At 49.7% G+C, this 288,358-nt stretch overlaps 2 protein-coding genes across 6 annotated transcripts in view; one reads left to right on the top strand and one right to left on the bottom strand.

Moving 5' to 3' along the window:
• The window catches only part of URB1 (URB1 ribosome biogenesis factor), a 311,203-nt gene extending 268,961 nt beyond the window's left edge, over nt 1-42,242 (bottom strand). For all 3 annotated transcript variants that reach the window (XM_075335040.1, XM_075335039.1, XM_075335038.1), the window contains exons 1-6: nt 42,063-42,242; nt 40,692-40,831; nt 36,714-36,865; nt 36,470-36,602; nt 6,409-6,505; nt 6,131-6,216 (exon numbers count right to left, since the gene is read on the bottom strand). In XM_075335040.1, the coding sequence (XP_075191155.1) occupies nt 6,131-6,216; nt 6,409-6,505; nt 36,470-36,602; nt 36,714-36,865; nt 40,692-40,831; nt 42,063-42,201 (747 nt within the window). In that variant the 5' untranslated portion in view covers nt 42,202-42,242. The remainder of the gene's footprint in view (nt 1-6,130; nt 6,217-6,408; nt 6,506-36,469; nt 36,603-36,713; nt 36,866-40,691; nt 40,832-42,062) is intronic.
• Nucleotides 42,243-72,239: 29,997 nt separating this feature from the next.
• On the top strand, nt 72,240-220,105 carry EVA1C (eva-1 homolog C). Of its 3 annotated transcripts, none has more exons than XM_075335042.1 (8): nt 72,240-72,717; nt 175,108-175,313; nt 179,124-179,247; nt 187,553-187,705; nt 189,224-189,367; nt 195,584-195,664; nt 210,219-210,308; nt 215,796-220,105. In XM_075335042.1, exons 1-8 carry the CDS (start codon nt 72,600-72,602, stop codon nt 216,182-216,184), a joined length of 1,305 nt encoding a protein of 434 aa, XP_075191157.1. In that variant the 5' UTR covers nt 72,240-72,599; the 3' UTR covers nt 216,185-220,105. The 3 variants fall into 3 exon arrangements, with proteins under 3 accessions (XP_075191157.1, XP_075191159.1, XP_075191160.1); XM_075335044.1 differs by having other exon boundaries at nt 195,584-195,655; XM_075335045.1 differs by lacking the exon at nt 195,584-195,664.
• Nucleotides 220,106-288,358: the final 68,253 nt, after the last annotated feature.

Consider the following 288,358-nt stretch of genomic DNA (forward strand, 5'->3'; position numbering starts at 1 on the left):
ACTGAAACCAAGGAGTGACTGTGGTATACAATTAGAGGACAGTCAGAACACAAGCACTGTGGGACGGCTATAAAGGACCATCAGGGCAACCAGAGCAGCAGGTTTTTAAAGGAAAATCTCGGAAGAAGGGAATTTTGTTTACTTACCGTAAATTCCTTTTCTTCTAGCTCTAATTGGGAGACCCAGACAATTGGGTGTATAGCTACTGCCTCCGGAGGCCACACAAAGTATTACACTTAAAAGTGTAAGGCCCCTCCCCTTCTGCCTATACACCCCCCGTGGGATCACGGGCTCCTCAGTTTTAGTGCAAAAGCAAGAAGGAGGAAAGCCAATAAACTGGTTTACAGCAAATTCAATCCGAAGGAATATCGGAGAACTGAAACCATTCAACATGAACAACATGTGTATACAAGAAAACAGGGGCGGGTGCTGGGTCTCCCAATTAGAGCTAGAAGAAAAGGAATTTACGGTAAGTAAACAAAATTCCCTTCTTCTTTGTCGCTCTATTGGGAGACCCAGACAATTGGGATGTCCAAAAGCAATCCCTGGGTGGGTAAAATAATACCTCGTAATAGAGCCGTAAAACGGCCCCTTCCTACAGGTGGGCAACTGCCGCCTGAAGGACTCGTCTGCCTATGCTGGCATCCGCCGAAGCATAGGTATGCACCTGATAGTGTTTCGTGAAAGTGTGGAGGCTGGACCAGGTAGCCGCCTGACACACATGCTGAGCCGTAGCCTGGTGCCTCAAAGCCCAGGACGCACCCACGGCTCTGGTAGAATGGACCTTCAGCCCTGAGGGAACCGTAAGCCCAGCAGAACGATAAGCTCGAGAATTGGTTCCTTGATCCACCGAGCCAGGCTTGATTTGGAAGTCTGCGACCCTTTACGCTGGCTAGCGACAAGGACAAAGAGTGCATCCGAGCGGCGCAGGGGCGCCGTACGATAGATGTCGAGTCTGAGTGCTCTCACCAGATCTGATCAAGTGCAAATCCTTTTCACATTGGTGAACTGGATGAGGACAAACAGAGGGTACGTGGATACCCTGATTGAGATGAAAGGGGGGATACCACCTTAGAGAGAAATTCCGGAACCGGACGCAGAACCCCTTGACCTGGTGAGACACCGGGAAGGGGGCTTTGCACGACAATGCTGCCAGGACAGACACTCTCCGAAGTGAAGTGACTGCCACTAGGAAAACCACTTTCTGCGAAAGGCGTGAGAGAGAAAAATCCCTCAAAGGCTCGAATGATGGTTTCTGAAGAACCATCAGCACCCTGTTCAGATCACAGGGTTCTAACAGTCGTTTGTAAGGAGGGACTAAGCGGCAAACCTCCTGCAGGAACGTGCGTACCTGAGGAAGTCTTGCTAGGCGCTTCTGAAAAAATACAGAGAGCGCTGAGATTTGTCCCTTAAGGGAGCCGAGCGACAAACCTTTTTCCAAACCGGATTGCAGGAAGGAAAGAAAAGTAGGCAAGGCAAATGGCCAGGGAGAAACTCCCTGAGCAGAGCACCAAGATAAGAATATCTTCCACGTTCTGTGGTAGATCTTGGCAGATGTGGGTTTTCTGGCCTGTCTCATAGTGGTAATGACCTCTTGAGATAACCCTGCAGATGCTAGGATCCAGGACTCAATGGCCACACCGTCAGGTTGAGGGCCGCAGAATTCAGATGGAAAAACGGCCCTTGAGACAGCAAGTATGGTCGGTCTGTGCCCACGGTTGGCCTACCGTGAGATGCCACAGATCCGGGTACCACGACCTCGTTGGCCAGTCTGGAGCGACGAGTATGGCGCGGCGGCAGTCGGACCTGATCTTGCGTAACACTCTGGGCAACAGTGCCAGAGGTGGGAACACATAAGGGAGTTGAAACTGCGACCAATCCTGAACTAAGGCGTCTGCCGCCAGAGCTGATCGTGAGACCGTGCCATGAATGCCGGGACCTTGTTGTTGTGCTGAGACGCCATTAGGTCGACGTCCGGCATCCCCCAGCGGCAACAGATCTCCTGAAATACATCCGGGTGAAGGGACCATTCCCCTGCGTCCATGCCCTGGCGACTGAGAAAGTCTGCTTCCCAGTTTTCTACGCCCGGGATGTGGACTGCGGATATGGTGGAGGCCGTGGCTTCCACCCACGTCAAAATCCGCCGGACTTCCAGGAAGGCTTGCCGACTGCGTGTTCCTCCTTGGTGATTGATGTAAGCCACCGCTGTGGAGTTGTCCGACTGAATTCGGATCTGCTTGCCTTCCAGCCACTGCTGGAAAGCTTTTAGGGCAAGATACACTGCCCTGATCTCCAGAACATTGATCTGAAGGGAGGACTCTTGCTGAGTCCACGTACCCTGAGCTCTGTGGTGGAGAAAAAACTGCTCCCCACCCTGACAGACTCGCGTCCGTCGTGACCACCGCCCAGGATGGGGGTAGGAAGGATTTCCCCTTCGACAATGAAGTGGGAAGAAGCCACCACCGAAGAGAATCTTTGGCTGCCTGAGAGAGGGAGACGTTTCTGTCGAGAGACGTCGACTTCCTGTCCCATTTGCGAAGGATGTCCCATTGAAGAGGACGCAGGTGAAACTGCGCGAAAGGGACTGCCTCCATTGCTGCCACCATCTTCCCCAGGAAGTGCATGAGGCGCCTCAGGGGGTGTGACTGACCTTGAAGAAGAGATTGCAACCCTGTCTGCAGTGACCGCTGTTTGTCCAGCGGAAGTATCACCATCGCCGAGAGGGTATGAAATTCCATGCCCAGATATGTCAGCGATTGTGCCGGTGTCAGATTTGACTTTGGAAAAATGATGATCCACCCGAAGCTCTGGAGAATCTGTAGAGTAGCGTTGAGGCTGTGTTGGCATGCCTCTTGAGAGGGTGCCTTGACAAGCAGATCGTCTAGGTAAGGAATCACCGAGTGTCCCTGAGAGTGGAGGACCGCTACTACTGTTGCCATGACCTTGGTGAAAACCCGTGGGGCTGTCGCCAGGCCGAAAGGCAGTGCCGCGAACTGAAGGTGTTCGTCTCCTATGGCGAAACGCAGGAAGCGCTGATGCTCCGGAGCGATCGGCACGTGGAGATAAGCATCCTTGATATCGATCGATGCAAGGAAATCTCCTTGGGACATTGAGGCGATGACGGAGCGGAGGGATTCCATCCGGAACCGCCTGGTTTTTACGTGTCTGTTGAGCAGTTTTAGGTCCAGGCCCGGACGGAAAGACCCGTCATTTTTTGGGACCACAAACAAGTTGGAGTAAAAACCGTGACCCTGTTGCTGAAAAGGAACCGGGACCACCACTGCTTCTGCCTTCAGAGTGCACACCGCCTGCCTGAGAGCCTCGGCTCTCTCGGGAGGCGGAGATGTTCTGAAGAATCGAGTCGGAGGACGAGAGGAGAACTCTATCCTGTAACCGTGAGACAGAATGTCTCTCACCCAACGGTCTTTTACCTGTGGCAGCCAGGTGTCGCAAAAGCGGGAGAGCCTGCCACCGACCGAGGATGCGGCGTGCGGAGGTCGAAAGTCATGAGGAAGCCGCCTTGGCGGCGGTACCTCCGGCGGCCTTTTTGACGTGATTTAGGCCGCCATGAATCGGAATTCCTCTGATCCTACTGAGGCCTTTTGGACGAGGAGAATTGGACCTGTCCGCGCCCCGAAAGGACCGAAACCTCGACTGTCCCCTCCTCTGTTGGGGTATGTTCGGTTTAGCCTGAGGAAAGGATGTATCCTTTCCCTTGGATTGTTTGATGATTTCATCCAGTTGCTCACCAAACAAGCGGTCGCCAGAGATTGGCAAACTGTTTAAGCACTTTTTGGAAGCAGAATCTGCCTTCCATTCCCGCAACCCCAATTCTCTGCTTATTACCACTGAATTGTCGGACGCAACCGCCGCCCGGCTCGCCGAGTCCAGGACAGCATTAATGGCGTATGACACAAACGCTGGCGTTTGAGATGTTAAAGACGCAACTTGCGGTGCAGACGTATGTGTGACTGCCTCAATTTGCGCTTGAGCCGCTGAGACCGCTTGGAGCGCCCAGACGGCTGCGAAAGCTGGAGCAAAAGACGCGCCAATAGCTTCATAGATGGATTTCAACCAGAGCTCCATCTGTCTGTCAGTGGCATCTTTGAGTGAAGCCATATCTTCCACTGCAACTAAGGATTTAGCCGCTGGGGATAGGAGGGTCCACATTGGGACACTGAACCCAGCCCTTGACAACGTCAGAAGGGAAGGGATAACGTGTATCCTTAAGGCGCTTGGAAAAAACGCTTATCTGGACAAGCCCGGTGGTTCTGGACAGCCTCCCTGAAGTCAGAGTGATCAAGAAACGTACTCAATGTACGCTTGGAACCTGAAACGGAACTTCTCCTGCTGAGAAGCTGACTCCTCAGGCGTAGGAGCTGAGGGAGAAATATCCAACATTTGATTGATGGACGCCATAAGATCATTCACTACGGTGTCACCATCAGGTGTATCCAGGTTGAGAACGTTCTCAGGATCAGAATCCTGATCAGATACCTCCGCCTCATCATAGAGAGAGTCCCCATGCTGAGACCCTGAATATGAGACACTCCAGGAGCACCTTGTTGTACCAACTGGGGGGGACCAGGGGGCAATGAATCAACAGTGCCCATGGTCTGAGAGACCGGTCTGGACTGCAAGGCTTCTAGTATCTTAGCCATAGTCTCAGAAAGTCTGTCAGTAAATACTGCAAACTCCGTCCCCATCACCTGGACCGTGTTAACAGGTGGGTCTCCCTGGGCTACCATTAGCAGAGACTCCGGCTGAATAAGTGCCACAGGGGCCGAGCATTGCATACAATGAGGGTCCGTGGAACCTGCCGGCCGTATAGCCGTACATGCTGTACAGGCTGCATAGTAAACCTGTGCTTCTGCACCCTTGTTTTTCACAGACGATATGCTGTTATCTCCCCCGAACAATCAAGGAGGGTATATAGCCAAAATACAATAGTGCGACCGAACAGTGCAATGTATAGCGTACAAGCATATATCTATATGTGCACTTCGGCACTAGTGGGGTCAGCACCACAGGTGCTGCTTACCGCCCGCTCACAGCGGTTGTGTGACCACCAGAATCCCTGCCAGGGTCTTCCCAAACTTGTCTCTTTTCTCAGCCACAGAAAAAACTGACATGAATGGCTGCCGGCGTCCTGTGTAGAGGAGGAGGCCGTGGGCGTGCCCCAGAAAGTGCGGGAATCCGGTTTTACACTGTGCACAGTGAGAGGGGTGGAGTATGCAAAGCATGCTCCAGCTCTCAGCGCTGCCGTGCTGTGCAGCGTCACGCCCTTACCCTGACTGGCAGGCCTGTGGGCGGTAACGAAGTGAGACTAGGCCGCAAAAGCCGGGGACTAAAGTGATAAGCGCGGCCGGCATATAAGCTCTGGTCGGCGCGCAAGTCCCCGGCGCACCACAAGTCATAGCCGCGCCTGAGATAAAAATGGCAGCGGCGGTTAGCGCGGCAGTCCCCCAATACACCAACACACCCAGCTACGCTGTAGTGTGCGATGGCACCAGTGCGGGCAGCGCCGCCGTCCCTGGCGCACTAACACACCCAGCAGTGCTGCCGTGTGTCTGTGCGCGGTCCCCACGGGGACACAGAGTACCTCAACGTAGCAGGGCCATGTCCCTGATGATACTCAGCTCCATGTCCAGCAGATTCCCAGGGGCTGTGGATGGAGCACGGCCTCTGTGCCTGGAGACCGATAGGATCCCACTTCACCCAGAGCCCTAAGGGGATGGGGAAGGAAAGCAGCATGTGGGCTCCAGCCTCCGTACCCGCAATGGGTACCTCAACCTTAACAAACACCGCCGACAAGAGTGGGGTGAGAAGGGAGCATGCTGGGGGCCCTAGTATGGGCCCTCTTTTCTTCCATCCGACATAGTCAGCAGCTGCTGCTGACTAAACAGTGGAGCTATGCGTGGATGTCTGACCTCCTTCGCACAAAGCATGAAAACTGAGGAGCCCGTGATCCCACGGGGGGTGTATAGGCAGAAGGGGAGGGGCCTTACACTTTTAAGTGTAATACTTTGTGTGGCCTCCGGAGGCAGTAGCTATACACCCAATTGTCTGGGTCTCCCAATAGAGCGACAAAGAAAACCCTTTTAAATCAATGATCACACACGGCCATCACCTTGGTTTGCAGCAAAGAAAGCAGCAGGTTTATGGTAGATATTCGGTCTTCTTTTACTCCAGTGCTGAAAATCTCTACAAAAAAATCTAAAAAAAAAAAAAGAATGAAACATAATATAAGAAAATAGGCACAATAACAACATCTATCACAACTTTGTGTATTGCCCAACGCAGAAGTGCCCCCTACAGGCCGCTGCTATACATTACACCGGATATCATCGTACATTGAATGGCTACACTTCTCCATACATTTCTATACTCATCTTCAGAATTACACACCTTTGAGCTCCAGAACCTGCACAATTGTGTTGTTGTCTCCAGAAATAAAGAAAGAAAGTGCAAACTGGATATAAGCCATTCGGACATCAGGTCTGCCCTGCGATGAAAGGAACAAATAAGATTAAACATATGAAAATGGATGGCGACTCCTTCCGTGATTTCTCCGTATTGTTAATTGTGGGAGCATCAGATTGGCTGCAGCGGTCACAATCCGTCCTGGCCAGAAGAAAACGCTAAGAGACTGCTTCTTATTGCTCAGACAGAACCGGACCAGTTCTGCTTCCCTCAAAGTAGAGCATATTGCTCTATCCGCTCCATGGACGCACATGCTCAACCGCCTTTCCATTCCCACTCCTCCTCACCTTGCAGTGGGGCTCCAGCCATCAGACACTCTTCTCCTGCCTTGTGAATAAGTGATAAAATGTCCAATGTGTTGGATACCCCTTTCGACTTTTAAAAAAAAGTGATCCCTAAATGATCAGAACTAGTAAATAAATAATAAAAATAGCTGATTAGCTGCAGCGGTGAGGTCACTGGTGATACCCAAATATGGAGAGGTGAGCAATCGCGAAAAGCCAGCGCTGGACCAGTTCTGGGTGTATATCGCTAACCCCTTATTACCAGTCCCTGTATACACTAGCATAGATAGAGAGATCTTTAGAAAGTTATTTCTAAAGATCTTTTACCGTATGCTAGTCCCCTGGGCGTTAGCTCCCCTGGCCAGTCGACCCTTATTAGCATGTTAGTACGCCCCTGTGGGTGCAGCATCAGAGGATGACCTCACTCACCTCTCGCTGCCATCGAGTCCGACACTGGGTTTCGGCTCAGTGAGCATGACCCCGGAGTTACGGTCATGCGCACTATGAAGCAGGATGTACACGTCCTGGGTTCAAACTGAAGTAATGCGCATGACCGAAACTCCGGGGTCATGCGCACCGAGCCAAAATCCAGCAATGGCGGCGGAGAGGTGAGGGAGATCATCCTCTGATGCTGCGAATTCATTAGCATGTTAGCACGTCCAGAGGGGTGTACTAACATACTAATGAGGGGCAACTGGCCGGGGAACTAACGCCCCGCGCTCATTAGCATACGGTAAAAGATAATTAGAAATACTTTTTCTAAAGCTCTCTTTATCTATGCTAGTGTATACAGGGACGGTTAGGCAGGAATTAACGATATGCACCCAGAACTGCTCGTGGTTCTGAGCGCATATTGCACCTGACAGGTTCCCTTTAAGTTGTGGCTTAAAGGGGGTTTCTATACAAATAGAAAAGAGAGAATTTTGTTACTTACCGTAAATTCTTTTTCTTATAGTTCCGTCATGGGAGACCCAGACCATGGGTGTATAGCTACTGCCCCCGGAGGACACACAAAGTTACTACACTCAAAACGTGTAGCTCCTCCCTCCTAGCATATACACCCCCTGCTAGCCAGTCCTAGCCAGTTTAGTGCAAAAGCTGAAGGAGGACATCCACCCACAAGAAGAGACAGAGTAAAATCCGGAAGAACCGGAACCTCTGTCTACAACAATAACAGCCGGTGAAGACACACGGAACAAGAAACCTGCCAACAGGCAATAGGGAGGGTGCTGGGTCTCCCATGACGGAACTATAAGAAAAAGAATTTACGGTAAGTAACAAAATTCTCTTTTTCTTTATCGTTCCTATGGGAGACCCAGACCATGGGACGTTCAAAAGCAGTCCATGGGTGGGAATAAACAGACAACTGAGAAGCAGGCAAACCTAACTTCACAAATGGGCGACAGACGCCGGAAAAATGCGTCTGCCCAAGCCCGCGTCTGCCAAAGCATGAGCATGCCTTGGGTAGTGCTTCGAAAAAGTATGCAGACTAATTCGAGCTGCAGTCTGACAGACCTACTGAGCCGTAACCTGGTGCCTGAAAGCCCAAAAAGGCGCCGACAGGTCTGATCAAATGTGCTCTGATCCCCGGCGGGGAAGGCACTTGAGTACACTTGTAGGTCTCGGAAATGGCCGACCTAAGCCAACGAACCAGGGTCGGCTTAGATGCCGAGAGACCGCTACGCTGACTAGCAGTCAGCACCAGAGAGAGGTGCACCGCCTAATAACGGCGGTGCGAGACACATAGATCCGGAGCGCCCGCACCAGATCCAGGATATGCAACGCTTCCTCAAGCGATGAACAGGAGCCGGACAAAAAGAAGGCAGGAAAATTGCCCCGGATAAGGTGGAAGCAGTAACCACCTTAGGGAAAAAAGTCCGGAGTCGGACGAAGACCACCTTGTCTTGATGCAAAAGACCAAAAAAGGGGGTGACTCCGAGAGAGTGCGGCCAGAACTCTCTGGCGGGAAATTATAGCCACTAGAAAGACTACTTTCTGTGAAAGATGAAACAAAGAAACCTCCCCAAGAGGCGCAAAGGGGGGTTTCCGGGAACCGGGAGGACCGGATTAAGGTCCCAGGGCTCCATAGGTTACCGGAAAGGCGGAATGATGTCAGATGCGCCCTTAAAGGAGCGCACCGGAGCCAGCCGGACGATACGCCGCTGGCACATACTGACAGAGCCGAGACCTGCCCCTTAATGAGGGATAGTCCTAGCTGTAGACCGGACTGTGGAAGGGACAGGAGGGTCGGCAAGGCCAAAAAGGTCAAAGGACACTTTGGAGCTCGAGTCATAGCGGAGATGACTTCAGGAAGGATATCAGAAGTCGCCAAGATCCAGGACTCAAGAGCTACGCCGTCAATCTGAGAATCCAGAATTCTGACGGAAAAAACGGACCTTTTGAGAAAAGGTCTGAACGGTCCGGAAGATGCCATGGCAACCCAACGGACAGAAGGAGCAGGTCAGAGTACCAAGCCTGCCTGGGTCAGTCTGGAGTATGAGAATGACCCGACGGCCCCCTTTACTGATCTTGCGCAGGACTCTGGACAAGAGGTAGAGGGTGAAATACGTAAAGAGACGAAGCTGGGATCAAACATGAACCAGTGTGTCTACCGCAAAACCTGAGGATTGTGGAGCACGGTTGGACAGCTGAAATAGTCTGCCTCGCAGTTTTCACATCTAGGATGTGGGCTGCGGATACGGTGGACTAGGAGTCCCTTGTCCACTGAAGAATGTTGAGCCGCCAAGATTGCCAGGCGGCTGAGTGTCCCGCCCTGGAAGCTGATGTAGGAAAACGCTGTCACGTTGTCCGACTGGACTCGAATGTGCCTAGCCGCCAACAGATGGTGAAGGCTTAGAGAGCTAGAAATACAGCTCTGATTTCCAGCACATTGATCCAGAGGGCTGATTCGGACAGAGTCCAAGCGCCCTGCGCTCCACGGTGGAGATATACTGCTCCCTAGGCGGATAGGCTAGCATCCTGGTGAGGATCACCCGGGACGGGGCCAGGAAGGAGCGCCCCTGAGACAGAGTGGCCGAAGCCACCACTGAAACGAGCCCCTGGTCAGTGGCGAAGCCACCACCCCGTGGGAGGAGGGAGTTCGCTTGTACAGCGGAAAACATCCAGTCTCAGAGGACGCAGGAGAAACTGGGCAAGGAATCGCTTCCATTGACGCCACCGTCTGACCAGCACCTGTATATGGTGTCTGATAGAACGACGTCGACCGCCAGCGGAGGGACTACTGATCGACTAAGAGCAGCTTCACAAGTGCCGACAGTCTCGAATTGCGTCCCTGAGAACCTCTGGTTCGAAGTCAGAGTGGACTTGGACAGAAAGACAAGCCACCCGAATAGGTTAGAGTGGCGAGAGTGAGCGAAGCACTCTGCTAAGAGTCAGCACTGGATGAAGCCCCGACAAGAAGGCCGTCCAGGGCAAAAGATCACTGCCAATCCCTAGGGGTGCAGGACCCTAATCACAGCTGCCCCAATGAGAATACTCGAGGGGCCGTGGCTAACCCCAAGGGAAGAGCCACGAATTGGACCACTCCGATTGTCAAAACGTAGTCAACGCTGGTGTGAAACTGCGATTGACTCCTGCAGATAGGCATCTCTGATGCCGATGGCTGCTAGGGAATCTCCTTGGGTTCTTGATTGATCCGGTGAAAAACACACGGAACAAAACCGAGACTCCATGTGAAAACGCCACACCTGACTATGCTTGAAAAGCTAAAGATCCAGGTCGGAAGGCACCGCCCTCTTCGGGGACTAGGAATAGATTTAAGCAAAAATCTCAGAACCGTTCCCAGTCGGGAACCGGTACAATTAAGGAGTTGACAGAAAAGAAGGGAATTTTGTTTACTTACCGTAAATTCCTTTTCTTCTAGCTCCAATTGGGAGACCCAGACAATTGGGTGTATAGCTACTGCCTCCGGAGGCCACACAAAGTACTACACTTAAAAGTGTAAGGCCCCTCCCCTTCTGGCTATACACCCCCCCGTGGGATCACGGGCTCCTCAGTTTTAGTGCAAAAGCAAGAAGGAGGAAAGCCAATAACTGTTTTAAATACAAATTCAACCCGAGAAACAACCTCGGAGAACTGAACTGTTCAACATGAACAACATGTGCACCCGAAAAAGAAGGGAATTTTGTTACTTACCGTAAATTCCTTTTCTTCTAGCTCCTATTGGGAGACCCAGACGATTGGGTGTATAGCACTGCCTCCGGAGGCCACACAAAGCAATTACACTAAAAAGTGTAAGGCCCCTCCCCTTCTGGCTATACACCCCCAGTGGGATCACTGGCTCACCAGTTTTAGTGCAAAAGCAAGAAGGAGGAAAGCCAATAACTGGTTTAAACAAATTCACTCCGAAGTAACGTCGGAGAACTGAAAACCGTTCAACATGAACAACATGTGTACCCGAAAAACAACCAAAAGTCCCGAAGGACAACAGGGCGGGTGCTGGGTCTCCCAATAGGAGCTAGAAGAAAAGGAATTTACGGTAAGTAACAAAATTCCCTTCTTCTTCGGCGCTCCATTGGGAGACCCAGACGATTGGGACGTCCAAAAGCTGTCCCTGGGTGGGTAAAGAAATACCTCATGTTAGAGCTGCGAAGACAGCCCTCCCCTACGGGGAGGCAACTGCCGCCTGCAGGACTCTTCTACCTAGGCTAGCGTCCGCCGAAGCATAGGTATGCACCTGATAATGTTTGGTGAAAGTGTGCAGACTCGACCAGGTAGCTGCCTGGCACACCTGTTGAGCCGTAGCCTGGTGTCGCAATGCCCAGGACGCACCCACGGCTCTGGTAGAATGGGCCTTCAGCCCTGATGGAACCGGAAGCCCAGCAGAACGGTAGGCTTCAAGAATTGGTTCTTTGATCCATCGAGCCAGGGTAGCCTTAGAAGCCTGCGACCCTTTGCGCTTACCAGCGACAAGGACAAAGAGTGCATCCGAACGGCGCAGGGGCGCCGTGCGGGAAATGTAGATTCTGAGTGCTCTCACCAGATCTAACAAATGTAAATCCTTCTCATACCGATGAACTGCATGAGGACAAAACGAAGGCAAAGAGATATCCTGATTAAGATGAAAAGAGGATACCACCTTCGGGAGAAACTCCTGAATGGGGCGCAGCACTACCTTGTCCTGGTGGAAGACCAGGAAGGGAGCCTTGGAAGACAGCGCTGCCAGCTCAGACACTCTCCGAAGAGATGTGATCGCTACCAGAAAAGCCACTTTCTGTGATAGTCTAGAAAGTGAAACCTCCCTCAGAGGCTCGAAGGGCGGCTTCTGGAGGGCAACTAGTACCCTGTTCAGATCCCATGGATCTAACGGCCGTTTGTACGGGGGAACGATATGGCAAACCCCCTGTAGGAACGTGCGCACCTTAGAAAGTCGTGCTAGACGCTTCTGAAAAAAGACGGATAGCGCCGAGACTTGTCCTTTAAGGGAGCCGAGCGACAAACCTTTTTCTAACCCAGATTGCAGGAAAGAAAGAAAGGTAGGCAATGCAAATGGCCAGGGAGACACTCCCTGAGCAGAGCACCAGGATAAGAATATCCTCCACGTTCTGTGGTAGATCTTAGCAGACGTGGGCTTCCTAGCCTGTCTCATGGTGGCAACGACCCCTTGGGATAAGCCTGAAGACGCTAGGATCCAGGACTCAATGGCCACACAGTCAGGTTCAGGGCCGCAGAATTCCGATGGAAAAAAGGCCCTTGGGACAGTAAGTCTGGTCGGTCTGGTAGTGCCCACGGATGGCCGACCGTGAGATGCCACAGATCCGGATACCACGCCCTCCTCGGCCAGTCTGGAGCGACGAGTATGACGCGGCTGCAGTCGGATCTGATCTTGCGTAGCACTCTGGGCAAGAGTGCCAGAGGTGGAAACACATAAGGGAGCCGGAACTGCGACCAATCTTGCACTAGGGCGTCTGCTGCTAGAGCTCTTTGATCGCGAGACCGTGCCATGAAGGTTGGGACCTTGTTGTTGTGCCGGGACGCCATTAGGTCGACGTCCGGCCTTCCCCCATCGGCGACAGATTTCCTGAAACACGTCCGGGTGAAGGGACCATTCCCCTGCGTCCATGCCCTGGCGACTGAGGAAGTCTGCCTCCCAGTTTTCTACGCCGGGGATGTGAACCGCGGATATGGTGGAGGCCGTGGCTTCCACCCACATCATAATCCGCCGGACTTCCTGGAAGGCTTGCCGACTGCGTGTCCCCCCTTGGTGATTGATGTATGCCACCGCTGTGGAGTTGTCCGATTGAATTCGGATCTGCTTTCCTTCCAGCCACTGCTGGAAGGCTAGAAGGGCAAGATACACTGCTCTGATTTCCAGAACATTGATCTGAAGGGTGGACTCCTGCTGAGTCCACGTACCCTGAGCCCTGTGGTGGAGAAACACTGCTCCCCACCCTGACAGACTCGCGTCTGTCGTGACCACCGCCCAGGACGGCGGTAGGAAGGATCTTCCCTGTGATAATGAGGTGGAAAGGAGCCACCACTGCAGAGAGTCCTTGGCCGTCTGGGAAAGGGAGACTTTCCTGTCCAGGGATGTTGACTTCCCGTCCCATTGGCGGAGAATGTCCCATTGAAGTGGACGCAGATGAAACTGCGCAAACGGAACCGCCTCTATTGCCGCCACCATCTTCCCGAGGAAGTGCATGAGGCGTCTTAAGGAGTGCGACTGACTTTGAAGGAGAGCCTGCAGCCCAGTCTGTAGAGACCGCTGCTTGTCCAGCGGAAGCTTCACTATCGCTGAGAGAGTATGAAACTCCATGCCAAGATACGTTAGTGATTGGGTCGGTGACAGATTTGACTTTGGGAAGTTGATGATCCACCCGAACGCCTGGAGAGTCTCCAGTGCAACATTCAGGCTGAGTTGGCATGCCTCTTGAGAGGGTGCCTTGACCAGTAGATCGTCCAAGTAAGGGATCACAGAGTGTCCGTGAGAGTGCAAGACTGCTACCACTGCCGCCATGATCTTGGTGAACACCCGAGGGGCTGTCGCCAGACCAAATGGCAGAGCTACGAACTGAAGATGGTCGTCTCCTATCACGAAGCGTAGAAAGCGTTGGTGCTCTGTAGCAATCGGCACGTGGAGATAAGCATCTTTGATGTCTATTGATGCTAGGAAATCTCCTTGAGACATTGAGGCAATGACTGAGCGGAGGGATTCCATCCGGAACCGCCTGGCGTTCACATGCTTGTTGAGCAGTTTTAGGTCCAGAACAGGACGGAAGGAGCCGTCCTTTTTTGGAACCACAAAGAGATTGGAGTAAAAACCTCGCCCCCGTTCCTGAGGGGGGACAGGGATCACGACTCCTTCTGCTCTTAGAGAGTCCACCGCCTGCAGCAGGGCATCTGCTCGGTTGGGGTGTGGGGAGGTTCTGAAGAACCGAAGTGGAGGCCGAGAACTGAACTCGATTCTGTACCCGCGAGACAAAATGTCTGTTACCCACCGGTCTTTGACCTGTGACAGCCAAATGTCGCAAAAGCGGGAGAGCCTGCCACCGACCGAGGATGCGGAGGGAGGAGGCCGAAAGTCATGAGGTAGCCGCTTTGGAAGCGGTTCCTCCATTTGCTTTCCTGGGGCGTGAGTGAGCCCGCCAGGAATCTGAGCTCCCTTGTTCTTTCTGAGTCCTTTTGGACGAGGAGAATTGGGCCTTGCCCGAGCCTCGAAAGGACCGAAACCTCGACTGCCACTTTTTCTGTTGAGGTTTACTTGCTCTGGGCTGTGGTAAGGAAGAGTCCTTACCCTTGGACTGTTTTATGATTTCAGCCAATGGCTCACCAAACAGTCTGTCTCTAGATAATGGCAAGCTGGTTAAGCATTTTTTGGAACCAGCATCTGCTTTCCAGTCCTTTAACCACAAGGCTCTGCGCAAAACCACAGAATTGGCGGACGCCATAGCGGTACGGCTCGTAGATTCTAGGACAGCATTGATAGCATAGGTCGCAAACGCAGACATTTGCGAAGTTAGGGACGCCACCTGCGGTACTGCTGGATGTATGATAGCATCCACCTGTGCTAAACCAGCTGAAATAGCTTGGAGTGCCCACACGGCCGCGAATGCTGGAGCAAACGACGCGCCGATAGCTTCATAGACAGATTTCAACCAAAGGTCCATCTGTCTGTCGTTGGCATCTTTAAGTGAAGCGCCATCCTCTACTGCGACTATGGATCTAGCCGCAAGCTTGGAAATTGGGGGATCCACCTTTGGACACTGGGTCCAGCATTTGGCCACCTCAGAGGGAAAAGGATAACGGGTATCCTTAGAACGTTTAGAAAAACGCTTGTCTGGATGAGCGTCGTGTTTCTGGATCGATTCTCTGAAGTCAGAGTGGTCCAAAAAAGCACTTAATTTACGCTTGGGATACAGGAAATGGAACTTCTCCTGCTGTGCAGCTGCCTCCTCTGCAGAAGGGGCTGGGGGAGAAATATCCAACAGTCTATTAATTGCCGATATAAGGTCATTAACCATGGCGTCACCATCAGGGGCATCCAGATTGAGAGGGGCCTCAGGATTAGAATCCTGATCACCGTCCTCAGTCTCATCACAGAGAGACTCTTCTTGCTGAGACCCTGAGCAGTGTGATGACGTGGAGGGTCTTTCCCAGCGAGCTCGCTTAGGCTGCCTGGGACTGTCATCTGAGTCAGAGACTTCAGCCTGTGATGCTTGAGACCCCCTTGAAGTACGGATTAGTTCCAACTGAGGGGGACCGGAGAGCATAGACACAGCAGTGTCCATGGCCTGAGTAACTGGCCTGGACTGCAAGGTCTCCAGGATTTTTGTCATAGTCACAGACATTTTATCAGCAAAAACTGCAAAGTCTGTCCCCGTCACCGGGGCAGGGTTCACAGGCGTCTCTGCCTGGGCCACTACCACCATAGGCTCTGGCTGACGAAGTGGCACAGGGACCGAACATTGCACACAATGTGAGTCATTGGAGCCTGCTGGTAGATTAGCCCCACATGCTGTACAAGCAGTGTACACAGCCTGTGCCTTGGCACCCTTGCGTTTTGCGGATGACATGTTGCTGCCTCCTCAGAGCAGTACAGGGTGTCCAGCCAAGAAGCGACCTTACAGTGCAACTATCTATATATATAATTGCCTTATTCTGTCTGTCTGTCTGTCATGCTTCAAAATTGTGTCCTTCCGGTGACATTGTGTCCTTACGGTGACACAAAGCTGATTGGCCGCTGGGCTCGCCATGGCCCCGCCCCCCCACACCGATTGGCCGCTCGCCCAGGCTGCGCCCCCACACGGATTGGCCAGCCGCTCGCCCAGGCTCCGCCCCCCCCCACAGATTGGCCTCTCGCCCCGGCACCCTGCAGGCATTGGCAACTCGGCCACGCCACGCCCCCCTCACGCAATGGACGTTAGCTCTGCCAACCCCCCCCCCCCCCGCGCGCATTCCCCGAACTGACACGGTCACGGCTCCCAGGTGAGTACTGTACAACCACCACCCCCCCCACGGGAGCCCACATCAGCGTACGCCGCCAACCCAGCCGACACTTACCCTCGCATTGCTGGCCTTGCCGCCGTATGCTGGTGTGGGCTCCCGTGCGAGTGGGGGACGTGATGCGCTGGTAACCATCCTAGCATAGTTACTAGCACATCAAGGTCCTGCAGCGGCGGAAGATCCACACGCACGCACATAACAGCACACACACACACACATCAGATCACACTCACTCTCACAAACACCTCACACACACCTCACACACACATCGCATCCACATACTCACAGCATCCGGCGATATCGCTTGCTTCTCGGCCTCGATACTGTGCTGTTGTGACCTTCCAGGACCTGACGGAGGATCACATGGCCAGAAGCATGTGGTATCTCCGGATGTTGTGAATGTGAGCGCGTATGTGCGATATCGTCAGTGTCTGTCTGTGTGTGTGAGTGTATGCGATCGGGTGTGTGTGAGTGTCGGGATCGGGTGTGTGTGAGTGTCGGGATCGGGTGTGTGTGAGTGTATGTGATCGGGTGTGTGTGAGTGTATGTGATCGTGTGTGTGAGTGTCGGCAGAGGAGCACGGCGTGCTGGAGGAGGCTGGGAGCAGAGAGGCTGATCTTGGGGAAGGCTGGGAGGGGGAGGCTGATGCTGGGGGAGACTGGGAGGGGAAGGCTGATGCTGGAGGAGGCTGGGAGGAAGGAGGCTGGGAGGAGAGAGGCTGATCCTGGGGAAGGCTGGGAAGGGGAGGCTGATGCTGAGGGAGGCTGGAAGGAGAGAGGCTGATGCTGGGGGAGGCTGGAAGGAGAGAGGCTGAGGCTGGGAGGAGAGAGGCTGATACTGAGGGAGGCTGGGAGGGGAAAGCTGATGCTGGGGAAGGCTGGGAGGAAGGAGGCTGGGAGGAAGGAGGCTGGGAGGAGAGAGGCTGATCCTGGGGAAGGCTGGGAGAGAGAGGCTGATGCTGAGGGAGGCTGGAAGGAGAGAGGCTGATGTTGCGGGAGGCTGGAAGGAGAGAGGCTGAGGCTGGGAGGAGAGAGGCTGATGCTGGGGAAGGCTGATGCTGAGGGAGGCTGGGAGGGGAAAGCTGATGCTGGGGAAGGCTGGGAGGAGAGAGGCTGATCCTGGGGAAGGCTGGGAGAGGGAGGCTGATGCTGGGGGAGGCTGGAAGGAGAGAGGCTGATGCTGGGGGAGGCTGGAAGAAGAGAGGCTGATGCTGGGGGAGGCTGATGCTGGGGGAGGCTGGGAGGAGAGAGGCTGATGCTAGGGAACGCTGGGAGGAGAGAGGCTGATGCTGGGGACAGAGAGGAGAGGCTGATGCTGGGAGGAGAGAGGCTGATGCTGGGAGGAGAGAGGCTGATGCTGGGAGGAGAGAGGCTGATGCTGGGGGAGGCTGGGAGGGGGAGGCTGATGCTGGGGGAGGCTGATGCTGGGGGAGGCTGGGACGAGGGAGGCTGATGCTTGGGGAGGCTGATGCTGGGGGAGGCTGGAAGGAGAGAGGCTGATGCTGGTGGAGGCTGATGCTTGGGGAGTCTGATGCTGGGGGAGACTGGGAGGGGAAGGCTGATGCTGAGGGAGGCTGGGAAGGGGAGGCTGGGAGGAAGGAGGCTGGGAGGAGAGAGGCTGATCCTGGGGAAGGCTGGGAAGGGGAGGCTGATGCTGAGGGAGGCTGGAAGGAGAGAGGCTGATGCTGGGGGAGGCTGGAAGGAGAGAGGCTGAGGCTGGGAGGAGAGAGGCTGATGCTGGGGAAGGCTGATGCTGAGGGAGGCTGGGAGGGGAAAGCTGATGCTGGGGGAAGGCTGGGAGGACGGAGGCTGGGAGGAGAGAGGCTGATCCTGGGGAAGGCTGGGAGAGGGAGGCTGATGCTGGGGGAGGCTGATGCTGGGAGGAGAGAGGCTGATGCTGGGAGGAGAGAGGCTGATGCTGGGAGGAGAGAGGCTGATGCTGAGGGCAGAGAGGCTGATGCTGGTGCAGCATGGAGGATGGTGCACGATGGGGGGTGCGCAGCATGGGGGATGGAGCACGATGAGGAGTGCGCAGCATGGCGGATGGAGCACGTTTGGGAGTGCGCAGCATGGCAGATGGAGCACGTTTGGGAGTGCGCAGCATGGCAGATGGAGCACGTTTGGGAGTGCGCAGCATGGGGGATGGAGCACGTTTGGGAGTGCGCAGCATGGCGGATGGAGCACGTTTGGGAGTGCGCAGCATGGCGGATGGAGCACGTTTGGGAGTGCGCAGCATGGCGGATGGAGCACGATGGGGGGTGCGCAGCATGGCGGATGGAGCACGATGGGAGGTGCACACCTCCCCCAACACACACAACACACCACACACACTGGGAACCACAAACACCGCCCTACACAGACACCCACACACACAGACAACGCTGCACACACACAACACCCAACACACAAACACCGCGCCATACATAAATATACGCACATATCATGCAACACACACATTGCACAAAACATACCTCCCCCCAAAACACACCACACCCACACAAACCGTGCAACACATACACACACAACGCTACACAAACAACGCAACACACGCAACACACACACAACACCGCTCTCACCCCCCGCCACACCCAGACAACACCCAGAACATGTACAGCTCCTACACAAACACTTGGTAACTACACACGACAACATCTATATATATATATATATAACAAAAATCATACATTAACTACACAATACGTAAATTCTAGAATACCCGATGCGTAGAATCGGGCCACCTTCTAGTATATATATATATATGGTACCAAGAAAAAAGTACACTAATATAACACTGAGGCACTAGTGGGGCCAGCACTAAAGTGCTGCTTACCGCCCGCTTAGGAGCGGGTGTGTGGTCGCCGAAATCCCTTTAGTCTGGGTCTCCCAGAGCCTGCTGCCTTTCCCCAGCCAGACTGCATGTGTAATGGCTGCCGGCGTCCTTGTGGAGAGGGGGGGCGGGCCCTGGGCGTATACAGACGAAGAGCGGGAAGCCTGCTTCCCACTGTGCCTAGTGAGAGGGCTGGAGCATGTAAATAAAGCTCCAGCCCTCGGCGCTGCCAATTGAGCAGCGTCTCTCCCCTACCCTGATTGACAGGGTGGGGGCGGGAACGAAGCGGCGCTAGGCCGCAGAAGCCGGGGGCTAAAGTTAGAAGCGCCGCCGCCGTAAAAGCGCGGTCGGCGCAAAGTCCCCGGCGCACCACAAGTCGCAGCTGCGCCGCCGCTCCAGGAGCGGTCGGCGCAGTAGTTCCCAACATGTAACGTCACTCAGCAAAGCTGCAGTGACCTAACCCCAGCGCACAGCGCTACTGTCCCCGGCGCACTATAACGCTCAGCAAGCCTTGAGAGTGTCCGTGCCTGCCGGGGACACAGAGTACCTGAAAGTTGCAGGGCCTTGTCCCTGAACGGCACTCCCGCTCCAAATCCAGCAGGTTCTCTGGGTCTGTGGATGGAGCCCGGCCCCAGGGCTTGGGGGCCGGCAAGATCCCACTTCCACAGAGCCCTCCAGGGGATGTGGAAGGAAAACAGCATGTGGGCTCCAGCCTCTGTACCAGCAATAGGTACCTCAACCTTACAAGCACCACCGCGGGTGAGAAGGGAGCATGCTGGGGGCCCCATATGGGCCCTCTTTTCTTCCATCCGATATAGCCAGCAGCTACTGCTGACTACAAACAGTGGAGCTATGCGTGGATGTCTGACCTCCTTCGCACAAAGCAGAAAACTGGTGAGCCAGTGATCCCACTGGGGGTGTATAGCCAGAAGGGGAGGGGCCTTACACTTTTTAGTGTAATTGCTTTGTGTGGCCTCCGGAGGCAGTGCTATACACCCAATCGTCTGGGTCTCCCAATGGAGCGCCGAAGAAAAACAAATTTCCTAAGAAAACAGGGCGGGTGCTGGGTCTCCCAATTGGAGCTAGAAGAAAAGGAATTTACGGTAAGTAAACAAAATTCCCTTCTTCTTTGTCGCTCCTAATTGGGAGACCCAGACAATTGGGACGTCCAAAAGCAGTACCTGGGTGGGTAAAAGAATACCTCGTGATAGGGCCGTCAAACAGCCCTTTCCTACAGGTGAGCCACCGCCGCCTGAAGGACTTGTCTACCTAGGCCGGCCTCCGCCGAAGCGTAGGTATGCACCTGATAATGCTTGGTAAAAGTGTGCAGACTCGACCAGGTAGCCGCCTGGCACACCTGCTGAGCCGTAGCCTGGTGCCGTAATGCCCAGGACGCACCCACGGCTCTGGTAGAATGGGCTTTCAGTCCTGATGGAATCGGAAGCCCAGCCGAACGGTAGGTGTGAAGAATTGGTTCCTTGATCCAACGCGCAAGGGTGGATTTGGAAGCTTGCGACCCTTTACGCTGACCAGCGACAAGGACAAAGAGTGCATCCGAGCGGCGCAGAGGCGCCGTGCGGGAAATGTAGATCCTGAGTGCTCTCACCAGATCCAATAAATGCAAACCTTTTTCAAATTGGTGAACTGGATGCGGACACAAAGACGGTAAAGTGATATCTTGATTGAGATGAAAGGAAGATACCACCTTGGGAAGAAATTCTGGAATTGGACGCAGAACTACCTTGTCCTGGTGAAACACCAGGAATGGAGATCTGCATGATAACGCCGCCAGCTCGGACACTCTCCGAAGAGACGTGACCGCCACTAGAAAGGCCACTTTCTGTGAAAGACGAGAAAGGGAAATCTCCTTCATAGGCTCGAAAGGCGGCTTTTGGAGAGCAATTAGAACCTTGTTCAGGTCCCAGGGCTCCAATGGCCGCTTGTAAGGGGGGACGATATGACAAACCCCTTGCAGAAACGTGCGTACCTGAGGAAGTCGCGCCAGGCGTTTCTGAAAAAATACGGATAGCGCGGAGACTTGACCCTTAAGGGAGCCAAGCGACAAACCTTTTTCCAACCCAGACTGCAGGAAGGAAAGAAAAGTAGGCAATGCAAAAGGCCAGGGAGAAACTCCCTGAGCAGAGCACCAAGATAGGAATATCCTCCACGTCCTGTGGTAGATCTTGGCGGAGGATGGCTTCCTAGCCTGTCTCATGGTGGCAACCACTTCATGAGATAAACCTGAGGCCGCTAGGATCCAGGATTCAATGGCCACACAGTCAGGTTCAGGGCCGCAGAATTCAGATGGAAAAACGGCCCTTGAGACAGCAAGTCTGGACGGTCTGGTAGTGCCCACGGATGGCCTACCGTGAGGTGCCACAGATCCGGGTACCACGACCTCCTTGGCCAGTCTGGAGCGACGAGAATGGCGCGGCGGCAGTCGGACCTGATTTTGCGGAGCACTCTGGGCAACAATGCCAGAGGTGGGAACACATACGGTAGCCGGAACTGCGACCAATCTTGAACTAAGGCGTCTGCCGCCAGAGCTCGGTGATCGTGAGACCGTGCCATGAAAACCGGGACCTTGTTGTTGTGCCGTGACGCCATCAGGTCGACGTCCGGCATCCCCCAGCGGCGACAGATCTCCTGAAACACGTCCGGGTGAAGAGACCATTCCCCTGCGTCCATGCCCTGGCGACTGAGAAAGTCTGCTTCCCAGTTTTCTACGCCTGGGATGTGAACGGCGGATATGGTGGATGCCGTGTCTTCCACCCACGTCAGAATCCGTCGGACTTCCTGGAAGGCTTGCCGACTGCGTGTTCCCCCTTGGTGGTTGATGTATGCCACCGCTGTGGAGTTGTCCGACTGAATTCGGATCTGCTTGCCTTCCAGCCACTGTTGGAAGGCTTGTAGGGCAAGATAGACTGCTCTGATCTCCAGAACATTGATCTGAAGGGTGGACTCTTTCCGAGTCCACGTACCCTGAGCCCTGTGGTGGAGAAACACTGCTCCCCACCCTGATAGACTCGCATCCGTCGTGACCACCGCCCAGGATGGGGGTAGGAACGACTTTCCTTTTGACAATGAGGTGGGAAGAAGCCACCACCGGAGAGATTCCTTGGCTGCCTGAGAGAGGGAGACCTCCCTGTCGAGGGACGTCGACTTCCCGTCCCATTGGCGGAGAATGTCCCATTGTAGTGGACGCAGATGAAACTGCGCAAAAGGAACTGCTTCCATTGCTGCTACCATCTTCCCTAGGAAGTGCATGAGGCGCCTCAAGGGGTGCGACTGGCCCTGAAGGAGAGATTGCACCCCTATCTGTAGCGAGCACTGTTTGTCCAGTGGAAGTTTCACTATCGCTGAGAGAGTATGAAACTCCATGCCAAGATATGTTAGTGATTGGGTCGGGGTTAGATTTGACTTTGAAAAGTTGATAATCCACCCGAAACTCTGGAGAGTCTTCAGTGCCACGTTCAGGCTGTGTTGGCATGCCTCTTGAGAGGGTGCCTTGATAAGTAGATCGTCCAAATACGGGATCACGGAGTGACCTTGCGAGTGCAGGACTGCTACTACTGCTGCCATGACCTTGGTGAAGACCCGAGGGGCTGTTGCCAGCCCGAAAGGTAGAGCTACGAACTGCAGGTGTTCGCTTCCTATAACGAAGCGTAGAAAACGCTGATGCTCTGGCGCAATTGGCACGTGGAGATAAGCATCCTTGATGTCTATTGATGCTAGGAAATCTCCTTGAGACATTGAGGCGATAACGGAGCGGAGAGATTCCATCCGGAACCTCCTGGTTTTTACGTGTTTGTTGAGCAGCTTTAGATCCAGGACGGGACGGAACGACCCGTCTTTCTTTGGCACCACAAACAAATTGGAGTAAAAACCGTGACCTTGATCCTGAAGAGGAACAGAAGTCACCACTCCTTCCGCCTTTAGAGCGGACACCGCTTGCAGCAGAGCATCGGCTCGGTCGGGCGGTGGGGAAGTTCTGAAGAAGCGAGTTGGAGGACGAGAGCAGAACTCTATCCTGTACCCGTGAGACAGAATGTCTCTCACCCAACGGTCTTTGACCTGTTACAACCAAATGTCGCCAAAGCGGGAGAGCCTGCCACCGACCGAGGATGCGGAGAGAGGAGGCTGAGAGTCATGAGGAAGCCGTCTTGGTAACGGTTCTTCCGGCTGGCTTTTTTGGGCGTGATTGAGTCCGCCAAGAATCTGAGCCCCTCTGATCCTTTTGGACGAGTAGAATTGGGATCTGCCTGAGCCTTGAAAGGACCGAAAACCAGACTGTCCCCTCCTCTGTTGAGGTTTGTTTTGTCTGGGCTGAGGTAAGGATGAATCCTTACCCTTGGAGTGTTTAATGATTTCATCCAAACGCTCACCAAACAATCGGTCACGAGAAAAAGGCAAACTGGTTAAGCACTTCTTGGAAGAAGAATCTGCCTTCCATTCTCTCAACCACAGGGCTCTGCGTAAAACCACAGAGTTGGCTGACGCCACCGCCGTACGGCTCGTAGAGTCTAGGACAGCATTAATCGCGTAAGACGCGAATGCAGACATTTGAGAGGTCAAGGGTGCCACCTGCGGAGCAGATGTACGTGTGACCGTGTCAATCTGTGTAAGACCAGCTGAAATAGCTTGGAGTGCCCATACGGCTGCGAAAGCTGGCGCCAACGACGCTCCAATAGCTTCATAGATGGATTTTAACCAGAGCTCCATCTGTCTGTCAGTGGCATCTTTAAGTGCCGCCCCATCTTCCACTGCAACTAGAGATCTGGCTGCAAGCCTGGAGATTGGAGGGTCCACCTTGGGACACTGTGTCCAGCCCTTGACCACGTCAGGGGGAAAAGGATAGCGTGTATCTTTAAGCCGTTTGGAAAAACGCTTATCTGGATAAGCGTGGTGTTTCTGGATTGCGTCTCTAAAATCAGAGTGATCCAGAAACGTGCTTAATTTACGCTTGGGATACCTGAAATGGAATTTCTCCTGCTGTGAAGCTGCCTCCTCCGCAAGAGGAGCTGGTGGAGAAATATCTAACATCCTATTGATGGACGCTATAAGATCATTCACTATGGCGTCACCATCCGGGGTATCTAGATTGAGAGCGGCCCCAGCATCAGACTCCTGATCAGTTACATCCGCCTCATCACACAGAGAGTCGTCCCGCTGGGACCCTGACCAGTGTGATGAAGTTGAGGGTCGCTCATAGCGAGCCCGCTTAGGTTGTCTGGGACTGTCGTCCAAGTCAGAGCCGTCACCCTGGGGTGCATGTGACACCCCCGGAGCTAGGAAGTGGTCCAGCTGAGGGGGACCAGGGGGCAATGGATCAACCGTGCCCATGGTCTGAGTTACTGGTCTAGACTGCAATGTTTCAAGAATTTTAGACATAGTCATAGACAATCTGTCAGCAAAAGCTGCAAACTCCGTCCCTGTCACCTGGACAGCATTTACAGGTGGTTCTCCCTGGGTCACCTCTAGCAGCGGCCCCGGCTGAGCAATTGCCACAGGGGCCGAGCACTGCACACAATGAGGGTCAGTGGAACCTGCCGGTAGAGTAGCCCCACATGCGGTACAAGCAGCATATAAAGTCCGTGCCTTGGCACTTTTGCTTTTTGCGGACGACATGCTGTTATCTCCTTGAGAAATCTAAGGAGGGTATATAGCAGAAAACCACCAGCGACTGTACAGTGCAAAGTATTGCCAGCACAAAATACAAAGTACACTATGGCACAAGTGGGGGAGAGCCCTTGAGGGCTGCTTACCGCCCGCTGAAAAGCGGGTGTGAGGTCGTAGAATCCCTTGTCTGGGTCTCCCAGCCTCCCCTCTGCAGCTCAGCGTGCAGGCAGGAATGGCTGCCGGCGTCCTGTGAAGGGGGGCGGACCGTGGGCGTCCCAAACAAAAGAGCGGGAAACTGCGTCCCCTTGTGCCAAGTGTGAGGGCTGGAGTATGTAAAACAGACTCCAGCTCTTAACGCTGCTTGACTGTACAGCGTCCCGCCCTCCTCCTGACTGGCAGGTCCGGGGGCGGGAACGATACGAACTAGGCCGCAAAAGCCGGGGACTGTAGTAATCTAGCGCGGCCGTCATATATGCACGGCCAGCGCGGAAGTCCCCGGCGCACCACAAATCCCAGCCGCGACCAGTAAACACTGACCCCAGCGGCCGGATCGGCCGATCGTACAAAGTCACCTCACTCAGCAGAGCTGTAGTGAGTAACGGCACCAGCGCAGCAGCGCTGTTTACCCCGGCGCACTAACACACCCAGCAATGCTGCGGTGTGCGTGCGATAAGCACGGGGACACGGAGTACCTTGATGGAGCAGGGTCCTGTCCCTGAGAAAACTCCGCTCCGTATCCAGCAGATCCTCCAGGGGCTGTGGATGGAGCACGGCCTCAGTGCCCGGAGACCGGTAAAGTCCCACTTCACCCAGAGCCCTAATGGGGATGGGGAAGGAATCAGCATGTGGGCTCCAGCCTCCGTACCCGCAATGGGTACCTCAACCTTAACAAACACCGCCGACAGAAAGTGGGGTGAGAAGGGAGCATGCTGGGGGCCCTAGTGTCACAAACCACCGGGGGGGTCACTCAGAAATCCCCCGCGCTGGCTACCAGTACGTCACAATCGGGGGGTAACAAGTGGGGGTCACCCCTCCTTTATACCTCCCGACCGACAGACAGAGCACGTGACGCGCTCTCTAGCGCCCCTCTTATAGTCAGGCCAATTATGGAATTGCCCGACAATAAGCAAGGAGGCCGCTATACTACTTATGCCGATTATTGAAGGGTCCCCGGTGAGAGTAAGGTATATATTCCCCCGACCTCCGCGGGCGGAATATATAAAATCTCCCCGAATCTCACTGGCCTCCCCACAATAATCCTTGGCACAATTCGCTGCCACCAACCGATTTACGGTAACTATTAGCCGAACACACAGACGTGGGATTCAAGATCGAGATAACAGAACAGCCCAAGATTAATAAAGCACACTAGAACTACAATATATACAATAGGGAATCTACAGAATATACATATGTCAGAGTACAGTTACAATCAAAAGCATGGGTTACAAACAGGCATACACAGTTCCAGCAGTTACCTTGTTGCGTCTGGCCACAGGGGGGCGCTGTACCCAGGTTTCTAGGATCCTTCCCACAGATGTTTCCTACACGTGCCCCCAGCGAAAAGAACACTGGAAAATGGCCGAAGTAGGGTTATCAACCTGGGCAGATCCAGGTCCCCTCCTACCTTAGTGACCTCACAGGGAGCACTGCTCCACCCCTGGCTTGAGTTATGGACAATATCCCAACATGGAATATGGGCCATAACTTTGCCTGGGAGCGTCGTAGGCGGACGCCAATGCTCTCATTGTGACAGTTATGAATTTAGCTACAGAACGAGGGGACTCATGACCTGTCTGCCAGTTCCCCATTGGCTGATATCACGCCTGGGGCATTTCCCAATGTCCTGCTCCCATAAAAAGGGTGTGCCGGCATCGTCCGCATGCAGAGACACCATTTTTATGGTTGCCATATTTATCGGAAATATGGCTTGCGAGATATGAACCATTTTTTACTGGAGTCGTTCTGTCTGCTAGTTCCATAGCCTTGCTAATGAGATACAACTCTTGTTACAGGGTGACGGCAGGGAGTCATCCTGTGTCCATTGTTCCCACACCACCTCATCTCCATATCACAGGACATGGCCATGGAGGTGTAAGTGGAACACTGAGAACAAGAAGGGAGGGGGCACTGCCAGGGAGTGATGAGGGATTATGACTGGAGTCATAATTCATCTTCATATCCCGGGATTTGCCTCACACCTCCCCCCTTTTGAGGGCGCTAGGGGGCAGCACACTCCGGTGTTCCCCCGTGCGCCCGTCCGCGACCTCTCCTTGTCGGGACAGCCCGTCTGCGTTACCGTGGTCACGGCCCCTTTTGTGGCGAATGGTGAAGTTGTATTGCTGGAGCGCAAGGCTCCATCGCAACAATCGCCCATTCGTCCCAGAGACGGTGTGCAACCAGCTGAGGGGATTGTGGTCCGTCTCCACGATGAAGTGGCGCCCGTATAGATAGGGTTGCAGACGCTGCAGGGCCCACACTATGGCCAGGCACTCCTTCTCCATCGTGGAATAGGCAACTTCCCTTGGTAACAGCTTCCTGCTCAGGTACAAGACTGGGTGCTCTTGGCTCGCAGAGTCCACCTGGCTGAGCACCGCACCGAGGCCGAAGTCACTGGCGTCGGTCTGTACTACAAACGGCCGCGTGAAGTCGGCTGCCTGTAGCACGGGCGGGCTGGACAGGGCGTCCTTTAGGGCCCGGAAGGCTGTCTCGCAGTCCATTGTCCAATCGACTGCAGAGGGCAGCTTCTTCTTGGTGAGGTCCGTCAAGGGCTTTGCCAGGCTACTATAGCATGGAACAAACCTCCTATAGTACCCAGCGGTCCCCAAGAAGGACATCACCTGCTTCTTGGTCCTGGGGGTGGGCCAGGATGCGATGGCTTCCACTTTCTCAGGCTCGGGCTTCAGTGTTCTCCCACCTACCCGGTGACCGAGGTACTGGACCTCGCTCATGGCCAGCTGACACTTTCCCGGCTTGATGGTCAAACCTGCCCGGTGGATCCGCCTGAGCACCTGTGCTAGATGCTCTAGGTGGTCCTCCCAGGTGGGACTGAAGACGGCAATGTCATCCAGGTACGCGGCCGCGTACCCTTCAAGTCCCTTGAGCAGGGTGTTGACCATCCGCTGGAAAGTGGCAGGGGCATTCCTCATCCCGAATGGCATCACCGTGGACTCGTACAGTCCAAATGGGGTAATAAAGGCAGAGCGTTCCCTGGCCTTGCGAGTCAGGGGGATCTGCCAATATCCCCGGCTCAGATCCATGATGGTCAGGTACTGAGCCCCGGCCAACTGATCGAGCAGGTCATCGATGCGTGGCATTGGGTACGCATCGGCGACCGTGACCGCATTGAGCCCCCTGTAGTCCACGCAGAACCGAGTGGTTCGGTCCTTCTTAGGGACGAGGACTACAGGCGAGGCCCAAGCGCTGTTGGATGCCTGGATCACCCCCAGCTTCAGCATCTCGTCAATCTCCTGGCGCATGTGTTGCTGCACCTCCAGGGAGACCCGATATGCTGAACGCCGGATCGGGGGATGATCCCCAGTGTCCACGTGATGGACAGCCAAGTCAGTCCTTCCGGGCTGGTTGGTAAACAACCCCCGGAAGGGGAGGAGGGTGGCCCACAGCTGGGACCGTTGGTCTTCCAAGAGCTGGTGGCCAACCTCCACATCCTCAATGGATCCGCCTGCCCTAACCTGGGCTAGCATATCCAAGAGGGTTTCCGCTTCTCCCTCCTCGGGCAGGTTGCACACGGGGAGCGCACATGCCTCCCGCTCATGATGTGCCTTCATCATGTTCACATGGAAGGGCTTCCGCCTTCCACGGGCAGGGTCCAGGGTGACCAGGTACGTTACAGGGTTGAGCTGCTGGTACACGAGGTATGGGCCTTCCCAGGCTGCCTGAAGCTTGTCCTGTGGTACGGGGACCAGTACCCACACCTTTTGACCCACTTGGTAGGTCCTCTCACAAGCGTTCTGGTCGTACCAACGCTTCTGATCGGCCTGGGCTTGAGCCATATTGTCGTGTACCAGTTGCGTCAAGGCCTGCATTTTGTCCCGGAAGCGCATGACATACTCGATAACCGACACTCCAGGGGTGGCCAAATCCCCTTCCCAAGCCTCTTTCACCAGAGCCAGGGGGCCCCGCACACGTCGCCCGTACAGGAGCTCAAACGGTGAGAATCCTGTTGAGGCCTGTGGAACCTCCCGGTAAGCAAATAACAGGTGTGGGAGATACCGCTCCCAGTCACGCCCATGGGAGTCGACCAACATCTTAAGCATCTGCTTTAAGGTGCCATTAAACCGCTCGCACAGGCCATTAGTCTGTGGATGGTACGGGCTGGCCACCAGATGTCGCACCTGGACTTGCTTACAGAGGGCCTCCATCAGCTGGGACATGAATTGGGTCCCCCGGTCAGTGAGCATTTCCTGGGGAAAACCCACTCGGGAGAAAATCTCCAGCAATGCGGTGGCCACCTTGTCAGCCCGAATGGACGACAAGGCCACTGCTTCTGGGTACCGGGTGGCATAGTCCACTACCGTCAGTATGAAGCGTTTCCCGGAGCTGCTGGGGATGGCCAGCGGGCCGACCAGATCCACAGCCACCCTCCTGAAAGGCTCATCGATGATTGGCAGAGATACCAGTGGGGCTTTGGGGCGTGGCCCCGCCTTCCCCACTCTCTGACAGGTTTCACACGAACGGCAGTAGGCAGCCACATCGGCCCCCATTTTTGGCCAGTAGAAATGCTGGTTTAACCTGGCCTTGGTCTTAGCGATCCCTAGGTGTCCGGCCATCGGAATCTCATGGGCGATCCGCAACAACTCCGTCCGGAACGGATAGGGTACCACCAACTGTCGGTCCCTGGGCCACGCCTCCGGTGAACCCTGCTGGACCGTGGCCCGGTACAGCCGTCCTTGGTCCCAGACCACTCGCTCCGGGTCCGAGTCCGAGGGAGGCTGTGCCGCCTGCTCCTTAAGAGCTTTCAGGCTGTCGTCAGCTTCTAACGCTGCCTGAAACCCCTGACTAGATGTGGCCAGAATCGACGAGACTGTCACATCTTCGGTCAGTACCCCGGGACCTGTGTCCTGGCCTCCACCTGACTCGGCTGCCACTTGGTCAGAAGGGGAAGAGCTATCGGACCTCCGGGAGGCCCCTTGGCTTCCAGCACTCCCACTGCGGGTGACAGCGGCCACAGCCGCTGCGACCGTGGGTCGTGCCTGCTCCTCCTCCGTTCCTGACCAAGTCGCCGGTTCAGGCAGACCTACCTGGCTTCCTGACACCCCGGTTGTGGGGGAACCATGCACCGAGATCTTACCTGGGAGCACTTCCGCTCCTGGACCGGCCCCAATCTCACCTGCCTGTTCCCCTCCTGCAGCAACAGAACCCCGCTGTGAAATCTCTGGGGACCCCACATTTGCTGTGGTAGCCCCCACCCCACACACTGGTCCTCCCCCTGCAGCACCCTGCTCTCTGCTTATCCCTGCAGAGGGCAACAGATCCCAGCTCACAGGCTGGTTACTTGTAGAGGCATTGTCACACCTTTCTCTGACCCCCTCCCCTGTCACAGCTGCAGCTGAGTGTGTGTCTATGGTGTCTATGCAAGCAGAAATATCAGAGTTCACTCCCTCCTCCCTTACATCATTCATAGATAACACATTAACATTGTCCGGAGGCATGTCAGTACTGGCTGAAGGTTCAGCCCTTGGTTGGGGCCCAAACTGGGAGGTTATCTGCCCCAAATCTGTCCCAAGTAGCACGTTTGCAGGGATCCGATCAGTTACCCCCACCTCCCTCACCCCTCGCCCTGCGCCCCAGTCCACATAAATGTCAGCAACAGGCAGCGCCGGGTCAATGCCTCCAATCCCGGAGACAGCGAGGGTTTTTCCAGGGATCAAGTCTTGGGGGGACACCATCTCAGGCCGCACCAGAGTCACCTCCGAGGCGCTGTCTCGCAGTCCTATGGTCACAGACCGGCCGACGGTGACAGGTTGGAAGCTGTCCAGGGACCTACCACCACCCCCACCCACACAATACACCTTGGGCGGCCCTTGGGACGGGGACGGAGCCGGGGCCTTGGGACGCTGAGGGCACATGGCCTTGAAGTGTCCAGGTAGGTTGCACTGGTGGCACCGTCTTGGTTCCGCCACGGGCCTGGAGAGGGGAGTTGAGGGGGACACCCCCTGCAGTCTAGGGGCAGGTGGGGCAGTCGCAGAATTCATCTTACCCCCTCTCCAGGTGCTGCTGGTGGCCGCTCTCCTGGCCTCGGGGGCCCGGTTGTTGGTGTAGTCATCGGCAAGGGCAGCTGTAGCCGTGGACCCCTTTGGCTTCTGGTCTCGGATGAACTGGCGGAGATCCTCAGGGCAGTTCCACAAGAGTTGCTCCGTGATGAACAAGTCCAGGATCTCCGGTCCGGTGGAAAGCTGCAGGCCTTGGGTCCAGTGGTCGGCAGCTCGGGCAAGTGCCCGCCGGTGGTCAGCCCAGGAGTCCTTTGGTCCCTTCTGTAGGCTCCGGAACTTCTTGCGGTAGGACTCTGGAGTGAGGTTGTACTGTTGGATCAGGGCCCGCTTGATGGTGTCGTAGCCCTGATCTGCCTCAGCAGGCAAGTCCCCAAGGATATCCAGGGCCTTACCCCTTAAACGGGGGGTCAGGTATTTGGCCCACTGGTCCTTGTCCAGATGGTGCTGCAAGCAAGTCCGTTCAAAAGCAGTCAAGAAAGAGTCCAAGTCTCCATCCTTCTCCAGCACTGGGAAGTCCTCAACACGGACCTTTGGAAGTTTGGTGTCTCGAAGGTCACGTGTGGCTGATGAGGGCCGGAGCTGAGCTAGCTGCAGCTGGTAGTCACGGTCTGCCTGTCGCTCTCGCTCTTCACGCGCTGCCTGCCGCTCTCGCTCCGCAGCCTCACGCTCTGCGTGCCGCTCTGCCCTGCGCTCTGCCAGGAGTTCCTTGTAGCCCTTCTGGTCTCCAGCCTGGAGAAGGGCCATAGCCATTTGAAGAAGGCTATCCGAGCCTCCCAGGCTCGGTGGAATGGCACGTGGTGATCTGCGGCACGCTGCGGAGCCTGGTGATTCACTGTCCCTTTCAGAGCGGAGGGCTGGCATCTGGCTCGTTGAGGACCCTTGGGTGAGCTGCTCCTCATCTTGTCCAGCAGTGCCAGGTTGTGCAATGTCCTCTGCAGAGCTGTTTTCTGGCGTCGAGCTCCTGGAGGACTCGTGGGCAACCTCCTCATTGCTGTCCACAGCACCGTCCTCCCTCTCTTCGGCTCCTGCCTTAGCATTGGCCAGTTGCATAGCTCTGCTCCTGGTGCCATCAGCCATTCTTGCAGACTTTTGGTCACTGACACAGAACTGACACCTGATGCCTCCACACACCTTACAGTATCTGCACTCTGACACTCTAGTGTTGAGCTAGTCTGAAGACCCCAGCAGCCACAGCTGCTGCAGGCAGTCTTTAGTGTCTGGGAGTATGGGTCTCACACTCACACACACTATTATCTCGATCCCACCGCTATGCCACCAATATGTCACAAACCACCGGGGGGGTCACTCAGAAATCCCCCGCGCTGGCTACCAGTACGTCACAATCGGGGGGTAACAAGTGGGGGTCACCCCTCCTTTATACCTCCCGACCGACAGACAGAGCACGTGACGCGCTCTCTAGCGCCCCTCTTATAGTCAGGCCAATTATGGAATTGCCCGACAATAAGCAAGGAGGCCGCTATACTACTTATGCCGATTATTGAAGGGTCCCCGGTGAGAGTAAGGTATATATTCCCCCGACCTCCGCGGGCGGAATATATAAAATCTCCCCGAATCTCACTGGCCTCCCCACAATAATCCTTGGCACAATTCGCTGCCACCAACCGATTTACGGTAACTATTAGCCGAACACACAGACGTGGGATTCAAGATCGAGATAACAGAACAGCCCAAGATTAATTATATAATTTAATCAGCCTAAAGCACACTAGAACTACAATATATACAATAGGGAATCTACAGAATATACATATGTCAGAGTACAGTTACAATCAAAAGCATGGGTTACAAACAGGCATACACAGTTCCAGCAGTTACCTTGTTGCGTCTGGCCACAGGGGGGCGCTGTACCCAGGTTTCTAGGATCCTTCCCACAGATGTTTCCTACACGTGCCCCCAGCGAAAAGAACACTGGAAAATGGCCGAAGTAGGGTTATCAACCTGGGCAGATCCAGGTCCCCTCCTACCTTAGTGACCTCACAGGGAGCACTGCTCCACCCCTGGCTTGAGTTATGGACAATATCCCAACATGGAATATGGGCCATAACTTTGCCTGGGAGCGTCGTAGGCGGACGCCAATGCTCTCATTGTGACAGTTATGAATTTAGCTACAGAACGAGGGGACTCATGACCTGTCTGCCAGTTCCCCATTGGCTGATATCACGCCTGGGGCATTTCCCAATGTCCTGCTCCCATAAAAAGGGTGTGCCGGCATCGTCCGCATGCAGAGACACCATTTTTATGGTTGCCATATTTATCGGAAATATGGCTTGCGAGATATGAACCATTTTTTACTGGAGTCGTTCTGTCTGCTAGTTCCATAGCCTTGCTAATGAGATACAACTCTTGTTACAGGGTGACGGCAGGGAGTCATCCTGTGTCCATTGTTCCCACACCACCTCATCTCCATATCACAGGACATGGCCATGGAGGTGTAAGTGGAACACTGAGAACAAGAAGGGAGGGGGCACTGCCAGGGAGTGATGAGGGATTATGACTGGAGTCATAATTCATCTTCATATCCCGGGATTTGCCTCACACCTAGTATGGGCCCTCTTTTCTTCCATCCGACATAGTCAGCAGCTGCTGCTGACTAAACAGTGGAGCTATGCGTGGATGTCTGGCCTCCTTCGCACAAAGCATAAAACTGAGGAGCCCGTGATCCCACGGGGGGGTGTATAGCCAGAAGGGGAGGGGCCTTACACTTTTTAGTGTAGTACTTTGTGTGGCCTCCGGAGGCAGTAGCTATACACCCAATTGTCTGGGTCTCCCAATTAGGAGCGACAAAGAAAATCTGTTTGGCGGGTGGACAGAATTCCATCCTGTAGCCACGGGAGATATAATCCCGCCCCCACTGAACGGAGACGTGTTAGAACCCTACGTCGCCAAGTGGAGAGAGCCTGCCACCGACCAAGGAGGTTGTTGGCGTGGCTAGATAGCTCGGAGGAAGCTGACTCAGTGGCAGCATCTCCTGCGGTCTTCTGAAGACGCAGCTTCGAGCCATTTGGTTCTATGAACCTAGGCCGAGCTAGAGGACGATCAGATGGAGGAACGGAAACCACCGAAACCTCAACTGATTCCTGCCCTGGACAGGTTCCCTGGTTTAGGTTTGTGGCAAGGAAGAACACTCCCCGCCAAGAGCTTCCTTAATTTCATCCAGTTGGTTCCGAGGAAACTGGACCCTTCCTCGGATAGCGAGGAAAGTAGCCAAGACCACCGCCGTGCGGTGTCCAGCATGGCAGACCTGGCATAGGATGAAAAGACTGAAGTCTGGAAGTTCAGGCAACCGTTTTGGGCATAGAGTCCCTGTGAGGGAATGCATCTCCTCCAGAGAAGCAGAGAAGGTACAAAAAAACCGCACTGCTGTAAAGCTGAGGAGAACGAAGCTCCTGCCGCCCCCATACCGACTTGGCCAAAAGGACAACCGGGCGGACCGCAAAACCTTAAGTGAGGAGCCATCAGCCACTGACATAACGGTCCGGGCTGAGCCACCTGAGGTGAATGAGCCCACTTCTTGACCACCATTGGTGGACAGGGGAAACACAGTCCTCAGAATCACGCTTCATGGGAAGCGACTGTCAGAGCGGACCCTGGGCTGGTCACAGGGGCCTGAAAACTGGAGTGGTTAAGGAAAAAACGTTGTGTTCACCTAGATAAGGTAACTCCGGCGGATTGAGGTCCAGTACAAAATTAATGTACCGTGGGATCCTTATAGAGGTGCCGTCAGCCACTGATACAACTATCCAGGCTGAAAGTCTAGACACCGGAGTGGCCACCCTTGGCGAATGAGTACACTCCTTGACCACCTCTGATGGGAGGGGGAGACAGGCAGCAGAACCCCGCTGTGGGGTCTGCAGGACAGGCTGTGGGCTTGGACGCAGCGGGCTGAAAACTGGAGTGGTTAAGGAACGCACTCCTCGTCCTGTTAAAGGTATACTGATGCCTTTCTGCCAGCGGGGAATACTCCCCTGATACAGGCGGATGGAGGTCCAGTACAAGGATAATGGACGCAATCCAATCATTCGCATCTGCGTCACCTACGGACGGATCAATGTACATAAAGTAGCGTCCGAGCCCCTGGTAGAGACATCCTCCTCGTCCAGTGAGTCAGCTCGTAATCGGAGCTGCGGGACGGGGAGGACAGGGGACCCTGCGTCTCCCTGTCAGGAGGACGGGGTCTGAGCCCAGAAGGAGAATCCCTTGTGAGCTTTGCTGAGCGAGCTGAAGCAGAAAACGCCCTGAGAAGGGGGCTGCATGCTCAGCAGATGCCGGGACAGCCGACCCCTGGAAATAAGATTCCCCCAGGGGTCAGCCACCGAAACCGGAGCAGCTGGAGGGACCATTAATGAGCCTCCAAGCTGAGGGGCCACAGTGGTTATGAGCTCGGTACAGCCGTACGAGACTACCTGCAGTGGATAATAAAAACAGCCTGCAGCCTCGCTCTGTGAGACCTGCTGCAGAGGTGGGGGCTCTGTCTAGAATGTCTAGAATACCCAAGACAGGGGTTCAGCCTGGGGAGACTCCAGGCTGAGGCACCACCACCTAAGAACCATTACAGTATGGGTCTGTGCCGGTTCAGGCAATATAAGCTTACATGCAGAACATGTAGTGTACAGCCTTGGAGCTTTGCTCCTAGAGTGAGACATGCTGCTGAGGAGGAGGTTCTATAATAAAGAATTAACTCCTTCAGAATGCCCTGAGAGTGTATAAAAGTGCACAGCCAGAGGTTGTGACTTATCAGGCCGCTATTATGAGTGCCCTCCGGATTCCAAGCCTGGACCCCCAGCTAGATATTCACTCCCTCTGCACTGCAGAGCAGCCAGCGCCGACCAGTGTACTAAGAACGCTGAGAAAATGGTGCCAGAGTGAGGGGGGGGGGGGGCGGGGGTTAACCCAGGAGCGGGAATCGGAGGGCTAAGGAGATGTACAGGGGAGGGAATCATCTCCTCAAACCGGCCGGAAACACAGTAAAAAGGAAAAAAAAAAAATCTATCTATACAACTCACCATGCGAGGGTTCAGTGCTGGCTCTCGGCCATTGCACATTTCTCCATATATAGGCATCCCCAGTGACATCACTGCTGCAGCTAATCACTGAGTCGGGTGACTCATGTCTACACTGGAAGAGGCGTTGAGTTCAGCAATTGGCTGCAGCAGGGTTGTGTGATGTGGAAGTGACCTCACTGATATGGTCCATACACAGACAGCAGAGATGACGCCGGACCAGGGGAGGGTGACTGCTACTTGTATTTTTTTTTTTTTCACAATCTTTACAGTTTTTTTTCTGATTGTATAGAAACCCCCTTTAAGCCACCACTTAGAGGAATTTACTGTTTCCCTTTTTATTGACCGTAGTAAAAGAACAGTATGTGATCTGCACAGCATGGACGAGTCCTGTAGAGGGAGCTCTCTGCCATAATTCTTCACTCTGTCTAATACAGGGGTGCATTGGGGAGCCTTTCTCTGATCCATCCATATAATCCGGATGAATGATAATCCAGCAGATTATCCGGATATCACAATACTCCGCTCTGCGGCCTCTCACCTGTTTATCTCTCTTTTTTAACAATCCTGGTAAAAACTTGTTAGTAAAGTCGAAATGGCTGAAGACGTCCCTGGCGCAGTCCGGCCCCTGTGTGACCATTGCGGACAGCAAATTGAGGCCAAGACGAGACATCCTGTGCAAGTGATAGAAGAAGGAAAGATCATCACTATCTGATCCCATTACATCTCGGTCAGTGGCGGAGGAGCCACGTTTCTCCCCTCGGGCTGTGTGTGCGGGGCTTCACCTGTGGGTCGATGAATAGACGGACGAATAGATCAATTTCATGTGTGAATTCAGCAAGTTCTTCACTATGTTGACCCCAGCGGCCCCCAGATGAGTCAGGTCACCGGCCGTCCGCAGCAAGATGGCTTCCAGGACTTGGAAAATCAACATCATCTAAAAAATAAGGGGAAAATTCAGAGAATCACATCCTGAATTCACAGAAATATACAAAACTACAAAGAAAACCAGGAGGAAAAATGATTTTCTTATCCATAAGATATAAGGTGTTTTCTAGGACCAAGCGAAGACAAGAAAACAATAAACAAGCACATCCAGAGATAAGTCCATATGTAACGCTGCCCTCCTCAATGCTTGAAAATGTAACCACAGACAGAAATGCCTCACCGTGCTTTCCTGATAAGGCACTGAAAAAAAGGCTACTAGTCTAAACAAGTAAATTATCTATGCACAGATAGTACTGTCTATCAGTCTCTCCATGGAAATTATGTAGGTATGGATAGTAAGGTCTCCCAGTCTCTCCATGGAAAATATATAGTACTGTCTCCCAGTCTCGTCATGGAAATTATGTAGGCATGGATAGTACTGTCTCCCAGTCTCGTCATGGAAATTATGTAGGCATGGATAGTACTGTCTCCCAGTCTCGTCATGGAAATTATGTAGGCATGGATAGTACTGTCTCCCAGTCTCGTCATGGAAATTATGTAGGCATGGATAGTACTGTCTCCCAGTCTCGTCATGGAAATTATATAGGCATGGATAGTACTGTCTCCCAGTCTCGTCATGGAAATTATATAGGCATGGATAGTACTGTCTCCCAGTCTCGTCATGGAAATTATATAGGCATGGATAGTACTGTCTCCCAGTCTCGTCATGGAAATTATATAGGCATGGATAGTACTGTCTCCCAGTCTCGTCATGGAAATTATATAGGCATGGATAGTACTGTCTCCCAGTCTCGTCATGGAAATTATATAGGCATGGATAGTACTGTCTCCCAGTCTCGTCATGGAAATTATATAGGCATGGATAGTACTGTCTCCCAGTCTCGTCATGGAAATTATATAGGCATGGATAGTACTGTCTCCCAGTCTCGTCATGGAAATTATATAGGCATGGATAGTACTGTCTCCCAGTCTCGTCATGGAAATTATATAGGCATGGATAGTACTGTCTCCCAGTCTCGTCATGGAAATTATATAGGCATGGATAGTACTGTCTCCCAGTCTCGTCATGGAAATTATATAGGCATGGATAGTACTGTCTCCCAGTCTCGTCATGGAAATTATATAGGCATGGATAGTACTGTCTCCCAGTCTCGTCATGGAAATTATATAGGCATGGATAGTACTGTCTCCCAGTCTCGTCATGGAAATTATATAGGCATGGATAGTACTGTCTCCCAGTCTCGTCATGGAAATTATATAGGCATGGATAGTACTGTCTCCCAGTCTCGTCATGGAAATTATATAGGCATGGATAGTACTGTCTCCCAGTCTCGTCATGGAAATTATATAGGCATGGATAGTACTGTCTCCCAGTCTCGTCATGGAAATTATATAGGCATGGATAGTACTGTCTCCCAGTCTCGTCATGGAAATTATATAGGCATGGATATTACTGTCTCCCAGTCTCGTCATGGAAATTATATAGGCATGGATAGTACTGTCTCCCAGTCTCGTCATGGAAATTATATAGGCATGGATAGTACTGTCTCCCAGTCTCGTCATGGAAATTATATAGGCATGGATAGTACTGTCTCCCAGTCTCGTCATGGAAATTATATAGGCATGGATAGTACTGTGTCAGATTCTCGTAAATTATGTAGGTATGTGTAGCACTGTGTCCCATCTCTCCATGGAAATTATATAGGCATGGATAGTACTGTCTCCCAGTCTCTCCATGGAAATTATATAGGCATGGATAGTACTGTGTCTAATTCTCGTAAATTATATAGGTATGGATAGTACTGTGTCCCATCTCTCCATGAAAATTATGTAGGTATGGATAGTATTGCCTTCCAGTAACTTCTTGCAAAACATATAGGCACAGACAGTCCTGCCTTTCAGCCTGTGCATATAAAACATCCGGACAGATACTGCTGCTTCCCCATCTTTTTCTGTAAAGTATGTAAATACAAATAGTACCGCTTTCTTGTTTTGTGAATGATAAGTAATGATGTTGCCACCTCTCGGTCTCTTCTCCTGTATATAATATAGACACAATTAGCTTTGCCTTCCTGTCTATTTGCAGTCCAGTCCCCGGCTGTCAGACAAATTCGAAGACCTTGAGAAGAAGACAGGAGTGGTTTATTACCACTTCTGTCTTTTCCTTCATTGGCAGCTATAGGGTAAGTTCACACAGTGCGTTTTTCGCGGCGTTTTTGCACGTTTTTCGGGTGCGTTTTTGGCCTCAAAACTGCATGACTTTGCTTCCCCAGCAAAGTCTATGAGTTATCATTTTTGCTGTCCGCGCACAACTTTTTTTTTAAGCTGCGTTTTTGAGCTTAAAAAAAAAAAAATGGACATGTCAATTCTTTCCTGCGTTTTTCTGCGTTTTCCCCCCATGCAATGCATTGGAAACACGCAGCAAAACGCAGCCAAAAACGCACCAAATCGCGGGAAAAACGCATGCGTTTTTTGCCGCGTTTTTTTGATGTGGATGCGTTTGTGCGTTTTTAACGGCCAAAAACGCACAAAACCGCAGCGTAAAAAAAAACGCAGTGTGTGCACATAGCCATATAATGTTTACTAAGTTCCATGCAGCGAACAGAAGCATCTGCAGTGCGGATATTTCTAAAGGACGTACCAGCACAGGATAGCTCTGCTAGTGACGCCCGATACAGCAGGATCATAGGGATGCCCCAATTCAACAAGTGCACTCAGATATAATAAATAAATATTGGGTTGCATGTGACCCAATGTCAGATCTGCGAGTTTTTCCTCAGCTCTAACCAGACAATGGGGTGGAACGACAAAAAAGTACATGCTGCAAATGTCAGCGAGTCTCAAATCATAAGCACCCATACAAGTCTGTAGGTGCGTGTGTGAAACATCAGACTGAACTGATGACATCCGAGTGCAGTCCGATATACCCAGAGACAGGCAATGGAGAAGATAGAGAAATTAATCTCTCCTTCTCCACACATGTGCTCTGATTCTTGAATGGGATAGAATCTGATCACAGTGAATGAAGCTTGGCTCACGCTCACAGCGGAGCCTTCCCTCCCTGATGAAGCGGTACCCACAGGGGTAGTATATGATTTGCGAAACGTACGTTGGAGATTAAGGGGGCTTATCTGTATGGGGGGTCCCCTCCTTGGGGACTTGAGGTCTATTGCATTCAGCACTTTACATCTGCTCTCTTTGTTATTAGCCATCATATCTGCATTTTACTGGTCCAATAGCTGGGATGTGACATCTACATTGTATTTCTAGCCTCTTTTAGATAACATCTATTCTCTATATTAACTGCACTTTGCACTTTATTGTTTACCTCTTTAGGCTGTTATATCTGTAATTTACCTGCTATAAATATCAGCTATACTTCATCTGCAGTATTTTGTAGTTCACATCCACTTTTTGATTCTACCTCAACTTGGATTTTTTCTATACTGTTATCCCCTCGTCACATCTTGGGGTCCTACTCTCGCCTCCCCCTATTGATGTTTTTATGGTGTCTTATTATGGCCATCTTTCCTTTTATGTGTCTTTGTCCATCTTGTATTTAAATAAACTTTGTGATTTCTTTTGCACTATTAATTACTCCAGGTTCTCCTGTTTTTATTGAGTGTCATTAGCGTATAGCATCAGATCCTCTGTGACGCCAGCCTTAACCCAATCTCTGCTGGTAAATTTTATTTTTTGAGAGGGCGAAAGGGGGGGGGGGGACATGACAGATTTCAGGCCTGGTCACTATTGGGTTGAATTAGACAACAATAAAGCAAGTCAGTATTTTTGGGCATCAGACATCGGTCACTCACTTCACTTTCTGGTCGTTTCTCTCCATCCAACAGTTTCAGGATTTCCAGGCACTCCACGGATATTTTAATATAACCCTCCACCACATCGTACAGCGCAGGATTCGGCAATTTCCTTGATAATTCAAGAAACTGCTGCAAACCTTGAAAAGGAGAAAAATCAGCATAAAAAAAAAAAACAATAGAAAGATAATAAAATCACGCTACTCTCTACTACAGTAATTTACTGTCTGCCTCAAGAACGTCATAAGTATCAGAGCGGTGTCCGGTCCCAGGTAATCAGTCATCTGTGTACAGCAAGTGGCTGGAGTACAGCGCAGCGCCACACATGGACAGTGCAGAGCGCCACAAGTGGTCAGCGCAGCGCCACACAGCGCAGCGCCACACGTGGTCAACACAGCGCCACATGTGGTCAGTGCCCTACAAGACAGCGCAGCGCCACACGCGGTCAACAGCGCCACACGCGGTCAACTCAGCGCTCTACAAGACAGCGCAGCACCACGCGGTCAGAGCAGCGCCACACACGGTCAGAGCAAAGCGCCCTACAGTACAGCACAGGGCTGTACAAGGTCAGGTAGCTGTTTTCTATAGTGCAGCTCAGCACCAGTTGAAGTGAATGGGATGTGTGTGGCAATATCTGAGAACAGCCACTACACGGTGTGCGGCGCTGTCTATATAGACTGTGTACATCCGGCCACTGTGGGAACTAAAGGCAGCGAATTATGGGATGGGGGGGGGGGGTCAAACCCCAAAGATCTAGTATTGAGGATGCCATCAATATCTAAGCCTAAACACCCCTGAAAAGCTGGGTACACCATGATAGCTTATAGGTTGTCACCCAACTTTCCCTAACCCTGAATGGAAACGTGTTTAGTTAAAGTGACAGGGGTACAATAATGGATCTCTGTACGACGGAGGCAGATTCGCTATACAGGACTGCAGGGGAACAGAGAGGAGCCGCAATCGCTGCCATATCTGTGGTCACCCAGCTTTCCCTAAGTCCTGAATGGAAACCTGTTTAGTTAAAGTGACAGGGGTGCAATGATGGATCTCTGTACGACGGAGGCAGATTTGCTGTACAGGACCGCAGGGGAACAGATGGAGGAGCCACAATCACTGCCATATCTGTGGTCACCCAGCTTTCCCTAAGCCCTGAATGGAAACCTGAGGGGTGCAAGGATGGATCTCTGTACAAAGAGGGAGGCAGAGCCACTATACAGGACTGCAGGGGAGTATGTGGAGGAGCCACAATGACTGCCATGTCCAGCTTTCCCAGACCCAGATAGTACAGCAGATCCTATGAGCATTTCCCTGGCTGTACGGTCTCCCACCACTGCCCCGGCTGCTGGTGCTGCGCGTGCAGACATCTCCCACCTCTCAGTGCACTCTGGGGGTCTTTTAATAAGGATTTGAAGACGGTCCCTGTGAATTCCACCTCCGGGGACTTGGGCTTCTTGGCCTGGGGTCCCGGGCTCTCCTCAGCGGCCCCCGAACTCTTCCTCTTCTTCCCCATGATCAGCTGCTGCCTCCTGCACTACCCCTACAGCAGCACAACACGTGGGAACAGCAGACAGGAAATAGTCCGCGCCGAACATGCTCCCCCGGAAACAAGAACCATTGTGAATAAGGTCCGGCGGAGACAAACTGCCCAAGACTACATATTATACATCGCTATAATGTCCGGACTATAACTGACAGCGGCAGGAGTTTCTATACATTATCAGCCTGACGCGGGGCTAGAATTCAGGGGAGTCCGTTATGTACAAGGTAAAAAATATTGGACACAAGACTCATCTGTAGACGGAGGAATTGTACCTGCAATACCAGATATTACCACAGAGTGGCAGTGTCAGGCAGGCCGGTTCACTCAGTAGCCGCCATATTGCTGCCATGTTGGTGCCACCAGTGAACCATTTGCACCTGAAGCTTTCCACACTCCACAGAGCTAGGACTTTTCTTGAATATATATATACAGTATATATAGAGAGAGTCAAGAAACGTCCTAGCTCTGTGGAAAGCTTCAGGTGCACATATTTGGTTCACGACACGTCATAGACTATGTTTTGAGGGGAGAGTACCCCAGGCTTTACAGTTATTCACCAAAAAACCTGCCTCCATTAAAGTCAATGGAGCTGGGAGGCACAATGCAGCCGGAACTTCAGAAGAATGTTGGCGTGTCACAATGCAGCCAGGGAAAGAGGCTGACAGACAGAGACAAACAGACAGAGACAGGGAAAGAGACAGACAGAGACAAGGACAGAGACAGGGAAAGAGACAGACAGAGACAGGGAAAGAGACAAGGAAAAACAGAGATAGGGAAAGAGACAAGGAAAGAGACAGACAGAGATAGGGAAAGAGACAGACAGACAGAGAAAGAGACAGACAGAGACAGGGAAAGAGACAAGGAAAGAGACAGACAGAGATAGGGAAAGAGACAAGGAAAGAGACAGAGATAGGGAAAGAGACAGAGACAGGAAAGAGACAGACAGAGACAAGGAAAGAGACAGAGATAGGGAAAGAGAGAGAGAGAGACAGGGAAAAATACAGACAGACAAAGAGACAGACAGACAAAGACAGAAAGACATAGCCAGACAAAGAGACAGACAAGGAAAGAGAGAGAAACTGTTACTATCCCGGGCAATGCCGGGTACTACAGCTAGTATATATATATACACACACACACACCTTATATGTTTGGTGGCACTGTATTAGAGACCCGGTACTGATGAATGATGCTGCCGGGTCCTTGTTATTGAATGATGAACACTATAAAATCAAAACCCAAAATACAATGGCGGAATTTACAGGAAATTACACAGTAGAGCGTCATTCCCAGCTACAACTCACCCCACATGGCAAAACCAAGCCCTAATACACCCCTAATACACTTGTGTAGATGGACAAATATAGTTCTGATTCTTGGAAGAAGGGGAGTTACAAAATAAGAAAGTATCAACCTAAATAATGAAAAATTCCCCAGATATGACGGGTATAATACATTTTTTTTTTATTTTAACAATTTTCTTATATTTTTGTCCTTCCTAAGGAAAGCAGTGGTTTCTGGAGGTGCCAAACAGCAGCGGCCGACCGAACAAGTGCCGCTTTCAACGTTTCACAGCAACTAAGTGGTTAATCCGCCGTGATCGGAGGTAGCTCTGCTACATACACCCACTGACATGTGACGTACATGTTTGCAACATGTCAGGAAGGGATTAATCAAGAAACAGGTAGAGATTTAGGCCCTGTGCACACATTGAGCATTTGGTGAGTTTTTTACCTCAGTACTTGTAGCCAAAACCAGGAGAGGAACAATCACAGGGAAGGCTGTGTTCACACAGTGCATCTCTTCCTAACCACAAAGATGCAGCGTTTTTGGCCCCAAAAAAACACAACCCGTGGCAAAAACGCATGCGTTTTTGACGCGTCTATTTTATGTGCTGTTACAGAGTTTTTTACTGCATTTTACTAACGCGTTTTTTAAGTGAAATCTAGTGACTGTGGAAGGGCTCAAAAATGCTGGAAAAAAGCAAAAAGAATTGACATGCTGCATCTTCAAAAACGCAGCCAACAAAAGAGGCCCAGTGTGGACAGCAACATAGAAATCTCATAGACTTTGCTGGGAGAAGGAAATGCATGCATGTAGGTGCATCTTTGTGACCTCAAAAATGCACCAAAACACAGTAAAAGATGCAGTGTGAACATAGCCTAACCCACAGTGCGTTTTTATCGCATCTTTTGGTGCATTTTTTTTAGTGCAGTTTTATCACATAAGCAAAGTCAATGAGAATCCTGAAGTTTTGTGTGCAGGGTGCTTTTTTTACCCTTTACAGATAATAAACTGCAGCATCTGTGCCGCCCCTGCAGCAGTCGAACCGCTCAGATCCGGGCGTTGCCGTGGCTCGAGGGTCACCGGACCCGGGGGTTCATGGCCACTTCAAATGTAAAGGGGGTATTTACAGGGGAGCGCTTTACACACAACGATATCGCTAGCGATGTGACATGCCCAGATGGTTGCTACGATTTGCCGAGATCGCTCATAGGTCGTTTTGTAGCGGTCACACGTACCCATCTCACAAACGACGCTACATCGTTCAGCGATATATTGTTTGACCAAGGCGGTCGTGTGGACACCGTCACACAGCATTCCTCCCAACGATTCCGGCAACGACAGAGGCGTATAATTGTGTCCGCCTTATCAACCATGCCTGCCAAATCAGAACACAGTTGGTACCACCAATCAGAGCGGAGGAGGCATGGAGCATTGCTCATAACGACATGCCCGCGTCGCTGATGACGGACGCACTAATGATGTTGTTCGTCGTTGGCAGGGTGTCAAACGTAGCAATATGTCTGCTGCGTTCGAAACGACGAACAATATTTTGAAACTGAACGACGTGTCAACGATCAACGATTAAGATTGTTCGGAGTCGCTCGTAGGTGTCACACGCAACGACATCGCTAACGACGACTGAAGTGCGTCACGAAAACCGTGACCCCGACGACATATCGTCAGATAAATCGTAGCGTGTAATGGGGCCTTTAGTGTTCGTGACGCAACACTTTCGCAGTAAGGGGAGTACCGCCGCTGCCGATGGGAGTACCCGGGGAGATGGAGTGGGGCAGCCAGATGACGTTCCCTCCACGGTAGAGGAGGCCCAAGGACTCTGGATGAGGAGGGTGCTGGGGAGGATTGCATACTCACTCAGGCAGTGTGGTGATGCTGCGACCGCAAGACAGACTCTAACACAAGTTGAACCAAGTCTCTGGGTGCCGCTGCCCTCTTGGGGGAGCCCGTCCAGGTGTCCGTCTCCTTTGATACTGCCGGGTGGTCCGGAGCCTGCCTCCATGCACAAATTTGGATTGTTCTGGTGGCCCGTTGGCTTAAAGCTGTCCGGGTCCAGCTCCCTACTATTTGGTAGTGGAGCTGTGCTCTGAGGGGCTCACGATTTTTGCAGGCTTCATGAATTGGAAGGCCCTATCCCCCTTGTTGTGCTAGTGCCCCCGATCTCTGAGCTTCTTGGAGACAGTACGTGAAGACACTATCCTCCACAGGCGAATTGCCTGAAGCTACTCCCCGACCTAGGGTCCTGTACCCCGCCGTGCTTTCGTTCCCGGTCCGGTTATTAGGCTTGCTATGCTGTCTGTCCTCCAAGACCGGGTCCAGGCACCCAGCCTCAATACCCTGCGACCGTGTCTCTGACTCCTCTGGGCCCAGACCACTGTCTGTGACCCAACTTTCTACCCACAGGGAGCCACTACTCCCCTGAGCCCCTCACTTCTCAAGGGCTAAGGCTCTGTGCGCACTAGGCGGATTTCCCACAGATTTGCTGCATGTTTCGCTGCAGAAAATGTTCATAACCTTTCTGCAGTGATTCACCAGCAAAACCTATGGGAAAAAAATATGCTGTGCGCACTATGCGGAATTTGACAGCTACAGGTTTTGCTGCAGGATTCCCGCAGCAAAAAGAATTGCATGTCACTTCTTTTCCTCAGGTTGCTGCGGCATTTCACTCCATTGACTGCAATGTAATTGTGAAATCCCGCAGGGAATAACGCAGGTAGCAAATTCTGTGCGTTTCATTGCGTTTTCCTGCGTTATTCCCTGCAGTATTTTGCATTTTCGGGACAATGTTCATCACTGCCTGCGTTTTGCAGGGAAGTGATGTCATTATGACAGGAAGAAGAAGCGGAGGAGAGAGTAAACACACACACACACACACATCACACAGACATAGAACATCACACTCACACACAGACATATAGAATACACATAGAATCAAACGTACATATTAAAAATAAAAAAAAACAAAACATGGGCTCTGCCGTATTTTTACCATCCAGCCGAGGTAAACACACAGCGGTGGCCCGGTATTCTTAGGCTGGGGAGGGCGAGGGCCAAGGTTAATGCCCCCCCCCCCCCCGCAGCCGAGAATATCAGCCCGCAGCTGCCCCGGGACTGTCGCATCCAGTATGTGACAGTCCCGGAGTGTCCCCGGCTCTTCCAGATTGCCGTGATGCGGTGGCAATCAAGGTAATAACGAGTTAATGGCAGCGCATCGCTGCCACTAAGTCTTAGCTTAATCATGGCAGCGTCTATGAAACAACTTACATGATTAACCCGTAAGTAAAGTGAAAAACACACACCGAAAAATCCTTTACATAATCCACGCAGGTCCCACGACGCTTATATCCAGCCGTGACTGACACATACTCAACGCAGCCTCCTAACGAGAGTGCAGAGGTAATTACAGGTCATTTCTCACGGTCGGCAATGTGAACACATTACCACTCGCGAGAACTGTAGTGTATCCTCACAGGAACTCTATTGATTGAGTGATCTGTCCTCTATCTATTGATTATCTATCTCTCTATCCATTATCTATCTATTTATTTATCTATCTATCTATCTATCTATCTCAGAAGGAAATGACCCTTTTTTTTTCAATGTGCTTTATTGTATTGAATGCATTAAAACACATGTACCAACCCACGGAAAAAAATGCACCAAATCCACAACAAAACGCATGCGGATTTCAGTGCGTTTTTTTGCGTTTTTTTTCCGCAGGTGTGGAAATCGTTCAGAGCCTGCGGAATTTTCTTAAGAAAATTCCATTTTCTAGTGCGCACAGGCCCTAAAGGGGGATTTACACGCAGAGATATTGCTAGCAATATCGCTGGTGAAAGCACCCGCCCCCGTAATTTGTGCGTCACAGGCAAATCGCTGCCCATTGCGCACAATATCGTTCGGAGCCGTCACATGGACTTACCTGCCTAGCGACGTCGCTGTTGCCGGCGAATCGCCTCCTTTCTAAGGGGGCGGTTTGTGCGGTGTCACAGCGGCGTCACTAAGCGGCCACCCAATAGAAGCGGAGGGGGGGAGATGAGCGGCCGTAACATCCTGCCCACCTCCTTCCTTCCCCATTGCCGGCGGTCGCAGGTAAGCTGTAGTTCGTCGTTCCCGAGGTGTCACACGTAGCGATGTGTGCTACCTAGGGAACGACGAACTACCTGCATCCTCAACAATCAACGATTTTTTGAAAATGAACGACGTGTCATTGATGGACGATTTGGTGAGTATTTTTGATTGTTAATGGCCATTCGTTGGTGTCACACGCAGCAACGTCGCTAACGAAGCTGGATGTGCGTCACGGAATCTGTGACCCCGGCGATATATCGTTAGATAAGTTGTTGCGTGTAACAGGGCCTTAACGCTCTACTCCCCTCACTTTGCTCCCCTGGAGCTGACTGCTCTGTCACCTCCCACCAACCTACCCAACCCCTAGTGTTATGATCCGGAACCATGGAAGACCACCACAATCATTGGCAAAAGGTGACAAGAGCATTGGCAACTAATCTGGCCGCAATCCCCTTACTAACCATCACAACTGGAAGTAGCCGAGGGGTGAACTAACATCCTGAGCACCGCGAACCCAGCCGGAGAACTAACTATCCTAAAGGTAGACAAGATGAATAACTCTCTGCCTCAGAAAATAGACAAGAATAGCTAGCCCCCCACTTTCAAAGACTGAGGTGATATAGGAAAAACACAATACACAGGTTGATGACAGGATTAGCAAAAGGTGAGGCCCCCGCTGACTAAAATAGGAAAGGACAGGAATGGGACTGATGGTGGCCAGAGAAAAACCCTGCAAAATACCAACTTCCTGATAGTACAAAAAGGCCCTCAGATCGCTCGATCTGAACTCCGTGCTATACCAGGTGCCCTTGTCATACCAATGAACAGAAAACAAGAATCATAACAAAGTCAACAAGCCACAAACACATGGACCCAAAGGAGCTATACTCCACACAGAACTGCAGGGAGTTCCCCAACAAGCCACTGAGGGGAAAAAATCCCTGCAAACGAATAAACTGAAAATAACCACAGCAAATGACAAACCCAGATAAACAAAAGAACCAGACAATAAATAAATAGCAAGCACTTATCTGGGGAAGATGTGGTGTAGAGCAGGATTAAGCAGGCTGGAGATACAAAGAACAACTGACATCCGGCAACAGCCTGCAATCAGACCAGGATTTAAATAAGCAGAGAGTTAGCAAATGAAACACCCACTGCACAACACACCTGGTCCAAGTCCAAACCATTCCTGGCCACCAGAGGGAGCCTCCCAGCAGCCAAAACATAACTAACATTCACAACACCCTAGGTGGGCGGCCCTATTTCAGCTAGGCAGCCCACTGGTGTGTGTGACAGGGTGTGGTCTGCGGTTTGGTTGGGATTTTGATGCAGATGGAGGCAGTACTGTGACGCCCTGGACTACCCAGGTAGTCACAGGTAGGCCCTTACACAAACACCTTCCCCTAAAAAGGTAACAGCAGCCAACTTTAAAACCCTGAGTCACCCCTCTCGGGATTTGACGTTCACACCCAGGGGGTGGAGCCAGGCGGTTGGCCACGCCCACCGAGGAGTTCGGAGAGCCTGAGGCGGGAAAAACAGAGAGTTCAGTGACAGGAGTGGAAGAGAGTGGTCACAAAGTGTAGACATCTGTCAGGGATCTGGGTCGGAGCCCGGATACCCTGTGGCCAGGAGGCAGACTGTGGTAGCCGCCTGCAGGAGCTGGGATTACAGCCGGTGGAACCGTAAGGGACCGGGACCGGGTAGTGGCCCGCCGGTACCAAACGGGGAACCGATTGGAAACTGGAGCACCAGGAGGGGGTACTCAGACCGAGTATGAGGCCCAGAAGCCACTGGACCGAGTCGAATTCACTGATTGGGGTCTGGACTTTAGGTCTTTTCCCACCCAAGACCCGACTGAAGACAACAGCCCAACCAGAGGGATAGAAAGCCACCGCCCAGGCATCGAGATCCCACGGGCCAGCGTCTGCGGGCAAACGGGCTCTGCCGGCACACACACAAAGCCGGGGAGCGGACTACCGTTGCTCAGGCATGGGAGTCACCATTCTTCTAAAAGTGAGGTGCAGGAGAAAAGCGGAAACCACCAACCTGACAAAGGGGAGAAGCGCAGCCCGCTGCGGACACTGTCCACCATCTTGTTTGGTTTACCAGAGACGCCAGTGTGTCTGTAATAGTGAGTACAACAGTGTCCTCGGGCCGTGCACCGCACCGCACCAACACTCCAGCACGCATCCCTCCTCCTCAGCACCCTCGGGCCCCCGGGACCATCACCCCCTACCCACGGAGGGGTCAACACCAAGCTGCGCAACACCTTCCCTGGGAGCCTAGTCAACGGCAGTGGTGGTGTCCATTCACCACAACCCGTGGGTGGCGTCACAAACGGTACACATCGACCTCTTCTGGCGTCACAAACAGGATTGAACCCATACACTTACTGGTGGAAGTGCACCTTGAAGTTACAGTCAGCGGTGTCCTGTTGAAAAATTGCAGAGTCCGCCATCTTTGGGTGCAAAGTTTCCAGCCAAAGCCATCTTCTCCAAGAAAAGAGCGGGAGAGTGAAGCCCCGCCCCCAGACAACAGAGCGGTGCAGAAAGAAAGCAGAGTGCCCCAAAAAGACCAAGGGGGGTGGGTGAAGACCCTGTTCCATATGACCAAGTGGATAAAGGACAGGGACTCCAGGACTCTGCCACCCGTTTGGTTCCTGGACCTCGAGAGTGCACCATGTCCGACCCGTCTGGAGAGCCAGAATTCCCGGAGCCCGCGGCCGGAACAGCGGCATGGCTGAAGGCTCAGATGATACTGCTGTGCTGCCGCAACTGAGCCCAAGTGCGTCTCCTGATGGAACAATGCACAGCTGAAATGGAGGAGCTGGCTGTGGTCGCACGGGCGCACGAAGTGGAGACCATCTTAACGGAGCCGGTAGGTGACCCATGCCCCTGTGTCCCTGAGGGACTGGCCGCTGCGGCTGAGGGTCCCGGCCTACCCCCGGCCCTTATATTGCCTCCCCCATCGCCCGTGCCAGCCGCCGCTGCTTCCCTGCTCAGCCTGCTGCCACCATTACCGGTAGCGGAATCCGCGGCACTGCCCCGTGAGGACTCAGATACGGGAGAGACCGCCGGCCAGCAGGAAGTTGCAGTTCCCATGTGGGCTGAAGGAGCGGTAGGCTCGGAGGTGCCGTTGGCGATCCCCCGTGCGACGGTCGGCGGTGACCCGCCTGCCGCAGAGAAGGTGTTGGCCCCGGCCACCCGCCCATCCAAGTCGGAGATAGAATCCGGTCCACAAGATCCCGCGCCAGCCGCATGGAGTAAGATGGTAGTGGCTCAGAGGCCGACACGGAGCCGGTCTAGGAAGATGAGGCCCCCGGTGTTGTCGACATGGAGGCCACATACATCCCGCGGTGTGGCGGGAATGGGTACCGGATGGCCCTCTCCCGCCCTGCCTGTTGTGTGCTGGAACTGTTCGAGGGCGAGGTAGAGTCTGCCTCAGAGGATGAAACCCCTCGCCCCAGACAAGAAGGAGATGATGAGTAGAGGGTAGCGGATCTCGGCTGCCAAGTTGGAAGTCCCCGTTGGGACCATACTGCCCGTCCCCGTTGGGACTTTGTTGATTTTCTGCTTTAAAAATGAACATGGCTGAGAACTTGCATGCCACCCAAAAACTTTTGGGCTTGTAAATAATTCTGGACCGGCCTGCCCCGTTTCACAGTCTCCAGAGAGGCAAGTTGGAGGATGGGCCTGCGGGAAAGTGATGGCCGAGGTCCCGCCACCAATGCAACCGGTGGTGATCCTCCGGGTCCAGGGGTCCCCTGGACGTGGGGCCCCTGAGAGACAGCCGCGTGTGGAACTCTTTTCCCCTTACCGTAAAGCAAAACCTGGGCCCGTTCCTGGACTGGGGAAGAGGGGTGCTGCCCGTTTCTTAGGGGCAAGGTTCAGGTTGCTTGGGTGGGCAAGCAGAAGGACCTGGTCCCGTTACCGTTAATAATAAAAATGTTTTTATGTTTGCAACGGTTAAAGAATGTGCCTCCCGTAAGGGAAGATTCAAAAATATGCTTAATTGTACAAAAGTTATTATATTTGTAAATATGTTTTAGCTTTTCCAGTTTAAAGCAACAAAATAAACCGGTGGTGGACGGGCAGCCCGCGGACGGTCTACATTAAACCAAGGGGGAATGTAACGCCCTGGACTAGCCAGGTAGTCACAGGTAGGCCCTTACACAAACACCTTCCCCTAAAAAGGTAACAGCAGCCAACCTTAAAACCCTGAGTCACCCCTCTCGGGATTTGACGTTCACACCCGGGCGGCGGAGCCAGGCGGTTGGCCACGCCCACCGAGGAGTTCGGAGAGCCTGAGGCGGGAAAAACAGAGAGTTCAGTGACAGGAGTGGAGGAGAGTGGTCACAAAGTGTAGACATCTGTCAGGGATCTGGGTCGGAGCCCGGATACCCTGTGGCCAGGAGGCAGACTGTGGTAGCCGCCTGCAGGAGCTGGGATTACAGCCGGTGGAACCGTAAGGGACCGGGACCGTGTAGTGGCCCGCCGGTACCTAACCGGGGAACCGATTGGAGACCGGAGCACCAGGAGGGGGTACTCAGACCCAGTATGAGGCCCAGAAGCCACTGGACCGAGTCAAATTCACTGATTGGGGTCTGGACTTTAGGTCCTTTCCCACCCTAGACCCGACTGAAGACAACAGCCCAACCAGAGGGATAGAAAACCACCGCCAAGGCATCAAGATCCCACGGGCCAGCGTCTGCGGGCAAACGGGCTCTGCCGGCACACACAAAGCCGGGGAGCGGACTACCGTTGCTCAGGCATAGGAGTCACCATTCTTCTAAAAGTGAGGTGCAGGAGTAAGGCGTAAACCACCAACCTGAAAAAGGGGAGAAGCGCAGCCGGCTGCGGGCACCGTCCACCATCTTGTTTGGTTTACCAGAGACTCCAGTGTGTCTTTAATAGTGAGTACAACAGTGCCCTCGCGCCACGCACCACACCAACACTCCAGCACGCATCCCCCCTCCTCAGCACCCTCGGGCCCCCGGGACCATCACCCCCTACCCATGGAGGGGTCAACACCAAGCTGCGCAACACCGTCCCTGGGAGCCTAGTCAACGGCAGTGGTGGTGTCCATCCATTCACCACAACCCATGGGGGCTGTCACGAACGTAACCCCCAAAAACAACCGCGGCCTCGGCCGTGGACCTCCCCACCGAACACCACCCCTCACGTAGCGCCAGCATCCCTTCAGAGCGACGTGACCCCCGGGTCTGGGAGGAGCTCGAACCACCCACCGACGAGCTCGGATCCGAGCGGCTCGGCAGCCGGCCGAGCCCCGGGGCGGTGCAGTACCATAGGTTGGGAACCCGGAACCATGAGGGTTCAGTCCTGCACCAAGAGGTAAAGAGGGTGCAATACCCTGTGACGCCCTGATTATTCCAGGGGCGACACAAATGTCGATTTTTTTCAGCATTTTTGCAGCGTTTTTCCACCCCAGATTTAATAAAAAACGCTAGGAAAAAAACACATGAAAAACGCACTGAAAAAAAAACCCGTTTTTTTTTCTGTCAAGACATGCAGATTTGGTGCAGAAATTTGTGCAACCAAATACTCATATGCGCACATAGTATAATAGAAACATGGACACTTCTGTATTTTTCCCCCACTCCTAGTATTGTCTTTCGAATACTGTGGTAAAAAACTCACCAAATAATCAACATGTGACCGTGACCTTAGGCTATGTGCCAACGGGACAACGTACCTGCGGACTTTGCCGAAGGTTTGTCCGCAGGTTTCACGCAGCTGCTCCCCGGAATTCTCAGCTACCCATTGCTGCGGGATTCGAGCATTTTTGTTGCAGTAAACCTGCGGGACGAGTGCGGAAATACCTGCGGATGTTCCGGCCTCTATCTCCATAGTGGAAAGGTGGGATATCCGCAGATATTTCAGCATGAATAATTGACTTGCTGTTACGTGCAGCTGCGGGACATACGCAGCATATTCCGCAGCCGCACATACTGCAGCATTGATACAGCACTCCCCAAATTCCATAGGGTAACATGGGCAGTGTCTGTACTTGCGTAAACCTGTGGATTTATCTGGAAAATCTAGATAAATCCGCGGGTTTTCGCGGCAAAATCCCCGAGTACATTGTCCTGTGGGCACATAGCCTTATCAAAGAATTTGGGAGAACATTCTGGTGTCAAAAAGTAAAATTTTGATGCACGTCATATTTCTACAAAATTTAGCAAATTTTACCCTCACCATTTTTTAACCCATTCATGATCAAGGACATACATATACATCGATATAATTAAAAACGTAAAAAATACGCCATCATTGATCTTTAGATCTTGAAAAATGAGAGCGCTACAGGTCTCGGAAAATGGCGACAAAAATGCAATTCTTTTTATTAACAAATTTTAGAATTTTTTTTTCACCACTTAGATAAAAGTAAAACTATATATACACCGTATTTTTCGCTTTATAAGACGCACTTTTCCTCCCAAAAGTTTGAGAGGAAAATGGGGGGTACGTCTTATAATCCGAAAATAGCGGTACCTGGGTGTCCTGTCTGTACGGCGATCAAGCGGCCAGGTGCCTGTGGCTGCGTGCAAGCGGCCGGGTACCTGTGCTTGCGTGCGGTGGCAGCCGGGTACCCGTGGCTGCGTGCGGGCGGCAGCCGGGTGCTGTGTGCGGGCGGCAGCCGGGTGCTGTGTGCGGGCGGCAGCTGGGTGCTGCATGCGGGCGGCAGCCGGGTGCTGCGTGCGGGCGGCAGCCGGGTGCTGTGTGCGGGTGGCAGCCGCACAGCCACCCGCATGCAAGCACAGGTACCCGGCCGCTTGCACGCAGGGTGGGCGGGCAGCTTGCTGGCTGCCACTCTGTGCGTGTGGGGCGGGCAGCTGTGCAGCAAGTTACCCAGTTTGTCCGCGGTCCCAGTTTCAAATGATGGCGCCGGGAGCGAGCGCGTGCGCAGATGGAGCTCTTGGATGAGAGCTCCATCTGCGCATGCGCCGGTCCAGGCGCCATTATTTGAACCGGGACCGTGGACACTGGGACACTCACTGCACCGGCCTGCTGCACGACTCACCTACTGCCGCCACCACCACGGACCCCGCGGCTCCTGCCACCACGGTGTCCCGCGGTTCCTGCCACCCCGGAGGCCACCGCACCTGCCACCACCGCACCTGCAACCACGGACGCCACCGCTTCACCACCACTGCTGCCCCCCTCCGGTACGAGAACACCGGAGTATAAGACGGACCCCATTTTTCTTTTTTTTACCTTTTTTATGTCTAAATTTGGTGTGCGTCTTATAATCCGGTGCGTCGTATAAAGTGAAAAATACGGTATATATTTGTTATCTATGAACTGGTACTGACCTGGGGAATTATAATGCCAGGTTAGTTTTACCATATAGTGAACATGGTAAACAAAAAAAAAAAAACAACATTGTGGAATTGCACTTTTCTTTGCACCGAAATTGGAATTTTTTTTCCATTTCTAGCATAATATGGGGCAGAATGAATGGTGTCAATCAAAAAGTACAACTCGTCCTGCAAAAACCAAGCCCTCATATGGCTATATTGAAGGAAAAATAAAAAAGTAATGGCTCTTGGAAGAAGGGGAGGAAAGAACGAACAATAGAAAATCACCTGGGCTGAAGGGGTTAAATATACCAGATACACAAAGAGCTGTAGAAACAAAATATTATATTTGAAGACTCAACAAATTTGCTGTAAAAGCCTTGAGCGAAACCTTAAAAAATTTTCCTCATGAAAATTTTTTGCTCCATAATCTGCATAATACACTGCGCAGAGCCAGTTTTTGACAAAGTGGGGTCTTGGGCAAAAGTTAAAAGTGGGGACCAACTGGTAACACATTGCACCATCACACGCAAACATTTAAGTTGCATTTACAGGAGCCAATCTCAGACCTTTAAACAAGCTCCATAGACTATAGTAGTGTTATCCGGCGCTGGTGTATAGGCCTACGCACACTGGCTGACAAAAAGCGATGGGGTTACAACGATTACTATTAGATCATTCTAGATCATCTTATCGGCAGCACTTAATAATTACTGGAGTAATATTCACCCAGTTCATTAAAAGGCGCATAACACTTGTATATACACACAGAAAATATTTATACTAATATATAGTACAGACCAAAAGTTTGGACACACCTTCTCATTCAAAGAGTTTTCTATATTTTCGTGACTCTGAAGATTGTAGATTCACATTGAAGGCATCAAAACTATGAATTAACACATGTGGAATAAAATACTTAACAAAAAAGTGTGAAACAACTGAAAATATGTCTTGATGAGCTTCAAGAGGTAGTCACCGGAAATGGTCTTCCAATAGTCTTGAAGGAGTTCCCAGAGATGCTTAGCACTTGTTGGCCCTTTTGCCTTCACTCTGCGGTCCAGCTCACCCCAAACCATCTCGATTGGGTTCAGGTCTGGTGACTGTGGAGGCCAGGTCATCTGGCGTAGCACCCCATCACTCTCCTTCTTAATCAAATAGCCCTTACACAGCCTGGAGGTGTGTTTGAGGTCATTTTCCTGTTGAAAAATAAATGATGGTCCAACTAAACGCAAACTGGATGGAATAGCAAGCCGCTGCAAGATGCTGTGGTAGCCATGCTGGTTCTGTATGCCTTCAATTTTGAATAAATCCCCAACAGTGTCACCAGCAAAGCACCCCCACACCATCACACATCCTCCTCCATGCTTCACGGTGGGAATCAGGCATGTAGAGTCCATCAGTTCACCTTTTCTGTGTCGCACAAAGACACGGTGGTTGGATCCAAAGATCTCAAATTTGAACTCATCAGACCAAAGCACAGATTTCCACTGGTCTAATGTCCATTCCTTGTGTTCTTTAGCCCAAATAAGTCTCTTCTGCTTGTTGCCTGTCCTTAGCAGTGGCTTCCTAGCAGCTATTTTACCATGAAGTCCTGCTGCACAAAGTCTCCTCTTAACAGTTGTTCTAGAGATTTGTCTGATGCTAGAACTCTGTGTGGCATTGACCTGGTCTCTATTCTGAGCTGCTGTTAACCTGCGATTTCTGAGGCTGGTGACTCGGATAAACTTATCCTCTGCAGCAGAGGTGACTTTTGGTCTTCCTTTCCTGGGGCGGTCCTCATGTGAGCCAGTTTCTTTGTAGCATTTGATGGTTTTTACCACTGCACTTGGGGACACTTTTGAAAGTTTTCCCACTTTTTTGGACTGACTGACCTTCATTTCTTAAAGCAATGATGGCCACTCATTTTTCTTTACTTAGCTGCTTTTTTCTTGCCACAATACAAATTCTAACAGTCTATTCAGTAGGACTATCAGCTGTGTATCCACCAGACTTCTGCACAACACAACTGATGGTCCCAACCCCATTTATAAGGCAAGAAATCCCACTTATTAAACCTGACAGGGCACACCTGTGAAGTGAAAACCATTTCCGGTGACTGCCTCTTGTAGCTCATCAAGAGAATGCCAAGAGTGTGCAAAGCAGTAATCAAAGCAAAAGGTGGCTACTTTGAAGAAAATAGAATATAAGACATATTTTCAGTTGTTTCACACTTTTTTGTTAAGTATTTCATTCCACTTGTGTTAATTCATAGTTTTGATGCCTTCAATGTGAATCTACAATTTTCAGAGTCATGAAAATATAGAAAACTCTTTAAATGAGAAGTTGTGTCCAAACTTTTGGTCTGTACTATATATATATATATATATATATATATCCCCCACACTCTGCCTCTTTCCATAATATCCCCCACACACTGCCCCGTCCCCATAATGTCTACCCCATACACTGCCTCTCTCCATAATATTTTATATATGGAGAGAGGCAGTGTGTTGGAGATATTATTGAGAGAGTCAGTGTATGAGAAAAAAAATGTTTCTCTCTCGCCTTATTCGGGGACACAGGACCAAGGGTAACAGCACCTCTCTACCACAACAGCACTCCAAGTGCGCACTTCGCAAGAGATTCCTCTGGCGTTTTCAGTCCTTTCGGAACTTTACCTCTCAGCCACCGGCACAGTCTGAGCGACTCTCACAGCGCAGCGAGCAAAAGCCTTGACTCTCTAAGACAAACACGGCCTGGCGCACCCCATCCTAGGCAGCCCAGGTCCGGTGGTTCCCGTTCTCACCATTCCTCCTCAGCATGACGCCAGGCCTCCCCTGACCACCGTAGGAAGTTGACTGCTACTCTTCCAGGACGTCTGGCTTTCCTACATAGGCGACGCCTGGGTTCGAGAACTGGTATCTGTACTCCATATATAAGGACTGAAACGGAGTCCTGTATATATGATCCCCTATCCTGGTACATGGCTGTCCATCTTGATAAATAGCCGCCCATCTTGGTACATGGCCCCCATCCTGGTACATGATTCTAGATCCTGGTATGTGGCCCCCCATCCTGGTACATGGGCCCCCATCACACCACACATCACACCACACACTAAAAAATAACTATTATACTCACCCTTCCGCCGATCCCCCGCAGTGCAGCATCCTCATCTCATGCAGTCAGCTGATCAGTGCTGTGGCTTTTCTAAAGATGACACTATGTTCCTGCACCTATATATTCCTGAGATTTAACCTCCTTTTCACTGAAATCTAGATTTTTTTTAGCCAACTGGGTGTGGTCTTCAGAGAAGAGTTGAGGACATCACCTACTGGATGAAAAAGATAATTGGGAAAGGAGTCATATCTCAGCAATAGAAAGGCATGGGAACAAAAGGAAAACTATGATGGATTCAGGAAAGCAGTGCCATTTACACTGTCACGTGTATGAGGACAGACTTGGGGTTAGCGTTCTCATTTACCATCACAGACCATGCACATTTAATCGTTGCTTTTTTCCTTTGAGCATTTAAGGGTTAATCCCTTCTCTGGTGCAGCAGCAGACTTGCTCAGGTGTCTTCAGTTGAGCACCTCTGTGCTGTATTTAATCCCTCTGCTTCCTGGAGAGGTTGCTGGTTATTCTATTCAGTTAGGAGCTAGCCAGGGAGCAGAGAGGACGTGTTCTTACTGCTACTATCATAATCTGTGATTGTTTTGAGTTATTCTACTACCTCCTTTCCTTTGTACTCTTACCCATACACCTGTAGTTATCCCCTTGTGCAGGTTTTTGGAGTGTATGAGTTTTGTTTTAACCCTGTTAGTTATTTCTTGTTGGTGGGTACTTGGGATCTCTGTCCCAGTCAGTCCCGTGAGTGGTGGAGACATAGTCCTCAGGGTCAGGATGGGAGACTGGGCCACGTTGGAGGCTCAACCTTGACTACCTTAAGTCTACCGTCGGGATAGGGACAGCACAGAGACCCCAGTCTTCGGGTTAGCTGAGGAGTTCCTGTACCTTCATCTCTCCATTACATACACCAGGTAAAAAAGATATGTTTTTGGCAAAGAACAGGTCCTCTTTAAGTATTAAAGTTCATGCTAAGGGAATTCCCGCTATAAAAACATTTCAAATCCTCCCTGCACTCTGTATGATCCTGACATGAGTGGGCAGCCATAGTTTCTAATGCAATTCTGAGCATTCTTTTAAAGATTGATGTCTCCTGTTCCAGATTTCTAATGAACATCGCTTCAAAAGAGGGAAATATATGGCTTTTGTGATGCTGCTATCAAAGGAATCAAATCATGAGGATGGAATGTGTGATAGACGGGCTTATATTACCAGCGGCAGGTTCTCAGGCTCCCTGATGCCCTGTGTTTGTCATGTTGTTTGAGTTTCCCTGCGTTTTGTTTGAGTTTTTGTGATAGGAGCAGCGGATTACATTTTTGGCAATAGTTCAATAGGAAAGTGTAGACTAGAAGATAAGTCTCTGCCTACACACAGGCTATATCACCTCAAGCTTTTAACATAACTACTTGAAGTCTATTTTTACGCCCAGTGTTAAGTGCTGAGCTGTCAATTTATTCTTCCATCAGGGATATGGGGATCATCATTTCTTTTTGTTTTTTTTTATTATTAGGGTTGAAAACATAAAATTGTATGAATTAATCCAACAAAGCCAAGGACATATGCACCACAGAGGCTGCTTACATTACTGCAATCAGTACCTGGAGAAATGGAGAACAGTCAATTATTTTGATCATACATGTCAACTTTTAGTTGGACATCTGGAAGGTTAGTGATTGAGGCACACTGTAGTGCAGATGTGACGCCCTGGCTGGGCCAGGTAGTCACAAATAGGCCCCTGCACTACACCTTTCCCTCACAGGTGACATCAGCCAACCTTCAAAACCCTAGTCACCCCCCTCAGGGCTAGATAGACACACCAGGGGATGGAACCAGGCAGTTGGAAGACGCCCACCAAGGAGTCTAGACAGCCCGGGGGCGGGAAAGTAAACAGTTGAAAGTAGTCAGTCGAGGGTTAGAGTTCAAGTTGGAGAGGACAGTGGGCTGTTGCTGGGTGCAGCTCCAGCAGAGGCGAATACCGCAAATTTAACGGCGCCAGGGTAGGAGCCCTGGTGCCAGTGGCTAGGAGGCAGATGGCGGTCTCCGTCTGCAGGAGCCGGGAAGACGGCTCGGTGGAACCGAGGTAGACCGGGGCAGGGTAGTGGCCCACGGGACCGACCCGGGGAACTGACTCAGAAAACCGGAGCACACAGGGGGGTACTCGGACCCTGAAGCAAGGACCAGAAGCGACTGGAACCGGTTAATTTATCGACTGAGGCCAGGACTAGAGGTCCTGTCTCACCCAAAGTCCCTATTAGAAGACAACAGGCCACCGAGGGGGATAGAAGGCCACCGCCAGGGCTCAGAGATCCCACGGGCCAGCGTCTGCAGGCAAGGGCTCCTTGGGTCACATCCAGCCGGGAGTGGACTCCTGAAGTTGCAAGCACAGGCAGTCCACCATCTTACAAATGTGCAGGAGAAAGACAGAGACCACCAGCTGGGTGGGGGACCAGAACGCAGCCGGCTTCGGGCACCGACCACCATCACCTTGGTTTACCAGAGACTCATGTGTTTCCTTCAATAGTGAGTACACCAGCACCCTGCAGTCTCCCATCTCCCTGCACCAAACCCCTACGGGTCCCGGGGCCACCATCCCTGCCCACGGAGGGGTTAACAACTTGCTGCATAACATCTCCCCCGGTTGCACCGTAACTGCAGCGGTAGTGTCCAACCTCACCACATACCGTGGGTGGCGTCACAGACTTAATACGGCTCAGCCCGTACACATACGTCCTACATCCACCACTATAACCCCCCCCTTTTTTTTTTAAACAACTTTTTTATTCAAATTTGTAAACATAACAAAAAAAAAATTAAACAGTCAGTTCCAGTCAAATAGTAAACATCAGCATACACGAGATTGATTTGTTCGTCAATGCAACTGTAAACCTTGTAAAGGAACAAAAAATAAAAGGTAGTATCACAAACAAAGAATAAGAATGTGAGTGTGAACCCCTCCACAATTATGTTCTTGCTATGGTGTCGACTACCATCTCCATATGGTACATGCTAAGTGTCTAACGATGGTCCCAAAACCCCCAACGTCCCTCCCAGGTCTTCCAGACAATACCATTCCGTATGGCGGAAAGGGATAATTATTTTCAGGATTTCCTGAGGACTATAATGAAAACCAATGAATTTTTTCCACAGCGGAAAAACTTTTCGTGCTGACTTTTCTTTACTCCTTTCTGCTTCTATCAGTTCCAGTCCAAATAGATGTTTCATTTGAGATATTATTGCTCCCATTGATGGAGTGTTTGGTTTAAGCCTCTCACTAACCAAAGCTCGAAGAGCCACCACTAAAAATGTGTGGATGTTTCTAGGAATCTTTACTTTGTGTACCATACTCTGAGATTCATATTCGGGGGGGGGGGGGGGCATAATTGGTGGAAGAGCAGAGTCTGTGGTGTTTGTGGAAGTTTCGTTCCCCAACATGCTTGAATCTGGTCCCTTACTTGCTTCCAATATGTTGTTACTTCTGTGCACTCTCACACCCCATGCCACAGATTCGTAAAGGGCACCCCACACTTAGGACACGCTGTAATCCGGCCAGGGCAGCTATGGGAAGGCGGGATGTTAAAGCCATACAACGCTGTGTGCATGAGCTTGAAATAAGTCTCCCTCCATCTCTCATACAAGATGGATTTTCTCACCCGTTCCCACCCTTGTAATATTGTCTTCGCTATCTCCTCATCTCCTGTCCACCTCTCCCATGTCCTGAACATTTTGCTCTGTTTTAATTTAACAAATTTGTGCCTCATGGTGCTGTACAATGAGGTGATACTCGCCATTTGGGTGCGTGGGCCTATACTGTCATCTAAGGCATGAGAGACAGATTCCCTCTCCAACTTTCTGAGTCTGGACTGACAAAAAGAATGAAGCTGCAGGACCTGTATGAAATGTTTCCCGTGTATCTTGAATTTGTCCATAATTTCTTGTGGAGACATCCACCGTTTTTCCTCCCGGCACATAATGGACCCCGTTGTCTGCAACTGATCACAGCTCTGATCAATGGCCCTCTTAATTTCAGCTCCCTGGGGGAACTCGGGGTGACCAAATATTGGCATATGTTTGGAAACCAGAAAGGGAAGCTGAAAGGCCTTCCTCACTATCTTCCAACATACTATGGTGCCCCTTAGTAAAAAGGAGGATCTCACTATCTGTGGCAGTTTAGCTTGTCCAATGTGGATAAGAGCGGTCAGATCCCAAGGAGCGTCTAACTGTCGTTCTAGATGGGTGTTTGAGTAGCAACTAGTGTCGTGTAACCAGTCCACTACATGTCTAAATAAAGAGGCGATATTATAAGCACGTATATTTGGAAAATTAACCCCACCTTCACTTCTCAGTAGCATCAGTTTTTCTAGTGCTATTCTGGGTCTTTTACCTGTCCAAATAAAATGTGTAAAGGCCTACTTCAGTCTATTTATGTCTAAATGTTTTAAAATCAAGGGCAGGGTTTGCAAGGGGCATAGAGCCTGGCAAAGCTAACCATTTTAACCAAGTGACATCTACCCAAAAGAGATATTGGTAAGTGATGCCACCGTTGTAGTTCCCCCAATATTTTACCTATAAGGGGGGTGTAGTTAAGTGAATAGAGTTGATCTGGTCTCCTCCCTATCTTTATTCCCAAATACGTTATGTATGACTTTGAGACACGTAGGTCCAGACCTAGCTTGACCCATTGCTCCTTAGGTATTTTGACTCCTAATTCTAGAAGTTCACTTTTGTTGATGTTAATCCTGTACCCCGAATATTCACTGAATTTCTGAATAAAGTCAAAGATCCTCCTCAGCTGCTCTAGTGGTCTGGACAAAAAAAGTATGACGTCATCCGCAAATAGAGCAATCTTAACTTGATCTTTGCCTACTCTGATTCCGTCAAATAGATCTGACTCCTCCATAAATCTAGCAAAGGGTTCCATAGCCAGGTTGAACAGCAATGGTGACCTTGGACATCCCTGTCTGGTCCCCTTGTGCAAGTGAAAAGAATCAGAGAGGAATCCTGGTGTGTGTACTCTAGCTGTAGGACTATTGTAGACCCCATTCAAAAATGTTCTAAATTTGCCTTTTAAATTGAACGACTCCAACGTCGCCCCCAGCCACTCCCAACTAACGTTATCAAATGCTTTCTCTGCATCAAGAGTTAGGAGGGCTGGTCTGTCTCCTAAATGCGGCTGTCGTCCTACCTCGTCCAGCACTGTCAAGACTTTTCTTATGTTTTTAACTGCAGCTCTTCCCTTAACAAATCCCACCTGAGCTGGCTTCACCAGTTGGGGAAGCACCATTGCTAAGCGGTCAGCCATTATTTTGGATATAATCTTTTGGTCTAAGTCAATAAGTGAAATAGGTCTATAGGAACCAGCCTACAAGGGGTCTTTGCCATGCTTTGGAATTACTTTGATTTACGTCTCCTTGGATCTACCTGGAATATCTCCTGTTGTCAAAATGTTGTTGTAGTAAGTAGTCAATACCGGGGAAACCTGTTCCTTGAGTGCTTTGTAAAATTCCCCACTATACCCATCAGGACCGGGTGCCTTTCCATTTTGAAGATGATTTAGAATTTGCTTCACCTCTTCTTCAGTTATGTCTGCATTAATTACATCCTGCTGCTCCTGCGTGAGTTTAGGGAGAGATAAGCTTTGGAGGAAGGCTCTACCCTCTGTCGTGTTTGTGTGTGAGAGTTTGTATAGATCTTTATAAAAGTTTTGTAGAGTTGAGTTTATTTTTTTGGGATCAGAGGTTATCTTTCCTTGACTATCTTTTATTCTGACTATGGGTGAGACTTGTAAACGTGCCTTTGCCAATTTCGCCAATAACCCCCCTTTTTGATCGAAGTGACCGCGAGACCCCCGGGTCCGGAGACCCTCGAGCCACCCACAGAAGGTCCGGATTCGAGCAGCTCGGCTGCTGAGAGCGGGGCGGTACACAGACATTTTTCATTGCCACGAACCCCTTCCTTCTTGCCACTCCCCCCCTCAAATAGACCAGGGCTCTATCATCCATAAGAAACCTGTTTTCTGGGAGGTTTCAACATCTTCCAGGAGGATTGCCACTTTTTCCGGTATAGTGTCGGTGTGCCTGCAGGAACGCCGACTCACTCACCCTATCAGCCGGGTTGCATCCTCCCCCACACTCTCACAGACAACCATATTTGCTTCCTCCTGCTCCTGGGGCCTTTGCGTGCAGAACTGGTCTCCCAGGAGTGTGCTTAGGGCACACGCGCACACACCTGCCATCCTCTTGAAGTACCTTAGTGATATTTAAGGCATCCTTCCACTAGGGGAGGTGCCTGTACAATGCCAGAAAAGGAGGGCCAGAAGTGTCAGTTGTAGTCAGAGAGTGTCAGTGAGCATTGACAGGAAGAGGTCACGCTGCGGAGCTGGGCTCCTGTACCCGTCCCAGGTGCCGGACGTTGGCCTGGCCTGGAAGAAGCTGGAACTCTGGTCGCAGGGGGTAGTGGCAAGGGGCACGGTACTGCCACGGAGGGAAGTTCGGCGGCCTTGTTCTACAACCGGGCAGGGGCCAGGGCACGAAGGGGTACGCGGACCCTTGGCTGGGAAGTAGCTTTATGCAGCCCAGTAATTCACCCGACAAGGGCGGAATCTTCATGAACCGCTCGCCATCCGCTCCAAAATTGGGGTACTAGCGCAACTAGAGGGATAGGACTACCAAAAACCGTCCAGAAAATCCCAAGCGTGAACCCTGAGAGCAAGCTCACCGTGCTAGCCATGCAGGTGAGCGGGACCCGAGTAGTTTTAGGCAAAAGGGATCCACCAAGTGTAAACACAGTGCCAAGGGACAAGGCTTCAGACCAACCAAACACGCCAAAAGGGCACGGACCCAGCGTGTTCGAACTAAAACTACATGGCATTCAAGACTTTGGTTTATCCGGTGTCAGTGTCTGCATCTCTGGACTGTGTGAGTACGTTGTGCCCCTTTGCCTCCAACGGGTCCCCACTCTACCATCACCGAGCCCCGGGACACCTTCTCCTACCCACGGAGGGTTTAACATCACCAGCTGCCATTCCATTGCTCCCGGGACCTCCCTCTCTCCCCCAAACGCAGCAGCGGTGGTATCCCGCTTTACCACGACCCGTGGGTGGCGTCACGAACACTATCCAATCCACCCATCATCCCCCCTTTTGTAAATACCTTTCTACCCACTTTTTCATTTCGACAGCCGCGCGATCCCGCCTCGGGTCCGGAGACCTTTTGAGCCACTGCGGATCCGGATCCAAGCAGCCCATCGGCTGTCGCGGGGGCGGCACATTTTCCATCTTGCTTGTTTTTACCCTGCCCTCTTCTTTGATTGACAGCTCTGGCTTCATATGGCTAAAGATAGATGGAAAACAAGTAGGTCAAAAGGGGCACTTTAATGTTTGACCACGCAGTTGTAGCACCCTCGGCGCAAAGGGTTAAATATACTTGTCGCCGGGCCGGTAATGTCGGATCTGGGATGTCTTGGGTAGCCCTGCCCGGTTTCGTGACCCCGTTTGTCTCGTGATGCCACCTATGGTATACGGCCAGGAATTAGCTGCCACTGCGGGTGATTTCCCCCGGGGCTGGTGATGTCGCAGCAAGGATGGTTCTGCTCCCCACAGATGGAGCGGGCCCCAGTGAGGATGATGAGGGACTGTTATGGCTGTTGATGTCGAAGCGCGGGGCGACGGCGTCGGCAATAAGAGGCTGAGTCAGCTGCTGCGGTTCCAGGTCTTTTTACTCACAGCTCATGTGCTGCCTTAGGGTACTGGTCTCTGCCGTGATGGACCCGAACCAATCCCAGATCCTTCGGAGGTCAGAACCAGTCCGGTAGTCTGTGGGCCCTTCCTTCTTGCACTTTTAAAGATTAATCCCCGTGGCCTGAAGCTACTTAGGGACGCCAGATCTGGTAGTTTTAGATCCCGTCTTGTGTGCAGGTGACGCGGGTCCGCGGTGGGGTCTGACTTTTGATCATGACTCCGGACCCTATGTGCCACTGTGCTCTGGGAACAGGTGGCGGCCAGAGGGACATACAATCCCCCTGTCCTGCAGATTCTCAAGATACAACGTAAAGTCTGTTCCACCCTAGGGCTCTGCACCCTGCACTGCGACGGTCCCGAAGGAGCAATGAAGCTCTCCCCTCGGCGACCATATTGTCTCCTCTGTCCCACAGGAGCTACCGAAAAACCCGTCCGCTCCTTTCCTCTCCTGATGGAGAACTCCTCACAGTTGTGTCAGCTCCTCACTCCCCCTGGTGGCTGCTCCTCCCCCGATTCCCTGTCACTAGTGAGTGGCAGCCCCCCATGTTTGGCCACCACCTTAAGACCCGACCCTAGCCCAGTCCCCAATGGGGAGGGCAACCTGACTGTATGTATACGTTGGTGTATTGTGGAACCAGTACTGACCTCCTCTGGACCCAGGAAGAGTACTGCAGTACCATGTGGCGACTGAAGCCTCAGGGGTGCCACACTTTGATGCACCAAACGCCTGTACTTGGATTGAACAGTCATTCTGTGCTGACAAAGTTCCTTTACCAATGGTAAGGAAATACATTGAATTATTGGTAATTATCAAACTGTGGGCCATAAAGCAGAGGTGTATCTAGGTAGCTAGGTTTTCTGGCACTCGGGGAAAGAATTCAGTTTGGCATCCCCTCAGCAGTATATGTAGTCATCATTTCTATCATTTCACCAATTTGCACACTTACGGTCACATGACAACTAGCTGCTCTTCCTAATTGTCTCAATATTCAGTGCAAAATTGAGACAACCAGGAAGAAAAGAAAGTTGCCACCTGACCAGAAGTATGAAAAAATGCATACGAGCACAGCTAAACTCTGACATTGAGTATATTATACGCTGTTAGGATTGGCATACTACAGGGCTTAATTTCATAACAGGCTTGTCCAGGTTTGTGAAAGTCTGCAGTCAATCTAGGTGACTACAGACTTCTAAATTCATACAGTGCGCGCATTGCACATTTTTAGGATTCTCCCTTGCTAGTGGCAAGAGTTAAGGTCCTGTCACACACACAGAAAAATCTTTGGCAGATCTGTGGTTGCAGTGAAATCATGGACATATTGTTCCATTTGTACACAGCCACAAACCTGGCACTGATTGTCCACAATTTCACTGCAACCACAGATCTGCCGCAGATTTATCTCTGTGTGTGACAGGGCCTTTAGTGGTCAAGTGAGCGCAAGTATGAAATTTGGATTCTTCTAGCCACATTCCAACTAGTTGTGTCTGGCCTCGCTCAATTCATTTTCATTGAGCAAGACCATGCATGTCTAGTCAGCACATGACCGCATGTGTGTAAATCACATACTTGCGATTTTGTGACTTATCACGCTCACCGCCGGTACCAAAGAATCCTCACAGTATGCAACACAGGTACTGCAAACTTTCATCACAAACTTGGTCAACTCTTCTTTTTCTAACAAAAATAAAAACATAGTAACCCTTATCTTGTTCGACAGCACAACATTTTATTAACATGGACATGTATTGCGTTATCTAAAGTTATGGATTGTAACATGGGTACAGGATCAGAACTAATAACAGCACAAGAATACATCATCAGAACCACCAACAGTACAGAAACACAGCATCACAATCCTCATTAGTACAGAAATACATCACTAGAACCACCAGCAGTACAGAAATTCAACATCAGAACCACCAGCAGTACAGAAATACATCCATAGAATCCCAATCAGTGCAGAAACACAGCATATAAATCTTCATCAGTACAGAAATACATCACAATAACAGTAATATCAGTCCATGGTACATAAACTGTAATGTCAGATCAGACACATATACCTTTGTATCGCATGAACCTACAATTTCCAGTATATCCTTAACTATGGTAAGGAGATACTGGGAGTTGTTGCTATCAGTCATCATCAGTCTGCAGACCATATAGGAACCATAGTAGTGATGAGAATTAGTCGGTATCGCAAATGATCATATCCAGGTATATGATAGATAACGTTATCTCTGATTGGAGTGATTATCTTTATTTTCTTCATCTTCTCCAGATGCCATGATGAATTTTCATATCCACAACTCGTCTCTGCAGACTTCCATGTTATCCGGTATTCTACATCCTGGCACAATTCTCTTAAAAATAGCAGTGTCATTATAATGCTCCTGAATAAAAATATCTGCCTTACACTGTGCACCTGAATAAATTATTGCCCCTCACTATGTTCCCTGCACAAAATACGACATGCACATTGTCCCTCTTATGGTACATGGCCTACACACTGCACTCTCCTTTCCATACTTGGGCCCCCTCTTCACACTGTGGTCTCACATTATGTCCCCACTATACTGCCCAGTCTCTATACTGTGCCCCCTCATCACACTTCCCCTCCCCAATATACTGTTCCCAAGTATCACACTTCCCCTTCCTGGGATACTGTTCTTTCCTTGCTATGGCCTCACACTGTCCTCCATGCTGCCACCTCTCCCCATCGCCCCTCCCACACAACCCAGTCTCTATTCTGTGCCCCTCACATTTTTTCATCCCATACTGTCTGTTCACTACCTCCACACTAATTCTCACTCATTCAATTGTACTCAAGTCTGAAATACGCGAGTATCTTGATCGCTGGGAGTCTGCGCACAACACTTCCTCTGAGCCAGCTCTCAGCTTGACAGCTGGCTTAGAGAACGGCCGGCTCCCACTACATAGGGGTGGAAAAATCCAATCGCTGGGGAGAGACGTCGGACCACTGAATCAGGTGGCTCAATGGCGCCCCCTACCACCTGTGCCGGGGGAAAATATCCCCCCAGATTCGCCGCCACATACAGGAACCACAGTGCTGATGAGACGTAGTAAGTGACATATTCCCTGATTAAAGTCTGACTTCTTGTCTCCTCGATTTGGCCCTGATTTTTCACATCCACAACTCATTTTCCTTATTAGTTATAACCATTACTCTGTCCCTATATTAAGTGTCCCCCACCATGCTGCCCCCTTTCCATATTGGGCACCCTCTTTACACTATCCCCTCACACTGCCAAGTCTCTTTACTGTGCTCTATCCTCACACTTCCCCCTCTGCATACTTTCCCCTCATTACTGTGCCCTCACACTATCTCCTCAAACTGCCTTCTCTCTATACTGCCCCTACACTAAACAGTATCCATACTGTGACCCCTCATACTTTCCCCATGCTGTCTCCTCACACTTCCTCCCATACTGTCCTCTCACATTTCCCCCATTCAGTCACCTAACACATTTCTCTCCATGCAGTCTTCTCAGACGATTCCACCCCATACTGTCACCTTATACTTCCCCCACATACTGTCCTCTCACACTTCTTCACCATACTCTTTACTCACAAATTTCTACCCATGCCTTCCCCTTACTCTTTTCTCTCACACTGTCCCCTCATACTGTCTCATCACACAGTTTCCCATACTGTTCTCTAGCTATCAAATTTCTTCCCCATACAGTCCTGTCACACTTTTCCCCCATAAGGTCCCTTCATACTTTCCCTCCCAATACTGTCCTCTTATACATTCTCCCATATTGTCTCCTCACAGTTTTGTCCTTAAGTACTGTCCTTTCACACTGTCCCCTTCCATACTCTTCCCTCACACTCTTCCCCTTCATACTGTCACCTCACACTGCCTTTTTAAATTGTCACCGCATACATTTCTCCCCAGTACTGTCCCCTCATACTTTTCTCACCCATACTGTCCCCTCACAATCCCCACCAATAATGTTTTCTCACACATTTCTCACCATACAGTTTCTTCACACTTTTCCCAATACTGTTTCCTCACACATTTCCTCCTCAATACTGTCCTTTCACACTTCTCCCACACATTTCCCCAATACTGTCCCATTACACCTCCCCATGCTCTTGCCTCACAAGATTATCTTTAATAAAACTCCGCTGTATCTAGAGCACCTTTGGTACACTTACTTTATCATCAACCGTCCTCCTCTACTGTGGCACAAAAGTGAGGTCAACAGCATGATTAGGTTACCTGATCTCGCTGCTAACGTCGTCCTAATCCCAGAAGTATAACCGTTCAGGGCTTCAGCTGTACTCACTCAAGTACAATTGAATGCAGGGATAGGGGCTTATACATTTTCTTGATTCCACATGTGACACCACAGACACCACAGACCACCGCATTAGGTGTCTCGATTGTCGATTGTCTCCACCCCTGGCTTAACCCAGGGCAAATGCCCCACTCCACCTCCCCCCTCCTTAGTTACACCTGAATAAACATTAATATGGAGTTCTAAAGCTACAACAGCTCCCACAATTCTGGTTTTATACAAGATTTTGAAGGTGTTTGGGAATTTTTGCTCATTCTTCAAGAAAACCATTTGTGAGGTCAGACATTGATGTTAGAGGAGACGGACGGCCTCCCAGTGGCCTTTGTAGCTCATCCCAGTTCATTTAGTTGGGTGGGATTGAGTTCAGGACTCAACCTAACTTCTAAAGTTCTTTTACACCAAACTCCTCCAGGCTATGCTTTTATGCTTACTTGCCCCCTTGTGCGCTAGAGAACAGTCATGGGGAGCAAAAAAAAGCCTTTCACAAACTGCTCTGCCATAATTGGAAGCTACAATTTTCAACAATGTCTTATTCTGAAGCAATAAAATTTCCCTTCACTGTAACTACGTGGCCGAGGCCGATCCCTGAAAAACAAGTCCATAGCATTATCCATCTTCCACCAAACTTTACAGTGGGCAAAATGCACATTCACCAAACCCAGACTCAGCCAAGAAACGCCTGATAGAGAACCGCAATTTGTCACTCGACAGAACACTGCCCCAGTGAATGTCACATATCCACTGAGTTCCAGTACCATTGTCATTGGTAAAGTATGACTACCCCGCGGTTTGGCCTTGGAAACTGATGCCATAAAGCTCCCAATGGAGGCACAGTTTTTGTTAATACCACAGAAGGTTTAGACTCTACAGTTATGGAGTCGGTGAAGCGTTTATTACTTTTCTGCCCTCTGCTCCTCAGCACTCGTCCCCCCGTTCTGTAACACCCCTGTTCCGTCTAGTGTCAGTGAATCTGCACTATACGTTAGTAAAGACAGACGGCAATGGGTCGGATGTTATATAAAGGGGTCGCAATGAGGCCAGATGACATACATCAGGGGCAATGGGGCAGGATATTATATAACAGGGGGCAATATGGCTGGGTGTTATATACCGGGGGTGAGGGTGCTGGATGTTATACACTGGGAGGCGACTGGGCCCAATGCTATACACCAGGGGGCAATGGTGCTGGATGTTCTACACCAGGGGGCAAGAGGCCAGATGTTATATATATCATGGGTGAGGATACTAGGGAGGCGACTGTCACGGTTGTCTCTATGTTGTATAGACTAGTGACAGGTGCTGGGCCAGAGTCTCTTTTCTTTGAGATTCTGCACATTAAATGTTACACCAGCGCTAGGACAGGAGTCAGGGTCACGCTGGCGACCCAGACCTCGCTACCATCTAGCATACCTCTGAGCTGAGGGACAGCGCAGGGTTCCCCAGTCTGAGGGTCAGCTTAGGTGTCCCGGTCCTGTCATCCGGTCCCTGTGACAGCGATGTGGCCCAATGTTACACCAGAGGGTGATGGGGCCGCATATTATACACCAGGGGCAAGAGGCCGGATGTTATATACTGGGGGTGAGGGTACTGGATGTTATACACAAGGGACGATGGGGCCGGATGTTATACACCAGGGGCGAGAGGCCAGATGTTTTACTTCGGTGGTAATGGGGCTGAAGGAAAAACCTAAACTCAATAATTAAGATGTGAGTTCCAATACTTTTTTCTAGGACCTTGATAAAACATTTTCTGCAACTTTGCTGGGAAATAAACAGTCTCTTCCCACAAAAAGACACAGGAAATTATGATCAATGGTGCATGAAATGTCTGGGGATATTGAGCAGCTTGGATCGCGGACACATCACATTGTGCAGCTCAAGTTGCATATTCCGGGAATCCATTTCCTATCAGCTTTATTACTTTATAACTTGTGAATATTGTGGGATCCCAGTATGGGACAGGATGATTTCCCAGTCATCCACCAGTGCAGATCAGGTATTTCATTCTGACTGGCATGCATTTCACAAATAACATTTGCGCAGGAGCTTGCCACTAGATGGCTTCAGTCGCACATGTTCCCGAGCCCCATTGACTCCCAAACAGTAGAAGTTGTGTAAGTGGGAGGATATGTCTGGGTCACCAAACATTCCACGTGCAGCCGAACAGGGAGGGCTCCTCTGTTTATTCCCCCCTGATCACTGATGATGGCACAGACTACTGAAAAGGAAACTGGACCCTTTTACTGATACGCAACCAGCCCTGGGGCCAACCGCTCCTGTGCCCCCTTGGATTACCTGGCCGCTAGAATGATGTAAGAGCCATATGGACACGTAGGAACAGATCCAGAAAAAGGGGGTGTGTGAAGGAAAGCACAAAGTCAATGAGGAATGAGTCTTGAGTCACATTGCACATGAAGACCCCTGACAGCTCGGATCTAGAGGTCCTGGAGACATGACCCCTTGGACAGGGTGGATCATGTGAGTCCTCAGGCTGGAGCTCCACATCATGATCAATCGAGATGGGTATGAAGGGAGACAGGTGAAGCCAGTGATCCGCACCAGCATTGCCCTTTGCATCTTCTTGCTGTGGACCACAGAGGTCTCTGCTCTGGCGGATTTCTCAGGTAAGTCATCCCTATGATGACGCAGGATGTGATTAGGGTATTTGTAAGCATTAACACCTGTTCCTTTCCTTTCCATCATCATCAGCAGTAACTTTTATTACCCTTTTCTGCTACAGTAGCTCTTCTGTACGATTTGGCCAGACCTGCGTCACTCTCTATGTGCATCAGTGAGCTCTGGCTGCCCAGGGGCTCAAGACGTCAGGGGGCTCAAGACGTCAGGGGGCTCAAGACTCAAGACGTCAGGGGGCTCAAGACGTCGGGGGGCTCAAGACGTCGGGGGGGCTCAAGAAGTCGGGGGCTCAAGATGTTGGGGGGCTCAAGACGTCGGGGGGGCTCAAGATGTTGGGGGGCTCAAGATGTCGGGGGGCTCAAGACGTCGGGGGTTCAAGACGTCGGGGGTTCAAGACGTCAGGGGGCTCAAGACGTCAGGGGGCTAAGACGTCAAGGGTTAGGACATCAGGGGGCTCATTTCGATTTCCAAAGCAGGTGGAATTGTGCATTATGATGAGATATTTTCTGGCCAAGGGCCCATTTACTGTTCTTGCACAGGTGCCCTCTTTTGTCTGTGGACCACTGTAACTCAGCTGCTGGTCCACCACTTGTCCTCACAGTTGACAACTTAGTTTTTTTTTATTTTCTCTGGACAGTTTATCAAAAAATCATGGACATCCAACATTTTTTACGGACACATTGGAAAACCATGATAAATTATTAAAAGGGGTTGTCCACTTTTTGGAACAATCCTTTTTTTAATTGTATGTATTTGGGGCTATAAATAATTTTTGCATTAAAAAATGTTCGCCCATTTGTCTTTTACAGGCTGCACACTTAACTTTGAGGTGGTTTGTGGTCATAAATCATTTGAGAGGAGCACAGAAATAGTTAAGAGTTAGAACCTCTGTTGTTAGACTTTTAAATTTAAGCCCACTGACAGATTCTCAGTTAACTCATTCTCTCAGCCAGCAATAGACAGTGCAGCACAAAGGATATAGAAGGCAAATGGTGCAAATCATCAATGTTTAATGAAACCCCATTGGAAAAAAAGATTTTTAGCCCCATGTACAGGCATTTAGGTAAAAACAAAGATATACAACCCCATACTTAATCACAAAAATGCCTAAACAATATGTTTTTATTTCCCCACAATAGTGGTAAAGCTTCGATTAGCTACAAGTCACACCAAAGTCTGAATGCCAACTGTCCAAAAATAGAGTAATTTGTTTCCCTGTCCATAATAAAATGCGATTTTTTTAAATTTATTTATTTATTTTATTAATTTTTTTAAGTCTGAAGATAATTTTACAGATTTTTATGGCTGTAAAATTATCCCTTCATTTTACAGATCAGAATGAATGCTTCTCATCTCTTTATATCAGAATTAGGGGTTGTAAAAATGTCGCACCAAAGTCTGAATGAGGTAATCAGACCAATGAAGCTTGAGAAATCAAGATAATTTAAATATTTATTTTTTTTATTCAAAATTCAATATGTTAAAAATTGTAAGTAAAAATTCCACATTCTAATAACCAGGGACATGAGAAAATGACATTCCAGAAATGATATAATTTTTAACTCCTGTGGTGCCAATACGAGGTGCACTGTATCATATAATATCTCTAAATGCATAAATATTTTAGAAATAAATCAGTGTGTCATCATAATTCATGCATAAATAAATATATAATGACAAAGTGCTCCATTCTGTATTATATCACTAGGTAATATAAATCATCTACAGATTACAATAAACATGTCTATTGCTATTCCATGCTATGTAACTATGGTAAATAAACCCGGTCACCCAGGGCCGTATAAGTATGGGAGCCACATAGACATTAATAGTACTTAAAGCTGGCAAGTGAATTTATGTCCCTCTACCTCGACGTACGTTTCGCCTCTTCTTCAGGGGCGGGGCACATATAATTTTTGGCATGTTATTTTCCCATGTCGCTGGTTATTATAATGTGGATTTTTTACTTACAATATTTAACCTATTGAATTTTGAATAAAAATAAATATTTTAAATTATCTCGATTTCTCAAGCTTCATTGCTCCGAATACCTCATTCAGACTTTGGTGCGACATGTTTACAACCCCTAATTCTGATATAAAGACATGAGAAGCATTCATTCTGACCTGTAAAATGAAGGGATAATTTTACAGCCATAAAAATCTGTAAAATAATCTTCAGACTTACTTAAAAAATAAATAAAATAAATAAATAAATTAAAAAAAAAAATCGTATTTTATTATGGAAAGGGGAACAAATTGCTCTATTTTTGGACAGTTGGCATCCCTGGTTGTTCTTCAGTTTGCAGATATTAGCAATTGGCCACCTAATTGTTTAACCAATTAAATGAGGGTCAATCTCTGACAACAACATTTTGTTGTTGCAGCAGTTATTACGCCCCCTGCAATGTGATCGCAGGGAGTCCATGGGTTACAAGGGCACATGGGGCACTGGAGGACACAGACAGAAAAGGGCCCCTGCACAAGAGCATTGTATGGGCCCTTTGCAGTCCAATAGCTCATCATAATGCACAATTCTACCTACTTTGCGGATAAAAATGGGCCCGTTTACCTATTGGGCCCCTGTGCGGCTGCACATGTTGCACTAATGATATGTCCACCTCTAATGTGGGTGTTTATTGAAGCCTCTCCATCACTGCCATCACGGTGTTCCTATGAAACTAACTCTGAGGCTGAACTGCGGAGATCAGTCATATTGCTAGTTGCTACAATACTGTAATATAGCAGAATATAGCACAAGGGACCAAATTAGTGAAGAGCAATTTCCTTATGGGGACTAAAAAAATAGATTAAAAATTAATAAAAATAATAATAAAAAAATAAATAAATACCCTTCCCCCCATCCAATCCCAAATTAAAAAAAAAAAAATAGACATAGTTGGGAAAAGTTCAATCTACGAAAATTAAAAAAAAAAAACAAAAAAAAATACAAAACATTGGCTAAATAAAATAAAGTTACGCCACAAAAAATGGTGGCACAATTCAATTTCTTAAAAATAATTTTTTACAAAGGTTTGAATTTGTTTTAACTGCTGAAATATATAACAATATATACAAGTTTCAATTCAAAACTTTCAGTTGTTTTTTTTTTTTTTTGTCATAGCCACCAATGTAAATCTCTCAATGCTGTCACATAGGCTATAGTGGTGTACAATCTTAAGCAGTAATAGAATGTTTTTACATTGTGAGCAAAGTGGGTTTTTTTTTCGTTTTGTGAGTATGACTTGTGTTTGCAGTATTTTGTTTACAGTGTCTTTTCCTCTGTGGATTTTAACCCCTTCAGCCCCCGGGCACTTTCCGTTTTTGCGTTTTTGTTTTTTGCTCCTTTTCTTCCAAGAGCTGTAACTTTTTTATTATTCCGTCAATCTTGCCATATGAGGGCTTGTTTTTTGCGGGACGAGTTGTACTTTTAAATGAAATCATAAGTTTTACCATATAGTGTACTGGAAAACGGCAAAAAAATTCCAAGTGCGGAAAAATTGCAAAAAAAGTGGGATCGTACAATAGTTTTTGGGATATTTTATTCACGGCGTTCACTATATGGTAAAACTGATGTCTGGGTGTGATGCCTCAGGTCGGTGCGAGTTTGTAGACACCAAACATGTATAGGTTTACTTGTATCTAAGGGGTTAAAAAAAATTCACAAGTTTGTCCAATAAAAGTGGCGCACGTTTTGCGCCATTTTCCGAAACACGTAGAGTTCTTATTTTTTGGGATCAATGGCTCAGTGATGGCTTATTTTTTGCGTCTCGAGCTGACGTTTATAATGGTACCATTTTTGCGCAGATGCTACGTTTTGATCGCCTGTTATTGCATTTTGCGCAAAACTTGCGGCGACCAAAAAACGTAATTTTGGCGTTTGGAATTTTTTTGCCACTACGCCGTTTACCAATCAGAATAATTGATTTTATATTTTGATAGATCGGGCATTTCTGAACGCGGCGATACCAAATATGTGTATATTTATTTATTTTTTAACCGTTTAATTTTCAATGGGGGGAAAGGGGGGTGATTTGAACTTTTAGGTTTTTTGTTTTTTTTTTTATTTTTTAAAACTTTTTTTTTTACTTTTTTTTTTTATTTTACTAGTCCCCCTAGGGGGCTATAGCAATCAGCAATCCGATCGCTGATCGCTATCTGCTGATCACAGCAATACCGCTGTAATCAGCAGATTCACTCACTTTGGTTTTCCCTCTGCTCTCGGCCGAGGGAAAATGAAAGTGAAAGATCATAGCAGCAGGCGTCATCACATGACCCTGTGCTACGATGGCAACCACCGATAGTCACGTGATAACACACGTGACTTCCGGTGGGGGCGGCGGTGAGTAACAAACATGGCCGCGCGCATTTAAATCTTGCTGCCAGACTTTGGCAGCAAGATTTAAGGGGTTAATGGCCGCGGGTGGAAGCGATTCCACCCGCGGCTAGCAGGCACACATGTCAGCTGTTGAAAACAGCTGATATGTGTGCCGATCCACGCCGCCTGCCCGCGGCAGGGGGCGGGGCTTAACGGGACACGATCTATGACGGATAGATCCGTCCAAGGTCGTGAAGGGGTTAAAGTGCAACCACTTCAAAATCCATGTACAAAAAACTCCAGGTGCAGATATCCAGGAGTGATCTGCCGGATGATAGTACATGGGCAACACCCTGTTGGTTTAAGACACTAGGGCCCAGATTCATTTTTTCATTTTTTTCTCTTTTTTAATTGGCATTTCTTTTTTGTTTTGCGGTATTTTCATATATATATATATATATATATATATATATATACAGTACAGACCAAAAGTTTGGACACACCTTCTCACTCATTCAAAGAGTTTTCTTTATTTTCATGACTCTAAAAATTGTAGATTTACATTGAAGGCATCAAAACTATGAATTAACACATGTGGAATGAAATACTTAAAAAAGTGTGAAACATCTGAAAGTATGTCTTATATTCTAGGTTCTTCAAAGTAGCCACCTTTTGCTTTGATTACTGCTTTGCACACTCTTGGCATTCTCTTGATGAGCTTCAAGAGCTAGTCACCGGAAATGGTTTTCCAACAGTCTTGAAGGAGTTCCCAGAGATGCTTAGCACTTGTTGGCCCTTTTGCCTTCACTCTGCGGTCCAGCTCACCCCAAACCATCTCGATTGGGTTCAGGTCTGGTGACTGTGGAGGCCAGGTCATCTGGCATAGCACCCCATCACTCTCCTTCTTAGTCAAATAGCCCTTACACAGCCTGGAGGTGTGTTTGGGGTCATTGTCCTGTTGAAAAATAAATGATGGTCCAACTAAACGCAAACCGGATGGAATAGCACGCTGCTGCAAGATACTGTGGTAGCCATGCTGGTTCTGTATGCCTTCAATTTTGAATAAATCCCCAACAGTGTCACCAGCAATGCACCCCCACACCATCACACCTCCTCCTCCATGCTTCACGGTGGAAACCAGCCATGTAGAGTCCATCCGTTCATCTTTTTTACAAAGACACAGTGGTTGGATCCAAAGATCTCAAATTTGGACTCATCAGACCAAAGCACAGATTTCCACTGGTCTAATGTCCACTCCTTGTGTTCTTTAGCCCAAACAAGTCTCTTCTGCTTGTTGCCTGTCCTTAGCAGTGGTTTCCTAGCAGCTATTTTACCATGAAGGCCTGCTGCACAAAGTCTCTTCTTAACAGCTGTTCTAGAGATGAGAAGGCGTGTCCAAACTTTTGGTCTGTACTGTGTGTATATATATATATATATATATATATATATATATATATATATATATATATATATATATATATACCTGTGTTTCCCAAAAATTAAGACAGGGTCTTACATTATTTTTTAGTCCGAAAGATGCGGTACGGCTTATTTTCAGGGGAGGTCTTGTATCTTCCCATATGCAACAATCTACATTTATTCTTGAACAAGAAAAATCAACAGTTATTCAGATATAGTCATGTTATCGCATTCTGGAACATCATCATTTAGTGTTAATCCTATTACTGGTTCAGATGCACATTTTCTTATCTGATCTGCTGTTCTCATGGTGCAGAGCCAGTCCTATAGTGGTGGGTACAGACCATATTAACAAAGGGTTAAAGTACCTGCTTAAGTTTATAATTCTCTATGTACAGCTAAGTTTACCCCAAAAGGAATCAGACACCCAGAAAAGAATCGCACTTACCAGACTCCAAACAATTAGTTTTGGCAATGAATGGGCTCTCACATACAAATCTGCGTCACTGTTGGTCCCACTGTGCTCTATAGTAGTTGGCTCCACCTGGTGACTGTAGGCAGTATCACTTGGAGTGATACTGGTACCCGATCTGTTTGTGAGAGCTGCAGGGCAATGTAGCTGAAATGGCGAGGGACCTAACAGTGACGCAGTTCCCTCTTGAGAGCCCATCCACCATCAGCACTTGCAAACTGTAATTGTTTGGGGTCTAGTGAGTGTTTTTTGTTTTTTCTTGGGGGGCATGTACGTTTTCATTTGGGGGTGTCTTCTTTCTTTTGGGGGTGTCTGCTTTCTTTGATCAACTGTATTCTTTAACTTTGTTTAGCTGCTTAGACACCTCCTTATGGAAACACAGCTTATTTTTAGAGTAGGGGTTATATTTTAATAATCATACTCCAAAAAATCTCACTATGGCTTATTTTCAGGGTAGGTCTTATTGTCAGGAGAACGGTAACTGTAAGAGTAACCTTCATGTTCCTTTTTTATTTAACACTAGCTGCATGTACTACCCGGCTTCGCCCGGGTTAATAATTGTTGTTAACAAAATAGAATGTATTAACACAAATGTATTCTGCACACAAAAACCACAAAACAAATAGATAGAAATGTAATTATTAAAAGGCAAAAACTAAGCTAATAGAAGCATTTCACAACATATATTTCAACACCACAGATATTCCACACAGATTTAACTAAATTGGCCAAGTAATGTGCTCCATCTGTCTCTTTCCCCGTCTGTCTCTTTAACTGTCTGTCTCTTTCCCCATCTGTCTCTTTCCCCGTCTGTCTCTTTCCCCATCTGTCTCTTTCCCCATCTGTCTCTTTCCCCATCTGTCTGTCTCTTTTTTTGTCTGTCTCTATCTCTCTGTTTCTTTCCCCATCTGTTTCTCTCTAGGTCTGTCTCTTTCCCAGGTCTGTTTCTTTCCCTGTCTGTCTCCCCGTCTCTTTGTCTGTGTCTTTTCCTGTTTGTCTCTTTCCCTGTCTGCCTGTCTCTGTCTGTCTCTTTCCTTGTCTGTCTCTATTTCTCTGTCTCTTTCCCCATCTGTCTCTAGGAAGGTCTGTCTCTTTCCTCATCTATCTTTGTCTCTCTGGCTGTCTCCTCTTTCCCCGTCTGTCTCTTTCCCCATCTGTCTCTTTCCCCATCTGTCTCTTTCCAGGTCGGTCTCTTTCCAGGTCGGTCTCTTTCTAGGTCGGTCTCTTTCCAGGTCTGTCTCTTTCCAGGTCTGTCTCTGTCTGTCTCTCTATCTGTCTGTCTGTTTCTCTGTCTGTCTGTCTGTCTGTCTCTCTGTCTGTCTCTCTCTATCCGTCTCCCCACCGACATCTTATTATCTCACATATAAGCTTCTTATACTATGAATGTCTTTTGTTCCTATAGCAACCAATCACATCTCCTACTAATAACCTGTAGTTCCAGGCTCCATTTACTTTAATGAAGGCATGTTTTTTGGAGAGTAACTGTAAAGCGCGGGGTTAAATTTTCCTGTCAAAACAGTCTACTACGTTCCCTGGGTCACATGAGGTGTCTGTGCAAAATTTCGTGATTGTAAATGCGACGGTGTGGATACACTTTTCGTTTCACTTTTTCCCCATTATGTAGATAGGGGCAAAATTGATTGGTAAATTGGAACGCGCGGAGTTAAAATTTCGCCTCACAACATAGCCTATGACGCTCTCGGGGTCCAGACGTGTGCGTGTGCAAAATTTTGTGGCTGTAGTTGCGACGGTGCGGATGCCAATCCTGGACACACACACACACACACATTCAACTTTATATATTAGATATTAACATATACACTTCCCAGCTGGATAGATACAAGCTACAATGTTATATAGGGGAGAAAGCTCATCAACACATTATTTACAAGCAAGGTTACTGGCAATCATCTTTCTAAGGCTCGTTTCCCACATCCGAAATTTTGCTGGAAGCTGAATCCAGCACGCATGCAGTACAGTACATTCATTTACAGTGGAAGCGCGACACCATGCGGTTGTGTGCTTCATGCACAACCGCATTTGTCCGCATGGTGTCGCGCTTCCACTGTAAATGAATGTACTGTACGGCATGCATGCGGAATTCGGCTTCCGGCAAAATGCCAGATGTGTGAAACGGGCCTAAACCTTTATCGTTAGAGGGGTTGTCTGGTGAAAACAAGTTATCACCTATTTACAGGAGAGATAGGGGTCCATCTGCTGGGACCCATGCTAATCAGAAGAACGTGAAACTTCCATCCTCATTAGAATGGAGTGGCGGTGCACATGCCCAACCTGCGTTCCCTTAATTCTCTATGGGGCTTAAAGGGAAGGTGTTGTCTAAAAAAAAAAAATGAATAACTGGAAAAATGTAAAGAATTAATGTTGTTTTTAAATATTATTATTTGTTTTTAATTGAGCAAAATATGAAAAAAAAATTGATATTTTCCATTCTTAAACACTAGGGGGAGCAGCTGCTGAAATCCTACAGAAATCCTACTGTAGAACTAGCTCACATTACAGCTGCAGTAAAAGTGGGCAGAATCTGCTCTCCTGTGTATGATGTCACCTCCCCCTCCCAACCTGAGTGTTTCCAAAAGGATAAGGGCAGATGAAGTTTAGGATCACAGTGCGGAGCCATTTTGATGGTGACCACAAAGTGATCCTAATGTCTAAAGTGTCACCAAGGACCGCTGCATAGTGCTCCCTACATAGCACTCTGCACACTCTGTACCAGCAATGCTCTGCTGTACGGAAATCCGTGTATACCGCCCCACTGTATACCGCGCTCCTCAGTATACTGTGCTCTGCTGAGCTGAAGAGCAGAAGCTCGAGGTGAGCACACGAGAGTGGGGGGAGCAGCGGAGGGGGGATTGGCGGCGGCGGGGAGAAGCAGGGGGGAGGGTAGCGGTGGTGGCCCGGCGCCGGTGCTCACACATGTCGGGTGATAGGGGGAAAGTGCAGCACACAGCATACGTTGTGAGCACCACAAAGATGGCGCCAATCTCCTCACTTTGCTGTGATCGACAGCCCCGGGGGCGCGTCCAGGTCACAGCAGGGAGCTCTCCGTGTAAAGTCTAGGGGTCGGATCGCGACGATGAGATCCAATGCCCTGAGCGCTGCCATAAAGGAGGTGAGTAACTGTCGTTACACACGGTAAATCCATGATGGCAGCCCCCAGTGCTTCAGTAACACTAGAATTAAATGAAAACTAAATAAACAGTGAATTTATTTTTTTATTAAAAATACTTCATTTCATAATCACTATTATTAATACAAAAATAAAAAAAAATGCAACACCTTCCCTGTAATGAATGGAATGGATAAGAGTTCCCCGTTCTGCTGATCAGTGCATGTCGTACATCCATTGATCAGCTAATTATCACCCATTTTAAAGATGGGTAATAAGTTGAGTTCACTGGATAACCCCTTTAATGAAGATTGTAAGTAGGGACCTGGTGTCACGGTCGTCTCCCTTATTTTAGAGATTAATGACAGCTTTTGGATTGGAACCTCTCATCTCCATCTGGGACTCTACATTTAAATGTGGTGCCATTTCTCTTGGTACTGAAACAATTAATGTCAGTTTTGCTACTAGCAGCTTTCCAGCAGTGTTTGTCAGCTGCAGCTGCTCTGTTGCCACGCCCCTTTGTGTTTAATTAGCCAGGTCTCCCAGCAATCTTTGCTGATTATATAAATCCATTTGTATTCTGGCCCCCTTGGTAGAAGGAGCTGTGAAGGAGTGTTCCAGAAGCCGGACTGTATCCTTTTGTTGCTGTCTTCCCGTTTGTCTTACTTTTTCTTGTGTCATCTTAAGGCCGCTTTAAATGCTACGACATCGCTAGCAATTGCTAGCGATGTTGAGCGCTAAAGCACCCGCCCCCATCGTACATGCAATATCGTGTGATCGCTGCCGTAGCGAACAATATCACTACGGCAGCGTAACACGCACATACCTGCCCTGCGACGTCGCTGTGACCGGCGAACCACCTCCTTTCTAAGGGGGCGGTTCATTCAGCGTCACAGCGACGTCACAGCAGCATCACTGAACCGCCGCCCAATAGAAGCGGAGGGGCGGAGATGAGTGGGACGTAACATCCCGCCCACCTCCTTCCTTCCGCATTGCGGATGGCAGCAGGTAAGGTGAGGTTCCTCGTTCCTGCGGTGTCACACATAGCGATGTGTGCTGCTGCAGGAGCGACGAACTACTTCGTACACCGAGCAGCAGCGATAATCGAGAATAGGGGGGCATGTCACTGATGAGCGATTTTGACCGTTTTTGCGACGATTCAAAATCGCTCATAGGTGTCACACGCAAAGACATCGCTAAAGCGACCGGATGTGCGTCACAAAATCCGTGACCCCAACGAGATCGCTTGAGCGATGTCGCAGCGTATAAAGCGGCCTTTAGTGCAGTGGTGGGGATAGCGTCTCCAACCTGCCAATGCACTAGCCAGGGCTACTGCAGAGTTTTTCAGGGTCTCCGGTTCCTGCTCCGTGACAGTTGCAGAGACTGTATAGTGGCTGGCTAGGAGAGTGGGGAGAGCTGCAGGTAAGGATAAGAGATGTCTATATATCCCTATCAATAGCGCCACCACCATTATTATTGTGTTCCCCCTTACTTGTCGTATTGTTTTGTTGTATTTTTATTGTGCGTCAGAAATCTGTTGGTCTGGACACTGTCATCACGTTTAATAGCGTGACACGTGGGCACTGCAACCTTTAAACTAGGCAATCCAAATCTAAATATTCCCGTATAGTCCCAAACTAGACGTTCACTAGCTGAATGCACAGTTTTATACAGTATCCTGCTAAATAGCTTTATATAAATTAGAACATGACATAAAAATAAGCTGTCAAGACAAAGTCTCTATTTTGTGGTTTATGGGGGCAGATGGTGATCAGAGAGTAGTTAAAGGGAATCTGTCAGCATGTTTTTGCTATGTAATCTCAACACCGTATGATGTAGGGCATAAAACACAAATTTCTGTGACGTGTCTCTTATAAAACTCCATTCTATTATTTACTTGCAATGATTTTTTTTAGCACCAGGAACTTATCATTGCTGTACTACATCAGCTAATCTGACGATGCTCCCCTCCTCTGATAAGCAGCTCACTGTTTATAGATATTGTGCATAGATAGCCTGGTATGGGCGGGGTTAGCTCTCTCAGCTCTGCTGCATGATAAATCTAAGAATTCTGATTGTGTCACAACTGCGTCTTCCAGTTAGCTAAGTGATACATCGTTGGATTCAGGGTCTCTTTGTCTAAATCATGCAGCTCTCAGATGAGGTAGCAAAAAACTGCTGCTGGATTGCTTATAAAGGATTAATAGCAACAACTGCCATCATTTAAGGAAGATAAAGGGTTGATACTGACTTCCCTGGTGGTCTATTGGTAGTGAAGGTGGCTCATGCTACTTTTATGGTGGTTTAGGTATAGCAACATGAATTGCCAACATACCTGATTGTCTCCTGTTGTTATTTGCAGTTAATCCCAATTTCTTTGGTGACCTAGAGAAGCAACATGGTTAATGCCAGCATTCACCAATGGGAAAATACATGCTTAATACTCGGAGGTCGGCTAGGACTTTTTTTGAGCCACTTTCTAGCTCTTAATACAAAGTGACCTCAATGTATATGGCTATGGCTAAACAGATGACATCAATGTGATAAATGGTGATAACTAAAAGTCTGTTTCAAAACCCACTGCACTGATGGACTTTTTATGTTTTTGTTGTTTTTTTTTAATGTAAAAGAATTATTCAAAAATTATCTCTTTTTTGGGGGGCATATGCCTTCTGTGCCAGTGTTTATCCAACGGCAGTGTACATGGAAGAAGCCATGGCTTTTTGACAAATGTATCACTTTTTCATGAGTAGCAACAGGTTTGTTGTTTAGAAAATGAAGAAATTATAGCTTTTTAACAAAAGCATTCCAAAAAACATGATGTATGTAAAAAAAATAAATTAATAAGATAAAAATAAATAAGATTATGATGGAACTGGCAAGGAGATGTACAGGCAGAAAATGTGTGTCTACCTATCTGTCAGCAGCTGCAGCAGTATAGATTATGATGGAACTGGCAAGGAGATGTACAGGCAGAAAATGTGTGTCTACCTATCTGTCAGCAGCTGCAGCAGTATAGATTATGATGGAACTGGTAAGGAGATGTACAGGCAGAAAATGTGTGTCTACCTATCTGTCAGCAGCTGCAGCAGTATAGATTATGATGGAACTGGCAAGGAGATGTTTGGCTATGTCAGGCCTGCACTGGCAGCAGTACAGCATAGCTATTGAAAGCATCATGCAAGTAGGAAATGTTTAGCCATCTATGGCAGTGGCAGATGCAGCAACAGCACAGTATGGAATATGAAGGGACTGGCAAGGAGATATATGGCCGCCTTGGACCAGCACTGACAGCAGCAGTAGTACAGTATAGCTATTGAAAGCATCATACAAGCAGGAAACGTTTAGCCATCTATGGCAGTGGTAAGTGCAGCAACAGCATATTATGGAATATAAAGGGTCTGGCAAGGAGATGTCTGGCCGTCTTGGACCAGCACTGACATCAGCAGTAGTACAGTATAGCTATTGAAGACATCATACAAGTAGGAGATGTTTGGCAGTGGTAGGTACAGCAACCGCACAGTATGGAACATGATGGGACTGGCAGGGACGTGTCGTGCTATGTAGGGCCAGCACTGGCACCTTGGGAATTTGGAGGAAAATCACCTTGGATTTCTGTTTTGCCTATATCTCCATTAACTCATCTGCCTGGACTGTAACGTAGAAGAAAAATTCAGCGGTATGTTTTTATTGGTTGAGGAAGATGGCAATAAGCAGATAACTCTGGCTCCACTTATTTCTACAATGACTTCTTAAAATTTAACATGACGAGTCTTGTGATGCTTTCACTGATTGTCCATGTAGACATCACTTTGTCTGTGGATCCCGTGGACTGCCACTGCAGATAGGCGACCACCAGATTTTTATGCCCAGTGGCCTCCACCAACCATGCATTAGGCTTTGTAGTAGTAGAAGGTAGAAGGAAAAGATGATGATATAATATCCATATGGTAGCAGGTTCGGTTCCTGCCATGACTCAGAACATTTGTCTTCCTTGAAGATTGTACGCTTGCAGCGGTGGGATTATGGTGGTGAATTCTTTCTTGGGTCATTGGTTTTTCCGCTCTGTGTCATCTGTAAGATCAGATCTCTCCTTTACTTATCTCCCTGCTTGTGCTCTTATCCTTCAATGCACGTTCTCTAATCGCTTCCACGCCTGCTGTGAGGGAATGCATAAAACAACATTACGTTTGGCCTCCTTGGCCTTCCCTATCCTGCAGAGTTACAAGTTCTCACACTCACAGCCAGCGCTCAGGAAGAAATCTTACAATCAGTTCTGCCTTTTGTTTTCCAGCTTTTCAGTTTTCTCATTGACAATGGGAATTTAATACGGCGGCTAAATAAAAAAAGTCTCTTATGATGTAATCTGTACAGTAGCTACTGGCCACTTTAGGTGGGGTAGGAGGAGAAATATCGGAATATCTAGGCTTTGATGCATTGATGTGTTTGGACGAAATGTAGGATTTTATGGTGAGACGTTTCCAGAGATGGCAAAATTCACCTCCTTAGCCCTTGGTATCCAATTATACTCACATTGTTAACTGTCTATATCAGATACAATACATTTTAAGAGGGGTTTAGTTATCCTGTACGATCCTTGGTGGTCTACAGTGGCTCAGTGGTTAATACCTAGTAGTCTAGGGTTATGACGGGATTATCCTTAATTTATAGATATGAAGTCAGAAGTCTTGATCGATGGAGGTCTAGGAAATTGAAATCCTCATTATACACTGCTCTTCTCGCACCCCACCAAAAAGCTACTCAATTCTTCTTTGGAGGCTTTCAGGGTCCATTTGCCATGGGACAACAGAACAGGGTATGTAATGAAAGGACAGGGGCCTCTAGGCTGCCTCTCAGACTCGAGACCCTGCGCTGTCAATTATCTTGGAGGTAGGCTTGATGGTAGCCAAGTTCAAGCCACCAGTGTAACCCTAGCTCCTGTCCAAGCCCTGATCTACTCCCCCTCTCCCACCACCTTGGGGTGGGCCGGAAAACACAATGACAAAACCCCACAAAACGACACTGGAGAACAGAAACTCATACACACCACACTCAAACACAGAGGAGAGACAATATGTGTACAGGGGAATAAAGAAAAAGGGAAGAAAGTAATGCATATCAGGGGAACCTTCACACCACTCAGTATCGCAACACAGATCACCATGAACAGGATAACCACCAAACTCTGGGTTCGCTGGAGCTTAGGCTGAAACTATCATCAGCGCATACTGGAAGAAAGCCATGCTTTAAATAGGAAGGAGACAGATGCACATGGCAATTAGCAACCTAAGCTCTAGGTCCTACTCACAAGTCTGCAGGAATTAACTAAAGACCAGCGAACCTGAAACAGCCGACGCCCGACTCTGGCTGAACAATCCAGAAGCCTCAGGTTGCTTGTCAGACTCTGTGGTGTGAACAGTGTCTGACAACACTATGCCAGCAAGTGTGGGCAGAGCTGAACATTGCATGACACCTTTCCCCTCACTGAGTCATCACAGCGGAGTCCTTTTGTAGTGCCGCCTGCTCTAAAAGTGCCAGAGTGAGCAGCTCTAAGGAGGCACCCTACCTGGATGAGTGGGTAGAGAGGTAGCAGAGCAGGCAGCACTAAATGAGGGTCAGGTGGTGATGTTCAGGGGCAAGGATCTGAGTGGGCAACATAGCATGAGGACCAGATGGTGATAAGTGGGCATGACTCCATGTAATGGTTTACTATGTGACCCTTGCTCCTTATATCTTTAGTGGTCTTGACCGATGAAGGGTTTAATATCTAGTAATTCTGAGGGTCTGTTCTCCCACCACTGAGCCATGAAAAAAATTAGACAGATTGTTTTAACTGTAATTAGCAGTATTTTACAGTTTTCAGTGAAAGTAGCTGTCATATCAGAATTATGGGCTATAGATATAGATCACTTATAATCATAATGAATTATCATGGTTTTACAATGTGTCATTAAGAAATATTGTCTGTTTGTGATTTTTTTTGATCAGCTGTCTATAAAAACTAAAAAATCAAGTTGGCAACCCTGCTCCGCTACAACCTGTAGTCTGCCCATCTGCTATCCTCTCAGTCATCACCCTGTTCTTTTTATTAGCGATCCTTTTTTGTTGGCACACATACAAGTGCATCTCAATAAATCAGAATATCATCAAAAAGTTAATTTATTTCAGTAATTCAATACAAAAAGGGAAACACATACAGTTAGGTCCAGAAATATTTGGACAGTGGCACAATTTTCGCGAGTTGGGCTCTGCATGCCACCACATTGGATTTGAAATGAAACCTCTACAACAGAATTCAAGTGCAGATTGTAACGTTTAATTTGAAGGTTTGAACAAAAATATCTGATAGAAATTGTAGGAATTGTACACATTTCTTTACAAACACTCCACATTTTAGGAGGTCAAAAGTATTTGGACAAATAAACCAAACCCAAACAAAATATTTTTATTTTCAATATTTTGTTGTGAATCCTTTGGAGGCAATCACTGCCTTAAGTCTGGAACCCATGGACATCACCAAACGCTGGATTTCCTCCTTCTTAATGCTTTGCCAGGCCTTTACAGCCGCAGCCTTCAGGTCTTGCTTGTTTGTGGGTCTTTCCGTCTTAAGTCTGGATTTGAGCAAGTGAAATGCATGCTCAATTGGGTTAAGATCTGGTGATTGACTTGGCCATTGCAGAATGTTCCACTTTTTTGCACTCATGAACTCCTGGGTAGCTTTGGCTGTATGCTTGGGGTCATTGTCCATCTGTACTATGAAGCGCCGTCCGATCAACTTTGCGGCATTTGGCTGAATCTGGGCTGAAAGTATATCCCAGTACACTTCAGAATTCATCCGGCTACTCTTGTCTGCTGTTATGTCATCAATAAACACAAGTGACCCAGTGCCATTGAAAGCCATGCATGCCCATGCCATCACGTTGCCTCCACCATGTTTTACAGAGGATGTGGTGTGCCTTGGATCATGTGCCGTTCCCTTTCTTCTCCAAACTTTTTTCTTCCCATCATTCTGGTACAGGTTGATCTTTGTCTCATCTGTCCATAGAATACTTTTCCAGAACTGAGCTGGCTTCATGAGGTGTTTTTCAGCAAATTTAACTCTGGCCTGTCTATTTTTGGAATTGATGAATGGTTTGCAGCTAGATGTGAACCCTTTGTATTTACTTTCATGGAGTCTTCTCTTTACTGTTGACTTAGAGACAGATACACCTACTTCACTGAGAGTGTTCTGGACTTCAGTTGATGTTGTGAACGGGTTCTTCTTCACCAAAGAAAGTATGCAGCGATCATCCACCACTGTTGTCATCCGTGGATGCCCAGGCCTTTTTGAGTTCCCAAGCTCACCAGTCAATTCCTTTTTTCTCAGAATGTACCCGACTGTTGATTTTGCTACTCCAAGCATGTCTGCTATCTCTCTGATGGATTTTTTCTTTTTTTTCAGCCTCAGGATGTTCTGCTTCACCTCAATTGAGAGTTCCTTAGACCGCATGTTGTCTGGTCACAGCAACAGCTTCCAAATGCAAAACCACACACCTGTAATCAACCCCAGACCTTTTAACTACTTCATTGATTACAGGTTAACGAGGGAGACGCCTTCAGAGTTAATTGCAGCCCTTAGAGTCCCTTGTCCAATTACTTTTGATCACTTGAAAAAGAGGAGGCTATGCATTACAGAGCTATGATTCCTAAACCCTTTCTCCGATTTGGATGTGAAAACTCTCATATTGCAGCTGGGAGTGTGCACTTTCAGCCCATATTATATATATAATTGTATTTCTGAACATGTTTTTGTAAACAGTTAAAATAACAAAACTTGTGTCACTGTCCAAATATTTCTGGACCTAACTGTATATTATATAGAGTCATTACACACAGAGGGATCTATTCCTATATATTATATAGTCATTGGGCTATGTGCGCACGTTGCGTAAATACATGCAGTTACGCTGCGCTTAGTAGCGCAGCGTAACTGCATGCGTCCTGCGTCCCCTGCACAGTCTATGGAGATTGTGCAGTGGCCGTGCGCACGTGGCGTCTTAGAGCGCAGCGCTTCAGCTGCTGCCCGAAGCGCGCGTTCTAAGAAGTGACATGTCACTTCTTCCGTGCGCTTTGCCGGCAGCTCCTGCTCTGTCTATGGCAGGAGCTGCAGGCAGAGCGCATGGAATCGGCTTTTTTTTTTCTCTACGGACATTTTCTGCAGCGATTTGAAGAGCACGTGTGCTCTTCAGATCGCTGCAGAAATTTCTGCAGGGCTAGTACGCAACGTGCGCACAGAGCCTTACACACAGAGGGATCTATTCCTATATATTATGTATAGTCATTACACACAGAGGGATCTATATGTCACAAACCACCGGGGGGGGTCACTCAGAAATCCCCCGCGCTGGCTACCAGTACGTCACAATCGGGGGGTAACAAGTGGGTGTCACCCCTCCTTTATACCTCCCGACCGACAGACAGAGCACGTGACGCGCTCTCTAGCGCCCCTCTTATAGTCAGGCCAATTATGGAATTGCCCGACAATAAGCAAGGAGGCCGCTATACTACTTATGCCGATTATTGAAGGGTCCCCGGTGAGAGTAGGGTATATATTCCCCCGACCTCCGCGGGCGGAATATATAAAACCTCCCCGAATCTCACTGGCCTCCCCACAATAATCCTTGGCACAACTCGCTGCCACCAACCGCTTCACGGTAACTATTAGCCGAACACACAGACGTGGGATTCAAGATCGAGATAACAGAACAGCCCAAGATTAATTATATAATTTAATCAGCCTAAAGCACACTAGAAACTACAATATATACAATAGGGAATCTACAGAATATACATAGGTCAGAGTACAGTTACAGATAAAGCATGGTTTACAAACAGGCATACACAGTTCCAGCAGTTACCTTGTGCGTCTGGCCACAGGGGGGCGCTGTAGACCAGGTTTCCAGGAACTCCCACAGATGTTTCCTACACGTGACCCCCAGCGAAAGAACCCTGGAAAATGGCCAAAGTAGGGTTATCAACCTGGGCAAATCCAGGTCCCCTCCTACCTTAGTGACCTCAGAGGGAGCACTGCTCCACCCCTGGCTGGAGTTATGGACAATCCACAACATGGAATATGGGCCATAACTTTGCCTGGGAGCGTCGTAGGCGGACGCCGACGCTCTCATTGTGACAGCTATGAATTTAGCTACAGAACGAGAGGTTTCATGACTTGTCTACTAGTTCCCCATTGGCTGATATCACGCCTGGGGTATTTCCCAAGCTCCCGCTCCCATAAAAAGGGTGTGCCAGCATCGTCCGCATGCGGAGACACCATTTTTATGGTTGCCATATTTATCGGAAATATGGCTTGCGAGATATGAACCATTTTTTACTTTAGTCGTTCTGTCTGGATACTTCCAAGCTTGCTAATTAGATAGCAGCTCCTACCACAGGGTCACGGCAGGGAGTCATCCTGTGTCCATTGTTCCCACATCACCTAATTTCCATATCATAGGAGATGGCCATGGGATGTGACACCTTCACAGATGCTGGACATTGAGGACAAGAAGGGAGGGGGGCACTGCCAGGGAGTGATGAGCGATTATGACTGGAAGTCATAATTCATCTTCATATCCCGGGATTTGCCTCACACCTCCCCCCTTTTGAGGGCGCTAGGGGGCAGCACACTCCGGTGTTCCCCCGTGCGCCCGTCCGCGACCTCTCCTTGTCGGGACAGCCCGTCTGCGTTACCGTGGTCACGGCCCCTTTTGTGGCGAATGGTGAAGTTGTATTGCTGGAGCGCAAGGCTCCATCGCAACAATCGCCCATTCGTCCCAGAGACGGTGTGCAACCAGCTGAGGGGATTGTGGTCCGTCTCCACGATGAAGTGGCGCCCGTATAGATAGGGTTGCAGACGCTGCAGGGCCCACACTATGGCCAGGCACTCCTTCTCCATCGTGGAATAGGCCACTTCCCTTGGTAACAGCTTCCTGCTCAGGTACAAGACTGGGTGCTCTTGGCTCGCAGAGTCCACCTGGCTGAGCACCGCACCGAGGCCGAAGTCACTGGCGTCGGTCTGTACTACAAACGGCCGCGTGAAGTCGGCTGCCTGTAGCACGGGCGGGCTGGACAGGGCGTCCTTTAGGGCCCGGAAGGCTGTCTCGCAGTCCACTGTCCAATCGACTGCAGAGGGCAGCTTCTTCTTGGTGAGGTCCGTCAAGGGCTTTGCCAGGCTACTATAGCATGGAACAAACCTCCTATAGTACCCAGCGGTCCCCAAGAAGGACATCACCTGCTTCTTGGTCCTGGGGGTGGGCCAGGATGCGATGGCTTCCACTTTCTCAGGCTCGGGCTTCAGTGTTCTCCCGCCTACCCGGTGACCGAGGTACTGGACCTCGCTCATGGCCAGCTGACACTTTCCCGGCTTGATGGTCAAACCTGCCTGGTGGATCCGCCTGAGCACCTGTGCTAGATGCTCTAGGTGGTCCTCCCAGGTGGGACTGAAGACGGCAATGTCATCCAGGTACGCGGCCGCGTACCCTTCAAGTCCCTTGAGCAGGGTGTTGACCATCCGCTGGAAAGTGGCAGGGGCATTCCTCATCCCGAATGGCATCACCGTGGACTCGTACAGTCCAAATGGGGTAATAAAGGCAGAGCGTTCCCTGGCCTTGCGAGTCAGGGGGATCTGCCAATATCCCCGGCTCAGGTCCATGATGGTCAGGTACTGAGCCCCGGCCAACTGATCGAGCAGGTCATCGATGCGTGGCATTGGGTACGCATCGGCGACCGTGACAGCATTGAGCCCCCTGTAGTCCACGCAGAACCGAGTGGTTCGGTCCTTCTTAGGGACGAGGACTACAGGCGAGGCCCAAGCGCTGTTGGATGCCTGGATCACCCCCAGCTTCAGCATCTCGTCAATCTCCTGGCGCATGTGTTGCTGCACCTCCAGGGAGACCCGATATGCTGAACGCCGGATCGGGGGATGATCCCCAGTGTCCACGTGATGGACAGCCAAGTCAGTCCTTCCGGGCTGGTTGGTAAACAACCCCCGGAAGGGGAGGAGGGTGGCCCACAGCTGGGACCGTTGGTCCTCCAAGAGCTGGTGGCCAACCTCCACATCCTCAATGGATCCGCCGGCCCTAACCTGGGCTAGCATATCCAAGAGGGTTTCCGCTTCTCCCTCCTCGGGCAGGTTGCACACGGGGAGCGCACACGCCTCCCGCTCATGATGTGCCTTCATCATGTTCACATGGAAGGGCTTCCGCCTTCCACGGGCAGGGTCCAGGGTGACCAGGTACGTCACAGGGTTGAGCTGCTGGTACACGAGGTATGGGCCTTCCCAGGCTGCCTGAAGCTTGTCCTGTGGTACGGGGACCAGTACCCACACCTTTTGACCCACTTGGTAGGTCCTCTCACAAGCGTTCTGGTCGTACCAACGCTTCTGATCGGCCTGGGCTTGAGCCATATTGTCGTGTACCAGTTGCGTCAAGGCCTGCATTTTGTCCCGGAAGCGCATGACATACTCGATAACCGACACTCCAGGGGTGGCCAAATCCCCTTCCCAAGCCTCTTTCACCAGAGCCAGGGGGCCCCGCACACGTCGCCCGTACAGGAGCTCAAACGGTGAGAATCCTGTTGAGGCCTGTGGAACCTCCCGGTAAGCAAATAACAGGTGTGGGAGATACCGCTCCCAGTCACGCCCATGGGAGTCGACCAACATCTTAAGCATCTGCTTTAAGGTGCCATTAAACCGCTCGCACAGGCCATTAGTCTGTGGATGGTACGGGCTGGCCACCAGATGTCGCACCTGGACTTGCTTACAGAGGGCCTCCATCAGCTGGGACATGAATTGGGTCCCCCGGTCAGTGAGCATTTCCTGGGGAAAACCCACTCGGGAGAAAATCTCCAGCAATGCGGTGGCCACCTTGTCAGCCCGAATGGACGACAAGGCCACTGCTTCTGGGTACCGGGTGGCATAGTCCACTACCGTCAGTATGAAGCGTTTCCCGGAGCTGCTGGGGATGGCCAGCGGGCCGACCAGATCCACAGCCACCCTCCTGAAAGGCTCATCGATGATGGGCAGAGATACCATTGGGGCTTTGGGGCGTGGCCCCGCCTTCCCCACTCTCTGACAGGTTTCACACGAACGGCAGTAGGCAGCCACATCGGCCCCCATTTTTGGCCAGTAGAAATGCTGGTTTAACCTGGCCTTGGTCTTAGCGATCCCTAGGTGTCCGGCCATCGGAATCTCATGTGCGATCCGCAACAACTCCGTCCGGAACGGATAGGGTACCACCAACTGTCGGTCCCTGGGCCACGCCTCCGGTGAACCCTGCTGGACCGTGGCCCGGTACAGCAGTCCTTGGTCCCAGACCACTCGCTCCGGGTCCGAGTCCGAGGGAGGCTGTGCCGCCTGCTCCTTAAGAGCTTTCAGGCTGTCGTCAGCTTCTAACGCTGCCTGAAACCCCTGACTAGATGTGGCCAGAATCGACGAGACTGTCACATCTTCAGTCAGTACCCCGGGACCTGTGTCCTGGCCTCCACCTGACTCGGCTGCCACTTGGTCAGAAGGGGAAGAGCTATCGGACCTCCGGGAGGCCCCTTGGCTTCCAGCACTCCCACTGCGGGTGACAGCGGCCACAGCCGCTGCGACCGTGGGTCGTGCCTGCTCCTCCTCCGTTCCTGACCAAGTCGCCGGTTCAGGCAGACCTACCTGGCTTCCTGACACCCCGGTTGTGGGGGAACCATGCACCGAGATCTTACCTGGGAGCACTTCCGCTCCTGGACCGGCCCCAATCTCACCTGCCTGTTCCCCTCCTGCAGCAACAGAACCCCGCTGTGAAATCTCTGGGGACCCCACATTTGCTGTGGTAGCCCCCACCCCACACACTGGTCCTCCCCCTGCAGCACCCTGCTCTCTGCTTATCCCTGCAGAGGGCAACAGATCCCAGCTCACTGGCTGGTTACTTGTAGAGGCATTGTCACACCTTTCTCTGACCCCCTCCCCTGTCACAGCTGCAGCTGAGTGTGTGTCTATGGTGTCTATGCAAGCAGAAATATCAGAGTTCACTCCCTCCTCCCTTACATCATTCATAGATAACACATTAACATTGTTAGGAGTCATGTCAGTACGGGCTGAAGGTTCAGCCCTTGGGGGGGGCCCAAACTGGGAGGTTATCTGCCCCAAATCTGTCCCAAGTAGCACGTTTGCGGGGATCCGATCAGTTACCCCCACCTCCCTCACCCCTCGCCCTGCGCCCCAGTCCACATAAATGTCAGCAACAGGCAGCGCCGGGTCAATGCCTCCAATCCCGGAGACAGCGAGGGTTTTTCCAGGGATCAAGTCTTGGGGGGACACCATCTCAGGCCGCACCAGAGTCACCTCCGAGGCGCTGTCTCGCAGTCCTATGGTCACAGACCGGCCGACGGTGACAGGTTGGAAGCTGTCCAGGGACCTACCACCACCCCCACCCACACAATACACCTTGGGCGGCCCTTGGGACGGGGACGGAGCCGGGGCCTTGGGACGCTGAGGGCACATGGCCTTGAAGTGTCCAGGTAGGTTGCACTGGTGGCACCGTCTTGGCTCTGCCACGGGCCTGGAGAGGGGAGTTGAGGGGGACACCCCCTGCAGTCTAGGGGCAGGTGGGGCAGTCGCAGAATTCATCTTACCCCCTCTCCAGGTGCTGCTGGTGGCTGCTCTCCTGGCCTCAGGAGCCCGATTGTTGGTGTAGTCATCGGCCAGGGCAGCTGTAGCCGTGGACCCCTTTGGCTTCTGGTCTCGGATGAACTGGCGGAGATCCTCAGGGCAGTTCCACAAGAGTTGCTCCGTGATGAACAAGTCCAGGATCTCCGGTCCGGTGGAAAGCGGCAGGCCTTGGGTCCAGTGGTCGGCAGCTCGGGCAAGTGCCCGCCTGTGGTCAGCCCAGGAGTCCTTTGGTCCCTTCTGTAGGCTCCGGAACTTCTTGCGGTAGGACTCTGGAGTGAGGTTGTACTGTTGGATCAGGGCCCGCTTGATGGTGTCGTAGCCCTGATCTGCCTCAGCAGGCAAGTCCCCAAGGATTTCCAGGGCCTTACCCCTTAAACGGGGGGTCAGGTATTTGGCCCACTGGTCCTTGTCCAGATGGTGCTGCAAGCAAGTCCGTTCAAAAGCAGTCAAGAAAGAGTCCAAGTCTCCATCCTTCTCCAGCACTGGGAAGTCCTCAACACGGACCTTTGGAAGTTTGGTGTCTTGAAGGTCACGTGTGGCTGATGAGGGCCGGAGCTGAGCTAGCTGCAGCTGGTGGTCCCGGTCTGCCTGTTGCCGTCGCTCCGCAGCCTCACGCTCTGCCTGGCGCTCTTCACGCGCTGCCTGCCGCTCTGCCTGCCGCTCCGCAGCCTCACACGCTGCCCTGCGCTCTGCCATGAGTTCCCTGTAGCCCTCCCGGTCTCCAGCCTGGAGAAGGGCCATAGCCATTTGAAGAAGGCTATCCGAGCCTCCCAGGCTCGGTGGAATGGCACGTGGTGATCTGCGGCCCGCTGCGGAGCCTGGTGATTCACTGTCCATTGCAGAGCGGAGGGCTGGCATCTGGCTCGTTGAGGACCCTTGGGTGAGCTGCTCCTCATCTTGTCCAGCAGTGCCAGGTTGTGCAATGTCCTCTGCAGAGCTGTTTTCTGGCGTCGAGCTCCTGGAGGACTCGTGGGCAACCTCCTCATTACTGTCCACAGCACCGTCCTCCCTCTCTTCGGCTCCTGCTTTAGCATTGGCCAGTTGCATAGCTCTGCTCCTGGTGCCATCAGCCATTCTTGCAGACTTTTGGTCACTGACACAGAACTGACACCTGATGCCTCCACACACCTTACAGTATCTGCACTCTGACACTCTAGTGTTGAGCTAGTCTGAAGACCCCAGCAGCCACAGCTGCTGCAGGCAGTCTTTAGTGTCTGGGAGTATGGGTCTCACACTCACACACACTATTATCTCGATCCCACCGCTATGCCACCAATATGTCACAAACCACCGGGGGGGGTCACTCAGAAATCCCCCGCGCTGGCTACCAGTACGTCACAATCGGGGGGTAACAAGTGGGTGTCACCCCTCCTTTATACCTCCCGACCGACAGACAGAGCACGTGACGCGCTCTCTAGCGCCCCTCTTATAGTCAGGCCAATTATGGAATTGCCCGACAATAAGCAAGGAGGCCGCTATACTACTTATGCCGATTATTGAAGGGTCCCCGGTGAGAGTAGGGTATATATTCCCCCGACCTCCGCGGGCGGAATATATAAAACCTCCCCGAATCTCACTGGCCTCCCCACAATAATCCTTGGCACAACTCGCTGCCACCAACCGCTTCACGGTAACTATTAGCCGAACACACAGACGTGGGATTCAAGATCGAGATAACAGAACAGCCCAAGATTAATTATATAATTTAATCAGCCTAAAGCACACTAGAAACTACAATATATACAATAGGGAATCTACAGAATATACATAGGTCAGAGTACAGTTACAGATAAAGCATGGTTTACAAACAGGCATACACAGTTCCAGCAGTTACCTTGTGCGTCTGGCCACAGGGGGGCGCTGTAGACCAGGTTTCCAGGAACTCCCACAGATGTTTCCTACATGTGACCCCCAGCGAAAGAACCCTGGAAAATGGCCGAAGTAGGGTTATCAACCTGGGCAAATCCAGGTCCCCTCCTACCTTAGTGACCTCAGAGGGAGCACTGCTCCACCCCTGGCTGGAGTTATGGACAATCCACAACATGGAATATGGGCCATAACTTTGCCTGGGAGCGTCGTAGGCGGACGCCGACGCTCTCATTGTGACAGCTATGAATTTAGCTACAGAACGAGAGGTTTCATGACTTGTCTACTAGTTCCCCATTGGCTGATATCACGCCTGGGGTATTTCCCAAGCTCCCGCTCCCATAAAAAGGGTGTGCCAGCATCGTCCGCATGCGGAGACACCATTTTTATGGTTGCCATATATATCGGAAATATGGCTTGCGAGATATGAACCATTTTTTACTGGAGTCGTTCTGTCTGGATACTTCCAAGCTTGCTAATTAGATAGCAGCTCCTACCACAGGGTCACGGCAGGGAGTCATCCTGTGTCCATTGTTCCCACATCACCTAATTTCCATATCATAGGAGATGGCCATGGGATGTGACACCTTCACAGATGCTGGACATTGAGGACAAGAAGGGAGGGGGGCACTGCCAGGGAGTGATGAGCGATTATGACTGGAAGTCATAATTCATCTTCATATCCCGGGATTTGCCTCACACTATTCCTATATATTATATAGAGTCATTACACACAGAGGGATCTATTCCTATATATTATATAGAGTCATTACACACAGAGGGATCTATTCCTATATATTATATAGAGTCATTACACACAGAGGGATCTATTCCTATATATTATATAGAGTCATTACACACAGAGGGATCTATTCCTATATATTATATAGAGTAATTATACACAGAGGGATCTATTTCATGTGTTTATTTTTGTTAATGTTGATGATTATGGCTTACAGCCAATGAAAACCCAAAAGTCATTATCTCAGAAAATTAGAATATTATATAAGACCAATTGAAAATAATGATTTTAAATTCCAAAATGTTGGCGCCCACTGAAAACTCTGTACAGTAAATGCCTCAATACTTGGTCGGGCTCCTTTTGCATGAATTACTGCATCAATGTGGGGTGGCATGGAGGCGATCAGCCTGTGGCACTGCTGAGGTGTTATGGAAGCCCAGGTTGCTTTGATAGCAGCCTTCAGCTCGTCTGCATTGTTGGGTCTGGTGTCTCTCATCTTTCACTTGACAATACCCCAAAGATTCTCTATGGGGTTTAGGTCAGGCGAGTTTGCTGGTCAATCAAGCACAGAGATACTGTGGGTAATACACCAGGTATTAGTACTTTTGGCAGTGTGGACAGGTGCCAAGTCCTGCTAGAAAATGACATTTTCATCTCCAAAAAGCTTGATGACATGGCTCCCCAAACCATCACTGATTGTGGAGACTTCACACTAGACCTCGAGCAGCTTAGATTGTGGCCTCTCCACTCTTCTCCAGACTCTGGGACCATGATTTCCAAATGAAATGGAAAATTTACTTTCATCTGAAGACAACACTTTGGACCACAGACCAACAATCCAGTTCTTTTTCTCCTTGGCCCAGGTAAGATGCTTCTGGCGTTGTCTATTGGTCATGAGTGGCTTGACACAAGGAATGCGACACTTGTAGCCCATGTCCTGGATACGTCTATGTGTGGTGGCTTTTGAAGCACTGACTCCAGCAGCGTCCACTCCTTGTGATTCTCCACCAAATGTTTGATTGGCCTTTTCTTAAAGTTGCTTGTGCACCTTTTTCTACCACACTTTTTCCTTCCACTCAACTTTCCATTAATATGCTTGGATACCGCACTATGTAAGCAGCCAGCTTCCTTAGCAATGACCTTTTGTGGCTTTCCCTCCTTGTGGAGTGTGTCAATGACTGCCTTCTGGACATCTGTCAAATCAGTCTTCTCCATGATTGTGTAGCCCACTGAAGCAGACTAAGGGACCATTTTAAACACTTAGGAAGACTTTGCAGGTGTTTTGTGGTAATTATTCTAATTTTATGAGATAATGACTTTTGGGTTTTCATTGGCTGTAAGCCATAATCATCAACATTAAAGGGAATAAACACTTGAAATAGATCCCTATGTGTGTAATGACTCTATATAATATATAGGAATAGATCCCTCTGTGTGTAATGACTCTATATAATATGTAGAAATAGATCCCTCTGTGTTTAATGATTCTATATAATATATAGGAATAGATCCCTCTGTGTGTAATGACTTTATATAATATATGTGTTTAGCTTTTTGTATTGAATTACTGAAGTAAATTAACTTTTTGATGATATTCTAATTTATTGAGATACACTTGTATGTCCTGTTAATAATGATGCCATTTTTACAGCTTATTTTGAAATATTTTGCTTTTATGTGTTTTTTATACTCAACTTTCAAATGGGCAGCTCTCGTTGTAACTTTTCATTTTGGCGCTTTTATTTTTTATGGTTGGGCTGAAGACTTATTCTGTATATGTTCATCTAATGAATAGCATAGATGTGAATTGTATATTTAAACTAATTGTAACTAAAATTAAAGTTATGTCTCGCAACTTGGTGGATATGCTATATCCTCAATGAGGTCCTCAAACCACTAGCACATCGATAACGCACTAGAGGTATCTACTTTCTTAGCAACCTCTGGTATGGGATTGGTAGCCCTTCTAGCCCCGTTTACTGCCAACTAATACATAGACAAAGAAAGAGCCTGGCTTCTCTATTTAAATTATTAAATTATCCAGCCCATTCTACGTTCATGCCATGAAAATATTCACAAACCCCAATTCCCAAGGTAGGAGGGGTATGCAACTTCAGCTTCTCATTCAGTTTTACTTATAATGACCATTTTTCATTGGCAATAAGGGTGAGCGAATCCGAACGGTTCGGGGTTTGTACCATACATAGGGTTTCCGAGGCTTGAACTTGAGGTTTGTATAGTACATTGGGTGTGCAAGGCTCGAACTTGAGGTTTGTTCCGTACATTGAGTGTCCGAGGCCCGAACTTGAGGTTTGTACCATACATTGGGTGTCCAAGGCTTGAACTTGAGGTTTGTACCGTACATTGGGTGTCCGAGGCTTGAACTTGGGGTTTGTACCGTACATATGGCATCCGAGACTCGACTTTGAGGTTTGTACCGTACATTGGGTGTCCGAGGCTCGAACTTGAACATGGACTTTAAAAAAACAGCATGGAGTCCCCTCTATTTTTGATAACCGACCAAGGTAAAGCAGACAGCTGAGGCTTGCAGCCTGTAGCTGTGTGTTTTACCTGTGCTGATTATAAAAATAGGCTGGAGCCCACGACATTTATTATTATTATTTTTTTTATTTATTTCATATCTACATGTTTGCATGGCAATTGCCCCCATTTGCTTACTTTTGCAGACCCCTAGCCCTTATTACGACCATTTTACGGCACCAAACTTTGGTTCTCCATTGACTTATATGAGGTCCAGGGTCACATTTGGGTCAAGTACCGATCCAGAACTGAACCTGGCCTTCTAGGGGTCCGCTCATCTCTAACTGACAAAATTGGCAATACACTGTATATTATACAGTTGAACCTCGGTTTACGAGTAACTTGGTGTGCGAGTATTTCGCTATACAAGCAAAGCTTGCTGTAAATTTGTAACTCAGTTTATGAGCAATGTTTTCCTGTATGAGCAAATACTCACCGCACACACTTCCGGTTCCGTACTTTCACCGCGCTCTGACCCGCTCTTACAGTCCGCACAAACACACACAAGCACGCATACATATTATGCTCACCTTACCTTCTGTTCCCTCGCTGGCCTCCTGCTTCTTGTAGTCCGCCGGTACAGGATGTGTATCGGGTAACCATCGCGACGATGGAGGAACTTCTGCTGTCAGCCGCTTCTCAAGGCAGCGCGCTGACCAATCAGAGGCAAGAGGCTCATGCCTTTGACGTCAGCGTTCTGGCAGCAGAAGCTCCGGCATTGATCGCGATGGTTACCCGATACACATCCTGTACCTGCGGACGACAAGAACCAGGAGGCCGGCGAGGGAACGGAAGGTAAGGTGAGCATAATATGTGTGTGTGTTTGTGTGTGTGTGTGTGTGTGTGTGTGTGGAATGGCACAATAGGGGCCAGGATGGGTCATTGAACAAGTTGTGGAACGAATTGTCTGAGCTTCCATTATTTCCTATGGGAAATTTTACTTTGATAGACAAGAAACTTGGTTTACAAGCACACTCCCAGAACGGATTGTTATCGTGAACCAAGGTTCCACTGTATTTAGTCACCATTTCGCTATGATTGAATGTTTTAATTTATTTTTATAATTTATTTATTTATTTTTAAATCTGCTATTGCTTGAAATAAAATCCTCTTAAGTGTTAATGATATTCTCTGGGAGTGGGAATAATTAAGTGAGGTTATTTTATTACACTGCGTGTTGTAACATTTCACTATAGTTATATAAAGAGCTTCAGCTCCGTGCTGTGAAAGCCATTTAGCGTGTCATTTCATAGGGAAGCCGTGTACATACATGTAAGTGTTAGGAGTGATTGGTGCCGCGTGGAAATGTATCCTCCGCGCCAAGTTCTAAGTAGTCGTATAACTAACTGACGGGATCTAAAGGCTGCATTTGCGATCGCACCCGCCTCCATCGTTTGTGCGGCACGGGCAAATTCTTGCCCGTGTCGTACGATGCTGGAACCCCCCGTCACACGTACTTACCTCCCGAACGACCTCGCTGTGGGCGGCGAACATCCACTTCCTGAAGTGGGAGGGACGTTCGGCGTCACAGCGACGTCACACAGCGGCCGGCCAATAGAAGCGGAGGGGCGGAGATGAGCGGCACGTAAAGATCCTGCCCACCTCCTTCCTTCCGCATTGCCGGCGGCCGCAGGTAAGCTGCAGTTCATTGTTCCTGGGTTGTCACACTGAGCGACGTGTGCTGCCCCAGGTACGATAAACAACAGGATGTTCGATTTTTAGAAAATGAGCGACGTGTCAACGATGAACGAGAAGGTGAGTATTTCTGCTCGTTCATAGCTGTCACACGCTACGATATCTCTAACGAGGCCGGATGTGCGTCACTTATGACGTGACCCCGCCAACATATCGTAGCGTGTAAAGCCCGCACGTAACAATATTATTGCCATATGAAGCAAGCCTAAGGCGGGCTTTGCACACTACGACATCGCAGCCCGATGCTGCGATGCCGAGTGCGATAGTGCCCGCCCCCGTCGCAGCAGCGATATGTGGTGATAGCTGGCGTAGCGAAAGTTATCGCTACGCCAGCTTCACACACACACTCACCTGCCGTGCGACGTCCCTGTGGCCGGCGACCCGCCTCCTTGTTAAGGGGGCGGGTCGTGCGGCGTCACTGCGACGTCACACGGCAGGCAGCCAATCAGAGCGGAGGGGCGGAGATGAGCAGGATGTAAACATCCTGCCCACCTCCTTCCTTCCGCATATCCTACGGAAGCCGCAGTGAGGCTGGTAGGAGACGTTCCTCGCTCCTGCGACTTCACACACAGCGATGTGTGATGCCGCAGGAGCGAGGTACAACATCGGACCGTCGCGTCAGCGTAATCATGGATTACGCCGACGCTGCACCGATGATACGATTACGACGCTTTTGCGCTCGTTAATCGTATCATCCAGCCTTTACACACTGCGATGTCGCATGCGATGCCGGAAGTGCGTCATTTTCAATTTGACCCCACCGACATCGCACCTGCGATGTCGCAGTGTGCAAAGTGCCCCTTAGGGAGGCATTAATCTTATTTTAGGGACACCATTCTTAGCTTTAATGACCACCAGCCTAAGCTTTGCTTTGGACTTGGCCATCAATCCTCACTCCAATGGGATATGAATGTGACATTGAGGGGGCAAATATTTAAAATGGTTGTAAATATAAACCTGTATCTCCAGGAGCAAATGCTTCAAAATTGACAAGTATTGTGTTCAAAGGGTAACATGGATTACGTTTGGGTGCATTGGCATAATACGGACCCTGATAATGTGACTATATTATGGCCATATGAAGCAAGCCTAAGGGAGGCATTAGTCTTATTTTAGGGACACCATTCTTGGTTTTAACGACCACCAGCCTAAGCTTTGACTTGGCCAACAATCCTCGCTCTCCCCATAATAGGAATCAAGCTATTTTATTTATATGGTTTAGGTTGTGCTGGAAACAATGAGTTAAAAGACTAATAAACAGCCATGAAATGTGATTCTAATCCTTGCTCGGTCAATATGAACACATTAGTCACAGTATCTGCACCAGCAACAAAGACGTCTCAGATATTTGGAGACGATGTGCTGGCCGCAAGTACCGTGCTCGGATGAAATAACACCTTGAGTAGGGAGCAGGACAGGCTCGTCCCATTACATTGTTTACTGTGCTATTAGGGTCAAACAGCAAAACTAGAGGATGGGAATTATCGGGTCAGGACTGGAATATTACATCACTAAAGGAACTGCTTATAGTTTTCTTTTAGGTTTTTCCATGTGTATTAGAAAATCACTTACTATTATAAATCAACTTTTTACTCTAAATGTCTTTTATTTTTTTCTTAAATTGGTGGCGAAGTTTTCACTTTTAGTCTAGCATACTTAAAAAAAATTACAGTTTTCTCATCGGCCAGACAAAAATAGGTTGACACTTCCTGTTCTCTGCAGCTCGGTTTTCTGCTTTGCTGTGTAGACTAGGACAGATACAGCAAAGCCATCTCATTATTTGTGATGGTTTAAATGGATTGTCCAGCTTGGAAAGTTCACTGGAAACATGATAATCTGCTTATCAATGGAGCTCCGACTCTGCTGATGCAAAGCATGGGGCTCTGAAATATCCCATTAAAATGGAGTGGAAGATGTCTGACAAAAAATGAATAGAAGACTAGCATGCATTTTAATGTGGTAAATTAGAGTTCTGTTTTTTGGGATTGGAAGGGGATCAAGTGAAGGGCCCAAAGGAAATGTAATAAAAACTAGTTGAGATAAGACAACAAATGTAATCCCTTATCATCCCATAACAGATATATCGTCATGAAGCAGGTCAGGGTGTGTGTATCAGGAGCTGAGACCGTTCCAAACACGGCAGATGCTGTCTAAATTAAAAAGCTTGCATCTGTGTCTAAGAACTGTGTTTAGAACTGACATCCACCTGCAGCTGTTAACCATTTAAACACCATTGTTAATCCCATGACAATAATATGATCACAAAATATCCTTGTAGCACCGGCGTCTCTGCAGAGATGACGACTTACAGTCCCGTCTGGGTCATGTCCTCCCCAGCAATCCCCCAGCCATCCATGTGTGCTGTTGTCTCCTATCTCTCCAGAGGCCTATGAAAACATTCGAGGTCTCCCGGGTGTGCGCTTAGAGCGTGTGCGTGTACACGGCACTCCTCATAAAGGGCCGGCGTGCCATTTCCAGGAAATGCCTCTCAGCCTATGGCTGAGAGGCATTATGTATTTAAGGCACCTTTCCATTAGGTTAGGTGCCTGTGCAATGTTCCTAGTTAGTCAGTGTCTCAGTATGCTAGCTTGTTGTCAGGTCCCGTTACCCTTGTGTCCATTACCTATACCTCAGTCTGCCTTCCCATACCTCTCTGTTCCTGCCTTGCCCACCATACCTGTTTGTACCCACCTGTACCTGTGTCTATAGTTGAGTCCGTCACCTGTTCTAGGGGTCAGCTGACACATGTCCGGTCACTGCCCTGGGCATCGTACCTGGCGTCTGCCGCACGGTTGGCACTTAGTTAAGCTCTATCTACTAAAGGGTAAGCCCGTGTCTCCTCTGTGGTCCAGTGGGTTCACTAGTCCCTCTCACTGCCCCTACACCGGCCGCGAGCGTTACAGTCCTACTGATGTGATCCCCAGCCATCAATCAGCCATTACACGGTGCCCATTCATATCAATAAACCGTTTGAGTAATGGATAGGTCCTCCAGAGTGAGAGACACTTCTATAACCTCTCTTCACTCTGGACAAAAGGTAAATTTCAGTTTTCTAAACTGCATCAACTTTGATTAAAAAAAATAATCCATGCTGAATTATTGGAGTTTGATAGTCCTAGAAAAAAACAAGCGTCACCACCCCGCCAGCTCAAGTATAAAGTGACGTCAGTAAGCTCCGGTAGAGCGATCCTTCATCCATCTACTGTGTAATAACAACCTGTTGTGCCTAATTGACTGTGGTAATGGTTTCTATAAGGAAATGTTACCGGGAGGCAGATCAGTGTATGTCAAATGGATGCATACCAGAGGAAACATGGGTGGTTCAGAGCCAAGAGATAATCGAGCTCAGGCCCCATCCCTGTACAAAATAAATACTTCTCACTTACATCTTCACTCCCCGTTCTCTAGAGGGGGAGGATTAAAGAGATGGTGGAATTCCTCTCATAATTCATAAATCATCGTATCTAGAACTGTGTCAGCAAACTGGGAAAATGGAAAATATGGATATGGCACTGCACCTTTGAAGGAAGTCCAAAATAATAGAATGTGTCCTTTTCTACAAAAAAAAAAATAAACAAAAACAGTTTATTGAAACATGAAATGGTGTCTTTAAATGTCTTTAAAAGGAATCTGCCAGCAGGTTTTTGCTATGTAATCTGAGGACAGCATGATGTAGGAGTTAAAACAAAGTTCAATTATGTGTCTCTTATCAAGCTCCATGCTGTTGTTTAATTGCAATAATTGTTTTAGCACCATGAGCTTACCATTACTTGGACTACATCAGCTACACCAGTGTGTGAGACCTAGTCTGACCACGCTTCCTCCTGTTATAAGCAGCTCACTGTCAATAGACATTGTATATCAGATAGCAGGAGAAAAGCAGGTTTAAATACCGCGCCAAACCACAGGAGTCCAGATGGTGTTAGTAAAATTCTTCCCTTTATTTTCACAGGTCTACGCGTTTCGAGGACATATCTGTCCTCTTCCTCAGGACAATGAACAGAGAATACTATCTAGACATACATTGTATTCTCTGTACATTGTCCTGAGGAAGAGGACGGATATGTCCTCGAAACGCGTAAACCTGTGAAAATAAAGGGAAGAATTTTACTAACACCATCTGGACTCCTGTGGTTTGGCACGGTATTTAAACCTGCTTTTCTCCTGCTATTTGATATACCTCTTCGTTGCGGGACTGCTGCCTTCCACGCTACTTATATGCTTGTTAAGGGGTTGTGACTGGCACAACCCTACCAGGTGAGTGCTTTTACTTGCATTCAGCCCCTTGTGTCATACCGGGTAAGACCCTATTGCGCCTTCTCTTTCCACAGCTTCTTTTGCCTAATAGACATTGTACACAGAGAGACTCTCGTTGGCAGGCTTAGCTTTTGGTGCTCTTTTACCAGCTACATCTATGGCCTCCTTCACACATCTGTGTCTCCGGTACATGAGACGTCCATTTTCACAAGTATGGGAGACAAGGACACACGTAGACCCATTAAAATCAAAGGGTTTTCGCACACGTTCGCGTTTTCACACAGACTATATGCTCGTCTGGAGTACATGTGTGTGCTCCACATGGCGACATGTCCATTTTCTGATGTGATCAGTGTGACATCAGTGTGACACATACCAGAGAAAACATGTCACTTACAAAATAAAGAATTTTTATACTAACCGGTCTCCTGCGCTGCTGTCTGTGCCTTTGCTGTTGCTGCTGGTCCTGCTCATTATGCCTCATGAATATTCACTGCACTGACCATGGACCCGAAAGTAACAGCAGCACTGAAGACAGCAGCGCCAGGGACAGGTAAGTATACCAGCTAATGCTGGCCGTGTGCTATCCAGATGTCACATAGGTAGCACAGGGACTACACACATAAAACACAGACGTATACGCACACAAATACGCACCTACACCACGGACTGTGCAAAACGTTCACTGGATCACTGGATTCAGAGTCTTTTTTCCTACATTATGCTGCTCTCAGATGAGGTAGCAAAAAACCTGGGACAGATTCCCTTCAAAACATATGCATTACAGGTACAAAACAACCCCTGGGAAAAAAGAGTTTTACTGTTTTTCATCCTGATGAAGGGGCTGGTTCGTTCTTGTAACAATTAAAACGTGCCTATTCCTCCACCCAGCCCCGAAGTGCCAGCGAACTGGCATTGTTTCAAGTCTGACAATTAATTATACTTCTTATATGCACTCACTATCAACCACTCACTACTTTGTTTGAATTTACAAGGGGAAAAGTTTGTGTTTTGTGGAACCAATAGTTTCTTGTTGTTTTAAAAAAAAAAAATGTAGGTGGCGTATCTGTTAATCAAGTGGCATTGTATAGGGTGGGTGGCCACAGGGTCACCAAATTTTATGGGGACGCAATATTTTGATCTCCCACCCCACTGTCAAGTGATCAAAGTGGATCTAAAATGCACTGAGCATGCCTTCCTGCACCACTTCTTGGGGTGGCATATTGGCACAGTGAGTGCCCATCATGTGGCCGACAGTCTGAGTTAATAAAGCAGCCGACTGTCACAGTCATCTCTCTCTTGTAGAATATAGTGACAGGTTCTGGGTCAGAGTCTCACTGTCATGACCATCTCTGCAGGGCCGCCATCCTCCAGAGCCGGTTTCACGCTTTTGCTCTGTAGGCCGGCTTCCTGCAGATCTGGCTTACCTTCCCCCCCCCCCAAGTTTTCGGCCTCTCCCTGACCTTGGGGGAGGGGTATCTCTGGACCAAAACTTGGACTCCCCCCTCCGCTTTATTACAAAGTCGATCCTGCTACAGCGCCACCAGTGATCTTTACAGTTTCGGCAAGTACTCGGCTCTGGTCTGCTTGTGTCTTCCCTGATTTTGTCCCACTACCGCTCCCCTCCTCCTATCTCCCGACTTCCTCCCTCTACCCGTGTCTGCAGTCCCTAACCTCTCCGTGACCCCTCTCTGTCTTATCCCCTGATTCCGTCCTGCTCGTCCTGGTGTTCTGTCCTCCTCCCTCCGTGTATCTCCCTCTGTCTAACCCACCTTCTCCACTCCTTCCCATCCCTGTGGAGTAATCTCATCCCTACTTACTGACTGACTCCCTCTGTGTATCGACTTCGGCTAGCTCTCTGACTCTGTCTCAGTTTTTCCTATTGTCCTGAAGTTACCTCTTTGTGCATCAACCTTGGCCTGGTTGATTACTCTCCTTTAGGTGTTGCACCACCTAGTGTTTCTTCCAACTTCCTGTCTGTTAGTGCTTTGGTGACACCTGGTGGGTTAGCCTCTAACTGCACCAGGTATAGCTTCACACTCACTTTATCTTGTGAGACTCTGCTGAGTAAATTGATTCCCTTTTCTTTGCCGAGGAGAGGGTTAATATCAGTTTACCGTCTAGCAACTCCTGACTCCTGGTCAGGTGTTTCCGGTTTGGACCACTCCCAGGTCCTATATATACCCTCTGTTTCCTGCAGAGGGTGCCGGTTATTTTTATTCATTTGGAAGCTTGGCCAAGAGGAGACAGGAGCTGGAGAAACCCTCTCTCCTCTTTGTTGGCTGCAGCAGTTTGGGATGTGCTGGTTGTACGGTATGGACGTTTCCCAGTAGTCTGTTATCTTCATCCTTTTTATGTTGTTTCCCCTTGTGCACTTTTAGTGGCTCCTTTGTGTGTGGTTGCTGTGTGTACAAGTTGTTGTTTTCCCCTGTCTGTGTGTAGTTGTGAAGGTTGGTGTTTACAGTCCCGACTCACCCCTCGGGTGGAGGTGGAGGAGGGGAATTAAATCAGGTCTAGGACAGTAGTCAGGACCAGGTTGGGGGTCCGGACCTTCATACCTTCAAGGTTACCTCCAGGTGTGAATGTGAGCGCAGGGGCCCCAGCCTTAGGGCCAGCATAGGTTACCCTGTGTTCCCTACCCTATGACCCGTGACACTGACATCTTCCTTATAATCTGCGTCATCTCTAAGAAAAATGAAGGCAGAACATAAGTAAAGTAAAAATCATCTTGAATGTTGCATAATTTTGGAACATCAGAAACAGAGGCATGCTGAGGGAGCTGTCGTAATTTTTCAAAAAGTGTCCCCCAAAACAAAGCAAAAAATTAACATTATAACTTTTACATTTTTCACAGTTTTTCTAAACACCTGTTGACTTGTGTTTTGCACCAAATTCATTATTCTATTTGTACCTTTTTCAATTTTATATGTGCTCATTTTTGTTTTTTTGTGGGCGGAGTTTAGCAATTTCAGATGATTCATCAATTTCAACTTTTTATAAAGTTGCAAAATTTGGCAGCACTTTACTCCACTCCCCAAACTTTTAGTGCAATTTTTGCAACTTTTGGCACCAAAAGTTGCAAATACAGTTGGAAGGAAGCCCCTTTCTTTGACTTTGTGCCATGTTCATGGATCGCATGTGCCGTTTTGATAAATTTGATGTCAAAAATGGCAACTAACACCACAAGACAAAAAAGGAGGATGACACAGCTGCCGAATTTTCCAGGTGAAGTTGCTTCAAGGAAACACCGGTGGTCATTTTCCGGAGGTGGCTTCACCTGTGGCTCTGCCATTTTTCTTTTGGTGGCTCTTCTGCTGATGACTTCCACTGGGAAGAATGAAAATGTTACGTCTTTTAAAGCATCACTCCAGCATTTTGTTTTTTTTAGAGTGGTGCTTTAAACCTAAGTCCCATTCTCCCAGTCTTATTCTCACCCTCCGGCGTTTTCATCCTTTTTCGGCACCACTCCGGTCCCACGGCACAATCTAATGTCCGTAACTTCTGAGTGGCTAGAAGTCAGAAGTTACATCAAAGCTCTCAATGCAACTCTATGAGAGCCAGAACGAGGGTCTCATAGACTTGTACTGATTTGTGACCTCTGGCGCTCTCCATAAAACACCAGAGATGCCAGAAGGTCACAAATCACGGGAGACTCACCAGAGTGGCGGTAATAACAAATGAAGACAGCGGCAGGTGAATATAAGACTGGGGACTTACATTTAAAGCGTCCCTCCAGTGGAGTGCTGCTTCAATCAACTTTTGCACATCAGAGTCGTTTTGAAATTTCTGTGCATTATCTTCATTTTAATCAGTTGCTTTTGCACAGCTTTTTCAGGCAGATGCCAAGTGAAACCCACCTGAATAAAACATTGTGTGCACATACTCCAACAATGGTAAACTTTTTGTTGTTAAAATTTTTATCTTGGATATTGGCAAAAATTGGAAAAAAAACCCAAAACCCTATAGGGTGAAAGGACAAGTTATTATTACATCAGAGCTTTGTTAGAATTCGAGCTAAGCTTAAAGTTTCACAGGACCCTTGACCAATGTCCACAATGGGGCAGCCATGCGTCCTGAGAACGTTCTCGGACGGCACAAGAAACCGGCATCCTGGGCGCCTCATGTGACTACACAAAAGAAGCTGAGGGTGGCGGCAATCAAAGTAATGACGTGAAGGTAGGCCCAGTGTCCTGTGAAACGTTTTGCTCAACTCTACTTAAAATATAATACATGTGGTTGTGGCATAAGGCGGACAATACATGGCTTGGATCTAAACTCGTCCAGTGTTATTGCGGCATCAGACACTTTTCAGACTAGAGACTCTGAAAGGCCACACAATGCTTTCTCTGGTGCTTCTGAGTTGCACAGGCAGGCTCAGGGATCCACCAGCTGGATGCTCATTGGTGATCAGGCTAGCAAGAGTTAATTTATGCTAGCCTGCTTGTTGCTTTTTGGATCACATGTTACAGGAGACCTATCACAGTTACTCCCCGCCTTTTTAAGATGGAGGAATCTGTCTTGCCATGCAGACTGTAGCTTTCGCTAAACCGATGTCACGATCATATCCTGGCATGTTGAGAGCAGTGACAGCTATTGGACTGGAGCTTCTCCTCTGGCTCTTTTCATTTAAATGGGTTTAATTTCTTTTGGCACTGCAGGGGTTAAGTGACAGTTTTTCCACTGCAGCTTTTCCTAAGCAGTTCTTTGCTTAGTGCTCAGCTGCACTTATTCAGTAGTCATATCCTTCTGCTTTAAATAGTGGTACAGGTAAAATATATCTTTGTACCGTGTTAGCCAGTAGAGATAAAAAATAGTTTAAAAAACTGAAGTCCTCAGTGGTTGATACCTTTTAATGGCTAACTATTCAGTTAGCCATTAAAAGGTATCAACCACTGAGGACTTCAGTTTTTTTAAACAACTTTTTAAATAGTGGTGTATCCCAGCATTCCCTGCTGAAGATACAAAGTCATTTGTGTCCTGGCCGCCTCTGAGACAGGTACTGCAAGTCTGGTTCCTGTGTTCAGGCAATATCCTGTTGTTGTTATCTTTTCCCCTGTTTGTCTTTGTTTTCCTAGTGTATTGTTAGTGCAGTGGTAAGGTCTAGTGGATCCCACCTGCCCCTCACTAGTCAAGATTACTAAAGGATCTTTTTAGGGTCCCAAGTTCCTGTTCGGCAACAGTTGCAGAGACAGGTGAGGAGAAAAGGGACAGTTGCAGCAGGTGAGGATAGGAGGTGCCCATCTACTCCCTTCACAGTGCCTCCCATTATTTGTGTGTCCCCGGTGCCCCCCCTTTTCTAGGGTTTTTGTTGTGCTTAGCCACACGTATGTTTTGAATATCATCAGACATGGTGCGGTTCCCGGAAGTGTTTCTGGGCTCCCTCTGGTGGCTAGTGCTGGTAGTGAGTCTGATTCTGCATCTGTCGCTCAGACAGTTGTTGGAGATGATTACTGTTTCAGGAAGCCTATGGAGTCCAGCCTGGAGGGATATAGGAAGGCAGTCTCTATGTAACCCTTGCCAGTGATAATTGTTTCTGCTCCATGTTAAGATGTCCTGAATTTGTTTTCCAGCCTTTAGACTTTTGCCTTTCCCTGTAGGTTTTGTTTTGCCTTTTTTCAGCGCCTTTTTGGATATTTCAGGAATGATTTACGCAGTGGATTTTCGTTCCTTTGCATCGGTTTTGTTTCCGTGTCATCTTGAGTCTGCAGCTATGACTGATAAGTATTTTGCTTTCTTGGTCTGGGCTTGGTTAGGGCTGAATTGCCCTAAAGGGTGTTTCTGCTTAATCTATGTCCTTTTCTAAATCTGTGTTTGAGAATATTCCCTTTTTGTTTCTTGCAAGTGAATAAATGCTCTTCCTGCACTATTTTTGGAGGACTATTTATTCCCAGCAAAAAAGGGAGTTTTTACTCCCTGTTTGATCAGGAGTTTTGTATTTTTGTATCTCATGTGTTTTATAGTTAAGATCTTTTCTATTATATTTGCATTTTCTCTTTAAATGTACAATTGCACAAGAGTTCCTGATATAGTGGAGGAAAGATTGTGTGATCTTTTAAGGGATTTTTTGATTATCAGGTGTTGGTATTATTCAGGGTTTTTACTGGCTGCAACCAGCAATCTATCCTATACTTTTCTATCTAGCTAGGAGGGCCTCACTTTGATTAATTCTATATCTACCACCTGTGTGTTGTTTTTTCTCACATCACCGTCATTTTTGTTGGTAGCTTTGACTTTCCTTTGAGGCTGCTCTGAGGCAAGTCAGGATTGCTCATTCCATCTTTGAGGTTAGTTAGTTCTTCGGCGGTGTCGAGGCATCTAGGTTTGTTACAAACGCTCCACTGCTACTTCTAGTTGTGTTTGTGTAGTCAGTGGATTGCAGCCAGCTAAATGTCCAACTACTCTTGTGTATTATCTTCTTCCATTTTTTATGGGTTTTTTGCAAGCTCTTTTGTGGTCTCCTGACCATAACACACGTAGGTCTGAACGCATCCCGCCATGCTAGCTACATCCAGCAAGCATGACAACCAGTCCGTGTGCTGTTGTGTTTCAGTAACTAATGATTTACTGAATGTTGCTTGGTTTGCTGTTGAATTCCTTCTGTCATCTGACTATTTCCTCCCTGCTCTTTATTTTCCTCCCTATCATTTGTTGTCTGATTACCCTGTGTGAGCATGAGCATGCTGCGTGCTACAGTTTTGGTTTCCCTGGTTTGTCTATATCTGTGCTTTCTACCACTCCTGTCCCAGTCCTCCCCTGAGATGGGGGAGAGGGTGTATTGGATCAAGGCAGGGCCAAGAAGGCGGCCCAGACATCGTCACCATTAGACATATGTCACGCTCCCGGTGTCCCAGCAGCCCTCCTTACCCACTGAGCCGGTTCCTGAATCGCACCACCGCTCCATACCCACTGATCCAGTCGTACCTGCATTGCACCACCGCTCTGTACCCACTGATCCAGTCGTACCTGCATTGCACCACCGCTCTGTACCCACTGATCCAGTCGCACCTGGATCGCACCACCGCTCCATACCCACTGATCCAGTCGTACCTGCATTGCACCACCGCTCTGTACCCACTGATCCAGTTGCACCTGCATCGCACCACCGCTCCGTACCCACCGATCCGGCCTCACCGTCATTGCACTGCTCGTTACCCACTGATCCACTCCACGTGTCCACCGGTCATGGCTGCCGCTCGTGCTCTCCTGTGTCCTGCTCCTGGTCTCATGAGTCTGACTCTGAGTATTAGCCTCATGCCTCTGTATAGGACCAGGCCGCGCCCACTCTCCTGGTTTTATGGACCCAGCACACCTGAAGCAGGATGTGACATACGGCTGTGCTGGATATATAAGACTGGCCTTTCCATAGGGGCGTTGCCTGATCAACGTGTCTAGAAGCTTTGTCTTTTGTGCTAGGTGCTCAGGCCCCCTGGTGCCGTGTCCTGTAGACTTCTTGTCTTTGCTCCCTGGTACCTGTGCCTGTCTTCCTTACCGTCCTGAAGAACTTTGTGACTCTGCTGACCTGGTTATACCTGTCCCGGCCACGCCAGTGCTCCGGCTGCCGTGTACCCTGCCCTCCGGTGGGATACTCGGTCCAGTGGATCCACCTCCTGGGCTTACCAGTCCTCCCTGCCCTGACAGTTTGATCAGGCACTGGATCCCGCTGGAGCACAAACATCTGAGCTGGCCGAACTACGCCAGGAACTGGTGCAACAGCGTGACACCTTACACCGGATGCTGAAATTCCTGGCGTCCATGGACCACCGGTTATATACGCTGCAGACCGCTGCCTCGTCTGAGTCCACGCAGCAAACCGTCTCCGGCTCCGAACCAGTTTCCGCCACGGCCTCGCAACTTCGCCTCGCTGCTCCGCCTCGCTATGCAGGGGATCCCAAGTCCTGCCGCGGCTTCTTGAACCAGTGCTCCCTGCATTTCAAGTTGCTTCCTCATTTGTTTGTCTCAGACCAGGCTAAAGTGGCGTTCCTGATGTCGCACTTGGAAGGCGAAGCTCTAGCCTGGATTAACCCCCTGTGGGAGACTGAGGACCCAATGACCACTAACATCCGGGAATTCCTGCACGCTTTCCGAAGTACATTCGATGAACCCGGACGTACCACCACAGTGACCTCTTCGCTCCTCCGGCTACGCCAAGGGACCCTGACCGTCGGCCAATACGCCATCCAGTTCCGCACGCTCGCCTCTGATCTGGGCTGGAATAATGAGGCCTTGACGGCGGCCTTTTGGGAAGGACTCTCTGGCCGCGTCAAAGACGAGCTTGCTGGCCGTGACGTTCCACGCACCTTGGACGCTTTAATATCCTTAGCCACCCGGATTGACCTCCGTTTCCAGGAGCGAACCAAAGAGGTATTCCGGGAGAAGCTACCACCCCGTCACGCCTTGTCCCCGCAGAGGCCTACCGCTCCTTTGCCCCTGCCTTCCTGTGACATGTTCCCGGAACCCATGCAAATTGACCGACTGAACCAAGCCAAGCAACGCCGTGCAGAACGGCTCGCCCTGGGCCTGTGCTTCTATTGTGGAGACGGGTCACACATGCTTCGGACATGCCCTGAGAAACCTGGTAGACCCCAGGCCCAAGGGATGGTGGGAACCGCTACCCTTGGCACCGGAATCCCCTCCGTTCCACTTACACAGACTGTCCAGGTGACGACGAAGAAGACCAGGTTCACAGCAGAGGCCCACATCGATTCTGGGGCGGCGGGTAATTTCATACGCCAGTCTGCAGTGGACCGATACCAAGTACCTGTGATCCCGCTTGCCAAGCCCCTCTGGTTCGCCTCCGTGGACGGCAAACTGCTATACGAACCTGTCCGATATACCACTGAACCAGTAAGACTCCAGGTTGGCACATTGCATACTGAGACCATCACCTTCTTTGTGATCCCGAGGATGGCTCCTGAGCTCCTGTTGGGCCTGCCCTGGCTTCAACTTCATGACCCTGCCATTAGTTGGCACTCTGGCGCTATTAACCGCTGGGGGTCCTCGTGTCATGACCACTGCCTACAGCCCGTTCCTCGGCCCCTGTCACCCGAGCCTGCTATGCCGCAGGAAGAAGAAGAGGCGACGACTCAGTCCAGCGGTGTACCACAGCTCCTGGCACTTGTGCCTGTGGTGCCACCGGATCCAGAAGCACAGTCGACGCAGTCCAGCGTCGTTCCACCATCCCTGGCACTTGAGACTTTGATGCCCCCTGCTACTGAGGATGACACACCTTCCTGTACCCGGTCCGAGATGCCCGAACCGGTCGCCCACGACTCCAGTCCTGCTTCTGACTGTCTTCCCTTATCCGTTGCCTCCGTTGCCGCTGACTTGGGTTCTCCGATACGGGACATAGTGGCCATGAAAACGGTCCGGGGTAGGCAGTCCTTCCTGGTCGATTGGGTGGATTGCGGCCCCGAGGCTCGGTCCTGGTTGTCCCGGAAGTACGTTGCTGCCCCTCTTCGGCGCGCCTACATGTCCCGGCCGCGGGGAGGGGGGCTTCAAGGGGGGGGTACTGTCACGCTCCCGGTGTCCCAGCAGCCCTCCTTACCCACTGAGCCGGTTCCTGAATCGCACCACCGCTCCATACCCACTGATCCAGTCGTACCTGCATTGCACCACCGCTCTGTACCCACTGATCCAGTCGTACCTGCATTGCACCACCGCTCTGTACCCACTGATCCAGTCGCACCTGGATCGCACCACCGCTCCATACCCACTGATCCAGTCGTACCTGCATTGCACCACCGCTCTGTACCCACTGATCCAGTTGCACCTGCATCGCACCACCGCTCCGTACCCACCGATCCGGCCTCACCGTCATTGCACTGCTCGTTACCCACTGATCCACTCCACGTGTCCACCGGTCATGGCTGCCGCTCGTGCTCTCCTGTGTCCTGCTCCTGGTCTCATGAGTCTGACTCTGAGTATTAGCCTCATGCCTCTGTATAGGACCAGGCCGCGCCCACTCTCCTGGTTTTATGGACCCAGCACACCTGAAGCAGGATGTGACATACGGCTGTGCTGGATATATAAGACTGGCCTTTCCATAGGGGCGTTGCCTGATCAACGTGTCTAGAAGCTTTGTCTTTTGTGCTAGGTGCTCAGGCCCCCTGGTGCCGTGTCCTGTAGACTTCTTGTCTTTGCTCCCTGGTACCTGTGCCTGTCTTCCTTACCGTCCTGAAGAACTTTGTGACTCTGCTGACCTGGTTATACCTGTCCCGGCCACGCCAGTGCTCCGGCTGCCGTGTACCCTGCCCTCCGGTGGGATACTCGGTCCAGTGGATCCACCTCCTGGGCTTACCAGTCCTCCCTGCCCTGACAACATATCTCTGGGAGTAGGGACATTTTGGGCCCCCCTAGCCTGAGGGCCAGTCTAGGAGCCCTAGTCCACTGTTATCCCCTCTAACCCCATGACAAACAATCTATCTCATATCCATCCCTATATCTCTGGGTTGTGTCCCTACTTAGTCTCCAGTTAGTGCTTTCAATGACAGGGGAATGGTAACGTCCAGTTGTCAATTTGTTGTCCTGGCACCTTTCCTGGAGGAGTAACAGAGGAACAGCACAATGCAAAGACATGTCAGGAGAGATGACAGATCCTCTTTAAATCTCGTACAGCCTGAGAATATACAGACCAGCTGTGTACTAAGCACCTGCGGGGCACAAGGTCTTCTTTCATATAGGAGAACTTTCTGTACATTGTCTCTATTTTCCATGAATCGCGGTGGAGGCTCCTGCCGGGGTGATGAGTGCATCTTGGAGCGCAGATTGGGGATCACATACTGCTAACACTCTGACATCTTCTTGGTGATGTTGCCCATCTTTTCCGTGCCCGGGATTTACATGATGGAAAGTAGATTATAGCAGAGCAGAGAATGTGGCAGGAATGCCAGATACCATCATTAGTAGACATTTGGAACTGAAACAGAGAAATTCCTCACTCCGGCTTTTCATTGTGCCGATGACATTTCTGTATCTGATAAACGCTTTTGGCATGAATTTCTTTGTATTTGATGTAAGCTCTAAATGATGAATTTAGTGCTGAGCTCCAAGTAAGAGGCTCAGGAGCAGCGTGTGCCCCGTGCTAGGGTTAATGAATCGTGTCTGCGATCATGATAAATTATTCGATAGGGTAAATGGCAAAAGATTGAATTACCTGCAAATTGATAAGTGGGCAAAAGTAAATCAATAAACCCAGCAAACTATGCATTCACATTTTAATATATGGGGCCGGCCACACTTCCCCACTTTTACGTCCCCACTGGAGTCCACTCCAGCGACTTCTGCTTCAGTCACCAGGAGACGCCGTGTTCCTGCTGTGGATAGTGCTGGTGATGGGACCGGAGTCGATGCCAGCGGCGCTGGTGGGCGCATGCGCCGCTCATCCACCGGGCGGGGTCTCCTTGGGATCTGCAGTGCCACTGGCTGACTGTAGGTGGCGTGTGTCTTCCAGCTGAAGTTACCATCAGTCAGCTACAACCAATGGGAAGACACCACACCTTTCTTATTTCCCCTCCTGTCTGCTGACCACTGCCAGAGATAGTTCTGTATTCCTGGCTCCTGTCCCGCCCTGTTCTGTTTAGTGTTCTGACTTTTGCTTGTTTCCTGATTACCCTCCTGCCTGCTGTTTATGTACCTCGCTGCCCGATCCGGATTTGACCTCTGCTTTGTTTTCTGATTACATCCTTGCCTGCCTAATTCTGTCCCTGTTCTGCAATTCCTGATTCGACCCTGCCTGACTACTACTCTCATCGGACTGCAGCCTTCCACGTAGTGATCACCGGGGCCCTGTGTAATTCCAAATCCCTGTATAGGGGTTAAAGGGTTTCAGGGCTCTAGGGGTCCTGCTTGGTGCGTGGCTTCCCTCTAGCCCGTCCATTACAGCCTGTCTAAGTCTATGGATCCAGGCAGGCGTTACACCCTCTCTGCCAGCAATGGCGCTAAGCTAGCACTGTTTTAAGGTCTTACTTTTTGCAGGGCAAGTTATAGATTTCTTAGCCATATTTTTGTATAGTTGTGATTTTTTTTTTCTAACAATGAATTGAGGAAAAAAAAAGTAATACCCCTATTTTTTTTTTTTCTTTATAGAATCTACAATTCATCTTAACTGAAAGTAAAGAGCTGTCAAACATGTCTACAGTTATTACGGTTTAACTCCTTTTATTGAATACAAATATTTTATTTATAATAAATGAGACAGATTTGAAGGGGTTTTCCACTCTTGGACAAAAGCTACTTAAAGGGAATCTGTCAGCAGGTTTTTCCATATGTAATCTGAAGACAGAATGCTGTAGGGGTTAATACAGAAAATGCGACGATGTGTCTCTTATCATAAAGTGTGTTGTTGTTTACCTGCTAGGTTTGTTCATGTTTCATCTCTTTTTATTAAACTTTCAAGATATTACAATACAGAATTAGCAGTATGTATAGTCACCTTATATAAACTACAAAGTTACAACCAAATACACATTTTGCGAGACAAAATGTAACGAAAGGTGGTCTAGAAAGAGATATAGGTCTCTGCAAAAACAAGATTGACCATCAAATAAGTCTTGGTGACAATGTTGTTGTAACAGGAAAGACGAAACAAAACCAGAAATAGGAATAAAGCATATAACCTAGAAAAGAAGGAACAGAGGCGGCTATCCAGAGAAGAAAATCCTAGGTTTGTTTAAAGGGAATCAGTCACCAGGTTTTTACTCCCCAATCTGAGAGCAGCATAGTGTAGAGACAAGAGATCCTGATTCCAGCAATATGTCACTTACTTAGCTGTTTGCTGCCATTTTAATAAAATCAATGTTTTCTCTGCTGCAGATCTAGCAGCTATACAGAGCTCATGAATATGCTGGACTACCTGCAGCACACCAAGTAGTCCTCTAATTATAAAATCAATGTTTAATCAGAAGTAGATTATAAAAACTACACTAAGCAGCTCAAAAAGAGACACACCACTGGAATCAGGGTCTCTGCTCCTACATTATGCTACTCTCAGATTAGCTGGCAAAAACCAGGTGACAGATTCCCTTTAAGCTCCAGTAGTTTATCATTGCTTTGACAAGCAGGGCACATTTCCAGCATTTCCCCTCTGTGATTAGCAGCTCACTGTCTATAGACATTGTACATACAGAGCCTGGTATGGGCCAGGGCAGCTCTCTCAGCTCCGCTGCTTTGCTAAATCTAAAACCTCTAATTGTGTCAGAATGGCTGCAGCCAGTAATCTAAGTTATACATCATTGGATTCAGGGTGTCTTTGCCTACATTGTGCTGCTTTTAGATGAGGTAGCAAAAACCTGTTGACAGATTCCCTTTTAAATGGTTAAAATTACAAATCGCTTCTATAAACAAATAACTGTGTGATTTACCTTTCAGGCCTCATTCAGACATCCCTGTGTTCTTTCACATATAGAACATGTATATATTATAGTCTATGGAGCTGTTCACATGTTGTGTTTGTGTGGAATGCGTGTACATGCAACAATCACAGAGACATGTCTGTTTTTACTGGCATCATGGATGAAAAGTATCATTGCAAGTCTATGTGTGTCTGACCCTCAGACTAGGGGGACCATAGCTATCCCTAATCTCAGAGTTACCTTTGAAGGTGAGGATGTCTGAGCCACCACCCTGACCCTGCTCCTAACCAGCCATGATCTTATACCCCCTCCCCCTAACCTCTGGGGAGTGTTGGGACACGAGTGATTAAGCCAACAGAAACTCTACCTCACAGCATGCTCACACACAGAGGTATACGACAATAAGAGCTTAGGAGGAAAATAAAAGCAGGGAGGTGTGGTGCCCCTGAGTGTCAGGTGCCACAGGGTATTACATCCAACCCCGGATTCCTAGAAGACCAGTGCTGGTAACTAACACAACACACACACAAATCCACGCCCTTTTCCCCAGACTGGGTAACAGGCTAGAGATGGATTTGACGGGTGGTCACCAATTGGCTGAGAAGCATCCAATCCACTAGTTAGAAACCTGGGAGAAGGAGAGGCTAGTCGATGGAGTGGACGGATGACAGATATCTTGTCAGATAATGAAAAGACAGAGAGTCAGTCAGAAGTTGACGTGCTGACAGGAAAGGGTAACGTGACTACTGAGTAAAAGGAGTACGGTAGCCAGGGAGAGTACGGTGCAAGTACTCACTGGACCGAGCACTGACATGGTACAGAGCCTTAGTTCAGGACGACGCTTCAGGCTCACCTGATAACAGTCTGCCCGGTGAGGGGACCATCAAGGACCTTGCCGACATTAGTGTCCGGGGCACAGCAGCAGAGAGGGAACCTGGGAACGGGGACAGAGGTCCGACCCCAGAGAGGTTCAAGCTGCCTGCCGTACGGGCCAGGACGGAGACAACAGGAGGGGGACCCCACAAACGCTCCAAGCCAAATGGATCCACCAACTACTACAGGGTGCATGGAAGTAAAGCTCACCAGTTCACTACACCGGCACTGGAGCAAAGGGAAATTGGTAAAGACCAGCACAAACCGGGTGGCAGCAACTCCAAACCAGTGAGTAAAGCACAAGTTAATCCGTGGCCCCTGTGTTGTCTGAATTGTTCCTACACAACTACAGCTAGATACCACCACTATCATCCTCCCCTGGGGCCTGGCTCTACTTGCGGAGAGTCATCACACCTAGCCTGCCCAATACCACCAGCCCTAGCAGTGAGAGACTTTGCAGCAGTGGCTTCTCCCATATAGCTGCATACCGCAAGTGGTGTCACAAAAAACTCTTTATTTTTATTTTTCCCTTGTACAAAACCCCCTTTTAAGCGACCCCCAGGGTCACGGAACTGGGCAATGGCCACCCCGTGAAATATCCCAGTCATATACAGCCCGGGAAAATAGAAGAACTTCACAGCAACTCAACACACAAAGCAATACAATCAGCAGCAGGACTGGGACAAAACACCACAAAGACCAACACAACAATAAACTATAGTCGGCGTGAGAGGAGAGATTCCACCATCTTAAATAGGATGAGAGCCAATGTGATCGGCTTCCAACAACATGTGATCCCAGAAGTAACAAGCAGGCTAGTAGAGGGAGCCCATGACTGGTCGACGCCTGAGCCTGCCTGTGTGGCTCAGAAACAGCAGAGAAACCATAGGGTGGAATGTCAGGATCTGTAATGTGAACAGAGTCTGAAGCTGCCATGACAATCGGTGAGTTTTGTACAACACTCCTACTGAAAATGTGTCTGTGAAAATCACGTGTGGCATATAGTACGTGTGCAGTATGTGATTACATGACAAAGAACAGGAGGCGCTTTGTAATTTACTTCTATATTCATATGTGAAAATCACTAACCTTTTTTTGCATACGTGAACAAACAGAGTGGACGTCTGAATGAGCTTTTATTAAAAATCCACTTTGTTCTCAAGAATTGAGTTGACTTATTTTTACGGTTTACTGCTCATTGCCAGGATTACCCAGGCAAGAAACACACTTTGCAATCTCTCTGCTTTAGAGCTTGCAAGCGCTGCACTGAAACTAGTCAGATCGCTGGATGCAGCCAGCTTTAGGCCAACTGCCCTCATATAGCTGCTAAGGCAAAAAATGGTGTGTTGGGAAGGGGGTTAAATGATAACATGCCGACTGTCTGTAGCCACCACTAGGGGGAGCTACGGCGATCACAGTATCGCTGAGTTCAATGGTTAGGAATTGAGCCTACTTTACTTTCTCAGAATTTTCAGTTGCCCTTCATGGATAGAGATTAGTTTCTATGATGTCTCCCATAAACTGCACTCAAAAATCTTCAGGGATTCCTGCTCTTCTAACATTATGTAGCACATATTCAGAAGTAGAAGTGTAGCGCCCCACAGGGCAGGTGTTTAAACCTACTCTTTGCCGGGCCGGGGGTGCAGATCCTCAGGCGTCGTCACAGGGTGGCCTGGCCTAGTTCCGTTGCCCCGAAGCGTACAGAATGGAGGGTTGGAGGATGGTAGTTAGGATGGAGGTAGTAGTTGGAGGTTAGGAAAGTCTATTAGATGATCATGATGCCACCTGTGGTACGCGGCCAGGGATGGGGGCCGCCGCTGCAGAGTCTCTCACCGGGGCAGATGTTTGGTGCAGCCGGGATGTTGTCGCTCCCCACAGGCGGAGTGGGATTACCCTGGGGAGGATCACTGGGGTGATGGTAGTCCCCGTTGGTGCCGCAGCACTGGGCGACGGCTCCGGTAAAGGAGAGGCAGAGACAGGGGCTGTGGTTCCAGGTCTTTTTCCTCACAAGTCAGTCAGGTGCTGCCCCAGAATACTGGTCTCCACCACGATGAGTGCCAGCCGATCCTGGATCCATGAAAGGTCAAGTCTGGTGTGTGTCACCCTGTGAACTCTCTCCTCCTTTGATGCGCTTAGTATTGGACCCCCGTGGTGTGAAGCACTTGAGGGTCCCGGTGTCAGTAATGTGTCCCGTTCTGTATACTGATAGTGCGATTCCAATGTGAGGCTGGTCGAGAACCTCAGCCCCGGATCCTATATGCTATTTGGCTCCAGACTCGGTGGGACAGGCCCGGTGACTTTTCTAGCCGTTCCCCGTGATCCTTGCAGAGTTGGTAGATAAGTGAAGTGTATCTGCCCTAGGATTCTGTATCCCGACAGCGCAAGTCCTGTGGAAGCAGCCACCTGCTTCTCCCCAGCGACCATGTTGAACGCCCTGGCCCACAGAGCTGCTCGCGGCACGTTTTCTCAGCCCTGTGTCTGAAGCTGTCTCACTCTTGTTGTAGTTGTGTTATGTGTTCTGAGCTGTGCCCCCAGCCGCTGCCACCAACTGGTTCACTACTCACTAGGTCAACCTGCTTTTCCAACTGTGTGCTCCTGACTCCCCCTGGTGTTTGCTTCTCCCTGACCCTGAGTCCCCGGTTCCCGTGGATCGGGGAGCCCCTGGTACGGTTGGTCCTATAAACCCACCGCTGCAGTGACCCCCTACTGAGATCCGACCCTGGCCCAGTCCCCATTGGGGAGGGTAACCAACTGACTGAATGTTTGTGTGAGTGGAAACTGGCATCGACCTTCCCTGAACCCTAATGGGGTTGCAGTACCCTGTGGCGCCTGAAGCCGCAGGGGTGCCACAGAAGCAGCGTGAAGGAGATTATACAGCACTATTGAGCAGTGTATCTGTGAATCCAGCACTGGTGTGAGATAAATACATATTATAAAGCAGAAATGTGTCTCTATCTTCTTCTGCGTCTACCCACATAGACTTCGATAGGCAGCTGATATTTATTTTGACTGTGAGATGACAGTCCTTCTTGTTTTGACCAAGACAGATATTAACAGTTTTTTAGAGTGAATAGGAAATTTGGGAGATGGGAGAGGAAAAGAAATGTCTTATAAGTGGATTAAGTAGCACTTTTCTATGATAAGATATACTACAAAGTTTTGCATATTAACCTGTACTATGACTTTAAGCAAAGATTGTTGAAACAACATTGTTAACTTCATTCTGTCTGTGCAGAGGATCTGGAGCTTTGTATATATATATTTTCATGACTCTAAAAATTGTAGATTCACATTGAAGGCATCAAAACTATGAATTAACATATGTGGAATGAAATACTTAACAAAAAAGTGTGAAAGAACTGAAAATATGTCTTATATTCTAGGTTCTTCAAAGTAGCCACCTTTTGCTTTGCACACTCTTGGCATTCTCTTGATGAGCTTCAAGAGGTAGTCACTGGAAATGGTCTTCCAACAGTCTTGAAGGAGTTCCCAGAAATGCTTAGCACTTGTTGGCCCTTTTGCCTTCACTCTGCGGTCCAGCTCACCCCAAACCATCTCGATTGGGTTCAGTTCTGGTGATTGTGGAGGCCAGGTCATCTGGCGTAGCACCCCATCACTCTCCTTCTTAGTCAAATAGCCATTACACAGCCTGGAGGTGTGTTTGGGGTCATTGTCCTGTTTAAATATACATGATGGTCCAACTAAACACAAAAAACCGGTTGGAATAGCATGCCGCTGCAAGATGCTGTGGTAGCCATGCTGGTGCAGTATGCCTTCAATTTTAAATAAATCCCCAACAGTGTCACCAGCAAAGCACCCGCACACCATCACACCTCCTCCTCCATTCTTCACGGTGGGAACCAGGCATGTAGAGTCCATGCGTTCACCTTTTCTGCGTCGCACAAAGACACGGTAGTTGGAGCCAAAGATCTCAAATTTGGACTCATCAGACCAAAGCACAGATTTCCACTGGTCTAATGTCCATTCCTTGTCTTCTTTAGCCTAAACAAGTCTCTTCTGCTTGTTGCCTGTCCTTAGCAGTGGTTTCCTAGCAACTATTTTACCATGAAGGCCTGCTTCAAAAAGTCTCCTCTTAACAGTTGTTCTAGAGATGTGTCTTCTGCTAGAACTCTGTGTGACATTGACCTGGTCTCTAATCTGAGCTGCTGTTAATCTGCAATTTCTGAGGCTGGTGACTCGGATAAACTTATCCTCCACAGCAGAGGTGACTCTTGGTCTTCCTTTCCTGGGGCGGTCCTCATGTGAGCCAGTTTCTTTGTACTTCTTTGTTCTTTTGTCACTGCACTTGGGGACACTTTCAAAGTTTTCCCAATTTTTCGGACTAACTGACCTTCATTTCTTAAAGTAATGATGACCACTCGTTTTTCTTTACTTAGCTGCTTTTTTCTTGCCATAATACTGTACAAATTCTAACAGTCTATTCAGTAGGACTATCAGCTGTGTATCCACCAGACTTCTGCACAACACAACTGATGGTCCCAACCCCATTTATAAGGCAAGAAATCCCACTTATTAAACCTGACAGGGCACACCTGTGAAGTGAAGACCATTTCCAGTGACTACCTCTTGAAGCTCATCAAGAGAATGCCAAGAGTGTGCAAAGCAGTAATCAAAGCAAAAGGTGGCTACTTTGAAGAACCTAGAATATAAGACATATTATCAGTTGTTTCACACTTTTTTAAGTACTTCATTCCACATGTGTTAATTTATAGTTTTGATGCCTTCAATGTGAATCTACAATTTTCAGAGTCATGAAAATAAAGAACACTCTGTGAATGAGAAGGTGTGTCCAAACTTTTGGTCTGTACTAATTATATATATATATATATATATATATATATAAAATCTCAAACTAATTATCACAACATGTTGCACCTCTTCAAGTATGTATCAATGGAGCACCTTCACCATAATGGGTAAAGGATTGAACTGTCCAAAAATTACCCAGTCTTGTTCCTTACTTTTTGCACACAAGATATCTCTATACTTGTGGTCCGCATTTACTTCTTCAACTTTCCAAACTTGGAGGACTCTAATGGGAAATGTTTGCCCTTTAACTAATATTGTTTTCTCCTACGATGTGACGTCGCTGTTGTGTATGAGGAAAGGTTGTTGGTAAATATAGATTAGCTTTTTGCATTGTTTACTGCGCAGTCCACAAATCCCGGTAAATCCTAATAATGGAGATAAGTTGCACTTTAAGTTTCCGCTCAGAGTAAAACAAGAAGACAGATATGATCCGGAGCGGGAGCTGTCTGGGCCCTCATTTCAGGGAGTTGTCTAGCATTGCCGGATGTCACCACTTCACTTATCGTTGTCTCCAGCTGCAGCCCCTCTGCCTCCAGAACTATTAATATCTGCACAATTTAGAGACTGAGCGTGAAAGTACCAAAATAGTCCGACTGCTCCCGAGCACGGAGAACAATGCTGCCTGTGACGCCGGCCGTCAGTCTCTGATGCAGGAGGTGGTTTATCCAAAATCACCAATAAAATGCTCAACAGTATCAAGAACATACAGTACATCCTTGTCGTTTGTTTATTTCTTCCCTGTACTTTGTTTCTCCCCAAGTATTTATTGTTTTCTCCCCTGTGTGTCTATGCAGAGAGTTTGAGCTTTGATTTTCCCCTGCTTCTTGTTTTTTTATGGGGTTTATTTATCCTGTCCCAGCCTTTCCCTGTGGTAGAGGATAGGAGGTATTAGACCACTGCTACACAGGATTCAGGGCTATGTTGGCGGTCCAGACTTTACCACCACCAGGCGTACCTCTGGGTTGAGTGACGGTATAGCAGGGACAGCCGTCGGTGAGTGGGGGCGCCACTGCGTATCTTTAGGGTGCCAACCTCCACAGCTAGGTAGGGCGCAGGAGGGAGGGGACATTGTAGGGACTGAGTTTCCTTCTCTCTTCTGTGCACCGAGTCACATTGTTCACATGAATTGTGGTATTTTACCTTTTAGAATTATCATTAAATGTTAAGTTTTAGTTAGGGATTTATGATTAACAGTATAGTATTCCTAGTCTGAGGGCCAGTCTTGGCACCCCTACTCCTGGTTTTCGTGTCATACCCGTGACATCAGCACATCCCGCAACAACCCCCTGCACAGTACATGTACATGTGTGCACAGCCCCGTAGACTAAAATTGGTCCAAGTGCAAGCTGATGTTATGTTTGATAAAGAGACCACCCGCGACTTGCCTTGCACGGCTATCGGCCATGGCTCCTAGGCGATGGGGCTGCCAATTCTCGAAAGACAGCATTATTACAATTCTTAATAGGATTATAATACCAATTCTTAGGGAATTGGTTGTGGTATAACCACCATGGACCAACGCAAGGGTTTGAATAGTGCAGTTAGCATTCATTGCGTATTAATAAATAACACCATGTTCAGTGGCATTTTTCTTTTCTTAAATGGAGAGACTCCAAAAAAACCCACAATGATCCTTGTAGAGAAAAATGTGCTCTTTCAAATGATATCAGAATTAATATATTTTAGGGGTACCCTTTTTGGGAAATTTGACCTAAAAATAGGTAAAATTCGTTTTTTTTAAGTTTTTCATCATATGTGGGTGTGAATATTTCCACAAATACATATGCTTTGACCGTGATATTGCAGCAACGCAAAGTCATGAAGATGTTTGTTGTACAGGGTAAAGCACCAGTTCCTATTGGTTTTTGGTCTTGAGTTATATATGGGCAAAGTTTGGCATAAATTTTAGGCGAGGCGTTTTGCAATCTACTTTGACACAAAATTGCGGCCGAAATATTGTTTTGTCATAGCCGGTAATAATTTTATTGCGTTTAGCAGCAAAAGTTGAGCTAGTATGCCAAATTTCAGCATCATAGCCAGTATAGAACTCTAATGGCTATGTGCCAAAGTTTGCAAAATCCTCTTAGCTGAAGCCGCAGGCTTGGTGGACCCTCCAGTGAAAGGTCAACAGTGCCCAATGTATTTGAGATCTGGCCCTAAAAATTTACAGAACCTCTTTTCAAACATACATGTACGTCCTTATAAATTTTCCGCAAAATCGGAGAACGTCGAGTGGGGACCACTGGTCCACTTGACACGGAATGACCCACCAGGCAGGAAAGACCCTTGTGGAGCTATCTAGGCGCAAAAGACCCTGATGGACCTATCTAGGCGGAAAAGACCCTGGTGGACCTATCTAGGCGGAAAAGACCCTGGTGGACCTATCTAGGCGGAAAAGACCCTTGTAGACCTATCTAGGCGGAAAAGACCCTGGTGGACCTATCTAGGCGGAAAAGACCCTGGTGGACCTATCTAGGCGGAAAAGACCCTGGAGGACCTATCTAGGCGGAAAAGACCCTGGAGGACCTATCTAGGCGGAAAAGACCCTGGAGGACCTATCTAGGCGGAAAAGACCCTGGTGGACCTATCTAGGCAGAAAAGACCCTGGAGGACCTATCTAGGCGGAAAAGACCCTGGTGGACCTATCTAGGCAGAAAAGACCCTGGAGGACCTATCTAGGCGGAAAAGACCCTGGAGGACCTATCTAGGCGGAAAAGACCCTGGTGGACCTATCTAGGCAGAAAAGACCCTGGAGGACCTATCTAGGCGGAAAAGACAATGGAGGACCTATCTAGGCGGAAAAGACAATGGAGGACCTATCTAGGCGGAAAAGACAATGGAGGACCTATCTAGGCGGAAAAGACTCATCGTTGCCTTAGAGACCGACCACCTCTGCTGTCTAGCTGATAAGCCCTGTGCTGACGCCGGCCACAATTGTGATGTAGCAGTGCTCTCGTGTGATCCAGGTCAGCTTCAAAACCATACTTATAAGCTCAATAGAACAAGAGTTTGTAAGCACAGCTCATATTCTGTTCTCTAATAGAGGTGGTCGGTCTCCAAGGTAACGAGCTGTAAACCAAACAAATTGTTAATATCTAAAAAACAGCTTAAAATTTTAATAAACAGTAAATGGATAAATTGCTTTAATTTATAAGCACTATCTGACAATACCCATTATGAAGATGAGCATAACTGTCCTTCAGTAGGGTTGTTGTAACAGGGAACTCGTAACTTTATATGTGTCTCTTTCAGCTGATTTTTTGACCACACAACTCAGCACTAAACAAGCTTAAGGGAGCATAGAAAAAGACAGAAAAGTTAGAAATTTATATCAGAACCAGCTCACTGAAGGATTCTCAGTTAACTCATTCTGCAGTTAATAAAGTAAGGTCTTACTCAGAGGCTTAAAAGGCAAACGCATAGCTGCCAACCATCCCAGATCCAGTAGGATAGTCCCGCTGTCCCGGCAGGTCAGTGCTATGTCCCATCTTTCACTCTGTGCTTGTACTGTATCCTCTCCTCGCCGGCTCGCTGCGTGTGTTCTTGAGGAGTTTGTTGCTCGGTACATCCTCCTCCTCTATATTTTTATGTAGAAATAAGGACTCGGGCTGACGTATATTTCACCACCAGAGTAATCAATTACCAAGAATCATGTCAGAGTTAAGAAGCAATTGTGAGAAAATGAGAATGTTGTCAGTGGTTACTATGATGACAATCCGCAGGAATGTGTTTATCTGACCACACGGTCCTGACTATATTAACTTGTGGTTTCGGAACAATGTCCACTCAGCCTGAACATATGGCACTGTCCTCCATGATTACTGTATTTACTCTGCTCTGGATACAGCATAGCAATGTAGCAAAGTAAGACAGGCGCTGGCTCAGTGGTTAGCACTGTATGGCGTCTCAGTGGTTAGCACTGTACGGTGGCTCAGTGGTTAGCACTGTACAGTGGCTCAGTGGTTAGCACTCTACATTGGCTCAGTGGTTAGCACTGTACGGTGGCTCAGTGGTTAGCACTCTTCGGTGGCTCAGTGGTAAGCATTGTACGGTGGTTCAGTGGTTAGCACTGTATGGAGCCTCAGTGGTTAGTACTGTACAGAGGTTCAGTGGTTAGCACTGTATGGATGCTCAGTGGTTAGCACTGTACAAATGCTCTGGTTAGAACTGTATGGTAGCTCAGTGGTTAGCACTCTGGTGGCTCAGTAGTTAGCACTGTACGGTGCAACAGTGGTTAGCACTGGACGGTGGCTCAGTGGTGAGCACTGTACGGTGGATCAGTGATTAGCACTGGACGGTGGATCAGTGTTTAGCAGTATATGGTAGCTCAGTGGTTAGTACTGTACAGAGGCTCAGTAGTTAGCACTGTATGGTAGTTCAGTGATTAGCACTGAGCGGTGGATCAGTGGTTAGTATATGGTGGTTCAATGGTTTGCACTGGAAGGAGGCTCAGTGGTTTACACTGGAAGAAGGCTCAGTGGTTAGCACTGTACGGTGACTCAGTTAACATTGTACGGTGGATCAGTGATTAGGACTGGGCAGTGGAGCAGTGGTTAGCAGTATATGGTGGCTCAGTGGTTAGCACTGTATGGTTGCTTAGTGGTGAGCACTGTTGGTTTGTCGTGCTGAGGTCTTGGGATCAAATCCCACCAAGGACCACATTTGCAAGGAGTTTGTATGTTCTCCTCGTGTTTGCGTGGGTTTCCTCCAAGTTCTCTGGTGTCCTCACACACTGAATACATATGGATAGGGAACTAAGATTGTGAGCCCCATTGGGGGACAGTGATGATGCCGTGGAAATTAATGGCGCTATATAAGCAAGTAAAATAACTGAAATGTATCACTATATAGTAACAGCATCACTACACAGAAGACTCCGCTTTAGATCATGTCTCCGGCGGGGAGGACGCCGCCACTGCGCGCTCGCTAACGCTCGGGTCCGGCGCTGCTGCGGCTGCTCGGTGGCTCGAGCGGTGGGACGGATCCGGGGACTCGAGCGGCGCTCCTCGCCCGTGAGTGAAAAGGGTGGTTGGTTTGGGGGATTTAGTCCGTGACGCCACCCACGGGTTGTGGTGAAGATGGGCACCACCGCTGCTGGTGACGGGGATCCCGGGAGCGATGGTAGGGAGCACCTGGGATGTTGTTTTCCCCCTCCGTGGGTAGGGGTCGGTGGTCTCGGGGCCCGGTGATGTGACGGGGAGGCAGGGTTGGTGAGGTGCAGGGTTGCAGGGACAGCGCGGCGCGGTGCTGGATGGCACGGGTGTACTCACTCAGTAAGAGATGCACAAAGTCCTCGGTAAACCAAACGGCTGGATGGACGGGTCCCGCAGCCGGCTGCAGTGTCTCTCCTCGGACAGGTGATGGCGGCTGTCTTTCCCTTCACCTTGATGTACTTGTTTGACTACGATGGATTCCCAACGGTAGTCCGCTCCCCGGCGTATGGGTGCTGGAGGAACCCGTTTGCCCTTGGGTCTCTAGCCTTAGGCGGTAGCTGTATACCCTCACAGTGTGGGCGGTTGCCTTCTATCGGGAAAGGAAACCCTGGGGTTCCGGTCACATTCGGATTTGACTATTGTCAGCGGCTCCAAGCCTGGTCGGGGTCCGATGGCCCTGCCTGTGTGTGCTGGCTTCACTTCGCTCCCCAGTCGGTACCGGCGGGCCAACGCCCGACCCCGGTCCTACGGTTCCGCGTTGCTTCACCAATCCTGCAGACGGCCACCACCGTCTGCCAACCTTGCTGTCAGTGCCTGGGCCACAAACCCAGACACCCAAGTGCTCACTCCTCTCACTTCAACCTCCTCGACTCCACTCCAACCTCTAACTGACACTTTTCCCGCCTCCAGGCCTGTGAACTCCTCGGTGGGTGGGGCCAACCGCTTGGCTCCGCCCCACCTGGTGTGGACATCAGACCCTGGAGGGAGGCAACAAGGGTTTTGTGTTTGGCTAATGTTACTGTCTGATGGGGGTGGGGGGTTTTTGTGTGTTACCTGTGACGACCTGGCTAGGCCAGGGCGCCACAATCATGTTGCCACATTCCTTATCACTGTGGACCTGTCTGGACATCAGCGTTTGGAGAATCGGAAGATGTGGGTGCGTTCGTTATTCTGCATCTTGTTGTTATGTATTACATGCTAAACTCCGGATCTCTACAGATGTTTCTCTCTGTGTATCGGATGCAGTTTGTAGACTGATCACCAAAACTTAGGGGTACTTTGCACACTACGACATTGCAAGACGATGGTAGCGATGCCGAGCGCGATAGTCCCCGCCCCCGTCGCAGCTGCGATATCTTGTGATAGCTGCCGTAGCGAAAATTATCGCTACGGCAGCTTCACACGCACTTACCTGCTCTGCGACGTCGCTCTGGCCGGCGACCCGCCTCCTTCCTAAGGGGGCAGGTCGTGCGGTGTCAAAGCGACGTCACACGGCAGGCGGCCAATAGAAGCAGAGGGGTGGAGATGAGCGGGACGTAAACATCCCGCCCACCTCCTTTCTTCCGCACTGCAGCCGGGACGCAGGTAAGGAGATGTTCCTCATTCCTGTGGCTTCACATACAGCGATGTGTGCTGCCGCAGGAATGAGGAACAACATCGTAACATCGGTCCTTCCGAAATTATGGAAATGACCGACGCTACACCGATGATACGATTTTGACACTTTTGCGCTCGTTAATCGTAGTAAAAAAGGATTCACATACTCCGATGTCGACAGCGACGCCGGATGTGCGTCACTTTCGATTTGACCCCACCGCCATCGCACCTGCGATGTCATAGTGTGCAAAGTAACCCTTAAAGTAATTAGAAAATACTCAATAAACGGCCCAATTTTAACATAATTAAAGGGGTTGCCTGGGATTTTCAGAATCGGCTAAAGATAAGAATGAAGCCTGTAATGCAGACCTAGCAAAGTGCGGCCTGTGGGCCAAAGCCCTTTGGCTCTTCTTGTGCAGCCTTTGGACCGGGATATCCAAAGGGGTGGATAGAATGACATAACGCACCATGTGGCTGCCTCATGCCTGGCGTCCCCCTTTCAGTAGTATCTGCATTCTCAGGATGATGTAATAGTAATCCAGAGGTGATAGAGTTTCTGCTCAGCGGGCGCGATGATGTCACCAGATTGTGCCCACTATTCAGAGGTGACCGAAGGCATTTCTAAATTCCTTCTGTTGTCCATTCTGCCTGTGAGTGGTGCTATCGCTGACCGCTCATCCCCCATCACGTGACCCCCGGCTACAGTGACTTCTGATGTCCGGTGATGTCACATCAACTTCCGGAATTGGAAGTTGACTTGACATCACCGAGGCAGGACCCAGTCTCAACAAGTGACCGGGCTGTGGGCAGAGTTTCATCACACATCACAGTCCATCATCTCTCGTGTTCTCTCCTTCAGTGTCGCGGGCGGAGGAGGGGACGCTGCGCTCTCCCACTGCTCGGGTCCGACTGCCGCTGCTGCTGCGGCCTGCTGCTGCTCGGTGGCTCGAGCGATGGGCCGGATCCCGGGGACTCGAGCGGCGCTCCTCGCCCGTGAGTGAAAAGGGTTTGGTTTTTGGGATAGTTTATTGTCCGTGACGCCACCCACGTTTGTGGTGATTGTAGGAACACCACCGCTGCTCTGTATGGGAATCCCGGGAGCGGTGACAGGGAGCAGCAAAGTTGTTAGTTCTCCCCTCCGTTGGTAGGGGGTGGTTGTCCCGGGGCCCAGTGATGAGTTGGAGGATGACGGGTGGCGGGGCCGGTGCAATGCTTGATGGGTGCAGGGACGCGGGGGCAGCGCTGTGCCTCACGGCACTGTGGTACTCACTCAGCCTGAGACGGTGACACAGTTCTCGGTAAAACACACGGCTGGAAAGACGGTTCCCATGGACGGCTGCTGTTGCTTTTCCCCGGTAGTTGACGGTGACGGTCCCTTTTCCTGCACCTAAGTCTATGTTGGTAGCGATGGGTTCCCACCGGTAACCCGCTCCCCGGCTTGGATATGTGCCGGAGGAGCCCCTCTTTGCCCGCAGGCGCTGGCCCTGAGAAACTGGTGCCTTGGCGGTGGCGGTGTCTCTCTCTAACGGTCGGATTGTTGCCTTCACTCGGGACTTGGTTGTTGGGAGACCCGGAGGTCCCCTTCACTGACGGATTTGGCAAATTCACGGCGACTCCTAGCCTTGCCGGGATCCGAAAGGCCCCTGCCAATGGTGCTGGCTTCTCTTCGTATACCGCTCCGGTACCGCCGGGCCACCACCCGTCCACGGTCCTTTCGGCAACCTCCAAGTAGCCTCTCCTGCAGACAGTCACCGCCGTCTGCTGACCTTGCTGTTCTCAGTCCGGGGCACACACCCGGACCAAGTTCAGGCTTTCTCAACTGTCACTTTCTCTGTCACTGCTCTCACTGTCCTCCTTCTCCTTCCTCTCTTGCTCCTCTACCACTTCACTGTTTACTCCTTCACTTCCACTCTCTATCTCTCCCTAAACTGATCTGCCTGGTTTTCCCGCCTCCAGGGCTGTGAACTCCTCGGTGGGCGGAGCCAACCACCTGTCCCACCCCTTGGTGTGAACATCAGCCCCTGGAGGAAGGCAACAAGGATTTTTGTGTAGCTTTGGTGTACCTATCCGGGGTGTAGGGTGTGATGGTGTTATGACCTGTGACCCCTGGCTTGCCCAGGGCGTCACATTCCCCCCTAGCAAAATGCAGACCGTCCGCGGGCTGCCCGTCCAACACCGGTTTTATTTTTCTGAAAAGATAAGAAACGGTAACATATACAAATAGAATAACATCATCCCACAGCGGGAGGCACTGTTCTTAAACGTTACGTAACATTAAAACGGTTGCTGCTGCCGCTCTCTCCCACCCAAGTAACCTGGCCCTGATGCTGCCTCTAAGAAACAGGCAGCACCCCTTGACTCCAGTCCTGAACCAGTTACCCGAGCGGGATCTGTCCTTCCCCTCCAGAGGGTAGCCACCGGTTCCTGTGGTGGCTGGGCCCCAGCCTGCTCTACTGCGGGCCCTCCCTCCAACCTGCCTCTCCGGAGGCGGTAACGGTGCTGCAACGGAAACATTTTTTTTTTTTTTTCTACAAGCCACTTAACGTTTGTGGTTGCCCTGCAAGTTCACGGGCTTGTCCATAGGAGTTCCTATGCAAACAACTTCAATCGGTCCCCACAGGGACAACGGTGCCGGCAACGGCCGGTTGCAAATCACGGTAGGATAATCAGGTTACTTTCTCGGTTCCATTTCACTTATCATCATTTTCAAACTTTTAAACACTTTCAAACGCACACAGACTTCTGGTCCCAACGGGGACGGTGCAACGGTGCTCCGCTGCCATCACTCAGAGTCCTCAGCATCACCTGAGGGAGGGGGCGCGGCGCTCACACGGGCCTCCTGGCTGCCCCTTAACTTAGCATCCAGCGCGAACCACCCCCTCTCCCCACAGTGCCGGGTGTACTGGACTATGTCGCCTGGCATCAGGTTACGACCGGGGTGCTCCTCTGGCAGGTGGGCATTCACATCCCGCCGGTCTATAAACACTTCGGCCTCCAGGCCCGGTTCATAAATAAATCCATAGCCCTGGCGGACATCAAACCGCCTCACTTGCCCCTCATACAGCGGGCCTCGGACCCGGAAGGTAGCTTGTCTCAGGCTCTCCTTCTCCCGGATCGTACGGGCCACCATCTCCGCTTTCTTTCTTTCTCTCTCACCGATTTCCAGGCCCAGCGGTACCGGCTCCCTGTCCCAGTATGGCGCTGCTGCGAGCTCCGGCGCACGGGTCGGGCCCCGCGGGACATTTTGGACGCTACCCACTGTTAGGGATCTGGGCGGCAGATCCCGCGGTGTCTTGGCCTTGGACGCCGCCTTGCAGCGGCAACCCGGCGCAACCTCAGCCGAGGTGTGGGGGATGGGCACAGGGGCTTTCCTCTCCTGGGCCTTCGGCACGGAGCGGGCTGTCGGCTCCGGCTCGGGGGACTTCTCGGGGGATGCCTCCGGTTCAGACTTCGGGGCTTTCCACGGCAGCACCTCCGGTTTGCTACGGGCTCCGGCTACAGGTCGGCCCGCCGGGGCGGGCATGCTGGGTATCGCTACCGGTTGCGGTGGCAGCGGGCCTAGTGGCGGGGTCACGGCTTCCGAGACGGGTGGCGAGGGAGGTAACAGGGCGAGAGGGTTTAGACCGGGTCCCGCAGCCGCGATGACCGGCCCTTCAAGGGCATCGGGGCGTGGGTCACTCACCCTCCCTTCCTCAGCTTCCTCCTCGCGTCTCCGCACGGTTGCTATCACGTCTGCCATGTCGGTCTCCCACTCCTCCATGAGGAGCTGCATTTTGACCTGCAGCCTCTGGTAGAGCTGCGCGGTCCGGATCTCCACCCACGCCGCGGTTCCCGGCGCGGGGGCTACGGTGCTTCGGGACGGCATCCACATGCTGCTGACGGCTTCTTCCAGGAACAAGATGGCTGCAGAGTCCTGGCGTCCCTGCTTTTATAGCCGCGGCTACATGCGACCAGTCGCCATTTCGTCCCCCTTAGCCTCTTTCCGGCCTCTCCTCTATCGGGGCGGGGTCTTGGCCTTCGCGCCTCTACTACTCGAGAAGACGCTCGAGCGGGAACTTTTCGCGCCAAAGATGGCGGCTTCTGAAATTTTCTGGCCGGACACCTCCGGCGGTCACAAGGCGCACCTCTACCCAACGGCAGAGCGGTAAGATCCTGTTCGTGACGCCAAGTTGTCGCGGGCGGAGGAGGGGACGCTGCGCTCTCCCACTGCTCGGGTCCAGCTGCCGCTGCTGCTGCGGCCTGCTGCTGCTCGGTGGCTCGAGCGATGGGCCGGATCCTGGGGACTCGAGCGGCGCTCCTCGCCCGTGAGTGAAAGGGGTTTGGTTTTTGGGATAGTTTATTGTCCGTGACGCCACCCACGGTTGTGGTGATTGTAGGAACACCACCGCTGCTCTGTATGGGAATCCCGGGAGCGGTGACAGGGAGCAGCAAAGTTGTTAGTTCTCCCCTCCGTGGGTAGGGGGTGGTTGTCCTGGGGCCCAGTGATGAGTTGGAGGATGAGGGGTCGCGGGGCCGGTGCAGGGCTTGGTGGGGTGCAGGGACGCGGGGGCAGCGCTGTGCCTCACGGCACTGTGGTACTCACTCAGCCTGAGACGGTGACACAGTTCTCGGTAAAACACACGGCTGGAAAGACGGTTCCCACGGACGGCTGCTGTTGCTTTTCCCCGGTAGTTGACGGTGACGGTCCCTTTTCCTGCACCTAAGTCTATGTTGGTAGCGATGGGTTCCCACCGGTAACCCGTTCCCCGGCTTGGATATGTGTCAGAGGAGCCCCTCTTTGCCCGCAGGCGCTGGCCCTGAGAAACTGGTGCCTTGGCGGTGGCGGTGTCTCTCTCTAACGGTCGGACTGTTGCCTTCACTCGGGACTTGGTTGTTGGGAGACCCGGAGGACCCCTTCACTGACGGATTTGGCAAATTCACGGCGACTCCTAGCCTTGCCGGGATCCGAAAGGCCCCTGCCAATGGTGCTGGCTTCTCTTCGTATACCGCTCCGGTACCGCCGGGCCACCACCCGTCCACGGTCCTTTCGGCAACCTCCAAGTAGCCTCTCCTGCAGACAGTCACCGCCGTCTGCTGACCTTGCTGTTCTCAGTCCGGGGCACACACCCGGACCAAGTTCAGGCTTTCTCAACTGTCACTTTCTCTGTCACTGCTCTCACTGTCCTCCTTCTCCTTCCTCTCTTGCTCCTCTACCACTTCACTGTTTACTCCTTCACTTCCACTCTCTATCTCTCCCTAAACTGATCTGCCTGGTTTTCCCGCCTCCAGGGCTGTGAACTCCTCGGTGGGCAGAGCCAACCGCCTGGCCCACCCCCTGGTGTGAACATCAGCCCCTGGAGGAAGGCAACAAGGATTTTTGTGTAGCTTTGGTGTACGTATCCGGGGTGTAGGGTGTGATGGTGTATCCAAAGGGGTGGATAGAATGACATAACGCACCATGTGGCTGCCTCATGCCCGGCGTCCCCCTTTCAGTAGTATCTGCATTCTCAGGATGATGTAATAGTAATCCAGAGGTGATAGAGTTTCTGCTCAGCGGGCGCGATGATGTCACCAGATTGTGCCCACTATTCAGAGGTGACCGAAGGCATTTCTAAATTCCTTCTGTTGTCCATTCTGCCTGTGAGTGGTGCTATCGCTGACCGCTCATCCCCCATCACGTGACCCCCGGCTACAGTGACTTCTGATGTCCCGTGATTTCACATCAACTTCCGGAATTGGAAGTTGACTTGACATCACCGAGGCAGGACCCAGTTTCAACAAGTGACCGGGCTGTGGGCAGAGTTTCATCACACATCACAGTCCATCATCTCTCGTGTTCTCTCCTTCAGCACAGAGCGCCGCTAATGTGACGCCCTGGCAAAACCAGGGAGTCACAGATACATCTAATCCTCCTTGGTAATTTGATCCCACACTGGTACAGTTCTACAGACACACCCCTCCCCCCAGTGTAAGAGCTAAACTGAGCAGCAGGGGAGGGGCTGGTGCAGAGTGTGAGAGGAGAGGGAGCAGAGCAGTCCAGGGTGTGGAAGCTCCCGGCTGCTGTGGAGTGTGGAGCGAGATCCAGGAGTGCGGGAAGGAGCCAAGGTGGCCGGGGCAGGGTAGTGGCCCACCGGCATAGTAATCAGGCTCCGGATTGTCGCTGGGGAGTGGGCTCCCCGTTCCCAGCTGAGGAGTTGAGGAGGCTTCTTATAGTAGTGGACAGAGAGAAAGGGCCCTGCTGTACCGGGTGTGGGATCCGAACACCCTCCGTACCAAAGGCTACGGACACAGGCAATAGCTGGTTAATCCCTGACTCTGTGTGAGTTTTCTTGCAAAGCGAACTGTGAGTAACAACATCCCCCAGTCCAAACGGGCACGCAGGTCTCAGACGGCTGCCCATCTCCCTGCACAACAAAGCCCAACGGGCCCCCGGGACCATCACTCCCCTACCCACGGTGGGGTCAACACCAAGCTGCGCAACACCGTCCCCGGGAGGCCTAGTCAATGGCAGCGGTGGTGTCCATCCATTCACCACAACCCGTGGGTGGCGTCACGAACTTATATCCCTTACAAACCACCGCGACCCCGGCCGTGGAACTCCCCACCGAAGTCCCTGCGTGTAGCGCCAACCCCCTTGCAGAGCGACGTGACCCCGGGTCCGTGAGGAGCTCGAGCCACCCACCGTACGAGCACGGATCCGAGCGGCTCGGCTGCGCTGTGATGTGCGGTGAAACTCCGCCCACAGCCCAGTTACTCGCAGAGACTGGGACCCGCCTCGGTGCTGTCAGGTCAACTTCCAATTCTGGAGGTTGACTTGACATCACCAGACATCAAAGATTACTGCAGCCTGGGTCACGTGATGGGGTTGAGCAGACCGCAATAGCGCCGCTCACAGGCAAATTAAACAACAGAAGGTATATAGAAAAAGCCTTCTGTTTCAGCTTTACATCAGTTTGGCCATTAGGCTTTGTAGTAGAACGCCTGTTTAAACTGTTTTATCAAAGTTTATATCACCTATGAGTTGACAAACTTTGTGGTTGAAATTTGCACCAAAATTTTGGCTCTCAGTGTCACGTGTTAGATCACATGCCTTCCCAATAAGACACACAAAGTTATCATTATTATAATTTATTATTATAATTTATTATTATAGCACCATTAATACCATGGCGCTGTACATGTGACAAGGGTATATATAATAAAAACAAGTGCAATAATCATGAACAACACAATAAACAGACTAGTACAGTAGGAGAGAGGACCCTGCCCGCGAGGGCTCACAGTCTACAAGGGATGAGTGAAGATACACCTAGTGGAGGTGGAGATGGTCGTGCTTTGGCATAGTGTAATGAGGGGGAATGGGTGACGATACAATAGATGAGGACAGAGCTGGTCGGGCAGCGGTATAGTGTAACGAGATGGTTAGGTGAGGATACAGTAGGTGAGCGTAGAGCTGGTTGTGCTTTGGTATAGTGGAATGAGGGGGGATGGGTGAGGATACAGTAGGTGAGCGTAGAGCTGGTCGTGCAGCAGTATAGTGTAACGAGATGGATAGGTGAGGATACAGTAGGTGAACGTAGAGCTGGTCGTGCTTTGGTATAGTGGAATGAGGGGGGATGGGTGAGGATACAGCAGGTGAGGACAGAGCTGGTCGGGCAGCGGTATAGTGAAATGATGGGGGCTAGGTGAGGATAGAGCAGGTGAGGGTAGAGCTGGTCGTGCAGTTGTATAATGGAGCCAGGGGGATGCGTGAGGATACAGTAGGTGAGGGTAGAGCTAGTCAGGCAGCAGTATAGTGGAACGAGGGGGAAATAGGTGAGGATAGAGCAGGTGGGAACAAAGCTGGTCGTGCAGTTGTGTAATGGAGCTAGGGGGATGCGTGAGGATACAGTAGGTGAGGGTAGAGCTGGTCAGGCAGCAGTATAGTGGAACGAGGGGTGGATAGGTGAGGATAGAGCAGGTGAGAACAGAGCTGGTCGTGCAGTTGTATAATGGAGCCAGGGGGATGCGTGAGGATACAGTAGGTGAGGGTGGAGATGGTCGTGCAGCAGTATAGTGGAATGAGGGTTACTGGAAGTTGTAGGCTTGTTGAAAGAGGTGGGTCTTCAGGTTCCTTCTGAAGGTTTCCACAGTAGGCAACAGTCTGCTTTGACGGGGTAGAAAGTTCCTGAGTTTGGGGGGATGCACAGAAGAAATGAGATTGTGGGAAGAGGAGATTAGATTAGATTACCAAAAAGAGACAAAATCCACAGGGTCACAAGCATGAGAAAGAAAGCATGGAAAAAAAACACAAAAAAAAAAAACGTCACCCAATATCCACAATAGGTGCAGAGACGCTGCAGAAAATCTACAACATCAAAATGGGACCGCAGCCTAAGAAGTCCAGAAAGAAAAGAGAACAATGTGAGGAAGTGTAAAAACCTACTAAATTGAGAAAAGGAAATCTGATATCCTTCGTTGGCAGCGAGCGAGTGCTGGTGTGAGAATGAGGAGAGCGAAGGTGACAAGAAGGTACTTTACAGAAAATAGACCTGGGGAAGTCATCAGCATCGGAAAAGATGAGGGTGTGTGTGAGAAGGGGAAGTGCCAGGGGAGAGAGGAAGCGACACACATTTATTAGCAATGGGGAAAGTATGACCAATACCGTAAGGCGGGCTTTGCACGCTGCGACATCGGTAACAATGTGTTACCGATGCTGCAGCGATAGTCCCGCCCCCGTCGCACGTGCGATATCTAGTGAAAGCTGCCGTAGCGATTATTATCGCTACGGCAGCTTCACACGCACATAACTGCCGTGCGACGTCCCTCTGGCCGGCAACCCGCCTCCTTCCTAAGGGGGCGGGTCGTGTGGCATCACAGCGACGTCACACGGCAGGCGGCCAATTGAAGCGGAGGGGCGGAGATGAGCAGGATGTAAACATCCCGCCCACCTCCGTCCTTCTCATTGCAGCCGGGAGGTAGGTAGGTGATGATCCTCGCTCCTGCGGCTTCACACACAGCGATGTGTGCTGCCGCAGGAGCGAGGAACAACATCGCACCTGTCGCTGCACCGGCATTATGGAAATGTCGGAGGCTGCAGCGATGTTACGATAACGACACTTTTGCGCTTGTTCATCGTATCAAAAAGGTTTTACACGTTGCGATATCGACTGCGACGCCGGATGTGCGTCACTTTCGATTTGACCCCATCGACATCGCACGTGCGATATCGCAACGTGCAAAGCCGCCCTTACAGTCCTCTCATAAGTGGAGGCATTCAAAGAGCATTTTCCGTCATTGGTTCTGTTATAATGTGATACAAGAAATGCAAATACCTTTCTGGACTTTTGAGTGAGGTAACTGAATGGAGGTCGATCACATAAAGCATCCACCACGCTGAAGGACCATGCATGTAGGTGCATTACACAATTTATTGATTTCAGTAGGGAGTCTGCAATTTTTAACACTCGCGGCTGGTGTAGGGTGTGGTGTGGTGTGGTGGAAGGGGCTTAACTAAGGCATCCCGTACCACTCCCAGGACAGTGATCGGGACTGTGGCACCTGAGCTCCAGGATAGGAGACAGACTCAGGTATAGGTGTAGCGCCCCTGAGCCACTCAGGGCACTACAAGGAACTGCATCCTCCTGGGGATGCAGGTGTGACGCCCTGACCTATCAGGTCGTCACAGGGTATTGTGCAATCTGCCCTTCTGTGCAATATCCACCTCCTCCTTGCTTACGGGTCCCTAACAATTGGTGTTGCCAAGACCAGCTAATTAAAATCCTAGGAACACTCTGCACCACACCCACCAGACATACCAGTGGACGGCCTGAGTGGAATAGGGTCGCCCACCTGGGGGGTTGGTTAAGGGGGGGTCAGGAGTGTCAGGAGCAGTTCAGAACAGAAGTAGCTCTCAGAGAGATAGGAGGTCAGGAGCTGGGCTCCTTGGAACTACTAGGTAGCAGACGTTGGTCTGGGCCTGGTAGGAGCTGGAACCCCGGTCGCCGGGGATCATGACAAGGGGCATGGACTGTCAAGGAGGACAGCCGGCGGCCTTGTACCATCACCGGGCAGGGGCCAGGGCACGACGGGATACGTGGACCCTAGGTCAGGGAGTAGCTTCAGGCATCCTGAAAATTTACCCGACGAGGACGGAGCCTTCAAGATCCGTTCTCCACCCACTCCAAAATTGGGGTACTAGCGCAACGAGGTGGATAGGACTTTCCACTACACGGTCCAAAAAATCCCAAGCATGAACCCTGAGAGCAAGCTCCCTCAGTTAGCCACACTGGGGAGCGGGACCCGATTAGTTTCAAGCTAAAGGGACCAACTAGAAGACAAGGTGCCACGGGAAAAGGTCACAGACTAACAGGCAACACCAACAGAAGCGGGACCCAGGCGTGCTCCCTCTGAGCGGCAGCGGTGTCCGGAACTTTGGTTTACTACAGTTGTCGGTGTCAGCGTTATTGGAATGAGTGAGTACGCAAGTGACCATTGCCTCCCCAACGGCACCCGTTACCATCACTGAGTCCCGGGGCGTGGTTAAACACCTGGCTGCCCACACTATCACCACCGGGTACTCCCAGTCACAACGGTGGTACTCCACCTTACCACACACCATGGGTGGCGTCACAAACTGTATACACCATCCCTTGTAAATATACCCCCTCCATTTGAGGAGCCGCATGATAACCACCCCCTGGGTCTGGAGCCCTCTCGAGCCACCGCAGATCCGGATCCGAGCAGCCCGGCTGCTGACGTGGGGGGTGGCACACAGGACCTACCCCCTGGGACCTGGAGTACCAGTGCTGATATCACCAAAGCACATCCAGAATCCTAGTTCTCCACTCCACACCGGGCATAGAGGGTTAACCATGTAAGGGGATGGTCGCCATGAGAAGGAACGAGTCATGGGATCAGCCAGCCTGGTGGGAGGGGTCAGCAGTCAGTCTAGAGAAGTGTGGCACACAGAGAGGTGTGTGGACGTGCCTGAGCTCGATCCGTGCAACGGTGACCCCGGGTGGCACGGGAGAGAGGTCGCCAGGGCGGGTACGGACAGATACCGCTGGGACTGGAGCACGCACGGGGCACAGGGCCCTAGATCAGGCGCCAGTTCTACACAGCTTGATAAATAACTGCCCGGTGAGGACACCTTCATGGACTTCACCGAACCAAATAATCAGGGCGCATCAGCAGTAAACTAGGATCGGGGTTCGGACACTTACCTCCCCACAGGGTCTGCACTGCCCGCTGTATGGACAAGGAGACTGTAATCCCAAAAGGGACAGTCGGGCCCCAAACACTCCACGCTACGGGGACCCAACCAACAGAGAGTGCCGGGGACAGAGCAACCTGGGTCACTACATTGGCACTGATACTCCTTGGCACCTGAACCAGCAATCCCTTGGTCCGAGTGAGTAGAGACTGTTCATTACAACCTTGTGTTGTCCTCGTTATTGCGAGGCAATATTGTCTCCCAAGCATGGCCCTACCTGCGGAGGGGCCAACATCATTGCTGCAACCACCATCAGCCCTGGGAGTACCCACATTCAGCAGTGGCGGTTCTACACCTTTAACCGCAACACGCAGGTGGCGTCACATGAACATTAACTCTTATCACCCCTGTAAATACTACCCTTTTACAAAAGAAGCCCCAGGGCATGGGACCACCAGAGTGACGTTCCCACTTACAACCGCCCGGGACCGAGTACCCCCCCTTCCCTGGGCGCTACATAGGCACAGGTGCAGGCACAGGGACAGGTGGGATGGCTGCGGCAGGCAGGCGGGTAGAGACAGGTATAGTGGGCACGGCATGGACAAATAGGTATGGAAGGCAGATACAGATGACGGACACAGGGATAACAGGACAGGAGTACGGGAACCTGACAACTAGCTAGCAGACTGGAGAAGAACTAACGGCGTTGCGCAGGCACCTCCCTTAATGGGAGGGTGCCTTAAATACATTGTGCCTCTAAGACTTTTTTCACATCAGCGTTCTTTTGCAGGACGTCAAAAAAACACAAAACGCATCTGACCGGATCCTTGACAAATGGAATGGAATGGAATCACGTTAAGATGCGTTTGCATGCGTCCTATACCGGATCTGTTATTTTGCATTTTTTTACCTTATTTCAAAAACGCTAATAGTAGCGTTTTTTACCTGCGTCCAAATACTGCATGTCCCTGGATTCTGACTGTACCGCACGCAACCGCATGTGAACGGTGGTATGCTGATCAAAGGATCCTGTTTGTTCTAGTGAGCATGCCCAGAAACCACGTGGCGTGATCGTTATTCTCTCTCTCTCTCTTTCTCTCTCGCATACTGACCACTGTACGGATGAAAATAGTCCAGTTTTTTCTGGATGAAACTCATGACTTTTTTTTGTTAGCTTTGTGTGTCTTTATTTTCTGCAAAAAAAAAAAAAGCTCCTCATTGGTTCATTAAAAACAAAAAAATGTTTTGTTTGTTTTTATCAGACCTATGGCCAGCATTAGACTCCGCACCTGAAAGTTTTAATGGCTGCAGTGGCCACGTGGCCCGGTGTCTCCACCGCGGGAGGTAGAGAGCAACCTGGGATCTCATAGATCGGGAAAGCTGAGTTCAGATGTGCAGTAATCATCCGTTAGAACGGATCCATTAGCAGAAAAAAAGTTGTGCAAACATAACTTTCTTGTCCTGTATTAAATAACTAATTTCCGCCAGATCCGTTTTGGGTTTTTTTAACATTGGAGTACATAGAAAAATGGATTCCTTAATAGATTTCTATTTAGTCATTTGTTTTTCTTCCATTTGTAAGGCATCTGTTTTTTGCTTATTGGATCCATTTGAAATGGAAGATGCAATCCGTTAACGGATCCATTTTCCATAGGCTCCCACGGTAAAAAAAACGGATCGTGCAAAAATCAATATTTTCAAAACGGACAAGAAAGTCGAATTTTGCTCAACTTTTCCACAGGCTCCTTATCAGAGGCAGTATTACAATGAATGACAGGAGGTAACATGGCTATATACAGAGGATCCACCAATCACAATATCTTTGCACACAGCTGATCTCCTCCTCTTCCCTTCACAATGCTCTTTGCACATGCTCATTACATGCTTCTGTGATGCCTTGGCAAAACCAGGTAGTCACACAGTAGGCCCCCACATAACACCCTCCCTCACCTAGGTCACACACAGCCGACCTGAAACCCTAGTCACCCACCTGGGGCAAGACAGGCACACCAGTGGGCGGGACCAGGCGGTTAGGGAACGCCCACCTAGGGGTCTAGACAGCCCAGGGCGGGAAAACAGGCAGATTAAGTTTGTAGTTCAAGTTTAGAGGAGTGTGGGCTGGAGCTAGGTGTAGCTCCAGCGGAGGAAAAGTTCAAGTTGAACGGTGCCAGGGTCGGGGCCCTGGTACCTTGGCTAGGTGGCAGACGGTGGTCTCCGTCTGCAGGAGACGGGAAGACGGCTCGGCAGAACTGAGGTGGACCAGGACAGGGTTGGAGTCCGCCGGTACCTACACCGGAGATCCAACCGGAAACCATGCACAGAGGGGGTACTCGGACCCTTAAGCCAGGACGGGAACCAACGGCCTAGCTAATCAACCAATTGAGGGCAGGATTATAGGTCCTGTCCCAACCAAAGTCCCAAAAGCAGACAACCACCCACAGAGGGGGATAGGGCAGCCGCCAGGGCCCATAGATCCCACGGGTCAGCGTCAGCGGACACGGCTCCTGAGGCACACAGAAAGCCGGGAGCGGACTCCCGTGTTCCATACCGGGAGGTCTAAAACACAACCACAATCAGTGCAGAGGAAAAAACGGCGACCATCAGCCAGGGTGGGGGACCAGAGTACAACCGGCCGCGGCGGCCGGCCACCAGCACCTTGGTTTACCAAAAGACTCGTGTGATTCATTTACTCGTGAGTAACCCAACATTCCCCGGTCCATCCGGGCGCGCAGTCCCAGCCATCGCCATAACCTGCACAGAGACACTGGGCCCCGGGACTACAACTCCCCTACCCGTGGAGGGGTTCCCACCTTGCTGCCCTGCTTCACCAATCCCGGGCGCCCCCATATCTAGGCAGCAGCGATGTCACCATCCATCACCGCAACCTACGGGTGGCGTCACAGACAACCTCCCTTGTACATAACCCCTTTTCACTTGTGAGCGGCGGACCGCTGCTCGAGCCCGGGTCCAGTCCCCACTCGAGCCAAAGCAAAGCCCCGGATCCGAGCATCCTCGAGCGGCCCCTTATCTGCGGTCTGGCCCCCGCCCGCAACAACTTGGCATCACAAACAGGATTCAAACCCATCCACCTACCTGGTGAAAGTGCGCCTTGAACTGGACAGTCAGCGGTCATCCGTTGAAAAGTTTTCAGAAGTCGCCATTTTTGCCGCCATTTTTAGGTGCGAAAAACTACAGCCCAACGTCTTCTTCCCTGAGAAAGGGCGCAAAGCTGAAGCCCCACCCCCTGGGAACACAGCCGGAAGGAGGACCCTGAGGCCGAAAACGATACTTACTGGCCGCACGAGGGAGTTCTGACAAAAGACCAAGAGGAAGAAGCGGGAAGATGTCGGCGCCTAATCAGGATGGCGGAGAAGCGTCATCCTGACATAGCAGCGCCTGCAGATGTGGCAGATGAAGGAGACGTGGCGGCTCTCGCCCCGGTCGCAGGATCAGGGGAAGCGGCGGCCCCGGCAATCACCCAAGTCATGCCGATCACCCTGCCCTACGTGCCCGGTGCTGCCTGGCTACCTCAGGACGATGGAAAGCCCGATGCCCTGCAGGTATTCAAGAAGAAAATATGTACCGTTCTTGATATGTATGCCATGACCGGCAAGCAGCGTGCGTGTGGTACTCGGGCAGTTGACCGGAGCCGCTGAGCAGGAGGTGGAGACTTCGTCCGATGCCGACTGGGCCTCGGTAACCGCCATTTTTGATAAACTGCAGGTTGATTTCGAAACCCGCACAGAAGCAGAATTGCGGATGCATTTTTACAACTGCCAACAGCGCTTTCAGGACAGCATTCGGGACTACGCCTTGAGGCTGCAGACTGCCCTTCGTACGTTGAAACAGAGGGACCCCATTAACGAGACTGAGAGTAACAAAATGCTGGTGGAGCAGTTCCTGCAAGGGCTGAGGTCCGCTGAAGACCGCAAGCAGCTGCGGTTGTGGTCTCTGGAGCATTCGGACTTGAACTTTGCGGTCCTAAAGGACAGGGCCATTAAAGCACTGCAGACCTCCGAAGCTGGTGCCCCCGGCCCGCCATCTTGGCTGGCTGACACCGCGCACATCTCAGTAGCTCCTCCCTTGTTGGCCTTGCTGACACCTGCAGCAGTAGCCAGGACCCCAGAGGACTTATCATCGCAAGTTCAGCGTCTGAGTGATGACGTCGCCAGGATCCTCGCCACCCTACAGATACCACCGAAGGCCAAGCCAGCAGAAAAGATCCAGCTCACCGATAGAACGGAAGATGTCCCCTGGATGCAGCGGAGAATAAATAACAACAACCGGTATGGGCAGCCTGTCTGCTACAAGTGCAACAAGACTGGTCATTACTCCCGCCGGTGTCCTTTAAACGAGCAACCCCTGGAATAGACCCTCAAGGCCCAGCTGATTGGCGAGACCAGTACGTTGGAGGTCGCCCCATCATCTCTCTTGCTGTGGACGGGATCCCGACATCCGCCCTCCTGGACACTGGCTCGCAGGTAACCACTATGCCTTATGTATTGTACAAACGCTATTGGTCTGACAGTGAACTCACCCCACCTGATGCCAGCTTGACTATCATTGCGGCCAATGGACTCCCCATGACCCAAATAGGGTTTAAGGAGGTCACCTTGAAGGTGGGACGTGTGGAGCTGAATCATCAAGGACTGATTTTAGTACAAAATGACCCCACTGACCGTAACCCAAAGATGGTCCTAGGGACATATGTAATTGAAAATTGCATGGGTGAGGTGCTGCATTTATTGCAACAACTGTCTGCCACTGCAGGAGTAGGCCGGCAGAGGGCTCGGCAACGTGAGATCCAGGCCCTCCTGCAGCGGCAACAGGTGAACATGTTGGGTGGAGAAATTGGTAGCGTGCGGGTGATGGATGTAGCGCCTCTAGTGGTGCCTCCGTGGAGTGAGATGATGATTTGGTGCAGGGCAGCAGTAGGCCCCCAAGGACAGATCACCCGGCAGTGGTGGAGCCCCTGCCTTCAGAACACTGGCCCACAGTAATGGCAGCCAGAGGGGTGATCGATGTCAAGAAGGGAAGAGTGCCCGTGCGAGTGATGAATTGCGGAGAGGAAGAGGTCAGGCTACCCCGTTACGCCACCATTGCTAAACTGTTCACCGTAGACACTGATGCCATCCACGCAGCAGCCTCCACTATCACTGCATCACAGCCAGACAGTGACGACTCACCAAAGCAGTTGGAAGAGTGGTGTCAAGAGTTACATGTAGTCACAGACTCCACACCTGCACACCACAAGGGAGGGGTGTACAGGGTAGTGCGAGAGTATGAGCAGGTATTCAGTAAACACCCATTAGATTTCGGGAGGATCAAGGGGGTCCAAGACCACATTCCCACCGGTACACATCCACCCATTAAGGAGAGATACAGGCCGATCCCACCTGCGCATTACCAGTGCGCCAAAGACATGTTGAGGAGCATGAAGGAAGCCGGGGTTATTCTTGATAATTGCAGTCCCTGGGCAGCTCCATTGGTTCTGGTGAAAAAAAAGGACAGCACCAAAAGGATGTGTGGGGATTACCGGAAGATTAACCAGATAACTCACAAAAATGCGGACCCTCTTCCCCTTTAACGAGGAGTCGTTGGCTGAGAACAGCAAATTATTTCTCTACTCTTGATCTTACCAGCTAACCGCTGGCAGGTGTCCGTCGCAGAAGAGGATCGGGAGAAGACTGCTTTTGATACTCCGATGGGTCTCTGTGAGTTTAATAGCATGCCTTTCGGGCTGTGCAATGTGCCAGGAACCTCCCAGAGGCTGATGGAGTGCCGCTTGGGACATCGGAATTTTGAAACAGTCCTGTTATACTTGGATGACGTCATAGTCTACTCCAGGACGTACGAAGCCCATTTGGAACACCTTGCCGAAGTGTTCGAAGCTCTCTCCAAATATGGGATGAAACTGAAGCCCTTCAAGTGCCATCTGCTGAAGCCCAAGGTGCAGTACCTCGGGCATGTGGTGAGTGCCGAAGGCATGGCACCTGACCCCGAGAAGATCACAGCCATCCAGAGTTGGCCGAAGCCTACCACAGCTAAAGAAGTGAGGCAGTTCCTGGGCCTGGTGGGCTACTACCGCCGCTTCATCAAGGACTACATCAACATGGCAGCCCCCATGCAAGACCTCCTGGTGGGGCAGACTAAGATTGGAAGGGCTCCAGGACCTCCGTTTGTCTGGGATGAGAAGCACTAAGAGTCCTTTCAGCGGCTGAAGTCGGCCTTAACCGGAGAAGAGATCCTGGCCTACCCCGACTATGGTCTCCCGTTCATCCTTTACATGGACACCAGCAATGTGGACTTGGGTGCTGTCCTGTCCCAGATGCAAGATGGCAGGGAGAAGGTGATTGCTTATGCAAGCAGGAAACTCCTGCCGACGGAAAGAAATCCTGAGAATTACAGCTCCTTCAAACTGGAGTTCTTGGCCCTCGACTGGGCGATCATGGAGAGGTTCAAGCATTACCAAGCATCCGCGAAGTTCACAGCCTATACGGACAATAACCCTCTGACCCACCTGGACACGGCGAAGCTGGGGCTCTGGAACAGCGCTGTGTGGCCGGGCTAGCAAACTATGATTTCACCATCAAGTACAGAGCCGGCCGCAAGAATACCAATGCGGATGCGTTGTCCCGGATGCTGCACCTACCTGATGGAGGGTTGGATGAAGATGAACTAGAAGAGATTGAGCTACCCGCGTAGCATCGGCCAGAGGATGGAAAAGACGGAAAACCGTATGTTGGCCAGCAGCAGGCAACCTTCGACCCGTTACACCGCCATGGATGGCAAGAGGCTCAAGACCAGGAGCCTGCGGTCCGGTTAGTTAAGATGATGATCTCGCAAAATGGTTCCAGGTTGGCACCCACTGCCCCCGCAGAAGCACAGCGGCTGTGGAAGGAAAGAGACTGCCTGTACCTACAGCATGGCAAGCTGTACAAAGGACTAACCAACCCGAAGACACACGAGGATGACTGCCAGCTCGTGGTACCACAGGTGTATGTACCTGTGGTCTTGAAGGCTTATCATGATGGGGCTGGACATTTTGGCTGGAAGAAGTTGGAGATGCTGCTGAGGGAATGCTTCTACTGGAGCGGGATGAGAGAATCCATTGAGGCGTGGTGTAGGGAGTGTGGCCCCTGTGCGTTAAGAAGACGGGATGGAACCAGCCATAAGGCCCCGTTGCAGCCCATCGTTACCCATCAGCTGTTGGAGTTGGTTGTCTTGGATCATGTTAAGCTCACGCCCAGCCGGAGCGGCTATACGTATGCCCTTACCATCGTGGACCATTATTCAAGGATCATGGTGGTGGTACCTGTCAAGGACTTAACGGCTCGTACCGCAGCAAGGGTCTTCCAGGTGTACTTCTGTCGGCCGCATGGGTACCCGGAAAGGGTGCTTACAGACCAAGGCCTTGCCTTTGAAGCAGAGATCTTCCAAGAATTCTGCAACTTGTATGGATGTTGTCAGGGCCAGGTGGACGGGCAGACCCAGAAGGTGGATCCACTGGGCCGAACTCCTAGATGGTAGTAAAGAGTCCGGTAGCTGGAGCACTATAAACAGCAGAACAGTCCGTGCACACGAGTATAGCGGAGAAGTCCCTGGGACCACGGAGTCACGGGTGGTAGTCCGGGTGACGCAGCTCTGGTTCGGAAGCCGAGATGATGTCAGGCGGGGTCCGGAACCTTTGGAGCGAGGTGATGAGTCACCGCAGGGATCCGGGATGGTGCGGACTGTCAGGATGGCAGATGGACAGCGTTCGGGGTTCGGGATACGGCAGGACTGGATGGCGAGGCAGGCACGGCTCTACGAGAGAGATAGGTAAGTACATGCACAGAAACACCAGGAGACCTGACTCCTAGCTTAGGAAACACGAAGATCAGGCCCCGCCCCCTTGGACAATAACCCCCTTTATACCCTGTACCTGTTTAGCCTCATTTCCTGTTAATGGACGCTGGCCCTTTAAGAAAGGGTCAGTGACCGCGCGCGCGCCCTAATGCGCATGCGCGCCGCCCGGGTGCCAGAAGCCAGGGAAGGAGGCTGCGAGGAGGACGCAGGGGAGCCGGCCAGGGCCTGGGAAGCCGTCGGGCGCCGGGATCGGAGACCAGGGGGCCTGGGAAGGACGGGCACCGGAGGCTGGAGAGCGGGGAGCGTGGCAGGTGAGCCGGGGAGCGGGGGTGAGGACCCGGGGAGCGTGACAGTACCCCCCCCCCCACGCCCCCCTCCCCGCAACCGGGACATGAAGGCACGGATCAGAGGAGTGCCCACGTTCTCCCTGGGCTCCCAGGACCTATCCTCAGGACCATACCCTTCCCAGTCCACCAGGAAGAACTGTCGACCTCGTACGGTCTTCATGGCCACGATATCCCTTACCGCATAGATGTCGTCATCGGCAATAGGTGGAGGAGCCGGACTGGCAGCAGCGGAGAAGGGACCAAGGACAACCGGCTTGAGCAGGGAGACGTGGAATGAGTTGGGTATCCTCATCGTGGCCGGGAGCTGTAGCTTGTAGGAGACCTCATTGATCTTGTTGAGGACTTTAAACGGCCCGATGTAGCGAGGACCCAGCTTGTAGGATGGTATCTTCAGGCGGACGTACTGGGAAGCAAGCCAGACGAGATCTCCAGGAGAGAAACACGGAGGGTCCAGACGTTTCTTGTCTGCGTGTCTTTTCATCCGCAGGGAAGCACGCCCAAGGGACGCTTTGACAGAGTCCCAAATGGTTGCAAAGTCACGGGCTACTGTATCTGCAGCAGGGACATCCGAAGAAGGAGATACAGGCAATGGGATGGAAGGCTGAAGTCCGTAAACGACATGGAAGGGAGAGCTGGAGGAGGACTCACTGACGTGGTGGTTGTGGGAGAATTCAGCCCAAGGAAGAAGAGCGGACCAGTCGTCGTGATGGGCGTTAACATAGTGACGTAAGAAAGAGGTCAAGATTTGATTGACCCTCTCTACCTGGCCATTAGACTGAGGATGGTATGCAGATGAAAAGTCCAGAGTCACTCCCAGATGTTTACAGAGAGCCCTCCAGAAGCGAGAGGTGAACTGAGTTCCTCTGTCGGATACGATGTGTAATGGAAAGCCATGCAAGCGGAAGATGTGTTGTATAAAGGCGTCCGCGAGTTCCTGAGCAGAGGGCAGTCCAGCCATAGGGACGAAATGGGCCATTTTAGAGAACCGATCCACCACGACCCATATGACTGTGTGTCCGGAGGACAATGGCAAGTCCGTAATAAAGTCCATTGCTATGTGTTGCCACGGAACTGACGGTATCGGCAGAGGCAGAAGACGGCCATATGGGAGGTGTTTGGGCGTCTTGTTCCTGGCACAAGAGGAACAGGCGGATACAAAAGCAGCGACGTCCGTGCGAAGGGATGGCCACCAGTAATGACGTACAATCGCACCCCATGTCTTTTTCTGACCAGCATGACCGGCTGTTTTCGAGGCATGACCCCAGTGTAACACTTTTTCCCTGTCTACCTCGGAGACATAGGTCTTCCCAGGCGGTATCTGGGCCAGGGTGACAGGGGCCACCGGAATGATTTTGCTAGGACAGATGATGGGTTGGGTAGTCTCTTCCTCCTGCTCCATGGGCATGAAAGACCTGGACAAGGCATCAGCACGTACATTCTTGTCCGCGGGTCGGAAGTGAAGCTGGAAATCAAACCTGGCAAAGAATAGGGACCACCTGGCTTGCCGTGGGTTCAGTCGCTGAGCGGACCGCAGATATTCCAAGTTCTTGTGGTCCGTGTAAATAATCACGGGGTACACTGCCCCTTCCAGGAGGTAGCGCCATTCCTCCAAAGCCAGTTTGACTGCCAAGAGCTCTCGGTCACCGATGGTGTAGTTGCGTTCAGGCGCTGAGAAGCCCTTGGAGAAGAAACCGCAAGTCACCATCTTCCCGGAGGAGGACTTTTGCATGAGCACTGCTCCGGCTCCTGAGGAGGAGGCATCCACCTCCAAGGTGAACTGGCGGTTTAACTCCGGACGGTGAAGTACAGGAGAGGAGGCAAATGCCCGCTTCAGAGAGCCAAACGCGGCGTCAGCCGCAGGTGACCAGTCCTTTGGATTAGCCTCCTTCTTAGTCAGGGCGGAGAGAGGAGCAGTCAAGGCAGAGAAGTGAGGGATAAACTGGCGGTAGTAGTTGGCGAATCCCAGGAAGCGTTGGATTGCCTTCAGTCCAGAAGGAGGAGGCCAGTTGAGAATGGCGGAGACCTTCTTGGGATCCATCTGTAGTCCGGTATCAGAGATGATGTACCCGAGGAAGGGGAGAGAAGACTGCTCAAAGACACACTTCTCATACTTTGCGTACAGACGATTCTCTCTCAGTCTTTGTAGAACCCGCTGTACGTTTTCTCTGTGGGTTTGGAGGTCCGGAGAGAAGACCAGGATGTCATCTAGATACACTACCACACAGATGTAGAGAAGGTCCCGGAACACGTCGTTCACCAGTTCTTGAAAGACGGCAGGAGCGTTACACAGGCCGAAGGGCATCACGCAGTATTCATAATGTCCATCGCGCGTATTGAACGCGGTTTTCCATTCGTCACCAGAGCGGATGCGTACCAGATTGTAAGCACCCCGAAGATCCAGCTTGGTGAACACACGAGCTCCTCTAAGCCGGTCAAACAATTCGGGAATGAGCGGCAGTGGGTACTTGTTTTTTACGGTGATTTGATTCAAACCCCGGTAGTCTATGCATGGGCGTAAGTCGCCCTCTTTCTTCTTGACAAAGAAGAAACCTGCTCCAGCAGGGGAGGAGGATCTCCGAATGAACCCCCTTGCCAGGCTCTCTGAGATGTAGGTAGACATGGCCCTTGTTTCGGCTGGAGATAAAGGATATATCCGTCCTCGTGGTGGTGTTGTTCCTGGGAGCAGGTCGATGGCACAATCGTATGGACGATGTGGCGGCAGTACCTCGGATTCCTTTTTATCAAAAACATCTGCAAAGGACCAATAGGCCGAGGGCAGCCCCGGTAGGTTCTCTGGAACCGGAGGTCGTCGGATGGGTTGTATGGACTTTAGGCACCTCTCATGACACGAAGCGCCCCATCGGGTGATTTCGCCAGTGCCCCAACTGACTGATGGTTCGTGTGTCCGCAACCATGGAAGTCCCAGCAGGATCTGGTGGGACATGTGTGGGAGGACGTAGAAAGCGATGTTCTCGGTGTGAAGGGCACCGATACGCAGTTCGACCGGCCTGGTGATCCAGGAGATGGTGTCAGAGAGGGGTCTCCCATCCACCGAGGCAATCACTAGGGGCTTGTCGAGTGGAATAACAGGCACCCGGTACTTGTCCACCGTGGTCTGCTGGATGAAATTGCCTGCTGCCCCGGAATCGAGGTAGGCATCAGCCGTGAACCGCGTCTCTCCCGTTGTCACTTGCACTGTCCATGTAACCGGGTCAGAGAGAGTCCCAGCACCTAGGGTGGCCTCTCCTACCAACCCTAGGCTTTGGAGTTTCCCGGCCTCTCTGGACAGGAGCGTAGCAGGTGTGTGCCCTCACCGCAGTAAAAGCAGAGACCCTTGGCGAGCCGCTCTGCTCGACGTTGTTCAGACTGACGCACACGGTCGATCTGCATGGGCTCGTGGACGGGAGCCCCAGCTGTCGATGACTGAAGTACGGGGGGTTTCTGCGGAGGAGGGGAATGCCGTACCGGACGTCTCTCACGGGACGCCTCCTTAGATCGCTCCTGAAAGCGAATGTCCACTCGAGTCGCTAGGGCAATCAGGGCATCTAGGGTGGTCGGTACGTCACGACCCGCCAGCTCGTCTTTAATTCGCCCTGAGAGTCCTTCCCAGAAGGCGGCGGTTAGAGCCTCGTTGTTCCACCCTAGTTCTGAGGCCAGGGTGCGAAACCGGATCGCGTATTGACCCACCGTCAGAGTCCCCTGACGTAAGCGGAGAAGAGACGAAGCAGACGCGGAGGCGCGTCCGGGCTCATCGAAGGTACCACGGAATGCCTGCAGGAAGTCCTGGATATTCGTGGTCACAGGATCCCCCTTCTCCCACAAGGGGTTCATCCACGCCAGTGCCTCACCCTCTAGATGGGACATGATGAAGGCGACCTTGGCTTGGTCGGAGGCAAACAAATGCGGCAGCTGCGTGAAATGGAGGGAGCATTGGTTTAAGAATCCCCTGCAGGTCTTGGGGTCTCCGGCGTACCGGGGTGGTGAAGCCAACCGAAGTCTGGTGGTATCTGAAGAAGTCGCCACAGGAGCTGGAGCCGTGGCTTGACAAGTGGAAGCCCGGGATGTTGAAGTCGTAACTGCCGCTTGTAGCGTGTTCAGGCGGGCGTCCACAGAAGACATAAATTGCAGCATGCGGGTCTGAGTCTCACGCTGGCGTTGGAGTTCCTCCTGTACGGCTGCTAGTGCTGCAGCGGGATCCATGGCCTGATCTTACTGTCAGGGCCAGGTGGACGGGCAGACCCAGGAGGTGGATCCACTGGGCCGAACTCCTAGATGGTAGTAAAGAGTCCGGTAGCTGGAGCACTATAAACAGCAGAACAGTCCGTGCACACGAGTATAGCGGAGAAGTCCCTGGGACCACGGAGTCACGGGTGGTAGTCCGGGTGACGCAGCTCTGGTTCGGAAGCCGAGATGATGTCAGGCGGGGTCCGGAACCTTTGGAGCGAGGTGATGAGTCACCGCAGGGATCCGGGATGGTGCGGACTGTCAGGATGACAGATGGACAGCGTTCGGGGTTCGGGATACGGCAGGACTGGATGGCGAGGCAGGCACGGCTCTACGAGAGAGATAGGTAAGTACATGCACAGAAACACCAGGAGACCTGACTCCTAGCTTAGGAAACACGAAGATCAGGCCCCGCCCCCTTGGACAATAACCCCCTTTATACCCTGTACCTGTTTAGCCTCATTTCCTGTTAATGGACGCTGGCCCTTTAAGAAAGGGTCAGTGACCACGCGCGCGCCCTAATGCGCATGCGCGCCGCCCGGGTGCCAGAAGCCAGGGAAGGAGGCTGCGAGGAGGACGCAGGGGAGCCGGCCAGGGCCTGGGAAGCCGTCGGGCGCCGGGATCGGAGACCAGGGGGCCTGGGAAGGACGGGCACCGGAGGCTGGAGAGCGGGGAGCGTGGCAGGTGAGCCGGGGAGCGGGGGTGAGGACCCGGGGAGCGTGACAGATGTAAGAAGATCCGGACCACGTCTTCTCACGCTCAAGCTAACTGGATGTGCGAGAAAATGAACCATCTGGTCCTCAACCTTCTCAAGACCCTCCCCCTTGAGGAGCGGAAACTGTGGCCTGAGAAGCTGCCCGACCTGGTGGATATGTATAACAACATCCCTAGCAGTTCCACTAGATGCACACCCGCCTACTTGATGAGGACAAGACCCGGGAGATTGCCGGTGGACCTGGAGTTGGATGTCGAAGTGCCAGAGACCATTCCCCCAACTGCCAAATGGGATGCCAAGCACCAGAAACAATACCGGCAGATCCAAGAATACGTAGAAAGAAACCTGCGCCAGAGCAGGGAGAAGCAAGAGCAGCATTTTAACAGACGGGCCCAGGCTGCCCCCTTCGTACCTGGAGACGTAGTACTAAAGAGGAAAAGAAGACTGCGCAAGCTGGATGACCAGTGGGAGAAGACTCCTTATGTTGTCCAACCCACTGGATGGGGAGACCAGAAAACGTATCTCGTCAGTCGTGACAAGGGGAAGACTACGGCCACTGTTTCCAGGGACCATCTGAAGAAGTGTCCAGAACCTCTGAAGATGGCGAAGTTTCATGCTCCACACACAGGGCATGGAGAAGGCGAATGAGGTGATCCACACTGTTATGGGAGACTTCCCAGCTGATTGGCCTATGCAGAATGGAGCGGTGATTGTTCCTGTGATAATGTTCCCATAACCCGTGGAAGATGTAGAGCCAGAGAGGCCTGTCAGCAATACACCACCACTTGCACCCAAGGAAACACTTGCACCTACGCCACGCCCCCGTAGATCCCTACCAGCTGTACCTGACATTAGGGCAGAGGAACCTGTAATTCACTCTACCCCATCAGTCCCCAGTGAGAATAGGGGGCTAAGACGGTCCACACGCTCCAACTTAGGATGGCCACCCTTCAGATATAGGGAAACTGACGTCTAGTGAGTGGTGCTCGCTTGCTGTGTACATAGTCTTGCGTGTGTGTTCATGAAAGCCAATTGACCGAATACTTCACCTGATTAAAGAGTTAAAGTAGCGAAAACCCTGGCTACCTCAAAGTGAGGTTGGGACTGTTAACCGTTTAAAGTGTGTTGAAAAGTTTAAAAATGGACCATGGCCGTGAACTGGCAGGCAAACCCAAAAACTATTGGGACTTGTAAATAATCCCTGACCATCCTTCTCACTCTGCTGCAGTCTCTGGAGAGGCTGATTGGAGGAAGGGCCTGCGGTGGAGTCGGCCGAGGTCCCGTCACCACCAAAACCGGTGACTACCCTCTGGGTCAGGGGTCCCCTGGACGTGGGACCCTTGAAAAAGACTGCCGGGTAAGGAACTTTTTACCCAGCCCGTAAGGGCAACACCCGGATCTGTCCTGGACTTGGGCAAGGGGTGCGCACCAGTGCTTAACGGTGGCATCAGGGGGCATGTTGTTTTGGGTGGGAGTGAGGTGAGAAGGACCCGGTCCATCCCGTCCCGGTTTTAAATGTGTAACGTTTAAGAAAAATGCCTCCCGTAAGGGAAGAAAGAAACAAATTGTACAGCAGTTATTAAACTTGTAAAATATTCCCTTTTCTCTTCCAGTTCCTGTTAAATAAATGTTGGTGGTTGGACAGCCCGCGGACAGCCTGTATTAAACCAAGGGGGAATGTGACACCCTGTCAAAACCAGGTAGTCACACAGTAGGCCCCCGCATAACACCCTCCCTCACCTAGGTCACACACAGCCGACCTGAAACCCTAGTCACCCCCCTGAGGGCAAGACAGGCACACCAGTGGGCGGGACTAGGCGGTTAGGGAACGCCCACCTAGGGGTCTAGAGAGCCCGGGGCGGGAAAACAGGCAGATTAAGTTTGTAGTTCAAGTTGAGAGGAGTGTGGGCTGGTGCTAGGTGTAGCTCCAGCGGAGGAAAAGTTCAAGTTGAACGGTGCCAGGATTGGAGCCCTGGTACCTTGGCTAGGTGGCAGACGGTGGTCTCCGTCAGCAGGAGACGGGAAGATGGCTCGGCAGAACCGAGGTGGACAGGGTTGGAGCCCGCCAGTACCTACACCGGAGACCCGACCGGAAACCGTGCACAGAGGGGGTACTCGGACCCTTAAGCCAGGACCGGAACCAACAGCCTAGCTAATCAACTGATTGAGGTCAGGATTATAGGTCCTGTCCCAACCAAAGTCCCAAAAGCAGACAACCACCCACAGAGAGGGATAGGGCAGCCGCCAGGGCCCATAGATCCCACGGGTCAGCGTCAGCGGGCACGGCTCCTTAGGCACACGGAAAGCCAGGAGCGGACTCCCGTGTTCCATACCAGGAGGTCTAAAACACAACCACAATCAGTGCAGAGGAGAAGACGGCGACCATCAGCCAGGGTGGGGGACCGGAGTACAACCGGCCGCGGCGGCCGGCCACCAGCACCTTGGTTTACCAAAAGACTCGTGTGATTCATTTACTCGTGAGTAACCCAACATCCCCCGGTCCAACCGGGCGTGCAGCCCCAGCCATCGCCATAACCTGCACAGAGACACTGGGCCCCGGGACTACAACTCCCCTACCCGTGGAGGGGATCCCACCTTGCTGCCCTGCTTCACCATCCCCGGGCGCCCCCATATCTAGGCAGCGGCGGTGTCACCATCCATCACCGCAATCTACGGGTGACCTCACAGACAACCTCCCTTGTAAATAACCCCTTTTCACTTGTGGGCGGCGGACAGCTGCTCGAGCCCGGGTCCGGTCCCCACTCGAGCCACAGCAAAGCCCCGGATCCGAGCGGCCCCGAGCGGCCCCTTAGCTGCAGTCTGGCCCCCGCCCGTATTTTTGTCACAGGCAGTGCATTGACAGAGAAGGGACTAGTTTAGCTATTGAAATGAGCTGTCTTGTGTCTCAAACAGAGGATTATTATCACACGGAGTTCAGCTCTAAACTCGCCGAGTTTCATGGTGGCATCAGACGCTGTTCAGACTACAAACTCTGACACTCCACAAAATTCTTTCTCTTGTGTTTCTGAGTTGCACAGGCAGACTCGGGCATCGACCAGCTGTGGGCACACTAGTGATCGAGCTAGCAGGAGTTACCCTCTGCTGGTTACCTTTTGGATCACAAGTTGTGGGAGACCTATCACAGTTACTCCCCGCCTTTTTAAGATGGAGGAATCTGTCTTCCCATGCCGACTATAGCTTTTGTTAATCCAATCCATGTTCTGTTGTGTTCCAGTTGCTGATGATTTATTGTGTGCTGCTTTGTGTGCTCTGGAAATCCTCTCATCGTCTGGTTGTTTCTTCCCTGCTCTTTATTTCCTCCCTTATTACGTATTGTCTTATATCTCCAAGCTATGTGATAGATTTTTGGTTTCACCATTTGTCCTTATCTGTGGGTTCAACCACTCCTGTCCTAGCCCTTCCCTGGGGTTGGGGAGAGGGGATATTAGATGAAGGTTGTCTAGGAGCAGGGCAAGGAAGGCGGCCCAGACAACTTCACCATGAGAAGTATCTCTGGGATCAGGGACAACTAGGGCCCCCCTAGCCTGAATGTCAGAGCTGGAACCCCTGTCCCATTATCACCTCACACTCCGTGAAAGTTGTACCTGCGACTGAGGGTAAATTGGTGACATCAGTGGAGCTTTGGTAACAAGAGCGCAGGAAAATCAGTTATTTAGAATTTCAATTTTATTTCAACCTTTTTAAATAGATAAAAAATATATTTTATTTTTAGTGGATACATTCTATTTGAAAAACTTTATATGACCTTTTCAATGTTCTTTTATTCCTATGTTCTTCTGGTAGGTCTCCATTAAGTTACTACTATACACAAGAGATTCAAAATAGCAAAATGATGAGAAAAGTTATTGTACGAGAGCAGACGTCCTTTCTCATACAACAGTTTATTTTATTTTCTGCATTGTTATCGTGACACAGATTCTCTGATTGAGATAAATTCTTTCCATGATCTATTCATATTCTCAGCTTGTTTGTGGGGGGCTGGTATTGTCTGGGGAGCCGCAGAGAACATGAGCGCAGCTGCCCCTACTGAGAAAACTAACATTTTATTCCATCCACGACTGCACCCAGGGGCTGTGTGTAACGATGAAATTGGCAGGACAAACTGATCTTTGGAGACTGTTGCATTGATGGTCTAACCGAAATCCCATTTGTGGATGTGCGGCATGAAACAGTGATACACAAAGGATCCTTCCTGCTCTCCCACAGATCCACGCCAGGAAGCAGTATAGCCATACTTTACATGTCCTGATATGCGTGTACATTGTGATGGGACCTATCACTGGGAAACTGATGGTACAGATTACTACATCATATTCCTTGAATTGGTGCCCATTTGGCCCCCAACCCCAACTTCATATTAGGCCATCTATGTCTAATTGCTAGGACTGCCCTAACCGACACCCACAAGTCCTCCAGCTGGCCTTTATGACTGCCTGGACAAAAACACGTCCATGTCCTCGAAAGTGTAAACTCATCGTAATAACTAGCCCATCATACACTCACCATAGTCATATAATATGCCACAATCCAGCCTTACTCAACACTTCATTTACCCTATCCACCTCCAAAATGAGCTGGTTATCATCGTCGCACAGGTACTACCCCTTTTTTTCCAATTTCTTCTAACTCCATCCTAACTTTCTTCCCAACAATCTTTGCCATTATATTTTTTCATTGTCTCTCCATCCTCATAACACTAAGGACTGGGGATACAAGGTCTCACAGTCTCTCTCTCTCTGTGTCACGGCCTGATGTGATCTTGGGCCGATCTGGAATCAGGAGGTCACAGAGTATTGTTGACTGCAGATCTGCTTTAGTGCTTGCTCGTTGAGGCGTATTTAATTTCATCTTGTACTAAAGGGGTTAAGGTTCATTTGTATTCTGCCTTGATCTAAGAGGTAGTTGTAACCTCAGCTGCAGCCACTCCCTTCTGCCATGAATATTCGCTCCTCAGTCCTTGATATGCCGACTATAGCTCATTCCTATGCTGTCCACTTTGAAAAAGCCAGTCTGGAGATCTAGGTGCTGGTTCTGTTGCAACTGAGAGGTTCCTGCTGTTTGTCTTATTGCAATGGCGAGAAGAGCATCTCCCTGGCCTTCCCTAGTCAGGGTGACTTCAGGGCCAGCAAGGGCCTAGGCCCATGATGGTGCACAGGCTGAGGAACCCGTCTAGGTTTTTACTCCTAACATGATCATATAATTTTTTCCTAGGTTTTGTAATGTTACCCCTAAAGATAAAATTTTTCACGTTGAACTTGACACATGATGTAATAGTGGCTGCAGGACAGAACAAAACCTTTTTTTTTTACTTTTGTTTTTTTTAATGGTTTTATTTTTTATCTGTTATGAAGATATTAGTAATCGAAGTATTTGGCAACTAATGAGTTAACTTTTTTTAAATCCAAGTGGGTGTTATCAGACGGATTTCACTGGGGGCGTGTACTTTTACTCCCTGTACAATGCTGGCCAATCATAAGCAGGGATAAACATTCAACGGAAAAAAGAACACGCCCCCACAATAGCTGAGAGCGCTGCTGAAGATTGACAGTTTAGACCAGTGATCTTTTTACGCTGTTGGTGTGAACTGAGCTCTCTCTTAGGCTTCTAGCAGAGGTAACTTTGCCTCTACAGCAATGTAGAAGAACAAGGACAGTAAGGGCCCCGTTACACGCAACGACGTATCTAACGATATATCGCCATACATCCGGCATCGTAAGCGACGTCGTTGCGTGTGACACGCACGAACGACCATTAACGATGGAAAATACTCACCAAATCGTCCATCGTTGACACTTCGTTCATTTTCAAAAGATCGTTGATTGTAAAGAACGCAGGTTGTTCGTCGTTCCCGAGGCAGCACACATCGCTATGTGTGACACCTCGGGAACGACGAACTACAGCTTACCTGCGGCCGCCGGCAATGAGGAAGGAAGGAGGTGGGCGGGATGTTACGTCCGCTCATCTCCGCCCCTCCGCTTCTATTGGGCAGCTGTTTAGTGACACCGCTGTGACGCAGCACGAACCACCCCCTTAGAAAGGAGGCGGTTCGCCGGCCACAGCGTCACTAGGCAGGTAAGTATAAGTACGTGTGACGGCTCTTAACGATTTTGTGCGCCACGGGCAGCAATTTGCCAGTGACGCACAAACGACAGGAGCGGGTACGCTCGCTAGCGATATCGCAGCGTGTAACACCCCCTTTAAGCTGGCCGAATCCAGCAATCTGGCCATCATTTGCAGGCTGCTATCGGAACAACCTTTTTGCCTAAGCACCCAACCACTCTGTGACTGTAGTGTGCCGGTACCCTAAGCAATGACCTGTAAGCTATAAAACTAAAAATCCTTCAGTTATTAAGAATAGAAAGGATTTTAATAAGATGTAAGTTGCTTCACTTTACAAGCACTTTGCAATTTTAACCATTTAAGAACTTGGGACAGTTCCTTTAACATTTACAGACTTTGGAAAACAAAAAGTAGGAACAGTTTGTGCAGAATTACCTCCCACCACACGGATGCACCGAGGACAACAAAGGCCACTCTGAACAAGTACAAATAAAGCAGGAACATTCTTTTATTGAAGATTTCCGTGTGACGTCAGGATGCAGGCAGCTGTTTACACACCAGGGAAACCACCCTGCAAGTTGTGTCAGACATGGCCGTCTGGAGGTTTGTTGTGACATGATGAAAGCGACGTGGGATGGGAGACAATGAGTTTCATTAGATACAGTAGGTGGCTTCTCGGTCTTCCTTCGGACATTTCCAAGTTGTGAACAGCAGAATTACTGTAATCCACAACACCAAATCCCACAAAGTTCAGACAAAAAAAAAAATCTTGAACCATATTTTCTGTATATTTCGATGACATCTAAGTCTGGCAAAGGTGTCAGAAATAAATCTAGTCCAGAATTTGTCTGATTAGTGGAATTATTTCTATATGTGGATTTTACATTCAGATATTTAAATTGAAAGGTTATGTCTAGGGATGATCGAATACTTCGATTATTCGGCTTCGCGAATATTTTCCGAATACCTCGCCGCTATTTGACTATTCGCGAATATTCGATGCGCAATGTAAGTCTATGGGAAACCCGAATAACAACTATTCGGTACTATTCAGGCTTCCCATAGACTTACATTGCGCATAGAATAGCGGCCAGGTATTCGGAAAATATTCGCGAAGCCGAATATTTGAGGTATTCAATCATCCCAAGTTATGTTACAAGTGTGTCATGGCTCAATGTGATCTCGAAGGGATCTGGGATCAGAAGGTCACAGTGTATAATTGATTGCAGATCCACTTTAGTGCCTGCTCATCATTTACCTCAAGTTGGACCTTATTTAATTCCTTCCGGTGCTGAAGGGGTCAAGGTTCCTTTCTATCCTGCTGTGACTTAATTGCTATATGTAATCTCAGCTGCAGCCATCCCTTCTGCTGTAAGTATCCACTACTCACTGCTTCCTATGGCGGCTATAGCTCCTACCTATGCTGTCCACTTTGAAGGAGCCTGTCTCTGGAGAAGCTAAGGTGTCGCTTCTGTTGCAGCTGAGAAATTCCAACTAGAGAAGCTATGGAGTGTTATTTGTTGTGTATGTCCCCACCTGTTTGTCTTACCTTCCTCGTGTTATGTTGTGTTATTGCAGTGGTGATACGAGTGTCTTACTGGGCTTCACTAGTCCAGGGCAAGTTCAGGGCCAGGGAGGATTCATGCATGTGACAGCGCACGGGGGGGAAGGACCCATCTAGAAACATTAGGGACTGAAGAGATCAGCCTCAGGTTAGGCGACGTCTCTCCCCTCTCCCTAGCGGCAGGGCCTTCCGTTGCATTGCTTCCCTGGTTTTCCTGTTGTATTGCGTCACTCGCCGGGAGTCCCCATGCTCACAACATGACACATTATTACATATTTAAATTATATAAGTGAGCCAAATCATCTGCTGCACTTTATAGAGATGTGGAGTGAATAATAACATTCCAGCCACCTGAAGCCACCACTAGGAGGAGCTCACTGTATTCACAAGTATACATATCCATTTAAGCTCAATATTAGCTATAGGCTTGCTTGCCAACCCCTAGAAGACTATCGGAAAAAATGTATACCATCTAGACTTTCTGAGAAATTAGTAAATCTCCAGGCGTCCAAAGGAAATTTGAAGGGTATTATAGAGATATGAATGGACAGGAAAGGGGAGTGTAAGATGCGTGGGAAATATGGCTTGCAAAAGGGACATAGCCATGTGGAAAAAAATGTTGTTGTCTCATTAAGTTGAGTTTACCTCCTAGAACCATTGGCCATTGCAATGAATTGTTATAGAAGGTTGCCTGCTCTATGTTGTCTTATTAAGGGACATGGCAAGGGGTGACTCTCATGAAACATCCTCCTAAAGGTAAACACAGGGTATAAACTAGACCCCAAGTCCAGAATACATTCTTGTAAGCAGGGCTGAATTTAGATGTAGAACATGTGCAGTGGTTTGTTACCTTAATAATTCTCAATATTAGTTGTCCCACAGTATTATTTATATAATGTATAATACTGTTACTACGTATATTTTTGAATTTGGTTGTGTTATGTTTGTAAGCACTTAAAGAGGTTAGTCACTACTTTTACATTGATGGTTTGTCCTTAGGGCGGCTTTGCATGTTGCAACATCGCACGTGCGATGTCGGTGGGGTCAAATCGAAAGTGACTCACATCCGGCGTCACTTTCGACATCGTAGTGTGTAAATCCTAGATGATTCGATTAACGAGCGCAAAAGCGTCGTTATCGTATCATCGTTGTATTCTCCGACATTTCCATAATGCCGGTGCCGCGTCGGGTACAATGTAGTTCCTCGTTCCTGTGGCAGCACACATCGCTGTGTATGAAGCCGCAGGAGCGAGGAACATCTCCTTACCTGCCGCCGCCGGCTATACGGAAGGAAGGAGGTGGGCGGGATGTTTACAATCTGCTCATCTCCGCCCCTCCGCCGCTATTGGCCGCCTGCCGTGTGACGTCGCTATGACGCCGCACGACCCGCCCCCTTAGGATGGAGGCGGGTCGCCGGCCAGAGCGACGGTCGCAGGGCAGGTGAGTGCATGTGAAGCTGGCGTCGTAGCGATAATTTTCGCTATGCCAGCTATCACAAGATATTGTACCTGCGACGGGGGCGGGGACTATCACACTCGACATCGCAGCATCGGCTTGCGATGTCGTAATGTGCAAAGCCCGCCTTAGGCTAGGTCATCAATGTCTGATCGGCTGGGGTCCAACACCTGACACTCCCGCCGATCAACCGATAAGCTGTTACTGGTCCAGTTACCTGCCGCCGCCGGCTATACGGAAGGAAGGAGGTGGGCGGGATGTTTACAATCTGCTCATCTCCACCCCTCCGCCGCTATTGGCCGCCTGCCGTGTGACATCGCTATGACGCCGCACGACCCGCCCCCTTAGGATGGAGGCGGGTCGCCGGCCAGAGCGACGGTCGCAGGGCAGGTGAGTGCATGTGAAGCTGGCGTCGTAGCGATAATTTTCGCTATGCCAGCTATCACAAGATATTGTTCCTGCGATGGGGGCGGGGACTATCACACTCAACATCGCAGCATCGGCTTGCGATGTCGTAATGTGCAAAGCCCGCCTTAGGCTAGGTCATTAATGTCTGATCGGCTGGGGTCCAACACCTGACACTCCCGCCGATCAACCGATAAGCTGTTACTGGTCCAGTTAGCAGGAGCAGGCATCTAGAAATGCTCAGTGCTGGACCTGCACCATCTACTGATAACGGAGGCGGCCGGGTATGGATAAGAAATAGCATTGCACTCCCACCAATGTTAAACAATAGAGCAGTGCACATCTGCTAGTTTTCCCTCTGCAAAATTCAGCAAATCACAGCATGCTGCAAGTGACTGCGTGCCTCGCCAATACAAGTCAATGGGTGCGAGAAAAACGCTCTGCACAATGATGGCACACGCACATGCGTACGAATCAAGCCCTGTTATTAGTAATGGGTGAGTGTCTATCAGACATCCCCATTACTAATCCAGTAGATGTAACTAGAAAAAAAAACACAAAAAATATTTTATTTATAAAAGCACCCCCCAACAACACTCCTCATTCACTAATTTATTCTAAAAATAAAAGCCTTTAAGTTCTGCCGTAATCCACGAGGAGGTTTCATGACGTTCTTCAAAAGTAGACTGTGGGCCCTCGCGGGCAGGGTCCTCTCTCCTCCTATACCAGTCTGTTTTGTACTGTTAATGATTGTTGTACGTATACCCTCTTTCACTTGTAAAGTGCCATGGAATAAATGGCGCTATAATAATAATAATAATAATAATAAGTGAACCTGAGAAAATTAGTAAAGAAACAAAAACAAGAGACACCGTCATTCACCAATTTAATCCCCATCCTAATCCCAATTAGATCTGCCGTAATTCATAGGTAGGTCCCACGGCGTTCCCAGGCTCACTGTTCCAACCAATGAAGAATGTTCATAGAACAATCCCTATAGGCTGGGGCAGCAGCCACTGACGGCTCTCATTCTGTTCTGTGTGAGAATCGGCGCTGGCAGTGAACTATGGTCACCTCATGAGGTCTCCGCAGGTCACAGGAAAAAAAAAGAGGGTCGTGCGAACCACCACCAGCTGTTACGAGGATTGACGTCATGAATTCACCACTGCGGTTCTGTAATGCCTGATTGGAGCCACAGACTCAGACTGGCTGTAAGGGGAGTCTAGAGAAAAGCCGCTCACAAAGCAGGACCCCAAGAACTCTGCAACCCTTTAACCCCTATACAGGGATTTGGAATTACACAGAGCTCCAGAGATCACTACCTGTGGTAGGCTGTAGTCCATGGTCATCAGGCAGGGTCAAAAACCAGGAGATGCAAAACAGGAACCGAATCGGCAGGCAAGGGCATAGTGAGGAGACAAAGCAGAGGTCAAATCCGGAACTGGCAGCAAGGTACAAAAACGACAGGCAGGAGGGTAGTCAAAAAACAAGCAAACGTCAGCGCATAGGAATCAACATACAAACAGCACATGAGCCAGGAGTACAGAACTATCTCTGGCAGTGGTCATGTGACAGGGGGGGAATAAGAAAGGTGTGGTGTCTTCCCATTGGCTGCAGGTGAATGTTGGCAACTTCAGCTGGAAAACACACATGGCACCTACAGTCAGCCAGTGGTACTGCAGGTTCCAGGGAAACCCAGCCTAGTGGATGAGCGGAGCCTGTGCTCCGCAGAACCACGGGCACCGACTCCTCTCCCATCACCAGCACTATCCATGGTGCGAACACGGCGTCGTCTGGCGATTGGAGCAGAAGTCGCAGGAGCGGGCTCCGGTGGGGACGTGACAGGTTCTCCCACAAAGTATCGTGAGAGCCGTCGGCATTGAACTGCGGTGAACTCATGATGGCACAGCCACCCACTTGTAACCCACTTGCTGTGACCTGCAGTGCCCTTAAGCAGATTTGAGTGAACCCTAAAGGTGGTCATCTTACTGCTTCCACTGGAAATCCCTCTGCGGTAAAAAATGTAATGGAAAGTTTGGTGGTTTGGAAACATTAGGAATGAAAAAACTTCAGTTTCAACAATTCAGAAACTTTGAAGTTACAGTGCAATTATTTCTATATGTGGATTTTACATTCAGATATTTAAATTGAAAGGTTATGTCTAGGGATGATCGAATACTTCGATTATTCGGCTTCGCGAATATTTTCCGAATACCTCGCCGCTATTTGACTATTCGCGAAAATTCGATGCGCAATGTAAGTCTATGGGAAACCCAAATAACAACTATTCGGTACTATTCGGGCTTCCCATAGACTTACATTGCGCATCGAATAGCGGCCAGGTATTCGGAAAATATTCGCGAAGCCGAATATTTGAGGTATTGAATCATCCCAAGTTATGTCACAAGTGTGTCATGGCACAATGTGATCACGAAGGGAGCTGGGATCAGAAGGTCACAGTGTATAATTGATTGCAGATCCACTTTAGTGCCTGCTCATCATTTACCTCAAGTTGGACCTTATTTAATTCCTTCCGGTGCTGAAGGGGTCAAGGTTCCTTTCTATCCTGCTGTGACTTAATTGCTATATGTAATCTCAGCTGCAGCCACTCCCTTCTGCTGTAAGTATCCACTTCTCACTCCTTCCTATGGCGGCTATAGCTCATACCTATGCTGTCCACTTTGAAGGAGCCTGTCTCTGGAGAAGCTAAGGTGTCACTTCTGTTGCAGCTGAGAAATTCCTACTGGAGAAGCTATGGAGTGTTATTTGTTGTGTATGTCCCCACCTGTTTGTCTTACCTTCCTCATGTTATGATCACTACCTGTGATAGGCTGTAGTCCATGGTCATCAGGCAGGGTCAAAAAAAAGGAGATGCAAAACAGGAACCGAATCGGCAGGCAAGGGCGTAGTGAGGAGACAAAGCAGAGGTCAAATCCGGAACTGGCAGCAAGGTACAAAAACGACAGGCAGGAGGGTAGTCAAAAAACAAGCAAAGGTCAGCGCACAGGAATCAACATACAAACAGCACATGAACCAGGAGTACAGAACTATCTCTGGCAGTGGTCATGTGACAGGAGGGGGAATAAGAAAGGTGTGGTGTCTTCCCATTGGCTGCAGGTGAATGTTGGCAACTTCAGCTGGAAGACACACATGCCACCTACAGTCAGCCAGTGGTACTGCAGGTTCCAGGGAAACCCAGCCTAGTGGATGAGCAGAGCCTGTGCTCCGCAGAACCACGGGCACCGACTCCTCTCCCATCACCAGCACTATCCATGGTGGGAACACGGCGTCGTCTGGCGATTGGAGCAGAAGTCGCAGGAGCGGGCTCTGGTGGGGACGTGACAGGTTCTCCCACAAAGTATTGTGAGAGCCATCGGCATTGAACTGCGGTGAACTCATGATGGCACAGCCACCCACTTGTAACCCATTTGCTGTGACCTGCAGTGCCCTTAAACAGATTTGAGTGAACCCTAAAGGTGGTCATCTTACTGCTTCCACTGGAAATCCCTCTGCGGTAAAAAATGTAATGGAAAGTTTGGTGGTTTGGAAACATTAGGAATGAAAAAACTTCAATTTCAACAATTCAGAAACTTTGAAGCTACAGTGTAATTAGCTGGAAAATAATAGATGTTCAGACAGGAATTCCACCTACACGGAATTGCTTGGGGTTTGTAACCAGTCAGCCGTAGACCTCCATCTCTGGACTACTATGAGGCCAGGACCGCTGATTCACTCTGGACAGGGGATCCAGGCTCCACTTAGCTCACAATCTGTAAATCACCAGCATTTTGACATCTCTGAATCCATCATCACACCTTCTTGAAAAGGTAATTGTGCCGTACCATAACATGAAATACCAGAGGATGCTCTCACTACATACCTTATAAGATGGGGGCTTGTAGATAGTGGCAGCAACACAATCAAATTCTTCAAAATAATGTTATTTTTGAAACATCATCATAAAAAGTGCTGCCATCTGATGCCAAAATAGTCTACGTCAGTGAACTGCTACCATTGCAAAACTGCAACTCCTAGCATGGTAGTTTTCTAACAGCTTGAGAATACAGGGTAGAGACAAGTATTCTATATTTTATATTCAGGGAGAATATTAATATATTAATGTACGTACATAATGCAATCTATCATTCCCGGGGTGGGCACCGCAAAGGGCCCCTGTATCACGCCCTACCCGTGTATGAGTAAGGACACATACAGTCAGGGCCAGAAATATTTGGACAGTGACACAAGTTTTGTTATTTTAGCTGTTTACAAAAACATGTTCAGAAATACAATTATATATATAATATGGACTGAAAGTGCACACTCCCAGCTGCAATATGAGAGTTTTCACATCCAAATCGGAGAAAGGGTTTAGGAATCATAGCTCTGTAATGCATAGCCTCCTCTTTTTCAAGGGACCAAAAGTAATTGGACAAGGGACTCTAAGGGCTGCAATTAACTCTGAAGGCGTCTCCCTCGTTAACCTGTAATCAATGAAGTAGTTAAAAGGTCTGGGGTTGATTACAGGTGTGTGGTTTTGCATTTGGAAGCTGTTGCTGTGACCAGACAACATGCGGTCTAAGGAACTCTCAATTGAGGTGAAGCAGAACATCCTGAGGCTGAAAAAAAAAGAAAAAATCCATCAGAGAGATAGCAGACATGCTTGGAGTAGCAAAATCAACAGTCGGGTACATTCTGAGAAAAAAGGAATTGACTGGTGAGCTTGGGAACTCAAAAAGGCCTTGGCGTCCACGGATGACAACAGTGGTGGATGATCGCCGCATACTTTCTTTGGTGAAGAAGAACCCGTTCACAACATCAACTGAAGTCCAGAACACTCTCAGTGAAGTAGGTGTATCTGTCTCTAAGTCAACAGTAAAGAGAAGACTCCATGAAAGTAAATACAAAGGGTTCACATCTAGATGCAAACCATTCATCAATTCCAAAAATAGAAAGGCCAGAGTTAAATTTGCTGAAAAACACCTCATGAAGCCAGCTCAGTTCTGGAAAAGTATTCTATGGACAGATGAGACCAAGATCAACCTGTACCAGAATGATGGGAAGAAAAAAGTTTGGAGAAGAAAGGGAACGGCACATGATCCAAGGCACACCACATCCTCTGTAAAACATGGTGGAGGGAACGTGATGGCATGGGCATGCATGGCTTTCAATGGCACTGGGTCACTTGTGTTTATTGATGACATAACAGCAGACAAGAGTAGCCGGATGAATTCTGAAGTGTACCGGGATATACTTTCAGCCTAGATTCAGCCAAATGCCGCAAAGTTGATCGGACGGTGCTTCATAGTACAGATGGACAATGACCCCAAGCATACAGCCAAAGCTACCCGGGAGTTCATGAGTGCAAAAAAGTGGAACATTCTGCAATGGCCAAGTCAATCACCAGATCTTAACCCAATTGAGCATGCATTTCACTTGCTGAAATCCAGACTTAAGATGGAAAGACCCACAAACAAGCAAGACCTGAAGGCTGCGGCTGTAAAGGCCTGGCAAAGCATTAAGAAGGAGGAAACCCAGCATTTGGTGATGTCCATGGGTTCCAGACTTAAGGCAGTGATTGCCTCCAAAGGATTCGCAACAAAATATTGAAAATAAAAATATTTTGTTTGGGTTTGGTTTATTTGTCCAATTACTTTTGACCTCCTAAAATGTGGAGTGTTTGTAAAGAAATGTGTACAATTCCTACAATTTCTATCAGATATTTTTGTTCAAACCTTCAAATTAAACGTTACAATCTGCACTTGAATTCTGTTGTAGAGATTTCATTTCAAATCCAATGTGGTGGCAGGCAGAGCCCAACTCGCGAAAATTGTGTCACTGTCCAAATATTTCTGGCCCTGACTGTATAGACACACATATATAAAATACCGTGCTAATGCATGTCAATGGGTATTGTCATTAAACAGAAAAATGAGAAATGACCAGGCTGCACACTGATATGGATCTAATTTATCTATTAGAATGTAAAAACATGTAAACTACAGAAACCCAGAGGATGGTCCTCAAAGCTCCTAACCTGCCAGTGGTTTAGTAGTCCACTCAAAATCTAGCCAGGCTGATCTTTTAACTCTAGCCGTTCAAGCACCAGCTCAGAGGCACCATTTATCCAACCTGGCTTTATTTTAACACATGTCCCCATCCTGCGGCCCATCTGAGCCTAGCGTGGGAATTCCTCTACCCGCCAACATATCAGAAGTCCACTAGAGGGGTCCAGAACCTTCCACAAATTGGCCTTTGGCCACAAAAATACCAAGTTCAGGGACCCTCCTCCCATTGCTCTGCTGTTATGACAAAAGAAGAAAAGACCAACTATCCTCTTAACATTACCCCTTTTTAAAAAACATAAAATAATAATTTTTATATTTTTATATATATATATATATATATATATATATATATATATATATATATACATACAGTATTATATATTATATATATGTAGCACCCCTGAGACACTCAGGGCACTACAAGGAACTGCATCCTCTTGGGGATGCAGGACCTACCCTCTAAGACCTGGAGTACCAGTGCCGATACCACCAGAGCACAACTAAAATCCTAGTTAACCATGTAAGGGGATGGTCGCCATGGAAAGGAACGAGTCCCTGGGATTAGCCAGTCTAGTGGGAGGGGTCCGCAGTCAGTAGAGAGTCTAGAGAAGTGTGGCACACAGAGAGGTGTGCGGACATGCCTGAGCTGGGATTGTGCAGCGGTGACCCGGGGGCACAGGAGAGAGGTTGCCAGGTCGGGTACCAGAGATACCGCTGGGACCGGAGCACGCACGGGGCACAGGGCCCTAGATCAGGCACCAGTTCTACACGGCTTGATAAATACCTGCCCTGTGAGGACACCTTCACAGACTTCACCGAACCAAGTAATTCGGGCACATCAGCAGTAAACTAGGATCAGGGTTCGGACACCTCCCCACAGGGTCTGCACTGCCCGCCGTACTGAGAAGGAGACTGTACCCCAAAAGGGACAGTCGGGCCCCAAACGCTCCACGCTACGGGGACCCAACCAACAGAGAGTGCCGAGTATGGAGCAACCTGGGTCACTACATTGGCACTGATACTCCATGGGACCTGAACCAGCAATCCCTGGGTCCAAGTGAGTAGAGACTGTTAAAGACAACTTGGTATGGTCTCCTATTATCCCTCATCGTCTCCCAGGCACAGCCTTACCTGCGGAAGGCCTAACACCATTGCTGCAATCACCACCAGCTCTGGGAGTACCCACATGTAGCATCGGCGGTTCTCTATCCTTAACAGCAACCCGCAGGTGGCGTCACATGACATTAACTCTTATCTCCCCTGTAAATATTCCCCTTTTATAAAAGAAGCCCCAGGACATGGTACCAGGCAACAGCCACCAGAGTGACATCCCCATTTGCATCCGCCCAGGACCGATTACCCCCTTCCCAGGGCACGACATATATATATATATATATATATATATATATATATAAAAAAGTAAAAGTAAAGTAAAATAGAAAAAAATATATATATATATATATTATATATATATATATATATATACACACGGTAATACGGCATACATATAAAAAATATGGGGATAGCAAAAATATGAGTATTGTCATTCCTTTTCGGTATTTTTTTATTGTCATTGACGTTTACTTTTCGGTATTATTTTATTGTCATTGACTTTTACTTGTTGGTATTTTTTTATTCATAATGTACTGGTATAGAGAGATTTATCTTTATGGTTTAATGCAATATACCTGAAAAGAAGAAAAATATAATTTAGATTTTTAGGCGGAGAGAATTATCCTAAACATAACAGTGCAGCCTGTGGCTTGCCGGTAGTGTTTCTGACCTGAGTTTGCATCCTGGGAAAGATCAAATACAAGAAAAGCAAATAAAAAAGTAAATCTATAAAGCTACGGTATGTATCTGGAAATGCCTCCCAACATCCTGTGTCACTTGAGGAGAATCTGTAGTGGGACCAGACTGAGCAAACATAACAGTGTCCTAAGTAAGATATAACACAGCACTGTACTGTAACTGCTATCAGCTAATGTTTCGCCGCACTGATCAGCTTCCTCATGGGCTGCCCATGAATTATACCACTGTTACTGCCTTCAGAATGATGCTTTTCTTATTAGCTGGTAAACTACTGAAATATGGTGGGCACTATGTATTTTAGATGTAATGAGACTGGTATTTCAACATAAAGACAAAAGGATAGAGGTAAGATATGGAATGCATATTACCCAGGTGTAAAGGATCAGACAGACTAGCAGATTAACTTACAACCCTCTGGAGGGCATTAGCTTAGATGCAATATTTTGCCCATATAACAACATCTCACTCCTCAAATTTGACAAATGGCAACATCTACGGTTTATAATTTGTCAGACAACAACTCTGTTCTTCCTTTTTCAAAAAAACATATTGAGCGGTTAATGGTTCCATTGAAATTTACTCTAATATTCATGTGTCTGGGATATAGGGAAACCAGATGCTCCTGTACATATAATTCAGCCCTGGCTGCTCTCTCATAAGAGATGTTTGATTTATCCGAAGGAGGGGAGAGTGAATTGGCCAAAGGGATGGCATGACATTATATGTCATGCGATCCCCAGGAGAGCCTGTGCTGACAATGCTGGAATGGCACCCGCATAGGAGGTGTGTATAGGTGTTATTTTTTTAATTGGGGTTTGTTTGAGTAGTGAACAACTTCTTTATTGACTGATGTGAAAGACAAAGAACTGAATGGAAAGTATCATAGGGACCCTTACAATAATAATTACAGTGTAGATGGTTGAGGTCTACTTGCAAATATCTTTATGACTGATTTGGTAACTTTCTCCATTTCTTTATCTCAGGGTATCTGACAAGACTGCTGCAGAATCACACTGTATCTGCCTGTGACGGGGAACATCTGACGCTCCAGTGTCCTCGTCATTCCACCATCAGCATCCAGTCAGCATTTTATGGGCGTCCATCACATATCCCTCCAACGTGTGCCTCATTATCACCAGAAACCATGCCTAGCCCTCACCACAAGTGCCTCGCACAAACCGCACTTCAGGTGAGTGTCAGTAGTGACGAATACGTCCCCATATGATGGCTTTTGGTGTAACATCTGAAGCGGAGCCTGATGTATTGTAATGGGGCATAAAAGAGGGGTTTCCCACTGTACCCATATGTGCTTTGCCTAATTAAAAGGGTTGTCCAGGATTGAAATATTAATCACCTATCCATTATTAATATGAGATCAGTGGGAGTCAGACACCCAGCACCCCACCAATTAGCTCAAATCAAAACAGTAATGTGTGGGGCTGCTGTGTTCCATCCCTTACATTGCATCATCCCAACCCCACTTGGAGCAATTTTCAGCTAATCAGTGGGGGCGACATTTATTTCTTCCCATGTCACAGCCCTGCTCCAGAAGCTCAGTCAGGTATGTGTTTTTTTGGTCATGCTCCTCTGACAGTTGCAACACAGGTCCCAGGAGCAGTATTTCTTCAGGACAGGTTGCCGTTTGAATTACATGACGGGGCCATTTCATCACATTCTTGGAGAACCCCTTTAATGGTTGGCCTGAGAGGTTGTGATAGTAAAAGACACCCCACACATATCTTTGGCAGCAGACCAGGTTTCTCAGAGGAGGAAGTTTTTGAGGAGCTAGGCACTGGGCTCAGAGCCTGGACAGCTCAGATGCAATCAATTATGTTTAGTCAGTGGACAGAGGGCTAAAAATCATTGTTACAGTTGGGCTTCATTAAAGATTTTGTACAGTTTGCCTTGTTGTTCACATCTGAATTTTTCCTCAGACTGGGCAGTCCACACAACGGCATGAAGAATTGCCTGATGTTGATCTGAGAGTCGGATCAATCTCATCAATGGAAGTCTATGGATCTGTGAACAAAAATCAGACTTTTTCGGGGTTTTCATGGACTTTGATAGGAAAATCTGGAGAAACTTTTTTTTCCCAGCCGAGAAAAGTTGATCAAACTCTGACCAAACAGATAAAACTTTGATGCCACTGTTGAAACACAGACTGTTTTTCTATGATAAAATAACTGACATCTGAATGAGCCCTTATTCTGATCTCCTCTAAGCTGATTTTTGACCACAGACCACATCAAAGTTGCTTGTGCTGAGCAGCAAAGAACCTGTAAAGCTAAAGAGTGCAACATTTTTAATCAAACCTAATAGCAAAAAAATATGTACTCTAAACCCTTAATCCAAGAAAGAAACTTGCAGGTAGTGACAGAAGTCAACTCACTTTTTCAGTCAAAGAACAACAGTATCCAACTCTTAAACATGCACCAATATAACCAATAATACCGCCAAATCATCTTTGGTTACCAGGCATTAGTCAGACTATTATCACGCTAAATGTTGTGAGATCCAAGTAGCAACAAAAGTTCAAGTTCTATTTATTTTTACTGTTCCCATTTATTAAGAAGGATCCATTATAGCAGGGGTCTCAAACTCATGCTTCTTGCGGTTCGCAGATCCGTGAACCCTGTGACGATTGTGGCCGGTGCCACAGCAGTCAGCGCTTTATTTCATTTGAACGAACTGCTGGGGCCGCGCAGAGCTGCCTTAAGTATAGTTCTGCAATCATAGGCCAGTTGCTGACATAGTAATATGACATCAAGCTCTGGACTCTGGCCGGCGGCTGCCATTGGTTTAGGGCTGTAGAGAGCTCTAAGGCTGCTTTCACACATCCGGCTTGAGCTCTGCGGCTCAATCCGGCTGTGCAAGCTATGCAATGGATGCGGTGAACACACCGCATCCTTTGCATAAGTTTTTCCTTTGCGGCCAGTCCGGTCTTTGCCGCTTGCGGCATGCTACTGAGCATGCGCAGTGGCAAAAACCGCATGCGGCAGCCGGATGCGGTTATTGCCGCATCGCGCCACATCCGGCCGCCATAGGCATGCATTGAAAAATGCGCCGCATCTGCCGAATGCGGCGCGATGCGGATTTTTTTGCCGCACGAAAAAACGTGCCAGGTAACGTTCCATGCGGCCGCTGCATCGGCTAACTCTGCCGCATGCGGCAAAAACCGGACGGAACGCAAGGCCATGCGGCACAATGCGGCACTAATTAAAGTCTATGCAGGAAAATCGCAACCGGCAGCAAAAAAAAAACGGTTGCGATTTTCCTGCAAAGTGCCGGAGTGTGCCGCATTGCAGAAACCGGAGGTGTGAAAGCAGCCTAAGCAGCGCCAGCAGTTCAATCAAATGGAATAAAGCGCTGACTACTGCGGGCAGCGGCTGCAATCATATCACAGGATCCACGGGCCTGTAGGCTGCAAGAAGCAGATAGCAGGACACCAAGGGAATGGAAGACAGATAAGAATCTTTTTTTTATGTGCATATGAAAAATGGCATATAAGAGGAATTACTATAAGTAGAGACATTACTATAAGATGGGGACCATGATGGGAACATTACTGCAAGAAGGGGACCAGGATGGGAACATTACTGCAAGAAGGGGACCAGGATGGAGGTATTACTACGAGAAGGGGACCAGGATGAGGCCATTACTACAAGAAGGGGACTATGATGTGGCACATTACTACAAGAAGGGACTTGGATGGGACATTACTACAAGAAGGGACTTGGATGGGGACATTACTGCAAGAAGGGGACCATTATGGGGCACATTACTACAAGAAGAGGACCAGGATGGGCACATTACTACAAGAAAAGGACCAGGATGGGCACATTACTACAAGAAGGAGACCTGGATGGGGAATATTACTATAAGAAGGGGCCGAGGATGGGCACATTACTACAAGAAGGGGACGAGGATGGGCACATTACTACAAGAAGGGAACCTGGATGGGGCACATTACTACAAGAAGGGGACTAGGATGGGAACATTACTACAAGAAGGAGACCTGGATGGGGAATATTACTATAAGAAGGGGCCGAGGATGGGCACATTACTACAAGAAGGGGACGAGGATGGGCACATTACTACAAGAAGGGAACCTGGATGGGGCACATTACTACAAGAAGGGGACTAGGATGGGAACATTACTACAAGAAGGGGACCGGGATGGGGCAAATTACTACAGGATGGGGACAAGAATGGGGACATTACTACAAGATGAGGTCCCCATGTGAATATTACCACAAGATGATGGCCAAAATTACTATATGTTGTTAATTGTAAAACAATATTACTGCTTTTTTTATATATCAATTAAAATGAACAAAAAAGTACATGTTATCGCCACATCCGTAACGATTCAAGCTATAAAAGTGTACCATAACCCATACGATGAATGGCTTTTAAAAAATAAAAAAAAAAATGTGAAAAATTAAGTGATCCTATGGTGTATAGAAAAAATTATATGGTATTACTAAAAATGTCACTTTGTCCTGCAAAGAATGGCCCCCCCCCCCAAATATTTTTTTTTCTATGTGCAGCCCATATACCCAGCCGAGCTTGAGACCCCTGTATTATAGAATGACTTCACCTGCTTTATTAATCAGATTTTTCTAAAAACATTTTAGATGATTATTCCCAGGAAAAGTTTCAAAAAGAACCTGCAGATTGTTAAAGATTTATGCCGCTTTTTGCTTTTAATGGAACGGATATTGTTTCATATATTGTCTTTTCATATGTAGATAAGAAACACTTACCATGACTAAGTTTGTAGATAAGACGTAAGACGGGAAAGTTACAGGGGATGGAGTTTCCTTCCTTTTAACCACTTGATGTAATACTCATGGTCACACAGCACGACATAAGATGAAGTGATTACACATGTCCGCTAGGTATAGAGCCATGTGAGATCAGACCATTGTTTGGACGTATACTGTATACATTGTTATCGGGTGATACATATTCACAAGGATTTTATGTTTCCTTTTAGAAAGTCCTGGACGAATGCCAGAATCTGAGATCCTGCCAGCTCCTTGTGAATAGTCGTGTTTTTGGGATAGACCCATGTCCGGGAATTACTAAGTATCTTTTGGTTTCGTATAAGTGCAAACCTAGTGAGTGCATTTTATATTATTAGATTATATTGTTCTCTTGACATGAAACCTTAAGGGCAGATAGTAGAATATTGATGCCGATTTGGTTATAGCTTTGTTCCCATCTATCCAGTGCCAAAAGTACATAATTGCTACAATTGCAGCAGAATGCAGGTGAATGGGGTGGCAATGTGACCCACAAGGTACCATAACAAGAAAGTTATAAAAAGTTCGGAACCAGTTATATCCTTTGCAATTTGTTTGTTATGGTCATAGTATTCACTTGCACTATGCTCCTGGAATGCTGCCACCAGGGGGAGCCAGAGCTCTGCAGCAGAAGACACTACACAGAGCAATGAGAACCAGGAAGTGAATACACAGCGTTCTCATACACTACCTCACAGCACAGCTGAAAAGCAGAGCTGCAGGACATGCAAGGAATAGTCAGGCAGGCTGGGTCAAACACAGTACGGACAGAAGCAGGACCGGAGGAACGTGCAGAAGCGGAGTCAAAGTCAGGCCAAGGTCAGTACTGGAGGAAGCAACCGAGTGGGGAAATAGGAGAGGGGACAGAGGACAGGAGGGACGACCAGGGGATGGAACACAGACAAGGGCATGGGAGCACAGGAACAGACAGATCAGGATATCACTCACAGGACCAGCAATCACAGGCAAAGCAGTGCTAAGCTTATAGCCGGCGCTGGTTCACTGGAAATGTCAGCTTTTAAGGCATCCCGGGTCTGGAAGTGAGGCCCGAGAGAAGGCTCCGCCCCCTAGCCTTGTGGACAGGGAGGCGAACCATGACAGCTCCCATGTAGCAGTTGCATACAGTGATCTTTGTCTACGTGACGTATCGCAGCCATTATTGCCCTGTAGCCAAAATTATTGGGCCAATTGGGTTTTAACATGGTTTCTGTGTCTTTGACATGAATTGTACAATAGGATAAAGAGTTGCACACAAGTCACAATGTATATGGGAATGATAAAAAGCAAAACTGCTAAGGGAACACTAGACTGAAAAATACAATGAACTATCTGAAAAAGTGAAAAACATGAAAATGGAATATGCATAACTGCTATGAATAATAGGAATATAAGAGATGTTTATCCATTGTATTGATCAATGCAAAAGAGCCCCAAAACCAACGCCAAGGTAATCTCTATTTTTATGGTCCCTAACCTATGTGTAACCTCACCTGCAGTTAAAAAACTTGCTCTGTATGTGAAGCAAAGGACCAAGCTATATATGTGAAGTGAAACAAATGGCTGTGGGTGGGGCAGGGTTCTCAGACAAAAAGTGCATACTAATTAAAGACTGTATATCTGCAACACCAATGGTGTGAACAAGGTGCAAGACTGAAAAACATAACTATACAATAGGATAAAGAGTTGCACACCAGTCACAATGTATAGGGCAATAACGAAAAGCAGAACTGCTATGGGAATACTAAACTGAAAAATACAATGAATTATTGGGCCAATTGGGTTTTAACATGGTTTCTGTGTCTTTGTCATGAATTGGGCTGGCTTCTTTCATCACTCACAAACTCCATTCCATTGAGTGTCAGAATGTTCGCACCATTAAAGCACAAAAAAAGCCAATGGAAACCTGGCAGTCATCAACCATCAAGGTTCGGTTTCTTGGGTGTCAATGTCACCTCTCCACTCCCGATAGCCAGTGATGTAACTTGTGGGCCCCAATGCAAAATCTCCAACAGGTTTCCCAACTCTAAGGGGTTTTTAATAGTATTGGTCTTAAATGCGCCAAAGGGTCCATTGGGACCCCCTTAGACTTGAGGGCCTTGGTGCATATGCAACCACTGCACTTGCTGCACCGCTGTAAATAGATGCTCTCCTGTCCTTAAAACAACTAATAAAAGACAATAACCTACTGCCAAGGGACAGGGGCTCCTATACTGTCCATTTTTCTAGGGGACCGTTGACTATCCCTAATCTCTGGGTTACCCTGATGGTGGAGATGCCGTACTTCTGTGCCTTACTGTTCTCCTGAACAGAACTAATCTGTTCCCCCTCCCACCCCCCAGGGAAGGAAGGGTCAGGAGTGAGATGGTAACTCAGATAAAGGCCTCCTTCACACATACGTGTCTCCGGTAGTGTGAGGTCCATTTTTACACCATTACCGGAGACACTTACACACGTAGACCCATTAAAATCAATGGGTTTGTGCACATGTGTGTTTTCCCATGGACCGTGTGTCCGTATGGAGCATACGTGTGTCCATGTGCTCCACACGTAAACATGTCTGTTTTTCTCCACCATCACGGATGTCACATGAATCGCACAGACTTCACACTGATGGGATCCGTGTGGCATCAGTGTGACACATAGCAGAGAAAACCACATATCTGTGAAATAAAATTATTTTCTATACTCTCTTGTCTCCACCGCTGCTGTCTTTGGTGCTGCTGTCACTTGCTTCCGACCCCCACTCATTATGTTCATCGCATATTCACTGCACCGCCGACCCGAAAGTAACAGCAGCAGGGAGTCAGCAGGACTGGAGACCGCAGACCGGAAGACATCAGCACCATGGACAGCAGCGCCAGGGACAGGTGACCATAAAGTTCCTCTTCTCCGTGTGTTATCACAGACAGCACACGGAGAACACTCATGTGCCAAAATTACGGCACACAGAGGGCCATACACACGTTTTACACGTCCGTGCAATATGTGTGTGTTTTTTTACGGACGTGTGAAAGAAGCCAAAGACACACAGGGAAAAACAAAACTCAGACATGCTGCAAACTCACGGAAAAAAATATTAAGAAACTAAAGAGAAAAGCAAAAGAAGGATGGCAGCAACAAAAGGAAAAGCAAAAAAACTCACAGGAACAAACAGTAAGAGACTAAAGAGAAAAGCAAGAGAAGAAAGGCAGCAACAAAAGGACAACAAGGGTTACCACCACCACCACTCACAGCAATAAAGTAAAACAACTACAAGAAAGGCTGGATCACAGCACCTCACCAGACCAGTATAGATAAACTATAGCTGGCATTAAAGGAAGGGTCCAGCCAGCATATATAGGAGGAGAGCGAATGTGTCTGGCTCCCCCACAGCATGTGATTAAAGAAGACTAACAAGCAGCCTAGCAGAAATTAACTATTGGTAGCCTGCCTATGAAATACCAGTCTGTGGGTTGATACCTGTGTCTGCCTGCGCTGAACACAGTCATCAGAGAAGTTAGCAGGCAGAGTGCCAGAATCTGTAGTCTCCACAGATCCTGACACCGCCATGACAGTCTGCAGTGCTTTGAAAACCTCATTGTAACACCTACAGTCAACCAGCTTACTATACCCTTCTGTAATTTTTATTCCATCTCAGGACATCTATCGTTGTGATCCAAAAGATAAGCATAATGTTTAATAATTGGACAACCCTTTGATTTAAAACCTCTCACTCCTCCCATGAACCAGGCAACGAGCCAACAACAGCATCATATTGCAAGTGTTTCTTACAATTTCAGAAATTACATATGTAAAATAATACTGCCAGACATTGCATAAATAATACCATTATACCATATTTATATAATAGCCCTATACAGCATTGAAATTAGATTACCTGCATGACTCTTCCGTGGATTGTGCACATAATATTGCCATTCAGTTTTACAATACAGTTCCTGAATAATACCGCCTTACAATGCCTAAATAATACTCCTATTATACTTACCTATAAATTGATTTTTGAGATTTTAGAAAGTAATCCTTTGTAAATAATGTTGCTTTTCTCCACTCGGGCCCCTTTTTGCTCCTTCCAGCTTACTTTTCCCCTCTGAAGGCACATTTCTGTCTCTCTGTGTATTTTCCTATGTCAGGCACTGAACTATTAGCCAGCGTCTGCCCTGTACGGCTACATCTATACTCGAGATGTTTTCCAACTTACTGTGCTGATTACAGTACATAGAAAAGGACTTTGTTTTCTGCTTGAATGGAGGGAATAATCCTATTAAACAAGTGTGCGCTCTCTGCCAGTGTGGAAGAGGCTTATTTTACAACAGTAGAAAGAGATTTTTCTTTTTCAAAAACTGTCCCTGGCAATCGACCAGCGACTTGTTTCCTGCGTCCGATGCTTCCGGGACATTACAGTCGCTTCTGTACCACCTGATAATGTTACACCATCTCTCTTGTCTGCACTAGCTCAGATCTATTGGGCAAAAGGCAAAATTTGCCGAAAAATTTACAAAAATTGCATTGATAAAAACCCTCAAAAGACTCGTTTTGTGTACACAGCTGCCCTGCAGATATACTGCATTGTTATGCATTAGTGCCGAATACAAAGACTGCAAACAGACCGTATAGTCATATTTTACTCTATGCAAATAAGCAAGAAGGACAGGCTGGGGGAGACATAGCTGTTTGTGTTGTGTAACTATGGAGACAACATAAGTCTACATAGGAGCTGCATACACAAAACGGTAGAATATTTTAATTAAGACTCTAATAATGATTTTGATGCAAATGTGGTCGTATATGTGTCACGGTCATCTGTTGTTGAGCTTTGTGATTGGCTCAGGTTTGGGTTCTCTCTCATACCATCTTATATTTTACACATTAAGGCCCTGTGCGCACGCTGCGGATTTACCGTGGATTTTGCCGCGGATTTGCTGCAGAAAATGTGTCTAACATTGCTGCAGTCATTTCCCAGCAAATCCTATGGGTTTGAAAAATTACTGTGCGCACACTGCGTTTTTTTATACCCACGGATTTACCCTCAGATTTTCAGCTGCGGAATTAATGAGCATGTCACTTATTTTCCGCAGGTACCTGCGGTTTTTGCCATAGATAATGGTAAAAACCACGGGGACCAACTTGCAGAAAATCTGCAGCAAATCGCGGCAAAAACTCGGGTGCGGTTTTACCGCGGTATTTACCGCGAGTGCGGGATTCTTTCAGAGGGTCCATTTTTTTCTTAGGAAAAAGGCACTTTCTAGTGCGCACATAGCCTAAACGTGTTTATTTATTTAGGCACAAGAAGGGTTAATGTCAGTTTTCTGCTGTAGCAGCAGACTCCTCAATGCAACTCAGCTGTTCCTGCTGATGTCCACTTCCGGCCTGGATAAAAACTCTCTGCTTCCAGCAGGGGGTGCTGGTTATTCAGCATCATTCTGGAGCTAGGCCCGGAGGTGGACAGGTACATTCCTTTAGCTGCTTCAGTTATCTGGTGTTGTTACTTTCCCCTTTCCTTTTTCTTTTCCAGTTCACCCCGCCGTGTGTTTACCCAGCTGTTGGTTTATGGTGTCTGAGTGTTGTGGTTACTCCCGGTCTATTGTTTATTGTCATCAGGGCCAGGATATAGGGAGATTCTGGGGGCTCAGACCTCACTACCTTCAAGCGTACCTTTGGGTTAAGGGTAAGCCTAGGTTACCCCCCTAGCTTGAGGGTAAGTGCAGGGGACCCCTGTCCAATCACCCCTCCCTTCTTGTCATGTGAGTTGTGACAATATATTGAAATGCAGTAGGCTTACCTTCAGTTCTATGTAAAACCAATAGATACATTGGATTTCATAATGTACAAAATCATGAAGCAAGATGTATTTTTTAGTAAATCAGGTGTGTCAGCTCAATATGCATTATTATGTAAGGGCAGCATATTAGATTTACAGGTCCGTACTCATAGTAGCCGAAATGACTCAAACAATGTGCTACTTGGAACACTGATACAATGCACTGGATACATGGGGTATGAGTAGAGTTGGTGCAAATTTATTCTTACTTCCCCTTCCATTGGCCACGACATTGTCTGTGACTGCTGGAATGGGAGAAGAGGTAATATAAGGTTTGATTCTATAGATTTTGGGTCAATCATTCAGTAGAGCACAACCCCATGGCAAGATGATAACCGGCTGGATGCGTAAGGGGTTCTCCAGAACACACAAGATGAGCACACTACTTTAAAGCTTTGTAAAAGGTTCGTAGGACATTTTACCTAACAAAGGTGTTAAAAATAGCAAAAGCCAGAAAATTAGAGATGAGCAAACCCGAACTGTAAAATTCGGGGTTCGCACCGAACTCTGTGTTTTAAAAAAAAAAACCTCTGTGTCCGAGTTCGGAGTGTGGGTGCTGTTCGTATGCAAACTAGAGATGAGCTAGCCCGAAGTTTGGTATTCGGCCTGAAAACAGACTTTACAAAAAAAGCATAGTTCGGGTTTGGAGTTCGGGCGCTTTACGTATACAAACCACTCATGCGAGCATCGCTGTGTTCAGGTAGGCTCGGTGCTCAGCCCAGTGTGAGCCGCTTGCAGTGTTTGATGGGCTCACACTGGGGGTAACAGCAGAGTTAGTGGATGTAGTGTGTACAAAAAAAAATGTAAAAACCCCACCTACCTGCCCCTGGAAGTGATCTGTTTCTGGCTGGCTGCATGTGGCAGAGACCCGAACTGTCCAATTAGTGACCTCCATTGGTGTTCAGGTCAAATCTGGGTCCAAAACCAAACTTTATCTAAAGTCCGGCGGAACCTACTGAACAGAACTTCCACGCTCATCTCTACTGCTAACCACTCTATCGAGCATCGCGGTGCTCGGGTACGCTCGGTGCTCAGCCCAGTGCAAGCCGCTTTCAGTCTCTGAATGGATCTCACTGGGGGTAACAACAACGTTTTTGGATGCAGTGTGTCCAAAAATAAACAAATCCTGCTCTCCCGCCTCCTGAAGTGATCTGTATATAATTGCCTGTATGTGGTTGGAAAGCCGAACTGCCCAATCATTGACTTCCAATGAGGTTCGGGTCAAGTTTGGGTCCCGAACTGAACTTTATCTACAGTTTGGATGAACCTGGCGAAACCGATCATCCACAGGTCCGCTCATCTCTAATCTTTGTATTTGCATCAAATTCATCCAACATTGTGCACAATTTTGATCAATTTGGAGCAAAATTTGACAGCGCAAAACAAAAGACCAGAAGAAAAAATTACTTAAGACACCATAAATGCTGAATCCTTCAGCACTCCTAATTTAGCCACTAGAAGTCCGATCATATATCGTAGATGTGGTAATTATGGATAAGGAGATTGCCTGCATGTATGATATATAAAATATGTTGTAGTATGTTAACTTATGGTAAAAGCTTTGCACTTGAAGTGAAAAAATAAGTACCATATTTTTTGGATTAAATGAGGGGTATGTCTTAGAATCTGAGTGCACCTTACCGGGTGGTGGTGTAGAGGGGTTGCAGAAGGCAGGCGCTGTGCTGGGCCTGTGCGGCTGCCTGTGCTGGGGCCGGTGCGGTGGGCTGTGCTGGGGGTGGGCAGTAAGGCAGGGGCATCCAGAAAATGTCAACGGGATTCAAATAATGGCACCCAGAGTCAGCACATGCGCTGATGGCGCTCTTGGCTCAAGATCTCATTTGCGCATGCGCCGCCTCTGGCCCATTGATCTCCCAGCAGCGAACTTAAGGAAAATGGTGTTCAGAGGTGTGCAGATGAGATCTCTGCTTGTCATTGAGCCGATAGCTCATTCTGCGCATGCGTCGACTCCGGAAGCCATTTCTTTGAAACCCGCACCACTGAAAGTTTCTGGAAGTTGCATACCTCACAGCATCGTAGGTACTCCACCTCCGCCCCTATCTCCTGTGACCCTGCTCCACCACTGCTGCCATCCCCCCGGTAAGAGACCACCCAATTGTAAGGCAGACCCAATTTTTATTTTTTTTCTTTCTCCAAATTTGGGTTGCGTTTTATAATCCAGTGTGTCTTATAAACCAAAAAATACAGTATTTATCATACAGGGGTGACTAACGTGTATCCTGATAGCAGAAGAACATGGGGGGAGACACTACTGTGATTGACTTCTCCAGTCTCGGGTCTTGCTATGCCATAATCCTGTGCTTTGATATCATTTTTTTAAATTTTGTTTGGTTCTTTCTAGTCCAATGTTCCATCTAACAAAAAGAAAAAGTTAAAAATTCTCAATCACTGTAAAACATCTACCACAGGTGCGTAGTTGAGGATTTACCACCGGTGAGGGCACCATTTTTTATGGCTTTAAGAGTAGCCTCATCATGACGGATGGTACTGTTTTCCTTGATGTGTATCAAACCAGTACAAGCTCTTTACATTTTTAGAAATGTATGTAATGTCTAAAGGATTTGTGTCGATTGGATGGGAAGGAGGTAACTGGGTTGCAGGTTGTGGAGCGCTGACTGGTTTCATAATCAGAGATCCAGTCTCCAATAAAGTTTGTGCAGATGTCTTGTATCTTGGGAGAAAGCCATTGTGAGCCTTCCGTCTGCCGTGCCGTACGGTCGGTGGATGCAGAACGTTCACGCTTGTACAGACTGTTTATTTAGTTTACGTTTCTGTTTTTAGCTGAATACAAATCGACTTCTGTGTGTGAAAACCGCGAGCTGAAGCTTCACTGCAGAGAGCCCAGGTTACTCAACATCTACTCTGCCGTCTACGGCAGACTTGCTGATGAAAAGAACCCTTGTACCACCGACTTGGACCGAGGGACCCCATATGGTTCGTATATATGGATATGATGTAAGAACATATGGCTAAAATGAATCAGGCGTATCAGAGAATAAACTTAAAGGGGCCGTACAGAATAAGAATTCATAACTGTCCATGTCCCGAAAATCATCTACACTTATCCATGGGTTGTCTGGTATTGTGAATGGGGATGAGCTGCATTTCCACACACAACCTGTGGACAGGTGTGGCACTGTTTTTGAAGAAATGGTAGTCATACCTTTAGAAACGTGAAATAATTAGTGGGGAAAAAATTATGCAGAAACCTCCGATTGGGAGATATTCACACTTTTTTGTTTCTTTCGCATCCATAGACAAGCCTACTATATCATTATAATTTTGCGTTAATTAGAAGGAAATTTTGTAATGTATCTTTTTCGGAGAAAGTGACATCAACCTCACTTCCCAGGAACTTATCTCATTACTGCATGCGGGTTCTATTAAAAGACGTTGTCCAATACCTTAACATTGATTGTGTATGAGTATCCTTAAGATAGGTCATCAATGTCTGATCAGCCGGGGTCCAACATCCCGCACCCCTGCTGATCAGCTGTTTTCTGTGCTTGTGGCAGGAGCAGGCAGCCGGAAATGCTCAGTTCCGGAGTTGCTCAGTCTACTGATACCGGTTGCAGCCGGGTGCTGTACATCAATCAAATCAATAGGAGGCGGATGTGTAGTACCCGGCTGTGGCCGCTATCAGACGACAGGGCAGGTCTGTAACTAAGCTGCCTCCTACCGCCGCCGAGAACAGCTGATCGGCAGGGGTCCTGGGTGTCGGATCCAATCAAAAATAGGTCATCAATCTTAAGGATAGGCCATCAATGTAAAAGTAATGGCTAACTACATCTTTAATGTTCACAAACTTCTTCAGTCACTAAAAAGTTTGTCGTTAGTAAGATAGTACGCATCATAGGGATAGGAAGGGGATGCGGTGGAACCCTGAGACCAGTATGTCATGCATATTTGCTGTGAGAGGGGAAGAGAGAGCTGCGCAGAGAGGAGAGAGTAAGGGGCAAATAAAGATAGGGGTTACTCTTGCATTTTATAGCCTTCGTGACGTCATGATGTACTTTGTGCAACAATTTCTTGACATCATTGGGCCTAGTAGGCGAGGCTGAGGATACCGTCCCAAGAAGTGAAGACTGCCCTGGTCCAGCTGCCGTTTGAGGACCAGCCTGGACTTTGCACCACAGTAACAAAAATATCTTTACTTTACTCTAACCTGCCACCAATCTGATCCCTATTTGCTGATACAATTAGCCGCATTCCCCATAAACTGCCAAGAAGAATTGGCCCCTGTCTATGACAAGTACTGCGCACGGCTCCATGAATTGATCAGCAGAGGTCACAAGCTGGTTTTTCTAACTGATGAAGGTCCCAGAAGTGGGATTATGCCAAATCCAAGTGATATGTTCCTTGAAGTGAGAAAACCATTTTAGGCCTCGCATCTCCATTTAGATGTTTTTCACAAAACCGGACCTAATTACAAAATCTCCCTCTGTTTTCCAGACTGTATATCATACTCTGCCTTAGATGTGCTAGCACAGAGATGCTATGGGAAGCAAAGATGCAGAATGGTCGTCCTCGATAAACATTTCGGAAGTCCTTGTCTTCCTGGAGTCGTGAAATATCTTACTGTAAATTTTTCTTGTGGTAAGGACAGGTTTATATCCCCTTTAATTGTATACTATGCTAGTATTACATCGCACATCAGGAATATGGCTTAGTAGGATATTTGTGTGATAATCTCTAAAAATAAAGTTCTGGTGATGGTGGATTATCTGGACCCTTTGGAGGATTTCCAGTACTCCGATGGACCAGTCCGATCATGAGCTGGTGTCGATCTATATTACTTATGAAATACAATGGAAAAATGTTGCTTCTCCTGCAAATGGTGAGAACTTGTAGTAGACAATAGACCATGTTTCTTTCTTTGTCGTTCCTTTGGGAGACCCAGACCTTGGGTGTATAGCTTCTGCCTCCGGAGGACACACAAAGTACTACACCTAAAAGGTGTAGCTCCTCCCTCTGAGCCTATACACCCCCTGGTGAACCAGTCACAACCAGTTTTTCGCTTTGTGTTCAGGAGGCATACATCCACACATGCGGTCTCGTATGATTTTTTTCCTTTTTTTTTTTTTTTCCTTTTTTTGGAAGAAGATTGAAGAACTGCGGGTCCACGTCTGGACTCCCGGCATGTCCTTTCTCACCCCACTGTGTCGGTGGTGTTGTAAGGTTGATTTCCAAGGCTGGAGCCTTACATGCCGTGCTCCTTCACCATCCCTCCTGGGCTCTGGATTGAAGTGGGAGCCAGCACGGTCTCCATGCCTGGCAGGAGACCGGTCTCCGGCCACAGCCCCTTGAGGACCCTGCTGGACTGGAGCACTCACCCCCAGGGACCTGGCCCTGCGTCTCAGCAGCTAAGTACCTTGAGACGTTCATATGTTGGGGTCCCTGTCATTTATTGTGGGGGGAGAGTGTGTTTACTGTGTTTTTTAGCATTTCCGGCCGGTCCTCTGGCTTTTCGCTCGAGAACCGCGCCGATGGTGCCTGCGCGTCGGCCTCGCTGCTTAAATTTAGGCCCCGGCTTCACCGGAGGCCTAGTTTCTGTTACCTGCCCTCGCATGTCACTCATGCTGAGGGACAGGCATGGCCCCTCCCGGTGGCCGTCCTGCACAGGGGAGGGACCCTCCTCACTGCTTGTGTGCGACTCCCCCCCCTGCAGGCCTCTATGGCCCTCCAGATCCCGCCCTTCCTACAGGGACGCCCAAGGTTCCGCCCCCTCTCTTCGTTCCGGCGGCCATCTTCTTGGGCAGGTTCCACTCTGTTCTAGCCCGTCCTGCACTCTGCATCCCTGCTGAGGTGCTGTGCATTGGGGGTCCGGGCTTTGGGATCTGGAGGGCACACAACACCGCTGCCAGCGGTCTGGTAAGACACAGCAGGTCTCCGGTTGTGGACCTCTGCTATATTCTCCCTGGGATTCATTCCTTTTATAGAAGCTGTTTCCCCCCACTCAGGCAGCATGTCTCACACAAGGAGCAAGGCTCCAAAGTTTTATGCTGTATGTGCTGCATGTAAGCTGCCGCTGCCTAAAGCAAGCACCTATCCACATTGTGAGGTCTGCTCTAACTTGGAGGTGCCACGGCCTGGGGTCTCGGCCCCAGTGGTCTCTCAGGCTGCTCCTGCACATGTGGCTGAACCCCCGGCCTGGGTAGAGTCTTTTTCTAGGTCTATTTCCCAGTCATTTGCTGAGTCCATGGGACATCTGTCCAGGACTTTGATGAATATGCATCAGCCCCCTCCACAGGGTGCCTCTAATGCTCTTGCTAAGGGGCCTTTAGGACTGGAGCTCACAGAGGATTCACCATCAGGGCACGGACCCCGTCCGTCTAAGAGGCTCCGCACAGTTCCCTCTCCCTCCTCATCCCATGGTTCTGATTCAAGGGCTGAGGACTTGCAGGATGAGGAGGATGCCTATACAGGGGGCTCGGAGGCTAACTCCATGTGCCCCATTGCTCCTTCCGAGGGTGACTCAGAATTTAGTGACTTGATTGCTTCCATTAATTCTGTACTGGATCTCAATCCGCCAGTATCAGAGGAGCAACCCTCTCTGGCAGAAAAGCACCAGTTTACCTCGCCTAAGAGAGTAAAGAGTGTGTTCTTTAACCACTCCAGTTTTCAGGCCGCTGTGACCAAACCCAGGGCCTGTCCTGACAATTGCTTCCCAAAGCGTGGTTCTGATGACCGTTTTCCCTTTCCACCTGAGGTGGTCAAGGAGTGGACTCACTCCCCAAAGGTAGACCCTCCGGTGTCTAGGCTCTCAGCCCGGACCGTTGTGTCTGTGGCTGATGGCACTTCCCTTAAGGATGCCACTGACCGTCAGATTGACCTTCTGGCCAAATCCGTGTATGAGGCGGTGGGGGCCGCGTTTTCTCCAACTTTTGCAGCAGTGTGGGCCCTCAAAGCCATCTCTGCTTCTCTAGAGGAGATGCATTCCCTCACCCGGGAATCTATGCCCGAGATGGTTGCCTTAACTTCTCAAGCTTCAGCTTTTTCTTCTTATGCCATGTCTGCCATGCTGGAGGCTTCTCATCGCGCTGCGGTGGCTTCAGCTAATTCCCTCGTTATCCGCAGGACCTTGTGGCTTCGAGAGTGGAAGGCAGATGCTTCTTCAAAGAAGTACCTTGCTGGGCTCCCTTTTGCTGGTTCTCGGCTGTTCGGTGAACAGCTGGATGAAATTATTAAAGAGGCTACTGGCGGGAAGAGTACTTCCATGCCACAAACCAAGACCAGGAAAACTGCCCAGGGTAGGATTCAGTCGAGGTTTCGCTCCTTACGTTCCTCCAACTGGTCGTTCTCTAAGCCCTCCACCTCGTCCGCTAACTCAGCCAAGGACCAGAAATTCAGCTGCCGCTCCAGGGCGCGTCCGCAGAAGGCCGCAGGAGGTCCTGCCACTAAGGCAGCCTCCTCGTGACTCTCTGTCCGATCCAGCCACGTCCTTAGTTGGTGGCAGGCTCTCCCACTTTGGCGACGCTTGGTTTCAACAAGTCTCCGATCAGTGGGTGAGAGATATCATTTCTCACGGCTACAGGATAGAATTTTCTTCCAGCCCGCCAAACAGATTTTTTCTCTCAACTCCCCCCTGCTCCAGGGCCGCCGCCTTTTCACAGGCCGTGGCAGCCTTGCAGGCCAACGGAGTAATTGTACCAGTTCCCGCCCGGGAACGGTTCAGAGGTTTCTACTCAAACCTCTTCCTAGTTCCCAAAAAGAACGGTACCTTCAGGCCCATCCTGGATCTCAAGCTTCTCAACAAGCATGTTCGGGTGCGGCACTTTCGCATGGAGTCCCTGCGATCAGTCATTGCCTCAATGACCCAAGGGGATTTCCTGGCGTCCATCGACATCAGAGATGCCTATCTGCATGTGCCCATTGCGGTTTCACACCAGCGTTGCAATAGGACACGATCATTTCCAATTCGTGGCTCTCCCCTTCGGGTTAGCCACGGCCCCTCGGGTATTCACCAAGGTCATGGCAGCAGTGATTGCGGTTCTGCACCTCCAGGGGTTGGCAGTGCTCCCTTATCTGGACGACCTTCTAGTCAAAGCGCCATCCAGCGCAGACTGTCAGCGGAGTGTCTCGCTCACTCTCAGCACTCTAGCCCAATTCGGGTGGCTTGTCAATCTTCCCAAATCCACTCTGACTTCGACCCAGAGTCTCACGTACCTAGGGATGCAGTTCGAGACTCTGCCGGTTCTTGTGAAGTTGCCCTTAGACAAACAGCTGTCACTCCAGCTGGCGGTGCGCTCTCTCCTGAGGCCCCGCCGTTATACCCTCAGGCGTCTGATGCAGGTGCTGGATCAAATGGTGGCGTCCATGGAGGCTGTTCCCTTTGCCCAGTTCCATCTGCGCCCCCTGCAGCTGGACATTCTCCGCTGTTGGGAAAAGCGGCCTTCCTCCTTACACAGGTTAGTGGCTCTGTCGCCGCGGACCAGGAGCTCTCTTCAGTGGTGGCTTCGGCCCCTCTCCCTGTCTCAAGGGCGCTCCTTCCTGGCTCCGTCCTGGGTGATTCTCACCACGGATGCCAGTCTATCCGGCTGGGGAGCGGTATGTCTCCACCACAGAGCACAGGGCACTTGGACTCCGTCCGAGTCAGCCCTTTCAATCAATGTGCTGGAAATCAGAGCCGTACTTCTAGCTCTCCTAGCATTTCATCATCTGCTGGCGGGCAGGCACATTCGAGTCCAGTCAGACAACGCGACAGCGGTTGCCTACATCAACCATCAAGGCGGGACACGCAGCCGCCTGGCAATGATGGAGGTACAACGCATTCTTCAATGGGCGGAGGACTCCAGGTCCACCATATCCGCAGTCCACATCCCAGGCGTGGACAACTGGGAGGCAGATTATCTAAGCCGTCAAAGCGTGGACGGTGGCGAGTGGTCCCTGCACCCGGCAGTATTTCAGTCGATCTGCCGCAAATGGGGCACTCCGGACGTGGACCTAATGGCATCCCATCACAACAACAAAGTTCCTGTCTACGTGGCTCGCTTGCACGATCCTCAGGCCTTCGCCGCGGACGCTCTGGTTCAGGACTGGTCCCAGTTTCGTCTGTCCTACGTGTTTCCCCCTCTAGCTCTCTTGCCCAGAGTCCTGCGCAAGATCAGAATGGAGGGTCGTCGAGTCATCCTCATTGCACCGGACTGTCCCAGGCGAGCTTGGTATCCGGACTTGCTCCAACTGTCCGTAGAGATGCCGTGGCCTCTCCCGGACCGTCCAGACCTACTCTTGCAAGGTCCGTTCTTCCACCCGAATTCTACGGCCCTCAAATTGACGGCGTGGCTCTTGAGTCCTGGATTTTGACGGCTTCTGGTATTCCCCCTGAAGTCATCTCCACTATGACTCGGGCCCGTAAGTCTTCGTCCGCTAAGATCTATCACAGGACTTGGAAAATTTTCCTGTCCTGGTGTCGCTCTACCGGCCATTCTCCTTGGCCATTCTCCTTGCCGACCCTTCTGTCTTTTCTACAGTGCGGTCTGCAGCTAGGTCTGTCCCTCAACTCTCTCAAGGGACAGGTTTCGGCCCTGTCTGTCCTGTTCCAGCGGCGTCTCGCTCGGCTGGCTCAGGTCCGCACCTTCATGCAGGGCACGTCTCACATCATCCCGCCTTACCGGCGGCCCTTGGACACCTGGGACCTTAACTTGGTTCTCACGGTCTTGCAGAAACCCCCCTTTGAGCCCCTTAGGGAGGTTTCTTTGTATCGTCTCTCACAGAAAGTGGCCTTTCTGGTTGCTATAACTTCTCTCAGGAGAGTTTCTGATTTGGCTGCGCTCTCCTCGGAGTCACCCTTTTTGGTCTTTTATCAAGACAAGGTGGTTCTCCGTCCGACTCCGGACTTCCTTCCTAAGGTGGTCTCTCCTTTCCACCTTAACCAGGACATTACCTTACCTTCCTTCTGTCCGGCCCCTGTTCATCGCTTTGAAAAAGCTCTACATACTCTAGATCTGGTGCATGCTCTCCGGATCTATGTGTCTCGCACCGCTGCGCTTAGGCGGTGCACCTCTCTTTTTGTGCTAACCACAGGTCGGCGCAAGGGTCTCCCTGCTTCTAAGCCGACTTTAGCCCGTTGGATTAGGTCGACCATTTTGGACGCCTACCAAAGTTCGCAGGCTCCTCCCCCGCCGGGGATCAAAGCGCACTCGACCAGGGCTGTCGGTGCCTCTTGGGCTTTTCGGCACCAGGCTACGGCTCAGCAAGTCTGTCAGGCTGCCACTTGGGCTAGTCTGCATACCTTCTCGAAGCATTACCAAGTGCATGCTCATGCTTCGGCAGATGTGAGCTTGGGCAGACGCATCCTTCAGGCGGCGGTCGCCCATTTGTGAAGTTAGGTTTCTGCCTACTTCTTAGTTTTTTTGTTTCTTCCCACCCAGGGACTGCTTTGGAACGTCCCAAGGTCTGGGTCTCCCAAAGGAACGATAAAGAAAAAGAGAATTTTGTTTACTTACCGTAAATTCTTTTTCTTATAGTTCCGTCTTGGGAGACCCAGCACCCTCCCTGTTGCCTGTTGGCAATTTCCTTGTTCCGTGTGTTTTCACATGCTGTTGTCGTGAACAGAGTCTCCGGTTGTTCCGGCTCTTGCTCTGTTCTACTTGTGGGTGGCTATTCTCCTTCAGCTTTTGCACTAAACTGGTTGTGACTGGTTCACCAGGGGGTGTATAGGCTCAGAGGGAGGAGCTACACCTTTTAGGTGTAGTACTTTGTGTGTCCTCCGGAGGCAGAAGCTATACACCCAAGGTCTGGGTCTCCCAAGACGGAACTATAAGAAAAAGAATTTACGGTAAGTAAACAAAATTCTCTTTTTTTTATTTATAGTTCCAAAAATCATACTGAAAGAGGTTGACCCCAAGGTCTCTTATGTAATGCCTCCTACGAAGCTGAACGATGGTAAATATGGTAATTATCTCAGATTATATCCACTTCTCTTATATTTTCTGTTCTTGACCATAGATTCGAGGAGAACCTAATATTTACATATAAGAGCTTTTTTTTAAATCTAAAAGGATCAAGATCTTATAATCTGTTCCCAAGGACCTTATTTATATGACTGATTGGTCATCTCTACATTATATCATTTTTTTTTGTCTGGGCAACTTTAAATGGGTTTTCCAGGACTTTTCAAAAGGTCCTGTGTGTAGTGATGGGCAAAACCCAAACTACCTAGTGTCCGTGCATGGACCCCAAACATGGAGTTCTCGGGGAACTCCATCTAAGATTCGACCACCCGGATAGTTTAAAAATAAATAAATAAAGGATAAAGAAAACGGAATACAGCATGAGAATTATACTTACCGAGTCTCCCGCGCTGCTGTAAAACTACTTCCAATCACAGACACCAGGACTGACGGTGGGTGGAGGAAGCAGGGAATATGTATGAGGGTTAATGAGCAGAACCAGAAGTAGTGTTTAAGTTGCACGGGAGACTCAATAAGTATAAGGGTCTTGCTCTAATCCCCCTAACTCTTTCCACCACGATTTTACAGCACAATATTCGGATCCCCATAAACTTATCTGGGGTTTGGTGTCTGGCAGATGTTCAGGTTCAAGTCCAGTCCTGGACCGGATTTTTTTTTAAAAATCATACTGGACACGCCCAACTGTAATATCTGCCGGTTCACCCATCTGTAGTTCTATGTCTAAGGGGTACTTTGCACACTACGACATCGCAGCTGCGATGTCGGTGGGGTCAAATCGAAAGTGACGCATATCCGGCTTCGCTGTCGATATCGGAGTGTGTAAATCGTTTTTGATACGATTAACGAGCGCAAAAGCGCCGAAATCGTATCATCGGTGTAGCGTCGGTCATTTCCATAATTTCGTAAGGACCGATGTTACGATGTTGTTCCTCGTTCCTGCGGCAGCACACATCGCTGTGTATGAAGCCGCAGGAGCGAGGAACATCTCCTACCTGCGTCCTGTGGCTCACGCCGGCTATGCAGAAGGAAGGAGGTAGGCGGGATGTTTACGTCCCGCTCATCTCCGCCCCTCCGCTTTTATTGGCTGCCTGCCGTGTGACGTCGCTGTGACGCCGCATGACCCGCCCCCTTAGCAAGGAGGCGGTTCGCCGGCTAGAGCGACGTCGCAGGGCAGGTAAGTCCGTGTGAAGCTGCCGTAGCGATAATGTTCGCTACGGGAGCTATAACACAATATTGTATGTGCGACGGGGGCAGGGACTATCGCACTCGGCATTGCAAGCATCGGCTTGCGATGTCGTAGTGTGCAAAGTACCCCTAACTCTGGTGCTGCAGACCGGAAAAAGAAGCTAAGTGGGACTGAGCCACAGTACAAAGTGCAGTACATTGGTATATACGTATGTTTTCATGAAAAGGTGACCTCATGCTGATGGGTCCCAAATCTAGACAGACTCATCTCTGTACTGAGCTTTGACAAGCTAAAAGATCTAAGGGTAAGTAGGAACCAGATCTATTCCACTCTAATTAATTTAGTTTTAATAGATGGAAGAAATGCATGATCAAGACCAAGATGGAGGAAGTCATCACCTCCTCATGTAAAATACATACATTTGAGCAGAATGGAGTAATCTCCATCAGTCCCATAGCCCATGAATAGAGCTGCAATGTGCAACCCCAGCTGCTCATGAACTCTTTTTTTGTCTTCATGGTAGGACCCCAAACAATACAACACTAATCATTTCTCCTGTAGATAAGTAATAATTGGGGAATTTAGAAAAGTCACTACAGCTGCCTGCACTCAGGAGCTTACTAAATAGCAAGTGACAGATATCAGTCAAAGAAATGCTTACAATATGGCCAGTGGCGTAACTAGAAATTGATGGGCCCCGATGCAGAGTTTGATCCTGGGCTCATCCACCCATATGTTCGTCAGATGTATAGGCCATTGTAACATTCTAAATCCTATAAATACATACAAGTTGCCTCCCTCCCCTCTCATTGTGTAGTAATGTCCCCCATCCTGTACTAATATCCCCCATCCTGGGCCACTTCCTGGTAAATATCTCCCCCATCCTGGTAAATATGTCCCGATCATGGCCCTATCCTGGTGTATAACCCCATCATGGCTATATCCTGGTATATATGGTCCCATCCTGGTATGTATATTTTCATCATGACCCCATCATGGCCCCATTCGGATGTATGACCCCCCATCAGGCCTATATCTTGGTATTTATGTCCCCATCATTGCCCCATCATGGTGTATGACTCTGATCATGGATATAGCCTGGTATATATGGCCCCATCCTAATATATATGTCTCAATCATGGTCCATCCTGGTATATATGTTCCCATAATGACCCCATCCTGGTATATATGCTCCCATCATGTCCCCATCCAGGTATATATGTTCCCATTATGTCCCTATCCTGGTGTATATGCTTCCATCATGTCCCCATCCTGGTATATGTCCCAAGCATGTCCCCATTCTGATATATAGCACCCATCCTGGAATAAAGCCCTCCCATCCTGGTATATAGTGCCCCATCCTTGAATTTACCCCTCTCATCCTGATATATAGTCATCTCATCCTGGTATATAGCCAACACATCCTGGTATATAGCCACCTCATCCTGGTATATAGCCACCTCAGTATTTGGACCCTGTCACTGATAAGGAGAAATACCGCCATCCCTTCAAGAACCTCAGTAAAGAAGATCAGGAGGTATGGGAACTTAAGGTCGTCAGACCCATCAAGGCATGTCCACCCGGACTGACCAGCTCTGTCTTCACTGACCCGGCTATAAGCAAGTTCATCAATATGATGATGAAAGGCGTTCATAAGCTTTTGTCATGGCAGATCATTAACAGGACTCTTGAGAAAATCAAGAGAATACAGCTGGAGAAATATTACAAGGCAAGTAAAGAGAAGAGGAAGAACATTGAGTGCAACCCTTATGCCATATTTCACAAGGCAGTGGAGCAATGTACCCCCATCATTGGCCTCACAAATATACTGAAAGGAGGGAAATCCTATCAGGTCCCTGTATCTCTAACACAGGGTTCCCCAACTCCAGTCCTCAAGGCCCACCAACAGTGCATGTTTTCAGGATTTCCTTAGCATTGCACTGCTGTTGGAACCAGCACCTGGGCAGGTAATTACATTAACACCTGTGCAATACTAAGGAAATCCCAAAAACCTGCACTGTTGGTGGGCCTTGAGGACTGGAGTTGGGGACCTCTGCTCTAACAGACCAAAAACGTTGATTTATGACTTCTGACCAAAATGTGGATTCAAAAGATGAAGTTTTGGATATAGCAAGCCACCAACTCCAGGAAACGGAGCAAAAGTGGAAGAGACTGAAATCATTGTACAATAAATGATCTGCAAGAGGCCCTGGATAAATCAGACACAGAAGTGCAGATGTGTACCGCCCCGTGGCCTCGGCTGCAACCACCGAGCCACTCGGGGGTCACGTCGCTCTGGAAGGGTGTTTGGAGGAATGCGGGTGTTTGATTTTGGGATGATTGTTCGTGACGCCACCCACGGGTTGTGGTGATGGTGGACACCACCGCTGCGGTGAAGGTGCGGGGACTCACGGGAGCGGTGTAGTAGCGCAGCTAGGTGTTGACCCCTCCGTGGGTAGGGGTATGTTGGTCCCGGGGCCCGGTTGTGCGAGGGCCGGGGTGCAGGGCGCAGGGCTGCGATGCGGCACGGTGCCGGATGGCACGGGTGTACTCACGATTAAACCACACAGAGTCAGTGGTGAACCAAACGAAGGTATGAACGGGTCCCGCAGCTGGCTGCAGCTTCCTAGTCGGGTTGGCAATGTCCGCCTTTCTCCTGCACCTGTGTTTGTAGTGTGACCACTGTGCCTGGGCACTGGTAGTCCGCTCCCCGGCGTGTATGTGTCGTAGGAGCCCCTTTTGCCCGCAGGCGCTGGCCCTTGGATCTCTGGCCTCTGGCGGTGGCTACTATCTGGACGGGTTGGACTGTTGTCTTCAAACGGGACTTTGGTGGGAATGAACCCCTGAGGTCCAGACCGCAATCAGTTAATTCGACTATGGTGGTGGCATATAGCCTAGTTCGGGGTCTGAGTACCCTGCCTGGTGCTCCGGTATCCTGTTAGCTCCCCGGTTCGGTTCCGGTGGGCCACTACCCTGTCCCGTTCCCTCACGGTTCCGCAGGTCGTATTCTCGGTCTCCTGCAGGCGGCCACTGCCGTCTGCCTGCCTGACTGATCTGGGGTCCTAGGCTCCAGCCCAGGCCCCAAGCAGAACTGTACTCCACTACTCTCCACTGTACTGTACTGGACTGCACTGAACTCCTTGCTGAACTGCACTGTCTTTCCTGCCTCAGGCCAACAGACTCCTCGGAGGGCGTGTCTTTCTGCCTGAATCCACCCACCTGGTGTGCCTGTCTGACTCTGAGGGAGGCAATCAGGTCTTTGTGGTTGACTGGTGGTACCTTTCTAGTGTGGAGGTGTATGTGTTGAGTGTTGTGACCTGTGACCCTTGGGGTCCAGGGCGTCACACAGATACTTAAGGCCGCTTTACACGCTGCGACATCGCTCAAGCGATCTCGTTGGGGTCACTGAATTTGTGACGCACATCCGGTCGCTTTAGCGATGTCTTTGCGTGTGACACCTTTTGAATCGTCGCAAAAAACGGTCAAAATCGCTCATCGGTGACATGCCCCCCTATTCTCGAGTATCGCTGCTACTTGGTGTACGTGTACGAAGTAGTTTGTCGCTCCTGCGGCAGCACACATCGCTATGTGTGACAACGCAGGAACGAGGAACCTCACCTTACCTGCGGCCGGCCGCAATGAGTAAGGAAGGGTGTTGGCGGGATGTTCATCTCCGCCCCTCCGCTTCTATTGGGCGGCGGTTTGGTGACGCTGCTGTGACGTCGCTGCGACGCTGAACGATTCGCCCACTTAGAAAGGAGGCGGTTCGCCGATCACAGCGACATCGCTAGGCAGGTATGTGCGTGTTACGCTGCCGTAGCGACAATGTTTGCTACGGCAGCGATCACACGATATCGCATGTACGTTGGGGGCGGGTCCTTTTGTGCTCAACATTGCTAGCAATTGCTAGCGATGTCGTAGCGTGTAAAGCGGCCTTTATGCAGGAGCGGTCATCACTGAGTGAGGAGTACAAGAGTCTGCAGAAAGAGGAAGCTAAGTTCCTGATTAATTACCAGCAGCGCCTAGTCTGGGGATCACATGGTGACATAGGCCCGTTCAGTAATTGCTGTTGGGTTTAAAATTCTGTTTACAAGGGGTTAATTTTGAAAAGATAGCAGGTAACGCGAACAGGCTGCATCTGGTTTCTGTTCAGCCTGTTGCGCGCCAGTTTTGAATAGTTTGATTGGTCAGTTTTTGTATTTGAACGGGAATTGTGTCACGGGCGGCGGGGCGCTGCGCTCGCTAACGCTCGGGTCCGGCGCTGCTGCGGCTGCTCGGTGGCTCGAGCGGTGGGCCAGATCCGGGGACTCGAGCGGCGCTCCTCGCCTGTGAGTGAAAAGGGTGGTTGGTTTTGGGGGATTTAGTCAGTGACGCCACCCACGGGTTGTGGTGAAGGTGGGCACCACCGCTGCTGGTGACGGGGATCCCGGGAGCGATGGTAGGGAGCAACTGGGAGGTTGTTTTCCCCCTCTGTGGGTAGGGGTTGGTGGTCCCGGGGCCCGGTGGTGTGACGGGGAGGCAGGGTTGGTGAGGTGCAGGGTTGCAGGGACAGCGCGGCGCGGTGCTGGATGGCACGGGTGTACTCACTCAGCAAGAGATGCACAAAGTCTCCGGTAAACCAAACGGCTGGATGGACGGGTCCCACAGCCGGCTGCAGTGTCTCTCCCCGGACAGGTGATGGTGGCTGTCTCTCCCTGCGCCTTTGTGTACTGTGTTGACTCCAATGGCTTCCCAATGGTAGTCCGCTCCCCGGTGTATAGATACCGGAGGAGCCTGTTTTGCCCGCAGGCGCTGGCCCTTGGATTTCTAGCCGGTGGCGGTGGCTGTGTATCCTCACGGTGTGAGCAGTTGCCTTCAATCGGGACTTGGTTGTTAGGGAACCCCGGGGGTTCCTGTCACATTCGGATTTGACTATTGACGGCGGCTCCAAGCCTGGTCGGGGTCCAATGGTCCTGCCTGTGTGCTTAGCTTCACTCCGTTCCCTGGTCCGATACCGGTGGGCCACCGCCCAGCCCCGATCCTTACGGCTCTGCGGAGTTCCACCAACTCCTGCAGACGGCCACCACCTTCTGCCAACCTTGCTGTCAAAGTCCGGGCTCCGACCCAGACACCTCAAGTGTTTTCTCCTCTCACTTCCACCTCCAAGACTGATCTGTCACTTTTCCCGCCTCCAGGCCTGTGAACTCCTCGGTGGGTGGGGCCAACCGCCTGGCTCCGCCCAACCTGGTGTGGACATCAGACCCTGGAGGGAGGCAACAAGGGTTTTGTGTCTGACTAATGTAACTGTCCGGGGGTGGAGGTGTGTGTGTGTGTGTTTTGTCTGTGGCTACCTGGCTAGTCCAGGGCGCCACATTTGTATCTATAAATAGTGGACATTTTTGTTAGCTGTGTCAGTAACAACTGAGAAGAAAGAAGATTCACATGGAGTCCTTGATTCAACAGTTGCTGCTCGGGGTCGGTGAAGAATATGGAGAAAAATGGCTCCAATTCTGCCTGGCGAATGACAATCAAGTCCGGTCCCATATTGGATCTATCCATGTCAACTGAGGACATCTTTCAAGCGGAGAAGATCGGTGAAAATCGGTGATGATTCTGTGGAAGAAGAGAAGGAGGAATATGACTTACTCACCGCCGGCGGCTGCTTCTCAGAGGTCCGGCGGAGGAAAGAGGAAGTCATCATCTTCTCGCGATTGCCGGGTTTCAAGTAGGAAGTTGGCTGAGGCATCATGTGAGGTGGGAGTCACCACGTGAGGTGAGTCTTCGCCAGATATTTGTGAGAGGAGCCGGCATAAGCAAGCCGGATCATCCTCGTACGACTTCCATCAACCTCAGCGGTGACGTCATCAGCAGCTGCCGACAACACTGCTTCTCAGGACATATCATCGGCCGGTGCTGCCCCTGCTTCTAGGGCAGTGTATCCGGGCCAGAGTACTTCGCTGCTGCCCCCGCAAAAGAGCACATCTGGGGCAGTGGTGGCACTCCGGCTTGGAGCTCGTTGGAAGGATCCGAAGAGGAGACAGAACCAACTGGAAGATCGCAGCATGTGAGAGACGGCGCGCCCGGAAGCCTGGCGAGACAGAGGACTGATTGTGGTGGTGACACTTTTCATGTAATTAATTCTGCATGTGATAGGGACAGTGTGAAGGACATTGTCATTAGCACTTTGTCTGAGTTATTTGGTAACAATGGGGTTCTGCCTAAGGGACCTGTTGCTGATGTAAAGGACAGGTTCCCTGGTGCGTCAGAGTCACTGTCTTGCGAAATTTACCCTTTGGGTTTCCATCTCAGTGCCTCTGTCAAAGAGAAAATTTGGAGTTTAGAATTTGTTGATTTATATATGCTTGTCCCGGTTTCTAGGGAACCGCAGCATAAGTTTGAGAGGCCAGATAGTAAACTGGAGTCAGAGATAGAGAAGAGGAAGAACTTTAAGTTTTTTAATTCTTGGCTACAGGCTTTCTTTATTTTTGCTGCGGTTCTTGGGGAGAAGTTTCCTAATATGTGTAGTGGGCTTTTTCAGCATCAAGACACCATATTAGAGGCTTATCATAATTTTGGCGGATTTGCATGGCTTAATTATGATGAGTTGTTTAGGCAAAAATTAGCAGTGCATCCTTCGGTTAGGTGGGGCGTAAAAGAGGTGGGCCTTTGGCTCAATCTGATGCTGCCAAAGCAAAATAATTTTAATAGACAGTCAGTTAGTCTTAGTTCCAAAAGGGGAATGTATCCTCTGCTATTGGACGGCTGCTGTGTGATGTCGCTGTGACGCCGCACAAACTGCCCCCTTAGAAAGGAGGCGGTTTGCCGGCCAGAGCGACGTTGCAGGGAAGGTAAGTCCGTGTGAATAGCATGTAAGCGGCGGAACGCATGACGTCACTGTCATGTGCGGCCACTTTCAGTAGCTGTTAGCATATTCTCTGCTCCCCGTGCCCTGGATTGTGCACGTAGGAAGCAGTGAATATTCATAGCCTTAATCAGCGGCAGCACTTCACAGTGCAGGGACCCGACGGGTCTCTGTGCTGCCATGTATTTCAGCTGGATGTGGATGCGTGCCCATGGACACACATCCATCTGAGTCAGGAGCTGGAGCAGGTGGGCCCCATGTACCCCCGGGGCCGGTTGCAGTGGCGATCTCTGTGACCGCAGTCGTTGCGCTCTTGTATATGGCCAGCAGATACAGCTTGTCAAGAAAACCCCTTTGGTCATGGTGGGGCCGACTTCAAGTTTATGCTGATTTTTGGTGACCAGAGTCTCAGTGGGCCTCTCTTCCATTTTTTCTCCTCAACTCTAAAGAGCCATAACATTTTTATTTTTCAATCAATAGCGTTAAATGAGATACTTGGGGTTTTTTTACAGTAAAACCTGTAATTTTTATCATTACCATTTTGGGGTCCATTCGAGTTTCTGATCTCATCTATTCCATGTTGTTGGGGAGGCAAAGTGACAAAAAAATGGGATATCTCATATGGGATGAATATAATATTTCATTAGTTCATACAAATGTGCATGTGGTAGGGCATTTTTTGTAATATCTCCTTTCTGGGAAAAAAAGGGCTTGTGAACAATTGATTACTTGTAATGCTGTAATATTGCGGTGTACGGCAAAATTACCTATCTCCAACGAAGCCCGGTCACAAGCTGAGCTTCATAGGTGTGCAAACATGGCTGACACAGGGCCTTCAGTAGGTTCTCCCTGGTTGCCATTACAATGTCATCGTCACCTCACAATGGCAGTATGTGTCGGAAGAGACAATTTTCCTCATGTCCAGCCGCTGTCGCAAATGATAGCGACAGCTTAGATCTAAGCTAGCTAAATGGGTCTGCCTTCGATCATAGCTATTGGACCTGGTTGCCAGCTGTATAACACAGCCAGCTCCTGCGCCCTGCTCCTGTGCACTCTGTACATGCAGTGAGCTTATCTGGCGCCCATGTGCAGCAGATGTTGTCAATAGAAACCTGGGCAGACGAAGCCCCATGCTGTGTGGGCCTCTACACTTGTTAATATGGGCATATCTGCATCCCTTTCACAAAAATCAAGATGGTTGGTTAGTGACCGCTCATAATATTCTCCTGATGGAATCTATGGTCAGGAATCGCTCAGATTTTCTCATTGCTGCTTGCATGTTTTTGGCAGACACAGTATTGCTATAATCACTATAATGTAAGGCCTCAGGTATCTGCTGTTTCAGAGGAAATACAAGGCCTAGTTGCCCATAGCAACCAATCATGTCCAATTTACATTTATACAGCATAGTACAAATAATAAAACCTAAACTTCAATTGGTTGCTATGGGCAACAAGACCATGATTTCTCTTGGGCAACTCAAGACCTAAAAAAAAGGTCTGTTTTTTTTTTTTCTTTTAAATACATATAAAATGTTGGGAAACCATGTGAATACTTTGCTCTATACATTTTAACTCCCTTAAAGATCAAAGAGTTTTGTTCCTAAACAACCAAAAGAGACCTTTTAGTAAGATGCCAGGACCTTCATGCATATAATGATATAAAGGGGTATTCCCATCTTCAAGATCCTATCCCAATATGTAGTAATAATAATAATAATAATAATACTATTAGCAAATGTCTCCAATTTAGTATTGTTCTTCTGAAAAGCTCTTGCTTACCTCATGTGCAGGGCATTGCAGGACCTTAGAAATCCATGGTTATGACTACTAGGAACTACCTGAGATTATATGTGTGGTCGTAACCATGGATGCTTAAGGTCCTGCAATGCCCTCAACATGAGGTAAGCAACATAGTGAATGAGATGAACTATACTACATTTCTAATTGGAGGTATTTGCTAAAATTATGTGCATTTGCACACATTAATCTGGCTTGTTTATGTTTCTTTTAGAGTAACGGCTTCTTCCTGGCAGAGTGGCCTTTCAGCCCATGTTGATACAGTACTCATTTTACTGTGGATAATGACACAATCTTACCAGCTTCCGCCAGCATCATCACAGGGTCTTTGCTTTTGTTCTTGGGTTGATATGCACATGTCTGACCAAAGCACTTTCATCTCTGGTACACAGAACCCGTCCCCTCCCTGAGCAGTATGATGGCTGGACATGCCCATCTTGGTTGTACTTGCGTATAATTGTTTGTACAGATGATACTTAGCTATCCAAGGTTACGGCAATGCATATAGGGACAGTTAGTTAGTTGGTAATGGTCGTAACCATAGATACCTAAGCTACTGTAATGCCCTGCACATGAGGTAAGAGACATGGCTTTTCAGAAGAACAATACTACTTCTGTAAATGGAGGCATTTGCTAATATTATTACACCTACTACATATTGGAATAGGATCTAAAGCCCGCTTTACACGCTGCAATATATCTTACAATGTGTCGGCGGGGTCACGTCGTAAGTGACGCACATCCGGCATTGTAAGGTACATTGCAGGGTGTGACAGGTACGTGCGATTGCGATTGAACGAAAATCCGTTCATCGCATACACATCGTACCTTTCTCTAAAATTGCACGTCGGGTTGTTCAATGTTCCCGAGGCAGCACACATTGCAGTGTGTGACACCCCGGGAACGATGAACAGATCATACCTGCGTCCTGCAGCTCCCGGCTGACAATGTGGAAGGAAGGAGCTGGGCGGGATGTTTACGTCCCGCTCATCTCCGCCCCTCCGCTTCTATTGGCCGGCTGCCGCGTGACGTCGATGTGACGCCGAACGTCCCTCCCACTCCAGGAAGTGGACGTTCGCCGCCCACATCGAGGTCGTATGGTAGGTAAGTACGTGTGACGGGGTTGATCTTATGTGTTTCACGTTCAACAAATTGAACGTGCCACACATACGATGGGGCGTTGCAAATCGCATACGGTATCGTATGCGAAATTGCAACGTGTAAAGCAGGCTTAAGAGATGGAAATACCCCTTTAATGGTCCTAACTTTACTTGTTGGGCTAACAAAATATTTTTTTTTCTTTTAATGGATAAAAATAAATAAATGTATATATTATCTAAAGTTAGAAAAAAAATAGAAAAAAAAATGTATAGTTTTCTATTGTTTGTAATTGGAGATTTTTTTATCCGATTTTTTTTTTTGTGTGTTGTTCCAATACGCACAAAAAAAAGTGTAATTGTAATAATTTTCTGGGAGAAATACTTCATTTTCTGGAACAATTTCAAGGGTGCCAACACTTTCGGCCCTGACTGTATTTGCGTCTGCATTGTTTGTTGTCCATCAAAAATTATGAGATACGATTTACTCAGAAGTATTTTGACAGCTATGACAAAAACTGCTGTCTATTTCCAGGGGAACCATCATAATCTTGAAAGCAGCAATTTATATATAAGTTAAAAAAAAACAAAAAAATTGTAAACTTGTGCAAAACCCAAAGAGCAAAGTATTTACAAAGTCAACTTTAATTACACTGTACATGTAAACTTTATGATTTATATTGTGTGTTTGCTCAGATGTTGCTGTAGTTTGCATGGTGCATGCAGAGCCAGATATTGTGCAAGATCTGTCAATTTTTCCACTGTATGTGAAGTAATTTTTCCTTTTCTTCAAGAGCTAAATAATAAAATATCTCTAAAAGAGCTAAAGTAAAAAATCATCTTAAGGGGAATCTGTTAAGATTAACGCTCCAAAGCCATACACGAAAAGGGGCATTACCAGTGTGAAACACATAGATAGAGAGCAGACTGTCAGTCATTACATGTCTCACACCCTCATTCATTTAAGATAAGCTCTGGAGGAAGATTCTCAGGGAGATCTATGTCCAGCCCATAGATCTTAACAGATGATGTACATATTTAGAAAAATTTGGATTTCTTTGGAATAAGACATCGGATTGTAAATATCAAAGTATCATTTTATGCAACTTGCTATGACCTATATGCTGATATAGACGGCTTAGGAGGCTTGATCCTAATAACAGATTTCCTCCAAAGGGAATGTACATCAGGATTTATTTATTTTTTTCCTTTTCGTACTTTTTTTTGTAACAATCTGCATTAATAAAAATATAAATGCAATTGGAATTTTTACATTGTCAAATTGGTGCTATTCTAAACTTATAGTTCCTGTTCTTTAAGGAAATGAACATGTAAATTAGCAGCAATAGACTGACTTAGACAATATATTTTGTATTGAAGCATCTAATTACCGTGTGCAAAGGTCATTGTGAATAGAGAGGGGGAAAAAAGGCCTCTGCTATAACCTGTCATATGATGTTCAGTTCCAATCTCATTAGGTGTCATGGCAACATTAGGCTCTGTTCACACTGCAAAGCCTGATAGGCAACCTGATGTCCCAGTTGTCCGTTTACTTCCTCCCTTTTATGTTATTTTCCACTGTGCACGTTTAATCGCTCCTTTGTGTTTGATTGCCGTGTGTACAAGTTTTGGTTTTCCCCCTGTCCGTGTTTAGTTATGGGGTTTGTGACTATGGTCCCAGCTCACCCCTTGGGTGGAGGAGGGGGAGGGGAGTTAGGGTCACACTGGCAACTCAGACCTCGCTACTATCAAGTGTACCTCTGAACTAAGGAACAGTGCATGGTCCCCAGTGTGAGGGTCCCCAGCCGATTGAAATAATAGTTAAGTTTTTGATGCTACATTCCCCTTAAGTTAAGTCTCTGCACAAACAAAATGCCCCCAAATAATAACTAGTAAACTACAGCCGAATACCCCTACTGTTCTGTCCCTGTGTGGCTTATATATATCAATGTCTTATCACTTTTCTGCTTAAGTTTTTACCAGTCAGAGCTCAGCCAGTGATGAAACTTTAAAAGGGAACCTGTCACCACGTTTTTGGCCTATAAGCTGCGGCCACCACCACCGGGCTCTTATATACAGTATTCTAACATGCTGTATATAAGAGCCCAGGTTGGGGGTATAACATAAAAAACATTTTATAATACTTACCTAACGGTCACGCGGTGGGCCTAATGGGCGTCTCCGTTGTCCGGTTCCCGGCACCGCATCTTTTGGCCATCTTTGGGTCCGACGTCATACGCACTCACCGGTATTCAGGTCCTGAGCAGGGCAGATCAAAGTATTGTAGTGCGCCTGCGCAGGACCGGTGAGTGTGTATGACGTAGCCAAGTCATGCACACAGGCTTCAGAAAGAGGACAAAGATGGTTGAAAGGGTAGGCGTCCGCACCGGAGAACGGAGATGCCCATTAGGCCCACCGCACGACCGTTAGGTATTATAAAGTGTTTTTTATGTTATACTCCTGGCCTTGGCTCTTATATACAGCACGTTAGAATGCTGTATATAAGAGCCCGGTGGTGGTGGCCGCAGCGTATAGGCCAAAAAAATGGTGACAGGTTCCCTTTAAATTCCCCAACAATATACATGGTTTGAGCAGTAGATTATGCATGTATACTGACACTGGCACATAGCGTAATCTCCTAGCAGACACCTTCACAGGAGATCAAAGGATTAGGCATATTGAAATCCAACATGCCCAGTCCGAGTTCCTTCCAGCTGCTCGGCAGACATCAAAGTGTACCTTTAGCTTAAAATTATTTTCTGGTTTAGAAAATCAATTAATCTATACAAAAAGTGTTTCTTTCTTTTGGGGACTTCAGAGGACATCCTGTAGTTCTTCTTTCCTCTAGTGATCGCATTGCAATGAACTAAAAGGCAGTGTTAGCACAAAATGACTGTACAAACCAAGCACAGGAGCTCAATGCACCCCTTGCATGGTTGATCAGTTCAGTGTACCTTCTTATTCACTATTTTTTTTTCCATTTATCTCTACCATTCTCTTCTCCATTGACTGCTCTTGCTTTACAGGAGCCAAAAGAGGACAGAGGTAGATGGAAAACAAGTGAGTGGGAAGGTGCACGGAGCTGTTTGGCACAGAGTGCTTGTGCTTGGTGTGAACAGTCGTCTTGACCTGACAGACTGCCTTTGAATCCTTGATGCCAAGTTTCCCCGCAGATTAAAGCAAATCATTACATGGCTGGAAATATTTTAGGTTACTTAAACCTCTCTAGCAAAAATAATGCTGTGTATATTAAATAGGGAAATAATAATGTAAACTGCATTAATTAACATTAACTGCACATTTACTATTCAGATGCAAGACATACAGATATGAATTATGAGTGTGAATGAGGCCGTATACTGGCTAGATGTGATGTGTATATACGGCATGCTTAGCTTGCGTTACCTGCCTCTCCCTATCTACATACTACTTGTACTGAAGTATGATCAGAATGTGCTTTCTATTCCATTGTCTTCACACTGACGCGCTTCATTTCACGGATTAGGTATAATTTGGGTATGAAACATTCTAGTCCTCTATTTTGGCTCTGGAGGATGCTTACATTTTTGTCATCAACTGATTTTTTTTTTTAACATTATCTTTTAATACAGATAGCAAGCCCAACCTCTCAGAATCGCGGCTTCCCAGCAGAGACGGACTCTTCTTCAGTGACCTTCTTGCAGCGTATTCCTATGTAAGAGGTGAGGTTGTTTCACAAGAAAGGACTAATAGTGCTGATAGGTTCAGACGGGTCATCTTATTACAACATCCCCTTTTCATGTGGCCATTTATTGTGAAGCTACACCAATTAACAACTGCAAAGCCAATTTCAAAAAATCAATAATTCTTTATTAACAAAAATTAATGACCACATAAAACCTGAATGGACCGCCCCGGATGACGGATGGTCTTGATATAAGGAGCCAGCACCCAAAAACACAGTTTTAAACTGTTTATAATAATAGTTAAATGGTTAGATCCAATGTGATTTAACTATACATGGCAGAGGGAGATATTGCCTGTAATAAAGTTGTAGGTAGCATATATCAAGTCTCCATATATATAGAAAAAAGTAAATATTCATTCAAATCACAAACAATATTACCAACAGGCAGCCAATCCAATGCCAGGAGCTGTGCGGCGAACCCTCACAATGACGCGCGTTTCGCAACAAGCGTGCTTCGTCACTCCTCGACGAAACGCGCTTGTTGCGAAACGCGCGTCAGTGTGAGGGGTCGCCACACTGCTACTGGCATTGGATTGGCTGCCTGTTGGTAATATTGTTTGTGATTTGAATGACTATTTACTTTTTTCTATATATATGGAGACTTGATATATGCTACCTACAACTTTATTACAGGCAATGTCTCCCTCTGCCATGTATAGTTAAATCACATTGGAAGTAACCATTTAACTACTATTATAAATGGTTTAAAATTGTGTTTTTGGGTGCTGGCACCCCATATCAATACCATCCGTCATCTGGGGTGGTCCATTCGGGTTTTATGTGGTCATTAATTTTTATTAATAAAGAATTATTGATTTTTTGAAATTGGCTTTGCTGTTGTTAATTGGTGTAGCTATTGTTTTTGCATATAGCCTTCCATACTAGTTGTGGTATTGGTGTTCAATTATTGTGAAGCGCTGACTGCGGACTAAAGACTATTGTACCAATGGAGGTAGAGCGCAATCCATGGCTCTAAGGGATTTGGACTTTTTCCAGTGAAGAATGCTGGTTAGGTCTTTTTTTTTGTTTTAGAAAAAAGATGTAACCAGCGCTCCGTGCTGGAAAAAGTCCAAATCCCTCAGAGCTTTGGAATGCGCTCTTCGTCTATTGGTGTAATAGTCTTTAGGCCATGTGCGCACAAGAAATTCACTGTTTCTTAAGGAAAAACTGGACCCTCTGAAAGAATCCCGCACCTGCGGTAAAAAAAACTGCACCAAAACCGCAACAAAATCCACATGCGGTGCGGATTTGCCGCGGTTTTCCGCAGATTGGTCCCTGCGGGTTTTTACCATTATCTATGGCAAAAACTGTAGGTACCTGCGGAAAAGAAGTGACATGCTCATTAATTCCGCAGCGGAAATTCCGCGCATAAATCCGCAGGTATAAAAAAAACACAGTGTGCGCACAGCATTTTTTTTATACCCATAGGTTTTGCTGGGGAATGACTGCAGAAATGTTAGAAACATTTTCTGCAGAAAATCCGCAGCGTGCGCACATGCACATAGCCTAATGCAGGCGTCACACGCAACGATCTATCGGCCGATATGTCGGCAGGGTCACGTCGTAAGTGACGCACATCCGGCATCGTTTCATATATCGTAGCGTGTGACAGCTACGAGCGACGGTGAACGAGCAAAAATACTCACCTTATCGCTGCTTGTTGACACGTCGCTCATTTTCAAAAAGTCGTTTCTTCTTCTGTGCTCCGGTTGTTCATCGTACCCGGGGTAGCACACATCGCTCCGTGTGACACCTCGGGAATGATGAACACAGCTTACCTGTGTCCTGTCGGCAATGCGGAAGGAAGGAGGTGGGCGGGATGTTTACGTCCCGCTCATCTCCGCCCCTCCTCTGCTATTGGCCGGCCGCTGTGAGACGTCGCTGTGACGCCGAACGTCCCTCCCCCTTCAGGAAGAGGATGTTCGCCGCCCACAGCAAGGTCGTCTGGGAGGTAAGTACGTGTGACAGGGGGTTAAAGACTTTGTGTGACACGGGCAACTAATTGCCCGTGACGCACAAATGACGGGGGTGGGTACTATCGCTCGTGCGATCGCACGATAGATCGTCCCGTGTGATGCCCACATAAGTCCGCAGCCAGATCCTCGCAGGTATCTTCTCAAGATCCTCTGTATAAAGGGGGCTTTACACACAACAACATCGCTAACGAGATGTCGTTGGGGTCACAGAATTTGTGACGCATACCCGGCCTCATTAGCAACGTTGTTGCGTGTGACACATATGAGCGACCGCCAACGATCAAAAACACTCACCTTATCGTTGATCGTTGACACGTCGTTCAAATCCCAAATATCGTTGCTGGTGCTGGACGCAGGTTGTTTGCCGTTTCTGAGGCACCACACATCGCTACGTGTGACACCCCAGGAACGATGAACAACACTATACCTGCGTCCTTCGGCAACGAGGTGGGCGTCACTTTCTTTCGGCTGCTCTCTGCCCCCCCTCGCTTCAATTGGACGCCTGCATTGTGACGTCGCTGTGACGCCGCACAAACCGCCCCCTTAAAAAGAGGTTGTTTGCCGGCCACAGCGACGTCGTTAGGCAGCTAAGTATGTGTGAAGGGTACTAGCGAGGTTGTGCACCACGGGCAGCAATTTGCCCGTGAGTCGTGATGCACAAACTATGGGGGCGGGTGTGAACGCTAGCGACATCGCTAACGATGTCGCAGCGTGTAAAGCAGCCTTAAGTCAGAAAGGAGACGTTTTCTGGCAAAAATGAGTTAGAGAAGCTGTGTAAAGTCCTGTAGAGAATACAACATGGGTCCAGGACCTTTCTTTTTTTATAATTCTTTATTTAACTTGACAACGGTTGATTGTACAACAGAAATTCACAATTTAAGAAAAAGATAATTTATAAATTGCAAATCACCACAGGAAATTCAAATAGTTGTAAACAGGGTTGTCACAAACTTTACAAAAGAAAGGAAACCCCCGCCCAATGTTAGGCAGAGGAGAGGAGAAGTCAAGAGAAGTAGAAGAGACATAGAAAGAAGAAAGGGAAGACGGAAGAAGGAGGAAAAACAACAAAATAAAGGGGGGGGGGTCCGGGGGATTCGTGGATTCGCCCAGAAATCAACGGGCCAACACTTCTCCCGAATTATCTTAGTGCTTCCTTATACTCATCTGTCTGCTGAAAGTCGATCCAGTAATACCAGGTGGCCCAGAATTCACTCTGTGCTTAATGACATGTACTCTCGAGATCCATAGAGCCACCGATGAACATGCGACACTCCTCCAGTGTCCAGGACCTTTCTGAGGCTCTGGCTCTCCTAGGGATTGTGTGACACTGTAATGCCATGCGATCCCTGTAGCTGTACAGCACTGGTTTCACTTTGCCCTCCTTTGGATGTAATTGAAATCCGGAGGAAGTGATAGCTGCAGCTGCTCTATCATCTCTTTTGGATGTTTGATTTCACTGAAGGAGGGGAGAGTGAAGCCAGCACTGAGTGGCTGAAGGGATCACGAGACATAAAAATATCACACAATCCCCGAGAGAGCCAGTGCCGACACCAGTGGAACGGCGCCAGCACCAGATCTGAATATTGGTGTTGTTATTTTATAGGGGTGGGGGAAATAGGAATGGAGAAAAGGTTGTCGGAATTGTGGACAACCCCTTTACGTCTGCCTTTTAAGGCCCTCATACACATTAGATAAAAGTCATCTGAACACACCAAATTCATTAAGACTGGTCCACCATCTAACCTTTATGGGTGCCCCACAACTCTAGCATAGAAGATATCACGGGAGACAAGGATTGGGCTGTTTGAATTTATTTGCCTGACCCTTTTGTGCTTCAGGCTGATGCATCTGGCAGGGGCTTACTCCACTCTTCCCATAGTGGCCACATGAACGCTTGGCCCTCTGGGAGTCTGTTACATCTCATCTACTTCTGGAAGACTCACGGATAGTCCAGGAGAGCTGGCAAGTATGGATAAAAAGTATAAAAGCAATGCAAAAAAGGAGATTGTTACCATCTCCCTAAAGGCCGGTTTACACGCTGCGACACCCCATGTCGTTGGGGTCACGGAATTCGTCACGCACATCCGGCCACTTTAGCGATGTCATTGCGTGTGATACCTACGTGTGATCGAAAATCATCGCAAACACGTGCAAAATCGCTAATCATTGACATGCTCCCCTATTCCCAATTATCGTTGCTGCTGCACGTACGATGTTGTTCGTCGTTTCTGCGGCAGCACACATCGCTATGTGTGACACCGCAGGAACGACGAACATCTCCTTACCTGTGTCCACCGGCAATACGGAAGGAAGGAGGTGGGCGGGATGTTATGTCCCTCTCATCTCTGCCCCTCCGCTTCTATTGGTCGCCCGCTTAGTGACGTCGCTGTGACGCCAAACGAACCACCCCCTTAGAAAGGAGGCTGTTCGCCGGTCACAGCTAAGCTAAGCAGGTAAGCAGTGTGACGGGTCCGCGCGATTTTGTGCACCACAGGCAGCAATTTGCCCGTGACGCACAAACGATGGGGGGTGTACACACGCTAGCGATATTGGTAACGATATTGCAGCGTGTAAAGCGGCCTTCAGTTCTTTTGTATATCCAACAGCAAAAGGGAAAGTCTTGACCCAGATTACGATAGTCATATTTTAGACTAATCTGCATCCTGGACTCTGTATTAAGGGGTCCTCATATGTGAGGATGTGTGTCTGTGATGAGAAGCCATTATAAAATAGTCGATATAGAATATTTCTTATGGCTAGTACTAGACAGAAATTTGGCAACTGGTTATTCGCCATGACTGTTGTGTCATGAGTAGTGATGGATGAGCGTGCTCGCCACTGCTTGAGCATTGGGGTGGTCGAAAGTGACTCAAGTACCAAGTATAATGGAAGTCAATGGGAAACTGGAGCATTTTCAAACTCTGATACTCATGACTCCATCGAGTAATGAGATGTGGCACGCACACTGGCTCATCACTAGTCATGAGCTATTCCACTTAGAAGACAAAAGACATTGCGTGGAACCAGGGGATTCAGTGCAACATGGCTCCAAAAAGATCCAAAGTCCTTTTGTAGATGACTTTAGAAACAATCAATGGCCACATCATATATGTGAAAACTTCACCTTTGAGGCCAGTGATTGGTTGCAGCCTGGACATGAATGATATAAAGCATGTTATCATTCTTCAAACCATCCAACCAGGGGGATTAAGCCACTATAGCTTGGCCAAGATGCTGCAAAATTGTATTTTGAAGCAACTCTCTGCAATAGCCAAAATCGAAGCTGGGTATTCCTTCATTTCAGTTTGTTGTCAAAGCCATGCAATAAATACCAATATATAAAATGTCCTGCCAGCACGTGTCAACACCCTAGTCATTACAATGAGACCTTACTGTAACTATATACATTCATGATGGAACATGTCGTCCTAACATGTGTCGTGACATAACATATATCCCCTATCCTTCTCTCCTTGTGTCTGTAGGTCATCTGGAAAGAGCGGCCTTATTCTTTGTATGTAGCCTTTGCGTTGGGTTGATCATCACAATTTTTGCATTAGTGATCCACATATCTTGTAAGAAGGACTGGCGAAAATTCCAGAAAGTCAATGGACAAATAGTGCAAAGAACAGATCATGAAGAGACGGATGGGGGCAGCAGTGAGGAAGAGGAAGGAGATGATGAAGCTTCAACGAAGTCTCACTTTTCTCAAGAGTTCCGCGAGTTATGCAAGACATCTCATCCCGTCCATTGCACAGAAGACGCTGCAGACCTCGCAGAACGCATAGAACGCAGAGAACAAATCATTCACGAAATCTGGTTGAACAGTGGATTGGACATCCCCCCTAGTCGACTTACAATGCCATTTTTTTAATATGAAACCTAGGGACAGTGGGGGGTAAACTGGTGAACCCCATAACTGTGGGCCTATACTCCTCCACAATCACTGGTGAGCCACTTTTTACCCCAACCTGATATTACTCTTCTATGAAGGGAAGTGTATTATAAACTTTATAAAGAAGGAAAGAGCAGAATTATAATTTTTAATTATGGAGACATGTGACATGAGCTTCTTTATATTTTTCTACAAATTTATATTTATCAACGTAAAATTATTCAGAGATATACGAGGAAGGAAATTATTTTATTCTGTAAAAATAGAACATTTTACTTTTTTTAATATCTAAATCAATAGGCAGTATCACCTAAATGGGAATTTTGTCCTAGTGATCATGTCACTCGTAAAGTGACTCTGTCAGGTGTCGTATCTGAGGGGCAGCATGAGACACAAGAGGAGGTGCTGAGCTCAGGACTCTATAGAGTATTTTAATTTAAAAAGCTGTGAAATCCTGTGAGTCCTGTATCCCCCGCCCCGTAATAAATAAAGCCTGTGAGTCCTGTATCTCCCTCCCAGTAATAAACCCTGTGAGCCCTGTATCTCCCACCCAGTAATAAATAAAGCCTCTCAGTCTTGTATCCCCGCCTACTAATAAATAAAGCCTATGAGTCCTGTATCCTCCTCCTACTAATAGATAAAATCTGTGAGTCCTGCTTCCCCCACCCACTAATAGATAAGCCTGTGAGTCCTGTATCCCCCTCCTACTAATAGATAAAGCCTGTGAGTCCTGCTTCCTCCAGTTACTCATAGATAAAGCCTGTGAGTCCTGCTTCGCCATGCACTGATAGATAAAGCCTGTGAGTCCTGCTTCCCCATCCACTGATAGATAAAGTCTGTGAGTCCTGCTTCCCCATCCACTGATAGATAAAGCCTGTGAGTCCTGCTTCCCCATCCACTGATAGATAAAGTCTGTGAGTCCTGCTTCCCCATCCACTGATAGATAAAGCCTGTGAGTCCTGCTTCCCACACTTACTAAGGCTAAGTTCACACTTCCGTTGTTTTGCATTGATATATTACTGGGTGGGGAAAGCAGGATTCACAGGCTTTATCTATTAGTGGGTGAGGAAGCAGGACTCACAGGCTTTATGTATTAGTGGGTGAGGAAGCAGGACTCACAGGCTTTATGTATTAGTGGGTGAGGAAGCAGGATTCACAGGCTTTATGTATTAGTGGGTGAGGAAGCAGGACTCACAGGCTTTATGTATTAGTGGGTGAGGAAGCAGGATTCACAGGCTTTATCTATTAGTGGGTGAGGAAGCAGGACTCACAGGCTTTATGTATTAGTGGGTGAGGAAGCAGGATTCACAGGCTTTATCTATTAGTGGGTGAGGAAGCAGGACTCACAGGCTTTATCTATTAGTGGGTGAGGAAGCAGGACTCACAGGCTTTATGTATTAGTGGACAGGGGAAGCAGGACTCACAGGCTTTATCTATTACAGACTGGGGGAAGCAGGACTCACAGGCTTTATGTATTAGTGGACAGGGGAAGCAGTACTCACAGGCTTTATGTATTAGTGGACAGGGGAAGCAGGACTCACAGGCTTTATCTATTAGTGGGTGGGAGAAGCAGGACTCACATACTTTTATGAGTGGGTGGGATAACCAGAGCTTACAGTTTTTCTGCCAGCTTTTTACATGAAAATACTAAATCAAGTCATAGAAGACCATATATTCCTGAGCACAGCATCTCACATCTGTCACATAATGCCCCTAAACTGATACACTATAGTTTATCTAGAATTTTCTTGAGCTCCAATACAAGTGACATTTTTTTTAATTTGCCCCCATCAGAGCTCCCCATAACACTGTAGTTATTCCATAATGTGGTATATTGAACTGTCGCAATCTTTCCAGCATTTGAAGCAATTAAATTGCAAATCTGAAAACACAGCTCAACCTAGAAACGCCGAGAAAATGTCCAGAGCTGGTCCTTTAAAGCAAATACTCTTGAATTCCACTATCTTCGTTGTCTATTTTGTGCCAGTTCTTTTAATTTACTTATTACAAATTTACCATTTACTTGAATAAGGCTGAGCTGCAATACCACATACAGACTGTGGACGAAAGTGGCGCTGTTTCTGGGGGAAAAAAAAAGTTAGGCCCTTTTTTTCTAATTTTATTAACCCTATTGAGTACTGCAGCTATATCAGAGTCAACGGTCAATATTTTTATTTTACAGTGTTATAAGGTAACATAAGCTACAGTAGAATGAATACATGACTACTATATACCACGTACTGTATAATGTGTTCAGCATGGAATAGCATTCACTTGCACTGGTCCCTGTGCTGTCATTCAGTGGTCGTTTTGGCATGGACCGATAATACGCTTGTCTAACTGAGCCTAATTATTAACGTCATCACCATTAGGCTCAGATTTATGGGCAAACAATGAGTTAATTACCCCACAATATAGATGATCTATAAGCAGCATATAATGGTGGAGTCAAGAATTTTACTAGGCTCAGTATCTATGTATTTTTTGCTTCTTTAAAGAAGTTAACACAAAAAGGGAAATTTGTCACACCCCAAAGAGAATGTATTCGATTTAAAGGGACACTATCACCAATGTAACAAAACATATTGCTTAAAAGTTTTTCACATAGAGTGACCAGACTAAAGGCCCCGTCACATGCAGCAATATCGCTAGCGAGCGTACCCGCCCCGGTTTTTGTGCGTCACGGGCAAATCGCTGCCCGTGGCGCACAATATCGTTCGGAGCCATCACACCGACTTACCTGCCTAGCGACATCGACATCCTTTCTAAGGGGGCGGTTTGTGCGGTGTCACAGCGGCGTCACTAAGCGGCCACCCAATAGAAGCGGAGGGGCGGAGATCAGCGGTCGTAACATCCCACCCACCTCCTTCCTTCCTCATTGCCGGCGGCCGCAGGTAGGGTGTTGTTCGTCGTTCCTACGGTGTCACACATAGCGATGTGTGCTGCCTCAGGAGCGACGAACAACCTGCGACCTCAACAATCAACGATTTTTTGAAAATGAACGACATGTCAATGATGGACGATTTGGTGAGTATTTTCCATCATTAACGGTCACTTGTTGGTGTCACACGCAACGACGTAGCTAACGATTCCGGATGTGCGTCACGGAATCCGTGACCCCGATGATATAACGTTAGATACATCGTTGCGTGTGACGGGGCCTTTTCTCCTTTAAATAAAAAGTGAACCAACATTGCATATAACGCAAAATGATACAAAAAAACCCTAAATTTAGGCTTTTGCAAATCTTTAGATGCCCCAGGAATCTCTTCTTCACTAGGATTATTTCTTTTTTGCACCTTTTCCCCCAAAATGATTACCAACAAACATATTATTGTTTATCACTGAGAAATTTGCTTTAAACCCCCCCCCAAAAACAGTAAATCCCCTTCAGGTTAGTTCCTGTCTATTCTAAGATGACTGCTGAGACCCCAACAAACCCACAACCAATCGTCCCATGTAATGAAGAATCAGACTCAGGTATATAAAATCAGAACTCTTTATTATGGAGATTTAATAATCAAATCTCATCTTTTAGTGGATGGTGGTCGGTCACAGCCCAAAATATCAAACTAAAACCATTGAAATAAATCACAGTAAACCAGTACAAAGCGTTGTGCCGCAGCCGGACTCCCGGCGGGGGTAACTTTTGTACCAAAAAACCACCAACGTTGTTGAATTGACCGCTGCTGTGACTTAATCAAATATTATGAAAAACAAAAATAGTACAACTCATTGTGTTGCAACCGGACTACCGGCGCAAGTAAGCCAAACCAGTCAAAATAATTGTGTTGAAGCCAGACTCCCGGCGCACGTAGCTTTTACCATACCAATCATTGTCTCATAGCCGGACTCCCGGCACAGGTAAGCGTCCACACTGAAACCATCAACGTTGACAAAGGGAGGGAGGGTGGGACAGCTGCCTCCGGGTCCCACAGAGTGGGGAGAGACCGGAAAAAGAAGGGATTGAAATTATAAAGGGGGAAGCAGGAGTAGGAGGAGAGAAGAATTATTGGCTGCAACAAACTGGGAGGAGGCAGAAAATTACATGGGACGACCAGATTAACCCATTATTACGGGGCACAGCAGTCAGGGGGCCCCAGTCAAATACTGGAATGCTCCACAGACTGCTGAGACCCCAACAAACCCACAACCAATCGTCCCATGTAATGAAGAATCAGACTCAGGTATATAAAATCAGAACTCTTTATTATGGAGATTTAATAATCAAATCTCATCTTTTAGTGGATGGTGGTCGGTCACAGCCCAAAATATCAAACTAAAACCATTGAAATAAATCACAGTAAACCAGTACAAAGCGTTGTGCCGCAGCCGGACTCCCGGCGGGGGTAACTTTTGTACCAAAAAACCACCAACGTTGTTGAATTGACCGCCAAGGAGGAGCAAAGTGGCAAACTGTGCTCCGACCCCCACCCAGAAACTAAGGCATGCTAAATACCAACCTGCAAACCAAAGAAATATCAACCCTAAGTCATGTTAAACGTATACCATTGAGAAACAGAAGCTCTGAATCGTACACCTCAAATAAAACGTGGCACTCCAGCATGAAGTGTACCCAACAATCCATCAATAGCCGCCCTGTCATACCACGCGATGAATGACCTTTGACTAAATCAATACAAGATCACAAGGAATGACCTGACTAAACCAGTATAAGCTCCTAAATCAACCTGGAACTCATCATAGTGAGAATCTACGAGGAAGAGGCAGAGGTCATCCCAAAAAGTAACATGTAAAAATGCGTCCAGTAAGATCATAACTCTTTTGGCAGATCGCTACTGCCAAAACCGGTCTCTGATGCCTCTCCAATGAACGTCCACTTCATCTGCATAGGTCTCCATTCTCCGGGCTGCTCATGGTGAGCAGCCAAAAAAAAATCCATAGCACGGATCTGACACCATCTGAAAAAGAGAAAATTGTTACCAAAGCAATAAACTGGTCTAATATACCTGAGGAAACAATCAGTACATAAAGGCTCTGTGATTTGACCTTGGAATCCGAATGGAAAAGACCAACTGCAAAACTTACGGTATCATAACAAAGATCACCAGGACTTGTTCTGGGGAACAAAATTGTATTATTCCACTTCTTCCATGATTGGGACACTGCAAATCTCCCAGTATGCAAAAGCAGCGTAAAGGCGCTTAACCACACCTACCAGAAGTAGCACCTACCTATTTTTAAGAGCTTTTTTTTTTTTGTTTGACCATTCCAATCATTTTTATTTCTTTTTCTCATGATGGCCTTATTTCCTAATTTTTGTTGAAATTGATGTATAGTCAGCACCCTGCGTCGTATCTGGTGTGCAAATGTGCAAGACTGCCCTATACAGTATATCCTTCGCAATTAAATCACAGCCTTTAGTAATGCAAGAAAGTACTTTTTTTTTTTTGACATAAGTGAAATTGTATAACTGAAATAGACAATACAGTAAGATCAGTCTAGAAGTCATTTCAAGGCACGTGTACATGATTGAGGATATCCTGTAGAGAGAACCTTTGGCAATGTCTGATTTCATCTTAATAATTCCATCACCTGTACAATAAGGAAATACTGAAAAACACTATATATGTATATATGCGTAAAAGACCAGCTGCCAACCATTACATGGACTGGCGAAAATAAATAAAACTATTGGAAACCTAGATTACGCTCATTTGGACTTTTTTTTTTTATTAGTTCTTACTACTTTTGGAAGCAATCACTTAACACTTAGCAGTGAATGTATGGAGAAACATTGATTGCAAAAGAAAGGTCAGTAGAAACTAGGGACAGGAGAAAATTGGTCCAAGGATAGAAAACAAGGAACGCAAGAACCAATACCTAAAGGCTCGATGGTGTGAAAAAAGGAAAAACACTTAATAGTAAACATATGAAGAAATGGTGATCGAAAACGAATATCACTCACATCATATTTTACCGTAAGCTCACCATGTTGTGGAGACACCAACGACTTCACCAGCATCAATAACCGAGCGCATCATGATGGAAATGGATCCCCTCCATTCGGGCATTGGGGCAAAACTTTCAGAGTATAATGAAAGCAAGGAGGGGCTTAAGCAACGATACTTCACGGGTATGGGGAAACCAAACACTAAAGAACAATAACCTAACGGGCGATGTACCGGGGGAGGGTAAGGGGTTTAAGAATAGGAATGCTCATGTTTATTAACCAAAAGCAAAAACAAGTCCGGGTGTGGTATCAAGTGTAGTATCAATGGGAAACAACACAGAAATTCTAGGTGAAGTATCCAAACCCTAGACCCCGAGACCCCACAACGCACAGAACCGACAATATTGAAAAGATAAAATCCCAACCCAGGGACTGCAGTAAGGCAATTATAGGATAAAAGGATGTAGCATTATACAATATTTTTATAGGATACCACGATGGTGAAATGTAAAAATGTCCACGAATGGGACTGAACCCCGAGCTCTATCTGTAACCTGCACACTACCATTGAGCTATGTCGTAATCACGGCAAAAGGCCAAGTCTAAAAAGGAAAAAAAACAGATGAGGGAAAATGCCACCCGCTGAGGGAATCACTACCCGAAATGAACAAATACCCATCACAAAGGGTGCGGCTCCAAATAAGGAACACTGGACCAAACAAAAAGGGGCAAATGTGGTTAATAAAGTTGAGAAGCATTAAATCATCACGGTGGCGTATGATGGAAAGACCCCGTCACGTAATTAATGACCATTAAAGGAAAGAAGTAAAATGACTGAATGTAATAACATGAATAAAACAACGAAAGAAGGAACGTGTCATAAATTAAAGTCTGCAAAGTAACCAAAAATGCAGAAAACGGTGACAGTGTGGGACCCGATGTGTGATGATGCATGTTACTGATGTAAACCTGAGAGAGGAGATGGAATCTGATAGCTACAGTATAATGTATATTTCGATATATACACATACAAAAACACACTTGTGTAAATGTCATTATCGGATATATCGGGGTTAACAATGAACCCTTGTAAGACATTAGAAACACCATGGTTAAGGCTGAACACATGGATGCAGACAGCCGCGACATCATCTAATAATGAATGGTTAATAATAATTAGGTAGGTGACCTGGCGATAGGGGGCAGCAGAGGGGTGTCCTAACACAAACTGACCCTGAGCGGGGATGGATCCAGAGACCCCAGTATGGGAGAACAAGTAAAGCATCATGGGCAAACCCCCAAAAGCAAATGGCAACCCGGTAACTTAGCGTCTCTCTGAGAAACGCGCAGGGATCAAATACTTGACGCCATGTTCTCATCCATTGCACTTTAATTGGTGGATGCCTACCTGCTATAACCCTCACACCAAACCGCTGTACGACAGGCTATATAACTAGTCATAGCGCAACCCTGAACTGGAAACGCCTGGTTTTGTTTTTTTTTTTTTTCTTCTTCTTCATCTGCGGGTTCTTTTAGGATACTGCGGTTACTAGCAGGGGTTAGTGTACACTTAATTCCTGGGGATCTAGTTAACTAAAGCATTTTTTTTTTTTTTTTTTTACTGACATCATTATAGTTGTTATTATTACTATTATTATAAACTGGGATCATGGAAGACTAATCAACCCAAGGGTACTCACCGCTGTCAGGAGGAACCAGGAGAGTCCGGCTGGCCCAGACAGATGCTGGAGGGTCGGCGGGAGGACCTGTAACATGCCCTTCTGTGGGGCCTTGCCAATGATTAAGGGATTCTTCAGACAATGAAGGTGAGCGCCGTGGCAAACGTCTTGAGCGATGACTCCTTCCTGAAGGCCTGTGGTAATGCAAACAACTGCTCCGGCTATTACAGGCCGGCCAGCAGTGACTGATACCGAGGAGCGTCACCGTGCGGAGCGGGTACCACAGCTGTAATGGCAGCACCGCCATGTCGGGGATCCAGCACCCGCATGCTCAAGGACCAAGGAGGAGGCAGGGGGGGGGGGTTAAAGAAAGAGCCATGCCAGCAGGAGGCAGCATATGCAGTTTAGGGGTTAATAATGGGGTGGGGGGCAGAAGCAGTAATGCAGCGGTTTTATAGCTGCGGGGAGGGGAACATGCACATCACGTGTGTTTACTATTATGCAGGGCATGGACCCCACTGGATGAGACGCTGCGCTCGCCCATTATAGAGGCAACTAACGCTGCAGGGTGGGTTTGATATTGGGGCAGTATATAGGTGGGATAGATTCTACAATGTGTGGGCTCCATGCCGCCCAACATTTCCAGAGGGAATAAACGTTTGTTTTTTTTTTTTTTTTTTTTTAAATGTTCTATTTATTGTTACATATACACTATAATGGGGGTAGGAGGGTGGGAATTATTATAGTGGACACGAGGAAATATCCCATGTCCATCAACCAAACCAGCCACATCCACCACCTGAAAGGAGCCCATACACTCCAGGACTAACCACCTGGGAAGAGTCCATACATTCCAGGCTCATCCACCTGGAAGGAGCTCATACACTCTAGGACTAACCACCTGGGAAGAGCCCATACATTCCAGGCTCATCCACAGGGTAGAAGCTCATACAAGGTGGGTGCAGGTAGTTAAAATAGTAGCGATGCACTCCCTGTATAGAGGGGGCGTGGCAATCGCTCAGTGATGGTGGGCGGGGCCAGAATGGAGCGTCCACACAGTGCAACCACGGGTTCAGTGCAGTTACTAGGGCATAGCACAAAGGGTGGGGGCGATGCTACTGCTCTGTTACTGACAGAGGAGCAGCCAGGGACAGACCATCAAGGCTGGGAGGGAGGAGGGGGAGGTGAGTGAGGAGGTGCACGCTGCCTCCACTGGGCCTTAGATGCAGGCAGGCTGACCTCCTGCTGGCATGGCTGTGAGCAGGGACAGGAGTTTAACCATCAGGAGGGACGGGACACCGGCCAGAGATCTGATGACAGCCATGCATCCCCATCCCTCCTGATAGTCTGGGATGGCAGCGGTTAGATCGACTGCCTACTCACTCTCTCCAGGTGCACAGCGGGGACAGCTGCCTCCGGGTCCCACAGAGTGTCGAGAGACCGGAAAAAGAAGGGATTGAAATTATAAAGGGGGAAGCAGGAGTAGGAGGAGAGAAGAATTATTGGCTGCAACAAACTGGGAGGAGGCAGAAAATTACATGGGACGACCAGATTAACCCATTATTACGGGGCACAGCAGTCAGGGGGCCCCAGTCAAATACTGGAATGCTCCACAGTTTTAAGACTATTGATAGTTTATTATCACTACTTCTCCCTGCAGAGGGCATGAGGTTACACACTGCCTGTGACATGCACGCTGCTGCACAGAACAATGTCTGTCGCCTCTCCTGGGCCTAAAGGCCCTGTCACACACACACACACACACACACACACACACACACACACACACACACACACACACACACACACACACATACACACACACACACACACTATACACACACTATACACACACACACACACACACACACAAATCTTTGGCAGATCTGTGGTTGCAGTGAAATCATGGACATACAGTTAGGGCCAGAAATATTTGGACAGTGACACAAGTTTTGTTATTTTAGCTGTTTACAAAAACATGTTCAGAAATACAATTATATATATAATATGGGCTGAAAGTGCACACTCCCAGCTGCAATATGAGAGTTTTCACATCCAAATCGGAGAAAGGGTTTAGGAATCATAGCTCTGTAATGCATAGCCTCCTCTTTTTAAAGGGACCAAAAGTAATTGGACAAGGGACTCTAAGGGCTGCAATTAACTCTGAAGCCGTCTCCCTCGTTAACCTGTAATCAATGAAGTAGTTAAAAGGTCTGGGGTTGATTACAGGTGTGTGGTTTTGCATTTGGAAGCTGTTGCTGGGACCAGACAACATGCGGTCTAAGGAACTCTCAATTGAGGTGAAGCAGAACATCCTGAGGCTGAAAAAAAAGAAAAAATCCATCAGAGAGATAGCAGACATGCTTGGAGTAGCAAAATCAACAGTCGGGTACATTCTGAGAAAAAAGGAATTGACTGGTGAGCTTGGGAACTCAAAAAGGCCTGGGCGTCCACGGATGACAACAGTGGTGGATGATCGCCGCATACTTTCTTTGGTGAAGAAGAACCCGTTCACAACATCAACTGAAGTCCAGAACACTCTCAGTGAAGTAGGTGTATCTGTCTCTAAGTCAACAGTAAAGAGAAGACTCCATGAAAGTAAATACAAAGGGTTCACATCTAGATGCAAACCATTCATCAATTCCAAAAATAGACAGGCCAGAGTTAAATTTGCTGAAAAATATCTCATGAAGCCAGCGTAGTTCTGGAAAAGTATTCTATGTACAGATGAGACCAAGATCAACCTGTACCAGAATGATGGGAAGAAAAAAGTTTGGAGAAGAAAGGGAACGGCACATGATCCAAGGCACACCACATCCTCTGTAAAACATGGTGGAGGTAACGTGATGGCATGGGCATGCATGGCTTTCAATGGCACTGGGTCACTTGTGTTTATTGATGACATAACAGCAGACAAGAGTAGCCGGATGAATTCTGAAGTGTAGCGGGATATACTTTCAGCCCAGATTCAGCCAAATGCCGCAAAGTTGATCGGACGGCGCTTCATAGTACAGATGGACAATGACCCCAAGCATACAGCCAAAGCTACCCAGGAGTTCATGAGTGCAAAAAAGTGGAACATTCTGCAATGGCCAAGTCAATCACCAGATCTTAACCCAATTGAGCATGCATTTCACTTGCTCAAATCCAGACTTAAGACGGAAAGACCCACAAACAAGCAAGACCTGAAAGCTGCGGCTGTAAAGGCCTGGCAAAGCATTAAGAAGGAGGAAACCCAGCATTTGGTGATGTCCATAGGTTCCAGACTTAAAGCAGTGATTGCCTCCAAAGGATTCGCAACAAAATATTGAAAATAAAAATATTTTGTTTGGGTTTGGTTTATTTGTCCAATTACTTTTGACCTCCTAAAATGTGGAGTGTTTGTAAAGAAATGTGTACAATTCCTACAATTTCTATCAGATATTTTTGTTCAAACCTTCAAATTAAACGTTACAATCTGCACTTGAATTCTGTTGTAGAGGTTTCATTTCAAATCCAATGTGGTGGCATGCAGAGCCCAACTCGCGAAAATTGTGTCACTGTCCAAATATTTCTGGACCTAACTGTATTGTTCCATTTGTACACAGCCACAAACCTGGCACTGATTGTCCACAATTTCACTGCAACCACAGATCTGCCGCAGATTTATCTCTATGTGTGACAGGGCCTTTAAGGCTGCTTTACACGAGACAATCTATCGTTCGATAGATCATCGAGGTCACGGTTTTTGTGACGCACATCCGGCATCGCTTGCGATGTCGGCCTGTGTGACACCTCCTAGCGATGCAGTATCGCTCACAAATCGTGAGTCGTGTACTCGTCGCTAGGTTTCATAAAATCGTTTATGAAACATGGCACCGGTTGTTCATCGTTTCCGTGGCTTCACACGTTGCTCCGTGTGACACCACGGGAACGATGAACATCGCTTACCTGCATCCCGCGGCTCCCGCCGGCTATGTGGAAGGAAGGAGGTGGGCGGGATGTTTACATCCCGCTCATCTCCGCCCCTCCGCTTCTATTGGCCGGCCGCCGCGTGACGTGACGCCGAACGTCCCTCCCCCTTCAGGAAGTGGATGTTCGCCGCCCTCAGCGACGAGGTAAGTGCATGTGACGGGAGATTAACGAGTTTGTGCGCCACGGGCAATCAATTGCCCGTGACGCACAAACGACGGGGGCGGGTACGATCGATCGTGAAATCGCACGATTGGTCGTCCCGTGTAAAGCAGGCTTTAGAACTGCAACTGTGTTTCTCCAGCTTCATCGCTCAATATTTAAAGTCATTTCATATAACAATAGTATCTGATCTGGCCAAACCTCCCTAAATGATAATTGTCAGACTTGTTTGATATTTGCACACACACAGAGCAATCTTTGTGTATACATAAACAATTGAATTCCACATGTACGTGCATTCCTCATTCAGTTATCTGCCGGGAAAGGTTTAACTCCCAGTGACATCCACGTGAAATATTTAAATCCATTTTCGCCCGACATTTCAATAATTGATAGTGTTCCTTTAAAGATTTGTGATGTTTGTGCATTGCTGGACAAGCTAAGAAGAAGCAGTGAGGCAGAGTTTACATGTCCTCTAATCATGCATTAGAAAGTATCCTGCAGAGATCCTTTTTGTCCGTTGTTAAATACCGTATTTTTCGTTTTATAAGACGCACCCCAAATTTTGAAAAAAAGGTAAACAAAAAAATAGGGTCCGTCTTATAATTCAGTGGTGTTTTACTGGAGATGGGGGCGCAGAGGCGGAGGAGTGGGGTCACAGGAGGCAGGGGCTATGCTGGAGTAGGGCAATGCTGCAGGCGGTGCGGCAGGTGTCCCAGATGCTCTGTCGGCGGTGTCGCTTCAAATCAATAGTGCCCAGAGTTGGCGTGTGCGCAGATTGAGCTAATCGGCTCAATGACAAACTAAGATCTCATTTACACATGCGCTACATCTAGCTGCCATTTTCCTTAAGTCCGCTGCTGTGAGATCAGTGGGCCAAGAGCTCCATCTGCACACGTGCTGACTTTGGGCGCCATTATTTGAAAACCACACCGCCGACAGAGCATCCGGGACACCCGCTGCGCCTCCTGCAGCATCACCCTACTCCCCACAGCCAGCACAAACTCAGCAGCCAGTGCAGCACCTGCAGACAGCACAGCATTCGCAGCCAGCACAGCATCTGGAGCCAGCGCAGCCAGCACAGCCCCCGCAGTCAGCACAGCCCCCGCAGTCAGCACAGCCCCCACAGTCAGCACAGCCCCAGCAGCCAGCACATCCCCAGCAGCCAGCACATCCCCAGCAGCCAGCACATCCCCAGCAACCAGCACATCCCCAGCAGCCAGCACATCCCCAGCAGCCAGCACATCCCCAGCAGCCAGCACATGCCCAGCAGCCAGCACATCACCAGCAGCCAGCACATCCCCAGCAGCCAGCACATCCCCAGCAGCCAGCACATCCCCAGCAGCCAGCACATCCCCAGCAGCCAGCACATCCCCAGCAGCCAGCACATCCCCAGCAGCCAGCACATCCCCAGCAGCCAGCACATCCCCAGCAGCCAGCACATCCCCAGCAACCAGCACATCCCCAGCAACCAGCACATCCCCAGCAGCCAGCACATCCCCAGCAACCAGCACATCCCCAGCAACCAGAACATCCCCAGCAGCCAGCACATCCCCAGCAGCCAGCACATCCCCAGCAACCAGCACAACCCCAGCAGCCAGCACATCCCCAGCAGCCAGCACATCCCCAGCAGCCAGCACATCCCCAGCAGCCAGCACATCCCCAGCAACCAGCACATCCCCAGCAACCAGCACATCCCCAGCAACCAGCACATCCCCAGCAACCAGCACATCCCCAGCAACCAGAACATCCCCAGCAGCCAGCACATCCCCAGCAGCCAGCACATCCCCAGCAGCCAGCACATCCCCAGCAACCAGCACAACCCCAGCAGCCAGCACATCCCCAGCAGCCAGCACATCCCCAGCAGCCAGCACATCCCCAGCAGCCAGCACATCCCCAGCAACCAGAACATCCCCAGCAGCCAGCACATCCCCAGCAGCCAGCACATCCCCAGCAGCCAGCACATCCCCAGCAGCCAGCACATCCCCAGCAACCAGCACATCCCCAGCAGCCAGCACAGCCCCAGCAGCCAGCACAGCCCCAGCAGCCAGCACATCCCCAGCAGCCAGCACAGCCCCAGCAGCCAGCACATCCCCAGCAGCCAGCACATCCCCAGCAGCCAGCACATCCCCAGCAGCCAGAACATCCCCAGCAACCAGCACATCCCCAGCAGCCAGCACAGCCCCAGCAGCCAGCACAGCCCCAGCAGCCAGCACATCACCAGCAGCCAGCACATCCCCAGCAGCCAGCACAGCCCCAGCAGCCAGTACATCCCCAGCACGCAGCACAGCCCCGGCAGCCAGCAGGGTGCCCACAGCCAGCACAGCCCCCACAGCCAGCACAGCGCCCATTCTCCACCTCCCGGTATGCTACATCCAGATTATGATGCACCCCTCATTTTCTTCCCAAATTTTTGGGAGGAAACGTGAGTCTGATAATACAAAAAATACAGTACCTGATGTCTGCGAGATCCGTTTTTTTAACATTGGGTCTATGGAGAATGACTCTGTTAACAGATTGCTATTTAGTCATCTGGTTTTTTTTGTAATGGATCGTTTTTTTTCCTCACAGAATCCTTTACAAATGGTAGATAAATAGCAATCAGTTAACAGATCCGTTCTCCATAGGCTCCAATGTTAAAAAAAAACAAAACAAAAAACAGATCCGTCAGAAATCATTTTGCCAGCGAATCTCTGCGGGATCTGTTCTAAGTTATGTTTACAGGACATGTGAACTTAGCTTGATTTTGTTTTGAGAAGTAGATCCACCAAGACTACTAAGAAATGATCCCGAATGATGGCAGATCAAACACTGTGTAACATCAAGATATATATATGGCATCAGAGTAATGTCTATGTATTAAGCAAAATAATATAATGTACTAAAATAAATGAAGTCTTCAGATATGAGTCATATTCAGCGTGTTACTTCTCCCATCCGGCTGAGGTTGGGATCTGAGAAAATTCAGTCTGCAGACAGAATGTCATGTTTTGTAACGCCTTTATTTTGGTACTATACACGTATGCTCCGAAAAACTCTAAGTAATGGATCCAAGAGTAAAAATCAAATTGAGCCATCTACTGGAGAATTCCACAATGTGACTTGTTGGATGACAAGGGATAGTGGTCTCTATGCTGTCCCTCATGCTAGTGTGGCGCCCCTGAGGCTTCAGTCTCCACAGGATAATGCATCTCATTTAAGGTGCAGTATTCATTCCGAGTAAGGAGGTTAATTTCTGGGGATTCTCACATTCACAAACCACACACAGTTAGGTGCTTTCCCACTAGAATTGGCCTAGGGTAGACAGGGGGGTGGCCATCACGAAGCATGGGACTTTCCCGGTCACTAGGACAAAGACCTGAGGGGCGGGCACTACTTGGAGAAAAGGAAGGAACATCTTCACACATAGTCAGTTATTCCCTGGCACAGCTTGGGGTAAGGAGCACAGTCGAGACTTCGGTCCAGGCATATTCTCTCTACCTTCACACTTCTGGAAGCGCTACAAGACCCGTGGCTTGGAGCAGGCAGCTCAGCCCGGGTTCTCTACAGATACCGGGGATTCCAGGATCTGCGGCGAGTGTAGGAAACACCCACAGCCCATTCCACATTCCATCCACGGGATTGGAGGGACCCCGACCAGAGAGGACACACAGTGGGAATGTTGCGGGCGGAGGAGGGGACGCTGCGCTCTCCCACTGCTCGGGTCCGGCTGCCGCTGCTGCTGTGGCCTGCTGCTGCTCGGTAGCTCGAGCGATGGGCCGGATCCCGGGGACTCGAGCGGCGCTCCTCGCCCGTGAGTGAAAAGGGGATTGGATTTGGGGATTTATTGTCCGTGACGCCACCTACGGTTGTCGTGATTGTGTGGACACCACCGCTGCTCTATATGGGGATCCCGGGAGCAGTGACAGGGAGCAGCAAAGTTGTTAGTTCTCCCCTCCGTGGGTAGGGGGGGGTGGTTGTCCCGGGGCCCAGTGATGAGATGGGGGGGATGAAGGATGGCAGGGCCCGTGCAGGGCCTGGTGAGGGGCAGTGTCACGGGGGCAGCGCTGTGCCACATGGCACGGTGGTACTCACTCAGCCTGAGACGGTGACACAGTTCTCGGTAAAACACACGGCTGGAAAGACGGTTCCCACGGACGGCTGCTGTTGCTTTTCCCCGGTAGTTGACGGTGATTGTCACTTTTCCTGCACCTAAGTTCACTGTTGGTAGCGATGGGTTACCACCGGTAACCCGCTCCCCGGCTTGGATATGGGCCAGAGGAGCCCCTCTTTGCCCGCAGGCTCTGGCCCTGAGAGACTGGTGCCCTGGCGGTGGCGGTGTCTCTCTTCTACGGTTGGACTTTTGCCTTCAATCGGGACTTAGTTGTTGGGAGATCCAGGGGGTCCCCTTCACTGACGGATTTGGCAAATTCACGGCGACTCCTAGCCTTGCCGGGATCCGAAAGGCCCCTGCCAATGGTGCTGGCTTCTCTTCGTATACTGCTCCGGTACCGCCGGGCCACCACCCGTCCACGGTCCTTTCAGCAACCTCCGATCAGCCTCTCCTGCAGACGGTCACCGCCGTCTGCTGACCTTGCTGTCTCAGTCCGGGGCACACACCCGGACTAACTTCAGGCTCTACTTCTGTCACTTTCCTTCCACTTTTACTCCTCTCACTTGCTCCTCTACCACTTCCTTCTCCAACTCAACTCTCTACTCGACTCTCTGGTTTTCCCGCCTCCAGGACTGTGAACTCCTCGGTGGGTGGGCCCACCCCCTGGTGTGAACATCAGCCCCTGGAGGAAGGCAACAAGGATTTTTGGTGTAGCTTCGGTGTACCTATCCGGGGTGTAGGGTGTGGTGGTGTTATGACCTGTGACCCCTGGCTTGCCCAGGGCGTCACAGGAACACCATGGTGACCTTCGAATTATCCGGGATTGGCTGTGGCGCATCATGGCAGAGACCGGTAGCCTCAGGGCAGCACTAGAAATGTGAGTAAAAAGACCTGGAACCGCAGCAGCTGACTCAGCCTCTTATTGCCGTCGTCATCACCCCGCGCTTCGGCGCCAACGGCTATTACAGCCCTCATCATCCTCCTCGGGGCCCGCTACACCTGTGGGGAGCAGAACCATCCTTGCTTCGACACCAAGAACCCCAAAGGAAATCACCCACAGCGGCGGCTAATCCGTGGCCGCGTACCACAGGTGGCGTCACGAGACAACTACTACTCCCAACCTCCTCAACCTCTTTCATCTCACCATTATCCCATCCTCCATCCTCCTCCCTTTCATTGTACACCTTGGGGCCACGAAGCCGGGCTGGGCCACCTGTGACATCCCAGACCCGACATCACCGGCCCGGCAACGAATATATTTAACCCCTGCCCTGTGGGTGCTACACTATTCCCTATGCCATCCCTAATCTCAGGGATACTCCTAATGGTGGAGACACCTGAGTCCCGTTCCTGGTCCTGCTCCTGACCAAACCTAGTCTGATTTCTCTCTACCCCTTCCAACCAGGGAACAATGGGGCAGGAATGTGATGTGCAACACAGATGAAGACAAACTAGAGGAAACCAAAACTCTAACACAACACACACACACACACAGGATAGGGCACTAAGAGATTCAGGAGGAAAACAAGAGGAGAAAGGTAGCTAGATAAGACAACTGAGGTAGACTCCACAACCACACAAAGCAGCAAGAACTACAAGCATCATATTATCTGGGACACCACACCCGATCAACTAAGTCAACCTATAGCTGGCATAAGAGGAAGGACCCAGCCAGTATAAATAGACGGGGAGCAGATGTGATTGTGTCTCTTACAACAGGTGACTAAAGACAGCAAACAACAGACTAGCAGGGATTAACTTGCTAGCCTGCCTATGAATCAGCACACAGCAGGTTGATGCCTAAGTCTGCCTCCATTGCTTCCAGACACCAGAAAATCTATCAAGTAGGGTGTCAGAATCTGCAATCTGAACAACATCTGACGCTGACACGACAGTCGGCAAAATTAGTGAAAATCCCTGTGTGACAAACATGTTATAACAAACCTTCCTTAGCATAAGCCTGCAGCTGTTGTATACGCCAACATGTCATATACAGCTGGGTCCTGAAATATTTGGACAGTGACTGCATCTTCGTGATTTGGGCTCTGCATGTCACTATTTTTTTATTTATTTATAATGAAACAACTGACATGCAATTGAAGTGTAGACTTTCAGGTTTAATGAAAGGGGTTAAATACAAATCTCCTGTGCAGCGTTTAGGAATTGCAACTATTTTTCTACAAAATCGCCTCATTTCAGGGCTCAAAAGTAATTGGACTAAATCAATTTGCTAATTTCAATGTGATGTACATTGGATCAGGAGCAGCTCCATGCCTTCTCCATACTTTCTTCTTCCCATCTTCTCATACAGGTTGATCTTAGTTTCATCTGTCCTCTGCTGCTTTTCCAGAACTGGGCGGCTTCTTAGATGTTTTCGATGTTAGGCTGATTAATGGTTTGCAGCTTGTGGTGACCCCTTTCTTTATAGACATGAAATCTTCTCTTTATAGTAGACATAGATACTGAAACACCCACTTCCTGGGGAGGGTTCTTCATTTTGGGTGATGTCGTGAAGGCGTTTTTCTTCACCATGGAAAGGATTCTGGGATCATCCACCATTATTGTCTTCCATGGATGTTCAGGTCTTTTTGATTTCTCAAGCATACCAGTGCACTTTCTTTTTTGAAGAATGTACCAAACTATTCATTTGGCGGCTCCTAATATTTCTGCTATCTTTCTGATGGAGTTCTTCTTTTTTTTCAGACTAATGATGATCTGTTTCTCTTCCTTTGAGAGCTCCTTTGACCACATGTTGTGAGTTCATAACAACAGCTTCCAAATACAAATGCCACACCTGGAATCAGCTCCAGACCTTTTACCTGATTCATTGATGATGGATTAATGTGGCAATAGCCTATGCAGCCCTGTAAAAGAGGCAGCTACATATTAAAGAGCTATAATTCCTAAACCTTTTCTCCAATTAGGATGAGAATACTCACAAATCAAAGCCGAGTCTGCATGTTAAGCCCTTATTGATTATATAACTGTATCTTGAATATATTTTGATAAATTGCTAAAATGCCAAAACTTGTGTCGCTGTCCAAATATTTTTGGACCTAACCATATATACCAAATGTGAGGCTTAAAATGGTTCTTATCATATCCAAGTACAGTGGAACCTCACTTAACGAGTAACCCGGTTAGCGAGTATTTCGCTTAACGAGTAAAGCTTGCTGTAAATTTGTAACTTAGTTTATGAACAATGCTTTGCTGTGCGAGCAAATACTCACCGCACACACTTCCTATTCCGTACATCCACCGCGTTCTAACCCGCTCTTGCAGTCCACACAAACACAGTAGTTCGCCGCTACAGTATGTGTATCGGGTAACCATCACGACGATGGAGGAACTTCCGCTGTCAGCCGCTACTCATAGGCAGCGCGCTGGCCAATCAGAGGCAAGCGGCTCCTGCCTTTGACGTCAGCGCTCTGGCAGCGGAAGTTCCTCCCACATCGTGATGGTTACCCGATACACATCTTGTACCAGCGACCTGGAAGATCCAGGAGGCCGGCGATGGAACGGAAGGTAAGGTGAGAATAATGTGTGTGTGCGTGCATGTTTGTGCGTGTTTGTGCGTTTTTGTGTGTGTTTGTGCGTGTTTGTACGTGTTTGTACGTGTATGGAATGGCACAATAGGGGACCAGGATGGGACATTTAACAAGTTGTGGAACGAATTGTCTGCATTGCAATGATTTCCTATGGGAAATCTTGCTTTCCTGAATGAGTAACTGGCACACTCCCAGAACGGATTGTTCCCGTTAACCAAGGTTCCACTGTAAAGTAATTTGTACCCATATAGCAATAATCACACATTTATTATGGATTTTGCACAAAAGGTACAATTTGTAATAGATTTTTAAAAAGCTGAATTTAATGTGGTTATTAATTTAGCTTGATTGAAGAGAACAGAAATAATATTAAAGCATAAAGTCCCGAGCCGTCATCATACTATGGTAGTTTATTGATGGATGTACTGCATCTCGTTCTGCACTCTGTTATGTACAGTGATAGAGGTTGTAGCAGACAAACAATACCAAATGTTAAATGAAATTCAACTAAAAATACAACTGTTTAAATTAAATAAAAAATGCCCCAATAGTCATATGTTAATGGAAGAACGGTGACGATCACTGCAAATTTGGATTTGATTTAATCTGATTGGCTCTAAATTGTCCACAAACCGTTGCAATTTAATTTAACTAATTACCCAAAGCTCTGTGGACTTTAGTAAGAGACTGTCACGGGATGGCAAGGGATAACAGGGGACCGGGGCTCCTAAACTGGCCCTCAGGCTAGGTGGGCCTTAGCTGTCCCTGATTCCACAAATAAGTCTGATGTTGATGTTATCTGGGCCGCCTTCCTACCCATGCTAATGATCAGCCCTGATCTAGTACCCCTTCTCCCCCCTACTCCAGGAGGGCTGGGACAGGAGAGTGTAAACACCAACACTGATAGACAAACAAGGAAAAAGGAGGAAAACTAAAGCAGGGAGCAAATAACCAGACGACAGGAAGAATTCTACTGCACACCAAACAGCACGCAGAAAATCACCAGACTCGAAACCACCAGCACACAGACCGGTTTAGCAGAAAGCTATAGACTGCACAGGAAGACAAATTCCGCCATCTTAAAAAGGTGGGGAGTATCTGTGATAGGTAAAGATGAGTGAACCTTTGGAAGTTCGGTTCGGAAGGTACAGTCGAGCCTTAGATAAAGTTTGTTTTGTGACCCAGATTTGACCCGAGCCTCAATGGAAATCAGTAATGGGGCAGTTCGTGTCTCCACCTACATGCAGACAGCCATAAGCAGAACACTTCCGAAGCAGGGTGGGTGGGGTTTTTCAAATTTATTTTTTGTGTGTGTGCACGTTACATCTGATCATGCTGATCTAGTGTAAGCTGTTCAAACACTGCATGTGACTCGCACCGGGCTGAGTATCAATCATACCCAAGTGGTTTCCACCCGTAACTCACTTGAACTTCGAACCTGAACTCTGTTTTTTTCGTGGCCTGTGTTCAAACATCGAACTTCAGGTTCGCTCATCTTTAGTGTTAGGTGTCTGGCAACACGTGATCCAAAAGGTAACCAGCACATTAGCAGAAATGAACTCCTGCTAATCCGATCACTAATGAGCACACAGCTGGTCGACGCCCGAGCCTGCCCGTGCAACTCAGAAGCACTAGAGAAAGTATAGTGAGGAGTGTCAGAGTCTATAGTCTGAAAAGCCTTTGATATAGCCATAACACTAGGCGAGTTTAGAGTAAAACACTGTGTGACAGGGTCGTACCATAAAGCTTATGGCACCAAAAAATCTTTTACAGATCCCCCTTCCTGATATGCATGACACTGTATTACACCATGCTGCACTATATTACATTGCACTGCATTATGTACCCTTTATAATACATGGGTCCTATTTTGGAAACCACAGGCATAAGGGTCCTGGAACGAGTCTGCACCTCCTGTTGTAACAACTTGGATTTTAGCTGACATAAAAGTGCCTATGACAAATGCTTGTAGAACCGAGCCCTGAGGCTGACAGATGGTGAGTGTACAGTCCGGCACTAGCGATGCAAATACCACAGAAGCTTCTCTTACACTAAATGGTACTTTACACGCTGCGACATCGCTACCGATATGTGACGCCCTGGGCAAGCCAGGGGTCACAGGTCATAACACCACACGCACCCCACATTCCCTGCAGGTACACACAAATTCAAAACAGAAATCCTTGTTGCCTTCCTCCAGGAGCTGGTGTCCACACCAGGGGGTGGGCCAGGCGGTTGGCTCCGCCCACCGAGGAGTTCACAGCTCTGGAGGCGGGAAAACCAGGCAGATTAGCTTGAGAGTTGAAAGTGAAAGGAAGTGAAGTGAAGCTGGTGAAGTGGAAAAGGGAGGAAAGTAGGAGTAGTGACAGCAAGAAGCCTGAAGTTGGTCCGGGTGTGTGCCCCGGACTGAGACAGCAAGGTTGGCAGACGGCGGTGACCGTCTGCAGGCGAGACTGATTGGAGGTTGCCGAAAGGACCGTGGGCGGGTGGTGACCCGGCGGTACCGGAGCGGTATACGAAGATTAGTCAGCACCAGGGCAGGGGCCTTTCAGATCCCGGCAAGGCTAGGAGTCGCCATAATTTGCCAAATCCGTCAGTGAAGGGGACGACTGTCTCCCAAAAACCAAGTCCCGTTTGAAGGCAACAGTCGAACCGTTAAGGGGAGACACCGCCACCGCCAAGGCACCAGTTTCCCAGGGCCAGTGCCTGCGGGCAAGTGTGGAGCTCCTCCGGCTCATATCCAAGCTGGGGAGCGGGTTACCGGGGGGAACCCATCGCTACCAAACAACAACACATAGGTGCAAGGAAGAGACCGTCACCGTCAACTGCAGGGGAAATTGGCACCGTAACCGTCCGAGGGACCCGTCCAACCAGCCGTTTGTTTACCGAGAACTGTGTCGTGTTTACTGGCTGAGTGAGTACCTCCGTGCCGTACGGCACAGCGCTGCCCCTGCGCCCCTGCACCTCCACAGGCCCCATACCCGCCTGTCCACCATCCCAACCCCCATCACTGGGCCCCGGGACCACCGATCCCCTACCCACGGAGGGGCAAATCCACAACTGGCTGCTCCATACCACCACTCCCGAGATCCCCAGCCAGAGCAGCGGTGGTGTCCACCTAATCACCACAACCATGGGTGGCGTCACGGACAATAAACAATCCCAACTACCAATCCCCTTTCACTCACGGGCGAGGAGCGCCGCTAGAGTCCCCGGGATCCGGCCCATCGCTCGAGCCACCGAGCAGCAGCAGGCCGCGGCAGCAGCGGCAGCCGGACCCAAGCAGTGGGAGAGCGCGGCGTCCCCTCCTCCGCCCGCGACAATGTGGCGTCATGAACAGGATCTTACCGCTCTGCCGTCTGGTAGAGGTGCGCCTTGTGACCGCCGGAGGTGTCCGGCCGAAAAATTTCAGAAGCCGCCATCTTTGGCGCAAAGAGTTCCCGCTCGAGCGTCTTCTCGAGTAGCAGAGGCGCGAAGGCCAAAACCCCGCCCCGATAGAGGAGGGGCCGGAAAGAAGCTAAGGGGGACGAAATTGCGACTGGTCGCATGTAGCCGCGGCTATAGAAGCAGGGACGCCAGGACCCTGCGGCCATTGACTGGTTCCTGGAAGGGGCCGCTGCTAAAGATGCTGAGTCCGACCGACAACACCGTGGTCCCCGCGCCTGGCCCCGCAGTGTGGGTGGAAGTCCGGACCGTCCAGCTACGCAGCCGTCTGCAGGTCAAGATGCAGCTCCTCATGGAGGAGTGGGAGGCCGACATGGCGGAAGTGGTGGCGGCCATACGGAGACGCGAGGTGGAGGGAGTCTTGGAAGGGAGGGTAAGTGACCCACGCCCCTGTGCCCCTAGTGGGTCGGTCATCATGGCTGAGGGACCCGGTCCATACCCGCTCGCCCTGCTACCTCCCCCGCTACCCGTGTTGGCTGCTGCTGCCCTGCCACTAGGCCCGCTACCACCACCACCGGTAGCGGTACCCTGCCAATCCGCCCCGGCGGACCGACCTGCAGCAGAAGCTCGTGACCGCCCTGATCCGCTTCCATGGAAGAAGCCGAAGGCTGAAGCCGTCAGCAAAGATGCACCGGAGGCACGGCGGGGATGCAGCTGCCAGGAGGCAGAGCAGGCCATGTCACAGCTGGGTCCCTCATTACTGAAGGTGCCGGTCGTAGCCGACACAGAGGGACTCTGGCTGGGCCCGTCCCCCGCACACGCTGAACCGGAGCAAACAGAAAGTGCTTCCGGCTGGGAGTGACGGCAACAGCAGCTGCGCAGGGAGATCGATGCCCGAGAGGGGTGTAGAGCGGATGTGCATGCCCGCATGAATATGGAGGAAGATGACCCGCCGCGAGCTACCATCGGGGTCCACAGCGGTGCACCATGTGAAGGTGGCACTAGAGCCCCGCGATTGAGGATGGACTGCTAAGCCGGCGGTCCTCCGCCTAAAAGTTGTCCCCGTTGGGACCACCAGTGTTTAAAGATGAGAATGATAAGTCCATGATAACCGTGAAAGTCACCTGATTGTCCTACCGTGATTGAGAAAACCGGCCGTTGCCAGCACCGTTGTCCCCGTGGGGACCGTTTAAAAGGTTGCATAAGGGACTCCTTATGGACAAGCCCGTGAACTTGCAGGGCAACCACAAACGTTAGTGGGATGTAAATAAAAATCTGTTGTTGCAGCTACCGTTACCGCCTCCGGAGAGGCAGGTTGGAGGGAGGGCCTGCAGTAGAGCCGGCTGGGGTCCAGCCACCACAGGAACCGGTGGCTACCCTCTGGAGGGGAAGGACAGATCCCGCTCGGGTAACTTGTGCTGGACTGGGGTCAAGGGGTGCTGCCTGGGTTTTAGGGGCAGCATCAGGGCCAGGTTACTTGGGTGGGAGAGAGCGGAGCCGCAACCGTTAAAATGTTTGCAACGTTTAAGTACCGAACCTCCCGATGTGGGATGATGTCATAAGTTGTATTATGTTTACCTTTTAACATATTTTCCAGAAAAACAAAAGGAAAATAAAACCGGTGTTGGACGGGCAGCCCGAGGACGGTCTGCGTTTTGCTAAGGGGGAATGTGACGCCCTGGGCAAGCCAGGGGTCACAGGTCATAACACCACACGCACCCCACATTCCCTGCAGGTACACACAAAGTCAAAACAGAAATCCTTGTTGCCTTCCTCCAGGAGCTGGTGTCCACACCAGGGGGTGAGCCAGGCGGTTAGCTCCGCACACCGAGGAGTTCACAGCTCTGGAGGCGGGAAAACCAGGCAGATTAGCTTGAGAGTTGAAAGTGAAAGGAAGTGAAGTGAAGCTGGTGAAGTGGAAAAGGGAGGAAAGTAGGAGTAGTGACAGCAAGAAGCCTGAAGTTGGTCCGGGTGTGTGCCCCGGACTGAGACAGCAAGGTTGGCAGACGGCGGTGACAGTCTGCAGGCGAGACTGATTGGAGGTTGCCGAAAGGACCGTGGACGGGTGGTGACCCGTAGGTACCGGAGCGGTATACGAAGATTAGTCAGCACCAGGGCAGGGGCCTTTCGGATCCCGGCAAGGCTAGGAGTCGCCATAATTTGCCAAATCCGTCAGTGAAGGGGACAACTGTCTCCCAACAACAAAGTCCTGTTTGAAGGCAACAGTCCAACCGTTAAGGGGAGACAGCGCCACCGCCAAGGCACCAGTTTCCCAGGGCCAGCGCCTGCAGGCAAGTGTGGAGCTCCTCCGGCTCATATCCAAGCTGGGGAGCGGGTTACCGGTGGGAACCCATCGCTACCAAACAACAACACATAGGTGCAAGGAAGAGACCGTCACCGTCAACTGCAGGGGAAATTGGCACTGTAACCGTCCGAGGGACCCGTCCAACCAGCCGTTTGTTTACCGAGAACTGTGTCGTGTTTACTGGCTGAGTGAGTACCTCCGTGCCGTACGGCATAGCGCTGCCCCTGCACCCCTGCACCTCCACAGGCCCCATACCCGCCTGTCCACCATCCCAACCCCCATCACTGGGCCCCGGGACCACCGATCCCCTACCCACGGAGGGGCAAATCAACAACTGGCTGCTCCATACCACCACCACTCCGGGGATGCCCAGCCAGAGCAGCGGTGGTGTCCACCTAATCACCACAACCGTGGGTGGCGTCACGGACAATAAACAATCCCAACTACCAATCCCCTTTCACTCACGGGCGAGGAGCGCCGCTAGAGTCCCCGGGATCCGGCCCATCGCTCGAGCCACCGAGCAGCAGCAGGCCGCGGCAGCCGGACCCGAGCAGTGGGAGAGCGCGGCGTCCCCTCCTCCGCCCGCGACAGATATATCGTCGGGGTCACGTCGTTAGTGACACACATCTGGCGCCGGTAGTGACATCACAGCGTGTGACACCAAGGAGCGACGATCAACGATCGCAAAGTCGTCCAAAAACGGTAAACGGTGATCGTTGACACGTCGCTCCTTTCCTTAATATTGTTGCTCCTGCAGGTACGATGTTGTTTGTCGTTCCTGCATCAGCACACATCGCTATGTGTGACACCGCAAGAATGACAAACATCTCCTTACCTGCGTCTACCGGCAATGCGGAAGGAAGGAGGTGAGCGGGATGTGTCGTCCCGCTCATCTCCGCCCCAGCGCTTCTATTGGCCGGCCGCTTAGTGACGCCGAACGAACCGCCCCCTTGAAGGAGGGATTGTTCGGCGGTCACAGCCACGTCGCTGACAAGGTATGTGCGTGTGACACTGCCATAATAATGTTCGCTAAGGCAGCGATCACCAAATGTCGCACATACGACGGGGGCGGGCGCTATCGCTAGCGATGTCGTAGTGTGTAAAGCACCCTTAAATGTGTAAAATAAACACAGAACAATGAATGTTGTCACTTGTCAGGAATTCCTCAGTAATGAGGTAGGACCAGTCATCCTTACATCGTACCTCTTGTAGAGATTTCATTATATGGAACGGGACATGTCAAAATATAACATACCTATCTGCTGCTGAAAATATTTCTATATGGAATTAAATAAACACGTAGTACGGCGCTGACATGTCAGACATGTCTTCTCCATGCACGGAAAATAAAAAATGGATCAAGTTACAGATTGTGCAGTCATCACCGCCTTATCTTTCTTTTCTAATCAATAATATAACCAATGGGAGTAAAATTCCTGTGCGACTTCTGGCATCACAAATAATGGCATAACTTGCCGACATACAATGCACGTGCTACATAGTGCACAAATAATACCACATTACAATGCATAATTAGTACCATCACACCCCATTAGAGAACGTTTACAGCTGCTTGTGGTAAGGGTAAAGGGTCAGAGTACATAGAAATTGCCTCTTTTTCTTTTGACGCATAATAGGGTAAAAGTTAGAAGGCATCCATATATTTGGGTATTCTTTCTTTAGGTAGTATCTTGGCAATGAACTCCAAGATAACTGCAGCGAGGTGCAATAAAGATGACATGTTCTGGAAACTGTATGTGTTGATGCCAGGAGCTGGGGGCTTGGGAGGCTGAGATTCCTTGGTGCTAGGTGTGAGGGAACACAGGGGCGTAGCTATGGGGGTGTGAAGCCAGCAATTGAACCCAGACCCGGTGGTCCCTCTGTCTCTGTCACATAGGAACATGGTGGATGGAGTGTCTGCGATTGATTATGCATGGCAGTTCAAAGCTGCACCTGGCGGAGCAACCATGTATTGGAGTCAGGTCTAAGCCTAATTTTGGACCTAAATGAGTACCAACTAATGTTATTGCCAAGCCCATGTTGCCGGGCAGGATAGAAGTGGATCCACTGGACCAAGGTACCATTCACTGACTCGGAGGAGCGGACTGGAGTGGCCACTGAGTCTTCACCAATACAAGCAAAGGTGGCAGCAGGTACACACGCAGATTAGTGTCCGCCCGTAGGCAGCCCCGGGAATTCCCGATACCTCAGCAGCTGGTGCCACAGGACGTAGACCAGGAACAGGGACAGATGCTGTGAAGATCCAAGACTGGCAGGTACTGGTTATAGTTGAGTTAATGATAAAATGTATAATTGGTGGAGGAAGGTTGAACTAGATGGACCTAGTCTTTTTTCAACCTATGTGACTATGTAACTGGCAGACAGTAAACACTAGACAGACAAAACAGGAACATGGGCACTACTGGACGTGAACAGAGATGGGGTTAGGCACCAAAACGGAGTGCCAAATAACACAGGTGACCTGACAACTAGTACGGGCAGACTAACTACAGGGACACGCTGAACAGCACCTCCCAAAGGGGGGATATTACTTATATACATTGGGCCTAATGGAGGGGACCAGGATCCACTTCCGGGTAAGCTTGCGTTGCACCTTTAACAAAAAGGGAGAACAGCACAGGCGCACGCCTGAGCATGCTCCTGGGAGCCCTACTGCACATGCGTAGGCCTCGGGAGCTGGAGGAAAAAGCAGGCAGTGGGGAGCAGGGGGTCATGGTAACTCCCCTAACATGCAGGGAGCTGGAGCGCCTGCAGGGCAAGAGAATCCCAAGGCCTACGAGGGCGAGTGAGGACCTTGGGCACAGTGGGGGTGAGCTGAGGGAAGTGCCGATGGCGTAATAGTTATAAGCCAATATATCTTCTTCACAAGGCCCCTTCAGCACAAGTGGCATTATGTCCAAAAGTGTCCTATACACTGATGTTGATGCAACATGAAATGACATACAGAGGACAAAAAACATCTTGAATATTAGCCATGGCATGTAAGAAAATTTGTAGGGGACCCATCTCGTAGATTGGAATTAAATATCTGATAGGTCGGTCACTGAGCATGGTGGACATTATACTAAGGGAGAATGGCCACCTACGGCACATGGAATTTGGGATTGTCATATACGCAAGTGCGGCCACATTCCTGGGAAAAATCCAGTCAGCGAGCAGCGAGGGATCCGTGTGAGCTGTCACCGCTCAGAAAATCTCGGCTAGGAGCTCACATAATCTGGTTCGAGGAATGTTCATGCTCTGCTGACAGTCGCCCGGACTCAGCCAAACAGAGAACTCAGCCAGAGACTTATCTAAGGTGAAAGCGAAGTCTTCCTGGCTTCCAGTGAAAGCCTCTACAATGTAACTCAAGTGTCTTGGAAGAGAAGCCGAACAAAAGGAGGAAAAATGTCATTTCCCCCGGTGACTCGGTCTCAGGTTGGAAGATTAACTGTCTATGCACCAAACAAGGCCTTAAAGGACCGTCATAATCAGATCTGAAGGCCCGGGTTTAATTAGTAGCCATCGCCTTAGCAAAGGCAAGTTTTGTGCTCCTTAACCCAGTAATAATGCCCCTTGAGTGCCCCCTTAAAACAAATAATGCTCCCTGAGTGCCCTCTCTAGAAAGTATTAGTGAGCCCTTAACCAACCCCGTAAAAAGTATTAAAGCTGTTTAGAAAGTATTAATGCCTCCTCCAAAATTAATAATGCCACCTTTGTGCCACAAAAAAATAAATTTTATATCCATCACATTACTGCACCTGGACTTCTCCCCTATTCACAAACGTCGCCGCCACAAACGATGCACCACAGTGACACCACCACCACACCACAGGGGGGGATGCTGCGGACCCCTGGGCCCCGGGGGCCCGCCGCGTCCCCCCTCGCTGGACTGCCGGGGACTTGGTGTGGATTCTCGCCGCGCGTTGTTTGCGCGCCGTCATGGCAACCCGACTGGCTGACTGACGGGCTCTGGCTGGGAGCTGTGTCCCGCCCTCTGATCCCCGTGCCCCGTGCGCGCCGCTCACCTGCCTTGCCCGCCCCTTGGCCGTCCTTTTTGGGTGGGGGTGGCCTCGGAGCACGGAGTTACTGTGCTCCGGGCCTCCTCTCCCATTGGACGGCTGTGGGGCGTGTGATGCTGGGCGCGCGGCGCGCGTGCGTGCCGGCGGGGATCCGATTGGTCGGGACACATTTTCCAGGTCCTGGTCTGTCCAATGAGGTCATGTGACCTCCTATTTAAGGTCCTTGAACGGCAATTGCCGTATACCTTCCCTGATGAAGCCAGCAGATGTAATCCGTGCGAAACGCGCGTAGGAAGGCTCCTCTCACTGGTGTGGGATGCTCTGGTGATCACCCTCTTGACTATGTGTAAGTTATGGGATTGTTTTTGGATCTTCTTTATATGACTAGTCTGGTCTCTGGTGCCTCTGCCCTGCCCAATGGATTTATGCCGATTTGGCTATACGTTTTCACATACCTTGTCAGGACAGAGGTGCCATATTTGTTAGCCAGCCATCTATGACTATTTATGATCCTTTGCCCCTGCTAAGATTACCGCCCCATTTGGGGTGTTTGTCACCTTTGCTCCCCCACTTATATGTGGTATTTCACCTTGTCCGTTATTAGCACTATATGTATATATTTTTTGTAATGATTGAAATCCAATTTTTAAAAAAATTCATATAATAAAGCTTTTTGATGTTTTATACGAACAGCCTTCGTAAGCTCTAGTCCTTTCTTCTTTTTTGTTTATGTGCCTTATGGAGTGGCGTTGATTCTGACGCGAGATGTGCCTTGGTTCAATGTTTTTGTGTCCCTATCACTATAATATTCAAAGACCTCTTTATATTATTAGACCGTGTGCACAGAAATCTATGAAATGACACTAATAGACAGATATAGGCCAATATTTTACTTCCTTGTGCCCCTGGTGTGATGTACAGACTGTGTTACAAAGGCATTTTTTCTAAGGGCAAATATGGTCCCTCATGGATGCACCAAACAGGGGAACATATAGGTACCGTATATAATTTGTTTCGCAATGTAGGGTCTATGCATGGATTCTACAAATGGACCTTTATAAAACATTGATGGATCTACAGGCCAGAGTCCGAATAGTTATTGGAAAGGATGAGAATGACTTTACTAGACAAATCTTAAAATCTAGGTAACCCATCAGCCTACAAATGTCTTATGGATGCCCAACGTTTTGAGTAGCACTCTGTTGATATCCATGACAGTTTTTGTCTGGGCCGTTATAAAATTGAGATTAGCGAGTATCTCAATTAGTATTATGACACGACATTTTGTGTACATTGCACTGTTTATTATGGCACATGGCACCGTGTATTATGGCACATAGAACCATGTATTATGGCACATGGCACCGTGTATTATGGCACATAGAACCATGTATTATGGCACATGGCACCGTGTATTATGGAACTTCTATTTCAGGGCAATCTCTTGGACAATGTTTGGCCTTTAACTAATACAGGAATGCCTGGATTTAAGAACACTTGTTGATTATTTAACTTTTGTTTTGGGGGGGCATTCAGACTTTTGGTATGGGGCCCCATGATTTCTATGTATGCCCTGTCTTGGGGGTAATGCGACAAGCAAGTTGAAAAAAAACAACTAGGTTAGACTTCTAGTAATTTTCTTGTTGCCATCGCAGTACCATTGACATTAGAATATGACCCTATGAACTCATCTTGCACTGTGATGTAACAAGGACATCTGTGCCACCCCGACGCAGACCTGGGTGCTCGGATCCGGGGTGGCCGTGGCTCGAGGGTTCCGGACCCGGGTTCGGCAGACACTCAGATCCTTGAAAAGGTGATTATTTACAGTAGAGAAGTTCGTGACACCACCTGCGGGTTGCGGTAATGGGAGTACCGGTGCTGCTGGAGCGCAGGGTGCAGGGGAGCCAGGTTACTCACTGTTGTTGTGGTGCAGGATGAGGATTATAAAGCAGACACTCACACTGAAGATAAACCAAAGTCTCTGTGCATCACAGTCTCTACAGGGGAGCCCGTCTAGGTGTCCGCTCCCACCGGTGTCACTGGGTAATCCGGAGCCGCCTCCATGCACAAGTTAATTCTCTGTGTAGCCCCTCGGCTTGAAGCTGTTGGGGCCCCGCTTACTATGTTTTTAGTGTAACTGTGCTCTTAATGGCTGGCACTTGGGATTTTAGTGGGCCACGTTACTGGAAAACCCTATCCCCCGCGGTGTGCTGTCGCCTTCAATCTCTGAGCTCCTAGAGAAGTTCATAAAGAGACTCTCCCTCCCAGGTTAATTATCAAGACGATGAACTGGCTCCTGACCTAGGGTCCTGTACCCCTTCGTGCTCGGTACCGGTCAGTTCTTTTGGATGTCTGATGCTGACAGTCCTCCTAGACCAGTGATGGCGAACCTGTGGCACTCCAGCTGTTGCAAAACTACAATTCCCATCATGCCTGGCCATTCAAAGCAAAAGCTTTGGCTGTGAAGACATGATGGGAATTGTAGTTTTGCAACAGCTGGAGTGCCACAGGTTCGCCATCACTGTCCTAGACTATGTCCGTCGCACCCTTCCAATGTCGCTGCCACTGGTTCCCGACTCCTCTGCTCCCATACTACTGTCTGAGACCCAACCACGGTCTAGCTCCCCAGGAGCTGCTACTTCCCAGCTCCTCACTCTTTGAGGGCTCTCACTCAACTCCTCTTCCTCCCTCCCACCAGTCTGCCTGACCCCTAGGTGGGTGGCCTTATTCCGCTTAACCAACCCACTGGTGTGTCTGACAGAACATGGTGTGAGGTGTGATTGAGATTTGTGCTGATGTTAGTGACACCGGTTTGTTAAGAACCTGGATCCATGGGGGTAGGTCCTGCACCCTGGGGGATGCAGTACCCTGTGGCACCCTGATATACTCAGGGGCTCCACACATCTAGTGAACTTTGGTTGCCCAATAGGTATTGCAGCTAGAGATGAGTGGTGTCGTGGAGGCTCGGTTTGCCTGCAGCAAATGAGCCGAGCCTCCACTGGTTCGAACTTGACCCGAACCCCGGAGAAAGCAACTGATTGGCAGTTTGAGTTTCCATCCACATACAGCCATCCATAAGCAGATTACTGCTGGGGGAGGCTGGGCAGGTTTTTTCAAACAATATTTTGGGCTGCACACTACATGTAATCATGCTGATTTTACACTCAATGCGAGACGTTCAAACACTGCAAGCGGCTCACATAGGGCTGAGCACCAAGCATACCTGAGCACAGAGTTTCTCACATGAGTGAAGTTTGCACGTAAAGCATCCATCCAAACTCCGAACCCGAGCCTTGATTTTTTAAGTTGGTGTTCGGTTCGAAAACCAAACCTCAGGTTCGCTCATCTCTAGTTATGGCCAATGTCGCCATGCAGCCCACAACCAAAATCTTCCCATACGTCTTCAATAACGGTTAGGCAGATGAATATTTAGCGACATCTATCATTCCCGATTCCTGCATACACACAAACGCTTTGTCCGGTCAGCATCTATATGCTTTTATGGAGAGATTGAAGAATTGTCTGGCAGTGGCTAATCTGTTTGGAGTCCAAAAGGATTTGGTGATCAATTCAAGCCATCCGATCGTTGTGTCCTGACATCATCTGTCAGGGAAATGCCGCTGATATTGGTAGATTTGGCCAACTTTAATCCAATATATATGGGATTTGTATGTATTGTTGAACCTTCCCTTGTTCTAGGAAATCGTTGCTTATATTTTACCAATTGGAAACCACTCATCATATTACTATTTGTCACAGTTATTTCTTCTCTGATTGCTGATCTTGTTGATGACATTTTAGATGCAAGAAAAAAAAACAAAACCCTGACATTGGAACCAAATGTAACAATCAAGATTTAATGAGGATCTCCGTGTAGCAAGCAAGGTCAGCCTCGCTAGTACAGCCTGTAATGTGCGGAGATGCACCCGCTCCGGAGCAAACTGTCCTCGGAAAACATGTTCCTGGCAGACGTCAGATACCGTCCATGTGCGTCTAGTCTTTGAATCTTTATTTTCTTATTTTTTTCTTTTCCTAATATGGATAAAATCATAGCACCGTTATTTTATAGTGGTAATTGAGGTTCACTTTTTAACTCTTAAAGACTAATACTGTAACTTTCTTAGGTGCCAAATCTTAAAAGAAGTTGTTAAAAATATCTGATTGAAAAATAATATAGCAGCATTATGTGGGCTCGGTATTAAGGGTGCTTTACACGCTGCGACATCGCTAGCGATTGCTAGCAATGTCGCAAGCGATAGCACCCGCCCCCATCATTCGTGCGACATGTGGTTATCGCTGCCGTAGCGAAAAATATCGCTACGGCAGCGTCACATGCACATACCTGTTCAGCGATGTCGCTGTTGCTGCCGAACAATCCCTCCTTCAAGGGGGAGGTGCGTTCGGCGTCACAGCAGCGTCACAAAACGGCCGCCCAATAGAAGAGGAGGGGAGGAGATGAGCAGCCGGAACATGCCGCCCACCTCCTTCCTTCCTCCTTTCCGATGGACGCAGGTAGGATGATGTTCGTCGTTCCTGCGGTGTCACACACAGCGATGTGTGGTTCCACAGGAACGACGAACAACCTGCGGAATGAAACACCAACGACATTATGATTTGGAGCGACGTGTCAACGATCAACAGTTTTTGCTGTTTTTGAGATCGTTGATCGTCGCTCCTAGCTGTCACACGCTGCGATGTCGCTAACGACGCCGGATGTGCGTTACAAACACCGTGACCCCGACGATATATCGTTAGCGATGTCGCAGCGTGTAAAGCACCCTTTAGGCTCAACCACATCCACAATAAGAGTTTTTTTGGCTTCAGAGAACCCCTGCTCCCAGGCACAGTCTGTTTGAAAAATAATTGAGCTCAGTTGCTCTACCCAAATTGATGGCACGAGCCTCTGAACTCACTGATTAGCTGTAGCAATGTTAATGGGACGTCAGCACTGCAGACAATTGCAGACAGTTGACTCAGTTTGGGAAAAATCTGCACCAAAAATGTGGGACAAAAAAGCACCGAAAGCAAGGCAAAAATACATAAAAAATGCACCAAAAACAAAGCAAAAGCGTGCAAAAAGATGCAGAAATTTCTGCACGAAATACTGATTGTGTGCACAAGTAGAGCGGCAAGGGGAGGCAGTGCTAGTCATGTGTGAAGGGTTGCCAGGCCACAGCGCAGCCGCTCGGTAACCCCTTGCCTCCCAGTTGCCGCTCCACTGCAGGGATGCTTTCACCACAGTCCATTCTTTCTCTGAGTGAATAAAGCAGACACCAGAATATTTTCTTCAAACAACTGATCTATGCTGAACTTCATTACAGGGACCTTTTCCACTCACATAACATGGGCGCCGCCTCTGGTCCCGAAAGGGTTCCCTCCAGACGCCACTCCAACAGTTAATTTAACAGCCGACCACTCTCCTGGCACCTGACCTCCATCGGACACTACTAGGCCCCTCATTCTCCTGTCTGACGTCACACTGCACAAACTGATTCAAATAGTCCTTAAACCTATCCATCCCACCCACAGGGATTAGCTTGCGCTTTGGAAGGGTAATGTACGACAGCACTCCTCCATTCGTGCTTCTGGTCTTCTTCTTTAAGGGCCCACTGATCTTCGGTCTCACAGGGGATTTCTTTGGGTTTCCAATCCAGGAAAGAATTGACGCCACCCTGACCAACCCATCTTCTGGGGACGCAGTTCCACAGTCCTGTTAAGAGCATGACCCCACGTGTCCAGGATCAAAGGGTTGACCCTTAGGATCTTGAATTAATAAAATATTATGGCCTCTTGTCTCTATCTCCACCTGGGGACTTTCCTACCCTCCTTCTACATTCTGTCCTATTTATACCCTATCCTCCTCCTCTCACTTAACGCTTGTTCTGCCTAACCAGGTGACAGGGAAGCTGTCACAGAATCACATTGCCACATGGTGGCCATTTACAAAATACACAATACATTTTACTACATCTGATAAAACTTTAGGTGTGCTGGCTACTTCTGCAGGGGGGTGGCGTAGCCTTGACCACCCTACAGACATACCCTTACGGTTCCAGCAAAGTGGAGGGGATTTATAGATTTTTACTCTGCGTAAACTGATCTGCAGTGCGTTTTTCACATCCACAACATGTCAATTTCTTCTGTGGGTACGCTGAGTATTTCTATGCAGATTTTCCCCATAAACTTGTATTAGATGCAGAAAATCCACAGGTAAAAAATTAACATGCATTTATAGTGCATTGCCGCTGCAGAAAAGCAGCACCTAGGAATGTCAATAAGGTTTTGTCAAAGCTCAATACCAGGCCATTTCAAGAACAAAGCAGCTGTATTTACAGCATGACACATCAGAGACGTGGAAAACTTGATTAAAAACGCATATTAAAAAAATGCAATGAAAAAAGATATGATTAACCAAATTTACAGAATAGATACAACAAACACACCAAAAGCTCATTGTGGGAATGTAGCCTTCCCAGGTGGACGATACTAGGACTTGACTTTCTGTGGCGCCCTGGACAAGCCAGGACGTCACAGGTACTGCAACAACACACCCCACACCCCGGTTAGGAACATCTAAGTCAGACACAAATCCTTGTTGCCTCCCTCCAGGGGCTGATGTCCACACCAGGTGGGGGTGGGGCCAGGCGGTTGGCTCCTCCCACCGAGGAGTTCACAGTCCTGGAGGCAGGAAAAGGTTGAGGGCAGTCGGCAGTGGAGTGTAGAGCGAGAGTGAGGGAAGTAGTAGTGGAGGAACTGACTGGCCGTGTCCGGGTACGTGGCCCGGGCACAGAAGCAGCAAGGTTGGCAGACGGTGGTGACCGTCTGCAGGAGAGGCCGATTAACGCACAACCGTAAGGACCGGGGATGGGCGGTGGCCCGCCGGTACCGGATCGGGGAGCGAAGAGAAGCCAGCACCATCCGGCAGGGCTTACGGACCCCGACCAGGCTAGGAGTCGCTGTAAAACCGGTCAAATCCGTCAGCGATGGGAACCTCCGGGGTTTCCCAGCAATACAGACCCGACTGAAGGCAACTGTCCAAACCGTGAGGGAGATAAAGCTACCGCCAGAGCTAGAGCTCCCAGGGCCAGAGCCTGCGGGAAAAGGGGCCCCCTTAGCCCGCTCCCCAGCGGTATGTTGGCTATCAGTGGGAAGCCATTGGGGCCGAGAACAGAACACCGGTGCAGGGAGAGACAGTTACCGCCAACCTACCGGGAGTGACCGTCGCAGCCGTCTGTGGGACTCGTCCATCCAGCCGTTTGTTTTACCAGAGACTCTGTGTGCGTTACTGGTTGAGTGAGTACCACCGTGCCGTCTGGCACTGCGCAAGGGGGAACGGATCCCGAGCAGTGGGTGAGCGCAGCGCCCTCCCCGCCCGCGACAACTTGGCGTCACGAACAGGATCGTACCGCTCTGCCGTCTGGTAGAGGTGCGCCATGTGTCCCGCCGGAGGTGTCCGGCCAAAAATTTTCGGAAGCCACCATATTGGGCGCGAAAAGTCCCCACTCAAGCGTCTTCCCGAGCAGTGGAGGCGCGAAAGCCGAAGCTCCGTCCCTGAAGAGGAGGTGCCAAAAAGACACCAAGGGGGGACGGATGGCGTCTGGCCGCATGTAGACCGCGGCTATAAAAGCAGGGACGCCAGGACTCTGCGGCCATCTTTGGTTCCTGGAAGAGGCCACTGCTAAGATGCTGAGACCGACCGACCACACCGTAGTCCCCGCGCCCGTGCCTGGCACCGCAGCGTGGGTGGAAGTCCGGACCGTCCAGCTAAGCAGCCGCCTGCAGGTCTGTGTGCAGCTCCTCCTGGAGGAGTGGGAGGCCGACATGGCGGACGTGGTGGCGGCTGTACGGAGACTCGAGGTGGAGGAAGATCTGGAGGAGTGGGTAAGAGACCCACGCCCCTGTATTCCTGAGGGATCGGCCACTGCGGCTGAGGGGCCCGGCCTGCATCCGCTCACCCTGCTGCCTCCCCCGCTACCCGCGTTAATCGCTACCGCCCCGCCACTAGGCCCGCTACCCGCCCAACCGGTAGGGGTACCCCACCCGTCCGCCCAAGCGGACCGACCTGCAGCAGAAGCCCGTCACCGTCCCGAATCGCTTCCTTGGAAGTTGCCAAAGGCCGAGCCCGTCGGCGGATCTATACCGGAGGTCCCCGCAACAACCGTGCTCGATGCCATACCGATTCCGGCAGGCCGTTCCGTGCAGGAGGGAGCGGAGGTTAAGCGGGAAATGATCCCTGTGCCCATCCCCCACGCCTCGGCTGAGGCCGCGCCGGGTCGCCGCTGTGAGGCAGCACCCCAGGCAATGACACCGCAGGACCTTCCACCCAGAATGCCAGTAGTGGGCAGCGTGAAGGAGGTCTTGCGGGGCCCGACCCGTGCTCTGGGGCCCGCAGTAGCCCCTTACTGGGACAGGGAACAGACTCCGCTGGGCCAGGAAATTGCGGAGAGAGAGAGGAGGAAGGCGGAGCTGGTAGCCCGCACATTTAGAGAAAAGGAGAGCCTCCGCCAGGCCACCTTCCGCGTACGGGGCCCGATCTATGAGGGGCAAGTGAGGAGATTTGATGTCCGTCGGGGGTACGGATTCATATATGAGCCGGGCCTGGAGGCCGAAGTCTTTATAGCCCGATGGGACGTCAATGCCCACTTATCGGAGGACCACCCGGGCTGTAACCTGATGCCAGGGGATTTGGTCCAGTACACTAGGCATTGCGGGGAGAGGGGTTGGTTTGCTCTGGACGCCAAGCTGAGGGGCAGACATGAGGCCCGAGTACCAGCCCAGCCCCCTCCTCCAACCGACACCGTGCATCTGAAGTGAGTCAGCGGTCCACTGTTGCCGCAAGTTGAGCCCGTTGGGACCACCAGCACCGTGTGATGTTCTTGTATGTTGTTAAATGTTGTTGAATGATAAGATTGAATCAACCGAAGAAGTTTATCAGATTGACACCGTGATTGAACCGGCCGTTGCCGGCAACTAGTCCCCGTAGGGACTTTCTGCAACTGTTGCGTAAAGAACTTCTTACGGACAAGCCCGAGAACTTGCAGGGCAACCACAAACTTAGTGGCATGTAAATATATTTCTTGGCTTAATACCATGACCGCCTCCGGAGAGGCTGATTTGGGAGGATGGGCCTGGAGGAAAGGGATGGCCCAGGCCCGCCACTACCGTAACCGGTGGCGATCCTCCGGGGGTCAGGGGTCCCACATGGACGTGGGTCCCCTGAAAGAGACCGTACCCGCTCGGGCAATTTGGTTCTGGACTGGGGCAAGGGGTGCTGCCCACTTCTTGGGGGCAGCATCAGGGCCAGGTTGGGTTGTTTGGGCGGGGGGAGAGTGGAAGTCGTTACCGTTAATAAAAATTGACTACCGTTTAGTAACGTTAAAAGAAAGTGCCTCCCGTTAAGGGAAGTTTTATAAAAATGCTTGTGTTTTATATGTTTTACCGTGTTCTATTTTTCCTAGTTGTGAAAATAAAACCGGTGATGGACGAGCAGCCCGCGGATGGTCTGCGTTTAACCAAGGGGGAATGTGGCGCCCTGGACAAGCCAGGACATCACAGGTACTGCAACAACACACCCTACACCCCGGTTAGGAACATCAAGGTCAGACACAAATTCTTGTTGCTTCCCTCCAGGGGCTGATGTCCACACCAGGTGGGGCGGAGCCAGGCGGTTGGCACCACCCACCGAGGAGTTCACAGTCCTGGAGGCGGGAAAAGGAGAGGAGTTCAGTTAGGGAAGTAAAAGTGCGAGGAAGTGGTAGTAGAGGAGCTGACTGGCCATGTCCGGGTACGTGGCCCGGGCACAGAAACAGCAAGGTTGGCAGATGGTGGTGACCGTCTCCAGGAGACGGATCCTCACAACCGTGAGGATCGGGGACGGGAGGTGGCCCGCTGGTACCAAACCGGGGAGCGAAGAGAAGCCAGCACCATCCGGCAGGGCCTACGGACCCCGACCAGGCTAGAAGTCGCTGTAAAACCGGTCAAATCCGTCAGCGACGGGAACCTCCGGGGTTTCCCAGCAGTAAAGACCCGACTGAAGGCAATCGTCCAAACCGTGAGGGAGATAAAGCTACCGCCAGAGCTAGAGCTCCCAGGGCCAGAGCCTGCGGGCAAAGGAAGGGCTCCCTTAGCCAACATACCGCTGGGGAGCGGGCTATCAGTGGGAAGCCATTGGGGCCGAGAACAGAACACCGGTGCAGGGAGAGACAGTTACCGCCAACCTACCGGGAATGACCACCGCAGCCGTCTGTGGGACTCGTCCATCCAGCCGTTTGTTTTACCAGAGACTCTGTGTGCGTTACTGGCTGAGTGAGTACCACCGTGCTGTCTGGCACTGCGCTGCCCCGCGACCCTGCACCTGGCCCAGCCCCGCAACCCACCTTCCGACCTCCACCACTGGGCCCCGGGAACACCAAAACCCCCCCACCCACGGAGGGGAGAAAACATCTCAGCTGCTCCCTGTCAACGCTCCCGGGATCCCCGTACAGAGCAGTGGTTGTGTCCCAACCTCACCACCAACCGTGGGTGGCGTCACGGTTATCCCTAAACCAAACCACCCCTTTCACTCACGGGTGAGGATCGCCGCTCGAGTCCCCGGGATCCGGCCCACCGCTCAAGCCACCGACCAAGCGAGCAGTAGCAGCAGCCGGACCCGAGCAGTGGGTGAGCGCAGCGCCCTCCCCGCCCGCGACACCCACACCGTTCTTTCCAGAAAACTGGAACATTATATCTGTGTCTGAACTCTGCCTTATTACTTATCTCTGCCTCTGTTGCTGGGCAGCGCCATACTTGCATTGCGGATGGTGCTGGGCAGTAATTGCTGGGACTTGCTTCTACTGTTGTTTCTTGCTCCTACTGTGTATGTGACCCCATCCTCCAGGAATTCATTTGGGCTTCCACGTGCTTGACTTCATATTCAGTCCTGACTCAGCCTTGTCTAGGTATGATCCTGCATATTGACTATCCTCTGTAAGTTCGCTCCTCCGGCCAGCAGCCACTTTGTACACATATCCCAGGGGGCCCTGTGTAAGTTCAGATCCCTGCATAGGGTTTGAAGGGTGAAAACCAGGTTCTTACTAAGCAAAATATCTTGTGCAAAGCCCTATTAAGTGCTGTCAGGCTTTCCTGTACAGATTTACCTTACTGGTATTATTTATTTAAAGGACTGCTCAACTTAAAGGGAACCTGTCACCAGATTTGGTGACTATAAGCTGTGGCCACTACCGCTGAGCATTTATATACAGTATTCCATAATACTGTATATAAGAGCCCTGGCCATGCTGTATAACGTACAAAAAACTTTTATAACACTCACCTAGGGGGGGATGGTCCGGTCCGCTGGTTGGCGCTGCTCTCCGGTCTGGCGCCTCCTCTCTCCGGTCCAGTGCCTTTTCTCTGCTGCGATCTCCATTCTTCTCCTATCCAGCCCAGGTCGGCATTGTGATCCTGCGCATGCGCACTTTGATCTACCCTGCTAAGGACAGATCAAAGTACAGTAATGTGCAGGTGTGACGCTCTGTCCAGCCAGGTGGTCACAGATAGGGCCCCGCATTACACCTGTCCCTCATAGATAACATACAGCCAAACACAATTAAACCCTTGTCACCCCCTCAGGGCTTGATGGACACACCAGGGAGCGGAACCAGGCGGTTGGAAGACGCCCACCTAGGAGTCTCAGACAGCCTGAGGCGGGAAAGTAAACAGAACAGTCTAGAGTTCAAGTTGGAGAGGTGTGTGGGTGGGAGCTGTGTGCAGCTCCAGCAGAGGAGAGAAAACCCAATTTGAGCAGGTGCCAGGGTAGCAGCCCTGGTACCTCAGGCTAGGAGGCAGACGGAGGCCTCTGTCTGCAGGAGCTGGGAAGACGGCTCGCTGGAACTGAGGTGGACCGGGACAGGGTAGTGGCCCGCCGGTACCGACCCGGGGAACCGACTCGGAAACTGGAGCACAAAAGGGGGTACTCAGACTCTGAAGCTAGGTCCAGAAGCTACTGGGGGCTAGTTAATTAACTGATTGCGGCCAGGACTAGAGGTCCTGTCCCACCAAAAGTCCCGACTGAAGACAACAGCCCAACAAGGGGGATAGAAAGCCACCGCCACGGCTCAGAGATCCCACGAGCCAGCATCTGCGGGCAAAGGGCTCCTCAGGCAACCACAAGCCGGGAGCGGACTCCTGAAGTTACAAGTACAGGCAGTCCACCATCACACACAGGTGCAGGAGAAAGACAGAGACCACCAGCCGTGTGGGGGACCGAACTCTGGAATGCTGTATATGTGATGCCCTGGCAAAACCAGGTTGTCACAGAGACTGCACAAATCTTCCAGATGCAGGACTCTATCTTCTTTGGCCTACCAACACAACACCACACACAGGTAACACCAGCCACAAAAGCCTAGTCACCCCCCCCCCAGGACAATAGGAACACACCAGTGAGCGGGACCAGGAGGATGGAGACGCCCACCTAGGGGTTCTGAGGTGTCAGGGGAGGGAACAAGTCAATTAAGTGGAGGAGTTAAGCAGAGACAGAGGAGTGGAGTGGTAGTCGGGGTTTGTAGCTCCCGGACTACCGGACTACCTGAGCGGACTAGGTGGCAGACGGAAGAGCAGGGCCACAGGCGACGGAGATCCGGTCGTGAGAGACCTTAAGTGGACCGGGGCAGGGTTGTAGCCTGCCGGTGCCGACAGCGGGAATCTGGTCCTGAGGCTGTGCCCCGTCGGGGTGCCTGGACCCTAGGGCGAGAACCGCTTCAAGCACCTTGTCAATTAGCCAGCAGGGGACAAGATTCCACATCTTGTTCCACCAGCAGCCCAGATAGAGCGAAACGGAAGCCCAACGAGGGGGATAGGGCGTCCGCCAGAGCCCACAGAGATCCAACGGGTCAGCTTTTGCGGGCAACAGCTCCCACAGTACATAACACAGGGAGCAGACTTCTCCCGTTTTATGCGGATTAAGTCACCACACAAGAAATTAAAAGTGCAGGAAAAAGGGCCCCTGCCCTATCAGCCCGTGTGCGGAACCAAGCACACCCATCCAGAGGCTCCCGGCATCCGGTCTTGGTTTACAATACGGACTTTGTGTGCTTTATTTCCACAGTGAGTACACCGGTACCATCCGGTCCCTTCCTAAAGACTGCTCCCTGCAACCCCTCATTATCTTTTGGGCCCCGGGACTACCCCTCCCCTACCCATGGAGGGGATTCCACCTTGCTGCCCCAAACCATCAGCCCCGAGCACCCTATACCAGGGCAGCGGCGGTGTCACCAACCATCACCGCAACCCACGGGTGGTGTTACTGACAAATTCTCCCCTGTAAATAACCCTTTTTATATAGTTGTGTGGTCGGACGGCTGCCACTCGAGCCACAGTAACGATCCTGGATCCGAGCTTTCTGAGCAGCCCCCCTGCAGTGGTCTCGCCCCCGTCCGCAACATATATAAGAGCTCACTGGTGGTGAACGCAGATTATAGTTGCCAAATCTGGTGACAGGTTCCCTTTAAAAAGGGTGGCCACCTTATATAACCATTACATGGGAATTTATAATGGGAAAACGGGTAACTTTCTAATATGGATTCTTCAGAAGTTTCTGTCTTACTAAGAATAAGTATTTCCTTATTGTACCATGATGACTACTTAATGAATGGGTAATGGCTCCGAAACAGCACCCTTATTATTCTAGTATTATTTTTCTTTCCAAATGTTGAGGAGAAATATCTTATACCGGACAGTGTAATATTTCCTCATAGACGACTGACAAAGAAATATAATACAATTCTATTCACCGAATTTTTTTTTTTTTGTTTGCAACAACAAAAGATCTAACACTCGATCCGCCGCTGCCAACAATTCCACCTGGTGACACCCTCTGCCCACGCCTGACGTCTAGCTCATTTCCATCATCAAGGACTTATTATTATCCATGTGCCGGCGGTCCTGTTGGGGCAGGAGCCTTCCACTGAAATATGTCGTACACGCTGATTGCTTATACAGGTCTTATTTTCTATGGGAATAAAGAACTACAAAGTGAATTACAGAATATATAAATTACTGGATCAAGGAAATTGTTCAATATCTTCCCTGCCCGAGGCCTGCATACCTTATAACAATTAGGAGCTGTGAGATGGGATTAAACATTCACTTACTGGTGCCTGGTAATTGTCTGTAAATTGCATAAAGTTGTATTTGAACATCTTTTCATGTGGGCTGAGGATAAAAATTCTGCACTGAATAGTAAAACGCTGGATAAAACTAACTTTGAAAAAGGGCAAAATGCTGAACAACAAATTTAACTTTAGTGACCAGTGCCAGGCAGCTGCTGCCAAGGCGAGTAAAGTCATAGGTATAGGTATCAAGGCTAAAGTTGCTTACAACACAAAAATCACAATTCAGACCACCATAGTTTGTACAGTTTTGGGCACCTATGTACAACAAGGACATACATAAACTATAGCAGTGGCATAAAAATACCTTTCCGAGCTGCGGTACTAAACTTCAACTAAGCACCGCTGCTTTGGTCTCTTTGATAGCACTGGCAGATTTGCTGGGCAGCTCACGTGGTATACCCGGCTTACTCTCTGACCATTCATCTGGATTAACCCCTGGATGCCCTCTCTGGTTTGACTATTTGACTACTGTTTGTTTATAGTACCTAACAGTCATGTGGTGTCCAGCAATAGAAGGTCACAGCATTTGGCTGAGTTTGCAAAGCTCCCTGACTTTCTATCATTCCTGCTTGATGTATTTAGTATCCTATGTATCTCCTCTCCTTTGTTTTCATCCCTTTCCCTTTAGGAGCCTGCTGAGTTCCTTAACTTTTCAGCTGTTTTTCATCAGCACTTCCTTGGTATCAATATATGCCCTCATTTCTCCATACTCCGTGCTCGTGATAAGTCCTCTACCCTTTAGCAGTCTTCAGTGCAAGCAGTCGGTGTAACCTGGTGGTTGTCTGCAGTTTCTCTTCTTGAGGCATCTGGAGATAAGTTGTTGCTTCCTTCCCTTGTTTGATATCCCTGTGTGTCCTTTAGCGCTCAGTGGGGTTGACGAAGAGCTCATCTCATCCGCTCCCTACCTAGGCCCCAGATACAGGGTCAGCCTATTGTCAGGTATCCTGCTCAGCTCATAGGTGCAGAACCTATCTAGGGCAGTGAGGGAACCCAGTCCCCAGCAGTACATTTGGTCAGGGGACACCATCTACCCCTTCCCTAGGCACAGGGTTTCCCTTCCCTTTTTATGTATGTGTGTCGCCCTGGGCAAGCCAGGGGTCACAGGTCACAACACCCCACACCCCAGGTAGGCACATCTAAGCTGAACCAAAAATCCTTGTTGCCTTCCACCAGAGGCTGATGATTCACACCAGGGGGTGGGCCAGGCGGTTGGCTCCGCCCACCAAGGAGATCACAGTTCTGGAGGCGGGAGAGACCAGGCAGAAAGCTCAGGGAGGAGCAGGAGTGAGGAGTCAGCTCAGGGACGAGCTTGAGTAAACAGCAGATTAGCCCAGGGAGGGCAAGTGTAAACACCTAAGTGAAAGTGAGGAGAGAAAGAAGTGGTAAAGGAGGAAAGCAAGTGAGGTGACAAGAAGGAAGGAGAGCCTGAAGGTCCAGCTTTGTGTAGGGCCAGAACAGCAAGGTCAGCGACGGCGGTGACTGTCCGGAGGGGGACCGTTTGGAAGTTCCTGGAAGGACCCCGTTGGCTGTGTGCCCGGTGGTCTGGAGCAGTGTTCCGAAAGACAGTCAGCACCAGGGCAGGGGCCTCTCGGACCCCGGCAAGGCTAGGAGTCGCCAAATTTGCCGAATCCGTCAGTGAAGGGGACGTAGATTCCCCCAACAACCAAGTCCCGATAGAAGGCAACAGTCCAACCTGTACAACAGAGGCACCGCCACCGCCAGGGCACCAGTCTCTGAGGGCCAGCGCCTGCGGGCAAAGTGTAGTGCTCCTCCGGCCCAGCTTGAAGCCGGGGAGCGGGTTACCGGTGGGGACCCATCGCAACCATCCGTACATACAGGTGCAAGGAAGAGGGACATCACCGTCACCTACCGGGGAAGCAAAGCAGCCGTCTGTGGGACCGTCCTACCAGCCGTTTGGTTTACCGTACAAACTGTGTCCAAGTCTCAGGCTGAGTGAGTACCATAGTGCCGCAAGGCACAGCGCTGCCCCCGCGTCCCTGCGCCCACCAGGCCCTGCACCTCACAAGCCATCACCGGGCCCCGGGATCACCAACCCCTACCCACGGAGGGGCAACACAACACCTGGCTGCTCCCCATCACCATCCCCGGGATCCCCGCATTGAGCAGCGGTGGTGCTACACATCACCACAACCGTGGGTGGCGTCACGGACATTATCCCAACACCCCAAACAATCCCCCTTTCACACACGGGCGAGGAGTGCCGCTCGAGAAACCCCGGGATCCGGCCCACCGCTCGAGCCACCACTGAGCAGCTGCCGGAGCCGAGCAGAAGGGGTGAGCGCGGTGTGCTGACACCCTCCTCCCCGCCCGCGACAACTTGGCGTCACGAACAGGATCTTACCGCTCTGCCGTCTGGTAGAGGTGCGCCTTGTTACCGCCGGAGGTATCCGGCAGAAAAATTTCAGAAGCCGCCATCTTTGGCGCGAAAAGTTCCCGCTCGAGCGTCTTCTCGAGCAGTAGAGGCGCGAAGGCCAAAACCCCGCCCCGAAAGAGGAGGGGCCGGAAAGAGCTAAGGGGGACGCGATGGCGGCTGGACGCATGTAAGTGTGGCGGTGCAAGCCAACACCCTGAAGCCCCGGTCTGCCGACCCTAACGAAAAATGTCCGCTCCACCTAGCTCTGCAGAGACTACCGAGCGGGAGTCTGGAACGGCGGCATGGCTGAGGGCCCGGGCGGCGGGGATCTGCCGTCACTACCAGAGTCGGATCGGCGGGCTGATGGAGCAGTGGGCCGCGGAGGTGGAGGCCCTAGTTGCTGTGGCACGAGTGTATGGAGTGGAGGCCGTGATGGAGGAGCTGGAGAATGACCCACGCCCCTGTGTCCCCGAGGGACCGGTCGCTGCGGCTGAGGGACCCGGTCTGCCCCTGGCTCCTGTGTTACCTCCGTCCTGCTCGCTCGCGCGCTGCACCGCACCTGGCCCGTCGGACGTGCACCCCTCTGTGACTGCGGCAGGGGCAGAGGATAGCGACACCGGTCCTGACACTGAGCCTGTGTCGGAAGAAGAGGAGGGGGTCGTTGCCCTGCCTGGCATGGAGGCCACCTATGTTCCCCGAACCGGGAACAACGGGTATCGGGCGGCCCTTCCACGCCGTGCGTGCTATGCACTGGAGGGGCTGGTGCCCGTGTCCTTCCACCCCGAGCCGGGTGAGGAGGACGAAAATGCCCCGTAGTGCCAGCGGATGCCCGCAGCACCGTCCCCGTTGGGACCACCTGCTTGTTTGAAAAGTTTAAAAGTTGAATGATAAGAAGAAAAATGATTACCGAACAGTAACCAGATTTGTTTTTGTGATTTGCAACCGGCTGGAGCCGGCACCGTTGTCCCCGTGGGGACCGTTTAGAGTTTAAAAATGCATGGGAACTATCCATGGACAAGCCCGTGAACTCTGCAGGGCAACCACAAACGTTAGTGGCTTGTAAATATGTTGGGTACCGTTACCGTTTTCCGCAATGCCGCCTCCGGAGAGGCAGGTTGGAGGGAGGGCCCTGAGCAGAGCAGGCCAGGGCCCAGCCACCAAAGGAACCGGTGGCTACCCTCTGGAGGGAAGGACAGATCCCGCTCGGGTACCGTGTGCTGGACTGTGGGTCAAGGGGTGCTGCCTGGGTTTTAGGGGCAGCATCAGGGCCAGGTTACTTGGGTGGGAGAGAGCGGAAACCGTAACCGTATACCGTTGAAACGTTAAAAGTAAATGTGCCTCCCGTCTTGGGAAGAATTTATTAAAAATGTTATGCATGTTGTTTAACCCTGTTATCCCCTTTTTACAGAAAAATAAAACCGGTGTAGGACGGCAGCCCGCGGACGGTCTGCATTTTGCTAAGGGGGAATGTGTCGCCCTGGGCAAGCCAGGGGTCACAGGTCACAACACCCCACACCCCAGGTAGGCACATCTAAGCTGAACCAAAAATCCTTGTTGCCTTCCTCCAGAGGCTGATGATTCACACCAGGGGGTGGGCCAGGCGGTTGGCTCCGCCCACCAAGGAGATCACAGTTCTGGAGGCGGGAGAGACCAGGCAGAAAGCTCAGGGAGGAGCAGGAGTGAGGAGTCAGCTCAGGGACGAGCTTGAGTAAACAGCAGATTAGCCCAGGGAGGGCAAGTGTAAACACCTAAGTGAAAGTGAGGAGAGAAAGAAGTGGTAAAGGAGGAAAGCAAGTGAGGTGACAAGAAGGAAGGAGAGCCTGAAGGTCCAGCTTTGTGTAGGGCCAGAACAGCAAGGTCAGCGACGGCGGTGACTGTCCGGAGGGGGACCGTTTGGAAGTTCCTGGAAGGACCCCGTTGGCTGTGTGCCCGGTGGTCTGGAGCAGTGTTCCGAAAGACAGTCAGCACCAGGGCAGGGGCCTCTCGGACCCCGGCAAGGCTAGGAGTCGCCAAATTTGCCGAATCCGTCAGTGAAGGGGACGTAGATTCCCCCAACAACCAAGTCCCGATAGAAGGCAACAGTCCAACCTGTACAACAGAGGCACCGCCACCGCCAGGGCACCAGTCTCTGAGGGCCAGCGCCTGCGGGCAAAGTGTAGTGCTCCTCCGGCCCAGCTTGAAGCCAGGGAGCGGGTTACCGGTGGGGACCCATCGCAACCATCCGTACATACAGGTGCAAGGAAGAGGGACATCACCGTCACCTACCGGGGAAGCAAAGCAGCCGTCTGTGGGACCGTCCTACCAGCCGTTTGGTTTACCGTACAAACTGTGTCCAAGTCTCAGGCTGAGTGAGTACCATAGTGCCGCAAGGCACAGCGCTGCCCCCGCGTCCCTGCGCCCACCAGGCCCTGCACCTCACAAGCCATCACCGGGCCCCGGGATCACCAACCCCTACCCACGGAGGGGCAACACAACACCTGGCTGCTCCCCATCACCATCCCCGGGATCCCCGCATTGAGCAGCGGTGGTGCTACACATCACCACAACCGTGGGTGGCGTCACGGACATTATCCCAACACCCCAAACAACCCCCCTTTCACTCACGGGCGAGGAGTGCCGCTCGAGAAACCCCGGGATCCGGCCCACCGCTCGAGCCACCACTGAGCAGCTGCCGGAACCGAGCAGAAGGGGTGAGCGCGGTGTGCTGACACCCTCCTCCCCGCCCGCGACATATGCTGGGTACTTCCCTGTACCTAGCGTGACACTAACTACCTGGATCCTGACCAGGTTATCTCCAACTACGTTTTTGGTTAGTGAATCTCTGGTTCAGACGACAGCTTGTTTGATTTTTTTATTATTTCACTACACTAGTCAAAGGTTACTCCATAGGTGCAACCAGATGGCTCTTTCAGCAAAGACCAAATTCCTAGGGTTTAAAGTGCTATAATCAGGGAATTCATTAAACTCTGCTAAATAGAGTGACTCGCCCACCCCAGGGCTATGGGACACCCGGTGCCGGGCTGGACTAGTCCGGGGGACGTCAGTGGTGGCGGGGCCCGACTCCGTGGCCCTGGTGGGTGTCAGTTTAATATGGCTGATCACTTGGGAGCAATTAAAGTATTTGTTTCGTGACGCCACCTGTGGTCTGCGGCTATTAAGCCGCCGCTGCTGTGTGAGGCCTCCGGGGTGATGATACAGCAGCAATGGTGGTACTGCTCCCCACAGGTGGAGCGGAGCCCTGGGGACACTGTTAGTGCTCGTGAAAGTCTATGGTGTTGTGTGGCTAACACGGTGCAGGGCCGACAGGCAATGAAAGAACCAGGCACAAACAACAGTCTCTTTACCTTCTCCTCTTTTACTTTAGGAACAGTCCAATCCTGGGAGACCGTCACAGGTGGTGAAGGGGATCCGGTCGGCCTGGAAGTACTTGGGGTGATCTTTCTGGCCAGCTGAGTATGAGGCCTACTCCTGTTCCTTTCTTTACTACGATAGGACCCTGCTTCTCTGGATCCAGCAATGGCCCTCTTTGCTGCTGGGACCAGTGGTACGTCCCTTTCCCTCTGTGGTAGGCTGTGCAGGCCCTCTCTGGTCCTTCTCTGCTGGAGTCCACACCGGGCCCTGATGCTGCAGCTGTACCTTGGGGCTGTTTATGGGCCAGGTGCTTGCAGCTCTCCTGCCCTTCGGATTCGGCTACCAGGGAGTATTTTAAGCCCTGGTGGCCACAGACTCCGATGTCCGAGTCTCTTCTCTGCCTCTCTGCTACTCCTGCTTCCCTGGGCCAAGCTGTTCCAGCTCCAGGCCCCAGATCCACAGGACAGCACACTCTGCGTCTGCTTCCTTTCACTTCTCTCTACAGACTGAACACTACTTCCTCCCTCAGGTCAGACTTAAGGAATGCTCCCTGGAATTCCAGGTTCAGAGCTCCCCCTGCTGGCCGGAGGGAGAACTGCGTTGGATGTTAAACTTGCTGGCCAATGGACCTCCCAATTACCTCCAGGCTCAGCATTAACCCTTTGGGAGGGCAATGCTGTTGTGGCGACCAGGTCCTGGGGCGCCACAATCCCCCTTAGTTAATTTCAGTACTCCCGGACTGTAGAAAACAAAACAAGACATACATGTTACAACCTTAAACAACTATAAGAGTCCAGTGTGGCTCCCTGCCGGGTGTCCATTACACTGCTCCATGGGGGACCCGCCGCGATAAAACCCCCAACGTAGGCTCTGGGCGTGCGTCAGAGCATTGATGACCCCACTCTATGAACGCCGGACGGGTTTTTCTTCAGGGGTTGCTGAGCACACTGGTGCTAACTATGTACAGCTAGGTGTTGGCCACCCATAGTCCAGTGGCCCAATTGTCCATTTTCTCAACCAAAAAAAAACATTTTATACACAACATTACAGACATTTCACATAACTATTTACATTCTAATAAGTACTCTTTCTTTTTACTCTCTATACCTTGGAGGGGGCTGTCCCCGAGTGCTGCGTTGGGACCTGCGTAGCTCTGGTGTCTGCCCCTGACTACTTGGTGTGTCTTCTACCTCAGCACTACAGGTAGGCCTAACCCTGATAGGTATGCGTGATGATTGCCTACGTGGTCTGAGAGTCGCCAAGGGTATGACAGGTTCACCACTGACAGGGGGTTGATTCTCCTGTTCCACTGCTGGCGTGTCATCTCGTGTTGGAGCGGACGGTTCTTTAGGTGGATCTGGATCCTCTTCTGTTTCTGGCTCGACCAACTGCGGGAACGTCAACACTGGTACCACTATGGCATTGTTTATTCGGGTCCAAGTTTTGGGGAATTTTCCAAGGATTGTTTGGATCATCTCTTCCTCTTTTTCTGGACTTTGGGGACTTTCCTGTACTTCTTCTACTTCTTTTTGGGTTCTGCACCGTTCGGGGCACGCTTTCAGGCGGTCTCGAGAAACTGCTTGATAGGTCTTGCCTTCATCTTTGCTTATGAGGCATACCTTACTATTGTCAAAGTTGGAGGGGATAATGGTGTAGGGCTCATTCTCCCACTGATCATCTAATTTATGCGCCCTCCGCTTTTTCTTGAGGACCTGTTCTCCAGGTGCTAAGGGAGTTGCTGGAGCTGTTTGATTGTAATGCTGCTCTTGTCTCGTTCTTGCTTGGGACAGGCTCCTTTCTACGCATTCCTGGACCTTGCGGTACTGCTGTTGTCGCTCTGTATCCCAATCTTCTATCTCCTGAACCGCTTCAGGTGACACAGTCCCCATCTCAAAGTCTACAGGTAACTTGCCAGGTCTTGCTCGCATCAGGTAAGCAGGGCTGCAGTTGGTTGAATTTACTGGGATATGGTTGTACAGGTCTACCAGATCTGGTAACTTCTCTGGCCATTGGTTTCTTTCTTCCAGAGGTAGAGTCTTGAGCATATCAATAACCACATGGTTCATCTTCTCGCACAATCCATTGGTTTGGGGGTGGTACGGTGTGGTTCTGATTTTCTTACAACCGTACATGTTACAGAACTCTTGGAACACTTCTGCCTCGAATGCAGGACCTTGATCAGTCAGTACCCTTTCAGGGTAACCGTGAGGTCGACAAAAGTATGCCTGAAATGCTCTAGCTGCTGTTCTGGCTGTCTGGTCCTTCACGGGCACTACTACCAGGAAACGAGAGTAATGGTCCACAATGGTGAGGGCGTACACATAGCCTGACCGGCTTGGTGTTAACTTCACGTGGTCCAGGGCCACCAACTCCAGGGGCTGCTTCGTGACAATTGGCTGTAGGGGAGACCTCTGTCTGGCATCATCTTTCCGCCTCAGGTTACACGGACCACAGTCTCGGCACCACTTCTCGACTGTCTTTCTCATGTGCACCCAGTAGAACCGATCACGGAGTAGGGTCTCCAACTTCTTCCACCCGAAGTGTCCTGCGTTATCATGGTAAGCTGCTAGGACCATTGGAGTATCCCTCTGTGGGACCACTATCTGCCAGACGAGTTCATTCGTTCGCCAGTTGACATATCTCTTGCAGAGCTTGCCTTGGTATGTGAACAGTCGTCCCCTCTCCTTCCACAGCTGCTGGGCTTCTTCTGGAGCATCTGGGCCAAGATGGGTCTCAGCTTGTGCTAGCTTTTCTTTGACCAATCGCACGGCCGGGTCACCGTTCTGTGTCTCTTTAGATTATGATGGAGTAATGGAGTTGACCGAGACCTCGTGCTGGCTCGAGCGCTTCACTCCTACAGCATGCTCACACTGGGAAACACCTTGGTGATGGAAAGCCGGTAACTCTATCTCTTCGAGTTCATCCAGGTCTTCTCCAGACTCGGGTAAGTGAGGCATTCTGGACAGCGCATCAGCATTGTTATTCTTCTTGCCAGCTCGGTACTTGATGGTAAAGTCAAAGTTAGACAGCCGGGCCATCCATCGCTGTTCCAACGCACCTAACTTGGCTGTTGCCAGATGTGTCAACGGATTGTTATCTGTGAAGATGGTGAACTTGGCCGATGCCAGATAGTGCTTGAAGCGTTCAGTCACTGCCCAAACAATAGCGAGGAACTCTAGCTTGAAGGAACTGTAGTTTTCTGGGTTCCTTTCTGTGGGCCGAAGCTTCCTACTGGCGTAAGCTATCACCTTCTCTCTGCCTCCCTGCACCTGGGACAGAACTGCTCCCAGGCCCACGTTGCTGGCGTCTGTGTACAGTACAAACGGCTGGCTGTAGTCAGGGTAGGCCAGAATTATTTCTCCCGTGAGAGCCCCTTTCAGCCGGACAAAGGATGTTTCTATTTGGCTGCTCTATTCAAATGGAGGACTCTGCTTCTTAGCCTGCTTTGGCTGGCCCACCAGGAGATCTTGAAGGGGCGCTGCTATCTTTGTGAAACCATCAATGAACCTTCGGTAGTAGCCCACCAGCCCAAGGAACTGCCGCACCTCCTTTACCGTGGTGGGTCTTGGCCAGTCCTTGATTACGGTGACTTTCTCCGGATCAGGTGCCACACCTTCTGCGCTGACCACATGACCCAGGTACTGTACCTTTGGCTTCAAGAGGTGACATTTGGACGGCTTTATCTTCAGGCCATATTCCGACAAGGACTCAAACACTTCTGCTAAGTGCCTCAGTTGTTCTTTATAAGTCTTGGAGTAGACTATGACGTCATCCAGGTACAACAGCACGGTTTCAAAGTTGTGGTGGCCCAAGCAGCACTCCATCAACCTTTGGAATGTCCCTGGGCGTTGCAGAGCCCGAATAGCATACAGTTGAACTCGCAGAGGCCCATTGGCGTCGTGAATGCAGTCTTCTCCTTGTCCGCCTCTGCCACGGGAACCTGCCAATACCCACTGGTGAGATCCAAGGTGGAGAAATAGTTAGCTGACTTTAAGGCTGTTAGTGACTCCTCTATTCTGGGCAGTGGATAAGCATCTTTATGTGTAATGCGGTTAATTTGTCTGTAATCTATGCACATTCTCATTGTACCATCTTTTTTCTTTACGAGCACTAGTGGAGCTGCCCAAGGGCTACAGCTATCTCTGATAACCCCAGCCTCCTTCATTTCCCGTAACATTTCCTTGGCACGCTGATATTGTGCGGGGGGTACAGGGCGGTATCTCTCTTTAATGGGATGATGATCACCCTTGGGGATTTGATGTTTAACCCCTTTCACCTGCCCAAAATCTAGGGGGTGTTTGCTGAAGACCCGCTCGTACTCCTGTACCACCCGGTAAACCCCATGCTTTTGGTGTGAGGGGGTGGAGTCGGTGCCCACATGTAATTTTTGGCACCAGTCTTCCAGCTGCCCCTTGGAGCCATTGTCTTCCGCCTGGTCGGACAGGGTCAAGGGTTCCACTGCTTTGATGGTATTGTTACTGACAGTGTACAGTTTTGCTACAGTGGCGTACCGGGGCAATTTGGCTTCCTCCTCCCCACAATTCAGGACACGGACGGGCACTCTCCCCTTGCGGACGTCTGCTACCCCTCTGGCTATTAGGACTCCAGGCCTACTGTCTGAATACACCGGTTCTACCAAGGCCTGGTAATCCTGACCCTTGAGGCCTATTGCTGCCCGACACCATATCAACATTTCACTTCTTGGGGGTATTGCAATGGGGAGGGGGTCACTTACCCTCACACTGCCAATTTCTCCTCCGGTCAGCTCTACCTGCTGCCTCCTCATCAGGGCTCGGATCTCCCTCTGTAGGGCACGCTGCTGCCCGGAGCTGGCAGTTTCAGACGCCTTTTGCAACAAAATTATCACTTCGGCAATACTATTTTCTATCACATTTGTACCAATGGTTAGCAGTGGGTCAGATTCTTTGCGATCAATATCTACAATTATCATCCCCTGACATGGCAATTCTACCCGCCCCACTTTAATGGTTACTTCTTTGTACCCAATTTGAGGTAAGGGCTGACCATTACTGGCCACAATTGTTAAATCATCATCTGGGCCATGGTCAATGTCTGAATCAGCCCAATATCTTTTGTACAGTTTATAAGGGATGGTTGTTACCTGGGACCCCGTATCCAGGAGGGCATTCAAAGGGATCCCATCCAGCACAATAGGAAGGACCGGGCGTCCTCCCACATACTTGCTGCGACTGGAGGTTGAGCCGGGCTTCCTTACACCTGGGGGTTGGCTCCTAGCCCCAGGCTCGGCTCATTTAAAGGACAGTGTCTTGCAATATGGCCCGCCTGACTGCAGCGGCGGCAGATCGGTTGTCCCGTTGAATCATACCGGTCTGTATCTTTTCCTCGGGTCGGCGGAATCCTCCTCTGTCGCATCCATGGGACGTCATCTGGGCTGGAGGCCAACTCGATTCTTGCAGGCGATGGGGTCACTTGTAGAGACTGCACGGTCTTGGCAAGGGCAGCTACAGTCTTGGTCAGCTCCTGGACCTGCTGTCTGAGCTCTGCAGCGGGATCCTTATCCAGGGACTGCGCCTCAGCCCCTGCAGCGGCTCGTGTTGCAGGCACCACCCCTGGGTACGTGATAGCAAGAGGCCGGAGGGGTACTGGGTCATTCGGTGTAGATTCTCTCAGTACCCGGATGGCCTGGTCCTTAAACTTTGCAAAGTCCAGAGCAGGGTTCTGCAGGACCATGATACGCAGCTGGGTCCTGTGGGCATCTGACAGGAGCCCCTCTATGAACTGCTCAGTTAGGAGTTTGTCTTCTTCACGTACACTCTCGGGGTCCACCTGTTTAACTGCTTTCAGGGCCTCCTGCAAGTTTAAGGCATAGTCCCTTATGCTGTCTGTGGCCCGTTGTTTGCACCCAAAGAATCTCATCTTTATTTCTGCTGCGGTGCGGGTGTCAAAAGTACTCTTTAGCTTGGCCAGTATCTGGGTTGCTGTCCCTTTATCTGTATCAGGCCAGGACTTCACTTCACGCTGGGCCGCGCCGGCTAGCTGCCCCATTAATATGCCCACCTTCTGGCTCTCAGTCAGCGGATACACCCGGAACAAGCTGTGCAGCCTTTCTCTGAAGTCGCTCAAGGTATGGGACTCCCCGGAGTACCGCGGCAGCCATTCTGCTCCCGGGATGTACGGCATTGTGATCGGCATTACCGGCGCTACAGCGGGGGCTGGGGCGACGGGGATTGCTTCGGCTGGTGCTGCGGCGTCTCGGGCTATGGCAGCCACCTGCCCTCCCTCCGAGTCGGACATCTTCCTCCCCCTTAGTGAACCTTACCAGGCTCCGTTCACTTTTCAAATTCCCTTCTAGGTCGCGCGGGGTTAACGGCGCTCCGCTCTGATGACGCGCTCCCTTCGCGCTCTTTGTCAGGCACGCCCCCCTTCTTCCTGCGCTCGGCGAGGCTAATGGCGGCGGCAGTTTGCAAACAGTAACACAGTCTTTTAAGCACAGTTTCTGCAGGCGCACAGTACCCGGTGGGACCGGGCACGAAATCCTGTTCGTGACGCCAAAATTTGACTCGCCCACCCGAGGGCTATGGGACACCCGGTGCCTGGCCGGACTAGTCCGGGGGACGTCAGTGGTGGTGGGGCCCGACTCCGTGGCCCTGGTGGGTGTCAGTTTAATATGGCTGGTGACTTGGGAGCAATTAAAGTATTTGTTTCGTGACGCCACCTGTGGTCTGCGGCTATTAAGCCGCCGCTGCTGTGTGAGGCCTCCGGGGTGATGATACGGCAGCAATGGTGGTACTGCTCCCCGCAGGTGGAGCGGAGCCCCGGGGACACTGTTAGTGCTTGTGAAAGTCTATGGTGTTGCGTGGCTAACACGGTGGAGGGCCGACAGGCAATGAAAGAACCAGGCACAAACAACAGTCTCTTTACCTTCTCCTCTTTTACTTTAGGAACAGTCCAATCCTGGGAGACCGTCACAGGTGGTGAAGGGGATCCGGTCGGCCTGGAAGTACTTGGGGTGATCTTTCTGGCCAGCTGAGTATGAGGCCTACTCCTGTTCCTTTCTTTACTACGATAGGACCCTGCTTCTCTGGATCCAGCAATGGCCATCTTTGCTGCTGGGACCAGTGGTACGTCCCTTTCCCTCTGTGGTAGGCTGCGCAGGCCCTCTCTGGTGCTTCTCTGCTGGAGTCCACACCGGGCCCTGATGCTGCAGCTGTACCTTGGGGCTGTTTATGGGCCAGGTGCTTGCAGCTCTCCTGCCCTTCGGATTCGGCTACCAGGGAGTATTTTAAGCCCTGGTGGCCACAGACTCCGATGTCTGAGTCTCTTCTCTTCCCTGGGCCAAGCTGTTCCAGCTCCAGGCCCCAGATCCACAGGACAGCACACTCTGCGTCTGCTTCCTTTCACTTCTCTCTACAGACTGAACACTACTTCCTCCCTCAGGTCAGACTTAAGGAATGCTCCCTGGAATTCCAGGTTCAGAGCTCCCCCTGCTGGCCGGAGGGAGAACTGCGTTGGATGTTAAACTTGCTGGCCAATGGACCTCCCAATTACCTCCAGGCTCAGCATTAACCCTTTGGGAGGGCAATGCTGTTGTGGCGACCAGGTCTTGGGGCGCCACAAGAGCATCTAGGGCAAAACTTGGAAGTGATGGCCTAAAACCAGTTTCAAACATCTGATAATTATTGTTCGACTGCAATGTACAGATACACTTTGGATCTCCTAAACTGAATTCAACAGCCTCTTAATCATGGGCTGTCCTCAGACTGTGAATGTCAGATGTGGGATACCAGCTTAAGAGGGTGACCAAAGATATTAAAGGAATGGGTGGACTTAACCTTCGTCCGGCTGAATAGGTACAATTGTAACTATTCCCTTTTTAAATTGCAATACTTTTTTTTTTCGAAAAGCCGTACAGGGCTGAAATTTCGTGACATCTCAGCAGTTTTGGTCCAGAATATATTGGCCAAATTTTAATAAAATATCTCCACCCCCTTCCGAGATAAGGGGTCGAGAAATTTTGGCAAAATTATGCAGCCTGACAAAGGTTAAAGAAGCACTGCCATAAAAGTTTTTATCCACTTAATATATTGCAATCATCAAATTATATAGCACTGTGTACTTACAAATGTATAATTCGCCATACTACCCAGTAAATTCTTCACTTTTTCCATTAGCTCTATGACATAAAGTGATTAAATGCAATAGTGGAAATGGATATATGGATAATTCTGCAGTGTTGCTGGTCAAGAAGATATCCAATGGAGATGGTGATGTTATACATTGTTAATTAGGTTGAAAAAGACCTAGGTCCATCTAGTTCAACCTTACTCCACCAATTATACATTTTGTCACTAAATCATTTCTAACCGACAAAGTTGTGTACACTGAGGAAATCATCCAGCCGTTTTTTTTAAAGTTGTTATAGTGTCTGCCTATATTACCTCATGTTGTGTATAGCATTTCAAAATCTGACTACTCTAACTGTAATGAATCCTTTCCTATTTAGCTGCCGGAATCGCCTCCTTATTATTGTCTTTGGAAGGAATAAGGGGTACTTTGCATGCTGCGACATCACTAGCCGATGATAGCTATGCCGAGCGTTATAGTCCTCGCCCCCGTCGCACATGCAATATCTTGTGATAGCTGCCGTAGCGAACATTATCGCTACGGCAGCTTCACACGAACTTACCTGCCCTGCGACGTCGCTCTAGCCAGCAACCCGCCTCCTTCCTAAGGGGGCGGGTCGTGCGGCGTCACAGCAACGTCACACGGCAGGCGGCCAATAGAAGCAGAGGGGTGGAGATGAGAGGGACGTAAACATCCCGCCCACCTCCTTCCTTCCGCATAGTCGGTGGAGGCAGGTAAGGAGATGTTCCTCGCTCCTGCGGCTTCACACACAGCGATGTGTGCTGTCGCAGGAACGAGGAACAACATCGTATCTCCTATTGGTGCGACATTATGAAAATGACCGACGCTACACAGATCGCCGATTAACGACGCTTTTGCGATCGTTTATCAGCGCATCTAGCCTTTACACGTTGCGACGTTGTTACCGGCGTCAGATGTGCGGCACTTTCGATTTGACCCGGACGATATCGCAGTAGCAATGTCGCAAAGTGCAAAGTACCCCTAAGTCATGTGCCAGTCCTTTGTATTGACCACACATGTATTTATACATATAAATGAGATCTCCTCTGAGATGTCTTTTTTTCTAAGCTAAACAAATCCAATTTTTTCAACCTTTCATAATATGGGAGGCCTTCCATTCTGTGCAATAAAAGAGTAGTTTTATTAATCTATGCATTTCAGAGTTGAACAAACTCCTTCATCAAGAAAAACACTGCTGTTTTGCAGCGAAAAGAGACTTCCTGTTTCTATATAGCGCTTAGAAGGTTTCAGCTAATCTGTTTTTAAATATGTGATGTAATAGACTTAATGGAAAAGAGAAGAATTAACTGGGTAAAAGAGTAAAAAGGAGCAATTGTAAGTACACAGTGCTATATAATATGATAATTGCAATATATTATGAGGATAAAAATTTGATTGAAGTGCTTTTTATGGATCAAGACAAATTATCAAACTATTAAGCTTGAGGTTATTCAGTTTGGACGACTTCTAATTACAATGTAAAAATATATGAAAGGACAGTACAGAGGTTTTCCCGATGATCTAGGGCGATGTTGTCATATTGTTCGAGTCTAAAGTGACAGAATAAATCCACAAGAGGTTTTGCTATCTAAGACACATGGCATAAACAGAGGTAGAGACCATGCATATGGCCATCTCTACTGCTCCAATGGAGAATATGGGTATTCTCCATTGGAGCCAGGGGACACAGGTCACAACACCACCACACCCCACACTCCAGGTAGGCACATCTGCTAACCAGAAATCCTTGTTGCCTTCCTCCAGGAGTCTGTTGATGCACACCAGGGGGTGGGCCAGGCGGTTGGCTCCGCCCACCAAGGAGCTCACAACTCTGGAGGCAGGAAGTTACCAGGCAGATTAGCCCAGGCAGGGCTTGAGTAAACATCGAGATTAGCTCAGGGGGAGCTTGAGTGTGGAGCTAAGTAAACAGAGAAGTGAAAGTGAAGGAAAGAAAAGTGGAAAAGGAGGAAAGCAAGAAGTGGTGACAGCGCAGAGAGAGTGCAAAGCCTGAGAGCCCAGCTGTGTGTAGGGCTAGAACAGCAAGGTCAGCGACGGCGGTGACTGTCCGGAGGGGGACCGTTTGGAAGTTCCTGGAAGGACCCCGTTGGCTGTGTGCCCGGTGGTCTGGAGCAGTGTTCCGAAAGACAGTCAGCACCAGGGCAGGGGCCTCTCGGACCCCGGCAAGGCTAGGAGTCGCCAAATTTGCCGAATCCGTCAGTGAAGGGGACGTAGATTCCCCCAACAACCAAGTCCCGATTGAAGGCAACAGTCCAACCTGTACAACAGAGGCACCGCCACCGCCAGGGCACCAGTCTCTGAGGGCCAGCGCCTGCGGGCAAAGTGTAGTGCTCCTCCGGCCCAGCTTGAAGCCGGGGAGCGGGTTACCGGTGGGGACCCATCGCAACCATCCGTACATACAGGTGCAAGGAAGAGGGACATCACCGTCACCTACCGGGGAAGCAAAGCAGCCGTCTGTGGGACCGTCCTACCAGCCGTTTGGTTTACCGTACAAACTGTGTCCAAGTCTCAGGCTGAGTGAGTACCATAGTGCCGCAAGGCACAGCGCTGCCCCCGCGTCCCTGCGCCCACCAGGCCCTGCACCTCACAAGCCATCACCGGGCCCCGGGATCACCAACCCCTACCCACGGAGGGGCAACACAACACCTGGCTGCTCCCCATCACCATCCCCGGGATCCGCGCATTGAGCAGCGGTGGTGCTACACATCACCACAACCGTGGGTGGCGTCACGGACATTATCCCAACACCCCAAACAACCCCCCTTTCACTCACGGGCGAGGAGTGCCGCTCGAGAAACCCCGGGATCCGGCCTACGGCTCGAGCCACCACTGAGCAGCTGCCGGACCCGAGCAGAAGGGGAGAGCGCGGTGTGCTGACACCCTCCTCCCCGCCCGCGACACCTCCCCCCAGTCTCAGCCTCTGCCTCCCTCCAGCCTCCCCCCAGTATCAGCCTCTGCCTCCCTCCCCCCAGTATCAGCCTCTGCCTCCCTCCCCCCAGTATCAGCCTCTGCCTCTCTCCCCCCAGTATCAGCCTCTGCCTCCCCCCAGTATCAACCTTTGCCTCCTTCTAGCCTCCCCCCAGTATCAACCTCTGCCTCCCTCCAGCCTCCCCCCAGTATCAGCCTCTGCCTCCCTCCAGCCTCCCCCCAGTATCAGCCTCTGCCTCCCTCCAGCCTCCCCCCAATATCAGCCTCTGCCTCCCTCCCCCCAGTATCAGCCTCTGCCTCCCTCCCCCCAGTATCAGCCTCTGCCTCTCTCCCCCCAGTATCAGCCTCTGCCTCCCTCCAGCCTCCCCCCAGTATCAGCCTCTGCTTCCCTCCAGCCTCCCCTGAGTATCAGCCTCTGCCTCCCTCCAGCCTCCCCCCAGTATCAGCCTCTGCCTCCCTCCAGCCTCCCCCCAGTATCAGCCTCTGCCTCCCGCCGCATGCGCAGATCTCCGGTCTGCATTAGAGACACCCCCATGCTCCTTATGAATCTTCAGCTCTGCGAGCACTTACCTGATCCAGTGCCTGCCGCCATCTTCCTGGCTCACGTGAGTATCCTCTTCTGACACCGGCTTCCATCGCATCGTCCGCCACGGCGTCCTGCTGTGAACTCTGCATGTGACGTCCAGACAGCAGTGGACGCAGCACAGAGGAAGGAGCTGATTGGCACGCGCCTGTGACCCCGGAAGTGCAGGCGTCGGCAGTTCCGGGGTCAATCAGCTCCCTGTGCTCGGCGGCCGCAGTTTGTTTGTATTCGCGTCTTAATTTACGTGGGCACAAATAAATGGAGGTGTGCCTCTCCCCCTTCCCCCCTCCGAAAAAAAATAAAAAAAAATAAAAAACTTTTTTTTTTTTTTTGCTGCCTGAAGGTGCCGCCCCCCGCAACCTGCCGCCCCAGGCACCGGACCACGGGTGCCTAATGGTAAATACGGCCCTGGCTGGGGCGATACAGAGTTTGTGAATCTTCCTTTTGTCATACTATACCTTGGCTAATATATTATATATATATATCCTCTCAGTTAATAAATCTTTTTCCTTGTTTCTACACTCTCATCTCCCGTACCATAATTGAGCTCTCTCTACCGGGTGGTGGCATCCATGCTATGGCTTCACACATCATGCCTAGTTTTAGGCTTGGAAGGGGCAATGATTGATACAGGTATCCAAGAAGAGAACTTTTCCTGAGGACACTGGCCGAGCTCACGTTGTTCCGGACTCAGCTGGGTACCTTGTACCTTGTTCAATACATCGTATATCGTAGTTTATGACCTAAACGCTTAGTGAATGGCCTGAGCCTCGGACACTTTCCCGTGGCCATTCAGAAGTACAGTATACAATTACTTTGCTAAATGTGCGGCAATAATTATAATGGGGCCACCCAGGATCTCATTAACTTGTGCCAGTGGCCGGAGAAGATGACGAGAAGCCTATTGAAGCAAAGTCCTATTATCCAAATCCATTCAGCTGTTTCATGTAAACTATTCGTCTGACACTGAATCCCAAACCTTCCAGCTGCACTTCAGTGATCCTGTGGGAAGCAGTTGTGACACCCGGCGTTGTGAAAGATAGGTCTCCACTAGTGATGAGCGAGCATGCTTGTAACTACTCGGTACTCGCACGAGTATCGCTGTACTCGGGCTGCTCGGCGGGGACCGAGTAATCTCGCGATACTCGTGCTGTACTCGTGGTCTTCATTTCTGCATGTTGGCGCTCTTTTGAGAGCCAGCCCTCATGCAGGGATTGGCTGGCAGACCACTGCAATGCCACAGCCCTGTTAGTTGTGGAATTGCAGTGATTGGCCGGCCTGCACAGCGTGACCGAGCCTTTATACCGGCCGGCGCGCTGTGCTCTGCTCACAGCTATCCAGACAGTCAGTGCAGGGAGAGTGTCGCTGATTCAGGGAAAGCTTTGCGGCCCTTTATAGCTTTTTCAGTTGCAGGGCTGCAAACAGTGTGACCAAAAGTCCTTCTCAGGACTATTCTAGTTGTATACAGGCAGGCAGGGTATAGCCAGGTCGGAGTACAGTAGCAGAGTCCTTCTCAGGACTATTGTTGCTATATACAGGAAGGGTATAGCCAGGTCTGAATACAGGCTAGTGACCAGAAGAGTCCTTGTCAGGACTATTGTACCAGTATACAGGCAGGCAGGCAGGCAGGGTATATATAGCCATTCCTAGTGGTGACCGTATACCAGCCTTCATCATATCTGGGGCTGGTGTACACAGTGTAAAACAGTCCAGATAGTGTCTAACTTGTCTGTAATTGTCGCTCCCCAAAAAAACCTGTTAGGTTCTTATTGCGTCCGTGCTTGGTTTTTAAAACCGCACGTGTGTGCCTGTTGGTGGCAGCGTACAGGTGCACTTGTGTGCAATTTCCACAAACTTTGATATAACGCACAAGTAGTGAATATACACGTCAGCAGTGCACAGCATTGCAAAATGCGCAAGGGCATTGGCAAGGAACAAGGAAGTGGACGTGATGGTGGTGCAGGCAGAGGCCGAGGTCGTGGGCAAGCTCTAATTTCGCCACAACAAAGGGCCACATCTAGTCGCTCGCACGTCCTGTCCCAAATTCTTGGGGACCGCAGCAGTACACCGCTCTTGAACCAAGACCAGTGTCAACAGGTTGTTAGTTGGATAGCAGATAATGCTTCCAGTCAGATTGGCACCACCACAAACACTCTGTCTTCCACACGGTCAAGTGTCAGTAGCCGTGATACTGCACCGCACATTTCTGAACCTGATCCTCCTTCCTACCACCAGGCTGAGTACACGTCCTCCTCGGACATTAATGATCCCACACTTGGACACTCGGAAGAGCTGTTCACGTTTCCATTCACACATTCTGGCCTCTCGCCAGCTCATATTGAAGTGGGTCATGAGGAGATCGTCTGTACAGATGGCCAAATATTTGAGCAGCCACGTTCTCACGAAGTTGGCAACGTGTCTCAACAAGTGGTGGACGATGATGAGACACAATTGTCAGGAAGTCAGGAGGAGGAGCAGGGTGCGGAAGAGGAAGACGACGTGGTGGATGATCCAGTAACTGACCCAACCTGGCAGGAGGATATGCAGAGCGAGGACAGCAGTGCACAGGGGGAGGGAGGCGTAGCATCACAACAGGCAGTAAGAAGCAGGATGGTGGCCCCAGGCAGAAGTCAGGCAACCGTTCCCCGGAACAACACGACGACACAAGGTGCCTGTACAAATGTTAGGTCTTCCCGAGTCTGGCAGTTTTTTAAGTTGGATCCAGATGATTCAAAAAAGGCCATTTGCAACACCTGCCGTGCCAGCATCAGCAGGGGTACCAAAACTAGCAGCCTGACCACCACCAGCATGATCAGGCACATGTCAGCCAAGCACCCGACTTTGTGGGAAGTACAACAGAGTCGAGGAGCAGTGCTTGCTGATGTCACTGCTACGTCTTCGCTGGTTGTGCATGCGAGCCAATCCCCTGTCCATGCTGCCTGCGAACAAGCCTCCTCCACTCCTGCACCTGCAGTTGCCTACGCAGAAAGAACACCATCATCAAGCACGTCCTTGTCCCAGCGCAGCGTTCAGTTATCCATTCAGCAAACCTTTGAACGCAGGCGCAAATACACTGCCAACACCTCACATGCCACAGTTCTAAATGCTAACATTTCGCGACTGCTTGCGCTGGAAATGTTGCCTTTTAGGCTGGTGGAGACAGAAGCATTCCGTGACCTGATGGTGGCAGCTGTCCCACGTTACTCGGTCCCCAGCCGCCACTATTTCTCCCGGTGTGCCGTCCCCGCGTTGCATAACCACGTGTCACAAAACATCACACGTGCCCTGAACAACGCTGTTTCACCCAAGGTCCACCTAACCACAGACACGTGGACAAGTGCTTGTGGGCAAGGCCGCTACATCTCGTTGACGGCACACTGGGTTAATATTGTGGAAGCTGGGACCCAGTCTGAGCGAGGGACGGAACACGTCCTTCCCACACCAAGGTTTGCAGGCCCTACCTCAGTCAGGGTTTCACCCACACTCTACAGCTCCGGAATGTCATGCTCTTCAGCCTCCTCCTCCTCCTGCGCATCCTCATCCACTGTACCCTCCACACCAGTCACAAGCTGGAAGCACTGCAGCACTGCCTCGGCGAAGCGGCAACAGGCTGTGCTGAAGCTAATCTGCATAGGTGACAAACCCCACAATGCAGAAGAGCTGTGGACAGCTCTGAAACAGCAGGCAGATCACTGGCTCACACCTCTGAACCTAAAGCCAGGAAAGGTCGTGTGTGACAATGGCCGGAACCTGGTGGCGGCTTTGAGGCGAGGCCAGCTGACACATGTTCCATGCGTGGCCCATGTTCTCAACCTCGTGGTTCAGCGGTTTCTAAAGTCATACCCAGAGCTGTCTGATCTGCTGGTAAAAGTTCGCCGCCTGTCTGCACATGTTCGAAAGTCACCTACTGCTTCAGCCGGCCTTGCCGGCTTTCAGCGCAGTTTGCATCTTCCGGCTCACAGACTGGTGTGTGATGTCCCCACGCGTTGGAATTCAACTCTGCACATGTTGGTCAGGATATGTGAGCAGAAGAGGGCAGTTGTTGAGTACCTGCATCACCTAAGCCGTCGGGAAATGGGTCAAACTCCACACATAACACCTGAGGAGTGGAGATGGATGTCAGACCTATGTACCATTTTCCAAAACTTTGAGGACTCCACCAAGATGGTGAGTGGTGATGACGCCATTATTAGCGTCACCATACCGCTACTCTGCCTTCTAAAACGGTCTCTGCTGAAAAACAAACATGATGCATTGCAGGCGGAGCGCAATGAGTTGCAGCAAGAAACAGTAGTGGGTGTGGGTGATGATAACACACAGCCCAGCCTCGTCTCATCACAATGTGCAGTGGAGGACTATGACGAGGAGGAGGATGAAGACATGGAGCAACTCTCCGGCCAAATTGAGGATATGACATGCACACCAGTCATATCCTCGGTTCAGCGTGGCTGGCCAGAGGACAGGGTAGATGAGGAGGAGGAGGAGGAGGAGGAGGAGGAGGACAGCATATTCAGTCATCTTGTTGGTCAGGCTACTGAAGTCCTGGCTGTTAAGAGTCTGGCGCACATGGCTGACTTTATGGTAAGCTGCCTGTCTCGTGACCCTCGCGTTAAGAACATCTTGGCCGACAATCATTACTGGTTGGTAACACTGTTAGACCCACGCTACAAGGAGAACTTTTTGTCTCTTATTCCCGTGGAGGAGAGGTCAACCAAAATGCAGCAGTTCCGGAAGGCCATAGTCACGGAAGTAGGCAAAGCATTCCCCTCACAAAACGCTAGCGGCATAGGTCATGAATCAGTGGACAACCGAGGCGTACAGCCGAGAGAGGCACAAGTCCAATCCGCCAGAGGTAGGGGAAGAGTCTTTAAGATGTGGGACAGTTTTCTCAGCCCCTCACGTACCACAGCCCCTGAGGTGCGGGGTAGTGCCACAAGAAATCCTAAGTTTGCCCAGATGCTGAAGGAGTACCTTGCAGATCGAACAACTGTACTCCGACATTCCTCTGTGCCTTACAATTATTGGGTATCCAAGCTGGACACGTGGCATGAATTGGCTCTCTACGCCTTGGAAGTCCTGGCCTGCCCTGCTGCTAGCATTTTGTCAGAGCGTGTTTTTAGTGCCGCAGGTGGAATCATTACAGATAAACGCACCCGCCTGTCAACTGAAAATGCTGACAGGCTGACTCTGATCAAGATGAACAAGGGTTGGATTGGGCCAGACTTCACCACACCACCAGCAAATGAGAGCGGAATTTAAAGTTTGCCATGTACCTCCACTCACCCATGGGTACACACTTCTGGACTTTGGATAATCGCTGGACTGCTCCTCCTTCTCCTCATGCGCCACCATGATGATGACCGTTACAAATTGCAATACTTAGGCCTTTGTTTCAGGTATACCCCCAGTGGTAAATTTTTTCGCCCATTCTTTGCAGAATGGACATTACAACGACAGGAGACCCGCTCCTTTGCAATGGGAACAATGTTTTGAGGCCCTCATGCACGTCTCTACCCAGGGACAACGTGGAGCCTCCCAATTTTTGGCTGCCCTGCCTAAGGGCTATACTACAATAGACCCACTTCCTTCCAATGGGCACTTCAGGTTTACAGGCCATCATGCACGTCTCTATCCAGGGACAATGTGGAGCCTCCCAATTTTTGGCTGCCCTGCCTAAGGGCTATACTATAATACACCCACTTCCTGACAATGGACACTTAATGTTTTGAGGCCCTCATGCACGTCTCTACCCAGGGACAACGTGGAGCCTCCCAATTTTTGGCTGCCCTGCCTAAGGGCTATACTATAATACACCCACTTCCTGACAATGGACACTTAATGTTTTGAGGCCCTCATGCACGTCTCTACCCAGGGACAACGTGGAGCCTCCCAATTTTTGGCTGCCCTGCCTAAGGGCTATACTATAATACACCCACTTCCTGACAATGGACACTTAATGTTTTGAAGCCCTCATGCACGTCTCTACCCAGGGACAATGTGGAGCCTCCCAATTTTTGGCTGCCCTGCCTAAGGGCTATACTACAATAGACCCACTTCCTTCCAATGGGCACTTCAGGTTTACAGGCCATCATGCACGTCTCTATCCAGGGACAATGTGGAGCCTCCCAATTTTTGGCTGCCCTGCCTAAGGGCTATACTATAATACACCCACTTCCTGACAATGGACACTTAATGTTTTGAGGCCCTCATGCACGTCTCTACCCAGGGACAACGTGGAGCCTCCCAATTTTTGGCTGCCCTGCCTAAGGGCTATACTATAATACACCCCCTTCCTGACAATGGACACTTAATGTTTTGAGGCCCTCATGCACGTCTCTACCCAGGGACAACGTGGAGCCTCCCAATTTTTGGCTGCCCTGCCTAAGGGCTATACTACAATAGACCCACTTCCTTCCAATGGGCACTTCAGGTTTACAGGCCATCATGCACGTCTCTATCCAGGGACAATGTGGAGCCTCCCAATTTTTGGCTGCCCTGCCTAAGGGCTATACTATAATACACCCACTTCCTGACAATGGACACTTAATGTTTTGAGGCCCTCATGCACGTCTCTACCCAGGGACAACGTGGAGCCTCCCAATTTTTGGCTGCCCTGCCTAAGGGCTATACTACAATAGACCCACTTCCTTCCAATGGGCACTTCAGGTTTACAGGCCATCATGCACGTCTCTATCCAGGGACAACGTGGAGCCTCCCAATTTTTGGCTGCCCTGCCTAAGGGCTATACTATAATACACCCACTTCCTGACAATGGACACTTAATGTTTTGAGGCCCTCATGCACGTCTCTACCCAGGGACAACGTGGAGCCTCCCAATTTTTGGCTGCCCTGCCTAAGGGCTATACTACAATAGACCCACTTCCTTCCAATGGGCACTTCAGGTTTACAGGCCATCATGCACGTCTCTATCCAGGGACAATGTGGAGCCTCCCAATTTTTGGCTGCCCTGCCTAAGGGCTATACTATAATACACCCACTTCCTGACAATGGACACTTAATGTTTTGAGGCCCTCATGCACGTCTCTACCCAGGGACAACGTGGAGCCTCCCAATTTTTGGCTGCCCTGCCTAAGGGCTATACTACAATAGACCCACTTCCTTCCAATGGGTACTTCAGGTTTACAGGCCATCATGCACGTCTCTATCCAGGGACAATGTGGAGCCTCCCAATTTTTGGCTGCCCTGCCTAAGGGCTATACTATAATACACCCACTTCCTGACAATGGACACTTAATGTTTTGAGGCCCTCATGCACGTCTCTACCCAGGGACAACGTGGAGCCTCCCAATTTTTGGCTGCCCTGCCTAAGGGCTATACTACAATAGACCCACTTCCTTACAATGGGCACTTCAGGTTTACAGGCCCTCATGCACGTCTCTACCCAGGGACAACGTGGAGCCTCCCAATTTTTGGCTGCCCTGCCTAAGGGCTATACTACAATAGACCCACTTCCTTACAATGGGCACTTCAGGTTTACAGGCCATCATGCACGTCTGTATGCAGGGGCATTGGTGAACCTCACAATTTTGGACTGCCCTGGCAAAGGAAAATACTACAAAGACTCACTTCCTCAAAATGGGCACATTAGACTCAAGAGGCCTTCATGTACGTCTCTTCTCAGGGACATCGGAGTGCCACACAATGTTTTCACGTAAAATCTTTCATGTATTAATCTCAAAAAGTAACATACACCAGCTCTATCTCACTATTGGGTATGTGCCCTTAACATTTCCGCCATGAAAAATCATTTTGGGGTCATTTTGGAAGGTTTTCTGGTGAGTCCGTAAAAATGGCGTAAAACGCGGACAAAATTGTTCACAGCTGTGACTTTTCAGTGATAAATGCTTCAAGGGGTCTTCCCCATGCTGTTGCCATGTCATTTGAGCACTCTTCTGAGACTTTTGTGACATTTTTAGGGTTTCTCCATGCTGCCGGGGGGTCATTTCACAAAAATACTCGGGTCTCCCATAGGATAACATTGGGCTCGGTGCTCGGGCCGAGTACACGAGTATCTTGGGAGGCTCGGCCCGAGCTTCGAGCACCCGAGCTTTTTAGTACTCGCTCATCACTAGTCTCCACACATGGCCACATGGGTGCAGCTCTCATACAGCTTTATTCTATCGATTCCCTCAGCCATGGAGGGAACTGTACTATAATATAAGGTAACCTGTAACTACCTGTGCGCTAAGTGGCCGAATATAGGTACAGGTAATGTAGAGCAGATTTCAGGAGGAGTCTGACAATGGCTAACTCCTCTCTCCCCATACAGAAATGTGTATCATGTGTATCTGAGGGTTGGGATATTGATCAGCCGAACAATCGATAACTAATGTAAAGGCAGGTTTGCAAGTGACTGCTGCAAGGAAAGTACTTAGCATCCCATAACCCGTGGACAGCATTTTTTAAAAATAAAGTTTTTATTTTTTATACTTTTTCTATTACATTTTTTCTTTCTTTTATGGCACTATTTTATTACCCTACTCCTAAACTTAACCTTAACCCTAATGACAGCCTTTCCCTAATCCTAGTACTAACCCTAACCTTTGCCCTATCCTTAACCCTAGTTGTAACCCTAACCATAATACTAATTCTAACCCTAATTAGGTTAGAAAAAGTACGTAAAACTTAAAATTTATTATAACATCAGTGGTTTTTGGGCTTTTTTTTTCAGTTGACACTTTTTCAATTGCTTAAAGCCCCCCTTTCTTCAGCAGGTCTTCTGACTCTAATCTCCCAAAACTACAATTAAGAAGAGATGTGTAGGATTCTTTATCATCTCAATTGCTGCCTATGCAGAACACAGCAGTCAAGTTGAGTTTGTCATTGTCTGTTGTAGTTACAAGTAAAATATATCTTTGTACCGTGTTAGCCAGTAGAGATAAAAAAATTGTTGATAAAATAACTGTTGTAGTTAGTCACTTCATCATGCAGAGAGCTTGTTGTCTTGGTTGAAGCCTATGCAGAGTGCCGCAGCTGGTGATAAACTCATCCCGACTGCTGTGCTCTGCATTGGAACCCTATGGTACCAATTTAGATGTCAGGGTCAGCCCTGGTTGTTTTTGTTAAATAGGTCTCCAGACACTGAGCAGGCTCTTACTGTGTCACCTCCAGGAAGAAATGGGCATAAGAATGATGTGGGAGGGGGGCAAAAGTTTGCTCCCCCATAAAGTTTGCTTCCAGCAGAAATAGATCTTGTTGGCTAAAAAGTGTAGAACCAGTCAGTACCAGAATTTCCCTATTTTTTTACATCCCCAGACTTCATTTGTCAGGAAAAGGTCTGGAGGCCCTTCCCCATCAGATGGTCAACCAATCCAGCCAAAATCATCCAGTTTGGCTCTTTTTCATGTAATGTACATGAAACCCTAATGCGGGCGTCACACGAGACGATCTATCGTGCGATGCATCGTCGGGGTCACGGTTTTCGTGACACACATCAGGCATCGTTCACGACATCGTCTCGTGTGACAACTACGTGCGATCGCAAATCGGTAAAAAAATCGTCCATCGTGTACTCGTCGCTTATTTTTAAAAAATCGTTTATTCTTAATAGCGCAGGTTGTTCATCGTTCCCGTGGCAGCACATGTCGCTCCGTGTGACACCACGGGAACGATGAACACAGCTTACCTGCGTCCCACGGCACCCGCCGGCTATGCGGAAGGAAGGAGGTGGGCGGGATGTTTACTTCCCGCTCATCTCCACCACTTTGCTTCTATTGGCCGGCGGCTGTGTGACGTCGCTGTGACGCCGAACGTCCCTCCCCCTTCAGGAAGTGGATGTTCACCGCTCACAGCGAGGTCGTTCATCAGGTAAGTGCGTGTGACGGCGGTTTAACAACTTTGTGCGACACGGGCAGCGATTTTCCAGTGACGCACAAACGACGGAAGCGCGTACGATTGCTCGTGCAATCGCACAATAGATCGTACCGCGTGAAGCCCGCTTAAGACCTGTATAACTGTAGCGGGCCGGAGAACAGTAGTAGTGGGCTAGGTTTTACTGCAGTATCACGCTCTGGCATGCTACTGTGCCGCCCCCTCGACAGCTGACGGGCTGCTCGGATCCGGATCCGCAGTGGCTCGAGGTGTCTCCGGACCCGAGGCGGGGCCGCGTGGCCTCTCGAAATAAAAAGGATGATTTTTGTTGGATCTGGTGGATTGGATAGTGTTCGTGATGCCACCCACGGTGTGTGGTAAGGCAGGATACCACTGCTGCTGCGTTTGGAGAGGGAGTGCCCGGGAGCGATGGGCTGGCAGCTTAAGGTGTTAACCCCTCCGTGGGCAGGGGGGAAGGTGTCCCGGGGCTCGGTGATAGGAATGGCTGGGGACCCGTTGGGGCAAAGGGACACAATGTACTCACACAGTCCAGATACGCTGACACAGACACCGGGTTTACGCAAAGTCGTGGAATGTCCTGCTGCTGTTGTTAGAGCACGCTGGGTCCGTGCCCTTTTGGCGTTGCTAGTTGGTCTGAAGCCTTGTCCCTTGGCACAGTGTTTAACTCTTTGTGGATCCCTTTTGCCTATGACTACTCAGGTCCCGCTCACCTGCGTGGCTAGCAGGGGGAGTTTGCTCTCAGGGTTCACGCTTGGGATTTCCTGGACAGTTTTGGGAAGTCCTATCCCCCTAGTTGTGCTAGTACCTAGTACCCTGATTTTGGAGCTGGTGGAGAATGGCTCGTGAAGACTCAGTCTTCGTCGGGTGAATTACTGGCTGCGTGAAGCTACTTCCCAGCCTAGGGTCCGAGTACCCCGTCTTGCCCTGGCCCCTGCCCGGTTGTAGCACAAGGCCGCCAAACTGCCCTCTTTGGCAGTACCGTGCCCCTTGCCACTACCCCCTGCGACCGGGGTTCCAGCTCCTTCTGGCCAGGCCAATGTCTGGCACCTGAGACGGGTGCAGGAGCCCAGCTCCGCAGCATGACCTCTCACTCTCACTGCTGAACTTCAACTCTCTACTCAATAACTAAAGCCTGCTTTACACGAGTCGATCTATTGTGCGATAGCACGAGCGATCGTACCCGCCCCCGTCCTTTTTGCATCACGGGCAAATCGCTGCCCGTGGCACACAAACTCGTTTAACTCCCGTCACACGCACTTACCTTCTGGACGACCTCACTGTGGGCGACGAATGTCCACTTCCTGAAGTGGGAGGGACGTTCGGCGTCACAGCGACGTCACATGACAGCCGGCCAATAGAAGCGGAGGGGCGGAGATGAGCGGGATGTAAACATCCCGCCCACCTCCTTCCTTCCATTAAGCCGGCGGGTGCCGTGGGACGCAGGTACGCTGTGTTCATCGTTCCCGTGGTGTCACACGGAGCAACGTGTGATGCCATGGAAACGATGAACAACCTGCACCCATGAAAATAAACGATATTATGAAAGTTAACGACGAGTACACGACTCACGATTTGTGAGCGATACTGCATCGCTTGGATGTGTCACACGAGACGACGTCGTGCGGTATGCCGGATGTGCGTCACGAAAACCGTGACCCCCGACGACATATCTCACGATATATCGTCTCGTGTAAAGCCCGCATAAC

This window comes from Anomaloglossus baeobatrachus, chromosome 2 (assembly GCF_048569485.1).
Source record: "Anomaloglossus baeobatrachus isolate aAnoBae1 chromosome 2, aAnoBae1.hap1, whole genome shotgun sequence".
Classification (NCBI taxonomy): Eukaryota; Metazoa; Chordata; class Amphibia; order Anura; family Aromobatidae; genus Anomaloglossus; species Anomaloglossus baeobatrachus.

Bases quoted from the DNA above. Each gene is read 5' to 3' on its own strand.
- EVA1C (XM_075335042.1), top strand. From the start codon at position 72,600: ATGATCAATCGAGATGGGTATGAAGGGAGACAGGTGAAGCCAGTGATC. The intron at 179,248-187,552 runs GTGAGTGCATTT...TTCTGTTTTTAG, and splicing joins TTCGTATAAGTGCAAACCTA to CTGAATACAAATCGACTTCT. The intron at 195,665-210,218 runs GTAATTATCTCA...CTTTTAATACAG, and splicing joins GCTGAACGATGGTAAATATG to ATAGCAAGCCCAACCTCTCA.